This window comes from Osmia bicornis, chromosome 14 (genome assembly GCF_907164935.1).
Source record: "Osmia bicornis bicornis chromosome 14, iOsmBic2.1, whole genome shotgun sequence".
In the NCBI taxonomy this organism is placed as follows: Eukaryota; Metazoa; Arthropoda; class Insecta; order Hymenoptera; family Megachilidae; genus Osmia; species Osmia bicornis.
This window is the reverse complement of record NC_060229.1, coordinates 7482361-7730844: the sequence shown is the minus strand read 5'-3', so window position 1 is coordinate 7730844 and position 248484 is coordinate 7482361. Positions and strand designations below refer to the sequence as shown.

Sequence of the window (248484 nt, the reverse complement as noted above, 5' to 3'; positions counted from 1 at the left end):
ATATAAAGTATGTTAAATATGTACAATTTAAAAATTTGTGATGCTTAATTTTCAGTTAAATAATAGGCTATGTTTAGAAATTCGTAATATACATTTAAAATATACCAATTTGTTTAAAAATAAATCTTTCTATATTTAATCGAAAAAATATTCCTATATTTGATTAAAACCTTTCAATATATTTTTTATAATTATTATATTCATTATTTAATTAGAGTTTTAATTATTTAATTCTTGTATTTAATTAAGATTATGCCTAATTGGGTATTCCTATCGTTAATTAAAGTTTTTATTATTTATAGTTAACTAGAAAATCTTGTAAAATATATTTATAAACTTAACTAGTCTATTTTCTGTATCTAATTAGAATTGTATTTGATCAGGTATTCCTACAGTTAATTACAAAGTTCAGTTAGAATTTTTTTATTATTATATTTATTGTTTAATTAAAATATTAATTCTTTCATCCCCGTACCTGATTGGAATTGTATCTAATTAAATATTCCAGGTTTTACAATGATTATTGACAATGTTGTATCAAACTTAACTAAAAAGGAAGAAACCAAATCGATAACATTGTACCATCGATTTATTTCAATTGACTATTCTTACCCTCAATATTATTCTCTGAAAGTATCTGCAAAATCAATCGAAGCACTTCTTAAACTTCATCTGTCACTCGTGCAATCAGTTCGCATTAAAAAGAAAAAAGATTTCTGAATCACTCGCGACATCGAACACATTAATAATCACGCGGAAACAGGCTGAAACAGTGCTAAATGACTGCTCATAAATTATTGTACTGGTTAATCGACGCGCTTATTTCAAACTTCATGAGTTCAATTGTCGAGACACACATCACCAATTAAAAAGCAATTGTTTGGCTTCATTGGTCGCCACGAATGTATTACTGTACAATGAAAGATGTCGTAAGACTTGCTCGATTATTTTACCGGATAAAACTGATACGGACCAGTTCATTATCGTTTAAAAGTCAAAAGTATCGTCCACGATCGTGGAACAACCTTTTTATATTCATTTCTGGTGCATTTCCTTTACATTCAAGATTTTCATTTTTCCTCATTATTTTTCTTTTTGTTTTCATGAGATGAGAATCTGTGCACCGTCGTGTCTCTGTTTGATCATTAAACTTGTTCATCGTTATAATTACATGCAATTAAGGCACGGAAGGTAATGCATCGTAATCGATACCGTCAACACGCCAGGAACTTGTTCCCACGTGGTAACTGGTTTCGTAACTGGTTTATATTACACTGATAGTTTTGTTATTTGTTAAATCTTGTACACTTCATTATGCTGTCAATTCAATCAGATGCTTTTCAATACTATATCTTTATTTTGTATGTATAAATATTAAGATATTTATTTAGGTGATAAGTAAATTCACTTTCTTTTCTACAGAATTATTTATTGAAATCAGCTAAATTAAAGACAATAATTTTGCACTACATGTATGGTAATTTTTCAATTCCTCTATGGTAGAATCCTAAGAATTTTTAAGTAAAATCCACGAGGAGTCACGAGTTTAGTCATCAGTTTAATATTTGTATTTCAAATCCTAATCGTGCGCATTGGTAATAATTTAAAAGATAATTTTTAAGAAATGATTGTACAGTGAAATACGTTGTTACATTTTTCATATGTTTATATTTTATTTATTAGACGTAATTCTGAATATCATGTGCAATATAGAATGATGAAATAAACATGTGTAATAACTTGAAAAGAATCCCAACAATGGGTCGAAAAGTAGTAGAAGAAATGCATACTAGTTAATTTGGTTAAACTTTATTTTAGGGGACACAAAAGGCAAGTACTTTTATTTTAACAGTCCAATAGTATTTACAAGAGTAACAGTTTTAAGCTCATGGATTCACGTATTCAAAAATTATACCTACGTAAAATTGGGCGTGTTTAATATAATTTAAGAGGTTATTCTGATCCCATATTGACTTCTCCCCCAAATCGTCCAATGAGCGAAGTCACTGCCTATGAACAGATCACATAAGTGGTGGCCATTTTGGCAGGAGAAATCAAATGTCTTTATCTACATCTATCTTGATCATCGAAGTTACTTAATTCAAAGGAAAAAAGATGCACTTAAGAATACTCTGAAAATATTTAATTTAGAAAATATATAACCTAATGAACCTTGTTAATCAACATTTATAAAACACATGTAGCTAGAGACAATACTATTTGATTTTCCCGCTAAAATGACTGCGGACACGTAATTTATTTAGAAGCAGCGACTCCGCTCATTGGACGAATTACGGATAGAAGTCAGAATGGCGTCCAAATAACCTGTTGAAATACGCTGAAAATACATACTTTTGTAACTAGTAGATTCTTTTTTCGATTCTACTCATCAAATACAACAATTTTGCGTCCATCAAAGTAAACTTTACCTCTTACTATCCATTATGAATTTAATAAGACTGGTTAAGTAAGGAATTAAAAATTGTATAGATGTGATTAATAAACAAATGAGAGTAAACAAATAAGAGTAAAGAAATAACTTAAGGTTCAGAAATAGAACGTAAAATTAAATTTAAATTATTACTATTTTTGCTGTTCGCAGTTTAAAGGTTAAATATGTTTTTGTGTATTTATGTTATAGAATTTCATTCTCATACATAAAGAACAAGAACAAGAAAAGCGCGTAGTGGAACACTTCTTTCTCTACGCTTTTTTATAACTAAAGGCAAAAACAAGTTGCACATGACTGTGTAACCAAAGAATAAGTAATTAGATAAAAATCGGTATACTTAACACTATTACACTCAAGAGCAGTTGATTTTATTCTAAAGTAGACCAAGTTCCTTAGAAACTAAAAAATTTTTAAGTTTGAAATATTGAATTTTGGAATTCTGAAATTAGAAGGTTCAAATATTTAAAAAGTCTTGAATCTTGGTAATCTGAAATGTTTGAATTCTGAGATCTTGAAATGTTAAAATTTTAGAATAGTGATGGGTCAATCCACATTTGGGTAGGGGGGCAGCGCGGGGGGACAAGCCTATCCTAGCCTCTATGTAATTACACCAATGGTCATACTTTGTAAGTACTACTATACTTTACATTATTGTGTTTAATGTATACATAGGCATACCGAAAAACTTCAGACATCGAAGTGTACAATACATAGCGAAACAATCCAAATCCTGAAAGCCTCAAAACTCTAGCTGGAGATAACCATCGTCAATTGAGATTTAACATTTCAAAAATTTTTTACATTGCATTAAGAATAATTTATAGATAGGTGAGAGAAACCATTTAATTTTGAGGTTAGGTTCTATACTGTTAAATGGCGATTGGTTACGAATTAGGCACATCATTACTCTTATGTTAAATCACTCTATAAACCAACAAAATTTCTTTTGTAAAGAGAACAATGAACAGTGAACATCGTACAAGAATGTTGATATTTCTGAATATTCCAATACATTCTGAAACTTCTTACATAACTGCGCTTTATAACATTATGTCATCGCACAATTTTTTACCGTACAAACTGAACAGCAGTAGAATGTACAAGTTTAATTGGCGTTTGCAATTTTGATTCATGAAACGATGCAGTAGCTTTGAACAGATGTTGCAATAAACGCAAGCGTAACTAAAAGTTCAATTAACTTTTTTTCTCTTACGTAATAAACTTTTTGTTACATGTTAAAGTAACTACTGCCGCTGCCGAGAAACAATAAGTAAATATTCTATTAATTTTGTGATGTGTGATAAAAATTCACGTACAATTGTGCTTAAAATCTTCTGTTAGGAATTTTACAAGTTTCAATTTTTAGATATATTCTTTGATTCAAAATTACATGTAAACTGAAGGGATGATATCAAAATCATTTAAATAAAACACACACATAATTCATTATTTTAATTTTTTCTATTTTTAACATGTAAACCTTTTTAACTTTGGGTTTCCCATTTATCTTTATTTTGATCATTTTTATAATTACCATGATATTTATTCTGTTGGTTATTAGCAATTTTATAACTTAAAAACATTGTATTAATGTTCAAAATTAAATTTTTGAAAAGTTACAGAAAAAAATTTGCATCTGAAACAATTTAAAATCTTTTTTATAATGAAATAAATTATAGGATAGGACGAAAATTGATTTATTTTGAAGAAACTTTTGTATGTGGACCCTTGCTTTTGATTCTTTATTCGTTACATCTCTGTAGTACCGTTTTAGTAAACCTGCGTTCGTATGCACGAATTTTTTCGCGCATGCATTATAAAAATAAAAATGATCGGTGTATATTTTTTTAACCACTCGTGATCCGCACCGCATTTTAAGATGGCTTTCTGAACTTTTGCAATGTTATTACTGCCGCTTCGTAAATATCATTGGTGCTTTATCGAAATTAACTTTTGTGAAAATTATGATATACAAATTTGTAAAATGCAATTAGAAGAATTCAACAACCAAATATAATTACATTTTGTCTTTAACTTTGTTACGTATCCGTCTCGGAAATTTCCTTATATGGTGTTACAAACCCTTCTCAAGAAATTTCCTTATATGGAATCGGATGTGTGCACCCGACACCAACCGTCTTCTAGAAAATTCGAGACCAACGCAAAGCAAGGGCGCGGTTCTACGGGTCACGTAGAGTCAGTCCCCACCACCCTTTTTACTCTAATTTTTGAGTATAAAAAGGGTGGCGACAAGGGCACCTCGGGTCTAGTTGAAGTCTAGAATCAGTTCGGTACACATCAGTACATTTTTTTACGGATAATCTCTGCAACGAGGAAACTCTGCGAGATCGGGTATTCAAGTCCCTTTCAAGCACTCAGTAACTATACAGTACGTTGTCTGCTGTTAAGCATTATTCTAATCGTTGTAGTCCGCCCCCGTTTGCTCGCGTTCGTGAAAACCGAGAAGGATTAGAGTTCAATTCATTGAAAACCGCGACAATTACACACAACAATTGTAAGGTCCCGGAATAGAGAATAAACTCATATTAGTTTAACTTACATACTATTGTTCAATTATATTTACTGTCCAGAAACCCACTAAGGTGTACCTTTACCGCTCGAGGTACATCAATCAAGTTACGAGACCTAATACTAACATTTCCTGCGGCTCCCTACGTTAGCCATACGTAGGTTCGTCCTCCACTCTACACCTTTCCTGTGGCTCCCTACGTTAGCCATACGTAGGTTCGTCCACCATAGCCAACCTCCTGGAGCTCCCTACGTTAGCCATACGTAGGTTCGTCTCCACGTCTACTTCCTTAGGCTCCCAGTGTTAATAACAACACTGGTCAAGCCATTAACAATTACCATAGCCGAAATTAAGCTCCGGTTACGCAGCCGCCCCCTCCGGCTCGTAACAACTTTAATGTGTAACTTCGGTTAATATTAAAACTTGGAACGGTAACTATTCCTACAAATTTCGGATATTTAAAGACTAAATATATATATTATTATGTTCTATGAGTATGTCCCATGTATAAGTATAAAAAATCGTATATAAAATTGTTATACGAATGCTTTACTCCTTTACTAATAATAATTAATTATTACTTAATATAATTTGAATTAGTCTTCTTTAACAATTTTAGATAATAAATATATCTGGAATATATCTAAACATATCAAAAACATTGAATAAACATTCCTAACCTATCTTGATATAGTTAAGATTTCAGTAAAGTCGCTGTTACATATTCAAGCACTTTTTTATAAATACTTGACAAAGAGTATCCATATTCTCATGTTCATGACAATTGACAAAACCTAGTTTTTAAAATTTTGATAAGTATACTATTTGTATAAAAATTGATTATTTAAATTGCTTTGTATTGTTAAGTCTTAAACAGCGGAGCATAGGTCAATCGTGACTGAAACTTACAAAACATATACAAGAATATTAACCTAAAGTATTATATATAGTTTTTAAACGGAAGTGTTTCATATATTAGAAGAATAATTTTTAAAATAATAGGGTCAAATTTAGAAAATGAAAATAATATGAAGTACAAAATTAAATTGAAGTTGGTGCTGTCTCCATGGTCCGCCGTCCGAAGGTTAATAAAAGTTCTATTTAAACTATTAAATTCATGCTGAAACGCACTATCGAATATTTACTGTTTTAATTCTTTGCAGATGATCGATGAATATGTATCTATATCCATTCAAATAGAATTATCATAGTAACTTTCGTACATATATTCGACAAATATACGCATATGTTTTTGCAAACATAGTTTGGGTTTGCAAACAGAGCAATTATTCCATTTACAGTTCGAAAAATGGAATTATTATTCACTTTACTTTAAATGAGTAATATCCTATGCATATACTGTTGTCAAACTGAGGAGCTTTTCATCCTCAAAGTATCAAAAATTATTTGAAGTAAATTCGTAGTGTTGCTGGGGCCGGTCCAAGTAAAGGTGCAAATACAGTGAAACATAAAAAAAAGTAATAAAATAAATCTAAATTATGTGTTAACTCTTCCTTAAAGGTACTTTCTTTTGTTATATTATTTTTGTTGATAATATCATGAATCTAAATAAATACGTTTTTTAAAATAATTAGAGGATTACTATATTACAACATGTCTTGTTCTGCAAAATATATGGTGAATGATAATTTTCCATTAACTATTTATTAATTAATACTACTATTTAGAATTTATTACTAGGAAACCTAGAATATGCAGGCTAAACTCCAGGTGAATGTCAAAGGCCTTGTTTTAGCTGTTAAGATAGCGAAAAACACACCTAAACCGGTTTTCAGATTATTTCAAAATCTAGCCATAGGAATTGAAAAATCAAGAATTTTTGTACAACTTCAAAATGTGTTCTTTCCAATGATACCAATGATGACTGCATGGTAACGTCCAGTTTCGCGCAAATCTCTGCACAAAAAAGGTAACAACGCAAAACGGAGTCAACTGGGAGAGTGAAGCCTCAGGTCCTACGGGCCTTTGGCAAAGACGTCATTGTAAAAGTTTTCTTAGGGGCAGCAAAATATATTATTACACGGAGGCAGAATTTCTAGAATCGGCCCTGATCACTGCAGATGTTTAATAAAATTATTAAAAAGTCAATAAAATTGTCAAAAATTAGCAAATTTCCTTTATATAAATCATCAATTAGTGTTAGAAGACAATATTTTACGCGATGACGTTATTTAATCAACATCATCTTCTTAGAAATCCTTCACACACAATATCCCAAGGTATATATATATATGGCAGTTCCAGAAATACAATTTTCGATCAGCGTCACCCGTAATATCCAAAAAATGCGAAGCACGCGAAAAGTAGATTCCGGCGAAGGCCGGATATACGGAAGTTTAACGCGTTGCCAATAAATGCAATTAAACAGTGCAGGAACCATTGCAATTTGGGAGATGTCTATTAAAATAGTGTCGCCTGAAATAGTGCATCTATAAAGTTTGGCGTTTGTCAACTGAAGCTCTATAGAGACTCACAATGTTACTCGAGGTCACAACACCAAAAATTGCGTCTCAGCGCCACTTCCAACCAATCAGTACTAATTTACTTTATTTTGACCTGTCATTTATATTTAGTCGTTTCTTACTAAGAATATTAATCAACTTCCTCTTCAGTTTGAGAAAAAGATATGATGCAGTATTTCAAAAATGTTCTAAGTTTCCTGTTTCACAAAAAAAAGGTTCATTCATTACACCATTGTAAAATTATGGTATTTCATTAATAATAAAATTTACCTCTAATTGTAAGTTATTTTTTAAGGTAGTTTTTATTTACAATTATTAATTTAAGGTTGCGTTCTCCTACAGCATGTATATGTGCTATTGTATTGTATAAGTCCGCAAATCTTCCTAACTATTAAGTAACTAATATTATGTTAATTTACTAGAGAAACGAGATTCCATATCCAAAATGTGTATCCTCTTTGATCATATAAGTTTACATTAAAAGAGTGTAAGTCAGATTTGACTCACTACCGATCACTTTTTCAGATAAAAAATGACGCAGCGTCCTCCTGAAAATCTACCTTCTTTAGGTGAACAAACAGAAAGATGCAGCGACCAACCAACCCCGGCCGTAATGATTTAGCGCTCGTAAGGAGTCAATATCGCCCACTTTGAGAAGCGCTGGTGTGAATAGTTCTCAACCATTTTTCAAATTATCGAGGTTGCAGTGACGTAGCAAATTTTTAACGCCTTGAGTGCCCTTTTTAACCGACTTCGAAAAAGAAGGATATGAATACCTTGTATATTTCTTCGGTTTTTAAGGGTTTTCTCCTCTAGTAAACCGTGTATTTTTAACTAACGGCCATACGACTTAGGACCACTACCGGTTCTCGTCCGATCACCGAAGTCAAGCTAAGTTCGGCGCGGATAGTACTTGGATGGGTGACCGCTTGGGAACTCCGCGTGCTGTTAGTTCTTTTTTTTCTTAAATTAAAAAAAAATTGACAGCCCTATTCAATAAAACTCTTCTATTTAATTTTTAATCGACTTCGAAAAAGGAGGAGATTACTCAATTCGATCAGTATTTCTGTTATTTATGTTCGCCGATTACTCCGAGATGGATGGACCAATCGAAAAGAAACCTTTTGCACGTTGTAGAGTATTTCTCCCAATTGGTCCCGCAACAACACATTTTACTTTTTTTCACTGCTATCGACTTTTATTGCAAAAAATGTAATGCTTCATTTATATTTCTCGGCGTTTACTCTGTAAGGAATGTATCGTTCGCGATGAAACCTTTGATATTTAGTAGGATATATATCCGCGATGATCCCACTTGCAAAAATTTATGGAATTTGTTGTTTATTAACCATCTAAATTCGGTCAATTTTTTCTTCGGTTTATGGTTATTATTAGTTAAGCAATAAAAACGCAAAATCACCTTACGCTATCCTACAAATACTACACGTACCACTAAAAAGTGAGAAATAAAATCATTTTTAACAAAAAATACAACCGACTTCAAAATGCGCTAAAATATGTAAAATAATTTCTGTTTTAATTATACCAATGCTCCACAGCTATTAATAAAACCTACTTAATCGTTAAATAGTATACTAAATACATTCCAACCTTTCCGGAGGCGGCGCAAAATTTAAAATACCCGAATTAACGATGCTGCCAATAACGATTTGACTACGGTATGGCGAACTTGGTAATTAATAAATTGCAAGAAAAAATACGGAACGTTATAGATACGGTTGAAAACATTTGTAATTGTAACAATTGTATCAGAAATTGACAACACTTCTGATGTACATCTAGTTAATGCGCAATAGGTGTGTTGATTCCCGTTGAATATTGTTTACTTAAAATTATCAAATGGATCATATGTCATAGGTTGCCAACATCTGAGCTAGGACCTTTCTAGTAGAAGAAAAGTTTTTAATTCTGCGCCGCCTCCGAAAAGGTCGAAATGTATTTAATATACTATTTAACGATTAAATAAGTTTTATTAATAGCTGTGGAGCATTGGTATAAATGGAACAGAAATTATTTTACACTTTTTAGCGCATTTTGAAGTCGGTTGTACTATTTGTTAAAAATTATTTTATGAACAATAATTTTATTCTGAATTTTAGTATAAGGCTTTTGGTAGTATTTAATGGATTCAGTTGGAAAAACTTCTAAGGATTTATAAAAATTATTTATAATTCGTTAATGAATATCGTCCATACTGAAACCGTTGACAGTTCCTCACGAAAATTAGTATAACGCTTACGTATCGATAATATGGCGCCCAAAGTAGTAAACTAATTGTAAGTATATCAACTTTAATGTGTGTCAATATAGGTACTTAATTATTTGAAAATTTATACAATATTATCTTATTAAATTTTTAGGCGTTGTAAGCAATTTGGTCTGAAATGACTCAACAATAATTTCAGTAGGTATTTATTTATATCAAACAAATTAAATTTTTTGCTTAAAGAACAACTTTAAGTAATTTCAGATCTCTGCATCCCTTGAAGAATGAACGTAACAAACCTAAACTTAATTTCTTTCTTGGAAACTTTTTAAAATATTAGGTGTACCAGAAAGTTCTGTCCGATAATGTTGTTTCAAGTTTCTAAAGATGAGAAAGTTTCCAATTTCTACAGAAATTGAATCCATAAATTACCATCACGCTGGGAATAGGTCATTAGTAACGATGGAAATTATATTGTTCAGTAAATATTATTAAATATATTGAAAATTTATTATTATTTATTATTATTATATATAAAAGGAAAGAACTTTCCTGTAGACCTAATATTTAAATAAATCAAAAAGCTATTAAGAGGTACCCACATATATTTTTGTAAATTTTAGGTCAATCATTAAGAACCGAAAGATTTGATTTTTGGATGTAGTTTTTGAAAGCCCCTTGAGTAAAAACATTCATAATAATGTATTATTACTTAACTATTATCTGTAAATGTTTCAGGAGGATTGGATTGATCGAACACAGCTAGAGAAAGGAAAACCAATATCCGAAGTCCAGAACCAGGGTGTATTAAGTCACAGTTTCTAAATTTTAAAGGAAAGGAAATAAAAGATGCAAAAGTTTTGTAATTTCGAAACTGTTAGAGACACGTGCGTAATTTTTTTATCGCAGATAAGGAATGTATCACTTTTATCCGACTTCGAAAAGGAGGAGGATACTCAATTCGATGTGTATATTTTTTGTTGTTTAAAAATGAAATCGTATACTGAACATTACTGCTTTTTGAAATAAAAAATAAATTGAACTTGATAGTGTTTGGGTCTGACACTGGACTTAAAGCAACATGTCTTGACTTAATACTGTCTGGTTTCAATTTTGTATCCCCTCTTGTGTGACTTTATATCATAAACCTAGACAAAGTGTTACATGACTCTGACGTATCTCTTGAAGCAGGCATCGAGTCCAAAATTACCTTAACCTAACACTGGATCTAGAATTGTTTGGCCCTGAAATATTTTGTAAAATAGTACCAAGAGCCCTTTAGATTGTTTGACTTAGATCAAGATACTAACTTAATATTATTTTTGAACTATTATATTGAAAACTAAACGAATTAAAATGAAATCATTTTTATCATCAGGAAGAGGGAAAAATTTGATACAAGAAACACATAAAATATTATTTTTTCGAAAAAGTGGATTTGATACACTCTGAGATCCAGATATAACAATTTCATGTAACACTTAGCACAGCTTGATTTACAAGAAAACATGGTAAACCCGCGTACGCCGATTTGCATGATACTAAAAATAATTTATAGAAAAATATTTAAGGCATATTTTCTTATTAGCGGTATATTTATATTTATTAATCTTCCATATTGAAGGAGTGATAAAGGCTCTTAAAGTTGAGAGTTGAATGTACAATTTCTTATAATTTCTTGTGCAGTATTATACCATCCACCTCATCGCGCATAGTTCGCTTCATATTCGCTTATATCTTACATCTATCTTAATCCTAAATTCCTCTGCTGTCGCCGCCATTTCCCTTGCTCACTTTAATTGCATAACCCTAACACATGTCAAAATAGGAATCTTCCTTCTACTTTTAGAAAAGGAAAGAGTAAGATAATACTACGTTTTCAGACCGGATGAAAGCATTAAAAACAAATAAATTTCATGCTTTAGCTAAAATGAAAAGATTAATGTTTAACAGCAATATTAATGTAATATTAGATGATCTTTTCGAGTTACAGTTTACTGAGTTGATTAAAAATGTAATGAAAGACTCCTATCTAAAATTTTTAAACGCTTTTCTGCTTTAATAAATTTTTATATAATTGTCAAAATAACTTATGTTATTAACTTTCAGATGATGTAGCTGGGTCTTTGCTAACCCAACGTATGATTTGGAGTTCAAAATTTGACTGTCACTTTAATTTCTTAAATTTTATATTATTTTTCCAATATATGTAAATCTTTTCATTAGAAATTTAACTATTTTATATTAGTTAATGCACCGTTGAGAACGTTACATAAGTCTGTGTCATGACTGACCCGATTATAGTGGTTCGAAGGTTAATATATTATAGATAAAAGGATCCAATTTTAGAATTGATATGTTTTTTGCTTCAATTTCATAAAGTCAAGACTGCCTTTAAAGTCTTGAACTCTTTTTTCGAACAGTATATGTATATTTCATATTACCTACAATATCTCTGTTTTGAATTAAATTTCTGACAATGCCTTTATTCAGTTTTCTTACTAATCAATGAAAAATGTTGGAGTTGAACATCATTTAATTCTTAATATACCATTGTGAGAGATGAAAAATGAGCATGTGATAAAGGAAAATCACTATTTTCACAAGTAAACAAATTATATTGCAAAACCTGAGAGTTGTATGTAGCTACAAGGTTCACTTGAACAATCAATAAATAGATAAAACCAAACGAAAAATATAATGGCGTGTAACTGTTTTAGAAATATTTGATAGTATGATTAATAACCAATAGAGTGAATTTAGTAAATTCTATTCATGACATAAAGAATTATCAAACAAAAAAAGAATACAAAAGGACTCTTATATTGTATAAATTACGCAATAGCAATACTTTTATAATCTTTATAATACGTACTAAATATTAAAAAGACCATATTATTATAAAAATATGGAAGAATTTTTTTAAGAAATATAGTGTATAGTATTCATTTCATTAATTAACTGCTCATGTTTATTCAATAACCTTATTAACAGTTAGTTTCATAAATAATTAATATCTACCTTATTAAATTCCTCTCATAAAATAAAACGAGTTTTACCTCTCATTATTATATACATACAAGGTCAGCCGGAAATCGTAGTACAACCTGGCAGAGGGTAATTCTTCGTTAAAAAAAAAGAAAATATTTTGGTACATATAACATTTTTTCATCCGGGGCTCCGCTTTCGAGAAAAGCGACTTTAAAGTTTGTTCAGTTTGTAGATGATTTAGTGTAATTTGCTTGTCGTATATTCCACTATTGCGGTTGCCTCTGTCCGAAACAGTGTTTACAAACATCGACGATTGTGTGGATAAAACAATACAAAGTGTTTCTACTAATCACTCATTTTTTATTCTTTTTTACTACTTACTATTACAATACTTGTACTAAATCGTTTACAAGTTGAACAAACTTTAACGTCGGTTTTCTCGAAAACGGAGCCTTGGATGTGGAAATGTTATACCAAAATATTTTCTTCGTTTTTGAACGTAGAATCACCCTCGCCTGGATGTGCTACGATTTCCGATTTCCTGTATATTATCTATCCATAGAGAAGAGTAGAGCAAAATCGAATATCAAATATACTTACTTTTTACATTAAAAAATAAATGGTGGGTAGTAAGAACTGAAAGGTATATTAGTAGTGTAAGGTAACCTCTTTAGGGTAAAGAAGTATGTTTTGCTACAAAAAAAAATTAACTAGAAATGAATTAGGAAAAATCATATTGTTTAAAGAAAGTTTCAATATTCAGTTTTACTTTATTCAAGAAGTAACCTTTACCCATTTCATTTGTACCCTATAGGTGCAGCAAAACTGGGTACAATGAGAAGAAAACATTAATTTAACAATATTAACACTTTACCTACCTAAAAATTGGAAATGATGCTCTATATTATTTATTATTTCTACATATTGATACAATAAATAATCCATAATCAGGGGCGGATTAATATTTCTGGCGCCCACGACTATTAAACCTTTAAAGACTCCCTTGATTGATGAACTTGGTTTAAAAATTAAAATTCAGTCTAAATAAAATGAAATAGCATATAATGATTAAGGAAAAGAAATTTCACTCAATATTCGTTATAATAATATAGTAAGTGAAACATTTATAACAGGGCCCTTTGGGAAATGGGGCCGAGGCATTAGCCCCTCTGCGATTTCCCCTTAATCCGACATTGTCCATAATATTTATTTATTTTGATGTATTAAAATTTATTATTTCAATTGGATTAGAAATAAACTCATGAAAGATCAAAGCTTTATTATCCTTTAGCTATCCTGGTTGTTTATAATTATTATTTTTACATAATTTTATATAAAAAAATAATAAACAGCTTTTTGAATAACGTTTACCATTATCTACTTTTGAGTAGATAAATTTAGATTTAACTTTGGAAGGATCAAACTTACCCTTACCATGGTACTTAAAGAGTAATCTTTTACCTCTATTGATAGACTTCCAGTTGTTAAAATTTTAATTTACCCATGCTCTGTCTATCTTACTAATAGATCCTTTAAAATAATTTCTTTGTTTGTTTACATTTTGTGGTGACCCAAGCTCCTGAAAATCTTAAAAGCGTTTCATATTCGAAGGGATGAAGTTTACGAGCAATTGCAACGGGGACAGGAAGTGCAGATAAATGTTTAAGCCTCTTCAGCTTTATGCTCAGTTACGCGGTTACAGTTTCTACGTACACATGGCCACGCGTTATACACGTTTTATGCGTTTTCGAGGGGATTCTAAATAAAGCAGCAGGAATTCGGTATAGCGGGTTAGGTTGTCCCTTCATAAAAGACAGACTGCCGCGAGCAAGCCTTGATCTCCTCGAAGAAATTACTTCATCGCCGTTAGAGGTACGTTGCATCAGGGAAGAACTACATCGATAACTGTTTTTAGGGAAATCGCATAAATACCGAGACTGAATTTGACTCATTTCATGGGAAATTCGAACATAAAGTTTGATATGATTACTCACGTTAATATTCGGACATCGCGCCATTTCTAAATTTAATGTTTCGTATGAAAGAGTTCATACGAAACTGTTCATTTTGTGAAAATGTTAACTATTAATTGTAATTTATATGTATGTAAGCAACTTTTTTTGACAATAATGTAACCCTTGAACAACGGGGCTTGGGTCAATCTTTACCCAAACTTACAAAACATATACAAGGATATTAAACTGAAGTTAAATGTATAATTCTTAAACGAAAGAATTTTCTATATTGGAGAAATAATTTTGAAATAAATAATCTTTCGATAATAATTTGCTAAAAATGGACTATTCTGTTACTAATAAATTAAATTATCAAATAAATCAAGAACAAAGCAATTTTAAAACTTTTTACCATTAATAATTGTAAAATGACAAAAAAATCACATGCACTGCACTAGAGATTCAGCTTACTATTCACAAATTAAATTTTAGGTAACAAAACTATGATTTTCGTCTTCTTCTTAAAAAATCGTAAATTACTGTTCTTTAACAGAATCAATCGAAAGTAACACGATCAAAATAACGAATAATAAAAATAAAATTTCGATTTATTCTTTCCTTGACAAATATCCATTGGCATTTGTGAAACTTTAAATTCACACGACAGTGTAAAAATGTTAAAATAATTAAAAATGTTTTTCACAACCATTGTATACTTTTTATATTTATAATATCTAAAAATATAAGAGGTGAGTAGAAATCGAGATATGACTAGACGTTTGAACACTTACTTTATACTAAAAAATAATAATAAGAAAAAGATAGTTTTTATACAAACTTATAAAGAAAAAAAGAATTGAAAAATCCGAATATTGCTTCCTTTCATTTTTTTTTCTTTTGTAAAGGTTGTTCAAAGAATTATTCATATTATTAAGTATAAACCGTCCAAGTTTTATGTTATATCTACCATAATTTTTTGACTACTTTTCTTCGTTATCAGAATTAACATTGCAGAAAACACTGTTAAAATAATTTAAATTTACAGAATTGTTACTGTTACTCTTTTTTTAATATGAAAGTTGAAATTGAAATTCAATTATTAATTTGTTAAAAAGTCAGATAAAAAGCAATTGAATTTAAAAAATGATTAAAAAAGTGTATAAATATTGTCATGAAGGAAATATATGCATAAAGAATTTGGAAATATTAATATGAATTTAAGACTCAAATTTATTTAACTTATGTGAAAGAGTAATTTGAATGACAAGATCGGACATGTAATTTAAGAGGACAACTTGCACTTACATGTCACAGTATAAATGATTTAACAAAACAGTTTCATAAATATACGAGGTACTAACATAGTTTTTAAGCATATCAACAAGCGTTTAATTTGAACTTCACTTAAAACTGGAACAAACCTACTCGATCCAGAATCAATTCATTCTTTATGTAAACTTAAAACTCTGTAATAGAATTGTATCTCTTATTTTTGCTGCTATTGTTACATCATAAACTAATGTATTTACATAAAAGTATTGCATAAAATTTTCTTGCAACAGTAAAAATAATACAATTTAAAAATTATAACAATATTTATTAATAATAGATATGCCAAAGCTAATTAAATAGTCTAAAGACAAAATGGACTTTCAGCACATTTCTGATGCAACATATCAAGTTAATTGCAATAATTGTTTTACTACATGTACAAGACAACTAAAGAGATATGTATAAAAAGCAGAATTTATAAAGCTAAAATAACTGAAAAATAAACCCTTTGACAATCGAATAAAATTACGAATTGGGGTTAAAAGGATGTACCTATTCCGTTTTATTCTTCTAAAATATAATTTACCATACTAATTAGGTATTACGCAAAATAGAATAGAAACGATGAAAACTAAAAATAATAATATAGTGATATGGCAATTAAAAAAAGTTGGATATTTATAATAGATAAATTGATGTAAACTCTTTATGTTAGATCGGTTTGTAAAACAATAATTTTAAGTATTAAGACCGATTGATGTAAAAGATTATTATTACAAATATTACATATGAAGTACATACTTAGAACCAAAGAGATGCAGATGCAAGTGATATTTTTTGAAATTTTTAATTAAGAACAGAAATGATTAGTTAAAATCTTTAAGAAAAGATTCCTCTAATTAGAAATTTCATTAAGTAACATCTTTTTATTTCATTATAATTATTGTTCATAATTTCGAATAAGTCAGAAGAATTCTTAATAATATGAGTGATGGAAATTCCAGTTTCGTCGGTATATGGGTTAACAATCTAACAGTGTTATATATCACATACTGTTTCACGAATAATTTTGAACTAATCATACACTAGTGGTACAGAATAATACACAAATCCTTAAAAAAACACACAACAGTCACTCAGAGCCAAATTCAAATTCCGAGGATAACAATAAACTCCTCATTCGCCACATCAAAGCAATTTAAATAGGTCTATTGCTACCCTTCGCATTTTACTGTTGTATAATATGAAAAACGTCATTATTATACAAACTCATATTATAATACTCAAAAGATAAATAGAGTAATTAATATTTAAACTCAGTGTATTACAAAATGGTAATTTTATTCGATTATCATTAAATGATAGGAGTTTCATTAGTGAAATTTTTAAAATACCTAATGTATTTAAAATGCTAATATAATTATAAAGCTGTTGTAAACCTAATATTGCTAGCTATTGTAAATAAATAAATTACTAAATAACACAGCCATTGATAGTAGACGTCATTGTTTATGTCTAGATTCCATTTTGAGTAAAATAATATCTTGCCATTTAAATGATGATACAAATAATGCTAAACGATTACTTGTGCTTCGCGCAGTCTGTTTAGAGGTTTTTTTAATTAATTTATTTCTTTTCGTGTGTTTTTTTTTTAAGGATCTTTATTTTCTCAGAAGGAACCGTTGTTTAAATATTACGTTCCTCATTTATACGACTTCTGATATATGGGCACCCGAAATATTGGTTTTATTCTTCACATTCAATTCTGGTTAATAAAAAGTAAAAAATGAAGAAGCATTTTTATTTTGCCAATCTATTATTACCCTCAATTTTACATTAATATGTACACTATAACGCTTTAATCTCTGTCAGTTTTAAATTTTAATGGAAGTACTGTCCACCGATCACAAGAAGTCCCATGAGAATAACGCAATCTGATTGGTCGAAGTGATCACATCTACTAATTAGGTATGCACTAGTGGATCAGTCGATGTATGTAGTATCTCCTCTTGCCCCTGTGCCGGCCCGCGAGAGTTCTTGTCATCGGCGGACAGTGCGTATTATGATTTTCATCACATTGAAATAATACGAAAATATCGAGTAAATATTGTACAACAACGTCCGAAATGCAAATTTCAATCATAAGGTATGAACTTTGACTAAAATGTGTTAAATAATGCATCGGATGTTTTAATGCTTTTGTGCACTATATGCGTAATTTTAGACCAAAAATAATATTTGTTATTCACATTTTCTGAAATTTAAATAAATGTTATAATTATTAAAGTCTGCATTATACCATGGTATATCTCCGTTGTGTAAAAATAATTAAATTTCTAAAAGTAAGAATACTAGCTTGTCAAGTAGGATACATATTTGTTAATGAAACTAATGAGTAGTATACCAAAAGTAATATTGAAACATTTGATAAACATTGAAATTCACTCAGCTATCAATAATTAGATATTCATAGAAATATTTTTGTTATGATCAAATATTTTACAAAAAATAATATGACCTTTCCCTTGGTAGTAGAGATAGTAAATTAGGAGTTATGGTTACCAATTTAAAATATATTTAGCAATAAATGAAGTTATGTGCTAAAAAACACTCACCATCACTAAGATCTATAAAATTTAAAGATCTGTTATACCTTGAAAAAGATATGTTAAGGAATACATGTGGTTTTATAATAGATTGAAACCAGACAACTTTACACCAGATGATGCACAAAATGCAAAGACCAATTTGAAGATGATTTCATCCTACCAAATTTTATCTCATTATATCAGTATAACATTATTATTTCCAAAAACATTGCTCAAATTTTCATTAACAGTTAAAATATATTTAGTACTACTGTGCCATTAGGAGGCCAAAGTGATTAACTCGACTGTATTAACATTTTTAAATTTTAGTGTTGAAGCACTTAATTGATGCTTAATTTATATTATTTTATCAATTTTTCTACCTTGTTTAGGGAAGTTAATTCATTTGGCAAATGAGCAACTTACTTTTCTCTTCTTTGAGCAAAAGAAGAGCTGCAATATTCAAATTGCATTTATTCAAAATAAAAAAGAAGTATAGGTTTAATGTTCAATAAAAACCTCAATTAATATCAATATTAGTTGACTCTGAATTTACATTGCAAAAGGATTGTAACTTAATTTTTAAGTTACTGAAGGAAGTTACTTCTAATATAACAACGATGGTCCTTAAAAAGTCATCAACGTAAAAAAATCAATAAAATTATACTACTTTTGGTTTCATAATTCACCACGCCATAGCATTTTAAAATTTGTCAGACGAAAAAGAATTAAAGTTCGAGTTAGCATGCCGTAAAAGGAACAGAGCAATAACACAACATGTAAGTACTTACATACATCCGGATTTTAATCTCTCTACGCGCGCCAAATTTAAATTATGAAGATTCTTTTCTTGTTCTTTCAGTTTTGTGTTGCAACAAAACATTTTCCAAATTAGAAACTATTCTTTATACCACTAGTCTGCATAAAAATACATATGGTTTTTATCTTATTGTGCGAAACACTTACATCTTCAAGTTGATAATTGAAAAGTTTAATAAAAAAATCTTTTAAAAGACTCATTGCATTTATTCAAAAATATTCTAAAAATAAGATACTATATTAATATTGAATTGGATCAAATAGCAGTAAATTGTAAATATTAAACAAATTATTAATTAGTATTATGGTTAGATAAAGAAACACTAAGGTATTTAAAAACTGGTTAAAAGAAACTCGTTCAAGTAATTAAGCGTGACTTCACACGTTAACTAACAAAAAGATACGAAGAAACCAAATCCTCGTAAGCAAAATGTACAAATAAAAATTTTTTCGAGAAGCACGCGTGACGTTGGAATCGTCGTAAACAATTATTCAAAGAATATACGCGAATCAATTTAAGAGTATATTTCCTTCTACGTCCGAGTGAACCAACCCAGTCATCTCGAGATCCAACAGCCCCAATCCAGTTCGAGCCAGTGCGATCCAGCAAACGATCTTGTAGACCACCTGGATAACACGACTCTACCACGGTAAAACATCGATGGACTCGTCCCTGATAAATGCCAAAGTGTTAGACATACTCAGGTATGCGAACATATTCAATAACGGTTCGCGGTTAAAATAGATATCCTTATCATTTCAATAAATCTGTTCAATTTCTTGTATCATTTCGAAAGAGTCTCTCAGTATACACGGATGAGGCATACGAGTCGCTCGTTACCATTTGCTAAATTGACTGACTTTACAAAATAAAAAGTAGAAAAATTTATAAAATATAAAAAGTTAAGCCTCAATAATCAAGCGCTTTGACATAACAATTTTAAATAATTTTAAAAGTGAAGATAATCACTTTGGTCTATGAATGGCTTTTATAAAGGGTGACAATTAAATACTATAAAAAATGATGATAGTATGAAGACATGTATTTAGGAAAAATTACAATATTTAATGGGGCATATTTTTCAATTTCAGTTAATTTTATTATACATGAAGATATTATGGACATTTCAAAGTCATCATTTCCTTTTTTCAAATGCAATTGTATATTTTTTTATGTACATCAATTTTTTTAAACATTCTATGTAAAAAAAGTATTAAAATATAATAGTAAACAAAATTAATAATTTATAGGGGATTTCATGTATTTGAGCTTTGAATTTGAAATGTTTAAGAAATTGTCGTTTTCTTTTTGGCATTATATTCTAATATATTTTTTTTGTAGAATGTTTTAAAAAATCAATCTACTATTTGTATCTAAATAAAAATGCAAATGTACATACCTTTCTGAATAGAGCTGCATTTTGTTTTTGTATAGATCGATTCTTCAAAACATACACAAAACTGTGTTTGGACGTAATATTAAAAAATTAACAATGCACTTATTACACTTTATGTACCTCTGTCAATATTGTCAATATTTATTAACAAACTATATTTATCTCATATGCTCAATTTTTATTAATAATAATCAAGTTTGAGCTGGTATTCAAGGATGTCTAATCAAGAGGTTTATCAATAATAAAAATATTTTCGTTCTTATCAAACCATTTCATCAATATTTTAGATAATAACAATACATCAATCTATTTAGCCACACATTCAATAATATTAATAATGTATAGGGTGTCTCAAAATTAAACTTTACCAATATGTTCTAAAAATAGAAATAAAAAATAATATTATATGTACATACAGGTACATATAATAAAAGTATTCGGATACTTTTGTAATGTGATTAGTCATGTTCTTAAATAAAAAGTCGTAATTTTCATTAATATCAGTCGCTTGATGAAATCTTTAGCAGGTGTATGATGTACTTAAATCTACAGAAGGTATATTTTAAATTATCATTACCATGTTAAATTTTCATCGTAATGTATCGATAATGAACAGTGCTGTTAAAAATATTTAATTAGAAACAGGTAATTTTCAATTTTATTCTAATAAAACTATAACATAACATGGATATTTTATGTCCGTTATTTATTGTAAAATTTGATGATAAATTTAGCACAGTGTGTTCATAGTATTTTGGAAATGCGCGTATAAATGCCAGGCACGGGGCAAATACCCAATTTGCCTGATACTAGAGACGGTTCTGATGGTGAACCTATGTTTAAATTGCATACCTTTATCACTTCTTTCTGCTTATAGAATTTATGTATAAAACTTTGTGACGACCTCTATACATATAGATCGTCTAAGGGTTCTTTTAATAAAACTAATTTTCTGGAATGTTAAAACGAGTACGGATTGCACAATACCGATCGTCAAAGTAACTATTCAGAAAATATTCATAGAACTTGTGTCATTAGTTACAATTAGAGCCGCCTGACTTCTGGGTCAGTAAGAAATTATTCTTACATATTGAACGTTACAAGTCTTTTATTTCTGCACAAGACCAACTCTTTTTTGCACAATTGTACCGATAGTATGTAATTAGTAAAACAAGCCACAGGCTACAAATTACCCGTACTAATAAATTTTGTTTCATAACAGTAGTAAAGTTTTTAATAAGAAAGATGAAATTCAGTTTAAAAGTGTTCAGTTTGATCAAAATGAACAATTAATAAACATATTAATAAAAAGATTATTAAACTTCTTAAAATGTGCCAGATTGCAAGTAGCGCATCTATGGTGGGAGGTCGGGTGGTGGGCAGTGGGGTCAGTTGCACCCCTATTAAGAAATTAAGAACCTTTTTTTAAGTAAATATCAGAATATTTTCAAAAATTTCAGTAACATAGTCCGGAATAAAGGAATATTCAAAATTATATTTAGTATTGTCATGATATTAGTAAGATATGAAATTTTGTTGACCCCTATGGGGGGTTGATTGTACACTTACAATCAAATCAAGCTTCCCTAAGGAAAATTGCGATATCCTGGGTTTCCTCCTTTCTTGTCGCTGTCGCGAGATGAATAACGATGTAGGGAAAGTTGCTCTTTATACATAGGTCTGTGGCCTCCTACCATTTGTGTATAATCGTTTACGCGGGAAAATATGAATTAACATTTACTTTTCAGTTTTATACTAAATTTTATAACATTAAATAATTAAAAATTATATTATTTTGTTTCTAAATTACTTTTAATATTATTATCTTCAAAATTAGGATGTTGAAAATTCTTGCTTGCCCTATGGAAGCCTAATTTAATCCAGAATGTACACTAAATAATGAACCTGTAGAATCCGCAAACCAGCTTAATTCGATTATACATAAAAGAAGGAAAGAAGATCTTTACTTGTAAAAACCATCATTAATTTTCCAAAACTTGTGAAAATTATTTAAATAACTTCTCTTTACTTATAAAATAAGTATCTTTTATTTTATTTTTTTAAAATTAATATTAAATAAACTGATTGAAATCGGACATCCTGTATACATATCTTAAAAATGGTGAAAAGCAGTAAGATAAGTATGTAAATATAAAAATGTAATTAACCTCATTTGTCTTCGATAGGTACCTACGTTTCTTTCACCTATTCTTTTACATTTGACGAGAAAAAAAATTATTATACACATTCTGAGGAATCAAAAAGTAATAAGCATATGTTAAAACGTAACGAAAAAATCAACACTTGTAAAAGTAAAAATGTTATTACTGTGATAGCATCGTTGTTATGATTTCTCCTATTTCCTGTAAATCTGAATATATAATAAGAAAAAGTTTCCCTGTAGTGTTATTCTGCTCTGTTTCTTATGTCGTGAAGAATCTGCAATTAGTAATTACATATCATAGTAGTGTTGGGAAAGTTGGAAGACTTAATCATAACTCAGTCCTCTAGCGTTACCTTTTGTTTATTTTACCTTTTTTGTTTTTTTTTGTTTATTCCAAAAAGATAACATTATGCACAGTACAGTTGTATGTAGGGTGCTCAGTGTAACGGTTGCCACGATTTTTTAGACACTCCCAATAAATTGACAAACAAATTAATCAATAAGCAATACAAATAAATAAAAATTATTTTTATTCATCAGCAAATTGCAAAATTATTCTCCAAACAAAAAATAAAAATCATCTTTATCTTTTTTAAAATATATACAATTGTTATATTTTGATTCCTTGGAACAAGAATTCTTTAAATTTTCACCAGGTGGCACAAATTGTAGACTTTGAAATATTTGGCAAGCTAATTGTATACAAAAAAGAGAAGGAAATAAAACAATGTAAAACATAATACTTTTTCATCTAATCTTTCGTGAACCTTTGAAAAATTCCTTACCGATGGGAAAATTATTTGATATGAATTTATCGCGGTTTGCATTTTCAGGGTAGTGAGCTGCATTTTGGGAATCCTTTCCTTAGAACATACAGGGAAAACAAAATAACTTGATCACCATAAATATCTCATTTATTTTTGATAATATGAAAATATATTAAAGAAAAACATTGTTTAGTTCAATGGGGCAAATATAATAAGCTCAAAATTTTTCGAGATTTTAAGGTCATTGATTTCTGAATTTTTCGTACTCAGTCACATAAACGTTGTGGTATTATAAGTCATTGGATGGGTCTTGACCTCAACTATTACATTATGATGATAAAAATATACATTCCCATTTAAAAGATCGCCGATGACCTTGAAATCTAGAAAAATATGAGTTTAAAAAAATGTTTTGCTTACTCAAATATTTACCCCTTCGAACTAACAATAAGTAATGGTCTTCTTTAACATCTTTTTCATATCAAAAACAAGTGAGATATTTGAAGTGATCAAATTATTCTGTTCACCCTGTGTATAGGTTTCATTCTCTGTAGAGTTATTTTTTTTCATTTACTTACAAAAGTGTCCTTAATTAGCTATTGTCATTCCTCGTTTCCGAAAATAAAGACATTTTCTGTATTAAATGTATCTATTACATAAATATTGATTAGAATTTGTACAAAATGGAAGTACCTCTTAATAAAGTATGGATTAGAATTTTTACAAGGTGCAAGTGCCTCCAATTAACAAAAGATTTGTAGTGTACTTTGTACGAGAGTTTCTTATTGACCCAGGAGTCAGGCGGCTCTAATTGTAAGAGATGACACACATTCTATGAATATTTTCTTAATAGTTGCAGTAAAGATGGGTGTTGTGTAACTTAAGATGTTTATAACATTTCCTAAAATTAGTATCGTAGTTTTATTTTCTACCATTGTCCGTTTCATTACACTTTTCAGGTCAGTTAAATCTAATATTCTTGAGTTTAAACATGTTGAGAAGTTATACTAAATTTTGTTAAAATATAAACTGTTCTGTAACAATATATACAGTGGCGTGCAAAAGTATTCGGCCACCGTTTAAAACAGAATACCTCATTTAAAATTGAACCAAATGACTTGATGTTTTTCGAGAAGATATATAAATTAATTTGTTAGGATATGTGCTTTTGTCGTTTTAAAAAATTACAATTTGTCGAAATCGAGAAAGAAATAGTAAAAGGCAATTTTTCAATTTTTTTATATGAGCCTATAATGAAAATTTAAAATATATCTTTCGTAGATTGAAAGAAGTTACGTGTATGCTGAAAATTTCATCGAGATCGGTCTACGCATTTAAAAATTATATGTAATTAAAATTTCCGAAAATCGCGATTTTTCATCTAACATAAGAACGGAATTTTTGCACGTTTGCACGCCACTGTATGTACATTATATATTGTGGCTTGGTACAAGAAGTGCCAATGTCATATTTTTGTAAAAATGAATTGAACTCCGTATTGAGTTTGTAAATAGTTGTACATTCTATATAAAATTGGATACTTTCAAAATCTATCTAGAAATGACTATAATGGCATTTGAACATGCCAGTATCAACATTTTTCATAAAATAAACTTATACGTTTCAGTAAAAAACATAAATAGCAGTTGCTTTAATTCTCTCTTTATGTATTAGAAAAAAATTTGAACATATTTTCAAATGCTAATATTTCCATTTTATGAATGCTAGCATTGGTATCTTTTACACTGACAATGCGTCACAGATATAGATTGCGAATATTTATGCATTTATGACGCATAAAAATGTTTAAAATATATATTAACGTGAATCAAATATAAAAAAATAAAATAAAATATTCCGATAGTAAAAAATGTGTAAAGTGGGTACTATAAAATAATACTTTTCAGTATATTTTTTACCGAAAACATATTATGAAAATGTATGCGTTATATTCGCAGTCTACTTATACAGGGTGATCCAAATTTCATGAAACGATGAGGTTAGAGTGATTGTTGGGTCAAAATAAGACGAAAATGAAAAATAACGAAATTGCGTAGGAGGCTTCGTTTTAGAAAAAAATGCATTCGAAAATCAGTTTAAATACGCATGTACAGTGCAGAGATGGAAAGAATATTAGCGGGGTGGTACAGGGGCAAAGGGAGCACTACGCACGCTTCGCCCTGTCTCCACGTTTGATCCCCTGACTTCGTACCATCTTACATTGTCACGAAGTCTCATTTTCCTTCTTTGCCAGGCGACGCGATTAGTATATGACCGCATCGGCCAATAGCGCGCAACGGCCAATGCATGTACGTGACGTATCGACTCTAACGAATGGTACCCGCATTCCTTTTCGTAATATTCTTTCCATCTCTCGACCAGGGCCGGCGTGACCTTTTGCGGGGCCCGGTTCCAAAATTTTGCGGGGCCAGAATACAATATGTTAGTTTCAACAGTTTTTCAAAAATATCTCGAAAACTAAGGCCGAGCGGCGGTTGTATATATAGGAAAAAGTTGCTCAAAATATTGATTTCTACAACATATTTAAAAATCATCGAAATCGGAGGTGCCGTCCGTAATCTAAATAATTACCCATTTCTATGTTATTGCTTACTTTATCAAAATTTTAACATTTCGGGCGAAATTAATTTAATAATAACGATTTCGTATCACGGCCATACGTTTTTTCTGCGATGCAATTTCAGTTCGGGTTGATTTTAAGTTAAAAGAGGGAAAATAATTGAAAACAAATACTTACCAGAAATCAAACGTTTTCAAAATGTATAACAGCAGGTGAGAGATCAAAATGTATATGACACGGTTTATACCACAATATTACTTTCAAAAATATTCGTCGTCTTAAATTCACCGGGACGTAACGATCAGTGTCCTTGCCACACGTCGAGAGATTGAGTAATGCCCAATGTCTTTGTTTAAAATGTATGAAACGCGATTCAAGATTCATGTCAGTGTGCAGCAAGTTGTCATCGATTAGTGGATTATGCGATTGCATTTTCCACACACACCCGAATATTCAATCTACTATACAGGGGCTCCTGCAAAATGTCTGGGCAGGGGGCCGGGTTCCGGCGAACCCGTTGAACCTGCCTCGCGCCGGCCCTGCTCTCGACAGTACTTGGGTAAGAGCCGATTCTTTTTCTATCGGCCGATAGTTTGGTCGGGTTGGCCTGTTAACGCGTACACTGGGCCAACTAAACACTCGGGTTGGTGAAAGAAGAAACAGGGTGGAAAGAGATGGATAGTTTAGTTTGAATGCAATCGTGTAGCCCATCAAACTTATTTATCGGTCGATACCGAATCGTTGTAATATGCGCACTTGCATACACCTTCATACTGATTAAGAACCCGACCGAACTATCGGCCGATAGAAAGTCTGCAGTCTGCGGGGGCTCTAATAACCGATGTTACGGATTTTACTACAGAACATTGCTGTGACTGTTTTTACACATTAAACGCAATAAATAATGATAATAAAGTAATCATTTCAGTTTTAGTTGAGCTTAGTTTATTATTTCTTTGTTTAGTTTACATTTTCTCGGCAAGATATTCTTCAAAATATTAACAATTTTCTGGTATGCAAAGTTTGTAGTGCTTAAACTGATTTTCAAATGCATCTTTTTCAAAGGAATCGTTTTATTTTAAGCCATAGAATCACACTAACCTCATTTGTACCATGTATTTTGGAGTACCCTGTATATGAAACCCTCTCTCCTACATCGTCATTCGTTCCAGGGATACCTAAGGAGAGGGCGAGAACTCGGAACATTACCATTTTTGGAAATGGCTCCATTTACACCATGAATTTTGGACCACTCCGTTTATTTTCTACTTGGGATGTGTCCTATTGAAGGTTTATAGAACAGCATGTTTATAAAAGCAGGATCTGTATTTTGATAAACATAGGTCCAGATTTCAAAAACTCAATTTTTTCAAACATAGGCTGTATCAATATTCAAAATACTGTATTTTATCAATATCAGTCGTATTTTATCTTATACAGCCTTGTGCATCACGCATGACCAGTCATTAGTTGAAACGATACAATTACTTTTGCAATTCACTGTAATTTGTTTATACTTTTACCCTATCCAGAAATTCATTGAAATGAAATAGTGAATTTCGTAAACGCTATTATTGAGTTCGTCTACTTCTTGCTTCATATTAAAAATATTTTACGAAATGTAGGCGTTTAGTAGGGAGAGAGAGAGGGTTTCGTCTCCCCGGACGCCTTTAGTTCGAGCCGGGGACCACTAGGTGGCGGTGATCTGACAGTGTCAGTGTTCTCGCAAGCGGTCGCCGGGCATGCTGTTCGAATATATACAGGGTGTCATGTAACGTATTTTCACCCTCCTAGATGGTGGTAGCGGGGTTGATTCTGAACAACTTTTTCTTTTGCGAAAAAGTAGTTTGAAACTTCCTTCTTGAATTATTAAGGAAAAACACTGACCAATCCGAGCGCGTATAACACGCGGGCTCAGGGACGGCAGCGTCGGCTACGAAACGGGGTTTAACGTAGGTCGCGAACGAACGGCTCGGCACCCCGTTAGCATAGCACAATAAAAAAATTGAACTAGTTAAACATTTTTTGTTGTTGTTCAAAACGAATACGGAATGTAATCTCTTGTCGCCTGTCATTATGTCAAAAAGGAAATTTTAAACATTCTAAATAATTTTTTTGTGCTATGCTAACGGGGTGCCGAGCCGTGCGTTCGCGACCTACGTCAAGCCCCGCTTCGTAGCCGACGCTGCCGTCCCTGAGCCCGCGCGTTATACGCGCTCGGATTGGTCAGTGTTTTTGCTTAATAATTCAAAAAGGAAGCTTCAAACCACTTTTTCGCAAAGGAAAAAGTTGTTCAAAATCGCCCCCCCCCCCCCCCTACCACCATCAAGAAGGGTGAAAATACGTTACGGAACACCCTGTATAGCATAAAACCAGATATTATTACATACAGCCCTATCAGCTCCAGGACCACCAACACAGATATGGAGGGATATTATCATAAACTTCCTTAAAGAGACCAAAAACGGTATTCAACGAAATATTATAACGACTAAAGCACACGTCTGTCGCCCATGACCTTGCGGCGATTTACCCCTTATACATAAGTTCTTATAAGGTCTTATAAGTATAAGACCATCATTATTTAAATCAGAATACGTTTTCTAAATTGGAGTAAACAACTTGATTTTTAGGAGCTATAGAAATTAGTTTACTAGATGATGTAATTTTGTTGTTTTAAAAAATGACAATTTGTCGAAATCACGAAAAAAATAGTGAATGGCACTTTTTAGAAATTTTGTAACTGAGCCTGTGATGGAAATTTAAAATACACCTTTTGTAAATATAAGTTATATACATGCTGAAAATTTCATCGAAATTGGTCAACATATTTAGAAGTTACAAACAATTAAAATTAGAAAAAATCGCGAGGTTTCATCTAAGAACGTGGTTTGTCATGATCTCAAAGTTTTCTTATTTTAAAATTGCGTTTATAGAAGTATTGTATTGTAATGTGAATTTACAACATTATATGAAAAATAAAAGTATTGTAGGTAAAAAAGACAAGAAATGTTTTCAATAATCTCATTGTCAGAAGTAATAAAATGTGTAGTTCATTTATGTATGACAAAATAAAAACATTTTATCCCACATTTATGAGACAATTCAACGAAGAATTAGTTACAGATAGAATTGTCTAACGAATAAAACAGATGTAAGTAGTTACAAAATGTTACGTAGTCAAAGGCATACCGGCTTCGTTAAAGAATTTTAACTAGATGTGTACATATGTACATTTATGTCGAATGTAAATTGGTAGCAGTAAAATGTAATTTGTACATTGCGCAATTCTTAGAGAACCGTGTCATGGTGACAATAACGTCAATGTGACAAGAGGCAAGGATAAGGCCTGACCGCACAGAGATTAAAGATGCAGATTTAACAGTTCCCACGTGTTTTACGTATAAAATAACTAAGCTAACTTTCAGAATATCCAAATACTAGAATTTTAATTTTATATTTTTAGCGTAACATTTTATAGTCGCTATAACTGAATAATTATCACATTTACTTTTTGTTGAATTAATTATACAATTTTCATAATTTTGACAGTTTTTTATTAATCTAAACAAAATTTTAATGTATATCAAAGATAACTAATTTGTGTTATTTTTATTGTTTTACAGTTTCTCACAATTGTTTAATTTATTTAATTTAACCATGTACAGAAGAAAAATCCTTTCATACAAAAACTTAAAGTATTTTTTTTTAAATAAATAATATACAAAAGTATAATGTTTAAAGGCATAGAATATATACCGTTTAAGTTATGGAATAATGGAAAAAATTTACAAAATTTAATAAGAATAATATCAAAATGACTAAATCAGAAGTAAAACACTCTAACTACTAAACTAAATATGATGGTTCTATAGTTATATATACATATCAATATATTGTAACGTGGTGACACCCGTGCCCCCCCGTTACAATCGCGGCGCTTCCCCCACCCATGCGCCCACCTAATAATAACCTCTAACCCTTCCCTTACCTTACCCCTTTCCCCCCGCCCGCCGGTGTCGGACCGATAGAGGCGACGGACAGGTCATCAAGGATCACCCTCACTAGGAGCTTCGAGGCCGGCGACAGACCCACCCCTCCAACAAACGAAGCAACATGGGACTCCCAAGGAATTCCAGAAACTAAGATGAAGCGGCCCAAATTGACGCAAACGTCCACCCGGAGCCATCTGTCGCCGAGCCCGAAGACCTCAGCCCACCCGTCACCGAAGGAAGTCCGTCAGCCCTATCGACTCCGATCACCGGTGTATCGAAAGTCGATCATCGATCCATCGCGGGCCGGAAGAGGCCCCCTTTCAAAACCCCATCCTCTCCCCAAAATATTCCGCGACGGTCTCGTCGTTGCAGCGGCGACGATGAGCCGGCATTTGAGCCCTAGGCTATCGTTATAGAAAGCAATTTAGAAGCGTCTAGAGAAATTTGGAGAATAAGATAAAGAGTAGCGATTTTCGTGGCGTGTTTGAGTGCGATAGTGAGTTAAGCGTTTTGGGTAAGCCCCTCCATTATACTATATTGTATTGTGAGTTTGGCAACGAACCCCTTCTCGTTTTGAACCCCTTTTTATAAAACTACGCGTAACGTGCAGAGACCCCGCGAGAACCCATCCCGACCCTGTACCTTCCCACCCCCAGCTATTTCCTCCTTGCGCACTCCCCCGCGAAAGTGTATGGACGAAAGTGCCCGAATCCCCGCTATTGTGAATTTCCCAATACCCCTTTCTTTCTTTTTTTTGGATTTCGATCGCCACAGTGTGGCTGGCGCCCAACGACATATTGTATTTTGCGACGTCCCCGTTTTTGTATAGAGTGAACCCCCGAAAGGGTCACAATACATATGTATGTACGTGATACAAAAGTAATATCTAATTGAAGAAATCACTTATAAAAATAATACCTAATTTTTAGACTTGTATCGCCAGTTCACGTTACATAAGCAAATATCCGAAAAAAAGGTTAATGCAATATGCAATACGTATTCTTGTTAATTAGCAATTCATTTCTTTCAATTAATAATTGTAACACTCAGAACAAAAAAAATGCGAGTGAGATTTTTAATTAGGAACAAGAATAGTTAATTAAATCGCTAAATGTAATATTTAATTTAATTTAATTTAATTTAATTATTTAAAATCGCATACTCCGTGGTTATCAGCGACCACTGTTACATTTGTAGCTAATCAAAGGTAGTTTATATAAATTTCGGGGGAAGGTTTGTACAATATTAGGTGGCTATAGAGAGTTATACAATTCAATGTTTTTTAGAAAATGTACTACATTTATGCACTGATTTTGGTTGTTGAGCAGGTTATGAACTTCATTAAAAATAGTGTGCTTGAGTCTTTTTCCGGTGTATTTGAGGTATCGCAGTGGAATGTGTTCAGCCCTATAGGTCTCGTCGTAGTCCGGGCATTTTTTCGGCTCTTCCTTTGTTATAAGGTGGATGTGAGTAAAACTTGAGTGACCGATTCTCAATCTGGTACTTAGTCGCGTAATTAGAAAAAAAAGAAAAGAATGTTACCTGCATCCCTTTAGTTCAGTGATGGCGAACCTTTTTGAGAAGTGGTTCAAATTTTGTTCATTATTTTTTTTAGTTACTTGGAAAAGGGTAGGAGAGGATGGTTAAAAACTACTTCTTTTTGGTTCTCACTTTTAAAATCCTCTAAAAAGTTTACGTTTCCTCTTTGGAAACACAACATTTTAGACCATGTACTTACGTCATACACAGGTGCAGTGATACGATAGAAAATCAGCTAGTCAATGTCCACTTGGAAATATTGTTTTATAAATTCGACATTAGATATAATATATACTTTATTTTTTTAATATTTTTGATTGTCTGTTCTCTCTTTTATGATATAAAAAATAAGTTTATAAAAATCAACGCGTGGGTCATTTAAAAAGCCTGCGTGGGTCATTGTCTGACCCGCGGGTCATAGGTTTGCCATTACTGCTTTAGTTCCTAGTGCCTCAATTAACAATATATAAATACTTATGTAATTCACTGTATAACTTATAACTTATCTAACGTATCTAACTTAATAACTTATCTAAAAAGCGTAATGTGTCATAAGTTTGTAGGAAGAAAACAGTAGGAAACTGTGCAATTGGCCAGAAATATCCACATTTGTGCTGACCATGTGTTCCTCTAACTTCCACCCTCAATAGCGATTGATGCCTCGTAAATTTATGGCAGAACCTCACTGGAATTCTCCGACCCCTACATATCCTCACCGGTCTCTTACAAGTTATTAGTTCCACATAATAAATCTGAAGGTTATATACGACAAAATGAGCAGGAACTGTTACACGAAAAACCTGCCCAACGGCTAATATTTTATACCACCTATGTCGCGAAGCTACATGCTTTTCCTTATACATAACGGAACATATACGAGGTAGATGTTATACGAGATGCTGTTCATATACTGATTGTGAGTATCATGTAGATTATGAATAGTTATCAGGTATACAAATTAATTCAGCCCCTTTAATATTATGCCTTACTAGTTACTATTTCAGAGATGTTACGAATAAGTTTCACACAAAAATTAAAATGAAAGATCATTTTAGCTGGAGTTGGTATATTTATGAAATTACGATTAAATGATATTTTTTGTATATTTTAGATTTTATATATTAATTTGAATAAATTCGTAAAACTAGTTCTTAATTATTCCTTTCTATAACCCTGTCTAACAATGTAAAATGATATTATGACATAAATCTCCAAAATATTAGATTACTTCAATTTCACAGGGTTGGTATATTTATGACATGCACTGTATCTTTTCTTTCTTTCGTTTCGCGCGAATAAATTCGTAAAACTAGTTCTTAATTATTCCTTTCTATAACCCTGTCTAACAATGTAAAATGGGGTATACTTTGGAAAGCGACAACCCTCCGATTTTTCTGAAATTTTTGCCAAAGCTTATCCTTGATTAGAGAAGAAAGTTCCTAAAAGGATTTTTGGCGTCAAAGCCTCATTTGCCTCCCCAGCTCCCTTCAAAGTTTTGACAGTACATACTTATTAAATATCTCCGAAAATATTGATTTTAGAGAAAAAAGTTTCAAACAAAAAATGAAGCTCATAAAAAGCTCTACAAAAATGGTTATACAAATTTTTTACGTAAACCTATTATTTTGGCTGTATATAAGCGCAGTATAATTTGCGATCTGTTCTGAACACATAATCCGCACTTTCCGGCAACGCTTTCATGAAATAATAATAAATTAATTATAAAAATATAATTACGCCTTATGGCGACCGGATTTAAATGTGTAGCCTGACCTAACTTAAATACATCATGTACATGTACATCTGAGGAAAAAATACTATTATTGTTCATAACAGCCAAAATAATAGATTTACGTAAGTCTATTTATTCAGTGCCACTGTTGATACTTCGTCTCCCGCAAAGCTATTTCGCTTTCTGGCTTGATAAAAAAATAGATGTTGCAACTTTCTCTGGGTAGTTTTTCAAGATAAAAATCTGCTCTATCGCGTGGTATAATTCGATTTTGCGCTGGACCTCTACTTTTTCAGATAAATTGAAAAATATCCTAAAAAATTGGTGCCAAATCGGGGTCCCTCCGCGTTCAATGATCGTTTAAACATACTTAAACATTTACAATGTAATAAAGATAGGTATCGTTGTATTCAGGAAAGTCTACAGAATCTTTTAGTATAAATAGAATTTCAATATCTTTTATAATTACGTCAGAAAATTGGTTTAAATCTGAAAAATATGTTTTTTTTTTTCAAAATCAAATTTCTCAAAAACTGTACGTATAGGAGCAAAACGGTTTGCAGATTCGTAATCAGCGTACAAAATACTATTAGAATCACCCAGTGGGAATCGAAAAACAAATTCACTGTTGGACAATATCAGCTGTTACATTAAATGACGTAGGCCAGTCTTTACTTCATCGATTTAAAAAATGCTGTGATGCAAATGGTCGTTATGTTGTACCATACTTGTAAATAAGCGCTAATGTCAATACGAACTTTAGAATTATTTAAATTGAAATATCTCCTAAACTACCAGCTTTTCGACATACATAGGTCAGTACTTTTTTATAAAGAATGTCCAGCTGCATCGTTTAATGCATTAAAAAGTACCCCATTCCATTTAAAAAAACTAAGTTGACCTTCAAATCTCCTAAGCGCCTCCATCTGAAGAAAAGTTATGTACACCACGTAATGATCTCATCGAAACCAAACAACTTTTGTCTGACACATTTGTTTCTATCTCCAAAAATGTAGAAGTTATTCAGGTGGCTTGCCTTAGGCGACTCACCCTGTATACATATATTCTTATACATATACATTTCTTCTTTTTTTTATTTACGTTACGTCGTCCTCTCGCACACGCGAAAGGCGCAACGACGACGTAGCGTAACAATATATTTTTGTTTTATACTGATAAAAATGATTTATATATGCTAACTATAAAACAAGGATGTTTTATATTCGATATAATCAACTGCTCGATAATTAATTTAAGTGCTTTTTCGAGTTTAATGCATCGTCTGGATTCTAGACCTACCACCTCCTCCTGTATAAAGCACTTAAATATATTACATGCTACACTAATTATGGTAACAACAGTTGCATCAATTATATGTAGGGGCGGGTTAAAATTTCTGGGGTCTGGGACTATCAAACCTTCGAGAGCCCCTTGATTGATAAAATTAGATCAAAAATTTAAATTTATTTTAATTAAAATTAAATAACATTTAATCATATAGAAAAATAATATTAAAAGGGAAGGAATAGTAATTGGATCCAGAATTTGCAAAATTATTGTGGTTTTTAAACTACCAAATTTTTAGATATAGCAGGTGAAACGGGCTATCTAGGAAGTGGGGCCCCAGGCTGTAGCCTCCTTTAGATCACACTTACGTGTAATTCGGCGCCGATTATGTGTATAAAACGGTGAACTATATCATCCATTATTATATTAATATAGTATTAATTATTAATAAATTTAAAAAAAATTTATTTAAACTTTTAAATACTTATCATACTGGTATTTTTAAACTATCGGTACATTCTTTTTCAAAAATTTTGACTATAATTTGAACAACCTTCAAAATGAAATTGTGAATTATTTATTGCATAGTTTTTTATATAGAGATAAAGTATACAGTTTTAAACAAATGAATTCAAACAGACCTGTTTTCTGAGTTTCATTTGCATAAGATTGGGTAACATGTCATGAAATACAGGTCATCAAATGGCCATCACCTAAGTTTTACTTCAAGGATTATTTAAAGTAGAATATAAGAAATTAAAGATTCAGGAGTTGTGAAAAATTGTTTCGAATCCTTTTTCGGCAGTGACAGAATCTATTTCACTTACATCAATTTATAATTACTGAAAATCGATGGTTAAAAGAATGTTAAGTCCGAATGATGTTCCGCAAAATATTAATATTATTTTACATGACCAAACATCATGTTTCTTTAATTTTATTAATAATTATGCATTGGTCACTATTTTTGTTATTTACATTTCTATTTATTATTGAAAAACAAATACGGTAATCCTACCTTTAAATCATTATAGTAATCTTTATTTTAAAGGATCATTGGATTATATTCAGTGACTTTCTGTTTTACTATTTTACATTAAAAGAAAGTGTGAAAATTAATTTATATAAATAGAGGAATAAAATAAGGAAATTATTTTGATTAAAAATCATTGATTATGAAATATATTGTAAAAAGGAGAAAGGATAGCGAAGATAAATCATTGGTATACTTAGTAAAGCAACTAATTAAAATCGTGTACCAATAGCTACTAATTGGTATATAATAATTTTATATTAATTTGACAAATGAAGTATGCAATTCTTAAAAAATATCAAAAAGCATTCTCCATTGAATTTTTGTCAATTAAAAGAAATTAATCAAACACACACTGATAAAGAAATACCATACACTAAAGGCATTCCTATTATCAGATGAACAAGAAGCAAGTAAGAATGAAAATTAATAAACTTTATTTAAGTTTTTTAAAAATGTTTAGTATAAAAATTTTAGTATTATTATATAATATATTACAACTTTGAATTGAAATAGTATAAAAAAGATTCGTGTTAACTTTCTATGGTTTAAACCTCATGAAAGTTTTTTATTAAATATTTTAAAAATCCATTTTTTGATTTTTTAGAAGGGAATGTCAAATTTTGTACAGAAAGTATATACCTTTTAATATTCATTAAATAATAATATTTTATTACAGTATTACGGAGGGTTATCTGTACAACAAAAGAAAATATTACACTTCATAATTTTCTAAAATCTTAAATAAACTAAAACGATAAAAATATATATGTATGTATAATCAGAATTAAAATCACAAAGAGTTACAAACATTTCTGAATTCTATAATTACACAATTTCTGTAATATTAGCTCGAAAGAAACAAGAAGCGAACATCTTTGACGAAACAATCTTATAAGATGTTACAAAACCTCTCTTTGCAATAATTAGTACATTTAAATAATATTATTTGACGCATTAACACTGGTTCGAATAAGTTGAATAATTAAAAACATTTAAATCGTCATGTTTAAGAGTAGGTGTCCACTTAAGAGTAAAATTCGCACGAAAAGGTTTCTTCTTGATTTCTTCAAACTATATCTATTGATATTTTCTTAGTTTTATTATTTCAGCCATTGGCATAAGTAGGTACGGGCTAAGGGGGCCTAAGCCCCTCAAAAGTGTGGACGACCAGAGGGCTGTCTATAGATTTAAAATTCTAAAATGCCATATTACTGATATTTCCAAATTTTAGAATACCAAAATACTAAATTTTGAAAATTTCAGGTTTCCAAAATGCCAGAATCCTGAAATTTCAAAATTTCAAATTCTAGAATTCCAGATTACCAACATTTCGAAATTCCAGAATTCCAAAATTTCTATAGTACTTGGTCCACTCGGACCTAAAAAAATCCTAATTACGTCAAAGGATACAAATTCTTAAGATCTGCCACTGTCTGAGAGCCACCCGCAACACAATATCCATTTGCAGAAAACGCTATCGACAATTTCTCATACAAGTTTTACTTTCAAATGGACACCTACCCTAACAATTTTCACATTCTGTAGGTATTTAAAATGATATCACATATATGTAAATTCCGTTATACGATAACTATACTAGCGATTATAATGATAACTAGGACGAAAATACTAATATATATCGATTATAAGAGATTTTGTTCCATTACATAATACTAGCATTATGTTATTTAACAACAACGCATATTTTCGACATTGATTATATCGATACTAGTTATACAATTCTTTTAATTAACCTAATCATTCATTAATTTCGAAAGACCCTTAATTGATGATAAATGAGATCATTACACTTATATACTTCTATTTTATCTTCGTAAAAGCTGAATTTTTATTTCTAAACCTTTTAACCCTTTCGCTATAGTATTTACAAAAAATCGTATAAATTTGATAAACAATTCGTTTATGTCTTGTTTTAATATTTTTACGAAAAATCTATACTTTTTAGGAATTGAATATTATTCCAATAAAAACTACAAGTAAAATGAAGTTATTCGCATATAAAGAATTATCTTTTATTCGAATAATTTTCGAATAGAAATTTATACAATGAATCACACATATATCACGAATAATAAATACAGTAGACGCTTATTACATTGCTGTTGTCGGGACTGTAAGAGAAGAAAATTTATCAAGGTTCAAAATTTTCATATGAGTAGAAGAGGTAGAAATGTATCATTTTCATAGACTACGATAATGGAAGGGTGGCACTAGTATGCTTTAAAATCGATGTGAGCCCATAAATGTGCCATTATAACGAGAATTTACTGTAATATCGTTCTGTTCACAATTTTTATTCAAAAACTATTCATACTTCGAGAAAAATTTCGTTTTATTTGCAATTTTTATCCAAAGACTATTCGTTATTTGCACGTAACGTATTATTCGTTATACTAAATATGTCTATCTCCAATAGGTACAAGGTACTGTCAGTAAAAACTACTATATGAAATAATCCGTTAATTATTAACATTATAAAAAAAGTTTGAAGTCTGTTGTATTAAAAAATCAAAATGTATCCATCTGATTAGGCTCCTTAAATGCAATAAATGTTAGTTCAAAAAATTTTTAATAAAGTGTATAAATAACAAGTTATAGCAGATGATAGTTTTTACTGACTCACCTTATATGTATACATAGTTTCGCTATTATACACGGCGAAAGGGTTAAAATAGTTTAATCATTTATCCTATGGCAAATATTTAGGCTGATATACGGAACGTTATACATTGACAAGAGAATTTCCGTGTTCCTACGCGTGTAAATTGTCATTGTAATTTATTTCTGCAATAGATGTGTATTTACAGAGGTATACAAATTATTAGACTAAAAAGCAGGAAAAAATATTTTTGTATCGTTTTCGGTACATGTTCAACTTTCTGCTCGGGCCAAGCTATATTTTTGTTATTAAAGAGTTGATGATTGAGCATGCGATATCGAGTGATCGGACCTGTAGCCGAAGAAAATTTAATATAAAGGCGAAAATATTAAATCTATGAAACAATGTGTTTGCTTCCTATATTACGAAATTAACAATATTATTGTTTTATATAAATAACTAGTTTTCAGATAGAAAATGTGTCTTCATGTATAATACAGTAAGGATACAGCAACCTTGTCATAAGTCAGTGGCGCACTCATAATTATCCGATAGGAGGGTCAACATCATTTTTTCCATACCTTATTAATATCATTATAATATTAAGTCTAATTTGTTTCATTTTAGCCTATTCCAAAAAAATTTTGGATTTCTGAATAAAGTGGCTAATTAACTCCCCCTTCCCCAATTATGCTATTGTTCTGAACAAATAATAGCTATGCTATGAATTCTATTGAAAATTTTGGAGAATACAGTGAAGGAAAGGATCAATCTTGATCAGAACCGGGTTAAGATTTCTGAGGTCCGAGGCTATCACATCTTAGAGAGCCCCCTTGGTTGATAAACTTGATCCAAAAATTAAAATTTATTCTAAAGATAATTAAATGAAATTTAATCGTAAAGAAAAAGGGCAACAGTAAAAAAAAATTTCGTTCAATATTTTACAACATTGTAAATGGAAAATTTATAACATAACCCCTGAGAAGTAGCGCCTAGGGCTGTAGCCCTTTTTAGACCACCCCTTAATTCAGCGCTGACCATAAGGACGAAACAAAAGCCGATAAAATAGGTTCTTGATAAAAATTAAGCATCAAAAAAGTGTTTTGCCATTAAAATTTTAGGAAATTTAAGACGTGGGGTTAATCACTGTAGTGTGTGAAAGACTCAATTATTTAGGTAATTATCTAGTTATTTTAATAAAGCTAAAAGACTTGGCCCATCTCAGATAAAAATCATATTATAATTATGCTAATGGTATCATTATAAAGGAATAAAAACAATTGTTAAATATTAATTAACAGCATGCCAAAGAGAATAAAAATATAACTAAAGAACAACGGTACACAAAATATTAATTATATTATACAATATAATTTATCATATTTCCTGTTAGTGAAACTCTTTTAAACACTGCAGATATTGTTTAGTCTAGCAATTTGAACTTCTGTATGTTGGTTATCCGCACAGTAGAACTCCATTTAATTGAACTCTATTTATTGGAATTAAATTTTATCTAATATTCGATTGATTAATTACTGAGCTCGTATTATTTAAACTATTGCCTAGTGACATTGCATGTACGAATATATGAACACTTGTATAAACTGTAAAATTGAATAGTCCTTAATGTTCGAATCTGTTTATTTAAACGTGAACTCCATTATTCGCAAGAACGATATTTAGAGTGAGATACTTAATTTGATCATCTTAAGGTTGTATCATATAAATCAAATTCAGAAATTGGAACATTAATGCAAAGTAAATAAAATACCCCAACAATATAAAATTGATAGAGGTGTGCGAGAATCCGAAACTTTATCGGATACTCGATACTCGGTTCGGTTCTGCATCGTTCGACTTGGATTGGATCGAGTTGAATCGAGTCAGGTTGAATGAAATCGTATCAGGTCGAATCGGGTTCTCGAAAGTATATGCAGATGTGCCAGAATTCAAAACTTGCGGGTACCCGATATTCGGATCGGGAATTATTTCGAACGACTCGGGATTCCCGAAATTTGGACAAGTGTTTCAGGACAAACTTTGTTGAACATCCAACCAGGACAATTCCGGACTTGATCCCAGTATCGAATATTCGAAATCTTCGAGTCTTTGCACATCTATATTTTCGATCCGATCCGGCTCAATATTTTTGGATGGCCACTAGGGATGTGCGGCCCGACCAATGTGTCGGGTTCCCGACTAGTCGGGTCAGTTCGGAAAACATCGGGCGGACTCGGGCGGGCGTCCGATACATGCGTACAGTCGGGTAGCCCGACTATTTCGGGTTCGGTCGGGTGCAGTCGGGCAGATTCGGACAGATTCGGACGAGCTCCCAAATTATCTTATTCCAAAAATTCCATATAAAACAGATTTTGCACATGCTTATTGCAAGTATAAACAAGTACATGAGAGTTGGATCGCGGCCCGCGGCCCGCGGAAGCTCGTCCGAGTCAGCCCAACTGTACCCGACCGAAACCGAAATAGTCGGGCTACCAGACTGTACGCATATATCGGACGCCCGCCTGAACCCGCCTGATTTTTTCCGAGCCCGCCCGAACCCGTAATATCGGGTACCCGCACATCTCTAGTGGTCGCACACCTCTAAAAATGAACAAACAATAAATAATTTTCCTGTAAAACATTAGACACAAGTTACTGATGTGGAATGTACTTGGTTTTTCCTTATTGAAACTTGCATGGGTAACGTATCAGATGCGTCACTAGAATGATCATTTAAAATATAGTTAATCTTGAAATTTTCGAAATGTTGCAATTTATAAAGAAATTATAACCGCTGTTATGGTCCCTTCAATATCATATAATTGTTAAAATAAAATTCGCTCGTGTCTATAAATAATATAGAGATAAAGGTGATCGAGTTAGGTGACTCACCCTATAAATTATATTTTAGTATATATTCATTGAAATTTGCGAACAATCGGAGATCGTTTGATAAAATTCTTGGAAAATTCAGTGTAACGTTTTTGTTAATTGCACGACTACGAGTTTCTTATTAAAGTATAATATTATAAAATGTTATTATTGTTTCGCTGATGTAATTGATAAATTAACCCTGTGTTCCACAATTTCTTTTCATTTGCTAAAATCTTCCTTTAGTTTATCTTTTTCCTTTGTTTCGTTGAAATGTTGATGTTTTACATATGTAAAGTGTAAAGTCTTCTGAATAATATATTAGTAACTTTACAAAATTTTATCTATGAATTTTTTACTTGTTCTCGCTAATTTTTAATACATTGTATTATTAGTATTTTTTTCATTATAGTCAAAAATTTGAAAAATATTTTAACAATATAACAATTTTATTGTAATGTAGCTTGAAAATTAAAAAAGTAATTTATAGATTTTGCTTTTGAAAATAAAAATTAAATTATTTGAAAACCAGGATGAAAAGATATTAAAACATAAATCATTAAAATTGTAGTGAATTACCATTATAATCGACTTTTTTATAAGAAAAAAAATGATAAAAAATACATATTTTACTTCTCCTCTGTGAAAATAATTTTTTTAAAATAATATAATATTGTAAAGACACTTACTTTTGACTACAGTTTATAGAATTCAATATTACATCCTACTCATAATTACTATTGTTAAAAGAGAAATAACAATATATTAAATAAATTAGCAACATATAGTGACCATTCAATTATTATTACATTTTTTTGTATTTCTTTTGATTTCTTCAACACTATTTTTCATTTTGTGTGCGACTATCATTTATTTATAATTAATCATATTTTTATAATAACTTCTTACAATAATTACCTTTCTTGATTGGTAACATGAGCAACGATTTATCGAAATTCATTCGTGTTTCATTTCTGTGGTTATTAATAAGATAAGCAGTGGTTTATGAAGTTAGTGAATTATGAAGGTTGATGCAACCTTCATAATTACATTACAAAAAATCTGTACAGAAAATGATATATTCTATGATCTGTTTAATTTTAACAAAAGAAATTGTTAAAGATCATTTACACTACCAATCAACAGTTTGAGACCACTTTTTTCTAATATTTTGATTCCTATTTTTATTAAAAATTAATTGCAAAGGATTAGCAATTATATATTACTTTAGATTGAAAATTCTATTTCTTTTTTCACAGTGAACACTAGCCATATTAAATACAATGCAAACATTATTTTCTTAACTTACAAATTTGTTCATTAATAATTGTTAACTATCGAGCTTTTCTTATAAATTAAATTAACTATTACATTTTTCTCTATAAATAAATGAGAAAATTCAAGTGTAACCTAAAAATATTTTTGGTGCGGGCAGAAACATTGAGGTAACTAGGTAAGTGTCAAGGTGGGCTTGCCTTCCTTAACAAAACAAATGCACTGCTTCCTTACCATTCTCAAAATTTTTAAATTCTAAACTTCAAAAATTACAAAATTTAAGAATTTTTTTAATTTAAAAATTCTTTTCTAAGCAACCTGTCCCACCCCAGAAAAAAGATCCTAGTTACACCACTGTAACACTGAATTAAGTGATCTCAAATGTTTAATCAGTAACGTCTCATTTGCCAATTTAAATAAAAATCCTTGTTTAAAATGAATGCTCGACAATTTACAGAAGCAGCATAACAATTTTTAACACAATTAACAAAAATGGAATAAATCAAGGCATTCTTTAACTGTGTTCAAAGTCATTAGGAAGTGGTGCTAAACGTGTCGTGTCCATTTTCCACAAGAATTTAGTATTATTTTCCATTCACAAAAAATCGAACAATTTGCAAACGAAATGAAATAACGAATTAAATAGATACAATTAATTAATCATGTTTCCAAACTGGTTTCTATGTACAATTATAGAGAGCGAACTGCTATGAATCAAAACATTTGTACAATGACAACAACAACAATAACAATAACAATAATAATACCTACAGGTCGTTCGGAACAGAAAAGAGAAAAAAGAAGAACACTGTAATCGCTTTGGATCCTGACGAACGTAACGTTGTTAATAAACGATTAAAGAATAATTAATACACGCGCTTATACGTACTTCTTTTTACAACATTAAATGATAAAAAATACATACATATAATTCTCGATTAAAGACTTTGCTTACGTCGTACAATGCCTTGATACTTTATTCAAGAAATAATTCCTTCACGACAGCCTTTCAGGAATTCACTCTATCAACTACGAACGCATGATATCAACATTAAATATCTAACTATGCTTAATTACTTAATTATTTATAAATATATGTGTATACACAATGTATATATACATATATTATATATATGTATATTATAATATGGACAAAGGAGACGAAATCTACGGTAAAAAGACTTTTACGAAATACGAACTTGAATATCGTCGACGGATGGTCCGGATATCACAAATTAATTTCTATCTCTCGATTCATAGTTTTGTTTTGAATGAAACAATCTTTCAGTTTGTCCTTTTCTTTTGGTCAGATTAATCGTTTAGCAATTTCACAAATTTAATTAAAGATATTAACACTTAAAAAAATTTCTTTTGTAATCTAAAATTATATTTAAATTCATTTAGCTCATAAGTTGTTATATAATTTTATGTATAATGAATTCATCTTGTAAATTTTAAACATAATAATTTAAATATGTTTGTGTTAAATTCTAAGTAAAATACCATATTTATGAAACGTTTAGAATTACAATAAACTCTTGCTATATAGCCCGTAGGGGCGGAAAATTTTTGGAATTGGCAATATAGACAGGTCCGTTCATGTGTGAATTATTTCTATCTGCTACAATAGTGGAAAAGCATCACTAGCTTGTGTGAATGAGAATTCGTCCAACCAGCAATATAAAGAGTGGCAATATAGCAAGAGTTTACTGTATATCGAAAACTGTAAGATTCAGATAAAAAATTAAAAAAAACTATATTAATTGATAGTAACACTGATAACGACAAAAAAAGGGACAAAACAGATGGTAACGTAGGTTTCGTATTTCTTAATGAAATGTTCAAATATCGAGAGGGCTAAGCAAAGAATCAAAGCGAAATTTGTTCGTCGCTATGGTCCGCGTATCACAAATCAACTTCCATCGCTCAATTATCATTATTTCTTTATCCAAATATTGTTGGCATCTTGTATCTCTCATAATCTCGCATTTCTTCGTCATCTTCGCTGGTATGAATACCCTTTATGGATACAGTAGGTTTCTGTTAGGACTTATCGCTAGATGTCCTTTTAATCTGCAGTCGTTCATGTTGATTCTAATATACCGCCGGCAAGTTTGGTCGCGTACAAATGTAATGCCTGAAAAATGAAAGTTTTTGTATTATTTTATAAAATTTTATTTAATCTGATTTATTATATTATACTGGCTAAATATCCAAAAACCTCCGTGCTCAAATTTTTCTGAATTGGCTCAAATTTTGGAAATAGATTCTTTCTTGATAAAAATGATGATTGCGAGAAGGATTTTTGACGACTCGAAAAAAAATTTTTATTAAAAAGAAACCTATTCCTAAAATTTCAACCAATTTGGAGCATGGAGGTTTTCGGAAGTACAGCCATATTTGGGAATATCAATAGTCTGATGCAGTTTTATGACATAAAAGTATAACACGGGAGCACTTGTGGCACATCAAATTGAAGAATAAAATTTACTAAAATTGACCATATAAACTGTTCATAAATTGTCTTTAATATAAGCTACATATTTATCAGAAAATCGTGTTACTGACAATCGGTTATCTAACAATTAACAATTCTATATTAAAAATAATAATGCGATTCTTCTTAATAAACCTTAAGCTTTAAATTAATATAATATAAATGCTGCTTTCTGTTAGTTTTACGTTACTAAAACATGTTATACTTTATAGATTTTAAAATTTATCATTGCTTGTTATAATTTATCACCAGTAATTGTATATTCAAAACATTAACGGATTGTTTATGTAGTCATTTTCTTCATACATTAAACTTCAAATTAATGTGTTATAAGTACTATTTTGCAATACATTGATGTCATAAAATTATATCAGGTTTCGTACGTTTCAAAATCAGTCATTGATTGTTGTGACTGTCAATCAGCTATTTTATATTTAAAGATACGGATAAAACGTTTGTACATATAGTCATATTCAGCGAACTTTAAGCTTGAAATTAATAGGAAGTAAGTAATGGTAATTTTGTATCATCAAATCGTATTATTATAATATGCAACAACCTAAGTATTTTATGATTCTTTCGAAACATTTATCACTTAAAATCTAGAATCAGTACAAATGTTCTTTTCTTTAAAGTCATTGTCTGACTGATTATGAGAAAAGAAATGATTCTGATTCTACTTGATAAAGACTTTACCCTGATGTTATCTTCAGAGTTTGCTATGAATTTTGCAAACAACCAAATGGTTTACTTTTTTACATGCAACAGATGATTCTAAAAGTGTCTATCACAGAAGTGTCTATAATTATTCGAAACAATGAAAGAATTTGTTGTAATGCTTTACTCTCTATATGTACATACATACATACACGTTTAAATATGCCTTGTTTTTCTGTTTGCGTTTTACTACATATACATATATCTGCGTTCTTCTCCTTGTATTAAGCATGGTGGTTTTATATACATTCGTGTTCGTTACGAATTAATTTCTTTTGTTAAAATTAAATACAAGATGTTCATTTACTATTATTATATGTATATATTATATTTAGATTTCTACAATTAAAGATAGTGTTAATAAATAATAAATATCAGTATGAGTAAGTTCAATTATATGTGTTATGCTTCTCCACGTGGCAAATAATAGGTTATGTGCCCAGTTCGATGAGTTTTAAAGACATTGGTATAAAATCAGAAAATTAATAAAGAACGATACAATGGAGAATAAAAATAATTTTAATGTCGAGCTTCTGAATCCAAGTAATTATCATGTGTGGAAATTTAGGATGACCACGTTGTTAAATGAGAAGGATGTGGTTGAATACATCAAGGTGGAATTTGATGAGACAACATATAATGATGTGCAAATGAAGGAAAAAGCTCGTAAAGAGGATAATTTGTGTAAGTCCCTTATAGTACAGTCAATTGATGATTCACAGATAGAATATGTGAGAGACAGGGCAACAGCATATAGAATGTGGAAGGCATTGGAAGACAGATATGAAAAAAAGCATATTCCAGGACAATTAATTTTGCGTAAAAGACTAATGACCATGCGATTGAATGAAAGAGACAACTTAGAGACATTCCTGGCAGAATTTGATGAAGTGATTCAACAGTTAAGGGCCATTGGGGCAGAAATAGGTGAGCAAGATATTGTCTGCAATCTATTGTTGGCGATGCCCAAAATTTTTGAAACTGTTATAACAGTATTAGAGAATATGCCATACAATGAGTTGACAGTAGAGATAGTAAAAGCTAGGCTAAGGGCAGAAGTTGAGAGAAGAAGAGCTACTGAACTTAAAAATGGCCATAAAAAAGATGATGTGAAACCAGCAGCATTTCTAAACAAACAAATCATATGTCACTCGTGTGGAGAAGCAGGACATTTAAAGCGGAATTGCCCAGAATGGAGTCAAAGTATGTCAAATAATCATACAGGCAAAAGAGACCAATACCAATATCGAGAAAATAGAGGAAGAGGAAATTATAGAAGAGGCAGAGGCCATAACTTTAGAGGACGTAATTTTAGGAGATATACGCACCAGAGTTATAAGCGAAGCAATTACATGGATAAAGGAGATGATGAAGATCAACATGGTGCTGTCTGTTTTATGTCAAACTTGAGGAATTGTTCAAGTTATGTGAAAGATAGTGGTAATCTGACCTTTTGTATAGACTCTGGTTGCACGAACCACCTTATGAATGATAAGACTTGTTTCTATGAACTTTTAATGTTGGAAAAACCTATTAGAATAGCAGTGGCAAAAACTAACCATTACATGGAAGCAATAGGTGTTGGCAATATCAGAGTGACGAGTAATGTGCATAACAGGGATGTTAAATGCAATATAAGAAACGTGTTATATGTTCCAAGTTTGAGAAGAAATTTGCTTTCAGTAAAAAGGTTGGAGATGGCAAATATCAAAGTTGTTTTTAGTAATGGTAAAGTGAGTCTGTATGATGAAGGCACACTAGTTGGAATTGGGCATAGAGATAATCTGTATGAAATATCTTTCAAAATTGAAACAAATGAGAGTCTCAGTGTGGAAACAGAGAACCACATTTGTAATACAAATCTCAGGTAACTAATAAACAAACAAATGGTAGATGGATTAGAAAACTTAAAGGTTAATAAAGTGGAATTATGTGACTCCTGCATTAAAGGGAAAATGACCAGATTTAAATTTGGAACGAGAACTAAGGCAAAAAGACTACTTGAAGTAGTTCACACCGACGTAGTTGGACCTATCACGCCGTTATCCCATTGTGGAGAGAAGTATTTTGTTACTTTTGTGGATGACTTCTCAAATTTCATTCAGGTATTTATGATTAAAAACAAGAGTGATGTTTTTGATTGGTTCAAGCAATTAGTGCTAATGGTGCAGACCAGATTTAATCTAAAGATAGCTACATTAAGGTGTGACAATGGAAGCAAGTATAGTTCCCAAGAATTTAAAGAATTTTGCAGAATGAATGGTACTTGTATAGATTATACCATTCCATATACGCCTGAACAAAATGGAAAGGCAGAGTGTTTTAATAGAAGCCTAATGGATAAAGCTAGAGCTATGATGTAAGAAGCTAATATGCCAAAGAATTTTTGGAATGAAGCCGTGAGAGTGGATGCATATTTACTTAATAGGAGTCCAAGTGCAGGAAATTTAGCTGATGAGATTCCAGCGAGGATCTGGTTTAATAAAAAACCAGATGTAAGAAATAGAGTTTTCAGATCAATGGCATATGCACACGTTCCCAGAGAATTGAGGAATAAGTTCGATTCAAAAACAGAGGAATGTATAATGATAGGTTATAGTCGCAAGAGACGTAGTGTTTAAAGAAGATGAATTTTATTGTAAAAAACAGACAGGTCATGTGAACTTGAGAACAGAAGAAGAGTTTAATACTAGAGTCGATAAACTGGATAATAGAGAGGAAGAAGATGATGAAAAGGAAGAGTATGAAATCGTAGAAGAATCATCAAAGGAAGGAGAAAAGGAAACAAAAAGAGTAACAAGGCCACCAAAAAGATATGATTACGAGATGTATTATATATGGCATTTGACGCAGTATTATTTGTACAACAAGTTCCAAGCCTGATCGAAGAATTAAGCCATAAGGATGATGAAATGTATTGGAGAGAGGCAATGAAGAGAGAGATTGAACCGATAGAAAAGAATAATACCTGGAAAGAGGTGAATATGCAGGAAGGCACAGAGATCCTGACTACACGATGGGTCTTCGCTTTAAAACCATTGGAGGAAAATCCGGAAGATAAGTATAAGGCACGATTAGTGGTAAGAGGATTTGCCCAAAAGAATTCTTTTGATTACAATGATATACACCTGTTGCGAGGATGAGTACAATTCGGACATTATTAGCCGCTGATAATCAGTTCAAATATCCATTGTAAGCAACTTGATGTTAAAACAGCGTATTTAAATGACGAACTAAGAGATGATGTATATGTATATACATATATCCGCCAGAAGGTGTTAAGTGTAAGAAAGGAAAGGTACTAAAATTAAATAAGGCATTGTATGGTCTCAGACAGGCATCCAAGTGTTGGAATGTTAAAATGAATACATTTCTATTGAATCAGGGTTTCCGTAGATAACAATTATTATCTGTACTTGAAAGAATTCAAAGATAGTATTTTACATTTATTGTTATATTTTGATGACATTATTTTAGCAGGGCCAAGCATAGAATGTGTTGAAGATTGTAAAAAAGAGTTATTGAAGGAATTTGATATGAAAGATAAAGGAAACTTAAAATATTTCTTGGGATTAGATATTGACTATGATAGAAAAAAGGGTGTCTTAAAGATTAAACAAGAAAGATATTTAGAAGAAATCTTAAAGTGTTACAATTTAGAGAATTATAATCCATACCTAACACCCATAGAAAGTAGCCTGAAATTATATTCAAATAAGGGAGAGCAGCAACATAAGCCGGTTAAAGAATGAATAGAGTGTCTGATGTATTTGATGTTGGGCACACGCCCAGATATAAGTTTTGCAACAAACTATTTTAGTCGTTTTCAGGACAGAAATTCAAATGAGTTGTGGATACATCTAAAACGACTATTGAGGTATTTAAAAGGTACAAAGGAAGTAGGATTATGGTATGTGAGAAGTGCAGACGCATTACCATTGGTATATTATGTTGACACTGATTGGGCACAGGATATGCGAGATCGGAAATCTATTTCGGGATATTTAATGCAGGTATATGGTAGTACAGTATTGTGGGTGACGAGGAAACAAAATTATGTGGCACTGTCTAGTACCGAAGCCGAGCTTGTAGCACTATGTGCAGCAGTGCAGGATGGACTACGGTATAAAAAATTGCTTCAAGTCTTAAAAATAGAGATAAAGAATTTCAAAATACTTGAGGATAATCAATCTTGCATAGCATTAATAAGGAACCTTGAGAACAATAAACGAGTAAAACGTATTGATTTGAAATATAAGTTTGTATGCGAGAGTTTAAAGAAAAGGGAACTCGTGATTGAGTACATCAATACGAGATTCCAGTTAGCAGATACGTTAACTAAAGGGTTAAACCGAGAAAAAATTTTATTCAAATTTCAAAAGTATGGGTTTAACAGAAAGAGAGAGTAGAAATTAAGGAAGCATTGTGATCATAATTATAAATTTTGTTTTGTATTAGTGTATAAGATTTTAGTTTAGATGTTAAAAGAAAGGTAAAGGGGCAAAGCATTAAGAGAGAGTGTTGTGGTAATGCTTTACTTCCTATATACGACAAGATGTTCATTTACTATTATTATATGTATATATTTAGATTTCTACAATTAAAGATAGTGTTAATAAATAATAAATATCAGTATGAGTAAGTTCAATTATATGTGTTACGCTTCCCCACGTGGCAAATAATAAAATTTATTAAAATATTTTATTGAATCACATCCAAAGTGAGGTGTCTCAATTCCATGAGTGCATATATATATGTACAATATATTTTTTTAAATTCATCATTAAGAAAAGAAAAGTATTAATCGTAAATAACAAATAAAATATCAACTCACCTTGTAAACGAAAGCGTATTGTTCTTTCGTCTGGACAGCTCCAGCGCGGTCTCGTCTGATAGTGTAAACGACCCTTGGCACATCCACAGTCCTCGTAATCTCATATTGTCTAATTCCTAGGTCAAGAGCTATTAACGTTCCGGTGCGTCCAGTACCGGGACTACAATGGACCACAATGGGTCCAGGGCCACCTCTTTGGAGTGCTCTTGCTTCGAGAAGCACAGCTATTAACCCGGCTCCATCTGATTGCGCCCCATTGACAGGCCACAAATACCAAATATGGTACACTTCTCGGAACGTGTTGTTCTCCAAATTCTGTCAATATAAAATGTTTATATTATTTGCAATTCTTTTAAGAAGATTTCCATCCTATTACATTATGTATATGTATGTACACTGACGATGAGTTTCATCGAACCTGTCGCGGCGTGTGACACTAACACATATTCACGCCGGGAGTCAATTGGCTGCAGTCCCTCCTTCGTGTGCCCCTCACCCATCGGCTCTTCGGCGTGAATATGTATGTGTTAGAGTCACACGCCGCGACAGGTTTGGTGAAACTCAGTGTACATACATACATACTAGAGATGGAGTGAACTGCTACTTATCAATTACGGTGATTTTTCACAGCGATTCGTGATGATTCATCGTGATCGCTTCTGATTGATGGACAGCATAATTTGTTCTTTACACGCGTTACAGTCTTAGACCATGTATATGGTCTAAGGTTACAGGAAAAAAAAGGAAATATACATTTAAAATTTATATTATAGGCAGCTATTTTATGTAAGCTGTATTGAATTCAATCGAAATCAAGAACTACGATCCCAATGAGCAATTACTCAAAATAAAAAAAAGTCACGATCGCGGTCGTAAATGAAGTTAATGCATGACTATGATCGTGATTTTGCGATCACTGTGATAAATCACTGTAACTGATTTTGTACGTCATCCCTAGTATATGCATTACATACGTTTGGTGCTAGTATACATATAGTAAACTCTCGCTATATTGTCAGTTATGGGATTATAAGAGCGGGAAATTCATGGAATTGGCAGTATAGAAAGTGTGTAAATTCATGTATATATATGTTTATTCCATCTGTATTGCATAATTTCCATTTTCATATGCGAAACATCACTATCGTGTGTGAACAGATGTACACACATACATGGGAATGGAAATTCGCCAAATTAAGTATTATAAGGAGTGGCAATATAGCGAGAGTTTACTGTATGTACCTATTTACATTGTGAAAATTACATTACACAACAATTATATCATAAAAGTTATAAAATAAAATTGTACATACAAGTTATATCATTTCAAGTATTTACATTACAAATTTTAGAAATCCGTCTGAATTTACATGAAGCTAATGGGACTTGAACACCGGCCAAAAAATTTACGAGTTTAATATCAATGTTACGAGATCAATGAATTATTCAGAAAAGTATTCACTTGTGTATTACAAATATATGTCAATTACTATGTTTTTATTAAACATTTCATAAACTATTAAAAGTGTACCTCCTACGCCCTGTTTTTTAATTCCTACAAACTGTTATGGAAATTGACTTCACATTCAGATTCTTACAATTAGTTACATTAATCATTTTAGAGTTTTTGAATAGTAAAAAATTTATAAAAAAAAAAAAAATAGTCGAAATATTAAACGAATATTTTTGGTTCAAATTTAATCATTTTTTTAAAAAGAATAAATAAATTGTTCAACAACAAATGGAACGTTGTGATACAAAACAATAGGTAATATGTCGTATAAGGGTCGAAGGTAAATAAACTATGTGTAATAGTAGCATGCTGATGTTTCGTTGAAGAAATTGATATCATTTCTCTATCAACCTAATTTTGTCATGGGACTTTTTAATATTTCTATAGACAAATTATATAAAAGGTATAATAATAAATTACCATCATAAAATAATTCATTGTAATATGTATACCCTTTAAATTAGTCATATATGTTATTTAACTTCTTACAGTACACTCTCATTATATTGGCATGTGAGCGATTTGACTTTCATATGAATTCTCAAACATACTACATATTTGCTACTTTTCTACAGTCATATTCTATGAAAATGTCTCTATGTCTTCTATGAAATGTCTTTTATAGAAATTTCTATCTCTCTCCTTCAAATGAATGCTTGGAAGCTTGACAAATTCCCGTTCCTACAGCTTCGTTGGCGGCGATATAACGAGAGTCCACTTTATTCGGATCATTTTTTGAGCAAAAGAGAATTATTTTCAATACTATTTGTCTAAATCTATACAAAATTGATTGCTTACTTTTAAATGAAGTGTAGAAATGGCATATTTCTCTTTGGTTTCCCTCTTCTTCAGAGTAACTTGGAAGTCGCCGTACAACCGGTGGCAGTCGGTTATTTCCGAGGGCGGAATGTATTCAGTACACTTTTCTACCCCGTTTTCAACGAGATCGGTTAACATTATAATCACTTTGGACTGTTGTTCCCAGATCATCCTCCAGAAGTCAGTGACGGTCGAGTCCATTGGTGCTTGACAAGCGATGTAATATCTCGTAGCATTCTTTGGTCCCTGAAACATAATAAACTATTATTATTAAAATTTAACACTTTGTACTCGAGAAGTGACGCTCACTGATCAGTTAATTTAATTTTTTAATGCTCAAATATTTTTAAGTTCCACCCGTTACTGCATAAATTAATTTTTATTAATATATTCAAATTGTATGGATGTTATTGTGTATTTTTGTATTTGTAATGGTTGTTGTTGATGATGAACTTTTTACGTCGCATCGACTGCGAGATCATTAGCGACGAAAGTGTTATATGTATATTAAATTTTATAATATCTAATAATTAAAAATCATATTATTTTTATTTTTTAATAACTTTTAATATTTATATTATCAAAATTAAGATTTTCAGAATTCCTGCTTCCTTTTTATTGTCATTTTCCCTATGTAAACCTAATTTGGTCGCGAATGTACTGTATTACAACAGATGCGATTAAACTTTTGAGCGGTAATATGTATATATCAAAGCAGATACGAATCTCATCAGGTTTATGTAAAATATATAATTAACAAATTTGACAGGATTGTTATTCCTTATTTATGCATAAGTAAAAGTTCACTGTATGATCTCTAGAATACTTTCAAGTAAACAATTCTATTAAGTTCTTTTGAATAAATTTTAATATATCTAAAACTTTCTCCTTTCCCACGATTTTCTCTAATAAATGATTTGATTTCGGGACATGAAAAATTTAATTTCATAACAATGTAATTTTGAGTTTTTGCAATCACCACATACGTGACAATAAATGTTGCGAGTTATTATCACGTGAATTAAAATCGCGACATGAAATCCACTATTATAATAATAATAACAACGCAATTTCTGATTCTCACAATGATAAAAGTTGTGATAATAAAAGTTTCGATTTGCTATTCCGTGAAAATATGCCTTTATAATGTTTCAACTTGATGCGAATTGCAGTGCAGCATGCATGTGCATATATATGCATAATGTAGAATGCAGCGAGGCTAACGTCCTCCTACTGGCAATTAGCAGCGACTGTTCCTTGCTAATCGATAATATCGATCGATATTGCTCTGCCACCATAATATAATTACCGCCCTCCTTAACTGATTCCAATTGAAATCGACTCTCCTTAAAATATGCAATACCTCCTTTCGAATTTAGTCACAAATATGTTACGTTAATTAATCTCAATTTGATTAATGAGGCATCAAATTTTACTGTACAATAATTTTTTGTAAGATGATGAGTAATGGTTTAAGAAATCCGTTTATTTTTAAGAACACTAAATTGTGAAAATGTTTAATTGCATAAATATCTGCAGTTTAATTATTATGTTCTACTTGCAGATTTTTACTTAGCTTTTCAAACAATGTTCTTTATTGAGTTCGAAATTATGTAATACATACAGTGCCAGATTAAAAGAGGTCTACCAATCAAATTCAAATTATTTCGTTTAAAGATGTAAAGTATTACATACCTTATTATTACCAATACTGTTCATTTTAGATATCAAAAATAAACAATTTCTAATTCTTTTCAAATTTTGATATTAAAAGAGTATATACTGTTATGTTTCAACATGTGATATGTATCTTTTTTCTTTTTGTAAAAAATCATGGTAATTCCAATTAACGAAGCAATCTTTATTGCTATTTTATTTTCGCACCATTTTTCAAATATACAAAAGCATGGGAAAATATTCAAATTTAAAATAATAATTAAGAAGGTGTAATACTAAAAGCCCTGCTTTAATTTGTGCATTTAATATTTAAAAACATCTTTAATATGCTATTTTTTAAATTATCATTAAACCTTGATATATTAGACATTAGATATATAAATATTCTAGAGGTTATTCTTCGTGTAAACCGTTCAATTTCTCATTACTGCTTTGGTACCATTTTATATCCTCATTATTACGATTGGCGCAGTCCTGATTGCATAGTATCACAGCAATAACGATATTGAAATTAATGCTTTAATGATTGAAGTAGCGATTAATCGTCATTTCTGCTATTGGTAAGCGTCATTAAAATTATTTAATAGCTTCATGTAAGCAAGTGTTAACGTTCCTCGTACTTCCGCATATTACCATGCTTCGAACTTATGCAACCACTCGGATTCTTCGTAACGTATTATGCAATATCCTTTTCTCACGAAGACAAAACGCTGTGTTAACTCTTGGTCACGTGTGCTTAGATTGCTTGAGATACGTGAAAGTGTTCTATTGAACGCATTTTTTCAGTGAAACAAATAATTCTTGTACATTTGTAATTGGAGAAGAAACTAAACCTAACGAAATCGAAATACGTTTTGTACTCAAATACAAAAGATATCTAAAGAATATAAAGGGTATTCATGTTATTATGTACCTACGTGTTATTTGATCACTTTCCCAAAAGGAAGTCACTCGATATTAATTTTATTATCTTATTCATATGCGTAGCATTTAGTTACATACAGTCGACAGGAAGTCGACTTTTGAAACAGAAAAGAAAAAGGAAGTGGCGCTCGCATCGCATAAAAGAGCGCCAAACGTCAAAACAAGGTGGAATTTGAACTTAATCTATGTATAATGTGACATTTAACATTACTATTTAACGTTCTTCTTTTAAATGGTACATTACTAATTACTTTTTAAATGGCAAATATGTAAAGAGAAATGAAAGAGGAAAAGGTTTTACTACTTTCTATAGTCAAAATAAGAACCTTTGTAGATCTCTTATATTTGTAATATTGTTTAAGAAACAATAACAACCTTAATTCTTTTAAAGGGGATAAAATGTTTGATATAAGAACTTGAAAATTTTCAAGAATTATTGATTTTAAAAGGTATTTGATGAATATTTATAAAATAACATATAAATAGTGAGATTAAAATAAAGAATGAAAAATATAAAGACAGGAAAGTGTGCTTCGTAAGAGATTTGTTTATCTTTAATACAATATAGATGTAATTATTGTTTCTTTTCTTTTCACTTACTATTTTCAAAAAGTGTTGGAAGAAGATGAAGAATATAAAATAAAGAGAAACTTCAAAAGAAATTTAATTATTGAATTATTTTAAATTATTGATTTCAAGAAATGTTTGAAGAGTATTTATAGAATTACTTATTCAACAATGAAATTAAAAAAAAAAGAAGAATATATTAGGCGTACAAATTAATCTTGTGCCACCTCTCTTTTTTTAATACAAGACTTATTTTTAAAAAGTCATAGTAATCTAATTTGTTGAAGTAATTTTTATTGTTATCATATTTTCACGCCACTTTTCAAATACACAGAAGCGCGGAAAAATATTTATCGCAAAAAGTACTTTTTGTTTTTAACACTAGAACTACCAAAGGGGTCAAAATGGTACGTTCTTGATTTCTTATTTTAAATTATAAAGAATTACTTATATGCTAATTTGTATTCAAGTCTTTACCTATTTGTTTTTCTATTTGATTTTCAATTTAAAGGTCAGTATACATTGGACGCCGGTAGTTCTAATGTTAACCCTTTGCACTCGAGGGCTCCGGAGCGGAGCCATTTAAAATTTGTCTTCAAACTCGAGGGCTCCGCTACGGAGACAATGCAAATAATTTTCAGTTTTTAACATAAGGACAAAAAGAAATCGTAAAAACTATTTATAGGATATTTCGCTTTTGGTGACAAATAACGGTCGCGGCTAGCGGATTATTAGGCTAAAATACTTTTCACTAAAACTAAAACTAAAACTTCTTTTCACTAAAATTGCTTCGAATTGCTGGTAATATGAATGAAAAAAAACTTCGAGTGCAAAGGGTTAATATGTAAAAAATTCATGTATAAAAATAAACAATGACTTTGAAATATTACTTACCCTAACGTAACTAGCGTTGATGTATTCCGAAAGGGGATCGTTGTTGATTTTTTGCAAAGGCACCCTAGTCTCCGGAAGTGGTATCACGTTCGCGTATCGGTTCTTCACTTCCGCGCCGGTTGGCATCTCGTCTATCTTCGCCGAAACTTGCGGAATGTTGGAGAATTCTTCGCTGATTGCATTAACGTCGTTACAGAAAGATGAAAGCCCGGCGAAATTCAAGGGATGGGACGGTATCGCGCTCTGTAACGAAGACATATCTTTCATGAAAACTCCTTTCCCCAACTTTTTACTGCAAGATTAACGAAGTTAATGCGGAACTTTTGTCCAGCTACCTGACTACAGTTGGCTCGAAGTTCTTAGTTCAATTTCTAAATGCGGATTAGATGGATGAGTTTAAGAATGAGTTAAAATCATAAACGTTCTTGAGATACAAAGTGCTATTACTAGAAGGTAATTATTTAAAGTATTCTACAGTGATGGACAAAATTATACGTCTGTAGGATTAGACTATTTACAGAAAGAAAATACATTAATTTACATATATTATAAGCCTTTTATTTAAGTGATTTTGTTAATGTAAATCATGAAACGAATGAAAATAAAAATATGCTACGCTGTGAATCATTAGATGAAAATGAGAAAATAGAAATTGTGTAATTCAAAGCTGATTTTAGGTGTAGGGGAGGCCGGAGAAAGTTGATACAGGGGCAGGTTGATACAGTGAAATATTCTGGACATTATATGTACAGTAAAGATTCGATAATTGCGAAACGCTCGGGACCGTACTTTCGCTCGTATTGTGCAGTTCCTACATTGTTAGAAGTTTGTCGACCGCTTCGAACGTAGAAAAGGACAGCAAGTGAAAAAGGGACTACCGAGCAAACTTTGTCATAAAACCGGTAAAATGTCTGTTGAAAATTATAAAGCGATTATAAATACAATGCTATTTACACGTGTTTTTACCCATCACATCCTCTTAAATATTTAATGGTTTATCTTGGGAAGTTGACGACCCACGAAAAAATCTTTCGGACAAAAGTTACCTATATTCTCCTACAGAATATGATAGTATAATAAAAAATGAGGGGTTCCATTTAAAAAAATTAAGTTGACCTTCATATGACCTTCAGGACCGTCCACTGAAAAATTCCAATTTGCCCTCTGACACATGACAACTTTTGTCTGAAACATTTTTCCCAACAATGTGTTGTTTAGAAGATATTTACCTGTTTCAAGATATGCGGTCCACCCTGTATAATAACAATTTAATATTTAGTGTTACAACCCGACATTTATACTACGACTTTGATACATCCAAACTGTCAAATTCATACTTCATACGTACTTTAAACTATATCTACGAAACAAAGATAACTTTGCCAAGATAAAACAGAATATAATGATACAATTAGTACAATTAAATAAAGCTGCGATTAGTGCTATTAAATATGCGATAATATTGTTATCGAATCCCATTTTTTCTATATTTCCAAATTGGCCATTCGATGTGTGTTGAAATATCTCTCTACATGGTTATTCTCCTATAATCAATATACTACAACTTTGTAACAATACTACTAAAATAAAGTTTTGAATAATTTACCTGTAGAATTAAATTATATTTACAAGTACGTGTTAAATGTATGCTATAAACAGAAAAACATGTATCGCTGGGACAAGTTTAAAAGTGAAATATTATAAATAATAAATGTACAATTGAAATAAGTCTTTGCTTCTCCTTTATCGCATTCAATATTTTAAAGATAAGATTTAAGAATCATAATTTGTAATTTTTACATTTCTGTTCTGTTACAAAATTGGTATGTACCTTGAAATTAAATCGTAGAACGAAGACATAATTATAAAATAATAATAATAAAAAAAAAACACATCTATTCACGTACCTATTTTCTTTTTCTAATTTTAGTTTGGTAAATTCTAAGTAATATTTAATATCATTAATAAGAACGTTCAGTAATAACTTAATTAAATGTTAAAAATAAGAGTGAGAAATGAAAAATTTGGACTTTTCTTCGAAATATTTATTTCTCTTTTTAATTTCAAAGTAAACTGTTAGAAATTATTTTTCGACAGAATACAAATGCCATTTGCTAACACTAGGACAGCCAAAGCCCTAAAATGATCAAACCTTAGATTGATAAAAATTATTAAGTTGGTTTATAAAAACACATATAATATTGAAAAAAATTAGTGCAATTTACCGAATCTTCGAAGGTAGGATTCCCATAGCTTCTTTTCGACGAGCGTGCCACACCTTTTCGTCTAACGCTGTTATATGCAGAGACACTGTCAAGACTATAAGCGTCCAAAGACACTGGACGACATCGTTCGCCGTAGTTGAACCTCGTTTGCCTCTTCCTCATTATAAACTGTAAATAATTTCAAGAACAATTAATGCATTTTCATTTCAGAATTGCTAGAAACACAAACGGTCTGAACTATTATGCAAACTAGCAAGAGAAGTCATTATCAACAATGCAATGGTTTCAAATAGAAGAAAATATAAAGTTAATAAGGAAGTCACAAAAATTATTTTTATTTACGAAATATAATTATTTTATAATAACCCCTTTATTTTTTTAATGTTAAAGATATAAAAAATTATTCATATAAGAGTTGTATGACAAGCAAGAATAAATAGAGTAAGTGTAAACAATTTTACTATCTATCAGAAACTCATAAATTAAAAATTAATATTTTTAAATAACACTGCCATAGAATAAATCAGTATATTTGCAAGTATTAAAAATTTATGCATTATAAATCACTGAATTCATATAAAAAAAATAATAATAATAATACATAGGTAGTATTTATAAATACCTGATTTTTGTATTTGTCAAAGTAATAGTGTACAAGAATTTGTTTTCATTAATATCTATTTTGTCCTTTCATATTATACAAATTTTATATGAACAAATTTCTTTTTATCATTAGTACTTAAAAGCAACGAAGCTCCCTCAAATTAATGTGGACATCTTGTACATTCAATATCGGATTAAGATTTCTGGTGCCAGGGGTTATCAAACTTTCGAGAGTCCCCCTTGGTTGATAAATTTGGTACAGAAATTGAAATTTATCCTAAATAAAATTAAATAACATCTAATCGTAAAAGAAGGGGCAACAATAAAAAAAAATTTCATTCAATATTTTTTGAAATAGTAAATGGAGGGTTTATAACAAGCCCCCTGGAAAGTGAGACCCAGAGCTGCAGCCCCCCTTAGACCTCCACTTAATCTGGCGCTGAGTACATGTAAGTACATATATGTCTGAAGCGTTCCCATCAATTTTAAAAATTGATAGAATAAAATTCCAAATAACCTAGTATCAGTCCATTTCAGCATTCATTATTTAGGGATTAATGAATGTCTTACACGTTTGCGAAGGCAATTTATCATTTCATATCGCAATTGCAACATCATTGAAATAAACAACCATAATGGATTCCGTTAATTTATACTGTTTGTCTCCGGGTCGAATAATATGGAAACACCGGACATCGTGTAACGAGTTGTGTTTCTTCTGTCGAAACACGTTCGGACGAGCGGTTTCAACATCCCATCTATCGTGTATGGAATACGTAAAGCGAAGACTGATGAAGTGGTGATGGTTTGTTCGATCTAATCGCTGATTCAAGGACGAACATTGCAATTTTTGCCGAGGACAAGCGTCGAAGTGCATCACGAAACCACAAACGATCGCGGAACTTCTCGAAGGATTTCACGCTCGAGCAAAGAACTCTTTTCAACGCGCGAGTAGTCACCTTTTCCTTTTCGCAACGAGGACGTAAGGAACTATTTAAATGGCGACGACGACGATGAAAGTGTGAATGGAAGTAGGTCATTCTATAAGTAGTACTGTCTCTTGTTTTGCTTGGACAAATAGATGTATCTTGTTTATATTGCAATTTTTTATGAATGTCAGGTTCACCTTTGCTTTGGGACACACAAAATTATTGATTTCCTTTTAGACATTCTAGTAATATCTTATGAGAAAAATTCAAAAATATAAATGTCAACTCTAGGGATATAACTGTTTAAAAATTATCTATTCGTAAAGGCAAACATTTTCAGCATACTTTTGATGTTAGTTTGACGCTATATTGACTTCGATCTATAATCTGATTAGTCCACATTAGGGACGTTCGATTCCGATTCGATTCTTTAGAAAATCGATTCTTTCGGTAAAAAAATCGATCTTTTGAATCGATTCTTTGGTATTCGATTTTCCCCAGAATCGATTCTTTCATGTAAGAATCGAAGATCGATTTTTTGCCCTCTAGGGAATTAACTCTCACTTTTTATATCGACTTTTTGATTTCGAATTTTTAGAAAAATCGATTTTTCTGATTCATAAAAACACATTCACTCCTAAAAAAAGTATAAGAATAGTGATTAAAACATAAAGAATGTAGAGTGCCTGCTTTTGGTGTAAAAGCACGAAATATAAAAAAATACAAGATCGATTCTTTACAATAATCAATGCCTGTTTACAAAAATGAAAATGAAAAAGGAAACAAAAAAAGTCAATTCTTTTCAGACCGATTCTTGCAGAATCTTATCTTTGGTTTTGATTTTTTAAAAGAATCGATTCTCTCATTGTACGATCGAAACTCTTCAACATGAACAGTTCCAATTTTTTCGTTAGGTAAAAAATCTTTTAGAAATTAGATTTGATCTTGCTTCGTCCAAGGTTCGAACAAGAGTGCTCGTCCTCTAGATGTCAGCTCTTTTAAATCCGTTTTCCCCCTTGATTTTAGGTCTCGAGTTTACTAAACACTCGAGAACGATAAGGGCGGTGATTTGGGAAAGGACCGTAATTACCGAACGTTTCGAAAGGATGTTTAGGATCTGTCGACGCCGGTTTGATAAATAATCAATCGAGATTAGTATGGTGTTAAAATAAGAGTTTATTTTGTGAATGCAAGGGAAAAAGCTCGAAGGCGTAAAAAACCCTTGAAGTTGTTTGAATAAAAGGGAAAAAGTCTGAAGGCGTAAAAAGCATTTGAAGTTTGATTTGTGTGTGTGAGTGTGTCGCGTGTGATATGGATGATATCGTGTATACGAACGTTCGACGTTCTTCAGCGATTTGTTAATCGCGTGTTGTGGTGTTTCGGGAAGCAGCTCCAAACGCCAAATTCATATTTAATGACGCGATCGTTGATTACAGCAACCGTAGATAGCAACGGACGGATATAAATTAAGGGCTCGCGACAGACTCGTTCTTTTTGTGCCTCTTGGTCAGTAGGTACGGGACTCCGGCAGAAGAGTATGGCGATATAAAGGCTGGTTCAGACACGGCTAGTAGTTTAGTCGAATGGCGAGTAGTTTAGTGTATGGACACTAGAGTTTAGTCGAGTAGTTTAGTAAAACGGTTTAGTCGAGTCGATCCGTTTCATTGGATTTTGCTGGTCGAGTAGGCTTCCCCCACCACTAACTAGGCTTGCCCCACCACTAACTAGCCTTCGGGACAGACCTGTCCGGACGCATTTCTTTAGTCAAGGGATATATCTTGAACTCTTGATTTTCAAAGCTCAACTGTACTAGTTCGGACACTTTTCTATGCACTAAACGGTTTAGTAGTAAGTAGCTACTCCCCACTCGACTAAATTACTAGCCGTGTCTGAACCAGCCTTAATAGCTGGACGTCTGCCGATAGAAAAGAGAGAGAGACCCCAGTAGGAAACTTCGGCGATAATACACGGACGCCTACTGGTAGAAGGGGGAGTACGGCAATAATACCTGAACGCCTGACAGCCGAGACGGTACAGAGCATTTCCTGGACGCCCCAATAGAAATAATTAACTCCTGAACGCCCGTTCGATATGGAGAGTTCGGCGACAATAGCTGGATGCCTATCAAACGGAGGAGTAGGTACAGAGCACTTCACTAATTGTAAAACGAACTGCTCGATTAATTAGACGAAATATGAATTTAAAAAATCTTGTCGAGCTTTATTCTTATAATCCTGTCTAATTCCAATAAAACATATATTTTTCAAGAATTTTTGTTGAATGTTACTTGAACATATAAAATAAAGTCAATAATTTTGTGTGCCCCAGAGTAAAGTTCAGTCGAATTTTATGTCAGATAACTAGAGCGGTGATGCGCCTTACCCCTTTCAACACTATTCGGTGTATTTATATTTTAATTAAATTTAAGTGCACCAGAGCATCAGAAAAGTGCAACTGTACCGTGTAAGTACTTTTATGTGCATTAATAGATGCAATTTTTCACTCTACAAAAAATATCCAAGTATTCATGTCTACGCTGAAATAATTGAACTTTCGAACTGTAATTAAAATTCATAATTAAAGCGTTAAATTAAAAATATAAAATAAATCAGCTTTCAAAATATATGTCTCTACTATTTACTTTGTAATAGAACGTTTACGTCAAGAATGATAAAAAGATAGTAATATTAATTTCTAAAAATTTTTTCTCTTTTAATTTTTCAAAACGAATTTGACTGAAGAAGATGAACATTTTATTTTTTTTTTAATTTCAGGAATTTCAAATAAACCTTGTATTCTATTATTTTTAACTACGTTAGAAATACAAAAAAATTGTTTACCTGCAGAAAAAGCGAGACAACACAAACGTACATACATAGTCACAACAATTTATGATTGATTGTTACGTACACTGGGAGTACATCACAAGTGTGGATGGATGAATACGTAACACCATGCGAAATGAGCTTAATGCAAGCATGACGAGGCCTTTCAGAGAGCATAGATTTTTGCAGACCTGCGTAACTGAACTTCAATTTATTAATTTCTTCCTTAGACAATTTTATTTCACATAAAAGGTGCTTGGCCGATAAATGCGCAATAAATAACATGGGTGTCCCGTAACTCCTGTAACTCCTGGAAATGGGGGGTTGCTGAGGTGATTCTGAACAACATTTTCCTTTGCCAAAATGTCGTTTCAAGCTTCGTTTTTGAGTTATTAACGAATAACACTGGCCAATCAGAGCGCGCCTTTAGTTCGGGCAGAACCACGAAAGCGTTGGCTTTTAGCCGCGCTCGGTCGTGGTCGTGAACAAACGCATTGGCACAAACGCATTTATTATTTATGAATAACGAATAATTCCACATTGTTCTTAATTTAAGACGATGTAACATTTATCGCACGCTTCCCTTGATACCCGCGCTGTGCCAATGCGTTTGTTGACAACCACGACCGAGCGCGGCTAAAAGCCAACGCTTTCGTGGTTCGGCCCGCGCTGAAGGCGCGCTCTGATTGGCCAGTGTTTTTCGTTAATAACTCAAAAACGAAGCTTCAAACGACATTTTGGCAAAGGAAAATGTTGTTCAGAATCACCCCAGCAACCCCCCATTTCCGGGAGTATGTATCGCGTTTCCTTACCTTGTCATGAAATAGATGAGAGTATAGTAGTCATACAGGATGTTCAAAATGAAAAATTATAGCAGAGTATAAAGAAATATAATATTTATCAAAAGAAACGAAAAATGCAAATTAAGATAAATAAAACATTCCATTCAGTAAAATGTTACTTACTTCTATGCACAAATTTCCAGAAAAATGGCTAAAGGTAATTAATTATTAATTTTAGAATTTTTAAATTTTGGAACTTGAGAATTTCCGAATGATGGAATTTTGGTATATTAGAATTTTGAAACTTTGAAGTTTTTAAATTTTAGAATTGTGAAACAATGGAATTTTGAAATTTTTTAATTTTGGTATTTGAGAATTTGAGAATTTTGAAACTATAGAACTTCAGAATGTGGGAATTTTAAAATTATGGAACTTCGAAATTTTTAACCAACGGAATTTTGGAATTTTTGAACTTTGAAATTGTTCGCAAAGCACGAGTCCACAAACTTATTGTCGCACAAACTGGAAGAGAATGAAAGAGGCCCGCACAGTGAGACCAACTCCCTAAATTAATTTTCCCCCACCCCTTATTTCGACCCCCAACAAAAATTTAAAAATTTTGGGATTTGGAAAATTTAGAACCTTAAAGTTTTAAAATTTAGAAATGGCAAAAGGGTTGGGTTATAGAAAACGGGGCAACCTCCGATCAAGCTGATTTTTGTACTATAGATAGCCCATGAGGTGGGGATTCCAATGGTCATCTCATCTCTTAACTTCCCCCATCGCCCCCGCAAAGGTTAAAAACTAAAATTGTCCAAAAAGTGATTTCCGCACTGATTTCAGTGAGTACATAAAAAAAAAATCCCCCAAAAAATGGTCCAAAAAGTGGTACGTATGGCAACCAAGCGTGCCAAGGCGCCGAAACCGTCCCATATAAGAGAGCGGAGGGGAGGAGTTAGGTTAGGTTAGATTTTTTTTAGCATTGGCACAGCCGACTCTAGTACTAGCCATGCTGAACAACGTGGCAACACCGCTCACGTGACAATCGGGAGTCCTATTTTCAAAAACAGAGTCCTGTGCTCGGAATTGTAATTACCGTCTTTTTTAATTAAAAGCTGTAGTAATATACGCTATTTTGTATTAATTATGTATAAACAAGACATAAACGTTGCAACTATGGCAAGTAGAAGTGATGTGGTAGTATAAAATTGTTATAAATGTGATATAAATTTTGTGTACTCTCGAAGTAGTTTGGTGTTGTGAAGCATGATATTTGAAATATTTACAGTGGTTTCAAGAAAATTTAGGTATGAAGCAAAATGAAACCATCTTTGGATCAAATTGAAACATTTAAGAATTGATAAACGTGTATATAAGTGAATAAAAACCTTGAAACAAGCGAAATTATTGGAACGAAACCAAATAGGTTATGTGAAGTCCAGAGAGTAGCCGAGAGTCCGACGACGTTGATTGGTTGGGAGTCTGGGAGTCCGGGAGGCAGATAGAGTAGGGTTAGATGTTGATATATTCAGACCGGACTCCCGCGGTGTTGCCATTTTTACTTCAGCACGGCTAGTACTAGAGTCGGCTGTGGCATTGGTAGTGTTTTTGGGGGGATTTTTTTTTATTTTTTTTTATTTTTTGGAAATGATGTACACACGTACCACTTTTTGGACCATTTTTGGGGGATTTTTTTAAAAATGTTTTCCCCATTTTCCGTTATTTAACCGAAAAGTTATTTATCTCTCAAATCCTACTCTGAATTGTGATCCATCCTGAATATCTTAAAATTTTAGAGTCTGTAATTTGGCACCAACTTTTTGGAACATCCTGTATCAGAAACAACGATGAAATGATTTAAATAATCCCGAAAGAAAGATAAAAACGAATTCTTACATTATTTTCGGTAAGCAGAACATTCATCCGCCCAAAATCAACGATGGGTGATTTTAATAATGAAAATATTCAACAAGTAAAATGAAGCAAGCAGTATTCAACATTGTGAGTAATTGATAAATGTTTTCTTACTAATATCGTACATTGATTCCAGTACATTGCATTATGAAAATATTTAAACATTTGCAGAAAAAAGATGAACTATTATAATTATTCATTTCAATCTATTACAAAATTGAAATTTATATACAAAATTATTTAGCATTTGTGTAAAAGAGCATCATTTTGTTGTAAATAATCTGCTATTTGTAATTGAATATGAATTGAAAAATCTAAAACATCAAACATAAACATGCACATATGAAATAAAAAATTTATTTTAATTTTATGTAAATTTTCTGTTTCATTAATTAAATAAATAAAATCTATTTCAATAATTAACAAATATAACCATGCAACATTAGAAAAGATGATTGAAAACAGTATTTTGGTAGTGATTATTAATATAATATTAATCAATGGAAAGAAATCAATTGCAATTACTTTTTGACAATTATTAAATTTTTTCGTGCTGCGGACAGTAAATTAATTATTCAAACAAAAACTATAAATAAAGTATACCATATTGTTTTTGAAAAATCAGTGGCGGATCCAGAAGCTTTGCTTTGTACAAAATATGTGAAAATATATTTTTAAATCTGTTTTGCATAATTTGAAATATGTTTGATCTATTTATTAACATGTTTATTCAATAGAAACTTAAATAATCAAGTTCAAATGAATTATTTATATATTAAAAAAAACACACAACAATTATAATATGCCTATGAAATTAAATTGTTTTTTATTCATTAAAAATAATGAAATATCTGTAGTATTAAAATCAAAACCATTAGCAGAAGAAAATTTATTCTATAATTAACTCTTGTCCCGCAATTATATGGTTATTTTGATCCACCCATAAAGATAAAATATGTACTCAATATGAAAGGCTTATTAGTGAAGCTGGTGCAAGATACAGAAATATAATAAAAGCAATCGAAAACATTTAAATTTCATATTAATGTTGAGGAAGCGAAAAATTAAACGAAAAGAAAATCTTAATTTGAAGAATCGACAAATTTTTTATAATACAGTCTCGGCCAAAAGTATTACATTCCTATAAAATATAAATTATTTAAAATTATTTTTGCATTAGAATAAAATCAAGTTACGCAAATGTGAAAATAAACATTTTTTATTAATTTTTTCAATATTTTGTTGGGCCAATCGAAAGTTATCAAAGAAGTAGTTTGTTTAGTAAGTTGTAACAATAACAGTCCCTAACATGTTTGGCCAAGGCTATATTTACTTGTGAAACTATATTTAAAATTTTCTAAATAATTCAGCTTCCAAAGTTGCAAACAATAACGTTTTAATTAAAGATAAAAATGATCATAACTTAGAATGTCCGTTATTTACTGAGAGTAAATTTAAAAAGAAAATTGTATAATTCTCTTAAGGGCAATGGTCCCTTAAGGACGCTCGACGGATCCGCCATTGAAAGAAATGAAGTAGAAGATCAAAGTAGCAAGAACTCTTACCAGAAGACCAGCCAGTAGAACCAGACAAATGAAGGCAATCGAGGAGACCACGACGACCGCTATCGCGTTTCCGGAGTCCGGAATTGTTCCCTGTACCAGAAGAAAGCTGTGTATCTGAAAAGAGTAGTTCAGTCGGCGGAATACGTTAACTATATTATATTATGTACGTTAATTATTTATCTAATCTTGATATTTAATAACAAATAAACTTTTATCCGTTTCTATTAAAGTGTTTCATATCAAATGGTAAATTTTGAAACATAAAAATTCTGATGCAAATAACACTTATGGCATATTAATTTAATGCTTAAGGTTTGAAAAAAATGACTATATAAAGGATTTATCAATATGTTTAATGAAAATTGTCTAATATTTCTTTTGAAGGAAGATTTACAACTTATAGTTTGTTAATAGACATTGTTCCAACGAACAGTCAGCTATTTAGTATTAAAAATAATGACGAAATCATTATGCAGCAATTTTCATTAAAGCTTCAACGTTAAATTGATATACTATAAATGTTGTTTTGTAATTATTTTATATCACGAAATTGTATTAGACTTCATATGTTTAAAAATCTATCATTGTTTGTTGAAATTAGCAATCAGCCATTTGGTATTAAAAGTATTAATGAAACGTTTATGGAGTCATTTTCTTCAAAATTTTAAGTTTCAAATTAACATGCTACAAATTCTATTTTGTGGTACTTCTATGTCATCAAATTATGTTATTTCATCAAATCTGATATTTGATATACAACCACTTAATGTTTATATTTTGTACCACCGAACCCATAAAATATTATTATTCTCGTAAATAAATCAGTAAAATTTAATATCTGAAAATATCTTTAAAAAATAAAACAACTATTTCAGATCGAATTTTAAAACAAATTTGTATTAATTAATGGCTGTAATATTTAATGAATTTAAAAATATTACTTAAATTTTTTAAATAAATATTTGGAAAAGTTTTTCTCAGATGTTAACTAGAAATTATTCATTAGAATTTATATACTTCCTTTTTCCAATTTTTTAACCCTTTCCAAACCCAGTATTACCATATGGCAACATTCTTGTTGAACGCATCAGACAAATAGGAGTTCATAAAATTTTGTTTGTAAATCCATGGTAATAGTTTATCTAACGCAGTATAAACATAAAATTTCTTCTCATTGTATTATGTATCTAGATTCTAGATATTTAAAACATAAAAATCAACGAAAGAAAATTTCTCTTAACAACTGAAAATAATTTGGGCTGAAAAGGGTTAAAAAGTTAGTACTAAATCTGTCATTTGAAATATTTTCTTTTTTTATTAAACTCAAAAAACTTCTTAAAAGATTCCTTCTTCATTTGTTTTACGTGAGATCATTACCGACGACGATGGGACTAGCGTCATATCTTGTTGAACGTATTTATTTCATTGAAATAGTTTATTGTGTTACGAATATGGTCCTGGTCTGTTAGAGCTGTGTCTGATCTTATGTTGTATTTTTGTTTTTGTAGATTTGTTATTCTACATTTATATAGTATGTGGTCAGTCGTTAGTGATTGGCTTTGACATCGGTTGCAGTGAGGAGATTCTGTTTTTTTTATTAGGTGTTCATAAGTTATTCCGAAGCTAGTTCTCATCCTGGATAGTACCGTCTTTTTTTTTGCCCCCTGTGGCTCGGAGGGATCAGAATACAGCCACGGTATCCCCTGCCTGTCGTAAGAGGCGACTAAAAGGGAGTTGTAATGGAGCGAGCGAGGTAGTATGATGTAAAAGTAAGGATAAGAAACAGAAGAAAAGTAAAAGTAAACAGAAGAAAAAGGCGAATGTGCGAAGTAACGTACGGCGCGAATGTGAAGAGATTTGAAAAATGACGCGTATACGCGCGTGGCTGATAATTTTCGGTGGGCAGAAAGGGACCGATGTAAAGTCCCTAGAGTACGCCATCCCTAAATGGGGAAACTTGAAGTGAAGTTAAGTGAAGCTTCATCTTTTCTTTTCTGTTCAGATTTTTGACTGGTACTTGTCGGTAGAAGTGTTCGATTATATTGCGAGTTCTTATTCTTTTAGTTGCGGTCCATGTTTTCTTCCATTGGTCTTTTATGGCTGTTTTTCTTTGATTTGTAATATCTTGATGAGGAACTGGGGTAATTGGTTTAGGTAGTGGGAGGATTGCGTCTTCTTTAACTGCAGTATCGAGTAATTCATTCCTCGGTATTTCTTGGTGCGAAGGGATCCAGACTATGATTATGTCCACATTATTGTTTGAAAGTTCTGTATAGGTCTCTTGAATGAAGGCAATTATTTCATGTTTATTGTTGTTAAAGTACTGTTGAATTTCGCGCTATTACTTTTAATTCTACTTACTAGACAATAGTATCCGTTATGTGTCGAGATGCGGCGCTTTGAAAGCTTTCTTTCTTTTTTATTTTCAATGAGTAACGTCCTTTTTTTTTGGTTCGTTAGTTGTAACCGATCGATGAGCGATCTCACACATATTAATAAAATCTTCGATTTCTCCAGTAAAAACTCTGTGTTTAATATTATTTTACAAACAATTATTGCTTACGGCGCTTAGAGCTTGGATTACACTCATTGAGTCTGAGTAGATGACCAGGTTTTGTAAGTGGTCAGTGAGTGTGTATGGTTTAAGGCTCCGAGAATGGCGTACGCTTCCGTGGTGAAGATCGATGTCGTTTTGTGTAGGGATTTTTTTATTGTTATATTGTTTGCTATTACAGCATATCTTACTCCTGATTTTAATTTCGATGAAAATTGGATTGTACTTACGATCAGTGTACAACGGTTTACTAATGAGCATAATTTCGTCAATACATTGTTTCATGTGCCTGTTCCTTTTGAGTTCTTTTTTCTCTTGGTTTTAGCGTAAAATTGATTTATTATTTTATTGAGTTGTAAACTAATATTAGAAAGAAACTTGGATAGAAAGCTATTGCACAGAAATGTTACCCTGTCGCTGATAAGCGGAAGTTTAGACTCTGCTAACAAAATATTTGAGCCGTTCTGATATCTGAGTACTGTATCCTTTCCAATTCTTCTATAAGTCTTTTTTACGTTGGGTAGTATATGAAACAGCCACAATCGATATATGACCGAATAATACTCTTATAGAGAGTTATAAGTGTTACCGGGTCAGATTCTCACTAAGTGCCGCATAAGTACTTTATGATATTAAATGCCTTCATATATTTTTTCCATACATAATTCAAATAAGATATACAAGTCAATTTATAATCGTAAATGATTCCCAAGAATCGAGTGGAATCGCATGATTTGATAGATAGTTCATTATTTTTAATTTCTGTTTCTCCTGAGAGGATGTTCTTTTTATTAAAATGAAGAAATGTTGTTTTTGAAGCGCACAGTTCAAGTCCCAAGGAAAGGAAATTTCTTTAAAGGATTTTTATGACTTTATCAATAAGATTTTTGTGTTTTTTAACTAGTGAAATTTTCGAATACAATGCAATATCATCTGCGAATTGTGAGATAGCGACGTTATTAGGAAAGTTATGTTTTTAGAAATGGACTCAAAACCCTGCCTTGAGGCACGTCTTTATAGACTAATCTACATTGATTACCTATAATATCTATAGAGACTTCCCTTTGGTAGGTGGGAAATTTAACGAATGTAATTAAACGAGCTGAGCAACCAACAGAAGCTAGTTTTCTCAGCAAAATATCATGAATTACGTTATCGAAAGCCCCACGAATATCCAAGAAAACTGCTATAGTATTATGTAGCAACATTATACGCTGTATGTAGCATTTGTTCCTATAAAAATCTATGTATGTAGGTAGATATATTTGGATTATGTAGAATTAAATCGTGATCGTCGATGCATTGTAATAGTCTTTCTCCATTAACATAACAGTTCTCATTATTGTTAACTTTGTTGATTATTTGCTCCCATTGGGTCTGAGGAAAAACAAAACCTCGAACTCTGTAACATGACATCATTTTAAACGAAGGGTTTCCGTTATTAAGATGGATATCGCAAGTTTCAATCGTATTGTCCAATGCATCTAACAAGGAGAGGGCCGACTTGCTGATGAGCTTTTGCACAATGATAGAGCTTGAAAAACTAAAGCTAATGATACCCGGTTTTGGGCGCAGACGGTTATTAGTTTATGAGATATTTAATATTAAAGTTATTACCCTGCTTATGATCTGAAGTATAGGAAGTCTTTTTAACAAGGATCGTGGGATATCAGTAAGGCGTCAGCCTCCCGATAGGTGGATGTTTTTTGTCGCGAGTTTAATTCTCGTTGGACAGATTTTTTCAAAATGTTATAATAACTGATGCAGAAAACTGTATCCGGATGGAGAAAAATCTAGCCTTACTGTCACTAATATTTTCTGATTTGTCAGAGCGAGATAAACTCGTGAACACCAGTGAGCACATCTAAACGCGTTAAAAGCTGAAACGCGACTTCAATCTGAAATATTGTTGTTCCATTCTTTACTCTTAATATTTTACTTAAATCATTTAGTTATACCCTATGCTATTAAGTAATTAATCCGTCTAATTCATTAAATTATACACAAAACAATACAATAAACTAGAAATATTGAAATGCTTATTCATTTTCTTAACCTTCGGACAGCGGACCATGGAGTGAGTCCTAACTTTAATTTAATTTTATCATATCAGTTTCATTTTCTAAATTTTACACTGTTCCTTTAAAAATTGTTCTTCCAATATATGAAACTCCTTCGTTTAAAAATAATACATTTAACTTTAGGTTAACCCTTAGCTGGCACTGTGGGATATGAGACGACCCCAGCTAATTCAGCTTCAATTTAAGCCACTCTTGGCTAAAATTCGTCCCTTCAACTTTCCAAATAAAATACCTTTTTTGAAACCACAAGAGTGCCCAGCTAAAATTTTAGCTCTTTATATGAAAATTCGAAAAAGTTATGAATTTTTTGTGAAAATTCATTTTTTCGATTTTTCTACATTTTTCACTTTTTTTTCATATTCAGTACTTAATTTTACTAAAATTAGCTATGAAATATGTTAAAACAACTTTCAAAGATTATTTAGGAATTTTTTCAAGTTAAAATAATGAATAGCTTCTTCGCAAGAAATATTTTAGTGGTTGGGGTCTTAATCGTCCCAGTGTGCAGCAATGTTATTCTGGTAAAGTGTGCCAAGGGTTAATATTTTTGTATACATTTTGTAAGTTTGGGTCAGAACTGACCCAGACTCCACTGTTGAAGGGTTAATCGATAGGTACTACTATTTACTTACTGTAATTGGAAACTTCACATGAGAACTTTTGTACAAGGTCGGCAAAATGTTAGTCATAGCAGTATCCAATTTTCCATCTTTGTCAACGACGTAAACGTGTATTGATGTCATGTCCGATGTTGTTGGAGTCGAAGTCGGAGATTCCTGGCATGGATCTTGATGAATGATAATTTGCTCGTCAGATATCGACCTGCAACCAAGGATACGAGGGCATGTCATCGTATGTTGAGTACATTGCTGTGATGTCAAGAGCGTATTACATGTGTATTAACCTCAAACCGTCATATAGTACTTGAAATCCTCGACTTCGCGTCTCTGATTATTATCGCGAGATATTCTTGGGTTAATGGGATGATCAGGTGCTTTGTGGTAGTTATTGCTTGACATGTGTTAATGTTTCTCGAAATAAATTTAAGTTTAGTTTTTATGTTATGTAGGCGTTTAGTGGAGGGGGAGAGAGGGTTTCGTCTCCCCGGACGCCTTTAGATCGGGCCGGGGACCGCTAGGTGGCGGCGAGAGATCGGTAGCAGTGTTCTCGCAAGTAGTTGCCCGGCATGCAGTTCGAATATGAATTTGGGTATGATAGGTGTCTGGGGCAGGGATCGTCTGTTGTCCCCACTGACAAGCCTGACAGACGATCCCGAAACGGAAACGCCCTTTTCTTCCCTCTCTTATAGTTATGAGATACAGTAAAAGCTGGATAAAATGCAAGAGAGATTGGGATCCCAAACATAGCTTATATAATTCAGCCGAGGGGCGTCGATTCTATATTGTTTGTTCTATTATTATTTTTTATTTATTATTATCTCTTTATTATTAGCTTGTAAATTAATTTAATTTTCAATAGATGGAAACTGTCCGGTTTGAAGAAAATTACAGGCTTTTCCTAACATCATAAAGCACCTAATTTGCAGTCAATAGTTTTGCAGTTCAGAAATATTTTGAACTGAGCCATGGCAACAATAAGTTTATCAAGCCATCGATCAGTTTAATGCTTTGCTAGAAATTTGCTATTATTATTTTGATAAATAAATATAATTCAAATTGTATCGTGTTTATTTCAATGTACCATTATATTGTGTATAATGTGCTTTATTATTTTACATTATCCTTTTATTATTATTTTAATAAGAACAACGTATTTTTGTACTTTGTGTAAAGATCATTCAAACTACATATATCGTGTTTGGTCTTATTTTAATCCAAAAAATCTCACAAATGCGTTAGTAAAAGTTTCATTAAGAAAAAGTTTCATTTAGAGAAAAAAATTATAAATTGTTATATTTTTTGTTACTATATACCTACTAGAACAGATAGAACTAATCCTTTAGTCAGAAATTGCGGAAATCATATCTGATTCTATAAAAGTATAAAGGATTAAAATAAAGAGTTGTTAGCTGCTATGTTGAAAAACTGATTTTTTTCTACATCAAATACATATATTAAAAAATTGCTGCTTATATTAGAATGTTATTTTCAGAAACTATATCTTTTTAGTTGCGATTTTTGAGTAAAGGATTAGTCCTATCGAAAAAATGAAAGAGACCTTTTTTGTGCAGAATTGTAAGGCAAATAACTTTTGTCTAAAACATTCTTTCGTATCTGCATTTGTTTTCGAGAAATTCAATAGAAACTGTTTTGAGGGTAGTTCTAAATATTAAATAACCCTTAAAATACTAAACAGGGATGGAGGAGGCAGAATACCATTTTGACTAATTCTAGTAAAATCCCCACTGTTATCGAAGAAGTATTGACCTTCTTTTTGTTTATACAGTGCTTGGCCAATATTGAGAATAGTGAGAATTTAGTCACTTTGACCTCCTGTATCTCCAAAACTACCCCTATGCTCAACTTAAATTTTTTTTGAGATTAATGTACCATCATATACAGGGTGCCCCAGGGACGATTGCTGAGGTCATTCCAAACAACTTTTTCCTTTCCCAAAATGTTTGTTAAGGCTTCGTTTTTGAATTATTAACGAAAAACACTGGCCAATCAGCCGCGTTCAAGCCGTGGTCGTGATCAAGTGCATCGGCACCACGTCGGTATAATAAGATTCGTTGGGCAAAAGTTGTATCGAATAATGAATTTAAAAAAAGAAAGGAATAATAGTATCGAATTATACAATCAACGGCCTTTAGCCACTTAGGCCATACAGGTACCCGTAAGATCACCACTGAAATCAAGCTAAGTGGGCATGGTTCTTGCCAAAGATGGGTGACCGTGTGCTGTTGGCAAACGAATAAGCGGAAAACGAATAACGAATTTATGAATAATGAAACGAAATAAGGCAATGTCATGTAATAAAAGTAAAAGAGAGGCTAAAAGCCCCTACAAAGCGCAATTCTGGGGAGGAGGGGGATTGACCAGAAAAGGTTGATCTCATTCCTACCCCGGATAAAACCATTAAAGGTATCGAATTTATTGGTTGCTCATGAACAACGAATCCTATTACACCGACGTGGTGTCGATGCACTTGATCACGACCTCGGCTTGAACGTAGAGCATACCCAACACTCTCGCGGTTCGGCCCTTGTTAAAGACGCGCTCTGATTGGCCAGTGTTTTTCGTTAATAACTCGAAAACGAAACCTTAACCAACATTTTGGCAAAGGAGAAAGTTGTTTAGAATGACCTCAGCAATCATCCGTCCACGGGTCCTACCCCAGTTCTGGGACACCCTGTAGAATTGATTGACACATAGTTAGATTTGAAATTCGAGTGGGAAAAAATGGGCGAAAAAACGTGTGTTTTTGGAGTCACTCTTTGTACAGAAGTATTAATATAGAGGAGGGTGAGTAGGTTTGGGTTAGTTTTCAATCTAAGTGAAAAAGAAATATTCTGTAAAATTTAAAAATGCCTTATCATCGGTGTTCCATTATACAATAAACTCTTGTTATATTGGAAAATTCTTGAATCAACAACATAGAAAATCATCTCCATGTGCTCAATACACAGTAAGAAAGCGTCACTAGCGTGTGTGAATGGGAATTCGCTCAATCGGCAATTTAAAATGTGGCGATATAGCGATAGAAATTTTAAATAATTGTACGAAATATTTGTTTTATGAATGCAAAAAATACTAAACAATGCAGTAAATATCCTACAACCATCCACCAAGAAAACTTCTTTTATTGAACATCTTCCTAAAAAAATTTAAAGAAAAAACACCTTTTTTCAGTTTGTAAATGAAAATACCATCATAACAACGAAATCAAGTAGAAATAAAAGCCGGTGATTTGATTATGAACTATCGTAATCGTATCTTGAGAAAGTTACCAGAATTTTTAATATTGAAAACTTTGAAACAATCTCCTGTGCTTTTAATTAGCTACACATTTCCTGACACTTGACTTTGATACGTAATTTTTTACGTGAACATTTTTTATTTCATTTCTCTTCACCGTTCTCTATATTAATTAGAGTTTGGAAAGTGGCAAGTTTATAATGTACATTATAGAAGCTTCCGAATATAATTCTCCCTGTAATCTCTTTTCCGATATAAAAGAAAATATGGAACTGCAAAAGCTATTGATTCTATAAAATATGCGGCCGTCAAAGTATGTATTAAACTGCTTAAACTTGCCACGAACATTTTCACAGAGAATTACCATAGCAAAATTTTCGCACTTATATCAATTTTTATGTTCAGGGGACAATTAATAATACGTGGTATACATATATTGAATTAAAATTTTTCATTTCTTGTGAAATTCATCTTAAAGTGATATCTATTTATTACAAATGACTCTTCATTTGTTTATAAACCTTTTCAAAATTTATTTTTCTGTTATGTGTATTTTAGTTAATGGTAATAATCCTTTTGTTAAGTAAGATGTTTATTATATCAATCTATATCATAGCCTATTGTACTATTTGAAAAATTGGTTACTATGGATTATAACTTTTAGTTTACAAAAATTTAATAGCTGAATAATGACAGTATTTTAGTAATAATTAAGGGACAGTGACACCCTCTAGAATTTTATAAATTCTTTTAGATTAACTAATATTGCATTTGTTAAATTTATTTAGTTGGAAGAATTAATAAATATGCTAAACTTTATTAAGTTTTTAACAATAATAATTGCAAATTATTTAAAATAAAATTATCAGTACATGCTAAAAATTGAAAATGACTGTATGTCTGAAATAAAATTAAACAGGAATTATGTATATGAAAAATTACTTTAAAGGATTAAAATTAATACTTTAACTTTCAAAACAATCATCATTAAAATCTATTAAAATAATAATTAAACAAAAAACAAACAAAATTGACAATTAAATTCGCGACCTTTTTATTTTTTTTCCTCTACACAGTTATTTTATTTATTAAAATTCAGCAGATAAAAATCTTCAATCAAAGTGAACGCTATTCGAGTCAATAATTATTTCTAAAGCAAAATTAAAACCAAAGAGATGCAAGCGACACTTTTCGAAATTGTTTAATTACGACCACAAGTGGACAATTAAATTGTTAAGTACAATGTTATAAATAAAAAGAAGTCACTTGCATCTCTTCTATATTTTAATTTCCTCATATTAATATTGATAAACAAGTACTTACTTGTTCATGCCAGTATTTAAAATTTCCGCAAGGGCCGACTTCAGCTCCTTCTTCTTGAGACACACGTCGTATAGGCTGCCTTCCATAACAATGCGGACCAGAGAGGTAACCTCTACTTGAGTGGGCGCCACCTTCGTGTCGTCTGTCACCCTAATCGGTATGTCGGAAACAGCTGGAGGAGCTACGGTACTCGATATGGGGATCTTAGGTTGCAGACTCGGGACAAAAGGGATCGGAGTAGTCACTCGAGTAGTATCTGTCGAGCTAATGTCCGACATCGTCGTGAATTCCGCAGAGGTTTCCGTAATATTCAACACCAAATTAGCGTCTTTAGAATCCGGTAAAGTTGTATATTCTATTTTAATTGTAGTGTCCCTATCACTAGTAAACCAAGACTCTGTAACACTAATCGTCTTCTGAACTTCCTCCTCCCTCCTAGTAGAAGTCTGATCGGTTTCAATAACCCCCGAGTCAGTGGTAAAATCATCGGACTGTGTCGTCAAATTAGGCAATGTAGTTGCAACAACAGTTGGGTCAGTCATTGGGACGCTAGAAACTCTATCATCAGTACTAGTCACTTCGATCTCATCAGTGGATAAAGGGTTATCTGTAGTCATTTCGCCAGTTATTGTAGAAAAATCATTCGAAGAATTTTTCGTGAACGACGGCAGGATCGTGGAAATTTCACTGTGTGCCCCATGTCCCTCTGAAGTTTCCTCGGTTACGTTTCTGCTGAGAAAAGTGGTAGATTCGGAAAGGCCAACAAACTCGTATTCGACGCTGGTGGTGGTGGGTACAAAAATTTCTTCCTGGCTGGAAGTGCCACTTGCCTCGGAAGGGATTTCGTTCGTTCCACTGGTGTCAGGAAGTCCAGGAGGCTCAGTGACGTTCCCTGCAGACGTTTCCTCGGTGTCAGCAGCTGTGGTGGGGGGCAGCATAGTAGCGCTCTCGGTTATTCTGATGGTGGTAGTGTCCGAAGGGGAGAGGGAAACTGACGACTTCTCTGAAAAATTCCCTTTGATCAACGGGTACTCGGTAGAAAGTTCCGTGGCATTGAGGCTCGAGCGAGTCAGCATAGACCCCTCGGCATTCGTCTGCACGTCGACGTTCGAAAGTACTCCGAGCTCCGTCTGCGGGTCCGCGGTAGATTCCGTTGTCAGAGACTGGTAAGTCCGCTTATCGACGTTTTCCGGCTTTAGGCTGACTTCCGTGATGCGGTTGCCGGTCACATCGAAGCTCTCCTTCGCTTCGTGGCCTTCGCTCCACCGAGGAACGTTATTTCCCGCGTTTTTCACCTTTTCCTCGGACTTTGCGATCTCCTTCTGGTCCATTGATTTGACGACAGTCTTATTGGTCGGATTGGCTTCTTTCAGCGTCACCGAGGTCTGAGTCGTTACCGGTATGGACGAACGTGCTTCCGTGCTTGAAGATTCGTTGTTGGGTTTCTCGTAGTAGGTCGGTTTGAACTGTTGAATGCTGTTTTCCAAAACATCCGACGCTTCGGTAACGATAAACTTCTCATCTGATCCCCCTCTACCAATGGTATTCTGCAGGGCAGACACCTCCTCGGTGGTGATGTCCAGCTGATTGCTAGAATTATGAAGCGGTTCAATGATGGATGACTTCACGTAAGGATAAGGTTTATCAGTGCTGATGTTCTTCGAGAACAAAGTATCCAATCTTAAAGATGTTGTAGGCTTCGTCTCCGAATTGGGAAATTCATTGACTCCCGAGAAAGCGATAGTTCTTCCCCTAGGAACGGGACTAGAAGGTGCCTGAAGGGTCGTCTCTTCATGATTCGTTCTTTCAGTCGTAATCTGCACTAATTTCTGCTGATTCCTCTCGCTGATTAGTTCTTGTTGCTCGATTGCTTCGGTGACCTTCGTGGAATGACGAGAAGAGTCCTCGTCCTGATTCGATCTCTGACTCAATTCATTCTCACCGGGGCTGACGTCCTTCAGCGTCGAACTTTGGGACTGCTGTTCCACGAGTCTTTGAATCACTGGCTGAGTCACGTTTCCCACAACCTCCACCTCCTCCTTGGGATCTTGGGACTCGTGAGTCACTGCACCACCCTCGGTGTTGGTCGCGTTCTCAAAGGCCCTCGACTGGTTTCCTGAGTCAAGGTTCTTCTCCGTCGACGTTTTGTAATAGGGGCTGTAGTTGACGTACGTGTCGTTGATTAACGAGATAGATCCCTCCTCTTTATTCTCGTCAGCTTCTTTCAAATCCGGAACTTCAGAGTTCTTCGTTGAACTAAAATGCTCAGCCTTTTTTCTCCTTTCTTGAAACTGCTCCGAATGAACTTTCTCGATGTTTGATTCAACCGTTTCCAAATTCAAAGCAGATTCTTTTGAAATTTTACCTTTCATATCATCTGCCAAAGGTGAAGTTTTGTTCGACTGTTTGACATCATCCTCAGACGTCGTTTTATTCTTTTTCTCATCTTCTGACACGGGTTTCGCGGTTACTGTAGTTAAACTGTTTGTTCTCGATAGTCTGACGAAGTCTTCAGTGACGGTCTTCGTGCTCGAACTCTTTCCGGAAGTCTCATAGTGGATCTCCCCCAACTTCGATCCTCCAGTCGAATTCGCGGTCGATAACCTGTCCAGTTCATCGGGCGACCTAATTTCCTGCACCTCAGACTCCTCGTCGATCGGCATTGGCACTTTCTCTTCGTCTTCTGCTTTGGCATCTTTAGTAAGTTCGCCGTGTATCGTTTCGATATTCTTTCGATTCGAATTAATGGCTTCATTTTTGTCTTCGGTGGAAACGAATTCTGTTAGAATCGTTTTGTTCTTTTGGGGTACTGTTAGGGACGCATTGATAGAGAATAATTTATCTGGGCTCGTCGGTGGCCCTTTCGTCGTGTCTGCAGTTACGGTGCTGAAGAGCAACAGGAGTACACCTGAAACACAATTGATATTGACCACGGGTTATTAATTAATTGATACCGATTGGGGTAATTCATAATTAAAAGTATGCTTGATCTATATCCGGGATTTTGAAATGTACTAAGTATAGTTCTCGTTTTTTTTATACTGTATAAATATATTTTAATTCTAGCTAAGAACAACTATTCGCAATAAAAGTTAATTAATACATTAGCACTTTGTAAAAACACTTTTTACTTTAGGTATATAATTATTTACTGTTTGGTCCGCATCTCCGATTTTTTTCAAACAGCGTTATTTAAGAAAATGAAATATTATTAAAAAAAGTGTCGCAAACAATTCTAAGCACTTTTAATTTTACATTCAAACTAAACCCACACCTAACATAAAACTAACTATTTGAACGGAAATGAAGTGATAGAAAATGAACAATAAATAGTTGAAATAGGTTTAATTCAATGTTTATTATTAACAAATTTAAATAATAAAAAATAACAAATAGAGAATGAATAAAAAATGGGACTTAATGATCATCTAATTGTAAGTTAATATCAGTATCTACTTCACTACTTATATTTGATAATTTTTCAATTAGTTAGTTTTAGGTTAGATTTAGATTTATCGTTAGTCTTAATATAAAATTAAAAAAAAATACTTACAATTGTTTGCAACACTTTATAAATGATATTACTTTTTTAAATATTGGTATCGACACTTGTTTCTACACTTAACAAATTTCTAAATAAAAATAATGAAATTTAACGTAAATTTTAGATTAGGTTCGGATTTAATTTTAATGTGCAATTAAAAGTACTTGTAACTGTTAGCGACACTTTTTCCAATTATATTCTACTTATGGGTTGTTATACAATTGGATACCATTAGAGACTTTATATATATTATGTATATTTGGGGGATTAATAAAAGCGGAGATTATAGTAATAAAGAAAAAAAAGTTGTTACAAAAATATTTACGTAACAAAAATTGCAAAGCACAAGAGTAAGAGTTTAAAGTACTTGAATTAATTTGTTACTCTAAACCGCGCTAACCACTATTGTCGTTAGTAAGTTGAAACATAAAAAGTTAGTTAATTAGATTTAGACTAATCATTAAAATCAATTTCTATTGATTTCAGCATAGGTAACGTTACTTTTGGAAGTTAAACAGAAAGGCCAGTGGAACTGGAAAAACATTGCATAAAAACAATTAGCCATGGAATGAACGAAATGAGCAAAATGACTTTAAGAAATGCTGCTAATGAAGAAGTTGAAAAACTATATTTTATATGATGTGGTTATCATATCAGAGTGATATAGGATTTCCTGTTAGTGATTTCATTTTACAAGTGAAAGCTCTGGATTTTTACAATATTTGAATAAATTTCTTTAATTTTTTTTTTTTTTTTTATTTTGTAATGAGGTCGAGAGTCCCGGCGGGCAAATGCTCGCTTACCAACTAATAAAAATTAACGTGCCATTACCAACATGTCTGTAGTAATTGGAAGATTTGAGTGAAGAGCAGGAAAATTTTTAAAAAACCCGCTAACAAAATAATCACAGTAGGAAGCATTGGGAGGTAAGTTGAAAGAGCACTGGGGGCACCAGTGCACATACAGGGCAGAGGCCAAATAATGTAGCTATACTAGATAACAAGGAAAGAGGAAGCGCTCAAGGCGAGCAGGAAGTGAAAATCCCTCCTGCGTCGGGTGAATAGTACGGCTTCGGACTTGTCCGGATTAATTTTTAGTTTCCAGTCAGCGAAGTACTCAAGAATGGCGTCCAGATACTGTTGTAATTTAAAAATCAGGTGAGAGAGTCTGACGGAAGACGTCAAAATAGCCGTATCGTCGGCAAAGAGAGCCAAGATACAGTTGAGGCACTAAGGGATATCATTTATGTAGATACTGAACAACAGGGGAGCCAAGATGGAGCCCTGTGGCACTCCAGCACAAATTTTGAAGAAAGAGAATTGAGAGCCCAGAATTTGCACAAATAGTTGGCGATTATTGAGGTAAGAACGAAGCAGCAGAATAAGTATTGGATATAGTTTGATGCGATCCAATTTGAAAAGGAGCGCATCATGCCAGACAGTATCGAAGGCCTTGGCAAGGTCAAGCAAGACCATCCCCACAGCGCGACGAACGTTTAGCTCTTTGGAAATGAATTGGGAAATTCGAGCAACTTGTTGCAGTGTCGAGTGCTGTTGACGTAATCCAAATTGTTGGTTTATGATAATTTTGTTTGATGAGAGGTGTGAGGATATGGCAGAGAAGATAATTTTTTCGAAGAGTTTGCCGGGAATTGATAAAAAGCTGATGGGCCTGTAACTGGCGGGGATGTTTTTTGGTTTCCCGGGTTTGAGAATGAGAACGACCTTTGCAATCTTCCAGGCCTCTGGAAAGTAGGCTAGCTTAATGGAGTTACTTTAATGAGGCGTTTTTTAACATAGGAACTGAGATTCTGTCTGGACCAGGAGATTTACGATTTTTCAATTGGCGAATGTAGTCGAAGATACGGCGAGGAGAAAGATTCAGACCAGCTACAGGCATGTTGTCCTCGAGAATTGAATTAGAGTTGTTGTGTAGGTTGGAAATAAAATCCTCAACTGGCGGAGAGTGCGGCGAGCTTAGAGATGATGCACTGTTGTGAACGTTGGCGAAGTGGCTAGCAAGGACCTCGGCTTTTTCGTAGTCAGAGCAAGCAGTGCCAGAGTTGTGAGCAAGTGGTGGAAGTCTTCTTGAGCCGCCTGTGGGTGATATTGCACGGTATTTGCTTCAAAAGGTTGGATCAGGTTTTTCGAATGAAGCTAGTTTATTAATCCAGTTGGTGTTACGAAGGACGGAGATACGTTTCCTGATAGCTGCGGATAGATCATGAATTCTATCATGAAGCGAGTAGCTGCCAATCCTTTGGGCCAATCTCCTCAAACGCCTCCTGGCTGCTATGAGTGACTGAAGTTCGGAGTCATTTGTCAAGTAGTTATGTTTGGTGGTGGAATTATCAACACGAGTGGTGGCCCGACGATGGCACGCGTGAAGAAATGAGGTCAAGGTTTTAATGGAATTGTCAATGTCATTAGTGGAACAATGTTTGGATTGAATTTTGAAATTCGAGGTTAGCTGATTATAAAGTTTCCAGTCCGTAGCCCTGTCGAGACCAACAGGCCGTGTTGAACCAGACACAGAAAGGACGACCGGAGCATGGTCGAAACTCAGCTGATCCAGGGTTGTACAAGAGAAGTTCTGAGTACAATTGGAGATGAAAAAGTCAATAACCGAAGGTCTACAGTGAGTGGAAATCCTGGTGAACGCGTCAGGATAGATGATTCTGTAGTCAGAACTGATCATGTGGTCAAAAACTGTTTTGCCGTTAGCGTTATTGGCATAGTTATTCCAAAAAGAGTGTTTGGCATTCCAATCGCCATCAATCAAGAATGGGGATCCCATCCGAACCAGTTGGTCGAGGTCGGCACGAGAGATGATGTTAGTAGGGGCAGAGTATATCACCCCTAAAAGGAGTTTGGGATTGGTAAGTTTAATGAAACATGATATGAGATTAGAAGAAGTCGAGGGGTAGTTAATGGCAGAAAACTACCGAGCATTATGAATGATTATGGCAACTCCACCATGGGGTCGACCAGAAGCAAGAGGAGAATCCTGCCTTATTACAGAATACCCAGGAATTGAAAAATCTAAGTCAGGCTTTAACCAAGTTTCCGTAATCAGGACAATTTCGGCCTGGGTCGAGGCAATCATAGGTATTAGTTCGTTGCGTCGCCTTTGTAACGAGCGTGCATTCCATAGAATAATTTTGGGGAACATTGCTAACCAAGGTTCTGAAATACCGACCAGATAGCCTGGAACCTCTCAAACTGAGTAGTACAGCCGCGGAGCGCCTGTATTAGTGATTTCACAATATTAAGAATTGAGTTGATGTCAACCAACGAGTTCACCTCGCCCATCGCCTCTTTGAGTTCTAAGATGGATCCAATATTTGTTCCATTTGGATCATCGATGACAGAACGATGCAAGGTTGGCCTACGATTTTGGCCAGATACAACCGCAGTATAAGAGGCTCGATTGGCTGAATGATGAGGAAGAGGAAAGTTATCCGAAGGTAAAATAGGAGGTTGATTAGAGTGGATAGGTACTGAAGGATTATAAATTGGAGGACCACGAGGCGGAGGTGATTTGATAGCGGAGGCTATTCGAGGCGGAGGCGGAGGATATTTGCTCAGGGCCGAGCATTTAGAATAGTTAGCCGTATGAGCGCCGCTGCAGTTGACGCATTTTGGAGGTTCATTCAAGGTTTTCTCACAGGTGGAAGAATGATGTTTTCCTGCACATTTGACGCAGGCCGCAGGAAAATTACAGTTTGTGGCGGAGTGCCCAAAGGCCTGGCATCTGAAATATTGGGTAAATTTCTTATTGGAGAGAAATCTGTCCCAATAGATTCGAACGTTAAATAGATAGCCTATTTTAGAGACTTCAGACACCGTGGTGCCGGGAGGGAAATTAACTCGAAATATGGAAAAGTTGCGAGGCAAGGATGAGTCCGAACGGCGTATCGGAACGCAACTGATTGGCTTTAAGCCATTGGCCTTCAATTCTTGAAGTATATCCTCCGTCGAAGTTTCGGGAAGCCCTTTGAGTACCACGCTGGGAGCTTTTTCATCGTTCATCGTGAATGTAAAGAACGGAACGTTGCCCTCGCAAAGCAAGGCTTGAAATTGTTTGAAAGGTGTGACAGAGTCAAATTGGAGACGTACTTTGTTGCCAAGGTATTTGATCTTGAAGCAATTACATAAGAAGCCGGAAACATAAAGAGGAGGGGGTTTAATTGAAATTTTCTTGCGTGGATTGTTGTCGATATGGGTAATTCGTGGGAGCGCGCGTGTCGTTTGAGGCTGAGCACTCGTGCCGGCTGAAGATGGTTTAGAAGCCTTGGCAGGAACTGTAGAATCCTCTCGTGAGAACGCCGAAAGAATCGCGAAGCGATTGGAAACTGGAACAGTGGGGATAGAGTCAACCTCTATGGCCCCCTCGCCATCACAATGAATGTTAGAAGCGACACTAGCCGAAGAAATGTTTGCAGAATTTACAGTAGCACTGTTGTCAATCGGCTTATTTGAATCAGGCATGCCCTTCGCAGGGGAGAGAGCACTCGGGCTAATTCGTTTACGTGGTTTCTTGCCTTTGTTTACCTTCACGGGCGCGTTAGCGCGAACGGAAGAATTCGAGTCTACCGACGAGGCAGTGCGATAAGAAGAAGCCGGGCGAAGATCGAGCTCGCTGATTGGTGCGGAGGTACTACCCTCGCGCGGCATGACGTACTGCGAAGAAGCGACGCTACCGGAGGGGTTTACTCCTAGGTTAATCCTTTTGTTAACTTCAAAATCAAGCCCAGAGGAAGGCTCCTCACGCGTGAGGAGTTCGCTTCAGCGAAAAGCCTGAGATTTTCTTCCGTCAGCCTACAGGGCCGCTGAGACACTGGACCGCTTTGAAAGAGGAGAACCCTCTTCGCACCGGATTTAGTTCTTCTAGTGGGCCTTCCAACCAGCACTAGGGACACTTAATTAACTAATGCACTGAACAATGTTTATGCACTATGTAACAAATAAAGAGTAAGCAAATGGGGCGAATCAAAACGCCAAACGGAACACCACACAAACTGCGCAGCACTAGTGAAAAACAAACGAAACTCGGGAGCTCGAAGGAACACACGTGCTCTCGACGACAGTCCGCGAGCGAATGAATTTGAATAAACTTTAATTGTCTACACAAAGAGACAATTCCTCGGATGGCTGACCACGAAGAGAGCCTCAATTTTAAGTTAATTTTGTATTTCGCATTATTTTTATTTTCTAAATTTTACACTCTTCCTTCAAAAATTATTTCTTCAATATATGAAACTCCGTCATTTAAAAATGACACACTTAACAATAAGTTAATATCCTTCTATACGTATATTTTGTAAGTTTGAGTTACAATTGACCCAGGTTCTGCTATTTAAGGGTTATTCAATAAAAAGATTTAAAACTAGAACGAATACCTATAATAACACAGACGAAATACAATTTTATTGTAAATTATTGCTATCAGAAATATTGATAAATAAATCAAAAAACGAAAAAGCTTTGAAACCCCACAGATAATTGAAAAAGTATCGTTTTTGGTACCACAGTATCATAATTAGTGTTGCTGGTTGCTAATTACTTTAAGAAATAGGTATAAGTTATAGCAACTAAATATCAAATATTAAAAATACATAGTGTTTGTTATTTGTATATTTACAAATAAATAAAAGTATACGCGAAGATTTTTATTTTTTATTTAAATTTTAATTACAAGACAAGAAACAAATAGCTTCATCAAACAAAATATAAGTTTTATTATAATAGAACTCTCATTACTAACCAAATCATTTTTGTTAACAAAAATTTATTAACAATATGATATTTACATATTTTACTTGTTCGATGCGGCGTTGGCCAATGGTAATAAAGGTAGATATTTAATTAAATGAAAAAGAAGTATTTTTCGGTTTAACTTTGAAGTAATACAATAAGAGGTAGAGAAAAAGTATACCTAATACAACAAATTGGTAAAACTAAGCATCAGAATTTAATTATAAATATTTGTCTTAAATCTTTATTTTACAAGGTACTCAATGTGTTAAACAAATTTTTTTTAAATATTTGCTTAAATTACTTTGCTGATAAGTTTCTCGAATATCCTATACAGTTTCTAATAACGGAATTGCCTAGTATTCGCACCAAGCCCTTTAATCGACTTCCCCGCGAAAAAATGAAGGAAAAAGAGATTAACAGAGCGTAGATGAAGCATTTACTGAATCGAAAAACCGGTTGATCAAGAATTTGCTCAGCCAGTTTCTCTATGATGTACATGTATAGTTTTCTGTTTGTTCTACGTTGTAACGGGCTCAAGTGCATATGCGACAAGCTGTACATTCACGTGTACTTTTGAATGTTAAACAGACCTCGGGATTATGCAGAAGATTTTAATATGCATACCTGATTTCCGTGTATGTGGGCAGGTTACGTGAAAATGTGTACGTGTACTATTATATATGTACGTACTACCTCCTGTCGCAAGTTCGAAACGTTTATTGACATTCTTAAGTGATGTTTTAGGTAAATTGATTCGATAAAATATTAATGAGATTATCTTCAAAAATCTTGATTCAATCAATACATACCGTCGGCTCGCAAGAAGAGTGACGTATCGAATACTCCAGATAACTTACCGCTTGCTAACTCTTAACGCAGAGACTTAGTAACCTCTGCACGTACCTTCATCAATCCTAATTACGTGCCCTCAGCACACCGCTTTTCACGCGTGTAAATTGTTTAAGCATTTAATTGTTTCGGTAATATTCCATTATGCTTATCTTCGCCTCTTGCCTCTGTACCGTCACGCTAGCTGTGTTTCCAGCGCAGCATTATAGATACGTTAGTTTTGTGGTGGTCAGGTATTTTTTGTTTTCGTTTCCCAGAAATTTCCTCCCCTAAGTATGTATATACATACAACTTCAAGTGCGGAAAGTTATCAAGAGTCTACTATAAGTTGAAGAAGTTATTTTTTCGTAGTTATTCTTTTTTTACGTAGTTATGTTAGAGGCCTTTAGCCTTGCCTTTTTTAATTAAAATGTTAGTTAATCCTTTTTCTTAATGAGTGAAACAGCTCTTCATTTTGAGCTGTGTTATTGTTCTTGTTAGATAATAGCTAAGCAAATAATAGCATAACTCAAAAATGACACTCTTCCAGATAAAAAGGACCTGATTTCAAAATGTATTTTCCCACGAACTGTCGCGTAGCAATCTCTCTTTCAGTAGGCGTTTAGTGGAGGGAGAGGGAGGGTTTCGTCTCCCAGGACGCCTTTAGTTCGGGCCGGGAACCGCTAGGTGGCGGCGAGAGATCGGTGGCATGGGTGGCAGTGTTCTCGCAAGCGGTCGCCCGGCATGCAGTTCGAATATGTAAGAGTTCTGAATTGCGGTATGATAGGTGTCTGGGGCCGAAGGACCACTCTGCTGCTGGGGGTAAATTATTATTAGCGCTACAAACGCCCTTTAACACCGTCGGTATAAGGAGTAAGCTTGGGAACACCAGAGCAGGTTTTGAACCCCACAAGGTTCATTATTGACAATAACCTGTCTGGGGCAGGGATCGTCTGTTGTCAGCCCCACTGACAAGTATATGTCCTCCAAGGAACCATTACTTGCCAAGGTTTTAGCTTTTATTATCTATCAACGCGTTGTACCAAAATTTGGAGCCAAGTCATAATTTTTATGTTTTGCATATATTCGCTCAAATTCAAGGTGTTCCTTGGATTTATTACTCGCTACGGTCATTAGTAGGACCTCTCATACCTCCTCCCCGCGTAGGTCACTCGGGGGTGCAATCAGTATCTCCAGATGATCGCTGGGGACGGAATTTCTCAATCTTAGGAAATAATTCCTACCCCACTATTTTTCGACACTGTTTCCTAATTACCCCGTCTTTATCCCAACAACGAATCGGCGCGATGTTCACGCGTAATTTGTAAACACCCCAGCGTACAACATAAATAAGGAGACACAGCAACGAACAGGGATTCATTTGAAATAAGTTAAAAATTAGAATTTCCTGTAATCTAACAGTCTCGAGTCACTCCACCACCAATACAGTTCACTTATCGAAATCGAAATTAATTTGGTTTCTGAAGTGCGAGTTTAGCTATCCGATACAATAAAAAACGCGTATGCAATACGAACCTCAAAATTGATAGTTTTTGAATTGTGTCACTATTCTTGCAAATTGAGGAATATAAATTTAAATGTACAACATATTTCCAAACAAAAGTTTAATAAAACAAACATTTATCTGTCTGAAATCAATATACACTTGAGTTATTTTAGAAGCGATGGTGGTTTGGGGTGCAATTACAGTATCAAGAATAAGAAATTTATAATTTATCAATAGTACTATGGGCTGATATAAATATGTATTGCCAATATATTGCAAGGTAAATTACATTCTTCCATTGAATATCTGGAACTGAGAAATCAATAAATATTTCAACCAGACAACAATCCCAAGCATACGACCTGAATTCTTAAGTAGTAGCTATTATTTCATATGCCATATCAATTATGTATCCCACACCTGACATCGAGTAAGTTAAAAATTCATTTAAAACAAAATAGAGACGAAATTTCATTAGATATTACAGAATTTCTATTTTTATCAATAAATCAATCATCTCAGAAAATTGCAAGTTGTTATTCATATTATTATAGGAACTACAAAATATTCGTAAGTCTACTTTTTTATGATTTTATGTAACTATGACATCTGTATACAGGTATATGTACATACATATGTACAGTAAGTGTAAAAAGTGTCTGGACACCGTTTAAAACAGAATACCTCATTTAAAATTTGACCAAATGACTTGAGGTTTTTTGAGAAGTTATTCAAATTAATTTACTAACAATAAGATACGTGCACCTGTCGTTTTAAAAAATTACAATTTGTTGAAATTGTTACGTATCCGTCTCGGAAATTTCCTTATGTGGTGTTACAAACCCTTCTCAAAAATTTCCTTATATGGAATCGGATGTGTGCACCCGACACCAACCGTCTTCTAGAAAATTCGAGACCAACGCAAAGCAAGGCGCGGTCCTACGGGTCACGTAAAGTCAGTCCCCACCACTCTTTTTACTCTAATTTTTGAGTATAAAAAGGGTGGCGACAAGGGCACCTCGGGTCTAGTTGAAGTCTAGAATCAGTTCGATACACGTCAGTACGTTTCTCTTACGGATAATTTCTGCAACGAGGAAACTCTGCGAGATCGGGTATTCAAGTCCCTTTCAAGCACTCAGTAACTATACAGTACGTTGCCTGCTGTTAAGCATTATTTTGATCGTTGTAGTCCGCCCCCGTTTGCTCGCGTTCGTGAAAACCGAGAAGGATTAGATTCTTGCTTCGCGGAATCGAAGCTAAACTTTTATTATTCAACTCATTTAAATTTATAACTTAGAGTTTAATTCATTGAACACCGCGACAATTACACACAACAATTGTAAGGTCTCGGAATAGAAAATAAACTCATATTATTTTAACTTATCTAATATTGTCCAATTATATTGACTGGTCCAGAAACCCACTAAAGTGTACCTTTACCGCTCGAGGTACATCAATCAAGTTACGAGACCTAATACTAACATTTCCTGCGGCTCCCTACGTTAGCCATACGTAGGTTCATCCGCATATCACACTCCTGAGGCTCTCTACGTTAGCCATACGTAAGTTCGTCCTCACGTCTTCACCTTTCCTGTGGCTCCCTACGTTAGCCATACGTAGGTTCGTCCACCATAGCCAACCTCCTGGAGCTCCCTACGTTAGCCATACGTAGGTTCGTCTCCACGTCTACTTCCTTAGGCTCCCAGTGTTAATAACAACACTGGTCAAGCCATTAATAAATACCATAACCGAAATTAAGCCCCGGCTACGCAGCCGCCCCCTGCGGCTCGTAATAAAATCGAGAAAAAAATAGTAAAAGGCAATTTTTTAACTTTTTTATCTGTTTGCAATGAAAATTTAAAATAAGACATTTGTACATTAAGTGTGTTATGTACAGGGTGTTCACACTAAAGTGTGACAGGCGTTTTATTTCGTAACTATTGATGACACAAAAAATTGTTTATATGGAAATTGCACTGTACAGTGGGGCCTATGTTTTGGGGTGAACGAAAATTTATTTACATTACTAGTTTAAAAGATATGGTGGTAAAGTTTCGTTTTTTAAATGGAACTATTATATTTTTTTTTCAGCTCATGTGATAGTGCTTTTCAAGACTAATTTTAATTAGTTTTCAAGATATAACGTTTACAAAGGGTATATCTGGATAAGGGGGTCAAAAGTTCCTTTAGACCAAATTGATCAATGAACATATCAATTAATAGACCGTTCGAAGAAAATCATTTGCGCCAAGCATGAAGCCGCTACCCTTACTTGAAGGGTAGTTACAGGGCGAAACGCAATTTACAGTTTAAGCTTTATACCTATCTTTTGTTAACCTAGGTGTTTTTTAATTTTTTCGGAATTTTTCATTGCAAAATGGATCTTTAAAAAATTTGGAAAATTTAAAAATATTTTTTTTAAATAGAAATTATCAAATGACCACGTTCATATTTTTACAGTATTAGTGTCTTGTTATGATTATTAATCTGTAATTTTTTCAGATTTTTTGAAATGGGGCATCATAGTTGAAAAAATTAAAAACAGATATTTGTTTATATTATTACCTAAATTTTTCGTGTGACAATGTTCATATTTTTACAGTTTTAATAGCTTGTTACAATTATTAATATATAATTTTTTCAGATTTCTTATTCTTTGAGTCTGCCGTTCCTAGCGTAGACCCCCGCTGTGGCACTTACCGCAATAATAGGGCCACTTTTACGACTTGCTGCTCAAACCGAGACGTATCTACTGAAAATCGGGAAATTTGTAAACGTTATATCTTGAAAACTAATTAAAATCGGATGTATAGACGATTCCGAGACGAAACGCCTTTTTCACCCCTCTCCTACATTAAGTACGCACATACTTAAATTGATTTTCAAATACATTTTTCTCGAAAACAAAACCTCGCACGCGATTTTGTTATTCTTGATTTTCGTCTTACTTTGAGTCATAGAATCACCCTGACCTCATTTGTACCATGCATTTTGGAGTACCCTGTATATGAAACCCTCTCCCCTACATCGTCATTCGCCCCGGGGATACCTAAGAGGGAGGGCGAAAACCCGGAACATTACCATTTTTCCTCGGAAAGCCTATTTGATCGCAAGTGTGCTAGAAAAAACAACATAAACAGAATAGCAATATACGTTTATATAGGCTAGGGCCGGCGCGACCTTTTGCGGAGCCCGATTGAAAAATTTTGCGGGGCCAGAATACACATTCAAATTTTATACATGAATTTCACAATAAGGAATTATTCATTATAAGAACAAAGGATGTTATATATATTTTTTGTAAGCTGAATATTACATAACGTTTCTCGCTTTTATCGCCGCAAAATCTTTGATTACGTCGTCAAAATTGATTGAATTTGCTACTTCGTTTTTTATTGAAAGAATAGCCGGAGATGTAAATCGGTATTGGTTTATTGATGATCGAAGATAATTTTTTATTAATCTCAACCGTGAGTTTTCATAGACCGCGGGGCCTTTCAAAACGCAAAGCCGGATTCCAGGGAACACGCTGAACCTGCCTCGCGCCGTCCCTGATATAGGCAGTATATCCATAGCGGATTTACTTCAAAGAATCCATAACCACTCTAGCCAGAATGACCATTCAATGACCTCCAAGATGTGACCTTTTCCAATAGCGTTTATACAAACTAAGTACCCCACAGCATGATCGTTAGAATACCGCGGTACACAACAGAAAGATTATAGACCTCTATGCTCATGTTAAGGCAGAAAAGTATACGATTGCTTCGTAGCTCGTGAAATACATACTTCTCCTTCGTAAACAGCAGGACGGTATAATCAAATGCCAAACGATAGCGTCGTACCATGAGAAGACGCCAAGATGAGTCATCAGGAATAATGATGGGGAAACTTCCGAAAGGCCCAATCATCCTAGGACAACCAAACTTCGGATTTATAGTAATTGAGGGACGAGAAATCGAATGAGACCATTTTCAGAACTGGCAAATAAACCGTTCTCGAGATATACAGGGTATTCTAAAAGTGCGGAAACCCCCTATTATCTTGATAAGAACGCATTTCCACGCAAAATGACTAACCCTAACCCTAACCCTAACCCCAACCCTAACCTGGGATAGGTTAGCCATTTTCCGTGAAAATGCGTTCTTATCGAGGTAATAGGGGGTTTCCGCACTTTTAGAATACCCTGTACATCTCGAGAACGGTTTATTTGCCAGTTCTGAAAATGGTCTCATTCGATTTCTCGTCCCTCAATTACTATAAATCCGAAGTTTGGTTGTCCTAGGATGATGGGGCCTTTCGGAAGTATACCCATAATGATAATTACTTGCAGGAAGGAGAAGTGTTCAAAGTGGCTAGAAAGCATAGTTACTATGATATGTAGTTAATACCATTCGAGACTTCCGAGTGTAAGGTGTGTCCAAGAGAAAAATATTCTCGGAATTTCGCAAGCACTGTAACTAATTTCATCAGGGCTTGAAGGATGCACTGATATTCATTGTTAGTGATACTCAAGGAGGGTCTAAGGGAACCTGCAACCCTGAATCCTATTTTCAGGGAGACTTCGTTCTATGATTTCCATTGACTATGCCCAAAAATTACAAACTTTAGAATCCACTATAATTTTGCCAATTTTGCACCCAATGATTATTTCAAAAATGAACCCTCTCCTTTTAAATTTTTTAAAGCATTACATTAATAAAATAAGTATCTTTTCAATGTTTGTTCTTTAGGGTCTGATAATCCTGGACCTTAAAAATTTTAGCACAATGTTGAATATCGATGCATTCTTTGACCTCTAAGTACAGCAACGTACAGGATAATCTTTATTTAGGCAATAAAAAAAAAGAATAAAATCCAAATGAAAAATACTCGGGTTGAAAGGACTATACAACAGAATAGAATACACATACAGAGTAGATTCACTGCAATGCTTGTAAAATGTTGGGAATATTTTTTTTTTTATTACGGCTTACATTAGGAAGCCTCAAACAATATTAATTATAATTACGGCTAGTTTTATTGTGATATAGTTTCGCCAAACTATGCTGATCTTTTCGTACAAAACTCGACATTACTAAAGTTTCAGAATCCTAAAATTCCAAAATTCCAAAATTTGAAAATTTCAAACTTCCAAATTCCAAAATTCTAAATTCTATTATAATTCTATATAATTTGCAAATTTCAGGTTTCCAAAATTCCAGAGTTCCAAAATGGTAGAATTCTAGAATCCCAAAATTTCTATGGTACCTCGACATTTGTAGCTACGCTTGCACTTACGAGCCACAATTGCACTTCGGTATAGTTGCCGTTCGATAATTATGTATCCGCTTTTGACACTCCGGAGACGGATTTTTCTAAAAAACGAGGAATTCTTGGTGAATTCTTCATAGTTCGTTTATTTTTCTGATACAGTTATACATTTATTGGTTTTTGAGCCTGCTAGGATATACCTAAGATATAGCCCAGTGAATGTTTCCGACCTTTTGTGAGATAATACGTGTCACATGTGTGCATATTTTTTTAGTTTATTTGACTATATACAACTATGTTTGATTTTCAACTATTGACAATAAATAACACAGCAACGTACAGGATAATCTTTATTTAGGCAATAAAAAAAAAGAATAAAATCCAAATGAAAAATACTCGGGTCAAAAGGACTATACAACAGAATAGAATACACATACAGAGTAGAGTGTCGACGAATACGAGGCGTTCCTAATATGAAATTTTATGGTAGTGAATTATCGATTAATTTTATTTATTAAAGATATACTCTTTGGAGATTCTATATAATTGAAAAATTACACTACTTTGTCTGTTTATTATATCAATCAATTGTGAGAGGTATTAATCAATCATTCGTTCCCGACGTTTTGGCCTTTAATGGTAGCCCTCATCAAGAATATACTTTAATACATCTGTTTTGAAAAATTCATAAAGTGTATCGGACTATTTACATACACTATATGATCAACGTTAAAAAAATTATTTGATGTGCACGATGTTTTATATGTATCTCTAATCTGAAATTAGTATACTGTGTGTTGAGTCATGAATGGGCGTTATTGTATGACTGATTGTGAGTATGATGGTGGGTATGACAGGTATTTAAACGGGAGACTAATTAGGTTTATTATTGTGTTTGAAATTTGAAATTTAAAAACGATTTGTATGAAGTGACTACATATTGTATGTTAGAATCGTTTATTATAAAACATACAATATACATACATATTCATATAGTTGTTCATATTTATTTTGTACTTTATTAAATTTTTTGGTCTAGTTGTAACATCTCTATGTTGTGTATATTCATTTATGGCCAACATATTTGCTAAAGTGCTTTTATTAGTATGACACTTTACTAGTCAAAAAAAAGTGACATTTTTTGTTACAATAAAAAAATGCGATAATCAATCTTCACCCTGAAATAATGCTGAAGTGGTTCGGGAATGATTGTGTAGTGAGATGGAGTTTTAATGGGTAGTTCAGCCAGATCGTACTTCCTGATTGGAAGTTCCACACTCCCAGGCGACGGAGGGCCACCTAGGGTGCGTAAATGCATTTCCTCATCTCATCACCCCAACTGCCAAAAAAAAGAGGGTGATCGCAATTGGAGAGACATTTACAACACCTATAGTGAATGGCACAATTATTTAAACTATTCGTACCCCTTTAACTAATAGCTGAGCGACTTAATCCTTAGTTGGCCGACCATGAAGAGAGTCCCAGTTTTAATTTAATTTTCGTTCCATATTGTTTTCATTCTCAAAATTTAACACTGATCTTTTAAAAATTATCTTCCAATACATGAAACCCTTTTGTTTGAGCCTCGATAGACCGAAACTCCGCCGTTCAAGGGTTAATATCAATATGTCTTGACTTAATACTATCTGGTTTCAATTTCATATCCCCTTCTGTGTGACTTAATGTCATAAACCTGGACAAAGTGCATGGCTTTGACGTAGCTTCTGAAGCAGGCATCGAGTCCAAAATTATTTCAACCTAACATTGGACTTAAAATTGTTTGACCCCGAAATTTTTTGTAAATTAGTATTAAGAGCCTTTTAGTGTTTGGTTCAGACCAAGATATGGATTTAATATTATTTTTGAACTATTGTACTGAAAACTAAACGACTTAGAATGAAATAATTTTTATCATCCAGAAGAGCGGAAAATTTGATACAAGATACACGTAAAATGGCATTTTTTCAAAAAAGTGGACTTAATACACTTTAGTTCTGGAATTCAAATATGTAGATTTAGTAGACGCTTTCAGTTCAACGTTTAAATATTCACTTTGCGACATTTTGTATGCACAAATTCAGAAGTTATCTCATAAAATGTCAACATTTTTATTCAATACATTACCATTTATTGAAAATGCATATTGTATTGTATAAAAAGCTGTTTCCTTTATATTTATTGAACAAGTAAGAAGTCTTATTATTATACAGTACCTAGCATAATAGGCATCGCAGGGAAAATGGGGATTTTCCCAATGAGGTATGAAGAGGCCTTATCAAAATTCTAATCTTAAAGATATTCATATTAAGATTAATTTAGGAAAAATTAATATAATAGGTTTCGAAATTTACATTTCAAAATTCAAATTTTTTAATTTACACTTAAATGGGGATCATTTTCGCCTAGAACGCTATTTTGCCTAGAGAAGTGTATCATGCTCGGTACTGTACATATATGTATATTCAGTTTTGCGATGAGTTGTACACTGACGATGAGTTGCATTGAACTTGTCGCAGTGAAGTTGGCTACAAATTCACTAACACATTCACGCCGCGTCGGTGAGACGATGGTACACATTAAAATTCATTCATATGGCTCAATGAATTTTTCAATAAATCAGAAATCAGAAGCAGTCTTGAAGCGGGTATTAAATCAAGTTACTCATAGCATATCAAGGAAAGAATTTCACTTTCTAATTCCTAAATCGATTCAATTCTCGTTTTGCATTCTTCGCGAAGTCATTAGTTCGGAACGGATCATCCGGTAATAATGTGAATTCGGTTGGAAAATTTACTTTAAAGGAAACTTTCGATCTCGGTGCTACAATTTGTTATAATGATCGACGACGAAATGAATAATTCAAAGAAACAACTTCTTCATCATTTTATTGTTAACAAAAATGAATAGCAAAGAAAAATGAATCTGATAGATTTTTGTGTTTCTGCTTATTTTTTAATTATAAGATTTATAATAGATAATGAAAACGTCAAATAAATGATAGTAAAATAGAAATTTTCTAATCATTTTTAAAATTCAATATGATTATAATAAATTTTCTACATTAATTTGATTAGATTTAAATTTGAATTTAATTTTTAAATAGATTGAAAACGTATTGAATTTATTAAGATTAATAAAATTGAATTGATTATAATATATAAACTAAAAAATTAAAAATCTATATTTAATAAATAAATGCTTAATGAAATTACTGAAATTCTATCGTAAATTTAAAACCGTCAAAAAATTAATTACCTATTCCCGTGACACCTATAAATAAAATAAATGTATAAAATTGACTGGTTTTTTATAAACGAATTAACTAATGAAATTTATTAGTTTTTACGGTATTTCGTTAATACAGGATTCGCAGAAAATTCAATTTCCACTTTTCCTGGATACGACATTCTGAAACCGCAAACATAAAAAAAGAACGAAACGTAAGGGAAACACATGGTAGAAAGTTGCAGAAGCAGAAAGAGAATTGGAAGTATCGATCGGCACAGCATTCGTTCGAAGAAACGGTACATTTATATTGTCAAGGCAAGTGTTACAGTTAAGTTGCAGTCTGACACGGTGCGGTAATCCTAACAGTATTTTGTAGCTGCACAGTTCGAGCGATCCGGTCGCCTCGATTGCTAACCTTTTGCATCACTGTTCCGCGATGCAACAGGATGCAACAACTATTTCGATGCACGTTCCGATACAAATGTGCATCAGAAATATACTTAAAGCTATTGCTCGAATATTTTCTTAGGTAAGCCGGACTCATTGTCAGTATACAAGCATACTAATGATATCATGTGATGATATCAAGTCTAATTTTCTTTGCATTAGTTTATTCTTGATAGCGTTTCCTCATATTTTCGAAAATATTTTAAAGTTTTTAAATTTCTAATAGGCGAGTTGACTATCCCCCACCCTAATTTTTAATTTTAATGTTATCTATTTACTGATGATACCACTATACTAGCTGTACACAACGATCCGAAAGTAGCAACCACATTACTACAAGAACATATTACAAAAATAGAAAAATGGCTTACGGAGAAAAAAATAAAAGCAAATCCCAACAAATGTAACCGCATCACATTCACACTCTGCAAGGAAAAATCACCGGATATCAAACTAAATAACATGGCTATCCCTCAAACAAAACGAGTAAAATATTGAGGGTTCTACTTGGACTCAAGACTTACATGGAAGCATCACATCAAAGCAATAACAGACAACATATGAATTAAAAGACGACAAATGCATTGGTTAACTAGCCAGAAATCCAAATCAAAAATTTATAAAACAATCATAAAACCAATATGGACCTATGGAATACCATTATGAGGAACTGCTGCAATGAGCTATATAACAAAACTAGAGTTGTGTTAGTTACGTCTGTATAGGAAAAATTCTGTGTATTGTACGAAAGTTTTTAATTAATATCTCGGAAACTAATAGGAAGCCGAAGATACCACTTTATATTTGGGGTCCCCTCCCCCCTACCCCTCAAAATTTCATCTTGATCGGCGATCGGTCGTATTCGGAACTTCATCCCAAACACACCTCGACAGTACACAAAATACGTATCACATTTATAACAATTTTATACTACCACATAGTTGCAACGATTATGTATTGTTTATACATAATTAATACAAAATAGTGTATATTACTACAGCTTTTAATTAAAAAAAACGGTAATTATAATTCCGAGCACAGGACTCTGTTTTTGAAAATAGGACTCCCGATTGTCACGTGAGCGGTGTTGCCACGTTGTTCAGCATGGCTAGTACTTACTACTAGAGTCGGCTGTGATTTATGGAAAGAATAGTAATTTCGTATTTCAAGCTGGTAATTTTTATTTAGAAAATACAGAACACTCATAGACCAATCACTAGGAAATGTCTGAAATCATTAACATGCAATACAGTAAATACTGTATTCAATTACATAAAAATGTAATATGTTGATAGTATCGCGAAATTTTTCGATACAATTTTGAACAATTCCATATATACCTTGAAAATGTAGAGATGATTTGTAGAGGAAGTTGACAATAAAAATTTCTATTTTACCGGTCCCATTACTTTCCTGACAGACTTCGTATGTTCACGTGAAAGCTCTGAGAAAATTTAAGCTTGAGACGATGTACTTTTTATTGTAGACAGACGTTCGTGCTACGAAGGAAGCATGAAATCGGAAAAATCCGTGAGTCAACGAAATCAGATTATCTCTGACGGATAATTTTAGTTGAAATGTTTCAGTATCTGAAAATGATTGCTTTCATACCGTATATTCCAGATTATTACCATATCATGAATGATTGCAGAGGAGAATTAATAATCTGCAGTATTAACATTGTAATTACGCAATTATTTAGTTATATACTTTTAACTCGTACAGTTATGTTATTTGAACCCTTGGGCTCAATATGAAAATTCAACATATAATAATTTTTTAATACATAAAATATATTAAAGATATACTATATTATATAATAATGATAATTATTATTACTAATATTATTTATTACGGTTATTATATTATTATATACAGTGCCGGATTAAGGGGCGATTTAAGGGGAGCTACAGCTTCGAGCCCCAATTTCCAAAGTATTCCATACTAAGCCTTCTATTTCTATTATGTCAAAAAGTATTCAATCAAATTTTGTTGCCCTTTTTATTTACGACTGAATAAATTTCAATTTTTGAATTAATTTATCAACGGAGGGGGCTCTCGAAGGTTTGATAGTCCCGGGTTCCAAAAATTTCAATCCAGGCCTGATTACATATTATTAATATATTTTATGTTTTTATCTATATTAAAGATACTCAAATATTTATTGAATAAAATATTTTTTGACTCTGTTTTGATATAAATATATAATAAAAATTGAAACATTGCACAGGGGTTGATATTAAATTATATGTAGTAAGAATTATAACAAATGTAACTTCCTGCATTCAATTAATATTTTGCAATTTTTGTTAGTATTACTTACAATATCTGTTAATTGAAGTTTTAGTCGAACAACAATGAAGAATAGTCTTGCTGGTAACGTTTCTTTTAAATCACTTTATATGATAAAATGTGTACTATGTTTAGTTTGCAGTAATTTATTTCACAGAATTAAAACAAGCTTAATAATTTGTACATATTAAATATTATAAGCTATTTGTTTAATTCATTAATTACTTTATCTGCTTTAATTTTCTATATGATTTACAAGTTTACATAAACAGAATTTATGTTCTATTAATTTTTGCATTGAATTGCATAAGGAACAATATTAACCTAATTTTAACTTTTTCACAGTTAATTGCTTTAAATTATTTTATAACTGTCGAAATCCATATGTTGTCAACAAACACTGAAATTTATCATAATTTCATATTTTGTAAATGTTTATGCACATATTTGTTTTTCTAAAATATTTTCTGTTCTTCGGTGATTTAAAGCATGATTTTAATTCGCACATTTTGCATGTTTTACGCGCTTAAAACAATTTATGCTTTTTGCACGCTCTAGTTTACTGTAAATTTCAAATGCATAAACATCCGCAATCTAAACATAGTACAATACTTCGTTTTGTAAGAAATATTTCATTACAAAAAATTTGTTAATTAAATCTGTTCGCGGTTAAATTTTAAAATATCGACATTTTCTGTGAATAAATCTGTTTCTTATTAAGTTAGCAACTAATTTTGCAATATAAAACTAAATTGTTGGAAGAAAAAAACCTTGAAGTGTCCTAGCTCAAACAGCCGCCTAATGGTCCCGTCATAAACTAACATTCGAAGTCCTCGCGCAGATGTTCCGTCGGACGGAATAATAAAAAAGACATTTCTAGTAATATTGAACATATTTAATATTGTTATTCGTATGCTTTGTCTGACAAACATAATATTGTATAACCATGATTCGTCGCTCTACAGTTTTCCATCCGAAACATACATTTGCAGTCATCCGATGTGAATAATAGTATATAGTGTCGGCCATAATTTTTGGTACACTCTTTAAAGCAGAATAACTTTTCTAAAATTGGACCGTACGACTTGAATTTTGTTAATAAGTTAGAAGGGTAAGTGTACTAGATAACGGGGTTTCGTTTTCTCAGTTGCCACTGGTTGAAACCTCGAAGAAAATACTGGAGATCGCTTTTCAGAACTTTTTTATCTGACAATGAGTCTGTAATGAAATTTTAAAACATACCTTTTGTAGATTTAAGTAAGTTTTACATTTCTGATGGGGGTTTCATCGAAATCGAATAGAAGCTACAATTAATTAAAATTAACGAAAATTGTTTATACCTTCCAGGTACATTTTCCGATTTCGATGAAATTTTCAGCACGTATACAACTTACCTCATTCTACAAAAGGTATATTTTAAATTTTCATTAAAAATTCAGATAAAAAAGTTGATAAAAAGTAATTTTCGCTATTTTCCTCGCGATTCCAACCAGTAACAATTAAATAAAAAACGAAAACTTGTTTTTAAGCAAACTAATCCTTCTAGCTTCTCAAAAACATTTAAGTTAGTCGGTTAATCCAATTTTAAAAATGTTACTCAATTTTAGTTATTTAATAAAAATATCTGAATCTGGAATTTTTTTGAAGATAGTTGCTACTTGTTCGGAAAATAATTGTATCTTTTCGGGAATGACTGCAAATAAACCGATATCAGGACAAGATGTTGTTATGGAATGTAGTATTGAGAATTTTGATGCTTCCATAATTCATAACAAAAAGTGATATTTAAAGGGAAACCGAAGAATAGAAATTTCAAATAAAATGTTAGAAGGAAATATTTTATCATCCATTTGGCGCCGAAATGAAGCAAATTGTGGCGCGCATGTGTCCGCACGATCGGCGGATCACGTGACCGATTATATCCGGAAGGAGAGAGTCGTCGGTTGATCTCGCGCCATGCGTTCAACGTGCGATTATAATGCGTTATTTCTTTTATTATTTTTGTGTACTTAAGTTTATAAATATATCATATATACTGTAGGCGTTTAGTGGAAGGGAGAGAGTTTCGTCTCCCCGGACGCCTTGAGTTCGGGCCGGGGAGCACTAGGTGGCGACGAGATAATTGGTGTTCTCTCACAAGTGCTCTCCCGGCATGCCGTTCGGATATATTATATAAGTTCCGAATAGCAGTACGATAGGTGTTTGGGGCAGGGATCGTCTATTGTCAGCCCCACTGACGAGTCTGACAGACGATCTCGAGACGAAACGCCTTTATCTCTCCTACAATACATAATCTAATTCGATGTATAAGTTTTTATCCACGCTAACTCACACAAATAAAATAATCGAAGTTAGTGATCCAGAACCCGCGCATTTACCCAAGAATCAGATACTCTCAAAAGCAAAACAAGAACGCGACAAAATCAATACAATTGATGCGAGGACAAACACATGCAATTGGTTTAGATCCATTACTGGACACCAGAACAAGCAGCTATTTTCATACAAAATTCAGAATTTATCTGCATAGACGGAACAGGATCTTTAGCAAAAAAATTAAAAACACCGTCAGACAAATTATCGTCTCATATTTATTTGTATCAAATTGTTACAAATCTAATACATCTCACATGCCAATGTTTTAAATGTAGAGCGCGTCCTAAAATACAAATACTATATATTTTTGGTTGGTAGAAATAATACGAATTGGTATGAAATACAAGCCAAATTTTCCATTGCCGAAACAAGTAGTTTGTGATTTTGACAGGGCTTTAATAGGAGCTATTGTTAGAGCATTTTGTCAATGTAAAAATTTACAAGATTACTTATCTCAGTGCTTTGTATACTTGAATAAAGATCGAAAAATTTGCCACCCACATTTTTGCGTTTAGATGTATCGCATTTTATCCACATGGTTTCAAGATGGAAAGACTTTAAAACTATTCATCCTCACGTACGTTTATTTTACATAACGATTATGGCATTCCTCACAAAAATATCAAATTTTGAAGAATTTCAAGAAATAGCAAAATGTGCCATTATTTTGACAAATAGTGAAATGTTTGGGAATACGAATGATAATATTCCGTCTTATGCAGAACATTGTTTTAAAATATTACATACAATTAATACGCAGAATACTGTTACATGCGAAATTATTGACGGCGAACAAGATGAAATGAAACATGTAATTGACGTTAATAAATTTGATGCAGAAATGAAAGAAATGATGATACAAAATAAATCTGATATTATTACATGGTTTGCAACATTCTCTGCTAAATGTATAGCAAAGACTGAAGATAATGCTATAAAAAATCCAGGATGCAGTATAAACCCGTATTATTCGATAGAAATAGGTGTTAGGGTGAAGCACGTGCACTTCGTGTAGATCGTTTAATTTCAGGCACGGAAGAAAAAACGACGGAGCCCACAAATAAGACAATTCAAAGCAGAGTAATTAGTAATTTATTAATTATGTGGATATCTGGTATAGCCATTAACAGAATAGGATTTTAATTCTTTTACACATCCACGTCTTCTTGCCTTTTTTTGGTTACACATAACTAGGTTCATACCGAAGCGCGAACAACCCCGTGCCGCCAACGTGAGAGGGCTGGTTGCCTCTTGTTTTACCAACCGCGACAATAGGGAAGTGAATAATATTGTGGCCACAGCCAACTCTAGTACTAGCCGAGTTGCGCCCAAGAGCGAAAGGAGATATATCTCCAGAGTTCTGAGATCGGGCGAGCAGATGCCGCGGAGCAAGCCCGCGAGCGAACCATCGGGCGCTGGCAACAGTGTTGGGATGTTAGTCCCAAAGGACGGTGGACCCGGCTCCTGATCCAGGACCTGGGCCAGTGGTCGTCGCGTCGCCACGGCGAGGTGACCTTTTACCTGACGCAATTCCTGACAGGACACTGCTACTTCCGTAAGTACCTGTTCAGGATGCGGAAAGTAGGGTCACCTCACTGCTTGCTTTGTGGCGAAGCAGAGGACGATGCGCTCCACACCTTCTTCGTCTGCGATTATTTTGCGGACAAGCGAAGAGGTGTGGAGCGCGCCATCGCCGACAGCATCATCCCGCAGAACATCGTCGGGGTGATGCTCCACAGCCAGAAGCTGTGGGACACTGTGGCGCAGTATGTCGAGTACGTACTGCGCCGCAAGCGTGAAGAGGGGTGCCTGGGGGGCACCCCCCTCGTGACCCGAGACGCGCCGCTAAGGCGCAAATAGCACAGCCCCGGAGCCGAAGTAATGCTAACGCGGTTCCGGCTCCGGGGGTTAACTGTGGGTATGGAGGAGGGGTTTTAGTGGGTATACCCGGAAGCGAGTACTTGCTACCGGGGGAGCCCCACACTACCCGGGTGTGGTCGTACCATTTGGTAGCCCCCCCGGTGTGCGGAAATGCATTGCCCCTCCTCTTTAAAAAAAAGAAAAACTACCCGGGCTGAAGTAAAAATGGCAACACCGCGGGAGTCCGGTCTGAATATATCAACACCTACCCTACTCTATCTACCTCCCGGACTCCCAGCCAATCAACATCGTCAGGCTTCTGGCTACTCTCTGGCCTTCACATAACATCTTTGGTTTCGTTCCAATAATTTCGCTTGTTTCAAGGTTTTTGTTAACTTATATATACGTTTATCAATTCTTAAATGTTTCAATTTGATCCAAAGATGGTTTCATTTTGCTTCATACCTAAATTTTCTTGAAACTACTTCGAGAGTACACAAAATATATATCACATTTATAACAATTTTGTGCAACGTTTATGTATTGTTATATGCTTTTAATTAAAAAAGACGTTAATTACAATTCCGAGCACAGGACTCTGTTTTTGAAAATAGGACTCCCGATTGTTACGTGAGCAGTGTTGCCATGTTGTTCAACATGGCTAGTAAGTACTTACTAGAGTCGGCTGTGTTGTGGCCAGGCCTATCCGACTCTTATATGTTGCCTGTACATTACCGTGGCGACGTAATGACCAAGAAATCGTAGGTGGCGATACTGTCTAATTGGCCGCAGTGACTACAGATCCGTAGGTCGAGTCGAAGTGAAATAGTAAGCGTAATACGTGATATCTGGCGTGAATAACGTTCCATCATCCAAATTAAGTTTCGTATGTATATCCGTATATAAGTGTAGAATACTATATATAAATAGTTTCCTATTTATTATTTATTCAAAGAATACATAGTTACATGTATATTAGGTTAGTTTTTTCTAACTTTGATTAAAGGAAATTAATTTCGTATTGTATACATTAAAATATTGAAAAATGAGGTGTATAGCTGTTGGGTGCACATCGGGATACAAAAGTAATCCTGAAAACGTACACTTTTTTCGTGTACTGAAAAATAAAAATAAGTCGGAAGAATGGCAAAAAGCACGCCGACGAAAGGATTTAGTTTTAAATTCATCACGTTGTGTTTGCAAACACCACTTCGCAGAAGAAGATATTATTTGTAAAAAACACGTAAAAAAAATATCAAAATACTTGAACTTTTAATAGAATAACATATGAACATTAGGTTAGCTCGTGGCTGACTAACATGGCGAGCAACGTGGGCCACCGCGTCGGCCCTGCGCATGCAACACTTCTTCCTTCGATCTCTCACGCGCGGGAATGGCGGGAAATACAACTTCAACAGTAACTTTGCACTTGCAATCATTTTTTGGTCGTGCAAAACTTGCAATAGCGGAACAGATACATATTTGAAGCTAAAAGTGTGTTCACTAATATAGAAAATAAATCAGACAACAAGATTAGAGAAAAGGAAACTTTAAATGAATTATTCCATAACAAAATTTGACATGCAGTGATGCCCAACTCACATATATGTATAACGTGTAATGAAAATCCAGTGATGAACAGTGACACTATTAATGTAACGTACAGCTAAACTTCACAGACTGCACAAACAAATACTGACAAAAAAGGAAATTACGAAAGTGATACTGTAGCGAGTGTGAAATCAGAAAATGAGTACTCTGATTTAAGCAAGGAGCATAATTAGCGAAACAAAAATGAGACAAAAGCAGTTAAAAGGACACACCTCCAACCACAACCAGATTTTGTAAGAGTTTGCAAAAGAAAAAAAGTTGATATAGTTATGTTACAAAATGGAAATCTTTGCGAATCATTAAAAGATGAAAAACATAGACTCATCGTTATAAACACCTGTGGATTTGATAGTATTGTTCAGCTGTTTGCTACTACATGCATACATGAAGAATGTTACGATATTCTAATAAACACTACATCTAACATATTCCAATTTATTAATAATTTTATTGATAAAGGTCCGATCAAATCAATTTATAGACAACACGCAACAATACATACTACGCAGTATCGAATATTTCGTCAGCAAATATGAGTTTAATGTCATTACCATAAATGCGCTTTCAAATGTTTGCAATTTATGCGAATATCTTTTCAGAGAAGAGCCAAGTTGTACTTTACAAAAGGAATGTATTAAATATAAAAAAGTAATAACTAGGAACTTGATCCTTATAAAGTTGCTCAGGCTATTCAAGATTATATAACTCATAATCATAAATCATGTAAAGAATGTGGCGGAAACGTAGAAATAAGAGAAAACTATCATTCGCACTTACTTATTGAATGCATTAGAGACGAAGACAGCAAAGTAGCGTTAAAAATTTTTCCGGAAATGCTCACGCTTCATAATTCAGCATTTTCTTTGATTGGTGTTATACATTACAGTGGAGGACGCAATAAAAATTCGGCTGGACATTACATGGCTTATGCTCTGTATACTGGCAAATGGATACTTTTCGATGATTTATTGATAAAATGTAGATGCGTTAATGAAGATACCATCATAAGTCCAGCAGTTTGTTTATATATAAAAATAAATTAGAAACCAAAATTGTAAAACTTTTAAAAATTACAAGTTGTATAAAAAGAAGAAAAATGTAAAAGTATAATGTAAATAATATATGTAATAACCTTATTTCATTTGAGATTATACATTAATTTCACCTTCATTTACATAATTTATACTTTTAAAGTAATGTAAATAAATAAATAAAAAAAGACGAAAAAGGTAAAAAAAAATAAGGAATAAAGAAAAACACATAACGAAGAAATATCTCTTAAATGATTAATATCTGGTAACTCATTAGATTACATACATATATTACAAATACACCTGACTTATAGAATTTGAAGGACTATACTTGAAAATAAACCATTTATGTCACTAAGGTAATGCAACTCAAATACATATATAATATTATGTATCTCAGATGATTGCAAATGCATATTTTGGATGGAAAATTGTAGCGCGGCGAATCGCGAACAAGAGTAAAGTGCCATTTATATCGATATTCCGGAGGAATCGAAAGTTGTGCTAAGTTGTGCTAATGTAGCACAACTCAAATATACAATATTATGTTTGTCAGACAAAGCATACAGATAAAAATATTAAATATGTTCAATATTACTAGAAATGTTTTTTTTATCGTAACATTTGTTTTAGTCATTTTTTGAGAGCGATGTTTTAGCACAATGTTAACACAACTTAGCACAATTGGAAAAATTGAAATACATGAAAAGAAGGGGGCTGGCCTAAAAAATCGTTTTTTTCCCTTTTTCCATCGTATTCTTCATATTACGTTTGTAGCACAAGTCAGCCCAATTGCCAAATTTTATGAATTTTACAAGTGGGGGACTAACTTCTAGTAGGCTATTGTAAAAGTATTTCTGAGAGAGAGATGCTACTGCACGAGGCGGCAAAATTATAATTGTAAGCGTTGAGTGGAGGGGGAGAGAGGGTTTCGTCTCCCCGGACGTCTTTAGTTCGGGCCAGGGACCGCTAGGTGGCGGCGAAATATCGGTGGCACTGTTCTCGCAAGCGGTCGCCTAGCATGCAGTTCGTATATGTAGGAGTTCCGAATTACGGTATGATAGGTGTGTGGGGCAGAGATCGTCTGATGTCAGCCCCACTAACAAGTCTGACAGACGATCCCGAGTCAAAACGCCTTTTTCTCCCCTCTCCTACAATAATATTTTTAAAAATACACATATCCTAGCAAATGTGATACAGTTGACTCCTGTATAACGCGGCTAATACGTTACGCGCTATACGATAATTTTTTTCATACAACGCTAATAATGTAAAGTTACATGTTTGGGATGATTATTGCATTACCAACTTTTATTTTCTATATTTTATGAAATAGGATAGTTTTTTAAAGATATAAGTAACATAGTGCGTTAAGATGAAATGGAGCAAATACAGACTGGTTTTTGTAAAGTTGGAATTTGAACCTGTGTATTTTTAGTCTGCTATGTAAGTACTTAACATTGCCGGTATCAAATGCATGGCACAGTTATTACTGTTTAACCTTTTAACGGCCGGTGGGACACATGCGTCCCACCTACTTTGAAAAGTCATAAGTTCCATAAAGATATCGACGTTTTTGAGGGCTCATTTTGAAGATGAAGGATGCATCTAATAATAAAAAATTTGGCAAATGCAAGGATTATACCCCCTCCGTTGTACACTGAGTTGCAATGAACTTGTCGCAGTGAAGTTGGCTCCAGATTTACTGACACATTCACGCCGCGTCGGTGAGTCGATCTCGCCCATCGTCTCACCGACGCGGCGTGAATGTGTCAGTAAATCTGGAGCCAACTTCACTGCGACAAGTTCATTGCAACTCAGTGTACACCCTGCCAAAAAGTAGGAAAATTGCAAGAAAATAAGAAATAAGCATAACTTTCAGAAAAAATTTTTTTAAAAATTGAGATTTCACATGTATGTTTGAAAACTACATAAAAACCTGTAGCAAGAAGGTCCGGATCAAAAACTACCCCTAACTTCTCATCCCATTGGGGTGCTTTTTGAACGTGAGTCCCCTTACCTCTCACGAATCGGGATGCTTTTTGAACGTGAGTTCCCTTGCCTCTCACGAATCGGGGTGCTTTTTGAACGAAGGATAGTTCATAAGGATTGTATTGATCCATAAGTTTCTCAGAATATATTCACGTGTTCCAGGAAACGTTTTCCAAAACACTTATACTTCGATTTAGATCAGGATACAATACAAGAAATGTGATTATAACATTTCATGCATTGGAGGTGGGTTGTTCTCAATTGAGAGGTAGTTTATAAGGGTTAATTGATCCGTAAGTTCCTCAGAATCCCACTGCGTGATCTGGAATGACGGTCTCCATTTCGGGCAAAATTAAACGATGGGAAATGAAATTAAAATGTTTTCAAGCAGTTGGGGTGATTTTTTCATTTGGGGAAAGTTTCTAGGGGTATACAAATCTGGAACAACTTTTTTTCTCATATTGGATACTCATGAATTCTGATTTTCCATGTACGGGCTTTGCCAATCCCCCAGAAAAAACTCGGCCGTTAAAGGCTTAATTCATATTGACTACGACCCTAATTTTTCTTGTAAATTTTCATTTTAGTAGGAAATTTTTCAAAATGTTAACTACTCTACACTTTCCTCGAAAACAAGGTAAGAGCGTACTTTTGATTTATAAATACTTTGAACCGTTGTTTCATGTTCAATGAGGCAACAACAAAATTATTAACAAGAGAATTATTTTACTGCATGAAAATATGTCGTTTCGTTTTATAGGTATCCATTTTTAAACAAACAAGCATTTTTTGTTGAAATATAAAAGAGGGTATAGTGAAATAAAATGATAATAAAAAAAAGGTTTATTACTACATATCAGCTAGGGAAATTTCGCTCATATTATAATAAAAATAACTGGTAAATACACTTGCCCTGTTTGCAAATTTCCTTACTCCACCTTATATTTATGAAAACAACGGTGGCAATATCGTAGGATGCTGGCGGTAAAATTATGGCGTTTCGTCTCGGGGACCGTCCACTAGAACTCCTCAGTGGGGTTGACATGAACGGTCCCTGCCCCAGACCCCTGCATACTATACAGGGTCTACCATTTATCTCGGAACCCGTGCGCGCGTGAATTCATGAATGTGGCAACAGCGCAACGTTTGGCATGATCGGCGATACTCTGGTCCGAGATTCGATTCGGGATACGAGTATGTTTATCTCTCTGCCGATCGTGCCCGAGTTTTGCCGAGCCAACCCGAGCCGACTCGAAGTTCCACTGCTTGTCGTGCATACTCGTATCCCGAATCGAATCTCGGACTAGAGTTCGGACAATTACCAACTTAACTCTAGGGATTTTTACATCGCTCCCCATAGCTCTCTACATGACATTATACTTTCAGCAATGGTTTGCAGAGGGCGCATCTATCAAATTTTAGCACCTGTTGCCACATTCATGAGTTCGCGCGCGCACGGGTTCCAAGATAAATGATAGACTCTGTATTCTCAGATGTTATATGGTATACGTATATCGACCAGGCCCGTGATGGAGCGCTTGCGAGAAAGGATGGATTATACGTGCGACATCTTGCGGCCATCACGGGAAAGAGGCCCAAGAGCGCCTGGGGTGCCATACTCCGCTTATAACCCCCACAATATTTTTGGCGTCTTATAAGAATTTGTGTTGGCGAAATTCCTCAAATTGTAGCAGAACACGAAGTTGGCAACGAAAGTATTGCGTCGGGGCGTCGTTACCGATAGCGGCAGCACCTCTCGGGCCCACTTTGTCCACGCGGAACCGGCACGATCGATGCCATGATCGATTCTTGTTCTTCTTGTTTGTACGCTCAACGTAAGAGCACGTGCTTCCGACCACGCGAGTTTATAGACAAGACCGCCATATTGAACACGCTTTCTGTATTTCTCAGTCCACGCGCGTTTTATATGTATTACGCCGTTTGTTCATGTACACTGAGTTGCATTGAACTTGTCGCAGTGAAGTTGGCTACAAATTCACTAACGCGTTCACGCAGAGTTGGTGAGCCGATTTGTAGCCAACTTCACTGCGACAAGTTCAATGCAACTCATCGTACATAGTGTAAATATACTTTATTATTAATCAATCAAGGTGCGTGTTTCTTTCTCCGACCTCGCAGACCACGCATTTCGGTAACAATTTGAATAATTTGAATATAACATATCCAATGAACGAGTAATCTGCCTTCTTTAATTAATAAATCAATTTTAAGTTTATTGGGTATTTCATAATATTCCTTGATGTCGCGAAGAAAATGCCAGGAAAAAGAAACCAACATTTATAAATCGAGTTTATATGTGAATCGTCAGTCACCTCGACCTTCGTGCTATTTCACGGATGCACATTATACATTTATTAGCCAGTGAATTATGCAAATCGATCGATACATGCAGGTTTATAATGTATTCTTACCTGTGCATACTCTTAACCCGAAAGCCACTCTTCTCCTTCGAGTCATCTCACCGTTCGTTCGTTAGATCTCCTCGCAGAATCTGCAATGAAAATTACATTCCATTTACACTTCCTTGCAAAAATCTCCTTTATTTACGTTCTTATTCGTTTAAACAATTAGTATTGTTCCATTCCACTGACTTGTGAGAGACCATAAGAAATGTTAAAGTCATTTTAACACTCGTATCTTTGGTAATATGTAAATATTATTACGTTACTTTTCTAAATTGAATGTATGTCCATTAGCAGTTGTAAATTAACATATAAGAGCCTTGAACTTGAAAAAGTTTTGAACTGCGCAGGTAGTAACTTAAATGTCGACGGCATTGGCATAACTAGGATTTATTTGGGGAAGGGGCAGGCCTCTAGCTTTATTTATAATGTAACGTATTGCAAATTTTGAATTTAGCATTTAGGGATTTTGAAATTTTAGAACTTTAAAAATTTGGGATTTTAGAATTTTAGACTTTTAGGATATTAAGATTTTGGAATTTTGAAATTTTGGGATTTTGGAATTTTAGAATTTTACGATTTAAGAATTTTAGTATCTTACAATTAGAATTTCGTTTTGAAGGCGCCATTTCAGATTTAAGGAATGTTATAGCCCCTTCCTAGTTACGCCAATGATTGACAACAAGTTAACAATTCTTGCCAACTTTATTTATTAGCAAACCAAAAAAATATCAAATGTAGGTATATTGTTTCCAAATTTGTGAAAAACAAGATTTTTATTTAAAAAAGACAATTTTGGAGAAAAATGTCTGCTCTATTGTATGCTATATTTAAATTTTGTCTTAGACTTCTAGATTTTGAAATAATTTGAAACATATTTGCAAAAATTAGGTTTTTGCGGGAAACAGTTTGTGGATTAATATTCAGCATATGAAAACTTCTAAAAAACCGTTATTGAATGTTATAAGTTCAGATAACTGTTGAACAATGTATTTTTAGAATCAGATAACAGATGAGTGCACTGTTAAAATTAATATAGGTCACTCTATTATTGTGATTTTTAGGTTGAAACGTTATTGTAAAAGAATACGAATGTGTTTCGAATTTTCGCGGTTGGGCCAACATATGTAAATAGGAAGCGTTGCGACTACAAGACAATTGCGTAGCGTTATGTCTTTGCCTCATTGTTTTTATTCCGTTAATTTTATATCTCGCACTTCCTGTTTGGAACTCTGTCTGAAAAGCGCGGCCAAACCGTGGCGTCTTTTTTTCTACGTTCAATGTAAATGTTAAATAAACTCTTATACCAAAGAACAACAGTTATATTATAATGTTGATGTTAAATCTAGGTGACTTGCAATGACTTTCCTTCTATAGACATTCAATCAATATGTACAATGAAGTTGACTACTTTGCGGTATTCTATATGGATAACTGTGGTTTGTAGTAAAACCCAAGCAATTTCGTATTGGATAGTATTTAACAGAGTAAGTTCAATGAAAATATTTCCTAGAAAACAAGGGGCAAATTTAATCACTAACATGTGAAATCCTTTCATATTTTTTCATTAATAAAGTATTTTATTAGATACAAACAAAATTTCATTTTACTTTGAAAATGCGAATGGATTTAAAAATTGAAATTGTTCATCACTTACAAGAGCATATGTAACATACAGAGTAAATATTTAAATTAAACTAATCTAAATAATTTCATTAAAAAAATACCGATGACCTTGAAGTCCCTGGAAAAAATAAATTTGGAAAAAAAGTAATCTTATTACTTCATGTGTCCCTTGAAGTACAGTGTACTCTCGTTATATTGCCACGTGAGCGATTTGACTTTCACACAGATTTTCAAGTATGCTAGTGCAAAATGATATTCAATTTTATCTCTCTATTCCCCACTAATTGAAAGTTTGAAAGCTTGAAAAATTTTTCGCATCTTTGTTCATATCAATACAATCATAGTCTACTGTAGTATTATATTGCCCCATTGAAATAACCCACTCTGTATTTTTATCTACCTCACTGAAATCAATACTTTAATTTGGCTTAGAAATATAGAAATAACATTTTTAAAAAAATATCCTTGATTGAAATCTTACTTACAATATTTACTTTTTGGGAGTAATTATGGATTTATTAACTGAATATTTTAATTGTTAAAGGCAATACAAGAATTTCAGATGATTAGACGGTATGTTTACTTAGGAGGGCAAATAGAATGTGAATCTTCGAGAATTGTTTTTTCTCAACTTATTAATTTTGTTAAATGAAACTTTTTTCCTTTTTGAACAATACATCTTCAGCAACTTCTAGTCATTTTCTTATGCAAAAATAACAAAAATACATATACTCTTAAATTAGATCAAACACTATGCATTTTTTCAAATTTATCAATATTATAAATTTTTATTCACAATACATTTGAGTGACATTTACACAATACAAGTGACATTTTTATTTATTTTTTCATTTTATTTAACAATTTAACTAACCATTATTGTTCTTAATTCAAAAGTTTTAAAAAGTGTTAATTGCATCTCTCTGGTTCTAGCATCTCACTTATTACAGAAGATTGTTTAAAGATTGAAATTCAGAAACAAGATAAATATTTTAAAAAATAGGACAAGTCGTTTAAGATATCATCCCCCCTCTCCCCTCCCTCTCCCTCTCTCTTCTCATTGTTCTAAAACGTAACATTAGAACCCTCAAGGTAAAACGCGAAGAGTGACTAACGAGTAGCGAAACTTGCAGAGAAACGAGCTCTATACTTGACATTATTTACTAAGTTAACGAGCCACGTAACTGGAGAATGTTTGTTGCTCCATATTCGGCGCGACGAATTTTTATGAAAATTAATTGTCTCATTTATATTCAAGGTGAATTAAAATGTCAGAGCGCAAGGTTTAAGATGATTCAGAAGAACGATAGTCAGTATCATACTTTCTGCCTGTTACTTAATATTGTTCTCTTTTGAAGCAGATATTTCGTAAACGTTGCAAATTGTTTCTTTACGGTTAGTCTGAAATAATTGATGACGATATTTGTGATTGACTAATTCATTACTCATTTTAACTTTTAAAATCAGTCCTGATTCAATGAAACGTCTAAGGGGGGCTAGAGCCCTGACCCCACTTTCCAAAGAGCCCCTTCTAAACCTTCCATTTAGAACAACTATGTCAAAACATAACGAATTAAATTTTTTTATTGTTGTTCTTTTCCTTTAAGATTGTTATCTAATTTTATATGAAATATTATTTCAATTTTTTGAACCAAGTTTATCAAGCAGGGGGTTCGCGAAGATTTTATAACCCTGAGATCCAAAAATCTTAATCAGGTACTGTTTCGGATATCAATGCTCTGCTACAATAATATTATTGTTCGTAACATTCATATATTGGAGAAATAATTTTTAAAGGAACAGTGTGAAGTTTAGAAAATAAGAATAATATGAAATACAAAATTAAATTAAAGTTGAGGCTCTCTCCATGGTCCGCTGTCCGAGGGTTAATGAGTAAACATTTATTGAGGAGAACAAATTTGATTTTATTTATATTAAAACATTTTGAAGAAAATTTGATTTCACATTTGAGATATTTAGACTAATTATGAGCTAGCTAATCGATCGAGATTGTTAAAACAGATTATTCTGTAAAAGTAGAAATAACACTTTCTCTTTGAAAATATTTTGTGCTCACACCTGGGGTCATTTAATCATTCATCTCGTGATGTTAGTAAATTTGTAAATTCTTAATTATCCATGCTCCCCTACGTAGGAGGACAAATACGGTCCAGCGAGGGCAAAGAAACCAGATCAATCATGTGTATACGTGTACACGTATACATGTGGGCAATCCCATTTGTATAGAATGAGAACCGAGTACAGCGATGTATTGGTTAATTAGGGCACATTCAGAGACAATGAATGCAGCAAACATACGTGCATTCAAAGCTTTCATATCACTCGTCTCATTTATGCTTCATGACATAATGTTAAACGGAATGTCAACTATGTGATTATTTCGTAATTCAATATTCTTGTTTTAGAATCGGGATTCTGAAATTACTCATTGAGTTTGGAGGAAAAGGGTGACAGTAGATTTCATTTTTGAAAATTTGAAACCACTTTTTAAAAAGAATTTTTGGATTTTATTTTATGTTCTTTGTGAAATTTGCTAAGATCTTTCCAAGTTTTTTTTATCAGTGTCATATGTAATCAAACATGAGAAATATAAATTTCTAAAGAGATATTCTGGACCTATGTTTTTCTATGGCCCTGAAGTGGAATTGATTGAACTTAATCCTTATTTCGATACCTATAATTACTTTTATTGCAGAAGGTAATTACTTTGATAAAAAAAGTTCAGCAACTTAAAAATTAAAGAAAAAAATTAGAAATTTTGCAGAAATATAGTTTATATGATGTTAATAACCAAACTATGTATTTTTTGCTGTGGTAATAAAACAGCCCTAGAAGTGAAAATGCGGTCTTCCCCTAACCTTGAACCTGTTACAGGTATTTAATATTAGTTTTTTCTGATATGATGATTCATGACTTATATCTCTACTTCACTTACAGTTGAAGTGTGACCAATTCGACTGGTATTTTTGGTATACTTGAATTTTTAATTTATGTGTATGATATTGCAATTATATTTATTGGTTTTGACATTGCAACACCGAATAATTAGGTCTAACGAGGGATTAAGAATACTGAAAATTAATTTTTTAATGGAATATTCACTTTAATTTTTTATATTAAGTTATCATTTTAAATTGTGATTTTTAATTATTATTTTAAATTCGGTTCTTAGCGCTACTCAGAATTGAAGTGAATAATTAGGTTTGATTGACATAAATCTTAAAAAATTCACGAAGTAAGGGATTGATGATATCAAAACTTAATTTTCTAATATAATACTCCAATCTTTTATTTAAAATTGTTAATGCGATGTTAGTGGCGTTCAGAATGGGCCTACTATTTTTACGCTTTAATTGTTTTACTTGCTATGGAAATGACTGAACAAGTAAGGACTTGTTCAATGACTGTTAACCCCTGAACAGCAGAGCTTGGATCAGTATTACAAAAAATATACACCGATATTAACCTAAAGTTAAATATAATAATAATTTTCGAACGAAAGAGTTTCATATATTTGGAAAATGATTTTTAAAGGAACAGTGTAAATAATTTGAAATACAAAATTATATTAAAGTGGCTCTCTCCATGGTCCGCCGTTCGAGGGTTAAGCGTTAAGGAAACAGCCCGCGATATCTCATAATTGAGTTTACGCCATCTGATAATCGAAAGCAAACGTGTTAATTGTGTTTTCTTCTTTCTACGAAAACTGGTTTCGCAGGGTCATCAACAAATATTATAAAATCAAAAGAAATAGAAAACAGCACCAGACATCCTCAGTGTGTTATTCAGCACAAAATTGTTTATACGTGTGCAATCATGTATAATACACATCCTCAATATATCTTGTAGGAGCCATTTAGGCAGCCATTTAAAGGAGGTCGACCTCAAGACATGCCAATTAAATTAATGCAAGTTAGACCGGCTCGAGAATGAACCTTTATTTTGCTCGACGTGCTTTCGCGCGAGGAATCTTATTTGTCTTCCTGACCCGACAAAACGTATCATTTTTTATTTGGACACGTATCTTTTCATTGTAGGTACTTCATAAAGTTCAATGTATCTCCTCTGTAACTTTCACTCTGAATTATAGAATTTTATTTGATAAAACAGGTTTTCTTGTAGATTATATCAAAAAGAGTGAAAAAGTAAGAAATAAACAGTGTATTATAAATATAAAAATAACATAACTTTAAATTGTAAAATTAAAAGTATGCCAAGGATTATTTGGAAACGATCAAAGGTATAACATAGAAATTCAAAAAAACATAGTTAATAAATTATTACATCAATAGCTAACATTTTTTTTAAAAAAGCAATTGCATTTTGAATATATCCTAGAATATTAGTTCATCATTTGTTAGATGTACAAATTAATTTTGTGCATTTTCTTTTTTTAATTGAGGATTTATTTTTTAAAAATCATGGTAATTTTGATTATTGAAGTAATCGTTATTGTTATTATATTCGGTAATTATTTAGAAGTTGGTCCCCCTCACCGATTTTCGTGACCTTGAAATATGTTGTCAAGGTCATCATTCTGAACAATTTTTCCCTATACATGTTACCGCCGCTCGGCCTTAGTTTCCGAGATATTTGCAAAAATCTTTGGTAATTATTTAGAAGTTGGTCCTCCTCACCGATTTTCGTGACCTTGAAATATGTTGTCAAGATCATCATTCTGAACAACTTTTCCCTATACATGTTACCGCCGCTCGGCCTTAGTTTTCGAGATATTTGCAAACATCTTTAGTTAAACTTAGATTACGAGTACACTGTATTCTGGGAAAAATGGAGACTGAATGGTGATTGAAAGAGTGATTGAAGTGGTTTGAGGTTAGGGTTAGGGTTAGAGTTTTGTTTTTGATTTTTTCACGTTATAATTACTCTTTCTTTCACTTTTTATATATTGTATACCTATTATTCATTTTGTGTTTTGTCAGAAATCGGAAACATTTCGCCCATCATGTCGAAAAATGCCATTATACGCTCATTAACATCATGTTGACGTCGGAATTAAAACTCAGCTATATATCCCACGTAATGAGACGTACGAATTCCATAACGAGGAATATTAGCTCTCGTATCACGCCATGTACGCTTTACACCTAAACCTAACCTAAACCTAACCTAACCTAAGCTGAACCCTAACCCTAACCTCAAACCACTTCAATCACTCTTTCAATCACTATTCAGTCTCCATTTTTTCCGGAATACAGTGTACTGGTGACATAAGTATAACTGAAGTTTTTTACGAATATCTCGGAAACTAAGGCCGAGCGGCGGTAACATGTATAGGGAAAAGTTGTTCAGAATGATGACCTTGACAACATATTTCAAGGTCACGAAAATCGGTGAGGAGAACCAACTTCTAAATAATTACGTTATATTCTCACACCAATTTTCAAATATACAGAAGTGCGAGAAAATATTCAAATTTCAAATATTAATTAACAAAGCGTAGTGCTAAAAGCACCGAATTAATTTGTACACATAACAAAACTGAATTAATATTAATGTTTCATTCGGATGATTTCTTCATGTTATGATATCGTACAAAATTTATCAAGTTTCTGACACTAGTTTTCAAAATGTAATCAGTGTGGAGCGTAGAATGGAACAGCGCTATATCTCAATAAATAAATTAAAAAACTGACTATATCAACAGCCATGTAAATTACATATTTACAGATAAAAACAGGTCTGTTGACTTTTAAGCTTAATTTGAAAGTCCATTATAAAAAGAAAAGAAGAAACATTATTTCAAACCTGATTTCAAATGAGCACAAATCTTTTTAAAAGTCGTGATCAAATAATTGAATTTTTTTGAGAAGATATTTTCAGAGATAATAGTTTTGCAGAATTTACCATTAAACATGCTCCTTATTATCTAATTTAATTGTTTATGTATGCAAATTAATTCGATGCTTTTAATACTACTCTTTCTTAATTACTATTTTAGATTTGAATCTTTTCCCACGCTTCTGTGTTTCTATAAACACTAGCGCGAAAGCATGATAACGATATAAATTACTTCAGTAATTAGAGTTACTATGACTTTTTAAAAATAAATCTTATGAATAAAAATTAATTAAATATGTACCACTTAATTTATATTCTCCTTATTGTTAATATAATTATTAGTTTGCTATTGAAACACGTGGCCATGTAATATGAAAGTAATTATTATTACTACAGTATTTAGTACAAGTTTATTACTACATCGAAGTTTTAAAAGTACTTATTATTACACTGATAATTATAATAAGGTCAAATGTGTATAATGCACATATGCCTTTCTTCTATTCTTTGTATTTATAAAGAACAAAAAAGTTAAAAATAAATTTAAAGACACGACAAATATTTATTATATTTGTCATTTTTATTTTACTAAATATTGATTTTTGATAGTAAAGACACAGTTTTTAGAGTTTCTTTAGAAATTCATGTTTTTGATTCGTAGAAACAAGTATATCTGGGATACTTTATTTCACCGTGGAAAATTTTTTGTTTGTTTGGAAGAAAAGAAATCCTTTATAAGCCGGCAGAGTAGTGCAAGGTTCCCACTGAAATGTCCGATAAAACCTCTCCATTTTCTTCACTTTCTATCCTGAAATCAGTAGCCCGTTGCTTCATGGTAAGTTTACGAGATTAACACTCCTTTTCAGAATATCAGTCGTTTCACATTTTTTGCTGTTGTATAAATTCTCTTGTCTTATGAAAAATAAATTCATTAGATATCGTTTCCTATGTACCTCATATTTTTACGAGAACATACCACTAAATTTATGAATGATTTATGTTTACATAATATGTAAGTACTTGCATAGCGTATTCTCATTTTCCTGTCATTTGATCACCAAACTTGACCAATAAAGTTTGATAAAAAAAGAAATCAAGGTACAGTTTATATACTGACTGTCTTTTTTGTTTTAACGTGAATTAGAACGTTACCGATAAATGACCAATTTAAAAAATTGTTAACGACTACAATTATAATATTTTAAAAAGTCAGTATAATGGAGATCATTGGTGTAACTAGATAGGGGCTCACGGTGAACCCGATTTTTAAAAAAATGTGAATTGGTTCCCTTATCATTCTATAATTCTAAAATTTTTTTATTTTCAGATTTTAAGATTCAAAGGTTCTAAAATTTGTTAATTCTGGAATTCTAAGAATCTAAAATTTTAAAACTGTAAGATTGTAGAATTTCGAAATTCTGGAATTCTAAGATTCGAAGGTTATAAAATTCTGAAAGTTTAAGATTCTAAGGTTATAAAATTTCAAAATTCTGGGATTCTAAGATTCGAAGGTTTTAAAATCCCAAAGTTCTAAAAATTTAAGTTTTAAAATTGTAAGATTGTAGCGCGAATATGCCTAAAATATATTATATGTTATAGCCAAGTAAGACATACGAATCCCGCGTCCGCCGCGCGCCGAGTACTTGCAGGTACTAACATAAAAATCCTCACGCTCGGTCATACGCGCCTCTGATTGGGCGGATGTAACTATAGAAACTAGTATAAATACCGGATAAAACTGCCCAAAAAGTCAGTTAGGCATTTGAAAACCACCTTAGCCAGACCTTCCTTGGAACAGTCGGACCTTAGCGAACCAGGCTCTCCGCTACCTTAAAAACCTATCGCAGAGCAGCCGGACCTTCGCGGACCAGGCACTCTAAATCCAAGCACACCCAAGAAACCTTTCTTGTAAAGCAGCCGGACCTTCGCGGACCAGGCTCTTCGAATTATAAAATTATCCTACTTTCGTCAAACCCTTAGAATCTCCTCCGAAGTCCATCAAAAAAACTTACAACACTACCCTTAGCCGTGCCTCTGCGACGTTTAAAGAACCAAGCGAGACGCTTCGTTTACAACGCTTACAAGATTCAAATATTTAAAAATTCCCAAATTCTGAGATTCTAAGATCCTAATATTTTAAAAGTCCAAAATTCAATTAAGATCTTATGAAATGCAAGATATTAAATACTTGACACTGTTAATAAAACTGATGGATCTCGCCCACCCCAGAAAAATTGCTCGTTACACCGGCAGAGAACATGCTCACACATATATTATTATTCTAGTAACCATTTGTAAAAAAAAAAGGTTCGTTGTACAATTTTGAGTACCTATAATAAAAAAATCTGTAACTATTCTTTTTAACCATAATAACTTATTTTATAGTTAAATTTGTCAGCAGTTAATTAATTTCCGTTCTTCTCTGGCATATTTCTCATTTCGTAAGCTATAATTACGTAAGAGAAATGATTGTATCGAGTAACAGTTCAATCGGTCTGCTTGTGAGAACTTGACTTAAAGCAGTGCATTAAAAGCTGCATTTTCCGCCTCCACCCTTTCACTTTCGCGCTCTTTGTCCACGTTGATTGGACTGCACTTCTCATGACGGTATAAAAAGCTATCGCGTGCCGCCCTCCTACTGAATTGGGCCATAGTGCCATTTATTTCGCAGAAACTCGGTGAAAAACGTAACCCCGTAGAATGCTTTATTCGTGCATTTTTTTTTTCATACACTGATTGTTCGAGACAATCAATTTTTTTTACGCATCTGCAGCTGCAGATTAAGCTTTATACCAGTATATCGTTTCAACTGTACATCGTCAGTGATAATTATTTTATCTGTACGTTGATTAATAATGATTGGTTCTACGATTTTAATTGAATTCAGTAATATAAAACGAAGATATTTAAGAATAAGAAATAAATTATTTATTCAAATTTTATATCTCAAATAAGAGCTTATTCGAAAAATAAAAAATTCAATTAGTTATTTCAAAATAACAAAAAAAAACTTTGTTTGAAATAAAAATGTATTTAAATTGGAAATTATTCGCTATTTTGAAATGATTTGGTTCTATTCGAGATTTTTATTCAAACATCTGCAAGTAAATGTTCATTCAAAGAAAAAATTATTTGTGATTTTTTAATATTTTAAATTTATTCAAAATATATATCAGACGATTATTTGAAATTATAGTCAACTTTGAAGTAATCGATTATTGTTACGTTTTATTATTGTTGTTGATTTATTTAATTTTTTTAAATCGTATGTACTTCTAAGGGTTATTGTTATGTTTTCTTTGTTATCAAATTTTATATATATTTTAATTTTAGATCGTTAATAATACCTACTAATTTTATTTATAAATTAATTAACACACTGCTTACCACGCTGAAGCTGTTGAACATTTAATTATTCTTCACAAATCTTGTGTATTATTTTTACAATATTTTAATATATCTTTTATCCCAAATTACAAATATACATATAATAGCAGTATTTCTAATTAGGTAAATTTAAAAATTTCGGAACTGTAGGTAGTGGATTTCTATGAAAATTCAAGTGTCACCTACATATGGGTAATATCCGGGTCAAAATATTAATAAGTATTAGTTATATAATTTTAGCAGGATTAGATGATATACATACATTCCAGCTTATATGCTTTTATTAATTTTAGTAACTTTAGTGGCTAAAGTATATAATATTTAAACTATAATAATTTTCAAATTTAACAGCACTTAATAGAAGCTCACATGTAAGAAGCTTAATGTAAGTCAATCTAATATCCATTTAACAATTTATTATTACTTCGTGATAGTAAGCTGAACATTTAGGTAACAGATGGTATGATAACGTAACTACTTTTAATGAATGTGAACAGTTGTGAATCATCCTCCACACCAGTATAAAAACAAATATATGCAGAAAAAATCAATTCAATTTTACTTCAAAAGAAACACTATTTTTTTCATATAATTACATAATTAGGTACAATATCAATCATAGTGTCCGTTCATCTAGTGAAAAAGCACTGACTTTGGAGTCCAAGTTTAACCGCAGCAAATATAAATCTAATTATTTAATAAAAGCGTTAAAATAATTATCATAATTATCTGATAAAAGCTTTAGAATATTCAGTAATTTAGAATTTCAATAATTTATTTGAAATTACAAAATTACTAGACGAACGGACACTATGATTGATTTTGTACATATTATATCGCATCAATCGTATATAGAGGAAACGAATTCTATTTTCCGTGAAAACATTTGAAATTCTTCATCAATCATTTTTATTTGAGCATAGGTACTGCAGTTTTGTCACGTCTCTTCAATACGTTGATTGTAATTTCGTTTTAAATTTCAACAAACAGTATTATTCTGATTGTGTGTATAACAGAAATATCTATTTTATAATTTTATTACAATTTAACAAATGAAATACGTATAGTCATTCATGAAAGTTTTCGTACACTTTGCAAAAGAACTAAGTACTGAATCAAATATTTAAAGAACTAATTAGGGAAAATAAATATTCAGAAGAAAGTTTCGAAAAAGTTGAAATTTCTTTTAGACATAAATGAGCTAATTTGCTCATTAACGATTAATAATCTTTATTAAACCAAAATCACTTTTTCAGTGAACATAAATAATTTTTTAGAAATTTTTTAGATAAGGAAAATTATATATCCTCAATATTTTCTAACTAGTGAGCCTAATAAACACCCTCCTTAGTTTTATTAGGGAAAATTCAAATAAGCAATGACTTCGTATAATAACATACGAGGGCAATATTAATTAATTTATAAATAAAAGAAATGAATTAAGCTTATTTGGCCTTTTGACTTTTAATCCTCTTAGAATTTAATAGAATTTTTTGCCATTCTTCTTTTAAAGAACTTTAGAGGTTTTCTTTCTTTATTATACCCTATCTTGTTATATTTTGCTAAATAATTCCCAGCATATTATACAATAGCGGTTCTGAACTAGTGGCACTCGAGAAATAGCTGGGTCGTACATGCATAATTTGGGTACTATACAATATAACAATGTTAGTTTACTTTTTTTTGTACAATTATTTTATCAGAAACCGAAGAAAAGAAATATACGACAGCAATGTAATGAAGTGTATAATCTTTTCTAAATTCTTATGTATTGGACATATGTAGGTATCCCCTGTGATGGTACTGGAACTCTTACATTTTGATTCGGCTGGTATACATTTATGAAAATGTTGAGAATTGCTATTATGGAAGATTTAAATTCGGAGACTAACGAGTGAGATGGAAAGAAAAACTGCTTGGCAATATTATGTATTATAGTAGCTTATTGGTTATTTCAAATGTTTTAATTTTTTAATTCTTAATTTTTTCATTTTGAAGTTTTAATTTATTAAAACATTTTCATTTTTCGTAAAAATAAATAACTCCAATTTTTAATATTTTCTGTACATATATGTATATGTAAATTTTATAATAATTATATTTAAAAAAATACTGAATTTCTTCCTTATGACTGTACATTGCAATCGAGAGATAGGTTCATTAAACAATGTTCATTTGTCTATTAATAGATCTTATAGTATCACTTTCACTGCATAACTTGCATTCAGATAGGAATAAATGTATCGTATTAAAACGTGAGAACGTTCTATTACCTACAAGGTTGCATTTCTTTCTGTTTAACAGTTTCACGTTCTGGCAATGTGAGTGTAATAATTAGAAGAAAACAGCAACAATTCTACCGTAATTGTATAAATCCTATGTTCTGTTTCAGATGAACGTCAAAGGAATAGAAGCTTTAGTTATTTAAAATACATTATGTTCTGTTGAGTGTAATACCTTTTATCTATATGTATAATAATATATACTAAGAGTGATAAGTGTGAATCTGCCTTCTTCTACTTCGCGCACAACGCTGATCTTTGGAAGCCATGTGTGATGATGTGTGAGAACAAAGAGGCATTACGTATATTAAAGTTTGAATATAATTACCGTGTTACAATAATAAATAATTACTTTGAAGCACACATGCTGAGTAAGTTGCATTACCTAACAACCTAAAATAACATGTTCATTTTATTATTGTTACATTTAAACAAAATTATTTGATTTAAGTTAAATGTTTATCTAGCAATATATACCTAGATGAATTTCTTGGTGATTAAGTTGATTGAACAATTTTGCTAAATGAAATTAAGTTCAATTAAATCTTCTTACGAATATTAATTTAGAAAATAAATAAATTTTATGTTTCAATTATTTGTAGAGCGTTTGTTAATAGTAAACCAGTTTACTATTCTGCAGTTGAATTTAGACTATTCAGTTTCATTACATTTTATAGTTTGATATAATAATAAAAGTAATACAATTTTATAATAAAACTAATTAAAAAGTATGTAAAAATTTAAATCATTCAAATAAAGCAAAGTAGCAAAGATCAGGAAACATTTACAAAGGTCTCATTTACAACACATAGGTTTAAAATTTTAATATTCCTATTAATTTTAGGATTTTGTCGCAAAAATTTGAAATACAAATAAAATACATTATTCATTACTTAATATTATAAATATCAACATTACTTTATATTGTATTGTAAATTCCTGTATAAGAAACTAATGTTTTCAAAAAACCACATAAATATAGTATTGCAATTTTCTTTCACAATTTGTGCCATTATTTTATTCATTATTTAAAATTGCCATTACCGAGTTTGTATTACTGTAACAAACGTTACTGTTTCTTTAAAAGTATTGCTATGAAAGGAACTTGTTCTATTTCATTTATTGTTAGGAATTGCTATTGCAAGATTTATGTCACTGTTACTAATTTAGATGTTTCCTTAAAATTGTTGCTATGATCATACAACCCCTTTACAAAATGTCGATAAACATTATCGCAATTTTGCTTCACAATATGTGCACTATCAGTATCTATGTTAACAGATACGCGAGAATTTCTAAAGGGAGCTTATGACAGTTCGTCGACGTTATTAGCATTTTCTGACAACAACCATTTACCATTTTGTACAATAGAATCCGATTTTAAGTTTCGTTTTCGTCCTTAATAACTCCGCTCATGTCATTAACTTGGCTTTTTCCGAAGGGTAAATTAATATTCGGGACTCCGTAACGATACCCTAGCCTTCGAGGCTCAACCTGGATGGAAAAACCCCAGCGTTGCCGGACTTTCGAGGTTCTCGAGTACGCACCGATATCGCATCGATATATAGTTTCACAAGGTGTTTCATGCGCAATGCCAAACGAACGCGGCAATTTAGGAGTTGTTTACCTCCCAAATATTTATATATAAAAAAAAAAATACGTGTTCCATAATTAGCTTTTCTCTAGAAGTATCAACAGATTCTACTTCGATCAAATCAAAACTGATTTTTTGCAGCAAGAAATTGGTCAGTTTAGGGGTAGTTCAACCCCTAATTTTCACTCCTCTTCCAACATACCTAGGCCGATTTTCGTCTTCTATCGAAAGATACTTTCATATCAAAAATCATCAAAATCGCTTCACTGGTCTCAAAGATATCGCAATTTTTCGATTTTACCCACCATTTTCGAGGGGTCGTTTCACCCCCTAAATGTGTTTTTCCGCCGATAAAAAAAATACGTGTCCCTTAGTTTTTCATGTATTATAACATATCCAAATTTCAGAAAAATCGGAGTCTGACACTTCCGTAGGTTTACTTGTAAGTCGCATTCAGAAATTATGCATTATATCTCAAACCTTCATTGTCCGGACGAGCTGAAGACGCTATCGCAGCTTTCGTTTGACAGGTGCTTGTTTTGCGTCACGCCGCCCTATTGCAAGATACACCCGCGATGTCCGACCAGTGCCGGCGTGGGAGCGAGGGGGGGGCAATAGTCCAGGGCGCTAGATCTGTAGGGGGCGCTGCAGCCCGGTGTCGTATGCGTTTGTTCATTTATATCCGTTTAGATTAGTAAAGTTGCTATGTAGTTTAACAATTTTTACAGTCTAACTACAGATTCATCGTTTCATATTATTACCTTGGGTTAAACTTTGATTCCCGGGACATAAAATTATTGCCCCTTTTTTTGCTCTTTAATAGTTTTTGACACGTAGAATCCATAAATGTAAGTCGTAACTTTAGGAAATTAGCGGTTCAAAAGTTATGAGTGTGTAAAATTTCGCGTTTTTAGGGTATTTTACACGCTACTTTGATGCCATGTTGCTTCCATCTATTATTTGATTGGCCCACATAGATGAGCATTCAGAGTTCCTATGTATCATACTACCAACCTAAAAATTTTAAAGAGGGCCCTTTGAAAGAAATTATTACATTTCAACAGTATCATTATTTCACGAAAGCGTTGCCGACCGCCTGACGGCGCGGCGGTCGGATTTAAATATATAGCCTAACCTAATCTGATACTTCCGCTTACCTTATTTAAAAATATATTATTTCCGAATTGCCTCCATTAATAGAACACAAAAACCACAAAACTAAACGAAGCAGGTAGATAAAACGATAGACAGAACACAAAATAATTGTTGTTTGTTAAAACAAGATACGTGCGAAACAAATTCAAATGAAACATTTGATTTATCCCGCCAAAATGGCCGTCGAATGCTCATCTATGCGGGCCAAATAATAGATGGAAGCAACATGGCGTGAAAGTAGCGTGTAAAATACCCTAAAAACGCGAAATTTTACATACTCACAACTTTTGAACCGCTAATTTCCTAAAGTTACGACCTACATTTATGAATTCTACGTGTCAAAAACTATTAAAGAGCAAGAAAAAAGGGCAATAATTTTATGTCCCTGGAATCAAAGTTCAGCCTTACCTTGTCTTTCTTTCTTAAAAATTTTGAACCCCTGAATGGGCGCCACGATAATCTTGCTCAGGGCGCCAATATTGCTAAAACCGGCACTGTGTCCGACGATTCATCGGAGGCAACTCCACATTCGATATTTGCATTCACTGGGTAGATCGCGGGAAGATATAGCGAACGACTTACTATCCAGCATCGTATTGTTAATATTCCACTCAATTGCTATTGCAAGAATAAATCCTTTCTTTTGAAACTTCCTAAATCATTAAATTATTAAAATATGTACCTTATTCATGTTTGTGAAAAATTTTATCTACTTTTATGTAGAATAAATTTCAGTTTTTGAATGAAGTTTAGCAACCAAGAGGAGCCTCGAAGGTTTTATAGCCCCGTGCCTTACAACTCTTAATTCGATCCTAGTGTAGTCTTTTTGGAATATTGTATATTAAGATTTGTAAAATTCTAAAAATACGATAATTGTGGAAAGGACATGTTTTCAAGAAACGTACGTCTTTATAAGAACTTTTGAATAGTACACAAATCCTTTAAAAAATCTCATGACGAGTCGTAATACAGTTTCTTTCGAATGCATTGACAGATATGAAGTATATATCGAAGACATGGTATTTTGCAACAGCATTCAGAAAGGAGAGAAATGTGGTACTCTCTCTGAATTGCATCCATGATGTACCAGGAGAAGCTGTATTCATAGTCGTGATGGCGTGTCGATATGCACGACGCGTCGATCCATCGTTTCTCGTCCGAAACGACAAGAACGTCTTTCATTCTTCCTCTTTCATTCAATTTTTACGCCTATATCGCCATCCTTTTCCCGCTGTTACAATTTCTCCGTTCTTTCCGTTCTGTTTACTGATTTTCCTTTTTCAACGCTGCCTTACCTTCGTTTTTTCCTCTTCGTTCTATTTACCTCATCTCCTTCCCTCTTGTTTTCGACTAATTATACTTTCCTTTTATTCGTACTCGCTCCTGTGCTCTTCCGGGTTATCATTTTTTTTACTTTGCTTTCTATCGTGGTGCGATTTTATTTCTCCCTGCTCAACACGTTTCGTTGCGGATTAAATCTTGAACAACAGAGCCTGGATCAATCGTGACTCAAACTTACAAAACATATACAAGGATATTATTCATAATTATGTATAATTTTGAAACGAAACAGTTTCATATATTAGAAGAATAATTTTATAAGGAATAGTATAACATTTAGACAATGAAAATGTTGAAATTCACGCCATGCGATACGTATCCTCACGTCAATTATTATACGTCTGTCGAGCTAGCCCCCCCCCACCTTGCAAAAATAAAAAAACACATACATGGAAATTATGAGCTATTTATGAGCTTTCATATTCCGCAAATTAAAAATTTTGAGCTCGTCAAACTAAACAGGAATTTAAACATTTGAGGGGGGGGGGGCTGAGTCGACGTCGAGATTCGATTCGGGATACGAGCAAAGAGTAGGTATAACAAGAGGCGACACTCTGAGAGAGAAACTACTTGTAGAGAGAGACAAAGTGATACAACCCATTTAAAGGTCCATTCGGCAATCTTCGTTTTCGGCCGTGAACAGTCGTGAACGCGCGACCAGTTTGTACTGTGGATTTACGTATGTACATACCCTATTTTGTGGAAACTTCTTTGTCAGAATGTTCCAAGAAGCAAGAGTTTATGGCATTTCAGACCGTCATAAACCAGGAATTCCATTTTACTTCGCACCCATGTAGGTAAAAATATGAATCATTTATGTAGAAATGTAACTGGTTTTATTCATCCTTGTAACAATTCTCCTCTAGAATATTTATTAAAGTTATTTATTAGATTAAGAATTTATTATACACTTAAATATAGTAATAGGGATTTTAAAACTTGCGTTAAAAAAGATAGGAGACTTCATATTGTATTAAATTTGTAAGTATTGTAATGTCTTCAAATATACATATTATCCGAAACCTTCCCTCATCCTATTGTATAATTGTGTAATTTATGTTCAAATATATTTTCTAATATTATCATTTTATTATATTTCTTACTCTTCCACTTTTCAATTATGTAAAATTAATGTAAATACTTCGATTAATAATATACAGAAAAATTGACGACGCAAAAAGGTTTCTAGTTATAAAAGATTGTCGTGAAAAGAAGGTATGACATCCAATTCATTCAAACTTCCCGCTCGTTGATACAACCCATTTAAAGGGACAGCGAATCGTCGACATCAAAGGTGCCGCCGGGAGTGTTGCCTCTTGTTATACCTTCTCTTTGATACGAGTATGTACGACAAGCAGTGGAACTTCGAGTCGGCTCGGCTCGGCTCGGCTCGGCTCGGCAAACCTCGGGCGCAATCGGCAGAGAGACCAACATACTCGTATCCCGAATTGAATCTCGGACCAGAGTATCGCCGATCTTGCCAAACGTTACGCTGTTGCCACATTCATGAGTTCACACGCGCACGGGTTCCGAGATAAATGGTAGACCCTGTATTCCTTTGTTCAGTAAGTTATGTTGTTTATTGTCTTGAGCGCTGTTCGCGACAGAAAATAATATGAAATACAAAATTAGATTAAAATTGGAGCTCTCACCATGGCTCGCTATCCGAGGATTAGAGACTGTGGACATACGCCGAGTAAATAACCGAGATAAAAATAATATTAATGTTAACGATAATAATATTTTACCAAATAATTTTAATTCATATTTTAACTGGCTATAAGCTTTTGTTACAGTAAATCTCTAATAATGCCTACATTGAATTTTTAATTGAAGAAAGGAATATGTAACTTTATTCTCGATTAACTTTTTTGCTCTCTATTTTGGGTTAGTTGTTTATATTTTTCCTCATTTTATTTAAGTTAAACCTCATTTTATTCATTTTCTCTTTCTCTACTGATAAAATAGGTTAAGTGTTATGTTACTTCAAAGTAATTTTCCGGTTTGCTCCATCGTATTTAACGAACTCCTATCATTTGCTAGAATGCCTCCTACACAACCAGTGAAGCCGTCTCCAGAGGGGGAGACGACAAGGAAATCCAAATCTCCGGGAGACGTCAATTTGGATTTAGACGTCTCAAGGGTCCAAATTTCTCCATACGTTTCTTATCCACAAAAGGAGGACAATGAACAAAAAGCACGTATATGGTTTCCCTACAGAGAAAACCAAGATGAAAAGGGAAAGACGACACGTCAGTTTCTCTTCAAATTGAGTTGGATTGCCTGTAGCGAAACTCAGGTTTTCTTCTTATGGGAGGATGCTCTAGAAATGATGAAACATGTGCCATGTATCCTAACCAATACATATGAGCATCAATTTCGGCAGGTAATAAGATCTTGTAAGCAGTATAACTTAGCCGGTACTGCAATGGAATTTTCAAAGATTCTCCGCCATGAACCTGACAAGGTAGATACCTTTTTGAGATGTTTCTACTGTATATATCCCAACATTAGATCTAAAGTCGACTCAATCCAATCACTTGAGAACGTTGTCGTAGAAACAGTAAATTCTTTCCGATTATCTCTAGCAGAACACCATTCAAAGCAAAAAGAATTGACGGAATTGTTTGTAACTTGCTCGAAACAGGTGCGCAATATCTCAGAAAAACTGCCACGCGTTGAAGAAGCTATTGAATCTATTGTTCTTAAAATGTCCAAATGAGACTTATTACCTGCTCCTGAAATACCTCAGTCCACAGCATTATCCATACCGAGTTCATCACGCGGACCTCGTGGGGTCTCCGTAAGGCTAGTCTTAACAGAACCTGGAGAGTATCAGGGATTATATTCATTTAGCTTTGCAGCTGACAAAATAGTCACTTTCATTCATCCAGCGTCTCACCCGGAGATCAGTCATCTAGTAGATTTCTCTCCAGAAGCACAAGTTATTCTAATGAACCTAGATCAAAATACACTACTTATTAGGCTTAGCACTCATTGTCAGAAGTCACTGCGTAGTGCTTTCACCTTATCCCCCGGTGTTGAGCGGCGGGCTCCTTCCTTGAGACTCTAACTACAAGACTCAAGAAAGTTGAATTTCAATGGAAATACATCCCTAAAATACATCCCTGGTCAGACTATTAATCCCTAACGGACTAACATGCTCAATTTATTCATATGATTACTTGTTAACTTTAATTCTGTTTTTGTATACCGTTTACTGCAATCACGAATAAAGTTTAAGAATCTAATTTTTTAATTGATAGAGGAAGCGGTGGTAATATGCCCCCCACCCCAGTTTTATGTTTCTTCTTAAAATCTGCTTTATAACGTAAACTGTGATAAAGGATAGAGGCAAAAAAAAATAATTTCATTAAATTTAATATCATATTGTAAGCGACGAGCCTCGCTCGGTTAATTATAACGTCGCAGAGGCACGGCTAAGGGTATGGTTGTGAGTTTTTAGAGGATCTTTGGAGGAGAAGTCTAAGGCTTTAAACGAAAGTCGGATAGTCTTGCTAATACGAAGAGCCTGGTCCGTGAAGGTCCGGCTACTTCACAAGGTAGGTTTATTTGAGAGTGATTGGATTTTTAGAGTGCCTGGTCCGCGAAGGTCCGGCTGCTCTGCAATAGGTTTTTAGGTAGTGGAGAGCCTGGTCCGCTAAGGTCCGGCTGCTCCGAGGAAGGTCTGGCTAAGGAGGTTTCCAAATGCCTAACTGACTTCTTGGGTAGTTTTGGCCGGTATTTATACTAATTCTTAAAGCTAGCTCCGTCCAATCATGACCGTACCTGCGAGTGCTCGGCGCGCGGTGGACGCGATATTCGTACGGCTTACTTAGCTACACTTAATTATATTTTAAACGTATTCGCGCTACAATATGATAATAAGTAATTTCTGGAATTTTTATAAAAGCGAGCGTAATATGACCTCCTAAGGAAAATTATACAATTTCATTCTTTAGTAACATTTTAACATCAATAGTAAATTAATAAAACAAATTTGTTTTTGTATAATATATTCGTTTCTTGAAAGGAGTAGACGTAATAATATCAATAATATGTATGAATAACCGACAATCAGTGTGACGTGGATCTGCATCATATATAGCGAGAAGGTGTCGTATTTTAATACTATATATCTGTGTTTCATTAGCGTGGTTTTCCATGACACCATTCAATCTTTGTTTCTTCTCTACGTCACCTTTCTTATTTCCTTAGTTTTATCATTGTTTTCATTACTTATTAGATTGTACTCTTATTTCTTTATTTTTAAAGGTATAATACCGAGTATGGTAAGCTTTCTTAAGAAAATGGCGACATAAGGGAAAAAGATTCCATCACTCTGTATAAATATTTACTCCAGAAAATGATTTAATATTTTTTAGTTACATATTAAATTTTATTATATAGGATCATTGAAGAAAATTGTATTTTTCTCTAAATTATTCTCAATATTAATATCTTGAAAATTAGGATTTTGGGGATTACCATTTTTTCAGTTAGTTATCTATATATTACTTGAATCGTTAATATTTTTATGCGTAAGTAAACTTATTTATAATTGTAATGATTAAATCATTACAATATTTAATCAATAATAATCGTCCCTTTCCCTAGAAAAGTCTACCATGCTTGGTACTGTACAAAAAGGAACTTGTAATTGCAAGAACCAAAGATTCCACAAAATAAATAGGTTCAAATTTTTTTGGTTTTTTGTTTTCTAGTTTGTTTTTAATAAAATGTTAAGATAATTTTAGTTTAATTAATGTTGTGCCAAATTTTATACAAGGTTGGAAAATTCCATAATAAACTTTATAAATTCTGACACATTTGTGAACATTTTCTTCAAAGCCCACCACTATTTCATTTCTTGTTTTTATTAAAATTTAGGTTGTAACAATGGTAACGAAACATTGCGAAAACGACGCGATCTGGAAGCGTCCAGAAAAATTCGAGAAAAATCAAGTATAGGCTACCATGGGCGCTCGAAACGCGAGCACGGAAAACGTCAAATTCTATACTTGACAACACGATCGTTGATTTCGGCGGCCACAAATAGCAACGAACGAATGACAGACTGGGCCTATTTTGCCTGCTGTTATCCGAGAGAGAGGACGAGGTAAGACCATCGGCCGCTCTTGGTCGGCAGGTTAACCCTTTCACTGTCATGCAAATTTTTGAACTTGCACCAGAGGGCCACAATACAAATTTCATATTAAAAATTTTATAATGGCAAAGAACTGCGAAATATATTAAAATAACGGTACAATCTTGCCAATAGCACATTTTTCTTAGTGGTGGTCACCAGTGACCATCGTGGCCCCGTGACGCAGTTTATCTTTCCAACAAATTTCAGAAATGATTGAAGAAGATAGAAAATACATTTGAACGGTAATTTTCAATAATTTAGACAGTATGTGAGTATTCTTCAAAGTAGTTAGACTACAGTATCATACTAATACTTGTTAATAAATGTTTACCCCGTTTTAATACATTCCATTGAAAAATATAATTTTTAATAAACACGAACTGTACTGTTTCATAAAATAATTTGTGCGAATATTTAAGTTACTGAAAGTATGTACATAAAAGAATTCTGTATTATCAAGAATATTATTTTGTTTTTAGCTAAAACAGAAGATAAAATATTTTATATATTAAATAAACATTTGTTATTGTTGAGTAGCGCACTTTTTAATTTATAAGGTTATATGCATATTTGCATAATTCATTAATTTTTATTCGAGAACATTTGTCTCAAAATGAATGATTTTAAAAACAAATTCATGGTGGTCACCGGTGACCACCATGGCCCAAAGCGTCGGTCCTATGGGACCACTGTGGCAGCGAAAGGATTAAGGGCTCCGACAAGAGAGTACGGCGATAATACTTGGACGCTTGACGGAGAAGAGCGAGAGAGATCCCGGCAGGAGAATTCGGTGACAATATCTGGACGCCTACAAACCCGAATCGAATCTCGGACCAGAGTTCGGTCGATTACCAACGTAACTCTAGGGATTTTTACATCGCCCCCTACAGTTCTCTACATGACATTATACTTTCAGCAATGGTTTGCAGAGGGCGCATCTATCGAATTTTAACGCTGTGGCCACATTCATGAGTTTGCGCGCGCACGGGTTCCGAGATAAATGGTAGACCCTGTACAGCGACAATACCTGGACGCCTGTCGAACGGGACAGTTCAGAGCATTGCGCTAATTGTAAGACGACTTGTACGAATAAATAAACGAAACTGTATCTTAAACCTTGTTCTTGTAATCCTGTCTAATTCAATAAATCCTGCCTGTCCAATAGATTCCTTGCTTTTCGATAAATCATGGCTACAAGGTTCAATTTTTTTTGCATTACTATCTGTAATAATGTTTCAAATTATTTAGAGAACTTTTTCTCAACAAAGTTTGCTTATTTATTTTCTTTATATATTTTCAATTTATTTTACAGAGTACCCCTTTTCTGTACTGTTATTATTTTGGTTTTTTATATTTTTCATGTTTTTATATTTGAACCTTTCTTTCTGTCTAGTGTTTTCTTATTGCTCTCCTTTTCATTTCACCACGTCATAGTTTTTCTCTACTACTTTCTTATCCCTTTCTTTTTCCTTTGTTCAATCTCGCTTTCACAATTTTTCAATCTTTTCTTCCATTCCTTCTTATCTCCTACTTATTTCGTTATCTAAGATTGTTCCTTTCTGACTTCTAGGATTTCATGTTTCTTCTTTGTTGACTTTCTTTCTTATTTGATATCAGGTGAATTCAATTCCGTTTTTCATTTTACTTTTACTTTAAACTTCAACTTATTCTCTTATCAACGGTCTATCAATTTCTTTCCTTATTTCTTTTCACTTTGAATCTCATTCGGTATGTTACACTTCACATCGGCTTTTTAAAATTTTCCTTTCAAATTATGTAACTACTTTCTCGACTCACTTATTTCTTTTCATTTTACAGTTGTGTTGGTTATTCTATTTTCTTTTATCTACGTAAGATTGAATTTTCTTTGTTCAATTTCAAGTCATTTTTTAGTATTCATCATTCAAATAAACATTTTTTTAAACAGAAATGAATTTAAAATCACAGTTATAATAAAATATGTAATTTTAAAAAACAATATGCAGATTAATATTAACTGTTAGGAAAAAGAATATGTATTTTGTAGATTAGGATCTTGAAATTGTTCTGCACATGAAAAATGAATGAAAAATGAAAAATCGTTCAAATTCTGGAAACATTAATTCGTGAAACTGAGACAATGATTACTGTTCATCCTTTGACATCAAAATAAGTCAATGGCACATTATTGATTTGATCATTTTAGCGAATTTTGATGAAAAATTTAAAGCTACAATACGTAGATTTAGTTCCAAAATTATAGAACTTAAAGGTTTTAGAATTCCAAGATACCAAAATTGCAAAACCCCAGAATTCCAAAATACAAAACTTTAAAGCTTCAAAACGTAAATTTAGTTCCAAACTTCTAGAACCTCAAAGTTTTAGAATTCCAAGATACCAAAATTGCAAAACTCCAGAGTTCCAAAATACAAAAATTTAAAGCTTCAAAATGTAAATTTAGTTCCAAAATTCTAGAACCTCAAAGTTTTAGAATTCCAAGATACCAAAATTGCAAAACTCCAGAATTCCAAAATACAAAAATTTCAGAATTCCTGAACTTCAGTTTCAGATTTCGAAAATTCTCAAATTTCAAAACTTCGGTTTCCCAAATTTCAGAATTTTTTAATTAAAACATACAAGGACCTCCTTGAAAGAGAACCTCCTCAGAATAAATCCTAACCACGCCAATGATTGCAGAATAGCGTCCATGTTACCTTGAGAAAGGGTTATTGAACGTGACGTTAACCGTGAGAACGAAGATACCGAATGTTGCATAAAATCTGTGTGTTTGTAACGTCCGAGGGAACTTTCTGGGGCAGCTAATAGCGCTCTTAAATTGCACCGCCATTCTCATCTCAACTTTCAGTTTCTTTTCTTCTCGTTGCAATCTTCTCTTCCTGTTTCTTCCCCTTCCCTTCGACTCGCCAGTCCGCTCATTATTCTATTTCGTTTCCCTTTCTTTATCCCTGATACCCCTTCGTCGTCCCCCTTCGTCTACCTAACACCCTCTAGCACACGAGCAGCAATCGTGGAATCACGTTACTGCTCGACTTCCTTAATTTACATGCTAATAGAGACGAAGGCGAATCGCAGATAATTAAAGGCCCATTGTTACATGGCTCGTGCAACTCGAGCGTATAAATTTTCCTGCATTCCGTCGGCACACTTTCGCCCGAGGGCTTTTACGTCGAGAGGTATGTGTATACATGGACGCTCGTAAATATTTCACGATTTGTTCAATGGCCGATGAATTGCTCGCTCCTTTCGCACGAATCATTAGCTATTTAGGTTTCGAGAGCTTCGAAACATTGCACTGCTAGAATTTTTTGTTTCCAGGAATTATGTATGGTTTCTTTTTAATCCCCAAATGGCAGACCTCTCAGTCAATAACAATTTTATACTAATCTTTATTTTCGTTTTCTAAATTTTAGACTATTATTTTATTTGTTTTATTTGTTTAGATTTTAATGTAAAATGTCTAATTTAGTTTCATATTACGATTTGATTACATTTTATATATGTTTAAGTTGTAATTGATCTGGCATCGGCTTGGTTGATTTATTTTAAATATGATTGATTTAATGAAAATTTTGACTCGACCATTTTCAGCTTATTGTCTTAAATGTATAAAATGCCCTTGCTGTACCTCAAATCCTTTAAGATTTAACTTTAACAAATTTTTTTATTTCTGGTGTATTAATTACCTTCGGATGTACCATACATCTTAATTATATTGTTTAGTTATAGTGGATATCAACACAATAATTAACATAATATTAGATCATTTTTAGATAATTATAAATCTTAGTTCAATTAAATTTTTGATGAAATATTTAATTCTAGTAAGTAATTAAATCGAATTACTAATAATTTAATAAATTTAGAAATTATAAACTAGGATTAGATACTCTATTATATTAAATGAAAATTAAAAAATATTTATTAAATATAAATCATTGAAGTTATGTGAATTTTTAGAAAAGTTTATAATCCACTTTTCTTAATAAAAAATTAAAAGTACATTCACGATTAAATCAGGATTCCTAGGAAAAATGGTGATGTTGCAGGTTCCCGCCTTTTCCCAAAGTCATCCCCGGGGAAAATGACAATGTAGAGAGGAGGCCCTATATATCTAATACATACATATAGGTCAGTGGTCTCCAACCAAATACCTATGAACGTTTACGCGGGAAAATTTGAGTTATTTAAAAATTTATCATTCATATTTCTCAGTTATTGTACGTACCAAATTTTATAATAGTTAATAATCAAAACTATATTACTTTTTTCCTAAATTACATTCAGTATTAATATCGTCAAAATTAAGAATTTGAGAATTACCACTTTCCCTATATCATCTTTATCTTTACGGAAGCCTGATTTGATTATGAATGTACAAATATAAAGCTTTGTAGTACAAGTTTATGAGCATCACCTGTGAATACAATGGAATACACTTTTAAATATTATTCTGCAACCGAAAAAGATATTTAGGTACATATTCTTTTTTGAAATTTCTGTCAGTCTTTTGGTACGTATTTTTCCGCAGTGTGCCGTTAAAAAACTCACACATTCGAAAGATATATAGATATATTCAACACACGTAACGTTTTCATTCAATATGGTCTACAAAAAAATCCAATTCTCTTTTCAGACGAGTTGTTTCCATTCAACACAGTTAAAACAAAAAAGGTTGCTGTTCCTAAAAGTGGCATTTGAATTCAGTCCTAAACAGAGCTACATATTATTTACTTTATAGGGATATATCCTTATAGGCAATAAATTTAATGACATAGAGTAAAAGTATTTATCCGACACCATTTATCCGAAAAGGAGGAGGATAGGTACTCAGTTCGATCAGCACATATATATATATTTTTTGTTTGTTTAATATGTAATTTCTTCAGAAAATCATTTTTAATTTACTATAATTACAGTAGACCCTCATTATATTGGCACCAACGTGACTGTAGGAGAGAAAAACCAAGCTTCCACTCTTAATTGAAGGAGGGTGGAGATAAAAATATATCATTTTAATGGACTATAATGGTGGAAGAATGGTACTAGTATGTTTTAAAATCCATGTGAACGTCAAGTTGCTCACGTGGCAATATAACGAGAATCTACTGTATACTTAGGCGATCACAAGGAACCCTATGATATTAAAAATTATTTTCCCAACAAATTATTTAACAACATTTATGGTGAAATCGGAAGTTTCGGAAATTTTGACCCTGGCCATGGGCCTCAATTTTTCGAGACTTCCGCCTCACCATCAGGCTGTCCCAAGGAGAACAATGATATAGATCTGTGGCCTCCCACCACTCGCGTGTAAACGTGGGAAAATTTTAATTAATATTTACTTTGTTATTGGTATCCTTTGGTTGAATACTAAATTTTATAATATCTGATAGTTAGACATTATATTATTTTGTTTCTAAATTACTTTTAATATTAATATCGTCAAAATTATACTTGTACTTTTTGCTTTTGTACTTGCACTGTTTTATATCATTAAAGTCTCAATATCACTTATAATATTTGATGCCATTTAAAAAAGAGAAAGTGATCTTGTTTTTCTTCTTTTTTTTTTACAGAACAAAATTTTTTCGCAATTCGTACAATTGGGCAGTAACTTTTGTTTCGTTCTGTTATGCAACAGTAACATTTACTTTCATATACTATTTTAAAATTTATATTTCTGATAATTTTAATTATCTACCACACATCATAATTAAAAATCAGTCACGAGCCACATTATAAGTTCTGTTTTTTCTTAATTATATTTTATAAAACTTACATAAATCACATTTTTAATTTTGTTATCATAAAATGTTAAGATGAACCAATCTTTTTTTAAATATCCATAAATATGAGATATTTAAATAACGTTGAGTAATTCTGCTATATAATATTTGATAAAAATTCGGGATCGTGAATTCGAGTCATCTTACGTTGTCTTACACCGTCCCTGAAGGCGGTAATTCGAAGATCAACGGCTCGTGACCACCTGTTCTACAACGGTATTCCATTGTTGTTGGTGGCATGGTAGAAGCCGCAGTTGTTCATGGTATGGTGTCTCGCCGGATACGGGATGCGGCTACATGCTCCATTAACTTTCTCGACGTCTTTTGCCATAGAGCAGAGACGCCTGCGGCCTTACGGAACACCATGGATGTAGGAAGTACCGTATGTACAGGACGTTCACCAAATAATGCTCGTTGTTTTCAAAAGTGGTTCTCATTATCATGTTATGTAAACATTAAAAAAGGTAAATCCAGTCGTAAAATTAATTAGGTATGGCTCCAAAATTGCAGATCAACGCGTGTTCTTTAATTCTAAATACTTTTACAGTATTCTGAGAATAAAATATTTTTTAATTCTAAATAGTATATAAATACTCTTTTGTGCTCATTCTTTTAAAATAAATTGTTACAACAATATTAAATTTTCTTATGAAATATATTAGTATTGTTATTTTAGAAGTTTTAAAGTATAAATTTGTTATATTTCAATATGGTGCAAAATTAAATATAAATAAATTACAAGATACAATAGTTATTTATAAAAGAATATAAAACAGTATACATTTTATGGAAATAATATGCATATATGTATATACAGGGTGGCCCACATAACTCTTAACAGCTCAATATCTCGAAAACTATGACATCGATTTTAAAGTTCTTGGTCTTAAATTGCATGAATCTGAAGGGCCTTTCTAACTACATAAACATGAAATGGTCCCCCCTTCTTCTTTAATGGGGGCGGGGGTACCTTTATAATTTTAAATGGAACCCCCTATAAAACGTTACATGTTTAGATTCTACAGGAAAAAACAAGTAAATTTTGTCTGAAACATTTTTTTGTCAGATATTTCCAAGATGAGATTATAACAGTTTGAAGTTTCGACTTGTAGGTACTTACTTGTAGGTACAATTCTTGAGTTTGACTCAGTTATTCATGAAAACGTTCTCAGTATGATGATTTAAATAACATTTTTCGCATGATGCGGTGCCATGCGAAGTTGGCACCTCATATTTTCAAAATGCTGTTTTTTCAGGTATTTCGCCGGAACTATTTCTGAAACCTATCAGGAACTATAGAACTATTGCGGGTGCAAATAGAACTGTTGCTAAAAGTTTTGTTTTTTGAAAATGGGGTGCTAATTTCACAGACGCAATTCAATAACGCTATTTCCGAGCGCTTCAAGTAAGTACCTACAAGTCGAAACTTCAAACTGTTATAATCTCATTATGGAAATATCTGACAAAAACTGTTTCAGTTTGTCAAAAAAAATTTACGTTTTAAAGGGGGTTCCATTTAAAATTATAAAGGTACCCCCGCCCCCCATTAAAGAAGAGGGGGGGGGGGGGGAATTTCATGTTTATGTAGTTAGAAAGGCCCTTCAGATCCATGCAATTTAAGACCAAGAACTTTAAAATCGATGTCATAGTTTTCGAGATATTGAGCTGTTAAGAGTTATGTGGGCCACCCTGTATATATATATATATATATATGCAATTTAATATATATGCAATATTTATATATATATATATACATATATATACGTTTGCACAAAATATGCAAATTTCAATCAAAATCAAATAACACGTATGTAGAATCCATTGGAACTATTATTATTACAGTAAAATTGATGCGCATGATGAGTATGTAATTGGCTCAGAACTGTAATTGTAGTTGTGGTTCAATATTAATGATATCATAGTGTGTTCTTCGCTAAATAATTTCGCGACTGTAATATGTTTACAAATTAAATGTTCGTTTTTTTAAATATTGTGCAAGACACGTATCAAGTATTTCAAACAAATTACTATTCCTACTTGTAATAAAACAACCTTTTACTGTAAAATGTCTTAAAAACTGTTTATTTCCAATTAAATCCTTAATAGCTACCAAATTTTTGTATACAGTTATGAATACAAAATAGAAATTTCTTAATTTTTTTTATTCACAAATAATAATTACTGCTTGTATAATTGTTATACCTATTGCCATTGTTTCAATGATAAAATAAATTTCATAGAACAGCACAAAGTGGTATAAAATTAAATTTAGTTGCAAAACATAATCTATAATCCTATAACACTATGGAATATAATTTTCTTCATATTTTCTACCGCATCGTGGATATGTATATTTTCAAGTATGGAATTTAAAATTGAACTGGCACGTAGCAGGATTTCCTTTCACCATGGAATAACAACGTTTGAATAGGAAATGAGAATACGAAATTGGATGAATCATAATCCCCCAACGGAGAGGCAAATTCAATGATGCGTTTACTACGTGGAATATTTCGCAAAATAAGAAAATCAGAAAGCTGTGTTTTGTAAGAAACTAGGTGTTACATAAGATTTTGAACGGCTTTATAATATCACAGTCACCTGAATAGTTGCTGTTACACTAGAAATAAAAATAAAAATATTGTTTTCCTAAAAAAAGGAAATAGAATGATCATAAAATTATCAGTACATCTCTATTCATCAAAATATTACTGTTACTATATTATGACTCTTTAACACTACAACTATCGAGTCTAATGTAGGGACGACTCGTACGTCGACATTGCACTACTGCAGCACCCCCCAATTTTTCTCCATATGTATAAATATATTCATTCATTTTCAGATAATAAATAACATTTTTACATGTTTAATATTTACCATAATTTTAATATTTTATTCAAACATGTATACACTATATTTACACTGTGTTGTATATTTGGAAAGTTCTAGTGCCCCCACGATTTTAAGCCACGAGCCGCCACTGGTACAATGTACACTGAATTTTAAATTGGAACTGACATAGAAAAATAAGTATATCAAAAATGAAACATGAACCAGCATATATGTACAATAATTCTGTATCTCAACAAAAAAGTCATTCAATAAAAATACTTTAATAAATTTTATGATTTAAAATAAGAAACTTGAAACCTGTTATGTTGACTACCTTAATAGTTCTACTGTTAATATAATCTTTACAAATTTTATTAGTAATATTTTCTTTATGCTTTTAAAAGTAGTGCAAATGTTCTAAATAAAAAGTTCCTGCTCGCCCTTAAATCAAAGAATTTTTAAAAACTTAAGAATACGTGCAGAGTTAATTAGCTACCTTGATTATTTGAAATTATTCGCAAAATATTTATTATACAAAAAATTATTCGAAATAAAAGTCATATGGTATACTATGCAGTAATAAATTTACTATTATCTTGCGTTTCTATTATTATACATAAATATCAGCTTAAGTTCTTTTAATGAAGCAGCGAACATTTTAATTTGAAATCAGAAATATAATACAACTCCAATAATCTGATATCCAATAATTTGACATGGCTCTATCCTACAGTTCAATTTATTCATATATTTCCTTTTGTGTTATCTAATTCTTTAAAATATATTTTAATTATTTGTTTAGCTAATTATATACATATCGATTACATATACATAGGTTGCATATAACCTGTATTGAGTATACATATTGACATAACTTTTGACTTTAACCTAACCATATTGAATTCTTTTTCGATATATTCTCATACTATTTACCGAGAAAAATGCCAAAATGCACGTTTTAATATTAGGAATTCATTTGTTTCAAACTTATACATATGTAAACCTGAACATTTTTAGCGTACTTTTAAGGTTAGTTTGACGCTATATTAATTTCTGTCTACAATTTGTTTGGTCCGCACAGATGAGCATCAAAGTACTTTGAAAAAATTAACCTAACCTAATTTAATACATGCAAAGCACATGAGAGACATTTGAGTTCTTTCGCCAAAATGAGCGCCATCTACGTGTATCTCCTTAAAAGCATCGATTTCGCTCATTGGACGAATTATGGATAGAAACCAATATGGCGTCAAACTAACCTAAAAATGCTCAACTTTTCGTACACATAACTTTTGAACAAAGCGATCTCTAAAATTGAAACTTATATTGTTTTAATTAATTTCGTCGAATGCAATTCGAATATATAAAAGAAAAATCAATGATTTTGTGTGTCAAAAAATAAAGTTTAGCCTAAATATGATTATTCTACAATAATTTTTATAAAATCGTACAGGTACAGAAGAAAATTACGTTCTTATTTTTAGATTATAAAGTGAATTAGACAGAAGTTGTATCAAACATACTAGATATTTTAAAAATATTTTTAACTTACATAAAGTAGTAAATAATTTAAAATACTCTTGCTCATATTTTTTTATTAGAGCTACTCTTAGAGATTATGAGAAAATCTATTCTAATGAAATTATAACATAGCATGTGTACTTATATTCGTTATTTATTGTAAAATTTGATAATTTGATGTTGTAAAAGGGCGAAGTAGGATAAAATGGTTTTATCTGGCAATGCACCATTCAATAGTTTACCAAAATGAAACACTGTACACCTTTCAACTCTCTATAATATCAATCGGGAGGGTAGTTACAGGGTAAAGTGTAATGAGCAAGTTTTATCACATTTTCCCGATTTAATGATATGCAAAAATTCTAGAATATTCTAGATATGGTTATTTATGATTCTGAATTTTTCCAGATATTTTCATTGTAAATCATAAGCGTGAAAAATAAAAAATGCAAAAGAATTCAAGAAATGTGGATTTCGTGTTGAAATTTTCGACCAACTATATTTTTATTACTTTTACAGTAGTTATATATTAACATGCATATTATCCCCAACTTTTTTCAGATTTTTCGTCGGAGTGTGCCGTTTTTAAAAAAAGTATTTGACCGCGAGGCCCCGACAGTCCTGTTTTTTTTTATTATGCATTTAATTAAGTTTTTTTTCTATTTACAGAATTAGTATTTATAGATATTGCATCATATTATCTATTTTCAAACCTGTTTTATTTTCCTTCCAGCTGTGTTAATATTTTCAGGAGAAACAACGGTCTGCAATTACATGCCCAGTATCAACATAAAGCGTTCTAGGTGCAGCGATGCAATTATAACGAGCAACAATGGGCCAAGAAATCAGTTTAAAATTTTGATACAGACCTGCTACTTTATTCGCTTGAAGAAGAAGCAACAAAGACGTCTGCTTAAAAATTTCACGAACCTTGGAGGAACTGGTCACGAGCACAATGCGTTATTGCGAAGGATCTACTAAGAAGCCGAACAACAGCAAAGTTCAGGGAAACCATAGCTGGGTCAGCAAAACGAAGGTAATCGAGCGTATAACCATTCATCTACTTGTAAATTATTACGAAAACACTGGTAAACTTTGCTTCTGGCAGAATTTACGAAGCAAATTGTTTATCTTTAAAGGCAGTTTATTCCCAAGATTCGTAATGAAATTCGTGCTGACATTCATTTACGATTCGAGGCAGTACTTACGTAAGTAATCATTAAGAAGCATTGAGAGAAAGTCAGGAAAATGAAAAGTTATAATTTCTGACCAGATTTAATCTTTCGTAGTACCTTTCCGATCAAACGTCACAAGACACTAGAGTTGTTTTTCTCATTTTTAATTATACAATTTAAAATGTTTCAGTTATATAGCTTGTATGATTATAAATATCCAGGGTTGTATTTAGATCTTTTCGGACCCTAGGTATACAAATAAAAATGGAGATCTTTTTATACAAACAAGAATAAAGGTAATATTTGTTGAAAAAGGTTTCAAAGTTATGTTAATTTATACTGTTATAGTTTTAGAATACAAGAAATATAAGAAGAAGATAAAAAATCAATAGATATTAACAAATTAAAAATTTTTAGTTCCTAATTTTGAAGCCTGTAAAGTTATTAATAATATCTTCATAACAGAGTTAATTGAAATAAAAGACTTTAAATATCCTTTTTTATGTACAGTATTGCTGATACATTAAGCTTTTGTTCCGAAAGTACATATATTGTGTAAATAATTTTTTACTATTTTCAGTATGGAAAATGAATGTTGGCGTTGCAATAAGAATATTATTATTGTTACATATTTTGAAATTAAAGAGTAACCCCAAATTTCGTCCATTTTTTTCCACTCGAATTTCAAATCAAACTATGTGCCAATCAATTTTACACGTATGATGGTACATTAATCTCAGAAAAAATTTAAGTTAAGCATAGGGGTAGTTTTGGAGATACGGGAGGTCAAAGTAACTAAATTCTAACTATTCTCAATACTGTCCAAGCACTGTATACAGAAAAAAAGATCAATACTTCTTTGATAACAGTGGGGATTTTACTAGAATTAGTCAAAATGATTTTCTGACTCCTCCATTCCTATTGTTTAGGATTTTAAGGTAAGTTTCTGAATTATACTTCAGAAAAGATAGTTTCTGAAAATAACACTAATTTTTTTTATATATGTATTTGATGTAGAAAAGAAATCAGTTTTTCAACATAGCAACTAGCAACTCTTTATTTTAATCATTTATATTTTTATAGAATCAGATATGATTTCCGCAATTTCTGACTAAAGGATTAGTTATATCTATTCTAGTATATAGTGACAAAAAATATAATAATTTAGAGCTTTTTCTCTACATCAAATACAAATATAAAAAAAATCGCTGCTTATATTACAATGTTATTTTCAGAAGCTATATCTTTTCAGTTGCGATTTTTGAGTAAAGGATTAGCCCTATCGAAAAAATAAAAGAGACCTTTTTTGTGCAGAATTTTAAGACAAACAACTTTTGTCTAAAACATTCTTTCGTATCTGCATTTGTTTTCGAGAAATTCAGTAGAAACTGTTTTGAGGGTAGTTCGAAATATTAAATAACCCTTAAAATACTAAACAACAGGGATGAAGGAGTCAGAAAACCATTTTGACTAATTCCAGTAAAATCTCCACTGTTCTCAAAGAAGTATTGTCCTTTTTTTGTGTATACAGTGCTTGGACAATATTGAGAATAGTTAGAATTTAGTCACTTTGACCTCCCGTATTTCCAGAACTACCTCTCTGCTCAACTTACATTTTTTCTGAGATTAATGTATCATCATATAGAGGGTGATTCTCTCGCAGCGCAACACAAAAGCCGTCCCGCACAATGGAACCCTGCTGTGTTTGCGAGGAAAAAGACCTAGGGGCCATATCGCCGGACCCAAAACTGCTTTGTGTGTGTTTATAGCTGAGACGAAGACAAGAAACGAAGCAGCAGGGGTTCCATTGTGCGGGACGGCTTTTGTGTTGCGCTGCGAGAGAATCACCCTATAGAATTGATTGGCACATAGTTTGCTTTGAAATTCGAGTGGGAAAAAATGGGCGAAAAAATGTGTGTTTTTGGGGTCACTCTTTAGAGATCGGATTTATTAATTTCATGCTGTAATAACCAACACTTGCAAGCCCCTCTTTTCTGTGTGCCCTATTTGGCCTAGTGGTAAACGCGGCCCTGCGGATATGCATATGTTCAATACTAATTGAATAGAAGAAAAACAATGAAAAACGTATTTAACTCTTCTTCAGAGTACATACGAAGATCGTAACAGCCCCGCAAATCTTGAACCCTTGGACGGCGGACCATGGAGAGAAACATTCATTTGCATTTACGAATCACGGAAGTGATACCTATTGTCCATGAGAATAACGCAATCTGATTGGTCCCATACCACCTCAGCTCACACGACACTTTCAGTCCCTACGTATGATTGGTCGACGCGGTCACGTCTTCTATTTAGACTCGTGTAAAACTAGGGGGTTACTCGATGTGTGCGTAGTATGCCGTAGTATGTACGTCTTCTTGCCCCTGTACCGTCCCGCGAGACTTCTTGTGATTGGTGCACAATACTTAAATGAAATAATGTTCCGACCGTTCAATGGAACAGATGTACGAGAATTTCTAAAGGGAGTTTATGACAGTTCTTCGATGAAAAGCTATTTTTGAGTTTAGGCATTTTAGCATTTCCGGGCAATAACCGTTTACCTTTTTTGAACAATAAAGTCCGATTTTAGTTTTCGTTTTCGTCCTCAATAGCTCCGCTCATGTCATAAACTGGTTTTTCCGAAGGGTAAATTAAAATTTTCGGTACTCCGTAACGGTACCCCAGCCTTCGAGGGTCAACCTGGATGGAAAAACCCCGGCGTAGCCGGACTTTCGAGGTGCTCGTGCACTCACCGACATCGCCCCACCCTCTCTAGACGAAGACGCGCTAAGGGCGCTAGAGAGGGTGGGACCGATTTTCAGGGGGACACGCCGATTGGAATTTTGACTTTTCGTAGGAAAACCAATCAGCGCGTTGTCCCCCAACTCGACACCTCCAACAGAGGTGATATAGCGGCGTTCGTAACGCGACGAGTCACAACAACTTCTTCTTTTTCATTGCTTCGTGCAAATTTTCGTAAACGGACCAGGAAGAAGACTTAAGATTAAAATAGTTTTTGATATCGCCATCGTTTCGGGCAAGTTTTTTTTATCGTCTGGTCTCATCGTTTTTCGGAGACCAGAAAGGACAAATAGTTAAAGAAAATTAATTTTGCAATTAACACGACGTTCGGGCAACTTACGAATTTGCCACGAGTCACGACAAATAATGACTACAGGACAACATCTATTTCAATAAGGGTTCAAGTGTTGGAGTTAATAGAATTACAAAATTAGTATATGTATAGGTAAATAGTACTTGGGGCAATAGGAAGCTCTAATTATGTATTATCAATAATTTTGATAAAATTTTGAACAAACTATCCCAAATATTAGTTATCATGTGTTGAATTATTACTAAGGTTAAGATAGTAAAATATATTAAGTAAAAGCAAAAATTGAAAGATGTTCGCGACATCTGTGGTCACTTTTTTCTTGGCGTCACAGCGTGTGACGACTTCCGCTCTTTATAGTGCATATATATGTAGCTCTCGTCGTACGTAAGCCATGCGTTTTTTTGTACTATTAATAATTATAATTCATCATTTATGTTTTCTTATTATATATACATTTAGTTTAGTGCTATAAGTTTTTCATGTTCACTTTTAATAAAATAAATATTATCTATCAAAAATACCCAACGTTTGTAGAGACATATTCTAAACAAAGGTGATGGGAGGATAACCAGATGTGTCTGGGTTTTGTTACTCGAAATCAAGAGACTGTATTGCCAGACAGGACAATAAACGGTTTTGAAAAGAAAAGCGGACCCCGACTTTCTTTTGGGTGTTCAAGTTAGTCTCATTCTAGCTGTTCGAAGAGTACAGACGTGTTTTTCTGAGTCGTCAGAATAAAGCTAAAGTTCTTGAATAAACTGCTTTATTATTTTAATCACCCATTTCCAATATCATCCATATATGAATGAAATGTTTTTTTTTAAATATTTTAATGACTTTAATCATCTTCTTAAACTTTTTTTTTAGTACATGTTGATGTACTGTGACTTTTGAATGTGAGTACATGTCGATCTCTTGATAGTTGCACTTAGCATGATGGAATGAAACATTTTTGCTAATTATACAAACCGGTCTGTGTTACCTATTTTTTTACCACTGCTTAATGTTGCATCAACTGCTGACTCGGTTATATTGCTCCACAAATTCTAGCTTATTTTTTGAAACTTTCCATTCAATAGGCATTTACTTATTTACTTAAATACTCAAATAATGATTGGTCATGTATGCTACCAAATATGCAAGGTATTGGAGACCTAATTTTGTAACTAAGTTTGAAAGGAGGGAAATTGTTTTTGCAATAGTAATTGTATCTAAAATTTACAAAATTGTAGTGAACTGCAAACTCCAAAAGATGGGGCCCAGGACTATAACCCCTATAGATCCCCCTTGATCTGGCACTGATATCAAACGTTAATTGATAAAAACACTTTAAATTATTATCGGTACTACAATATTAACTTTCACAATTTAATTTTTTTCAATCAGAATGAAATTTGGTATTTTTACGTCTGAGAGACATATTGAAGATTATGTCAGTTAACACGTTGAATGTCACCAGAAATTCTTCTCGTAAACATTCTTTTTATGTAAAATGAGGCTATCTGCAAAAATTTTTATCTGCAGATTTTTGGAAATACAGCTGTATTAATCACATTTTTATTTCACGCAATCGCAGTAGATTATGCAATGGAATACCACGGATATGAACAACCAATTGTTTTGTTAATTATCGTGTATATTTCTTCGGTTTTTAATCATTTTCTCCTCTAGTAATCCCCATATTTTCAACTAACGGCCATACGACTTAGGACTACTACCGGTTCTCGTCCGATCACCGAAGTCAAGCTAAGTTCGGCGCGGATAGTACTTGGATGGGTGACCGCTTGGGAACTCCGCGTGCTGTTAGTTCTTTTTTTCTTAAAATAAAAAAAAAATTGACAGCCGTATTCGATAAAACTTTATCTATCTAGAAAAACACGGCTACATCCAAAACAACCAAGCTGTTCCGATTCTATACCATGTCCTGCGGCATAAGGCAAATAAAACAATCACCTATACTCCACAGTCTGCCGAAAGCATACTAAAATATAGCACAGCGATTTCCGTGAGCGATAAATTGGAATATAACAAGATAGGTAATATAAAAAAAATCTGGTGGCTAAAGAATAGTACTGTTTAGCAAACCTACATTTAAGTGCGGCATTACCCAGTATTTGATCAAAATACATATTTGTATGAATGTGGGAGGAATGAATGAGTCATGTAAATAGGTATGAATGTGAGAGTATAGAACGGATAGATAATTGGGAATTAAACCTAACATGCATATTTAAACACCTTGTGCATTGTGCCTTATTGTAATGTAAGATGTATGACAAGCAATTGTACGCGCAGCATTAGTATTAGTGTCGTAGTGTTTGTGTGGGACATGTATATAGGTATGAATCTGAGGTGTGAATATACAAACTAGATTCTAAGCGCATATAAATAAGTACAAAATGAGTAACAGAAAGTCTGACACTCAATAGCGTAAGTGATCCCGTGATAAAAGCACAAAGAAAAAGCAAATGTGCACGAGTATTAAGTTTCTAAAAGTATTATTTTCTGTTATTTACCGTTTATTTATTAGTTTTAATTATTCTTAAGTTAATATAAGAAAAAATCAAATCAATGAACACATTGTTCACCAAAGATAAATTACAGTAACGAACGTTAGTCCTCTACTATACTTCGTAATGACGAATAATACTCAACGGTAAGACTCAAGAAGAAAATTCTATACAGGGTGTCCCAGAACTGGGGTAGGAGCCGAAGAGGGATGATTGGTGAGGTCATTCTGAACAACTTTTTTCTTTGCCAAAATGTTGGTAAAGGTTTCGTTTTCGAGTTATTAACGAAAAACACTGGCCAATCAGAGCGCGCCGTTAGTGCGGGCCGAATCACGAGAGTGTTGGGTATGCTCCGCGCGGTCGTGATCAAGTGCATCAGCACTACGTCGGTATAATAGGATTCGTTGGGCAAAAGTTGTATCGAATAATGAATTAAAAAAAGAAAGAAATAATAGTATCGAATTATTGATTGCTCATGAACAACGAATCCTATTACACCGACGTGGTGCCGACGCACTTGATCACGACCACGGTTTGAACGCAGAGCATACCCAACACTCTCGTGGTTCGGCCCGCGCTAAGGGCGCGCTCTGATTGGCCAGTGTTTTTCGTTAATAACTCGAAAACGAAGCCTTAAACAACATTTTGGCAAAGGAAAAAGTTGTTTAGAATAATCTCAGCAATCATCCCTCTTCGGCTCCTACCCCAGTTCTGGGACACCCTGTATAAGTCTTACGTCCAAATATGTCAGAGATATGTTAACTATTGGTTTATTTATAGTTATACTAGTGTAAAAGTTATTTTTATCACACAACATATAGTTCAATTAAACATAATACAAACCTTAGATCGGTTAGATAACACATACAAACAGGTACATACAAAGATGTAAAATTGAAAGTGGAAAGGATTTTTTCATCACAATTTTCCTTTGTAAACGAACACGCAACACAACACTGCATACGAATAAAACTACTGCAAGAGAAATAAGAGATATTTTTTTTTATCGACCGATTAATTATATTAGTAGGTTAAACATTAATTGTAGGAACTACGCATAAGCACAATTGTTATAAAATAAAGTTTATGTATATAAATGTATATATAGGATATAATAAAGAGACTTTTACAAACAAATAAACAAACGTCCGATCACTGAAGTCAAGCTAAGTTCGGCGCGGATAGTACTTATTAGATGGGTGACCGCTTTGGAACTCCGCGTTAGTTCTTCTTTTTCTTAAATTAAAAAAAAATTGACAGTCGCATTCGATAAAACTCTTTTCTATTTTATTTTTAACCGGAAAAGGAGGAGGTTACTTAATTAGATCAGTAATTTTTTGTTTATGTTCGCTGATTACTCCGAGACGGATGGACCAATCAAAACGAAACGGTTTGTGTTCCGTACGAAGGAACAGCATACGAGAATTTTGAAAGTCAATTTATGACGGTTTCGTGACAGTAAAGCTACAGGGTGATTCTCTCGCAACACAATCGCCGTGCTGCAGAATGGAACCCCTGCTGTTCCATTTCTTGTCTACGTCTCAACCATAAACACACACAAAGCAGTTTTGGGTCCGGCGATATGGCATCTGGATCTCTTTACCCGCAAAAACAGCAGGGTTCCATTGTGCGGGATGGCTTTTGTGTTGCGTTGCGAGTGAATCACCCTGTATTTTTGAGTTAAACATTTTAATATTCCCGGCAATAGTATTGTATTATAGTTTACCTTCTTAGTCCAATGGATTTAGAGTTTTTAATTTTCGCTTCGTTCTCAATAGCTAAAATCATGTCATAAACTGAGTCTTCCTGAAGGGTAGACCTATTCGTAATTCCTATTCGACAGCGGTCGACTAGCGATACCTGCCCTTCGAGAATGGCCCTCGCATGGACGAAATCGTGCTAAGGGCGCAAAGAAGGGCGGACGCGAATATCAGGGGACACGCTGATTGGCAAATTAACATGTCGCGTGAAACTCAATCAGCGTGTTCCCCTCAAAACAGGAAAAATCGGGAAGGCGAAAACGACATCGGATCGTCTCTTGGCTGGTCCATCATCGATCGCCAACGATTCCGACAAGTATCAAAACGAGGTCTCTGAAACGTTCGTCAAAGCTTTGCACAAATTCATTTCGACATAAATAACACAAACAATTTTTTTAACTTAACCTTTAAAAGAATCACGCCGCGACGAGCCGCGAACTAATATAGTCAAGTTCGAGATTTATAACCTCGAAAAGGAAGTCAAAATCCGCGCGCTCAATCGCGACGTAGGTAACGGACAACGTTCGGTACGTTACAAAACATTTTGCATCTTGTAGAGTATGTCTCCCGATTGGTCCCGTTAAAAAAACATTTTGCATTTTTGGCTTATCTCTGGAATGATACCACACCCCTATTGTGTTTAAACTTCATATATATATGTCTTAGGTTAGGGGTCACATAAATATAAAGTGTCAACGTGCAGAAAGTTCAACGTGCCAAGATATAGAAAATCGCGAAAACCGATCTTTTTCACCTATTTTGGGAAAAGTTTTGCAAGAAGATGGCGCTGGTTATCGCGAAAAATGATAAGGGTTGGGCAAAAGATGAGTAGACGTTAAGAGCTATCCAACACTAGGAAATCCACCTTTCATTTGAGTTCTGCGGTAAGGTTAGGTTAGAATTTTTTTTTATCTGTTACGTAGAAATAATATAATTTTTTTTTTCAATTTAAACCATAAATTCGCTTAAGAAAGCTAGAAAACTCAATATACCACAACTTCGTACATTGGCACCTCCGCACGTTAGGACTTCATATTTTAGTTGGTTATTGTTAACAGGCGCAGGTTAAAAATAAGTATAACTTTAATTGCTTTGGACGTTCTCTATTTTGCGTTCTCTTTATGGCGTCTCGATTCGCACTGAACACGATCGCCAACGACACAGTCGAAAAAAGTGGATGGGGTTTTCCCCAATCGACTTCGGAATATATCGCGATTACCTTACAGTTATGTCCTAAACACTCTTTACCTACAGTTTGAATAAAATACAAATGTGGTATTATTCCGAAGCCTTACCGCATTTTTTCATTGTTAACGACTTTTATTGCAAAAAACGTGGTAATTATTTAGAAGTTGGTCCTCCTCACCGATTTTCGTGACCTTGAAATATGTTGTCAAGGTCATCATTCTGAACAACTTTTCCCTATACATGTTACCGCCGCTCGGCCTTAGTTTCCGAGATAACCTATCAAGTCGGCAACCTATCAAATCGTTATTGGCAGCATCGTATATTCGGGTATTTTTAATTTTGTGCCGCCTCCGAAAAGATTAAAATGTATTTAGTATACTATTTAACGTTTAAATAGGTTTTATTAATAGCTGTTGGGTACTTGTATAAATAAAATAGAAATTATTTTATTAGGAAATAGAAATTAATTCATACTTTTTAGTGCATTTCGAAGTCGGTTGTATTTTTTGTTAAACATTATTTTATTTTACACTTTTTAGTGGAACGAGCAGTATTTGTAGGATACCGTAAGGTGGTTTACCGTTCTTATTGGTTAATTGCAATAACGATAGTTTTTAACGATAACAAGTTTCATACATTTTTGCAAGTGGGACCATCGCGGAAATATGTATCTCTTATTAAATGCGAAAGGTTTCATCGCGATCGGTACATTCCGTGCAAAGTAACACCAAGGGATAGAGTTTCTGTTATAACAATAGATATTAACAATAACAAATTGCATAAATTTTTGCAAGTGAGATATCGCGGAAATATCTCCTATTAGATGTGAAAGGTTGCATCGCAATCGGTACATGGCTTGCAAAGTATACATATATAGAAACAGTAGAGAATCGGCGACTGCATACAACTCATACACCGGTAGAGACACGTAGGCATACGTAGAATTCAATGTAGTAGTAACAATAGTTTTTCACGAATATCTCGGAAATTAAAGCTTTTCGTTAATTATGCATAATGAAAAAGTTGTTCAGAATCATGCCCCCGACAACATATTAAAAGGTCATTGAAATCGTCCAATCTTGAGATTAAACACTTCCTGTATTTTGCAATAGCAATGAAAAAATAAACAATTTTTTTTTAATGGGACCAATCGGAAAACATATTCTACAAGATGCAAAAGGTTTCGTTCCGATTGGTCCATCCATCTCGGAGTAATCGGTGAACACACACAGAAAAAAAAATTATACTGATCGAATTGAGTAACCTCCTCCTTGTCGAAGTCGGTTAATAATACATACCGGAATCAAAATCTGCCATTAAATATAATTGGGTGGGGTACAACTATACCCCAACGCTATTTTTTTTAATTGTTACTAAATGTACATCTAAATAAATTAGACAAAAGAATAAATATATTACACCATATTAACGTATAACAATATAAAGACTTATATTGTTAGAATGTTCTACCTGTACATACTGATTATATGATGCTAACGGTGCACCTGTACTCCGCTCAGTACTATGAAGGTTAACCAATAATAATTAATTGGATACATTGAATAACTGGAATACGTCAGACCCCAACTTACAAGTTAAAAGTTTAAATATTAGGTAGATACATAATATATAACTGTAATGCCAGTTTTGTGGAAATCTACTAGAATTAGAACTGTTCTTAATAAAATTTATATTAAATAAACAAAAGCATAGTTAATGTAGTATTACTTGGAAAATGAATGCTTTGTGATTGACTTGATAGTCGGGTACAGAATCATTCTGACTCGTAACAATGTCATTATAATTGTATACAAAATATATAAATATTGAGGTATAATAAAGAAAGCTTGTATGATACATATTCAGTTACTAATTGAGTACTTTACTGTACTCCAAGAATGTTATTGTACGATGAATGTAATATTATCCAGCACAAAACATTTTAATATATTTCTTATATTATGTATATGAAAAGAAGTATCTAACTGTACGATTAGCTGACATATAGGCTTAGTTGGACGCCGTTTGAGTGGTCTGTAATCGATCGTCCTTGTTACTGCAAGAGCAGGTTTCACGATGTAATAAAAGTCGAAACGGGAGACGACCAAGAATGATTGGTTAATGTCGTTACATGGATTCGTTGTGGCGTAATTATTTCCGTCATCACGACAGAAAAGCGATTATACGACCCCTGGATATTGATTTGCTTTCTTGTGAATTTATCACGAATTATTTAACTCGGCCATAGAAAGAAATTTTATTTTCTGAATTACAATTTTCCGGAAATACGAAATTGACTAATTCAATTTGAAATGTTAAAAGCAGTTGCTATTTTATTACGAGGAGAACTCTTCAAATATTAGTCAAAGTATTAGTTCAGTGTCGTCAAACTGAATACGCCTACATATACCTACCCATTTTGGGAGCAGACGGCTAATTACTTAAAAGATATTAACAATTAAAGTTAATTACTCCCTACAACCCTTTTTACAACCTACTTTTTTCTCTTTTTTTTACCGGGCGACCCGGTAGTGTGGGACCCTCGACTATAAGTCGCATACCCACTAAAAACCCCCTCTTCCTACCTACTCCTATGGAAGGAATTACCTGGAGGCTGGAATCGCCTTCCGGGATTACTTCGACCCCCGAGTCAAGGGTCCTCATCAGTTTGCTATATTTACTATGGTACTTTACTGGCGTGATAGCTGAGTTATTATAGTTAAAATTGACTTCCTTTAAAATAATTGTTAGTTATATGACTTTTTTGTTTCAGAATTAAATGATATCTTACTTCTAAAAACGCCATTTTAATTCCTGCCCCCCCCCCCCCCCCCCCCAATATGTAGGTTTTAGTTGTGGAGCTTGTTTATTACTCCTATAGGTGTTTTTTGTATTGCTATTCCTTCTAGACTTATTTCGTAGTTTTTCCCTATGCTCTTTTTTCCATTTTTCTGTCTTTTAGGCAGGTATACTCCTTACAACCTAAAATTGTATAATACATACATACCAACAGCCAACTGCGGCTAACCCTTGGACGACGGACCACAGAGAGAGACCCAATTGTAATTAAACTTTGTATTGCAAAGATCCACAGTTCAAATCCCGGTTTCGATTGAAATTTGTCAAACTAATGCAATATTGGGTATTCGTTAGCTGTACCTTTTTCAAATGATAAATCAAATCATCAGCAGTCTTCGCTTCAGAACATATCGATTAAAATTTCTAAAGGAACAGTAACTTACACGAATTTCACTTTGACCCGCTATTCGCTACAACTGATAGTCATTCTGTAATAGTCACAGTAACGCCAAGTTTGCGTAGTCATTTTCATCAAACTTTAAACTTTAAATTGATGTAGCCTATTCTACGATAATTTTATGTCACTAAAACGTGTCAGACTTTTCATACTTCGAAAAGCAACATTAATGTCTTACTAATTTCTTTTCTTATTAATACTGTCCCATATGTTATGAAATAAATGTGTTATTACAGGAAATTACTATCTATTTTAATTAAAATGTCTTTCTAATTGTATGACTAAAGAGAAACTTAAAAATTTTCTATCTCAAACATGATTTAAAGCATCACATAAAAGATATTCAAAAAATGGCCGCTAAATCTAGATACCGTTCATTCCAAGAGAATCGATCAATTTACCATTACATTTGCTCTTTTTATCAGAGTTTTCCAACAGTGAAAAATCAGACGTTATTTGTTCAACTGTTCAAATGTGATCGTCGTTCTATATATCGTTAAAGAATACTATATCAGTCGCTTTATTGGCTGAAATGTCGAACGAGATCTTCTGACATCTGTCCGCTTTCCGGTTTCTAATACCGCGCAAAATTGCGAGTTTCAGTCTCGAACTAATTGTAATTAGCGGCGCCAATTCACGCAGTGAGTACTTGAAAGGTTTGTCGATAAAGGAAAACTCAAGCGATCTAATTTTACGAAAGCGGTCCATTAGCGTTTTATGTGTTCTCATTGAACAAATTAACGTTAAACAGTGAGATTAAATTAACAACTGGATTTAGAAATAATTAAATGTCCCATGATATCAACTGGATATTTGTCTTACAGTTAATTAGATTAGTTTGTATAATAAATTTTGAAATTATCTTTCTCTCTTTTGCGATCTCATGTGAATAGTATTAAATTTAAAAATAAAAATAATATTATGGGCCATTCCACGCAGTGATCAAATTTTTTCCCGCATTGTCTTGGATTTTTGTTAAATTTTGTAGACTTGTAGAACCCAATGTACGAACAAAAAATCGATCCTCCGTTCCTCGATATTGTTTAAACTTTCCGAGTTATGAGGACTGAAAGTTTAGGGTCACTTTTTTTCAAAAAATCATAACTTGGAAAGTATTAGAAATTTTCAGAGTATTTAGAAAACTCTTTAAAGATTCTATAGAAAAAATTTCAGACCGATTCGTGTTCCCCTTTAGGGTTATTTTCAAATTTGAAAATTATAAACATTATTTACAACAATTTGAAGATTGCGTTGACACATGTAGTCATTTTTTTTTAATCTTTGATGTTTTGCCTATAAAATGCCAGTTCATGCATGTCGATATCTATAATACTTTGCAAGTTATAACTGCATTTGTGATAACAAGTGATAAAGTAACTTTAAATGTATCTGCATTTTTAAATCATAACGAATAGTTATAGAACAATTTATTATATTAAAATTAACTTATTGTAATACATATAAACGTTGATATAACTCGAATTTTATTTAAAAATTTTGAAATTTCCGGAATCTAAAATTTTGGACTTCTAGAATTTTGAAAATCTGGCCCCACTAAAAATTTAAACTGGACCCTCTTCAAAATGTAGACCTTTACTATTCTACAATTTTGAGATTCCAAAATTCCAGAATTTTAAAACATTAAAATTTTCAAAATTAAAAAATCTCAGATTTTCAAATTTTAAAGGAACCTGATCCAACCCAGAAGAAGATCCGAGTTACTTCGATGGGCTCGCTCTATCTAATTACGCCATTGCCATATATCAAAATATGGGAAGAATGGATGTAAGCGTCATTGGAAAAAATCGGGCAATCATGAAAACACATAATTGAGAAATTGGACATTTGATGGTGTGACATCTAACGTCATTATGCAGAATAAGAAACGAAAGTGAGGTGGCAAAGTTGTCAAATCACATCATTTGAGAGTTCTGTCGCGGTGTTGCCGCATCTGTGACAATCCTGACCATCTAGCTGTTTCGTCCCGACAAAGAAAATTCCATTGTCTCCAATTTCAAGTTACGAAAGTGTTAGCAATCAGGAAATCAGTTCATTGACTGACCTTAGAGTCACCAGCGTCAACAAATTCTCTCTTCTTCTCGAAACGCTGCGTCGAAAATATGTGCCAATGCATCGACATTCCAACAAGTCAGTATGCTAGTGAACTCTTTTCCTCAATCATGCGAAATCAGCATTTTTGACCCTGATAAAAAACCGATTATGGACAATAGCGATACAGTCGGCCATACAGTCGCGAGGTGTGCGGTCTCTCTGTCCGAGGAACGTCTAGTATTGCAAAATACGTCGAGCAGAGTTTCGTGAGAACCAAGTGTCACGCGAAAAGATTCAGTTTTCTCGTTACAAAAGACTCAAGTTTCAAACCATCTGCAATTAGAACTGTTAGTGTAAAGTGTAAAGCCATAGTTTCATTCATCAAGAACATTGTCCATCATCCGTGCATCGAGAGGAAGAGAGAGAGAAGGGAGCGATCCATCAAACTCGTTAACCGTTTCTGTACGTCTAAATATCCGGTGAGTCCAACCAAGATCTGGATACTCTGTCCTCAGTAGTTAAGGAAATTGTAATATCTTTTGAATACGCATTATATTTTCATACTTGTGTTCCGTCCAGGAAGTGTAACAATCCGATTTTGTAACAATTCATTTCTTTTGGCAAAATATATAATAGTTATTTATTCAATTTTGATAATTATTTAGTGGGTATTTTCCAAACCTTGTATCCAACGAGCGAGAGGCTATATAAGTCTAGACCGAATCCGAATCCTATATTATCTTTCCTTCACAAAGAAGATGTTTAAGCGTTGCGTCGGATCATAACATACCGCAGAGTAGTCACCTACCACTACGCCTACTCCGCACGTAACATAGCAAAATGAATCGGCTCGAGCCGAGATTTTGGTTTCTGCCGGACATAGGAAAAGGCAGCGCGAGAGAAAGAGGAGTATCAAGAATGAAACAACGTACAGCCGATCGGCGGAAATATGTGTAAGTCACATGCCACGACATGACCGATTCGATGAGATCTACATGGCATTAATAATTTCAGGAAAGGAATGAAAAATAAAGACATGTAAATTTTTGTATTGTAATTACAAGTGACATTTGTTACAGATATGCTGTCTTTAATTTTTCAACGACAAAAATGTTCATGATGGGCGTCTAATTCCACACACAGTCTTCCATGTTTTTAGCATGGTCACCAATTTTTTGAAATTCGACAAAGATGTGCTGCATGTCCACGATACTTATAATAAAGTCATTTCTTGGTATACATAATTTGTTTTCTTCAGGGATCGTTCTCATTAGTTTTTCTGTATGACCAAATTCTTCCATTTTCGGCAGATTGTTACAACACTTTCTATATATTTATAACCCGTCCCTTCTCTGAATTGTTTTGTTTTTGTTTCTTGAATCTCAAATCCAATTTCTCCTTCTTCTGTCGTCTCTTCAAAACCTTCTTTCGAATTTGCCGTTTCTGTTTTCTTCATCCAATGGCAAAGTAAGTAAAATTTTCTCGGGGATCATCTGCAGACTTGTTCAGCGGGGCTGAAAACAGACGATCCCTGCCCCAGACACCTGTCATATCATACGTCGGAACTTCTATATATTCGAACTGCATGCCGGGCGAGTGCTTGCGAGAACACTGCCACCGATCTCTCGTCGCCACCTAACGGTCCCCGGCCCGAACTAAAGGCGTCCGGGGAGATGGAAACCCTCTCTTCCCCTCCACTCAACGCCTACAATTCACTTGTCACTTTGATCACTTTACATTTTCAAAACTTTGAAATAAATTGAATGATGCAATCTATTTCTTGCTTCGAATACAACTGTCGCGAAGACGTAAAATGCATTACGGCGAAACATAGGGCACCATGGTGGAGAGTGTTTCTAAGGACTACGAAAAATAAAGAACAATGAGATTGATATTTATTTTTAAAAAAAGAAAACACAGTTTTGAAGTTGTTTTCATTTATAATATTATGATTTGAGATTATAAGAAAAAAATATAAAATAAAAATAAAATTTCAATCGGTAAAATTAGAAATTAGGAAAGGGTCTATTTTGGGACAGTGAACACGATCTTGATCCCCACCACCGTTCGATTGGTTTCAGCATCAACGACAAAAGTCAATCAGACTGCATGGTGTCAGAACACGAGGTGCGTATAATCGGCCAGTAGAATATTATATCATTAATGTTACATTACTTTATAGATGGAAAAAGAGGAAGAGAAAAAAGAAGAAAAAGAAGAAAAAAAAGAAGAGGAAAAGCAGGCGACGTCCCAAGTAAGTGGTGAATTTTCTATGTAATAAATGTGGTAGAATTAGATTATTCGTGAAACGGAAATCATTTCTACAATAGTACACATCATTTAGTTACGGAATAACGACTCTGTCACAGTTGGGCTGGACACTGTATATGCAGACACAATTATATTAAAATTCACTATAATATTTTAGATGAAAAAATTAATAAAAAAACTACTGTATGGCGGACGCCGCGGTAGATAGAGAGGGGGGCGAAGAGAAGAGCGAAGAGGTGGTGGCGGTGGCGGATGGCCAATAATCTTAAATATATATTAAAATAAATAAATTAAATACATATTAAAATTACATGTCTTTATTTTTTATTCCCTTTTTGAAATTATTAATGTCCTGTAGTTTTCATTCCTATAAGTTCTATGGTCGCGTACGTTGTGTATATTATTTCGTTCTTGCTACCCCTCTTTCGTTCACGCCGTCCTTTTCTATGTCCGGCAGAAATCAAAATCTCGTCAGTAAATGATAGATAAATATGAAAACAAACAGCACATTGATATCGCGTTCTATGTCTTTTTGCAGAATATGCGAAATATTGTGAAATGTGCAAGTTTTATGATTCATTTTTCTGGCATACCTCTGTAATTTCATTGATAAAAAAATATAATTATAAATATAAATAAAAAAATTTTATGGTTGCACACATTAGTACATATACGTATTGTTTCATTCTCGGACCTCTTTCTCTTTCAAGCGCACTATTCTTTTCTATGTCTGGCAGGAATCAAAATCTCGGTTCGAGCCGATTCATTGTACTGATGGTTAGAATTGTAACAGATGTAAGTAGTAACAGCGTGACAGAACTCACTATGCCTTACTTTGGCAGTATTCGCGTAGCCGTTTGTGGTGTCAAATTAGAATTTACATTTATCGATTGATTTGTGTTTCTATCGACCCTGATGATAACGTGGTCAAATATACCATAAATGCCTCTGACGGAGAATCGTTTAACTATTCTTACGTCTGATGCGTGCAAATCGTAGATTACATTTTGTCTTTCAGAAGTGATAAATTGTGAAAAATCGAATTTCAATAATATTGTGCTAGTTCGAGGAACAGTGACCTGGTGTGTTATCGGTGAAAAAATCATTAAATCGTCCAATATTTGCTAAAATGCAACCGAATGCAGCATTCGGCAGCCATGTTGTTTGCTTACAATAACGTCTGCCTCAATCTTACAGTTTCGAAAATACGATTTTTTTCAACGTGTGGTGTTTATTAGCATTCAAACGGACCAGACCGACCTGTAGCGAAGTCTACCCATGTGTGCTATACCCGCGAAAATTGCACTTATGCAATTATCGAGACGAAAAATGGAATCTACGAAATCGAGCATCTCTCTCACGCATTGCGTATATGTGCATGCTTTCCATTGTTTGTGTGAGTGCACGCATACAGATTATCGCACAAGGAGTCTGTGCCCTTAAACCATTGTATTCGATACACATAATGTCCTATATTTTGCTTCAGCATCCAAATTAGTTTTCTCTCATCAAGCTAACAAAGTTCCCTTGAATAACGTAGAATCATGACCCGTACACAAACATTCGCCCTGCCACTACACAAACCATCCTCATTTTCAAATTGTCTCGCTATTTAGAAGCATGTTGTTGTTGGGAATGGAGCCTCTGGCTCGAAATCGTTTCGAGCCATTATTCCATGAAGAACGTTACATCAGAGAAGCGTGTATGGCTATGAATACGAACATCAGTACTGGTGCAAGTACCACTATCCAATTATTCAATGACGAACTACGGCCTTGTTTCGCATTTTCGAACAATGACGCTCCATTACGCTCTTTTAGTTTGTTTGTCACTGAACGACCACCTATACCTTTTGTACCTTTGCTTTCATGGTGAATGCGGAAAATACGTGAAGAATTTTTCCATGAACATTCCGCTACCCTGTTTCACTGTCTTCCGTTTGGGAACATTTTTGGACGAGAATGTACGAAAATATTTCATTCCTTTTTATAGTTTAAAATATTAGTTTGTTACGGATAAATTATTTTAGTATCTGTTGGTTTAATTTTATAATGAAAACGGTACATTTAGAATTTTTAACGAATTAATATATTGTCTATTATCCGATTTCAAATTCTTGTTATTAAATTTATTTCACATTGCTAAATCGCTATAATCGAAAAATTCCGAAGAAATTTGAAAGTGTATGGCTTCTGCTTTATGGTACCAACTGGATCCACTTCGATACCACCATTTGAAAGTTTTACCGCGCTTTATTGCAACTTTCATTTTCGCAGATTTGTATGATGCCAGTTAATGCAAAAATAAATAGGGTGGAAGTGTCTCCTTATGATATCTGATAATACAGCGTCCAAGCTGACTGATTGACCTTTAATTTGTATTTCTTTTTATTCCTGTAAGTGGAACTGTTCGCGAAATACAGGTCATGAAAGTTGAGAATGATTTGTTTACTTTAAACTTGAATAACTCGGTCAAAAAAAATCACACAAAGTGTTGTAAGAGAGGGAATTAAAGCTAAAGAAACAAACTTTCTTGTCTAATTGTTACAGCTAAGAAAACAAATTTTTCTGAGCCGATAGAGACAAAGAAATTCGATTAAAAAAATTACAAATACTGTTAATATTTTTCCGAAGCTACATAACTTCAAAATTTTGATAAATTAAAAAATTTCTCAAATAGTTTTCGAAATAGGGTCGTTTGCTCCTTTACCTGCTATGTTGCTCACTTCAATACAACTTTTCGGACCAAAGTTACGTCCATTTGAAGTTCGCATAATTAGCTATGTGAACTTCGTTTGTAGTTAATTGTAGTAACAACTGTTTCGTTTGTAGTTGGATCAATTAATAAATAAACAAAATTGAAAAATTGACCCGCACCCGACATTGAGATATCTCAAATCGGTTTTTTCCATGTGATAGGGAATCGCTTGTAGTTGATTGTAATGATTTCCGTTTCGTTTGTAGTTGAATAGTTTAAAAGTTACAAGCGATTGTTTATCCGCCTAAGAGCCATGCTTTTTTGAGTTATAAAATTTTTACAAATTTAAGGTAATTATGTAGATGATTAACAACCTCACCGATTTCGATAACCTTGAAATATGTTGTCAAGGTCACTATTCTGAACAACTTTTCCCTATACATGGTATTGCTGCTCGGGCTTAGTTCCGAGATATACGTAAAAATAAATTACACTATGTATTTAGTAATACACTGCTTTATTGATAATTATGTAATTGGAAATACCAACATCTGCCATAATATCAAAAAATGCAGTTGATAACATTATTGTTTAAACCACCAAATATTTTGGTTGGTATATAAGATATGGTTGAACTATATTTCATGGGGCGGGAGCCCCCCGCTTTAAAGTACGAAGATAATTATTTAAAAATAATTACCTCCACGCATACAATTTCTACGTGAAACGATTATATTACATTATATTATATTAAAAATGGGTATCGGTATTAGTTAATGTAGTTGTGTTAGGAGGGGTCTGGGGGGCACAGTTAGCAAAACGAATTAAATATGTCACTGTTCAAGTCGTGGGGGATGTTTTATTTTTTACTTCGCAGGGCTCATGGAACGAAGTTTCATATTCTAGTTTTTTGTTGCAGGAAGAAAAATGTCTGAAATTGTGGCTTTGAACCGACAGTCGGTGAATGACGGCAATAAAATTATTTTTGCGAATATCGTATAACTTTTAAACTATTCAACTACAAACGAAAGGAAATCACTACAATCAAGTACAAACGATTTCCTATCACATGGGAAAGATGGAATTTAAAAATATTAAAAATTGACGAAGTTGCCTCTTGGGCGTATAAACAATTGCTTATAACTTTTAAACTATTCAACTACAAACGAAACGGAAATCACTACAATCAACTACAAACGATTCCCTACCACATAAAAAAACCCGATTTGAGATATCTTAATGTTGGGTGCGGGTCAATTTTTCAATATTGTTTATTTATAATTGATCCAACTACAAACAAAACTATTGTTACTACAATCAACTACAAACGAAATACTATCATTTTCCGTAAAAAAAAGTTAATTTTTTGAAAGTTGGGTGCCAGGTTCACATAGGCCGCATAATTTCTACGTAAAAAGTGGGTGTTCCTCTAATTTTGCGATGGAGTGTATAACACGAGTAATTTATACCCGTCATTTATTGTAAAATTTAGCATACTATATTCACGAATCAACGCTAAGAGTTTGGTCCTGAAACCTTAAGTCTACGCAATATGTATTAGAATTTAATCCATTCATCGACTACTTACGAACCAAGTGTACTGTGGTACCTCGGTATACGACCATAATTCGTTCCTGATGTTTGGACTTATACCAAATAGGACGTATACCAAACAAACCTTTCCCATAAGAAGTAATGTAAAAATGATTAATCCGTTCTCATGTACAAAAAAACTCCTATTGATATTATATCTACATTAATGGGGTTGTAAAATAATTTAAACACTGTTTATGTCATGAACAGCATTTAAACGATTTTCCAGAAGTTTATAAAAAATACTCACTACTTTATTTAACTAATTATTTTGTAAAATATAAATGTAACCTAATGATAGATTGTAAATTAACAAACCAAATGGAATAAACTTTATTACCTTCTGTTTTGATATCCTTACTTGTATGATCAGTTAGTTAATAATACATCAACTCCGAATATAATTGATTATTAATTTAATTTTTCCTTTAAGATAATTATTTAAAAGTGACGCAAAATTCACACAAAAAGTTTATGTTGTATACCGAACAGAAGTCGTATACCGAGCAAAATTTGTCACGTTCAAACAGGACGAATTCCAAATTGGACGTATTCCAAAGCAGACGTATACCGAGGTATTTACATACCTCTGTATTTTGAAAGTATTTAAATGTGGAGTGCTTTGCTCGATACTGTACAAGCAAAGGGTCTAGCCGAATAAGCATGGTAAAAGTGCCCCCAAACCAATTTGAACGGGGTTCATACTATTCGATAGGTGGTTCGAAGAAACCCCTTTCCATAGAGTTTTGACTATAGGGGTGATTACGGGGTGGAAATCATTTTTCGGTTTATCCTTAATATCTCCCGTTCTGCTCGATAGAAAGTTATGAAAGAAATCATGGTTATTCTATCAATTGATATATACATCCGAGAATTTTTTCAGAATTTTTGGATGCAAATTTGATTTTTAAAAAATTCGAAAAAATTTTAATCGTCGATTTTTTATCGAAGTTGTCAAGTGACCACGTTTATATTTATACAGTGAAAAGCTCTTATTAGAATTAGTCAGCTCACTCCTGTAGTGGAGATAACGGATCAAAACTCTGTGAAAAGGGGTTTCTTCGAACCACCTATCGAATGGTATGAACCCCGTTCAAATTGGTTTGGGGGCACTTTACCATGCTTATTCGGCTAGACCCTTTGTTTTGCAACATTAAAAAACTTGATAAGCAGATAGAGAATTATATAAATTCTCAAATGATTATATTAACGTGCACTGCTTGCGATATAAATTAGATTGCACAAGTCAGTTAGTGCAAATTGCATAAGGGTGTAAATCTAGTTTAACATTGTGAAAAAACGTGTGCGTGTAAGAATTACTAGCGCAAGGCTAGCCATTCATGCCCTCTTTATCAACGATTCTTAACGCATTCATAATTTCATCACTTTCGCTTCTTTTTCCGTGCAGGCTAATAACGGACGCGCGAACTCATTGTAGTGGCATGAGGTCGGATTTGTCACACGAGGGCAATTGCAAAACGGCGCCATGCGCCGAGAATTATTCATGCAGCTGAGAAGGTTGCCTTGTTATTGTTGTCTGGGAGCAGGCTGACTAACGGAATGCAAGCCTGTGGAAACTGTTCCACGAATATTTCCACGGTTACGAGATTCCAGATTATACGCGATCACTACGCTCGTAATCGTCGTCAGATTTGTCACGGCTGATAAATCCTTGTAATTACCTTCGTTCGATACGCGTATACCGCGGCAAGCTCCAAACTAGAATGCTCAAAACTGTTTCAACCGTCGATTGCGCCAATTAACGAAACGCGTTAATTAAGCGGAAATAACAATCCGTATGCGTGTGACTGTTATTGAGCTCTGAAAGATCGATGGGGACGCAATTAGAAATAGTACGATACCAATTATACATTAACCACAAATGTTTGGTAATCCAAACATTTTTACTTGTTCGGAAAATTTGTTAAATTGTAAATAGATATTGTATACAGTAGGGTGGGCCGAAAAATAAAAAATTTTTTTTTCAAGTCGTAATGCCGCGGAAAAGTTGCGAATTGAGGAGACAAAAAATATTTTTAAAAATCAATTACGTCGATTGATGTCTTCCGATCGCGCATACGCTTTAAAGTTTGTGAAAATCGGCAAAAGTTCATATTTTTAGGATAATTTTAAATACGATTGAACTTGCCATGATTCGAACGTAAAAGCTCAAATTGTCACGTATCAGAACCACCGAAAATATTTAAGTTAAGTTTAAAGAAATATTTAAGTTGGTCAATGCCTTCCGGTCGCGCATTGCTTCCAAAGTTAATAAAAAAATTGAAAATGTAACTGTTGCGCGACCGGAAGGCGTTGGCCGATTAAACAATTTTATTTTCTAAAAAAATTCTAATAAAACGAACGAAATTTTAAGGGCGATTTTCACCCTCTTACAATTAGACTGAAAATAGGCAGTAAACGAAAACTGTGTTTTAATCAGGAGGAAATCCCTTATATGTATATTCACAAAGTTTCATAAATCTTTGAATTTCCGAATTCGGAATCATTCCTTGTTAGTAAAATTACCAAATTATGGGACATTCTGAAAATGAGCAAAACTAGGACATATTAGATGTTCAAATTAATTCTGTGTCGTTTCGTTTCGTTACTTGAAGATCTGTTTTTAATAAGTTATAGTAATTCCAATTAATTTTCATCGTTATTAAGATAACTGGTCCACTGGTGAAACATGTACTTACTTACACCCGCGATCAAATCAGGTTTTCTTAGAGAATATAGAAGAAGTAACAATTCTCAAAATCGTAATTTTGACAATATTAGTATTAAAACTGATTTAGAAACAAAATAATATTATTTCTAATTATTAAATATTATACAATTTAGTACATAACTGAGAAATATGATTAATAAATAAATACCAATTCAAATTTTCCCGCGTAAACGTTTGCATGCAAGTAATAAGGCCAGACTCCTGTACATATACTCTATGTACATATACTCTATGGGGCTCGTTCTCTAAGTTGACATTTTCTCCCATGATGCCCATAAGGAAGGACGAGAAATCGCAAGTGGACAAGTGTTTGGACAAACCAACTAATTAAACTTTCTTGACCAATCATACACAAGAAAAGCGTCTAATAATTCGTCTTGTCCAATCAGTCGAATTTGGTCAACCATTGGGCCCGTGGAAAAAGCGCGGTAAAGCACCAAATTAATTTGTACACATAATAATATTACGATACATATATTGTACAACATTGTATTGTAAATTAATTAAACAGGAATAATACAAGAAATTTTCAATTTAAACAAAAATAATTAAATTGAAAAAAAAAATTGTAAGACACTATTCTTGAAAACGAAGGATTTCTTTAGATATGTGTAATTAAATAAAAGTATCAAATATATTTTAATATTAGTAATAATCAGCTACACCATTTTTCATTTTGTAAAGGAAGCTTCTTTATTTTATAAGATTAATGTATTATTGCAATGGAACTTATGCTCTATTAGCTTTTATAACAAAATAATTTTTTATTTGAAAAAAGATATTAGATTATTATGAAAGCTTTTGCCAAATTCATTCGATATCACAAAATTGAAAGACATTCTGATTTTATTTTTCATTTAAATAATTTTTTACTCATATCATGTTTAACTGAAAAAAAATTTTAATCTTAATTAAAGTTAATGCCAATTTCCCCTTTCTTTCGTATTATATTTTATTTTGCAATATTTATTTCTTAATTTAAAAGTTCAACGTTTTAAAACTTCTTTTCCAGAACAAATTAAACAGAAGCAATTAATTTCTTAAGATATGTTTATAGATACATATTCATAGTTGCATTTAAATTTAGACAACAGAACCTGGGTCAATCATGACCCAACCTTACAAAATATATAAAAGGTTATTAACTTAAAGTTAAATATATAATTTTTAAAGAAAAAGGGTTTATTTATTGAACGACGAATTAAAAAAAAAAACAGCAACATTTAACAACTGAAAATAACACAAGGTACAAAATTAAATAACAATTGTGACTCTCTCCCTTGTCTGCCGTTTGAGGGTAAAAAAGATGCTTATCTAAATTATAGTTTCCCAGCGAAAGTATTTTGATCCACATTTTACTAGTCTTAAATGCAATACTGTTCAATAAAACAGAAACTTTTATATCCGTCTGGCAGTTTATTGCATCACATTCTTATTACGGAGCTCGCTTCTGATTTACACTTTACATAACGTTTCCAAAACAAACGGGAAGGTAATAGGAGGAGTATTCGAAGTGTTAGTGTGTTCGGAAAACACGGAAGTTGCAATTCAATTGTTACGATATGCAGAGACGTTGCACAGATGAAGTGCGATGCGAAGAATCTCATTAATCTAACGTAACATTTGCATAATCATTACTAAACAAACATGCAGTCTGCGCGTTAATACGACATTCAGTATGTAAAATCGTACTTCTGCGTAATAAATAATCTGAAAGAAATATTTGCTTGCAGTTAAAGTGATTTTACGATATACAGGGTGAGTCAGTAATAAGAATCACCTTAAGTAAATGGTTTCTTTTTGAGTTTATTCAAAAAGATTGAAGTACGAAGGCCAATCAAGTAGTAAGTTTCAATCGTATTAAAAATAACACTGTCCAACAAATGTAAACTTTTTTTCTGTATTCCAATAGCCATTAGGCGATCGTTGTAGAACTTCTCGGCCTAAACACGAATCCGATAACCAAATTGCTCTATCACCCTCAGTTTTCGTAAAAACGTGTTTTGGGGGAAAAATGAACTATTACGCGGAAACTAAAAATGCTAGAACATTTGCATGAACAAATGTCGATGAAAGATTAAAAAAATAATTTTTAACAAAAAATACGATAAAGTATTTTATAATAAAATAAGATAAAGAATTACCTGCAATAAATGAATTTAAAAATATTAAAGTTTACTTATCGTGGAAATATAATTTTCTACTCTATGATTTTCAAGAAAATTATAAGAAGGTTTCTTGTAAATTCAATACTATTGAAAGCCTTTTCGAGATGAAAATGTAATACAATTCTCTCAGGTCTAGCGCTCTTTCGAACACTCGATACAATCGGAGAAACAATAAATATTTTTTCTACTGTATTTAGATGTTCAATTCAATTAGCACCAGTTTTACTATCTCTTCATTGAAAACATTCTGTACAACTTGCGACACCCACTTCTGAAATCGCATGTTGGACTTTTTTGTTCAAGTGACATCGCCGCTTAGCAAGATCTGTTTTTTATGGACCCAAAAAATTTGCATAAAAAAAGACATCCTCCTACGTGACAATACCGCGTCACATTTGGCACATTCCACGATGGACCTGTGAAAAAATTCAAAGTGGAAATATGGCAACACTCTCCATGCAGTTCAGACCCTTTTTCACCTTGCGATTTCCATCTTTTCGGATTCATGAAAATGGATCTTGAAAAGCGGCAACGTCACTTGAACAAAGAAGTCTAACATGCGACTTCCGGAACTGCTATCGCAAGTTGGATGGAAATTCAATGAGGAGATGGAAAAACTGGTGCCACGATACACCTGTCTTAATCGATACGGGGATTACGTAGAAAAGTTGTTGATATCATGTATTATTAAATAAATAAAGAATTGAACTGAAAATCTATGGTAAATACTTCATTATTTTTAATAAAAGTAAAACTTACTTTTAGAATTGGCCCTCGAAAAATGTATTGTTTTAAGAAGGCGAATTCAGTAACTTATAGTAACCAAAATAGTTTCCCATAGTTCTTGATAAATTCTTTATTAAGTAGCAAGTTATTTCAGGTAGTTAGTCATTCTTAGTGATTCGTCTTTGCATGTATGAATATAAATAGCGAAATGTTTAGAAATAATGAGGAAATAATTCTAACAATGAATTATCTAAAAACAACTTTGTAACTGAAAAAAGTGATTCTTATCACCAGATTACGGATGTTTATGCATTTATAACATATCAAAAATTTCTAAAATATGTATGTATGTGGCATGTATGAGCAAAAGAAATAAATTATTCAGAATCTGTAAAACATGCAAAATGAATGAATCGAGGTAATATTTTTAATCACTTAGAGAGAGAAAATATTTCATAAAAATGTATATTTGCATAAAGTGTCGCAGTTGACTCATTAGGTATAAATGACTCATGTAGAGCCCATGAGTCGATAGGCCCAAAAAAGTTTCCAGGTTCCAATTTTTAATTTGCCTAATTACGAAGTGGTCAGAATTTTTGGTTCAGAATGAATCTGTTTCGTTTGTCCCTTCTTCGAGTGCTGCATCTTTGTTGGATGTTTAGATAAGATACGCTAAGATTGAAACTCAATGAGGTTGTGAAGTATTTATTTTGAAGGGTCTTCCCCAGGCAAATAACGATGCAGATCCAAAATTCAACCGACGATATATGAAAAACGTATTAGTACGTGTCCTGCACACAATGTATTAAATCCAAGTCCCATTACAAGAACAAAAATCAAATTTATTTACTAGACAGCTGAAAACATTGTTAATTAATACACAATTGCTTGAATAAATTTGTATTTATTCAATTTTATAATTTTCAACCCTCTATAAGCTACGAATAAATATAATTAACTATTTGGACAACTGATTTAGAAAATGAAATGTATTAAAAATTCGAAATTATTCTGTGATACCAGATTTGGATTTTAAAGTTGTTACAAGGTTGACTCTGCAATGCTCAGAAATCAAATACAAGAACTGTTTTCTTGTTATAATATATACATAGATTAGTAGATTCTGAAAACTTTAATGGTTTGGGAAACCCCAACCGTTTTATTTTTTTAATTGGATAATTTTTCTGTTTTCAAAATTAAGCGATTGCTCTTGCAGATGCGTCAGAGCTGGGAATTTCCTTGTCCGTTGGATGCGCATATAAATATTTGCATGGTTCCAAGTAAAACGAGTTATTCCAGCTAATAAATTAAACATACTGAATCTTTATAAGAAAGTTATTTTCCAACATAATATTCATTACACTATATAATGTACATGATTTAACCGTTTGAATGCCACGGGTTTTTGGAAAAATCCGGTCGAAAAATGCTACGCAGTGCGATCGTGCTTCTTCTGTTTTATGTCAATGCGTTATGCAACGCAGTAACTCTGTCATTTAATTTTACAGTTTTGTTACTTATCCAATTATTTGCATTCTAAGATAGTCAGCTTGCAAAAATACTGGTGTTCAATCATGTAGGCCTTGCAGCTAGCCCCAGCGGTGTCATGTGCCAACCCCTCCTCCTCGCGGTGTGGTCCGGGCACCGACTATTCCGGTGGCAAACAGGGCACTGGCTATGGGCGTAAAGCGCCTGGTGGGTGTAGTTGCTAACCCACTCAGGTTAGTTTGTTAAAGTAAAAGCGTACTAGACCAAAATTCTTTACACGCCGACAATGAGTCAAGTATTGAGCCTTCCATACCCGTACGATGATTGATAGCCCATGAGTGCAATGACTAACCCGGCGCTACTTGGTTGGGAGGTGGCTGCTGGAAGGTGGATTTAATAGCGCAATCGCGCCCTTTAACACCGCCGGTATAAGTGAAAATTTGAGAATGGCAGAGCAGGTTATAAACCCCACAAGGCTCCTTAAAACACTGATCTGTTCAATCATGTAACATTGACAGTATATTGCCATTAGCGTTAAGCGTACCGATAGTTGGATCCACTGAGCCGATTCCGTGGTATTTTTTGACATGTAACAGCGAAGCGCGATCGCGTTGTTTTACACTCATGTGGTTAAGATAATTTACAGAAACATTGCTTTTTAATATCATTAAATTACAGTTGTACAGGAATGAATAATTGATGTTACATATCGCTATTATATTGTTACGTTCCCGTCTCGGAAAGTTCATTATTTGGACTTGGATGCGCACAGCCAGCATAGTCAGTTTTCCAGAAATTCGAGACCAACGCGAAGCAAAAGTGCGGTCTCTTGGAATCACGTAGAGTCCGTTCCCACCACTCGTTTTACTCCAATTTCTGGGTATAAAAAGGGTGGCGACGAAGGCACCTCGGATCTAGTTCAAATCTAGAAAGGATTCAGTACACGTCAGTCCGTTTCTCTTGCAAATAATCTCTGCGACGAGGAAACACTGCGAAATTTCAAGCTACTAGTAACCATATAGTACGTTGTTTATTGTTAGGCATTATTATTACCATTGTAATCCGCCCCCGTTTGCTCGCCTTCGTTAAAACCGAAGACTAGATTCTTACTTTATAGAATCGAAACTAAATTCTCTTAAAATTTGCTATATTCTTGAAAGTTCAGTACAACAGTACCTACGAACTTAACAATGTTCTTCAATTAAGAGAAAATTGAAAAAGAGGTTACACATTTTAATCTTCGGTTATTGTTAATTATAAGGTGGTAATGCGTGTCTATTTTATTTATGGCCGGTAGATAATGTGTTAAAATACGTACACTAACAAATTTTGTTGAGGCATATAAATATTTTTTATACACGTTCGCATACTGAGTTAAATAATACTATGTTGTGTCAAATAATATTTGTACAAAAATATAGTAACGGTTTTCAGCAGAGCTGAGCCGGCTCTACTGTCAATGCAATATGTACCTGCGTTTGCACAGAGTAATATATTTTTTAGGGCGGCAAAATCGATCTAAACTATACGCAATTCAAATGTAATAAAACATGAAAAAAAGTTATAAAATTAGTTACAAAAAAGTTATTTATTTATTCTTTGTTAAAACCAGACATCATTAATTAAATTGTCACATAATAAAACTTTGTAATATTTTAGGAGCTGCTGACCCCTGCTGTAATTATTACATTTTTCACAGCATGATTACTTTTCATTAATTTATAAATTCTCATTAGTCAATGTTATTCTTTAGAATTCATGAACAGACATACTGAAGTCTAGTTTTTAAAACTGCGTTGTAACAGCATGTGACCGGAGGCGTGGAGCAAAATATATTGTTGCAGAGGGCGGCAAAATTCCTACACACGGCCATGCAGCACCTTTGTGAAGCTGGCCCCTCATTATCAAAAATTTGAAAAATTGATAAGAGTTCTGAATGCTCCCTAAGAGTTCTAGAGTTCTCTATCAGTTTTAAAAATAGTTCCGTCGATTAAAGTACCGAAAATAGCATTTGAAGGTATGGGGGGGCCAACTTCTCATTTTCGCAACTTTGAAGAGCTATAACTTTTTTGCTATCAACTTTAGCACTTTGGTTGTTAAGGATAATTGATAGAACTCTTAGGGGGGCATTCAGAACTTCTATCAATTTTTCAAATTTTTGATAATGAGGGGCCATCTTCACACAGGTCCTTGCAGCACATAGATTATAATAATAGTGTTTAAAATAGTTAGAGGAAGGTCGGGCAAGACGGGGTACCCCTTCTATTTCGTGAATGAAACGTTTTAATTACAATCAAATATACGTATTAAATATGTTATCACCATTGCTGATTGTAACCAACAGCTCAACCAAGTGTGATGTTTCACTTTGAAATTAAAGTAAAAATTCAATTTTTTGCGACTTCTTATTATTTTCGTACATCCTTTAAGGAGTGATGTTGGCATTAAAATATAACAGAAATTCAATGCACTTATGTATTTCTGACGCAGAATTTAACAGACTACAGGATAAGAATGTCATTTTATATTTTTGTTAACACTAAACTTACCAGAGCGGTCAAATGACAGCTTTAGAGACTTTAAAAATAAATGTTCTCTAATTAATATATGACAATTATTTTATGTTTTATTGCCCCTACTAAATTCTGTATTATTTATAATCAATTGGAAAAAATATAACGTTTATTTGAAAAGCGGTCATTTGACCACAATCGGTAGAAACAGGTATATATAAAATGTCGGTAGGTTTAGTGTTAACAATGTTTAAGTGATACGTTGATTTATTTTATATGAGACGACAAGGGGCATGATGGGGTATAGGAAACTGGGGCAAGACGGGGTACACCTTTTATCGCGTGATTTAAACCATAGATGATTTAAATCATGGGTGATTTAAGCCAGGCGACTTGGAACCGCGCTCGGTTTATTCTTTTTTAAGATGTTACTAAAAAAAGAAACATAGGAAAAGAAAAGAAAGAAAAAACCATCAAATATGGCTATCAAGAAGATAAAAAGCGAGTGAAAATAATATCAGAAGAAGACGACGACAGTGAAAAAAAAATATTCCATGTTTGTACTGCAATGGATTATATTTAGATTCTGTGGAAGGTTGGATAAGTTGCCAAAGATGTGGCAAATGGGCCCATTGCTCGTGTGCTTACGTTTATGACGACGATGATAAAACCGTACATGTGTGCTTCTGTTGTCAAACCGACAAATGATTGACTACAGACAATTTTGTTAATTAGTTAATAGGTACCCCATCTTGTCCACAAGGGTACCCCGTTTTGCCCCACCAGTGGAGCAAGATTGGGGGAAAAGACCTTTCTTTGTTTTTTATTTATATGTATACATTAATAAGCTGTAAATATTTGACTTAATTATCAAAGAATAATAAAAAATTAAAGTGGATTCATTAATTGGACAAACCTGTGTTTTGTTCATTAATAAACCTTAACTACCCCGTCTTGCCCCACCTTCCCCTAATACCTATAATTAAGCCTTCTTTATCATCATATCATATATATTTAGTAATTATTTACCATCTCATATATGGAAGCTAAAACATTAAACAATTAATTAAGGCCACTAATGTTCAAACTCTCTGTAATTCAAACTGTATAAAATTGTATAGCTGTATAGCACACTGATCGGATCGAATATAAGACTTTTTACGTGTAATACAATATCTTGCATGTAGTTATATTTCACGCAATTGCGCACAAAGTACTGAAGATAATAAGTATGTATGTAAGTACTTTGATACCGTATCCCGTCCGCTTAGGGCTTAGGGGATACGTTTAGCCTCTCGGGACAGAATTTGATATACGCGACTTAATTCGTGCATCGCTGATTTTCTCGGTGCTCATATTAAATTCCAAGTCGAGGAATTTTTAAATAAGAATACTGCTCGACGCGGTTTTCTCATTGTCTGTGGAAAAACTGCGTGTCGACATTTTTCGAGCTACAAGCATCGTTATTCATCCTTTATCAGAGCTGGTTGTATGCAGAATGTTTTCCCTCGATTTTTTAACAAAGGAAAATGAAATGAGAAAATGCCTACTGTTAGTACCTACATGAAATTTATAGAGGTGAACTTTTCATTTACATCTTTAAATATAAAATTATATGTAGAAGCTTCCTTGTTACAGAATTATTCTGCTATAAAATTCCATGCTAACATTATGGGATTATAGAAATTTTGAAATTTAAAAAGAACTCATTACGGTAACTCTTTTTATTTTAGTTTGCTATTTTATTTTGATTATTGCATTTGATTAGTTTTATTATTTAAAAAAAAAATATGACTTTTATTTTTTAATATAAGTAGAAACATTGATGTAACTAGGATTTTTATGGGGTGAGTTGAGCTCCTTAGAAATTTAAAAATTCTTAAATTTTGAAAATCTAATATTTTTAAGTTCTGGAATTTTCAGATTTTGAAAATCTGAAATTTTCTAATTTTATAAATGTAGAATTTCCAAATTGTCGAATTCTGAAATTTTAAAATGGTGAACGCGTCAATCCATATTTATTTTTGTTGAGAGGAGGGAAAATCCTAACCTTTACTTACCTAGTTACACCAATGAGTAAAAATATTATTACAAAAAGCAAAGTGCAAACATACATTCAACATTATTTTATAGGAAAATATTCCCATCGATGAAATCATTAAATCGAAAATATCCAGTTGATTACGATTACTCTTAATGACTTCCGCACTGATAAAGGAGAGACAGGTTGATAATCAGGGTCGATTTTCTTGAAATTTTATAACTACGTAACGAATCAAGAATTATTAGACGCACCTCTTTTATCTTTGGAAATTTATTTCAAAGAGGAAAAGCCGTTACCTAAAGTAGGAAAAAGTACGTATTTCACTTAATATACTGATAAGTCAACCACATTGTTGAAATATGGTGATAGTTATGAAACTTTAGAGGTAGATGGAAGATCGGAAGATATTAGACACATAGCATTTTTTATAAGTCGCACCCTGGTTAGTGTTAGATAATTCACACATTTTAACTGCATGACGTACTTAACGCATTTCTACCCCCCCCCCCCCCCCCCCCCCCCCCCCATAGATCACTTTTCATTACACAAATGTGAAAAGAAAATAATTACCACTCTTAAACTACCTTCAAGGATAGTAGGATATTCCAATTATTAAACGATATGGATCATTTCAGGTATTGATAAACAGAAATGCTACTATATTTAGAGTAAGTGCCATAGTACCTGTTCTTATTAGTAAGCCTGTCCATATTAATATTTAAATAAATAATAAAAGCAAAGTTGAAAAAATAAATTTAAAAACTACCTTCTTTTCATTAAATTAAACTACAATGAAAAATACTGCAGTTTTCACTGGTTGACACTGTAATTACCAAAGGTGTCAAAATGATTGGTTTCCAGTTTATACTACAGTTTCTTATTTGAAATTATAAATTTTATCAGGGTATGTTTGGTTATCGAGCTAAAGAATGAATGTATATATTAACTTATGTTTCATCCTTTATCTATGTATTTAGTAATCTACATTATTTTCAACTTAAAAATAAGTTTGGATCAAACGTCGATAGTTCTAGTGTTAAAGTGTCACGCGTAAATCATTAAGAATAACTCAAATATTTATTCGTCATATATTTAACACTCTAATACAATGGTTTTTAATGTTTTCAATATCACGGAACTTTTACAATTTTACAAGATTTTTGCGGAACACAGTCATAAAATAAAACAGTATATATATCTTTTATATTGCATAATAAATAAAAATGACAGATTACATATCAGTCAATAGCAAAAAAAAGGTCAAAAAATTGTCACAATTTGTTTAATGAGATATTTTGGTGGAATACTTTCTTTAAGTTCACGGAGCACCAGTGATCCGCGGCGCAACGGTTAAGACCCACTATTCTAATGTTTTGTTACGTACAATAAGTGTCTGAAATCGCAAGACTTAAACGGTAGTATATTTTATCAACACCTGATGACCTTCATTATTTCATCGATACAGATTACTCATAAAATGTTCTATAATATAACGTGACCTGGATTCTTAATCTCAAAAACACTATGTGATTCATAGTTATGTGATTGTTAGTAAGAACGTAGCAGGTGATTCTTTATCATATAATGAAAAATAATATAATATTATGTAAATTATGATTTTGTTTTTTTCCTATTAAACATCAATTACTTGAGGTTGTACAATAATAACTGTTTTGACGAATACACGTTCGCGGTGCAACTATGGGTCACTTGTCGTCCGAGTTAAACGAAGGTCGTAAAGCTTCGATTTCGATGAATATCGACACCGCTGTGCGTGTATGCTCTTACGACGATTTCTCGTGATAAGGGAAATAATTTTAGCTGGATTGTTACGTAACTATTTGTATATTTGATCAGAAATTTAGTAACAAGAAATGCAAGGGGTTTTAGTGTGTATGTAACGTGTGAATGACTTGTGAATGATATAACGGAGTCGCTAGTGAGTTACGATGTTCTCACTTTGACTTTTATTCGGAGAGTGCCAGCTCTCGTGACACGGTGTCAGCGAGGAAAACACTCGAAGGGATGTATCCGGATTTTCTCGTCGACTGAGGAACCAATCAGGGGTGTTTTTAAGTTTCACTCCATCCCGACTGGCCCACCAGTTCGACGAGTCACTGGTCGTGGGTGGTGGGACATTTTGCAGAGGCCAGACTGACCTGCCCGCGGTCGATACGGCCCCTTGGCCGAGGGTCGCATCGTGGCTGGAAAAGTCCCAGGTCTGCGCGGCACATGTCATCGCCCGCCAATGATATACGACATGCTGTTCCTTCAAAACTCTAAGCCCAAAAATGGTTTAGGGCTGATCGTTTCCGTTACCGGACCAGGAGAATTGAAGGACAGCGGCAGACAATAGCAATGCATGTACCGCGCCGTGAACGGACCTGAGACTTTCCAGATGGGTGTATAACTGTAAACTTTTACTTACAAGGGACATTACCCAATCGACACACGCCGATTTTGATGCCCTTTGAGTATGATATAGAACTCAAAAAAATATTTGACACGTATTTTTTTCTATCGGCAATCGTCCATACTGAAGGGATGAAAATAGCCCTCAAAGTTGGGGTTGCAAAACATATGTTCTTGAATATCTCAGGAACTACATATTAGGTGTAGGCGAAAAATTCAAAATGAAATTTGTGTGTTTTTGAACAGCAAATTTTTCTATGTAGCCACCTTTTTGATAAATTTATTTGTTTAAAAAATATATTGAAAAATAATCTATTTTTGTCATTTTTTTCACCCCTTCAGCATGGACGATTGCCGATAAAAAAAAATACGTGTCAAATATTTTTTTGAGTTCTATATCATACTCAAAGGGCATCAAAATCGGCGTGTGTCGATTGGGTAATGTCCCTTGTTAGTTCCTTACGGTGAACAGATGTTAGAAATCTAAGTGAGGACTGAATTTACTGCCCATGGCATGTAACAGTAACTGAGAAAAATATTTAAATAGAGATATAATACCAGTAGACGCTTGCTAATTTCCCGTTAGGCACGCCTTGTACTCACAAGTGTGCACTGTAGGGGTGCGTGTGTACCTGAAATTTCGGGTTCGTTCGGGTCAGGTAAGATTGAATAGGCTCAGGCGGGTATCCGCGATATGCGAACACTCGAGAAGCCCGATTGTTTCAGGTAGCGGGCACAATCGGATCAGTTCGCAAGAAGTCGGACGAGTTCGGGTGAGTTGCCTTAATATCTGAGATTCGATTTGACATTGTGTTTGAAATGGATATACCCCACACAGAGTGGCTCAAAAGGTGCTTCAGTTTTGATTTCAGCGCCACCTCTTTATTTTTATATATAGGGTCTACCATTTATCTCGGAACCCGTGCGCGCGAAAACTCACGAATATCGCAACAGCACAATGTTTGGCACCATCGACGATACTCTGATCCGAGATTCGATTTAGGATACGGGATGTTTGTCTCTCTCCCGATCGCGCCCGAGTTTTGCCGAGCCGAGCCGAGCCGAGTCGACTCGATGTTCCATTGCTCGTCGTCCATACTCGTATCCCGAATCGAATCTCGGACCAGAGTTCGGTCAATTACCAACTTAACTCTAGGGATTTTTACATCGCTCCCCACAGCTCTCTATATGACATACTTTCAGCAATGGTTTGCAGAGGGCGCATCTATCGAATTTTAGCGCTGTTGCCACATTCATGAGTTCACGCGCGCACGGGTTCCGAGATAAATGGTAGACCCACAGCCGACTCTAGTACTAGCCGTACTGAAGTAAAAATGGCAACACCGCGGGAGTCCGGTCTGAATATATCAACATCTAACCCTACTCTATCTGCCTCCCGGACTCCCAGACTCCCAGCCAATCAACGTCGTCGGACTCTCGGCTACTCTCTGGACTTCACATAACCTCTTTGGTTTCGTTCCAATAATTTCGCTTGTTTCAAGGTTTTTATTCACTTATATACACGTTTATCAATTCTTAAATGTTTCAATTTGATCCAAAGATGGTTTCATTTTGCTTCATACCTAAATTTTCTTGAAACCACTGTAAATATTTCAAATATCATGCTTCACAACACCAAACTACCTCGAGAGTACACAAAATTTATATCACATTTATAACAATTTTATACTACCACATCACTTCTACTTGCCATAGTTGCAACGTTTATGTATTGTTTATACATAATTAATACAAAATAGCGTATATTACTACAGCTTTTAATTAAAAAAGACGGTAATTACAATTCCGAGCACAGGACTCTGTTTTTGAAAATAGGACTCCCGATTGTCACATGAGCGGTGTTGCCACGTTGTTCAGCATGGCTAGTACTAGAGTCGGCTGTGGGTAGACCCTGTATATAGACTGCAAAGATCATATACAGCCTCGAAGAACGTGTATTTAACATCGCTTAGCGGTCAATGATTTCTTTCTCTGGAGTTATGTCAAGGATAAAGTGTATGAAGTGAAGATTAGAGACATGGAATACCTCAAAGAAAAAATCACTGAAGTCATCCAGTTGAAAAATGAAGAAAAATTTGTATTGACATGTGCTTAGCTCACTTTTTAATGGCCAGTAGAGATAATGTTGTCTTCGTAACCACTTAGTACTTACTGAGGAAAACACTTTGAAAATCTCATTCATTAAATTTTTAACGTTTCTGCATAAAATGCAATTTATTTGAATTGAATATCTCTTATAGGTTTTTTATAATGAATTTTTCAAAACTGAAGCTTCTTTTGGACCATCCTATAGTATATTTTCATAAATTCAGACGGACCACTCAAAAATGTCGGACTACCCATGTTCGTATGTTTCGAGTATTCGCACAACCCCTTTCGTCTTTACCCGATCCGACCCGACGCGACTGCTTGAATACTCGACATATTCGATTACACGCACACCCCTAATGCACTGCGACTTTTGCCGAGATAGCCAATAAATGTGTAGCTGTATTACATAACAAATGAATAGCCAATGAGTGTATAACTGTGCCACAGAAAAAAAAAGAATTGTGCAAAAGGCACACTTGCCAGTGACGCTCGATAATTTCCGTTTCGTTAAGGTGTCCGGTTCCAGAGCCCGAAATGCGAGGAATTATCGAATATGTAAGTACTGTAGTTAGTAGGCATGTATAGGGTCTCCATAACACATACAATTAAAAAATGAAATTTTCGTTTCTCTTTCCTTTTTGATTTACAACAATAATTATTATTATACAGTCAGATAGGTAGCTAATATTAAAAAAGAGTATAGAATAAAATTAAATGTACTTTTGTTGAAAACATGTTTTTAAAAGTAATTTCCATAATACCGTAAAATCCATTGAGCTGATTGCTCTGTACCAAAATTAATTAAAAATTTGTTTTTTCTTTTATGTTTTAGTCCATGAAAGGTACAAAAAATATTAAAAAAATCGATGTTTAAACTTCAAACTCTCGCTATTTTTTTAATTAACGACTTTTCTCTTTCATTCTGTCATCTGTCACAGTTAAATTCATTTTAATTAAGAATCTTTTTGGCTTTCGCATTTCAGTGAATCATGAAAGCCATAAAAAGATTTTCTACTTAAATTAATGAATTTGAAGGTCTACGTTACCAATTTTAATTATTTCCCTTTAAAAAGGCTTGCAAATATTGTTAAAACATGATTAAATATATACAGGGTGACGAAAAAATAGGATTCAGGATATTTAGGATAAATCCTAATATTTGTAAAAGAAAAAGAAAGAAAAGATAAAAAATTATTATTTGCAAAATTATAAACAATTTTTCATTCCACTCAACGCATATAGCGTTTGTTTAAAGAATTATTTTATCAGTTGTTCTTCTATTGTGGACCATTAATTCTACTTTGGTTTTATTAACACAATAATTCTGAAGATAAGCAAGTGACTCGCTTTAAATGAAACGAAAAATTGTTTATCTTTTTGTAAATATTACCTTTTCAAGTCACATGTATTAGGACGTGTTTCCTATATTTGGCAAGTACTATCTATTGTAAAAGTTCTGAACCCTTTTCATCACCCTGTATGTAAAAAATGCCCATGATAAAATTTGTGTAATATCCTTCCAAAAAGATATGAAAGACGACCCAAAAAAACGCAACATATAGTAAAATACTCTTTTAATACACACTATACTACTGAACCATATTGCACTAAACCTAATAAGCTTTCTAGATCTCTACATTACATTCAGGATGATTTATCAAAACATCTTGATCGATCAATCAAACAGATAAGAATAATTACAAATTACTCATCATCAATCATATTAATACTGATACGTGGTAAAAATCAGTACCGTTTCAAAGCATGGGCAATCACCAGGGGTTTTAAATGTAAAATCTTATTAGAATGATATCCTAAAGACCATTAATTTCAAGTCGATTATAAATCAATTTTCTGCAAACTTTCGCGAACGTACGTGTTGAAAAATAATAAATAATTTATACTGGACCATGTCCGCCTATATGATGTATCAATTACAATAAATATCATTTATATGTTAAAATATTTGTATTACGTTGTTTAGAAGTTTATGTTAATTAATCTCCAATTTACAAGAGGTTTCGTATGTTTAACCGTCTATAGGCTACTGATAAGTATATTTACCACTTGATGTTTTGATCACAATAAGTGAATATCATTTATAAGTAAATTACAAAAGAATCCCTTTAATAAGTAAGATTATTAATTTATAGAGATTACTCATCATGTTATAATATATAATTATATACTAATCTAATTGATGGACAGGAATATGATTAAAGATTTAATAATGTATGTGCAAGAATTTTTAGTTTATGTGTATTGTACCCAAATCCACTTTTGATGATCATTCTACAGTAAACTCTCGTTATATTGCCACATGAGCAATTTACCTTCCATATGGATTCTCAAGCACACTAATTCTAATATATTTAATTAAAATTTTCAAATATGCTAGTTTTCCACCATCACAGTCTATGAAAATGATACATTTCTATTTCTTCTCTCTTCTTCAAATAAGAGCCTAGAAGCATGAAAAATTTTCCGTTCGTACAGCCACTTTGGCGGCAATATAACGGGAGTCTACTGTATTGTTTTCTACAGAATGAAGCTCTTAGATGTTACATTGACGAATGAATCACTATCCTTAACAGAAAGAAGATCACAAAATGTAATAAACATTTTGAAAAATCATCATATTGAAAGTCAAAGAACGTGAATTTTTCATATTTCCATTTCACTTTTTTTTTTATTCGCTCCACAGTGTCGTTTTATAAGAGGTTTAATACTTATTTTATTACAAAATAGTTTACATTTTTATTTTTTTAAGTGGTTTTCAGGATTTCAGGATTAATTAAATTTTGTTTGCTGAATTAAAATTATGAATATATATTTAGAGATTAGATGTTAGTCAATTTTATTGATATCTAGTTTTTTCTTAAATAAATTGAATTTAGATATTTTTAAGAATAATTATTTCTAATTTTAAAAATTAGTTTTTTATATTAACGGAATATATTAATATATAAACGTAATAATATTAATGTAATTTAGAAAATATGTAATAATTTATTATAAATTAAAATAGATCATTTCTTGGGTTGGGGGTTTCAGAGACTCTGGTATATTGCTTTGCTCAGGGCCCACAATGCCGTTGAGACGTCTCTGGTTTAAATATCAAGCAATCGAGTCTACTCATTGTTAGATTGCGAGTCAAGCGTTTTACCGCGGAACTAACCGTTTGTATGTATGAGTTTGTCGTACTTCGCAATGTAAGGAGTAACTAACTTTAATTTTTAATATCTTTTAAACATTTAGCCGTCTGCCCCCAAAAGGGAGTATAGGCGTGTTCAGCTCGACGAACTCTACAAGGTGGCAAAGTTTCATTAATAAGTGAGCGTTACACTTGGGTAGTTCTCCTCGTCAATGTAGAAAAACGAAGGAAGAAGTTTAAAGGTCTATATTCACGAGACACAAATTACGATGGAAATCTTTTCGAATCGTGCGCCTCTAATACAGAGAATTGCCGGATGTGGTTGACGTACGATTGAAAATAGACGCTTCCGGTTTCTCCTAACACGTGCGACACGTAATGTGTGCCACGGAACTTGACCGAAGCATAAAGCGAGAGTTCAATTGGAGAGCCTTTTACGTTCTATGCGATCTGCACCGACGATCGCACCGATCACAAATTCTCCTTCAACGCTTCGCTCGACAGCCTGTTATTGTTAATAAATGGAGTTCATTTCCTCTATTAGGATTGGAAAGCGAAACGAAGTAACTAGGGAATTGTCAGTACGCTGTTGCAAGTAATTAGGTAATTGCTTTCCTAGATAGTTCTACAGAATTAATGCAATCAGAATCAACTTCCCTTTAAAAATTATTTATTCAATGAAAGGTTAAACTTTGTTTTAAAGGACACGAAATTATTAACCATTTTATTTTTCATCTAACAGTTTCTGAGCCATAGAATCCAAAAATGTCATTCTTAACTTTAAGAACCCTGTGGTTTAAAAGTTATACGTATCTAAAGTCGAGCATTTTTAGTGTACTTTACAGGTTAGTATGACGCCATATTGCTTCTTATCCATGATGTGATTGGTCCACGGAGATAAGTATCAGAATGCTGTCGAAAAACTAACCTAACCTAAACTAAACTAAGACGCGCAAAATACTAATAGATGTAGATAGATATTTGAATCATTCTGCCAAACTGAACATTATCCACATGCTTCTGTCTGCAGCTTGCAACATCATTCATTGGACAAATTATGGAGAGAAACCAACATGGCGTCAAACTAACCTACAAAGTAATATTAAATACGCTCAAAATACGAATAACTTTTGAACCATTGGGTCCTTAAGGTTAAGACTTGCATCTCTGGATTCTACACACCGAAAACTATTAAACAGTAAACAAAAAAGTTAATAATTTTATATCCTTCAAATCAAAGTTCAGCCAAAATATCATACAAGTAATATTTTTTATACACGTTAAGTACATTAATTTTGTATTATTGCAAGTCTATATGAAATTTTATTCGAAAATTCAAATTACCTGCAGAAAATTTAACATAATTTACACGATGATTAACTTTATCTTATCATTATGGAATTTGTGTCGTCTCTACCTCTGCCAGTGGTAGCTGTTAAATCTCATAAATCTCGAGAGGATGAGTTGAAGTTTCAATGATTATCGAGCAAACGGTACCGTTTCTCATTCGTCAGATATGGATATGTGTAAGAACAAAGAGACTGCTTAACAAAGGAATATAAAAACTGGGATGATTAAAGTGCAAAGTTCCGATGAGTTTTTATCAAAAGAAATGTGAAACATCAGATTGTGAGTAAGCTAAAAACAATTATGGCAATAATTTATACTAGGTGTTAAAAAATGAACTTAGGCTGTTTTGGAATTTATGGCTTTAATTAATTTGGTAACAAAAATAGAGAAAAGTGGAAAGAACAATTATAAAATTGAAATCTAGTCATAAAAATATTCTTAACGTACGTATGGCTTTGGTGATGCATATATTTGTTAATTACAGAAAGAACGAACCTAAGATTTTATTTTTTTCAATTTTCTAATGTTGATGTAAATAAATTGAAATAATTATGCAACCTTGAAACTTAAATGCCAACATATTCTATTATAACATTATAAAAATATTATTGGACATCATATAACATCTACACTTTTCATTTGATCGCATATTTTAATTGTTTATCTGAAAATAATTATGTAAAAATATTCTGGACTTTATTGCTCCCATTCGTTTTCTAATTTTCTTTTAAACCATTCTTTCATATTTACCCTTATTTTATGATTTAATTTATTTCATAAAACGAAAAACAATAAAGAAGATATTCTTCTACATAATTGTATTCGTACACATTTATATATAATTGCCGATTTATTATCCTAATAAAATTTAAAAATTCTTAAAATGCTCACCTTAATGACAATTTGCACCAAACTTTCCTTGAAAATGTTGTAATATTCGTTTTGTATGCCATTGTACCGTCAATAAAAACAAATTTCCCCACATTCCCTTTATTATTAACAAAGATATATAGACCCAAAGTCACACAAAAGCACATTAATATCTGGATTTTTTAACCCTTTCAACATTACTGCATGTATTTCTGTACCAATGTTAATATTTATAAAATTAAGATATTAGCACTTAAAGGTATATAAAAAAATTCGTGTTGAAATAATTTCTGACACAAAAGTTTCTGCTTTTCCAATTTTGTTTCTAATACAAAAAGAGGGAATTATTTGTGTTTTTATAAAAAATATAAGCTTATTTTATTACAAAATTTGATATTAAACATGACATTGGCACTCTTTGTACCAAACCACAGATTTATTAGGTGTGCAAATTAATTCAGCGCCTTTTTTGTTTTTAATTAAAGATGTATCTTTAAAAAGTTATAGTAACTCCAATTACTGAAGTAATTTTTATTGCTATCATATTCTCGCGCCACTTTTCAAACAGAAATACAAGAAAAATAATCATTTGTGAATATAAATTAAACAATGTCTTAAAAAAAGAAGACAACAACCTTTACACTATCAATTTTCTCATGATAACCGAAACTTTATCACTCATAACATATAAGAAATAAAACGTCGTACTTTAAAAATATTTTAACATTTATTATAAACATTAATATTTTAAAAATTAATGACTCTGAACAGACACATATTTTGAAAATATACTAAAAAGAAAAATAAATTTTCTATTAACTCATATAAATATTCAGTATTACTTTTAAAAGTGGCAATTCACTATAAATATAAAAAATCGTAATAATAGGTATCAGCATCAATTTATATATTAAAGTTGTAGTTGAATTTCTCTGCACATAAAATTGTAGGTACAGATAACATTTGAAGCATGAAAACGTTAAGCAATGAAATCCCTAAGAGATCCTGAGAAGCAATAAGGATATAAGCGCGGGATTACATAGCGACTATTCAACAGAAAATGTCAGAGCTGGGTGCGCCGTTTGTAAATGTTTGTTGTGTATTATTCTGGGCCAATGGGAGAGTAAAGGTACACCAAGTAGTTACAATCTCTATGCCAACTTTCAATCCCTTTGAGACTCTTTTCACTAGAAATATCGGTAAATCGCCAACTTTTGTGAATCTAGTGGAGAGATTATTTGAAATCTTGAGATTTACTTTTAATACATTGCATGATCGAAATATTATATAATAAGATCTACACGGAATCATAAAATTGCATAGAGAAAATATTAGATAAATATTTTGATAAGTAATTATGAAAAAAATAATTAGCCATAAAACGAAGTTATACAAGAATAACGAATAATGTTTTGCACAATCAGGAATCCATGTAGAATTCCTATCTTTAATTTTTAAACAGTGGAGTCTAGGTCAATCGTGACCCTTTACAAAACGTATACAAGTATATTAACCTAAAGTTAAATACATCATTTTTAAACGAAAAGGTTTGATATATTAGAAGAAGAATTTTTATAAAGGAACACTGTAAGATTTAGAAAATGAAAATAATATGAAATACAAAATTACATTAAAATTTGGGCTCTCTCCATGGTCCGCCGGTACTAAACGGCGTCACTAAACTTTAGTGTGTTGAACGATGCCTATTGGTATTATAATAAATAAAGTTACTTACATTTTATTATAAAATGATTATTTTCAAAATTATCATTCTGTGTCATAAAAAGTGTCATAAAATAACACAATCACACTTCAAAGACGAAACAATTACAAAATAAATGAGTATGTTATTTAAACCAATATGTCAAATTATGTCATTTTTAAAGTGCCCAGAGCTGTTTGCAATAATATTTTCTCAAAACGTTCGAATTCCATTAATTTTTTCAAAGTTAATTAAAGTACAGTATTCAACACAGTCAGTCAGAAGTTACCTCAGCACAGTTAGTTGTACTCCAATTAGGAAATTAGTTACATAGTTGGTACAAGAACACAGTTAGAACGCTTGAATTCAGACAGGAATAATTATGTTTCTCGCATCTAAACATGTTGCCATTAGACATTTAATACAAAATAATAGGTATACCAAAACAAAGATCAGTCAACAAAGATATAAGATATAAATAAACTTTTAGATATAAGGTAAATCATCAGAATAATAAATTTTTTTCTAGACCAAGTGCACACAATATTCAATGTTCAACATTCATATCAAAAGCGCAACAACAATTTTATTTTATAATACATCAAAAAGTCTCATTGCTGGCACAGACGATTTTAAAAATATTAATTCTTCGTAAAATGATGACTAATAATTCAAACCCTTAATAATTCAAAATTATGATAAACGTCTACAATTAGGGCCCCAACGAGAAATCAATTAAAAAGAGGTAAATTCTATGTATTTTTACCCCTCGAATCCCAAACTGTTGATAAAATTTGGGGGTCGCTTGTATTTTTCAAGGTACATAGGTTACGTTAGGGTATCAGAAAAAATATAACTTACCACACGGCAAAAACTTGACCAGTCAACAATAATCTCCTTGAAAAGAATAACTTCAAAGTGTGAATTTAAACGAAGTGTTAAAAGTAGTACGTGGTTAGCCAATTCTAATCTTGATATCACGACGATTGCCCGTTTTATTGGATATTTTCTCATGATGCGTCCTCCGTGCTGTGCATTCTATGAACAGAAATTAGAACTGAGCAAGGAGACTATTGTTGACTGGTCAAGTTTTTGCCGTGTGGTAAGTTTTTTTCTGATAACCTAACCTAACCTATGTAGGTTAGTGACGCACTTTAAAAGTATTGTCTACCCCACAAAATCATTAACTTTTGAAAACCATGATTTTATATCAATATTTACCGCAATATCTTAGTAAATACAAGCGACCCCCAAATTTTATCAACAGTTTTGGATTCGGGGGGCAAAAATACATAGAATTTACCTCTTTTCAATTGATTCCTCGTTGGGGCCCTAATTGTAGACATTTACCAAAATTATATTATTTTGTTTCTAAATCACTTTTAATATTAATATCGTCAAAATTAAGATTGTAAGAATTTCTGTTTTTCCTATATCATTTTCCCTAGGGAAGCCTACTTTGCTCGATACTGTACTCTTAATTAGAATAAGCATATAAGTACTTAATGCATTATTCAACCTTTTTCAAACGTGAAGTGAATACACTTCCATTTCATGTTTCACTCTTTTACTACACCTTATGAAACATCCTAGACAATATACAATATGTCACACTGAACTTGAAAAGTTTACCTATTCAACGGTGCATAAAGTGTCTGGTACGAGCTTATGACTGCAGAATTCAATTCAATTAGACACACTATATGGTTCTTTTATACACGGACAGGGAATGGCAAGGATCTAGGTGCGCCATAGCGTTTCAGGCGGAATAAAGTGTACGTAGAAGGACTGAAACCGTAATCCGACCGATACAGCCAGTCTCTTGACCTGACATTTAATGTTGTTACACAAGTCTCAGCTACTCGCTGCTCTTTGTCCGCAAAGATGCTGCTATCTATTCAAATGACAGGGCAAAAGGTGAAACGAGTCAATGATCCTTTCGTCTTATTCTCGAGCGTACTCCGACTCATTGTTACTCGGGGTTTACGACTTTTCATGACATCAGTTGAATTGCGTAAGTGCCGTTTGAATTGTTCACGTGTTAGCTGTTTGTCTGAGGAGATGGTTGAGGTATGCTTGAAAACTGAGAAAGGAATGAACATACAAAATGTTTCATAATCAGGGCCGACCCTAGTGCCGGGCAAAACGGGCTCCTGTCCTGTGCTTCGCGATTCATTACTTTCAAAATATTATATGAAATAATTAAATTTTAGATAAATTGCAAATTTCTATAATAAAATACATGTGTTATGGTGCAGTTTCGTTACAATAGATTTCAAGGTTTTCTGCTGCTAATTAAATATTTTTAATAATCTCGACTTTCGTCTCGGGATTTGCAACTGCTAAGAACAGCTCTGTTCATAATAACAGGACAAAGGTTTATAAGGTTGTCCTACGTATATGGACATGAAATATTAGGTAAATTAATTAATTAATTTACTTTAATATTATTTTGGAAATGAATATTTTTTAATCCTTTTTATGGATTTCAAATGCTATTAATAAATGGCGCTAGAGTACCAATAATGGTAACGATTATTTTAATAATTGAAGGTACCATGATTTTTTAAAAATAAATCTTACCAAATTAATTTGTACAGCTAATAGCGGAAAATGTTATCAAGAAAAATTAAATGGCATCAAATGGAACATTTTGTGATGTATGTATATGTGAGCTTTGAAAGTGAAGGCAATTTAAACATTTCAAAGATCATCTCTACTGTTTAAAATGGAACTAAAGACAATTTATTTTTTGGAATATTCTGTATAAGATAAAGTTTAAAAAGATTAACAATTCATGAAATATTTCAAATTTAAAAACAAAATAGTTATTTTAGTCAAATTTAAAGAGTTTTTATTGGAATTGTGTAGTTCTTTTGACGTCAATAAATACATCTTATTATTCTCTACAAAAAAGTATTGAGTACACGAGTTGAAAATTGATTGGTTTGAAAGATATTTTAGGACTAGATTTAGGCTCTCTATGTTCTCCCTGGCCTCTACCTAGACTATTCCTAGGTTGACCCTAGACTATCTCTAGGCTCTACCTAGATTCTCCCTAGACTTTTTCTAGACTGTTCCTAGGATATCTCTAGGAACTAGAGTCTAGATCAGGGGCCGCCAAACTTTTTTGATCATTGACCCCTAAAAATTTGTTAATTCTCTTACCGACCCCCTCTATAAAAAAATGTTAAAAAAGAAAAAAAATTACGCATAACTTATACGTAATGCGTATAAAAATGAGGTCACGTTAGCTAAACTTTATTTACTATATTGTAATTACAAATGGCATTCGAAACGAAAATCGTATATACTGTGTTGCTGTCAATAAATTTGCGATTGAATAGCATTGGTATTTATCGACCCCTAATCGACCCCTAATTATATTATATCGACCTCCAGGGGTCGATATCGACCACTTTGATGATCCCTGGTCTAGACTATCCATAGGTTCACCCCAGGCTCTCCTCGTACACTCTCCCTAAAATATCTTTTAAACGAATCTATTTTTAGCCCAACTATCATAATACTTTTTATAGAAAGTAACAAAATGCATTGACGTTTAAATAAAACACATCATTCTTATTTAAATAAAGAAAACTGACTTTGAAATTCTTAGAACATCTCTATTCCCAGAGCCAAGATGTATCTTTAATTTTCTCTAATGAAATTGTTTCTATCTTATTCCATTTTAAAGCTATAATTTGGCCCAATTCCATAAAACACCCTATATCAACATATTTATTTAACCTCTTTGCTACTATGGACGATTATAGTAATCGAATGCAGAGCGTTTACATTTCAGAATAATAAAAATGCAATGGAAATTTTAAAACATGTAAAAGGAAAAAAGAACAATAAAATAGAGTATGTTTCAATTTTCTCCCTGACACGAGGGTTAACGGGTTTCGTCTGCATGCGATCCAAGCTGCCGATTATTATCGTTACGATTCAACTGGGCAGGTAACTGAATGACTTATGAGATCAGAAATGAAAAATTATTATAGCACAGACCATGTATTGCGTGGGTCATTGAGAGTGTCACGCGTGACGTGGGAGCGTGTGTACGCAAAGGTATGTCGGAGAAAATACGACGGAAACACGCACCAGGTCGGAGCACTGACAAGGAAAAAGAATGAAAAGGAAAGAGAAGGGAGAGAAAAGACCGCGTACATGTCAGACAATAATTTTTCTAATCTGTTACTACGCCCCGAGAACATGAATTACACCATGGGAGAGACTGACGTTGGAAACAGTCGACAGGAATGTCTTTTTGCTCCTGCCCCTTATTAAAATGATAATGACATGTGGCAATGGTCGTTGACAGTGGTAGTAAATGAAAATTGTCTGGGAATTGTTCACGATTTAGAGTTGAAGTTACAGATTTAAATTAAGAAGATTTTTGAAATGTACTTCTGCCAAAATTATATTTATTATAAAACAAATTACGGTCGACTCTCTTTATATTACTACGCACGTAGAAACGGAGCTCATAGAAATAGCTATATAGGAAGAGTCAAAGTTAATATTCAATAGTGTCTCATAATGGGAGTTGAATTGGAAAATTAATATTAGATGTTGTAATTACCAAGATAAGACTAGGTCATAATCAGTAAATGGTGATCCGGACCTAATCGTCGTCTCCAGAGTGTACGACGATATAACGCGGGTCTACTGCAGTTTGTACTTATTAATTTGGTAAAATAGTATTTAACATGGTATAAAAATGGGCATGTGTCATGAGAAATATACCTCAATTTATAAATTTTTGAAGCTCATAATTTATTAAGCAAGAAAGTGTAGATAATACAATATATTAAAGTTGAAAATTGTTATTTTGATTAATGAATATTATTTTGAAAATTTATAACTTCAACTTCAATTTAACAATATTGTAAGTTAAGAACAGGTATTGTATTTTAACCAAATGCCTTTCATTTAATCTCGTTTTATAACTCATTACTCTCTTCAACAATTATTAATTAAAAAGTGCATTTTCATTCAAGTGAATTATTTCGAATGCAATTAAAATTTTTTTCACGATAAAATATTTTATAATAATATACATAAGGACTTTATAATAAGGAATTTATAATAATACAACAGGTATTAGAATTACAAGCGTTCGATACATTTACATTTAAAATGAAAATGAATTAAAAAAAGTAAATAAGTAAAAGATAAAATATAAACTATATACAATTATTCGTTATCTGGACAAAAGTTAATATACATTTCAACAGGTTTGGTAATTATAACAATGGCAGATTGTGTTAGAAATGTTGACAAGTTAACCCTCGGACGGTGGACCATGGAGAGAGCCACAATTTTTATTAAATTTTGTATTTTCATTTACTAAATTTTGCACTGTTCCTTTAAAAACTATTCTTGCAATATATGGATTTTTTTCGTTAAAAATTATACATTTAACTGTAAATTAATATCCTTGCATATGTTTTGTAAGTTTGAATCACGATTAACTGAGGCTCCGCTGTTCAAGGATTAAAAACCTGTTATCTTACTTAGCAAATTAGTGTAAAATTTAAGCAGTAAACCTTTCTCAAATAAAGAAAACAACATTCTTGACATTTTACTTAATTTGCATTTATTAATAACTGCAAGCTGAAAATTGGATTTTTATAAAACAAAAGTTGTTTTGATAATTCGTCCATAATAATAATAATAATTCTTCAACAATTATCTCACGAAAACAATTGAAGGAATACTTACTACTATCACTTAATTTCTTTATTCTTCTTTACAAAATCTTAAATATTTTGATGATTTGACTTCACTTTTTAATTTCAATACGCGTAAGAAACAGATAATGATTTAAAACAAATAGTCGATTCCGTTTTTCTTTTCTTTATGAAGCTAGAATTTATAATTACATGAATCATTCCTTCAATACAAACAAACGTTCAATGCTCACAACGAATGACAAAGATAATACAGATTCTGAATATTCAGAACTTACATAAACATTCCTGATAAATTCACGAAAAGGTATTCGCATACATGTTGTAAAGTAGCATTTCAATAGAACCGGTGTTCACTATTCCAAACAATACATACTAGTTTTTAATAAGTATGTTTTATTCTACGTTCTACAAACTAATTGTATAGAAATAATAATGTTTAAAGAAGGAAGTAAGAAAAAAAATATTGTACGTCGAATTTATTAAGTATAAGTCAAAATCTCGAATTCGTAGCTTTCAACCGAAGATATTTATCAGCGGAGATTAAAACGGTACTCTTTATATGTAACCGTATAAAAAGTTTCTTTGTACGTGCACAGGTACTACACATACGCGTTCGAATACCGTAAGATTTCGTCTGGTAAACGGAGACCTGCAGCATCCACGCATGAAAGGAATTAACATGAAAATACTCCGTAGTTGAAATTATAAATATTCATGAGCGACGATTTACGTGAGAAGGAAGATGTATTACTTTGAATTTATATTGATTTTAACGAAAATTTTTACGTTATTTTATTAAGTAACATGAACTTCCAATTTTAAAAGTTTATTGAAAATAGAAAAATGTTGCTTTTTTTCTAAATGAAATTAACATTAAAATATGACAGAACTAACAAATATTCGTAAATAAATGTAAAACATAAATAAAGTTCTTTGTGTTTCGTTTAAAAATAAAACGTATTAGATGTAGCATTTGATGTTGTGGACTCTCGTTATATTGCTACATGAACGCCTGACTCATAGATTTTCAAGCATGTTAGTGCTACTCTTCTACCATCGTAGCCGACGAAAATAATACAATTTTATCTCCCTTTTCTTCTTCAACTGAAAGTTTGGCAGTGAGGAAAATTCTCTGCTCCTTCCGCGACAATACAGGGTCTACCATTTATCTTGGAGCCCGAACGCTAAAACTCGACAAATGCACGCTGCTTGCCGAGCCGAGCCGAGCCGACTCGAAGTTCCACTGCTCGTCGTGCATACCCATATCCCGAATCGATTCTCGAACCAAAATTCGGTCGATTACCAACTTAACTCTAAGGATTTTTACATCGCTCCTCACAGTTCTCTACATGACATTATACTTTCAGCAATGGTTTGCAGAGGGCGCATCTATCGAATTTTAGCGCTGTTGCCACATTCATGAGTTCACGCGCGCACGGGTTCCGAGATAAATGGTAGACCTTGTATAACAAGAATCTACTGTACTACTGATAAACGACACAAGGTTATTAATAACAATGACGATTATTTGAATATTCGAAGAGACAATAACGTTTGAACAGTAAATCTTCAATTCAAAGAAAAAAGGTACTAAATTAATTTATACTTCTAATATAACAATATTAGAATTAAGTGATACTGAACATTTAATGTTTTTAGTAAACCTAGGAGATCTGGTCCAATCAACTCACAAACTATAGTTGCATACAGGAAAGAATGAAGATTTCTGGAGCCTCGGAGCTATCAAAGCTTCTGGAGCCCCTTTGGTTAATAAACTTATCGTTAGTTCAAAAACTGAAATTTATTGTAAATAAAATTATATATGTAGGAAAGGGGAGAAAAAGGCGTTTCGTCTCGAGATCATTTGTCAGATTCGTCAGTGGGGCTAACAACAGACAATCCTTGCCTCAGATACCTATCATACCACAATTCGGAACTTCTATACAGAGTGATCCTCTCGCTAGGGGACACAAAGGAACACTGGCGACAATGTACCCCTTGACCTCACCATAAAGAGGTCCGTATTGGGGACCTACCCGGGCCGAGACGACTCTGTGTGTCTTCATGTCTTCATGGTGCGGTCAAGGGAGTCATTGTCGCCAGTTCCTTTGTGTCCCCTAGCCAGAGGATCATCCTGTATATTCGAACCGTATGCCAGGCGACCGCTTGCGAGAACACTGTCACCGATCTCTCGCCGCCACCAAACGGTCCCCGGCCCGAACTAAAGGCGTCCGGGGAGACGAAACCCTCCTCTCCCTCTCCACTTAAACGCTTACATGTAACATTTAATCGTGAAAAAAAGGGCAGCATAAAAGAAGTTCTATTCAATATTTTTTAACATAGTAAATGGAAGGCTTATAAGAACACTTCCTGCAAGGGGAGACTCGGGGCTATAGTCCGCCTTAGACCTTCCCTTAATTCGCCGCTGATTATATATATCAGTGTCTATACCTATTGTGTGCAGTTGATAAGATGATTAGTTACAACGGATTACGAATGAGTAACAAAACTTAATTACTAACCTAAGAAATTTTTTCCGACATAATCAATTTGTTTGATAAGAATTCCAATATCTATTAAAACTTTTTATCGAATCATTTTTAGACTCTACAAGCGACTTAACATTGCAACGTTTACATGACTCATTGTCAGAATCAAGTTTACCTTATCAAATATTATTTTCCTCTATTTGTCACTGTTATCATAAACGCTGGTTTGCAAATATTACAATACAATAAGAATGTATGGACATAGAAAATATTAGTTGACAAAATTAAAAATTTTTTTTTACACAAAATAAAATAAATCTTTTATTATTAGATTAACACACACAAGGTCCAGATAATAAAATATAAATAGCATAACAATAATAGAGTATAACAGTAGTAATAAAATATGCAAAGTGTCCCACGATAAGGGCCGTTTGATATAAGTACTGAACGGTAGATAGGATAAAAATGTAAATAGAATATTATCGTCATTTTTTATGTAGCATATCATTTTGCAAAAATTTGTACCTTTTCAAGTTACAATGAATTTTTAAGTTTCATATGTGCACCTCTAATTCTTAACCATTGCTGTCATTCAATGTTTAACTTTTGAATGGCTGACCATGGAGAGAGCCTCAATTTTAATTTAATTCGGTATTTTATATTATTTTCATTTTCTAATTTTAACACTATTCCTTTAAAAATTATTCTTCCAATACATGAAGCTCTTCGTTTAAAAATGTTACATTTAACTTTAAATTAATATACTAGTAAGTATATGTTTTGTAAGTTCGAGTCATGATTGACCTTGGCTCCTCTGTTCAAGGGTTAACACTTTAAAGGCTGCTGTCACATATTTGTAACTTCAGTACTCAATTGTTTACATTATTATTCTTCACCTTATTTTTAGTCCATTAGATGCAAATTGTAATTTCAGAATGACTAAAATTAATAATTTGCTATCAATAATTGTTATTAGAAGAAAAAAGCGTAAATTGCAAAAGTTATCAATTTTATAAAATCTGTGTTCGTTAAAATGTTAAGAACCATTAGAGTCTCAAAATTCTTTCAAAGACATGCACTGAACTCGTTTTCTCTGAATTTTCATCATATGAACACAAAAATGAAGCATTTCGTTTAAAAGACACGAGATAACCATAGTGCAACCTTTAGAAAGTTGAAGGCAAAAATTTGTTCACAATGGTATTCTACATAAAAAACGATAAATTTCTTTTCATACTTTTGCCCTATCATTTAAGGTTCAGTAATTATATCTGACAGCACTTATCGTGAAAACATATGAAACAAATAACATTTGATTATTCATCGATAATACAAAGAGCTGTACGTGATAACGATAAATGAAGATTAACTAAAACACTTCGATGATAATGATATCAAACTGTATGTACGCATTCTGTTAAAGAAACATTCATTTTGTATTTGAATTGCACTCATTTTGCAGCTGGTATTACTTGAACCTGGCATTTGCGAACATAATCAATGAAGTCTACAACAGTAGTAATAACACAATATTTGATGATAAATATTTAAAAATGAAACAGAAAATGGAACACCTAATATTCTTAACATTTTCATATCATAATTAAAAATATGAGAAATGTGTCCAACATTCCATTGAAGAAATATCGAAAGCAGAGGAATTTAGTACTAAATAAAATGTACAAAAGTAATTACAAACTCTAGTTATTATTATAGAACTAATAGATTTAAAAATTATGCACTTATATTAAAATTAATATCTGCTGGTTTTCACTTTTTCCATAAAGTGCCTGGTATTATGACACATTTTCAAATAAATATTTTACGTAGATAATAGAGAAAAATAAGAACAACATTTTATTTAACATTATTTTTATCCTCTCGAATCATATTTTTCTCCTCTGCTCTGTTTCTGTTATAAAAAATAAATTAGACATTTAAAATGTTCAAGTTAGGTGGAACACCTTGTATATTATTTTGCTGTTCAGTTACTTCAATAGCGTAAACATTCTAAATATTATGAATATAAACATTCCATTTACAGTGGGACCCTTTTATCCACGAATTCAATAGCCGCAGTTTCACTTATCCGTGATTGACAGTAGTATGAAATTCAATTATGTAATCTATCTCTAATAAGTCTGTATAATTCTGTTTAGAAAACAAGCATTTAGTACAATATTGATATTAAATACATATTATTTTAGAGAAAATCCACATTTCATATAATAAATGAAATACATGTAGATATTATCATAGGTATGTATGGCATGTACAGTATCGAGCACTGGGTTTCCGATCTCCCCTAAAGACACATTCGGTTTCCCGGATTTTCAGCTCTCCCCGTAGACTTCCTCTTCACTGGGCTCCTGTCCGTCCCCATAGAAGGCCTCAGGTAGAATGACGATGTAGGGGAGAGGATTCTACATACATGTGTAGGTCTACGTCTATGACCTCCCACCACTTACGTATAAACGATTACGCGAGAGAATTTGAATTGATATTTATGTTATTAAACATATTTCTTAATTATATACTAAATTTTATAAAATTGATTAATTAACAGTTATATTATTTTAACTGAAATTAACATTTTAACATTTTAAATTTAACTTTGAGATTAACATTTTTAAAATTTCTACTTCCCCTGTAACACGATTTTTCCTAGGGAATTGTTTTTGCTCCATACCATACATATAGACATAATAGGATTTGCTACTGTCCACTGATTTCGGTATCTGCGGAACGTCTTGGAACCAATCCCTACAGACAGGGATCCTACTGTAGAATAGAAAATTTTTAATTTAATATTGTGAAAGGTTTCATCGCGATCGGTTCATTCCTGGCAGAGTAAACGCCGAAAAATATAAATGAAGCATTACGTTTTTTGCAATAAAAGTCGTTAGCAATGAGAAAATGCAAAATGTTTTTTTAACGAGATTATTTGGGAGACATACTCTACAAGATGCAAAACGTTTCGTTCCGATTTGTCCATCCGCCTCGGAGTAATCGGCAAACATAAAGAACAAAAATACTGATCGAATTGAGTAACCTCCTCCTTTTTAAGTCGATTAAAAATTAAATAGAAGAGAGTTTTATCTAATATGGCTGTCAGTTTTTTTTTATTTAAAAAAAAAAAGAACTAACAGCACGCGGAGTTCCCAAGCGGTCACCCATCCAAGTACTATCCGCGCCGAACTTAGCTTGACTTCGGTGATCGGACGAGAACCGGTAGTAGTCCTAAGTCGTATGGCCGTTAGTTAAAAATAGGGATTTTATTAGAGCAGAAAATGGTTAAAAACTGAAGAAATATACAATGCAATTCAAAACACAATTAGTTGTTTATATCCGTGGTATTCCATTGCATAATCTACTGCGATTGCGTAAAATAAAAATGTGGTTAATACAGTTGTATTTCCGAAAATCTGTCAAATGCGATTCGGCTGAAATTTTTGCAGATAGCTTCATTTTACATAAAAAAAATATTTGCGAGAAAGATTTAATCTTTAATATGTTTCTCAGATGTAAAAAATCCAAATTTCTAAAAAAAAAATTATGTAAGTTAATATTGTAATGTCGATAATTTAAAGTATTTTTATCACCTAAAGTTTGATGCCAGCGCCGGATCAAGGGAGGTCTAAAGGGAATTATAGTCCCGGGCCCCACTTTCCAGAGTTTGGAATTCACTACAATTTTTATAAATTTTAAATGCAATTACTATTGTAGAAACCAATCCCCTCCTTTTAAACTTTCTAAATCATTAAATTATTAAAATGTAGGTGTTTAGTGGAGGGGGAGAGGGTTTCGTCTCCTCTGTCGCCTTTGGTTCGGGCCGGGGATCGCTAGGTGGCGGCGAGAGATCGGTGACAGTGTTCTCGCAAGCGGTCGCCCGGCATGCAGTTCGAATATACAGGGTGATCCTCTCGCAGCCGGACACAAAGGAACCCTGGCGACACTGAACCCCTTGACCGCGCACCATAAAGAGGTCCGCATTGTCACATGCCAGCTTCATGGTGCGGTCAAGGGGTTCATTGTCGCCAGTTCCTTTGTGTCCGGCTGCGAGAGGGTCACCCTGTATAGAAGTTCCTAATTGCGGTAAGATAGATGTCTGGGGCAGGGATCGTCTGTTGTCAGCCCCACTGACGAGCCTTTTTCCTCCCCTCTCTTACATACATGAAATTCTTATTGTTAGTTTATCATTATGGAGCAACAACTGAAGAAACGAAAACGACAATAACAGTAAAGGGTAGATAAAAATCCTTATATCTCTTTTTAATACGTTTACAATCAATGGTTTTATAGAAAATAAATGACACAATGGTAATAGAAAGGGATAAAAGGCCAACGGTCCTTTCACAATTTCCACAGTTATGGCATATGCAGTTCAATCTACAGGTTTCCCTATAGAACACATAGGAAAACAAAAGACAGTTTCTGAAAGAGAGTGGCAGCGAAAAGACCATTTGAATCCGTTCATTGTTAGCTATTCAAGTGCAGATACGAACTTAACGACCGGAAATCATAACTGCGAAACGAATTTCTTAACGAAAATGGTAAATAAATAATTAATACCCTTAACTTTATTTGGACCACATTTCACTTTAATCTCAACAAAATCCTTAATATTAAGTTGACAAAGTAAAGTAAAAAACAATCTATTAACTATAAAAACAACAATTTTTAGTTCAGTACTTTAAGTGTAAAAGTTTGATGTTTTTTAAAATTCTAAATGAATTTAATACGAAAATTCCAAATGCTCATTGCTTTTACGATTAATAAACATTTTATTAGTCACTATTGTGATGATGACGTATCATAGGACAATAGTACAACTAGGGAGATTAGAAAAGACAGTTAACCCCCTATTATAAAATTAGAAACATTTTTGCTAATGAATATCGAAATATTTTCAAAAATTATTTATAAGAAGTTGACAGTAAACGAAAATGAAGAAAATTAGACTTAATATTACAATGGACTCTCGCTATATTGCCGGGCGAGCGATTTGTTCTTGATATGGATTTTCAAGCATTCTAATGCGACACTTTCACCATATATCTCCATTCGCGTCAATCTAACGAGAGTGTCCTGTATGACGATATTAATAAGATATGAAAAAAAGTTTTTTGACTTCTTATAAAGTACTAATGTACACTTATTGTTCCAGATGATATATTTGTAACGTATAATTATAAAAAAAAATAAAATTTATAATACACTATTCTGTAGAAACCAAAATCTGAGGAAATTATTTTTACGAATGTTTGTGTTGGAATAATAGTAAGTATTTATGTTCTAGAGTTAAAACAATACAATTCAAATGTTTACGATTTTCGTAAGTGATTTTATGTTGGAAATGATTTCTTAGGAATTCATTCTCAGATATTTTTTAAAAATGCCATGTTTTAAAATCCTTTGTTCACAGGATTCTTAAAAATGGCCAAACTTTATTCTTATCGATTTCCTATTGGCAAACGTTAAGATTTGGAGAAGAACTCTGGCGGATGAGCTGTTTCCGGCATTTCTTAAAGAGTACATTTTGCTTTTGAAGTTCTGTAGATATACGAGGAGAGAATTAAAAGTCTGAAAAATTCAATGCTTCAAATTCTTGAAACACAATATAAATGTAAATCAATTTTTGATGGGATGTCGCGTTTTTCTTTAATATATTGGATGACTGAGATCGGCGGCTCGCGACTTTTGGTGATGGAGGATTGGGATAGGATTTCAATCTAACGAGTGAAATCAAAAGAAGACGTTATGTTTCAGTTGAAGCTTATTGCGTTTTAGTTCTTTGTCTCAAAGATGATGATTTTACGTTTTAATATTCATGCATAATGCAATTTATATTTTTTGTTTCAATGATTTTTAAGAGTTTAATATGTGTTTAGTTTCAAGTATTTTCTTACATATAATAAATATCATAGAAGATGAAAGTGTTTAATATTCTTCAATCCCACAACATCTTTTTATTATTTCTATCATAGGGATATTAAAATTTGTATTTATGTATGTATTACTTTTTAGCATTCATCAAATGATATTTTGTTCTTGCAGTATAAATTTTTATATAATAGGAATATCACCTCTATTAATCATCATAGATTAAAAATAATTTAATTATAAGTTTTTATTACTTTTTAATAGAATTTGTGAAAATTTACCGGTGTAGGTACATCTCCATTTACCAACTCGATAAACTTCCCCTGTGGTTTTCTTCATCCTTCCCACTTACACGCCACAGAATCGTTCCACAACGATGAGAAAAAGCACTTCTCAGGTGAGTCAGCCAGTTGTTTCTTTCGCAACTTTCTAACGTCATTTACACGCTCGCGAATCCGTGTCCAATCACTTGCATGCAACCCGACACGATTCACCACAAATGAACACGATTATTTGATAATATTCCCTCATTTCACTTGACATGAGCTGAGTTTTACGTAAGCACACAGTTACAACCCATGCAAATATTCGAAATATTTAAACAGAGTTTTGAATTTTCTCATAATATTTGCTTTAGAAGCTGATTTCTGATGTAACTAGAATTCTTTTGCTTGGTGAACTAGGTCCCGTAAAAATTTTGAGATCTTGAAATTTTTGAACTCTCGAACTTTGGAATTTTAGAATTTTAGAATTTCAGAAACTTAGAATTTTCAAATCTTGGAATATTGGGATTTTGGAAATCTGCATTGCTGGAATTCTGAAATTTCTAAATTTTGGAGCCTTAGAATATGATAATGGTGAAGGTTCTGTCTACATTTTTTTTTCTTTATCTTTAGAAGGGGAGTTACCGTAGCCCTTGCCTAGTTATTAACAATATTTCATTAAAATACATAAGTAGCACAGCGACGTTTCATATCCACACAATTTCCAAGGTCACGCAAATATTTGTAAATAAATTTACACATGAAATGTTTAAAAACTTTTTGCCCTATTTTGGACAATATTAAAAAAATTAAAAACACAGGTTTACAATTGCGACAGATACTTTAAACAAAAAGTTCATTTGTATAAGATTTTATAACATTCACTTTACACACAAATTTTAACTAATTTTTTTCTATTATCGCTAATTAAATTAGATTTTACCTACAAAGCTAACTAATGAATAATAACAAGCATATGAAACATAATTTTAAACATGATTATTCATTATTATGTACTCATGAATACGTTACTGTATTATTGCATTTTTCTCTCCTGAAACGTGTCGTCTGTTTCAGAAATTAAATATGGACATTTTAATTTCTTGGAAAGCATTATTTCCGTTTCAATTTTGTTATTTATCAAGTCTTTATCATTACTGAGAAGTATTAACTTATCAGTACTTTAAGTGTAAAGATTTTTTATTCTCGACGATAATAATTAAAAATACCGGATGCAATATCTTTCATAATTAATTATCTATTAGATAAAATAAATATTAGATTATAACTTAACGTTTTAAGTTTTTAATAATTAACAATACATTTATTTAATTAGTTTAAAATCAATTATTTAATTTTTTTTTAAATTTAAGTATTTAATTATTTTCAAAATGTTTTAACCTAATCCTAATTATGCGTAACATTTCAATATAGGTACAGCAATATGTAAATAAAGATAATTGTGAAATTAATATTAATTCAATTAAAATATCATAACAAAATATGCTTATAACCATTTATATTATAATAATGCAGTATATTACGTACGAAATGCTGTTGATTTAATTAATCCAATTTACTTTCAGATTAACTTTATATAATAAGATTTGCTATTCTAAGTTTTCAGCAGTGTCTGATCTAAGGATTCGTACAAGTCTCACTTCTTTAAAACTAGAAGGTCACTGAAATTCTTAATCACTTTTCATATTAATAAAAAGGTAAAATAAATATTAATATCTATTAAATTAGTAATTCAATATTTTCTTTACTAATAGTTGCAATTGCAGCATAATATAATAGTAATAATTATAATTAAATATTGTAATAATACAAATTATAGCTTAATTGTTACATTATATACTATTTTTATAATTTATTATTAAATTTGACCAGTTAATTTTAAGCATCATATACTTCTGTTTTACGTTTTAAAACCTATTAAAATTCTTCTATTAATTAAATATTAAATTCCACCTTTCAAATGTAAATGTTAAATAAATTAATGTTAAAATTCCAACATTGAAACTTCAATTCAAATATAATAATTATTGTTAATAAATATTTATGATTCCACATTTAATTAATATTTAATTTAATTTTAAGTAATCATGTAAATGAAATATTTTTTAAAAAACGGAAGTGAAAATAAATTGAATAGAATCATGGTTCTTTAAAAACATGAATTTTTTACTTCTTCCTTTATTGGTAACACTTAACCAAAGGGGTTCATCAATGTCGAGTTCATCAAAGAAAATTGCTACTCTGATATTGCCTCGTTTTTCACGTTTTCCTGCGGCGCTATTCAAGGAAGAATTGCGACAGATCCAATTATGCTAATTTGACGACTCTCTTCATACGGTATTTCAATAAAAAAGATCCTTCACCTTTCTGTACGCAATCTTTGTGATATTTTTACCATAAAAATTGAATACCATTTTGTGGAAACATCATTGATTGAAACCAATTAAATAGTCAAAGGTACTTTTTATTTTTTAATTGAATTGTCAATTATTTTTTAAGCACATTCATTCAATACAAAAAATACAAATCAGTTATTTAGTCACAGAACTGCTATTATAACAGTAATTACTAAGTTTATAATAATATACAATATAATAGTATAATAATAAAATGTAATAATTATCGTTATTATGATTGCAAAATTATTTTCATCACTTCTATTTAAGCACACAAAGTTTAAACAAATAAAAAGAAAATAATTGTAACAAAATTTTTAAATAAAATACAAATTTTATTTGTAAACAACTTTTTGACATATTGACAAAAGTACTATGTTTAAACAATATTTTGTATTATATTATATTATGTACTACAATATCTGTTATTTATTTTAAATTTTGCAACAATTTATAAAATTATTTTTCCTACAAGATGCAATTTTTAGAAAATCCAACTTACATTAAATCTATCTTTAAAGAATTTCAATACACCTTTTGTACTTTCACACGTTTTTCTTTGTGTACTTTCAAGAAACGAAAGCGAACCTGTTTCCTGCAGCTGTTAATCCATCATTCAAGCAAATCAAACAATTCAACAGACTTCCACAAAACTCTGACAAACTGCAATTATTTTCTCGTTACTGGATCCCATCTGTTTCGAACCTATCTTCGTAAATTATTCAATCAAAATCGAATTACTCAAGAAATTTCAGATTTTCAAACTATACGATGCGTCGTTATCTTCAGCGTATATTTACCTTTCATATCGCCTGGCTCATCGGTGACCCACAACGTATATAAATACCGAAACTTTAATTGATAATATTATAGAACAGTCAGAACCATCAAAATTTTACATTTCTTATTTTAACCGTCGAAAGATTAATGTTGAAACAATCGTAAACCAGATCTACGAAACGTATATGTATAGGGGAAAGAAATACTGTCAATATTATTTATTTTTTTAAGTAATCTAGTAATCAAAAATGAAAACACAAACGACTTATAAACAATCTACAATCCTTAATAACTTCATTAATTTTGGAATTTTTTATGACAGTATAGAAAATGGCATTTTTGGCCATTACACCCCATAAGTGGGGTAATATCATCATTACTACAAGGCGTTGTAGTATTCTTTAATAATGAATAATCTAGCAAGTAAATCTTATGACATAAATAATAATGAAAACTGTTGATAAATTTTTGTAGTTATTGAATCTACCATCCGAATTCCAGTGTCCATCAAGATCTAAATGGCGTTCTTTTTTAATTGAAATGAAATAATAGATAAGTCTTGAAAAATTGATAAAGTATTATGACAAACAAAATAAAATAAAATAGTTGAACTTTCGTTTCTTATCCATAAACATTACATTTCGATTGATTTGATATTTCCTTATTAAAATACTAATTTTAAGATTTTAGAGCTTAACATTTTTACTATTTAATATCATTTTTAAACTAAAAGCAATCGATTTCATATTTTTTTCTGATTATGAAGTTCATATTTGTAAACAAGGTAATTTTATTTTGAAATTAAAAGGAAGTGGACAGATATTTTCGGTGTATTGTATTATTGAGGATATGTTCTTTACGAACATACAAGATTTGTGTTATTAATAAAACAATAAATCGTACGTCAAAAAGAACGCGTTAACTTCATACGAATAATTCATTAACTAGCGTAACGTGAATCAAGCAATATTTGTATTATTATAAAAGTATATTCTATAAACTTTCACCCCAGCATTAGTTTATTTTAGTTTACAGTGCGCTTCTATGTAACACAAAACAAAACACTTGGTGCGAGTGAATAGCATCTCTAGTTTGAAAATGTTACATGAAAACTATGATTATAAAATCGTACAATACTATTTTTTTATTTTATATTTTTCATTCAGTTGGTTTGTACAATTAATTCTTGAAAAATAAATCGTCAATTTCAATTCATCTGTTTAGTATTTGCAATCGTTATATATACAGGGTGTCCACAACCACCCGTCCAGGGGTGTTGACTTCTTAGATAAGCATATCGGCAAAAATGTTTGGGATAAAAGTTGCAGGAATCAATGGAGGACGTAAGTCCATAACCTTGTATTTGACCTTCGGATCCATTTTCAAGGTTATTTGGAGGTCAGTACGTGTTTTTTAAATAGGAACCCCTATTTTTGACTACGGATTCTGAAAGAGCGCGATATTTCACGTTCAGATATGTACTCTTATGTCTTAGATTCAAATGACTTCTAGAGGCCATTCAGAGGTCAAATCACTGTTTAGTGGTAAATAAAAAATGACACCAAATACAGGCATTAAGATTGAACGAGGCATCTGATTCATAAACTTGTCTCCGACGTTAAGCTTGTTCTCCATTTCCGAGGTCATTGATAGGTCGACTTACGTTATAACTCGACCTCGAGTTTGGATAGAATACTAGACCCGAATAATAACATTCGTAAATGTTCATCCATCAGACAGTGATTTGACCTCTGAATGGCCTCTAGAAGTCATTTGAATCTAGGACATAAGTACATATTTGAACGTGAAATTTCGCGCTCTTTCAGAATCCGTAGTCAAAAATAGGGGTTCCTATTTAAAAAGCACGTACTGACCTCCAAATAACCTGGAAAATAGATCCAAAGATCAAATGCAAGGTCATGGACTTACGTCCTCCATTGATCCCTGCAACTTTTATCCCGAACATTTTTGCCGAATATGCTTATCTGAGAAGCTAACATCCCTGAACGGGGGGTGGTTTTGGACACCCTGTATATACTTTTTAGAATCTACAAATATAGATTTAAAATATATAGATAAATAATCAATAAATCTGCTGATAGGCGCAAAACTGGTGTTATTTGCCCACCTCCTTTCATTTATACTACATATTACAAATTTTAAGTGGCCCCCCATCATTTGCGTATAAACGTTTACACCGGAAAATTTAAATTAATATTTACTTTGTTATTTCTACTTTTCAGTAATCTACTAAATTGTACAATATATAATAAGTAAAAGTTATATTACTTTCTTTCCAAATTACTTTTAATATTAATATTTTTAGAATTTCTGCTTTCCTTATATTGCCATGATTTGATCACCGTCTACAGTCTGGAAATTAATTTTAACAACATTTTCACTGCGACGTGAGAAACTGGAATTGCAAATCGCTATAAACAAACAGCTTAGTTATATACAAAGGAATTGTGCAACAATAAGATGTTACGCTTCGTTGCGATGACGAAAGGAAGTAAAACGTGAAAAATACACATGTATGAATGTGTCATTCGAAAGTTCCGTGGTATTGTAGAGGGTTAACATCCTATTGGTACGAATAGAATCAGTAAAGGTAGCTTGAGGGTCTCGTTAAACGTTCTTCATCGATTCTCGAGCAGGTATCGAAAGAGCCGTCTAAATCCGGTTCTACATCGACGTAAGATGAGTTCCTCGTGGTCGCCATAAAAAGTTAAAAATAAGACGTGGAAACTGCAAGCGAGGACAATTGACCGCAAAGTTAACCGCCAAGTCTTGTAATAAAGAAAGATAACTGGACGAGGCTCAGTGGTACCAACATATTCAAGGATGTTTCCAGGAGAGTTTAGCGACTAGACCAATAGTCGGTCAATAGAAAGTACATACAATACAGGTCGTGACAAGTCCTATAAACCGTTACGACACGGCTCGTTCATTCAAATACCTACTTACGTATGGTTTGTGATCGATAAGGATTCTTTCAACGAGTTTCATGTCTGAGATACTTAACTACAGGGAAAGTAACGATTATGCGAAATTCATATTGCCTTTGTCTATTTATGTATATACATGGATTACCATTACCAGTAAGCTAAGCTGTACACTCGTTGGAGAAAATGAAGAAACAAAGTCATTGGGGAATTATGTACAAAATTAAATGCAGAACGTTATAACTATATAGTATATTTAAAATGATTTATATAGTTTAACACCATTGGTATAATTAGGTAAGGGCGAGGGTGGACCTGAACTTTCCCCCCAAAATGTGGACATTGATTACCCTTAAATTTTAAGAATTCAAAATTTCAGAATTCAAAAATTATGAAATTATGACTCCCTGTATACTTTGTTTCCTAATGCTTAATTTTTTAAATAATATTTTCACTAAGTTATTCAATACTAATTTTGAGGACATAACTAAAAATAAATAACTTTTCAAAATTTGTTATATTGATTTACGTCTTTCTAGAGTTAAAGAATTCTAGTGTTAGAATGTCCCATTTTTAATGAAAAAAAGGCACTATAGAATACGTAATTTTATTTTATGAAAGCACTGTATTAGTGCAAATATTTAGTACCCTACAACAAATAATTTACACAAAACAAAATGTAAAAAAAATATTCATTCAGTTAAACTAAAGTTTCTAATTTTGAAAAAAAAGGTAAGGACATTTTTCAATTAATATATTTCATCGCTAATAACATGGTAAAGTTAAAGTAATGTTACTTATAATAAGAAATAAAAATAAAATTTAGAAATTCACCCAAAATCCATTGCAAAAACGCACATGCGTTCAAATCGTTGAAAAAAAATTCATTTTCTGTACTTACTACGAGCAGATCCGAACGTCCTGTTGATCAAAGCGGAAGCAACGAGTCCGCATTATTCTTTCTCTCTTCCTCTGCTACCCTTATCCTTGTCGTCAGCCACAGAAGAGCAGTCTTTCAAAGTTTAGCCGATCCCGCTTGTCCACGCGTTCTACGTTCCTCTTCTTCCTGCTCCTTTCACTCTCCCCTCTCTCTCTCTCTCTCTCTCTCTTCTGCCCTTTCTCTCCCGTTTTTTTTTCTCGTTTCGTCCGTCTCTTACCCACGATTACGGGGTTCGCACTACACCCGCAGGCCACAACACTCGGTACCCATGGCGACGCGTGTTCCTGCCACTTTTACACGGACCTTACTCTCACCGACGACTTCCGTTGCGATCTACGAAACAAATGTCCTTCCTTTACTCCATCTGCATCCGCGAATACGGTAAATTAGCTGGAGAGCCTTTATTGTCGAGCTAGTTTGCATTCGTCGTTTTGGGGCAAAGCTCGAAGGGTTAACTGCAGTCTTGATACACTGCAGCGCGGGGCTAATTTCGTGGCGACGTAACTGAGTTGTGGAAATACGAGAGATGTTTAGGGGCTAACACGACGCGCTGGGCTTGACGATTAGGGATTAGATATTGTCGACGTGATATCTTATCGAGAACGGAGTTAGGAAGGCTGGGACGCGGTTTAGGTTAGGTTCGTGCGGTTTGATCGTGGTTGCTTGTGGGAGCGGTTCTAAGCAATTGCTGTTTTCCTTTCCTTAGACCTTTCGTATAAAATGATAAAATAATAGGAACTCTCGTTATATTGCCGCTAACGGGACTGCAGGAGTGGAAAGTTTGTCAGATTTTCAAACTCTCATTTAAAGGACGAAGAGGAAATAGAAATGTATTATTTTCATAGATTATGATAGTGGAAAAGTAGCACTAGTATGTTTGAAAATTCATATGAAAGTCAAATTGCTCACGTGGCAATATAACGAGAGTCTACTGCATAATGATCATCAAAAATGGATTTGGGTACAATAAAAGAGAATTAAAAATTTCGAAAAAAATCCATGATTCTATTATCTTGCACATACATTACTACATTTCCCATTTAGCATGTGAATGCTAAATTGCTCATGTGGCAATATAACCAGAGTTTACTGTATTAGGTGTATACATAAGTATCCGTGGTCAAGTATAGATTAGAAACACTGTAATCAGAATGTGGCCACGAATTAATGTCTGGGCTCTGTGAATCTGCCACCCGACTTTGAAAAAACTAATATTTTTTACGGAAAATGATAGTATTTTGTTTGTAATTGATTGTAGTAACAATAGTTTCTTTTGTAGCTTTATCAATTAATAAATAAAAAAAATTAAAAACATGGTTCGCACCTGACATTGAAAAAATTTGTACAAATTTAATTGTGTGCGTATTTATTTAATTATATTTGTATAAATTTTATAACTCAAAAAAGCATGGCTTTTAGGCGTATAAACAATTGCTTATAACTTTTAAACTATTCAACTACAAACGAAAAGAAAGTCACTACAAACAACTATAAACGACGCTAAAGCACACGGCCCAAGCGAATTTTAGATATCTCAATGTCAGATGCGAGTCATTTTTTCAATTTTTTTTATTTATTAATTGATAAAGCTACAAACGAAACTATTGTTACTACAATCAACTACAAACAAAATACTATTATTTTCCGTAAAACAAAATTAGTTTTTTCAAAATCGGGTTAGAAAAAGAAATATATTTCTGTACTATATTTCACTCTTGACTCTTCAACTTATATGGTTAACTCCTATAAAATTGGTTATATTATTTTAGAGGAAGATAAATTATTAATTGCACATTTTAGGATACACAGATATTATAAATAATTAAAATTCCTTTATTAACTTTCGAACATTTATTTTTTAAAGTATGTGTTATAATTAAAAGTACTATAATTGAGAAATTTAAAAATCAGTGAGAATAGATAAAAAATGTCGGATCAATTAACAATGGATTTATCGTGGCCAGATTCTGACTGTAGTGTCTCTGGTTTAGATTATGGTAAGAATGGCACACAGGCACTTCTAGATAAAATCCCGCCATAGTATCAGCGTAAAGTGACTCAAATCATTGTTTACAATCGAAACACAGAAGGAAGGAAAATGGGGGCCATATCAGTTGACCAAGGATCATCGTGAACAGCGTTTAAATCATCGTCTCCCATTGTTAAAGAGATTTTTGTGACCAGTAGAAGCAGAAGAAGAAAGATGGACCTATTGCAATATTTCTAAGCGCAATAAATTGTCTACATCAACATCAAGATACAATATCTATGAATTTAAGTTACTGTTCTGTCAGGTGGAGTGAAACGGTGGTACTTTGTTACGAGTTGCTTCCATCGGATCAGATGATCAGAGTGGAATGATAGAAATAGCAATTGAATTATTTGAATCAGACACTTCGAAAGAAATGTTTAACTTATGCAAAGAAACGATGTGAAAACATTTTTCTCCATAATAATGAGGTCCCATGTTGCTTCTCTAGTCAAGCAAATGCTCTTTGATCTTGAGATTTTATAGGAAATATTTTGCTGTGTTATTTGGAAGACATAGCATTAGCAATAAAAAAAAATATGAGACCAATAAAGTAATAAATCACCTAATATTGACAAACCTAGATCGTCATAGTCAGATTCATTAAACTTGGTTTCTAAAGTTATATAAAATTAAAGATTTACAAAGATGAAAGGATTATTAGAAAAGAGAGTTTGTGACGTATGTCATTATATTAGATACAAACGATTAATTTACATTATGATTTTTGCAATTGTAGGTACTTGAAGCATTGACGCAGATAAAGTAGGTGCATATACATACTAATTAATAAATCTAAAAATAGCTTTTCTTATGTTATCAGTATCTACCTAATAGCAAATACTTAATCGTTCATTTTGTTACGCTTTAAATAAAGCACTTTTGTTCGATTTGGACTTATGTTAAAGGTGACACTGATGAATTATCACGAGCAAGTCATTAACATAACATTTCTTATCTGAGAAATATTTAATCTTATTTTATACCTAACATTATTCCACAAAAGTTTATCTTCTTTTTGAAACACTCATATTCGCTATGTATTTTTGCGTAAAAAAAAATGTTTTATCGAGTAAAATATCAAGAAAATCAACTATTTGTGAGAAATTTAAAATTTTGGTATGAAATATCTGAATTTTGAATTTCAAACAAATCTAAAATATCTTAGTTTATAATTTTATAGATATTTTACTCCAATATTTTTACAATGTATAGAACGTTTCGAAGAATCAATTTAAACATAAAAAAATATAGAATTATAAAAGATATTATAAACTTTTATAACTTCGTCAACTTGAAATATCAAAATATACAAAATATCAAAGCCTCAAAGTACCAAGCTATCGAAGTATTAAAATATCAAAATATGAAAAAGTCAAAATTTAAAACTCAAACATTGAAGATATACAAAATAAAGTATACTCTCTGAACAAAAAAAAGTGTTACCAGACGTCTACATGTGTATTTGATTTTGCATCTGATAAACACATTAACTGCGTGTTTATAACTGTACTAACTGAGTTCAATTTAACTTCCTGTTCTTTGCGCATTTGCAATTGCGGTTGCTATGATTACTTATGCTCTTTACTTGTGGTACTTTCTAACACATTGTTTTCTAAACGATTTTAAACTTCATTAGTCTGTGATAACCAAATAAGTATGTCGATATCAAAAGCTTTCTTTTAAAAAAATTTGTTGCTTGGCCTACGTAAAAAACTCATTAATTTCGTAATCAACGTTAGTTAACGAGTTAAATACAATTCTGATTTTTTATGAAAAATTATTAAGGCTGTTTGTATTATAATCTTTAGTATCTTTTGATTTTCTGAAATCAAACTTTTTTGAAAACACATATAAAGTTCAAATATCAAAATTTTTTTCACAATCGATATAGAAATAAATTTTTTTCAAAAATTTATTCAAACCTAATAAAAATAGTTAAATTAACAAAATACATCAAAATCTATTCAAATATCGTAAAATCTTTTTTATGATCGATATAAAAATAAATTTTTCTTAAGAATTTATTAAAAAATCTACAAATCATCTTTCTGTTGCCTAATTAATATATGTATAAACTAATTTATGTACATAAAGTGTTCCAAAAAAAGTTGTATGCAAAGGCATTCCCTTTCAATTTTAACACTTTCGTTCCCATCATAATTATACGACTAGTATGTATTTCAAATTACAAAATAACATATTACATAATCTATCAATAAGGTGCAATTAGAGCATTTCACAAAAAATCACCTCAGCACCGTAATTGCAGCTAATGATTTATTTTCTTCCTTTTACTAATTGAACATATGTCTTGCAGAAATCGAGGAGTGCATGTTAAAATAAAAAATACCAAAAGGATATCTCTTTTAACCACTGCAGCATGCACTTGTATATAATTTCAATTTAATTAAGATAAAAACTGTACAACAAAAAATATACTTTTGTGTGAAATATAATTATTTTTTCCAAATAAGTGAACTTAATTTCCTAACAAATTATTTAAATTTCATCTTCAACTTTACTGTTCATAAATTCTGTATAATTTGTAAAATTTACAAATTTTAGTCATAGCAAAATTTAATGTGTTTAATATCAGAATGAAAATGAATATTTATTCAAGACATATTAAAGATTTAATTATTAAATATTTATAGGAATTTTCAAACTTTCTGTTTGCTACCTTACATTATTAGTATAATAGCAATGCGATTCAAAGTAATATTTTTCTATTGTTTCCCTTTAATTATTCAAGTACATCTAATTTGCGGTGCCGGGCCCCTATGGCATTCAACGTGTTAAGGTTATACGAACAGCAATTTATACACCTCATAAAAAGCCAAATGCAGAGTCATTTTGTCTGATATACAATACAGTAGAACCTCGATTAAACGGATCCCCATTATCCGCGGTCTCGATCATCCGAATTGATTATTGGAGAGTTCAGTAACAAAAGAAATTTATTAACAGTATACATTTGTTTGCTACATTTTTCTTTTATTTGCACAATAAGTATACTTCCTGTTCATTAGTACCGCGATTTCTGAAATCATTTTCCTCGATTGTCCAGTGTCCCCTAATTAGTCCGGTTAATCAAGGTTCTACAATAACACGTCGGGTCAAAATGTGCCGATATTTGGCGCATGAAGGTTAATTAACTTTTACTAACCTAATATAGGATTTAGAGTTTAAATTTAATTTTAACATTGATCCAATATAAATTGTATGTATGTATACCTCTTTCAATGTGCATACATAATTTGTTATACTTAAATATATTTTAAATATTATATATAATTATAATATTATTATGGGCAGGAATGTAACTAGAGATTTCTTTATTAAGAAATTAAAAATCTTTTTTTTAAAATGTTTTTTGAAATTTTAGAAAACATTGGGAATGATATTATAAAAAATTAAGAAATTTAGATTTAACTGGCTCACTTCACCAGAATAACATGGCTGGAACACTCGGACGTTTAAGACCTCAACAACTAAAATATTTCTTGTGAAGCTAATTTTAACTTGAAAAAATTCCTAAATAATCTTTGAAAGCTGTTTTAACATATTTCATAGCTAATTTTAATAAAATTAAATATTGAATACGTTAAAAAGAAATATAAAAAATGAATTTCCATAAAAAATTTATAACCTTTTCAAATTTTCATATATGTAGAGAGCTTTATATTGAGATTGAACATTTTAAGCGAAAGAATAGTACAAAAATCGTAGTTTCAAAAAAGGTATTTATTTGGAGAGTTGAAGGGAAGGATTTTAGCCAAAAGTGGCTTATATTGAAGCTGAATTATCTGGGGTCGTCTCATACCCCACAGTACCTGGTAAGTGTTAATATTATTGTAGGAAATAAGATTCTGGTTTGTTCAACGACGTTCAGGAATATTCCGGAATTCGTTACTAATGATAAGTGGGAGGGGAGTCGCGGGAGGGTTGCGACACGGTCGGACATGAAGGAAATAATAGTTGACGAAACGACGACGAACGGGCTAGACGCTAAACCACGACGAATAATACCTACGTAGTTAATCTATATCCATTTTAATAAAATCCTATATTATCACGATACTAATAAGATAAGGACAAAATATTGTGACCCCCTATAGGATAATTATGGTTGCATCCCTGATTACGGGTAAAACTGACCCCGTATTTGTCTACTATGTCAGCCATAGAGCATCCGTCTTCTGAGGGTTAAAATAAAAGCAAAAAATATGATTCTGTACAAAAATACGAATACTTTTTCCAAATAATTCAAATCAACTCTCTGTTAAATGTAATAAGTTATGAATTTTTTATGGAAATTCATTTTTCAATATTTTTTTTCATATTTAAATTTTATTTTCAATTTTATTATTAATAAGAATTCTATATTGTGTAAAATTTAAAGTTATACAAACAAAATCTGTTTCTGATACCTAAACGATGATTATCAATGAATTATGAAAGAACGATCTATATAGTATTTGTCTTATCGATACAGGTAAGAATCGATAAGTACTTATCTATCGAAAATCAGTAGAAATGTCTCTGCAATGTTATTGCGAATCGCGAAAATAAGCATACTCGAGCAAACAGCTTAATTATCAAAGTTTGTCGCAGTTGCGGTCTGAATTGAAGAGAATTGCACGGCTGATTGTCAATCGTACTCGTCTTGAGTAACCAAGCGTTGAATATCAGGCTAACAAGTTCCTATAGAGGGAAGAGGTCTTGTAACTCTTCGTTAAGTAGAAAATAACGACTAACAACGACGACAGTTTTTACTTTAATATAAACGTTAAAAAAGGAGCAGAAACTCGTATAATTAAGAAGACACAAGCAAAGTACAATAACGTCACTAGTACGGTGTACAAAGTAAATCATAAATTATTGTTCAAAGAATAAAATGTTTTTTTCTTGCCTATCAAACATAATGGAAATGCAAGACGCAAAATAAAAATTAAAATAACACAGGTCAAACGGGAAACAGCGTTCGCATACGCTTTGAATTGCACAATATTTTTTTTTTCTTTTTCACAACTACGTAAACTCAGGTATGCTAACCTTAAATTGTTCCTGATCGTTAGATGCAAATAAATTAATCCTGTATTTTCGCTCTCTCCGCGCAAGAAATGTCACACGTCTGTCACGCACACACGATAGTTCGTTTCGAGTTCGCGGAAATTATTAACTCACTGATTCGATGTACACAAATCACCTTCTGGAACGATACACACTGAACGACGCTCGGCGCGAGACTGGTTGTACAAGTCGTAGCCGTATGCTGGCAGTTCTTGAGTGTTCTGACGTCGACCAATCAGCGCCGCGGATTCCAGCGCAGGCATGCGCCCGCGCATGTGCGATACGTCTCCAGTAGCCTCTTGCCGATCACGAGTCTATGATAGCGATATTAGTAATATTGTTATTTGAAAAGATAAAATCTAAGGAGGGAATGTGTTTTCGAAAACGAACTATAAACGTTTAACTGACTAAATACTGTAGCGGAAACGAATGTGTAACAGAATGCTAATTGTAAGTGATTGTTTCATTTCTCAATTCAAACTTTGCACTTGCTACCTTACGATTTAATCCGTAACAGTGCAAGGATGTTATAGCACATTTGCCAGTTTGGTGTAAATTTTCTATATCTTAACGTTTTATGGACGAACGCGATATAATTTTGATAAGATGGTTGTTTATTGAGAAGATTCTGTATAACTGTTGCAAACACATGAGCTACTGCCGGTTGAAGTAATAAGGGTTAATTCTTGAATAGTGGAGCCTACAAAATATATTCAAGGATATTACATAATTAATTACAGCTCCTCTAAATCGTTCCAGGGTTACGGATGCGAGGGATATTTGGGGACACAAGCGAGGCCGGAAAAAGAAGTCTGCGTGATACCGTCGCCAAGTCAACATCGCTCGACACTACTATATGTCTAAATATCTTATACATGTATCATTAAAAATACTAACTAAACCATCAAAACAAAATAAATGTAGTGTGAAAATAATTTTAACAAGTATTGACCTCTTTTCATTTACGTATCTTTTGTTTCTGAATGAAACATGATCTTTTTTTCTAAATCCGCAAAAGGGTGAAGATTTTTTATAATTAGTTTGATGACTCATAATACATAGTACAATAAAATATTTGAATGCTATTTTAATTATATTGGATTTACGAATTAATTCGGTGCCTTTAACGTTACTATTTTAAATTTCAATATTCTTAACTACTATACTTCAAATTTAAATATTTTTCAATTACTGTTTGGAATTTGGACATTCCTATTTGCAATTTCTCAATTATATTTTTAAATTTGGATATTTTCCCGCACTCTGTGGATCTAAAATGTTACTGGTAAGTGGTGCAAAATTACGTATAACAGCAGCGATTATTTTCATAATCGAATTAACTTTAACTTTTTAGAAATAAATCTACTATAAAAAAAACAAAGGCACCAAATTAATTTATAAGTTTAATATACAAATTGTTTACATTCGAATTAACCACTTGCTCAATTTGCTCAAAATATTATTCAGTCAATGTTTTCATATCAAATATAAATAACCAATTTGATAACAAGTAAAAAGTTTTCCGGTGGGAAAGCTATATGTACCATTTTCTTAAAAAAGCATTAATAACATTGATTATTATCATAAGAGCAAATTATGTTTATACTTCACATATGTTTTCAATATATTCTTCCATATAAATTTGTTTTTTGTTAGTTTATTTAATGTCGCATCGACTAGATGCCATTAGCGACCACCATTTACATTAATTACATGAGCTTAGTACAGTTATTATACATACATACGTGATCAGGATAGAGTGTCGTTTGTACATGTACCTATGTACATATGAAGTTAATAATACATTATAAACGTTGTAGTTTATAAGGTTTTCTTGAGCCCTGCGTCCATGATAAATCTTAAAAGTTTGTCTATTTCTTGAGTTTGGTCTAAGCAAGTTTTGATATCCTTGGCTAATTTGTGTTTTTTCTTAAGGTTTTGAATTTTTTGCATTCGAGCAATAGGTGTTCAACTGTTAGCTGAGTATCACATCTTAAGCACTTTGGAGGATCATTTTTCTGTAGTAGGTGCTTGTGGGTCAATACGGAGTGACTTATACGCAGTCTGTTAATGGTGATTTGGTGGGGTCTGATTAGTTAATAAGATGGATTTTTAGTAAAAGTGCTGTCCCTAATTTCATGGAGCGTCGTCTTTTTTAAGTTTTTCCATTCTTGGTTCTTTGATTAATAATTTTGGTGGCAAAATAGGCTTGTGCATCTTTAATATTTAATAAGATAATCATAAAATAATCATTAGACCGGTAAAATATTAACCAAGAAATTGAAGTAGAAGGAAAGACATCGTGGTTAACAATGATACACTTTCGTAAGTTTCATAATTTGCCGTGAATTAATTTTAATTACTTCTATATAATTGCAAAGAGCAGGTATAACAAAACAAACCAATTAAAGTCAACAACTTCCTGCAACATAACTATATGTTTAAGCGAAATAGCATTTTCTTTTACGCTTGTTATCATTAACTGTGCGTACGTCACGTCAACACAAGATTTAATTACTTTTTTCTGAGTTTTTATTCTAAGGAAACTTTTGCACATATAGTAATATTTTAGAGCAATAAGCATGTACAACCCTCTTGTGTATATATGTAAGTACATATACATGCATGTATATATACACAGTGGACATCATTATTACTGCACTAATAAAAATATAGAAAAAAAGAATTTATACAAACCCATAAAGAAATAGAAACACAGAATTTATGTGAAAACATTAAAAAATGAAAAAAACTTAAGATATATGTAAAAACATAGAAAAGTGAAATTATAAAATTTTGTAAAAACAAATGAGGATAAAAGTACAGATTTTTTGTAACCAGGGCTGAACTAAGATTTCTTGAGCCCGGGGTTATCAAATCATTGAGGGGCCTCTTGGCTGATTAAATTGATTCAAAAATTAGAATTTGTTCGAAATAAAATTAAATAACATTCAATCATAAAGGTAAATAATATTTAAGGCCAAACATTGAGAAGATACATTTTTTAATAAAAGTCCGATTTATTTCCAGTAGACTCTTGTTATATTACCATATGAGCGATTCGCCCTTCACACGGATTTGCAAGTATGTATACTAGTACTGCTCTTCCACCATCCGAACTTATTATAAGAAGATGGTACACTTCCACTTTCTCCTCCAAATTAGAGCTTGGAAGTTTGACAAATTTTCAGCTCCACCCGTGGCAACATAACGAAAGTTCACTGTATACCAAACAAAATAACAGTAACAAAATTTCATTCCCTATTTTTTGACATAGTAAATTGGAAACTTAAAATGGGTTTCTTCTGAAAAGTGAGGCCTGCGGTATTAGACCCCCTCCAGACTCCCTTTGATTTGGTGCTAGGTGTAACATTAATAAAATCTGAAGAGTACCCCAATTATGGTTAAAACTTCGCTGAAGAAAGTATAGTATTCTTTTATTATTACGAACACTATTTATTTTAAATTGGAAAAATAAACAATTACAAAATTCTATAAAAATACTCTATCTCGTCATAAAGAATGACATTACTTAAAGATACGTGTTCAAACGACAATCGATGTCAGCATTTTGTGCAGATTTTCAGTACATGCTTCCTCATTGAACGTTGATAGAGATTACACTGCACGCAACAAAATGAAAGCAATGAAACCGGAGTTATACAATACTGCATGGAAACAACAGTTTAAATGATGACAAATTTGTTATACGTCATTCTTTTCAACGTGGAAATATTTGGAGCAATACTTGCACGAACGGTGGTGCATGGATGTTAACGCTCTCTGGTAAGATAAATTTTTGCAATAAATAAAATGAAATTTAGGTCAGACTCTGTAGAACTCGAATTTTTGTTTCAAATTTATCTGTTTCATACAAATGCTACTAAAACTGGGAACAAAATGATAAATATTTTTAACAGATTTCAAATTCTGAAAGTAAAAAATTAGCTACAAAATAGGTACGCATGTTGCATAACTACAAAAATGTATTGGTTTTCTTTGTCCTATTCACAACACGTATATTTATTTATTATGATTTTGGAGTAAATAAAATTTAAGTAATTCTGAACTTTATTTAAAAGGTTAAATATAATACATATTATCAGGCTTACAAATCAATTTTATACCTTTTCTTGTTCTTAATTGAAACTTTATTTTGTTAATGAAAAATCTTTGTTAAAAAATGATTTATAACATTCTTTTTTCGGTAGGTATGACAAGACTTAAGCAATATTTATTATCTGTCTTTAACAACGAATCAAGAGCGAGAAACCACATAAATTCCAAAATAATAAATTTTATTATATTTTAAAAGTAAGCCTTGAAATTGCACCAAAAACATTTCTCATGTAATAATAAACAAAGAAGATACTTAACCCTTTAACTGCGGGTGTGGTATATAAACAACATGTTAATTTTTGCTAATATCAAATAGCGGTTGTGGCTTATATACCACTAAAATAAAAATGAAATAAATACAATAATAAAAATCTTTTAAAATAGAATATCACTTCAGTAATATAATTTAAAATTAAAATGTAATCGGCTGTGCTGAAATTACCCGCAGTTAAAGGGTTAAGTGACCTGCTTTGTAAAGTTGTGTTTATTTTAAGTAATTGTAATGTGTATTCTTCAATTATCATTGATGATCCTCATCTCAAGATCCGCATGCCTCAACTGGGACACCCTGTATAACAAAAACTATGTAAGTAAATATGTAGTTGAACTGCCCCGATATTACTGAAAATCCTTAAACTGTTTGTGTTGTAGAATCAAATCCATGTTTTCAAAAATCATGATAACACCAACAAAAGATTAATTCTCTCTAAATGCCACTAATAACTAGAATATTTATTAAAATTAATTTTATGGCAAAATACGTCTGTTTTAATTCTCCTTCAATGCCTGCACGTATTTGTTCTTTCAATATTCCTTTTATCATTAATCGTTAATTATTAAGTATATCAAGAAATGGTTCGAATAAATGCTATCCAGTTTGATAAAAGTTATTTAAAAAAGAAGAATTAGCATAGCATCCCATTTAAAGAAGACGACATCGGTTTATTTTGAACCGATATCGTCTTCTTTAAAAATTTTTCTAGAAAAAGCTATTCTAGAAAAATTGTTTATACACCAACCACACAAGCATTTTGTACCATTTACTTTAGACAAAACATCAAGTCGATAGTTGCTATAGTTTCCAAGATAATAAAATTATTATTTTGTAACACTTTAATCTGCCTTACCCTGTATGTTACAGTAAAAACGTTAATTCAATAAATGCGTACATTTTCTAGTCCATTCCTAGTTAATGGTTACACTTACTAATCTAATTAGTAAATGTATTCAAAGGAACAAATATAACATAATCTAACCAATTTTTGTATATTTATTAAATAAAAACAACCAATTTTCTGAAAAAACATTTATGTCTTAAATATGTATTTATTTTACGAAGTCATTAACATTTTCATTTGTCATTTACATTTGCCATCTAATAGTTTTCGATATGCAGAAGCCAAAAATGTAATTCCTAACTTTAGGAACCTAGCAGCTTAAAAGTTATAATGTATTCCAAATCGAGTATTTTTAGCGTATTTAACAGGTTGGTGTGACCCCATTTTATTTATAATCACGAATATCAGAATGCTGCCAAAAAACTAACCTAACGCACGAAATGCCTACATGTAAGTAAACAGACATTTGAATCATTCTGCCAAACTGATTACTTACCATTCTCATACTCACGTGGTTCTGTCTGCAGCTAGCAACATCATTCATTGGACAACTCATAGAGAGAAGCCAATACGGTGACAAACTATTCTCGAAAATATGTTAGAAACACTCAAATTTAAGACTTATATTTTTGGATTCTAAACATCAGAAACTATTAAATCGCAAATAAGAAAATTAATAATTTGATGTGTTTTAAAACAAAGTTCAGCTTACTTTAAATATTCTTATTCTTTAAGTATAATTTTATTAATAAAGTATTTTACTAAAGTATTTTGCTGTAGAAAATGTATGCATTGATTACTGAAAAGTGTATACATTTACTAAACTGACATCATTAGCTAACCGTAAACGTATTAAAATTAATTAAATCTCGGCTCTTGTTCTGTAAATTGCCCTTCCTCCACCCAGTTGATGAGTTAACGTATTAATAACGAGTAAATTTAATGAATGCGTTAAAGCAAGCTACGTGACTTCGCTCACATTAAACGTCATCACGGTCGATCAAATATTTTGCAGAGGTTAATAGACGCTTAAATTCGAAGCTCGGCGACGGTGCGTTAACATAATCATTCGATTAAACAGATTGTCAATCTCGATCGACACAAGAGTACTCTCCGTTGCGTCGAAAGCTTTTCACTTTTCCATCGGCGAAACGAGAAAATTCACTGTGCTAAATTTAATATGGAATACACTTCCTCTTGTTACGAAACGTGAGTCTGAAAATGATGTTTTCATAGCAGCGAATAAATTACGGTAATAACGAGAACTGATTTACTTAAAGCCTCCTCGTTCTAGACTCAAAGGCTGCAGGGATGTTTCTGCATAAACGCGTTCCTCTTCAGTTTTCGTTGGATTTTATTAGGATAAATGGTTTCCCATTTCAACATCCGCATTCGCAAAATTTTGCTATTTCTGACCATTTTCTTTTAGAATCATTTTAATTTTTTAAATAATCGGATTAAAAATATTCAATATTTATTTATGCATTTATTGTAACTTATGGTCATAGATTTTATTAGGTATAAAACTTAATTTAGTATTACTCTTTCTTAATCACTATTTTAACATTTCCCTATGCTTCTGTGTATTTGCAAAATGACGCGAGAATATCATAAAAATAAAAATTACTTTAATAATTGGAGCTACCATGATTTTAAAAAAATAATTTTTCAATAGAAAAATAACAGGCAAATTAATTCGCAAACCTAATAACACGTATTTTAATTCTTGATTTGTTATTTAACTCTTGAACAGAGGAATCAATCGAGACTCAAACTTACAAAATAAGTTAAATGTATAATTTTTAAACGAAGGAATTTCATACATTGACAGAATAATTTTTTGAATATGGGAAATAAAAATAATACCTATCAAATATAAAATCAAATTAAAATTGTGGCTCTCTCCATGGTCCGCCATCCAAGGGTTAATGCTCAAATGCTTTTTTATAATTTTGAAATTTAATTAAAATTAAAGCAGTTTGAGTCTCTTTTTATTGATTTTTATCAATTTCTATTTAGTGAATAAAAAATGTAATTGTGTATGACTAATTATGTTATATTCGTCTACTCTAATAGTATATAAAATAAATTCTTTATTGATTTTTTAATTTTTTCGTTTATGCAAAAATTTTATTTCAATGTAACGCTTTGAAAAAGAGACATCTGCATTAATTAATGTCTACCTGATCTCAAAGTATTTTAAACTTGCTAATTATATGTATTAGGTGAATAAATTAATTTTGTGCCTTCGCTTTTTCTTAATCGAAGTTTCATTTTTGTAAATCCATGATAATTTCAATTATTGAAATAATTTTTATTGTTGTCATATTTTCGCGCCATTTTTCAAATACACAGAAGTGCAGGAAAATATTTAAATTTAAAATAATAATTAAGAAAATATTGTGAAAAAAATAAGTGAAAATATTGCAATATCACAAGTAATACAGAATTTAGGTGAAGTAAGTTCCATTTCCGTTAGTATTTGAATATTTAATTGAATGTATTGCGAACTTGGGTAAAAAAGATTCAATTAATATTTAAAAAGGACAGGATATTTCAAAGAAAATAAATTATGAAAAGAAAGAAAAATAAATGACACATTCCATATTATTAAAAAAATGAAAAATGTTAAAAATATTAAGCGATTCTAATTTAACGTCCAGAGGTACAAACACTTTTTCAGGACTTCTTGTACTTATTATGATTTAAACAAACATCTCACCGGAATATTAATGGTGAAGAACGAATTGTACAAATGGCCACAATAAAATCTGTATACAAACAGAGTGAATAACCACTAAAATATTTCAATGAACCATACTTCACCTCGCTTCTGCAGTGCTTACGTGTTGCACAAGCAGCATTATGATACGTGGAAATACATAGCTTCCGGATCGAAGGTAAATTCTCGCGAAGAAGAAATGTCGTCGTTGCGATGCATATTTCATGCTTCGATTCTGCTGTCCCGTGGTGGAAAATCGACGCGAACGAAAGTTCACATGTCGTTATGTTATATGTATCGCGTGGAATATCAAGAATTGCGTCGATAAAACCCGAATCGTATTACGATGTTGTCAACAATGAAAAAACAACATTCTGCGTAGTGCTTTGCTAAAATAACATATTTTATGTAATACAGTGTTATTACAAATTAATTGGGAAGGTGTTAAAAATGTAACGATATTTAAGAAAGAATCTCAAATGAATGTTTTTCAGATTGTAGGAGGTAAAATAAAATGATCAAATAAAAGTTGCACATTAATGAGGGGATAAATAATTTTAAAAATTTGGAATATTATTTATATAAATTAAAATATGATATTTTAATTATTATTCTAAAATACGAATTATGGAACATAGTATTCTAAAATCATGTTCATATAATATTTTAATTCATACAAAATGTTTCATTTAGATATGACCCCCTGAATGTCATTTTTACTCATTCTGTGCCGTAGGACATTTTAACTACCTAAAATAAAATATTAAGTAAAAGTAAGTCACAAATGCCTTGTAAATTTTATGTGCTATAAAAAATATTTGCGACATATTTCTTCTTAGGTACCAATTTTAAGTTTATTTAGTACTATAACCCTGATACTAGGTTCTAAACTTTATACATGTTTATTACAGTTTGGATTATCCAAGGTGCAACATAATTAAAAGTATATTATAAAGTACATATATAAGTCATAGATTTTTAATATTTCATAAAATCTTTACCTGAATCATGTTTCTGATTTTGTTAGCATCAAGTATTAAGATAAATTGATTTTAGTCTTTTTTTAAAAATATTTTTAAGTATTCTGGATTTGAAGTAACCAAATAACGCTTGAATAATTTTGCTAATATTTTTTCAATAACATGAAAATGTTTAAATACAATACTTATAAACGGTAATATTTGTAACGTAAGCATTAGAGAAAGTAGGTAAGGGCCAGGGTGCCCTACCTACACCCCTCCCCCCTCAGAATGTTAATTGACCCACTCATCATTCTGCAATTATAATTTGAAAATTTCCCAAATTTAAAAATTCTAAAACTTTAGAACTGTAGATTTCAAAAATTTAAAAATATCTAAGGGATCTAGTCCACGCTAGAAAAACTGCTAGTTACGTCAATGGACATAAATTACGTGTGATGGAAATAACTCCAACGCTTTGTGCAAAGCATTTTACTTTATATTCAGGAATATTGTACATCGACAAATGAGCATTCCTTATTCTAACCGTAATATGTATCACGTGCATAAATGTCAGTTCTATATAACTATAATGACGCAACTAAGGAATGCAAATGAGAATCGCTACAGCAAAGGGTCATTTTCTCTTTTCTTACCCATGCAAGCAGTAATAATGTAACAAATTAGGACAGTATCACGTAGGATAGTACTTACGGTTGCTTTCGTTGTAATTGTTAATTGCATACGAATTTCAAGGAGAGTTAATCTTTAAAGAATTATTACAGTCGTTAAAGATACCTTGAAAAACATGTTAGTATTTTTAATTGCTTTTAAAGCCGTAAATTGTATTACGTGTACTGAAGTGGTTGCTAAAAATGGATTTATCAGTATAAACTGCTATATCAATACATTAATTGTATTGATTTTGGGGAAAAAGGGAATGAAGATAAATAAAGAAACACGTCACTATTTTTTTGTTAAAAAGTATATTCAAGAACTTTAAACCAAGGGAAAGTTAACATGTTAACTGTCATGGTAGTCACCAGTAATCGGCATCACAAATTTTGTATAATCCTTCCTACCCTGGTGAGATACATATGAGAGTCAGTCAGAAAATTAGTTTTGCTCGTATTAAAAATAATGAAGCATTTAGATTTTTAGTTCAATTGTTTATTTATTTAATAATACACAATGTCAGCTACTTTACTACGTAATCCTCCTATCAATTAAGACATTTGTCGTATCGTGGCACTTTTAACTTTGATAAAGTTAACAGACATTTTACAACGCTTTTTTCGGAAGCAAAGCAAATTTCTTTCGACTTATTTTTGCTCATAGAATCACTCCCTGCCCGGTTGTAGTACCCGACCTGAAACACTCTGTATATATTTTTTAGTTTGATTGTATACTACTACTTTTAATTCGCAACAACGACAATAAAGAACATACTAACGTGCAGAATAACTTGCATTCAGGCTAGACGTGCCCCCCCCCCCCCCCAAATCAATCAGTCCGTACCGCCAGGGCCGACGTTAGGAGGGGGGAGGGGGAGGGGCAATCGTCCAGGGCGCTAGATCTGTAGGGGGTGCCGCAGCCCGGTGTCCCTAGTTTATTCATCTACAGTGTGTTCCAGAACTGGGGTCGGAGCCGAAGAGGGATGATTGCTGAGATCATTCTAAACAACTTTCTCCTTTGTCAAAATGTTGTTTTAGGCTTCGTTTTCGAGTTATTAACGAAAAACAGTGGCCAATCAGAGCGCGCCCTTAAGGCTGGTTCAGACAAGGCTAGTAGTTTAGTCGAGTGGGGAGTAGCTACTTACTACTAAACCGTTTAATGCATAGAAAAGTGTCCGGACTAGTACAGTTGAGTTTTGAAAATCAAGAGTTCAAGATATATCCCTTGACTAAAGAAATGCGTCCGGACAGGTCTGTCCCGAAGGCTAGATAGTGGTGGGGGAAGCCTAGTTAGTGGTGGGGGAAGCCTACTCGACCAGCAAAATCCAATGGAACGGATCGACTCGACTAAACCGTTTTACTAAACTACTCGACTAAACTCTAGTGTCCATACACTAAACTACTCGCCACTCGACTAAACTTCTAGCCGTGTCTGAACCAGCCTTTAGCGCGGGCCGAACCACGAGAGTGTTGGGTATGCTCTGCGTTCAAACCGTGGTCGTGATCAAGTGCATCGGCACCACATCGGTGTAATAGGATTCGTTGTTCATGAGCAATCAATAATTCGATACTATTATTCCTTTCTTTTTAACCGACTTCGAAAAGGAGGAGGTTACTCAATTCGATCAGTATGTATTTTTTTTTGTTTTTTACATCTTGTAGGGTATGTCTTCCGGTTGGTCCCATTGAAAAAAAATTTGTCATTTTTTCATTGTTATTGCAAAATACAGGAAGTTTTTAATGTCAAGATTGGACGATTTCAATGACCTTTTAATAATATGTTGTCGGGGACATGATTCTGAGATATTCGTGAACAACTATTACTACTACATTGAATTCTACGTATATCTACGTGTCTCTACTGGTGGATGAGTCAGCATGCATTCGCCGATTCTCTACTGTTTCTTATATACATGGCTATTCTGCAAGGCATGTACCGATTGCGATGAAACCTTTCACATCTAATAGGAGATATTTCCGCGATATTTCACTTGCAAAAATTTATGCAATTTGTTATTGTTAATAACTATTGTGATAACTTGTATGGAACTTGTTATCGTTAAAAACTATCGTTATTGCAATTAACCAATAAGAACGGTAAACCACCTTACGGCATCCTACAAATACTGCTCGTTCCACTAAAAAGTGTGAAATAAAATAATTTTTAACAAAAAATACAACCGACTTCGAAATGCATTAAAAAGTATGAAATAATTTCTATTTCATTTATATCTGTATTCCACAGCTATTAATGCAATCTACTTAATCGTTAAATAGGATACTAAATATATTTCAACCTTTTCGGAGGCATACATATTCTAAACAAAGGTGATAGGTGGACAACCAGATGTGTCTGGGTTTTGTCACTCGAAGTCAAGAGACTGCATCGCCAGGCAGGGCAATTAACGGTTTTGAAAAGAAAAGCGGACCCCAACTTTCTAGTGGGTGTTCAAGTTAGTTTCATTCTAGCTATTCGAAGAGTACAGACGTGTTTTTCCGTGTCCTCAGAATAAAGCTAAAGTTATTAAATAAACTGCTTTATTATTTCAATCACCCATTTTCAATACTTATTTTGATACCAAACAGGAAGGGATTAAGATTTCTGGTGCCTAGAGCTATCAAACGTTCAACGGTTCCCTTGGTTGATAAACTAGGTTAAAAAATTCAAATTTATTCCAAATAAAATTAAATACCATTTAATCGTAAAGAAAAATAATGATTTACAAGTAAATAATATTGAAAAGATACATATTTTAATAATTTAATGATTTAGGAAGTTTAAAAGGAGGGAATTGGTTTTTGCAATAGTAATTGGATCTAAAACAGAATTGTAGTGAAATCCAAACTCTGGAAAGTGGGGCCCAGAACTATAACCCCTTTAGACCTCCCTTGATCCGGCGCTGACATCAAACTTTAGTTGATAAAAATACTTTAATATTAACTTGCATAATTCAATCTTTTTTCAATCAGCACGAAATATGGATTTGTTACGTCCGAGAGACATATTAAAGAGTTAACACGTTGAATGTCGGCAAAAATCCTTCTCGTAAACATTTTTTCATGTAAAATGAGGCTATCTACAAATATTTCATTCGAATCGTATTTGACAGAATTTCGGAGATACAGCTGTATTAACCACATTTTTATTTTACGCAATCACAGTAGATTATGTAATGGAATACAACGGATATGAACAACTAACTATTTTTTGAATTACTTTATATATTTCTTCGGTTTTTAAACATTTTCCGCTCTAATAAAGTCCCTATTTTCAACTAACGGCCATACGACTAAGGACTACTACCATATACGACTTGGGACCACTACCAAGCGTACTTCGGTGTTCATAGAAAATTGTAATAAATCAACAAATTAGTAGTTAGAGGCAGTGGAAGTGTGTTATAATTACACAGAAAACACGGAAGAAAAAGTGGACGTAAATGCAGCAGGAAAAATTCATCCCGAATATACGGAAAATGATAAAGAAGATAACATAACCTCAAACATGAGCACGTGGTCAACCCCTCAGTTAAATACGATTAAAAAATTCTTGGATGGCTCTAACCAAACTAAAATTCCTACACCTAGCCTCTTGAATGAAGAGGATAGGAAATCAGTCAAGAGAAAAAGTGATACTTTACCAAATTTGGAAATGGCAAAAACCAAAAATCAGAGGGACGCACGTCCAAGGATTCAAACCTCAGCGTTTTGGAAGCAGAAAACAAGCTACTAAAGCAAGAACTAAGCAAATTAAAAGAAAAAATTCAGCAGCTCACAAATAAAGCTGATAATAATAAGGCATCAGAAACCAATGGGAAAATGGAAGTGGAAACCACAGCTGTGGCATCCAGCAGCCCTGCACAAAGCGAGCCCCAGCAGGAAGAACCATTTCAAACCGTAATGAGGAAGAAAAATCAGATCAACCGAGACAAAGAAAAGGGAACGCCAGCCCAGCATCATCCTCAAACATCTGCAACGCCAGCAACATCATCTACATCAACTCCAGCACCACCACACACAGCTAAATCCAAACTTCCAAAGCAGGACCAAGCCAGTACACCCAACAATAGAAATGTAGGCCCAGTACTAAAAGGTAAACCGCCACCTATAAATATCCTCTACCAAGACCCTAAAGATACAATAAAGTTAGTTTCAGAAAAAACAAAGAATAAATTCCACATAAAACGTATAAGTAATATAAAACATATACTCCAATTAGAATCAATAGAGAACTTTGAGGAAGTAAAAGGGATTTTAACCTGCGCTAACACTTGTTACTATACATTTACTCCAAAAGCTATAAAGAACCATTCATATCTTTTAAAAGGTTTACCACAGTCTTTCACAGAAAATGAAATCCTAGATGATTTACAAGCAGTAAGTGATGAGAATCTCATCTTCACCAAAGTTGATAAATTCAAAACTACAAGATCCATTAGAGAGAATAGAACATTACCCATATATCTAGTACAGATAAGTCCTAATAGTAACCTAAATAATTTAAATAATATTAAACATGTCAATAGACATTTAATAAGATGGGAAAAACTAATAAAGAAAGGCGACACACAATGTAAAAGGTGTCAAAGATATGGCCATACAGCAAGCAACTGCAACATGAATTACAGGTGTATAAAATGTAACGAACCCCATGGCCCTGGTGAATGTAAAATTAATCAGGACACGGAAGGACCTATCAAAAAGCTCTTTTGTGTCAACTGTAAATCAGAAGGGCATCCTGCTTCGTACAAGGGCTGTCCCAAATTTAAAGAGTACAAACTTAATATTAAGAACCAAAATAGTAAAGTCAATAAAACTATAGAAAAAGTAATAGTTAACCCAGCGTTCACCAAGGTAGGTGTTTCATATGCAAAGGCTACAGGTATTAAAAATCAGGACATGCTCCCAAGCACAATGCCACTCAATACATTTGGTTTCTCAAATGCGCATGCAACGCATACACCATGGATCCAGGATCAGAAGCAAATAATCATGTTAGAAGCAAGGACAACAAAAATTGAAAAATCAATAGAAAACATAGCAAGTACAATTGAAGCAATGAATACACAAATAAAACAGCTGGCAGATATGCTAAGAAACTATCAATACATTCAATAGCATATCTTCTCAACCATGCAAACTAAAGCTGTTAACAGCAAATGTAAATTCAATAGTAAGTAATACAAAAAAAATAGCCCTTACATTACTGTTAGACAAACATAAGCCAGACGTAGCTCTTCTAAACAAAACACATTTAAAAGAAAGACACACTCTATATTTTAAACACTATAATGTTATCAGGCGCGACAGACCAGGAGGCAAAGCAGGAGGAACAGCGATTCTAATAAAAAAGAACTTAAAATATGAAATAGTAGCTAACACTGCAGAAACAGAATTAATAGAAACTACAGCAATAAGTCTCAATATAGCAAACAACAATAAGCTAATATTGGTAGCCGTCTATGCTAGGAAGGGGCCCACACAAAAATTCAGATCAGATCTTGACAAATTGTTCGACAAACTAAATCTGATATCACAGTCAAATTATTATATTGTTGCAGGAGACTTCAATGCAAAGCATATGAAGTGGGCAAACAGGATAAATGATGAGAGAGGTATAAACCTCCTGGACTGGTTAGAAAATAATGATATCAAATACAGACTACAACTCCATCACTCAAAGACACCTTCATTCCCTAGAAACGCATCATACATCGACTTAGTTTTGTCAGACGCGAGGTTAGAAATTCTAAATGGCATCAACAATAAACTCCCCACGATACAGTTAGAAAGCGATCACACAGCAATCATAGCACAAGTGGAAATACAGAGCCAGAACATATTAACAACAAACGATGCAATAGGCACATTCTGCTATCCCAAGGCAAAATGGGATAAATTCCAACAAATTCTGCAATCATGCGACCTGAACATAGAAAAAGACACGAATCTCTCAATAGCACAGACAGAAGAACAAATACTTAATATCCAACAAAAAATAACAGAAGCCATGGATCAGGCAATACCTAAAAACAAACCCCAAAACGCAACTGATAAGTATACAACCAAGAAAATTAAACAGCTAATCCAGAACAAATTACAGCTCATTTCAGTAATTAGGAAACTCCATAGATCAAAGAATACAGGTCCTCACATCAACCATATAATAAGAGCAACAAATAACAAGATCCAAGCTATAAAGAAAAAGATACACGCTGAAGTAAATAAAAGAGTAAACAGCTATTGGCTCAACAGAATCGGTAAAATAAGCACAAAACAACCGGACAAAATGTTCAATGAGATAAATAAAATCTTCAGAAGAAAAGAAACCACTGAATTACCAGCTCTCAAAATACCAGCAAATAAAGAAAACCTAATTCGTCGGACCAATATAGATATTAACGCACTAACAAAAGACAACGGTAACAACATAATCATAAACGATACAAAAAACAAATTAAACTTCCTGGGTATCCAGTATGCTTCAGTAAGCGAGCAAAACACTACCTTAAACAACCCAAAGTTCAGGAAAATAATTGACCGAAAATACAATGAAATAATGACAAAAATCGCAGATGATATCCCGACCACAATCAGTAACTTTACACAAACGAATACGGCACTATCTCCGAACCAAATAGACTTATTACCAGACTATTTCACAAACCCCTTCGAAATTCAACTAAAACTAAAAGAACTCAATAACAAAAAGTCTTCAGGAAACGACCATATACCAAATGTTGTTTTAAAAAGTTACCTCAGAATATAATAAACAGCTTAACGATCCTGTTCAACAACTTACTAAATCACGCACATTTCCCCACTTTCTGGAAAAAGGCAAAAGTAATTCCAATTTATAAAAAAGGAAAAGACGCTTCAAATCCTAACAGTTATAGACCTATTAGTCTGTTGTCAAATATAGGCAAACTGTTTGAGAGAATTATAAATAGTAGAATTTTGGCAGTCTGCCGAGAAAAAAACATAATCCCAGAAAACCAATATGGCTTCAGGAGACACCACACAACAACACACGCAATAAATAAATTATCCAGCGACGTCAATTGGGCGCTGAATGCTGGCAAATGTGTGGGAGCATGTCTCATAGACTTAGAGAAGGCATTCGACACAGTATGGCTAAACGGCTTAATAACCAAATTACATAAAAAAGAATTCTCCCTCCCTTTAATCAAGCTAATCCATAGCATGATCTATGGTAGAAGCTTCGTTACTAGTCTTGGTAATATAGAGTCATCTCAAATATTTTATCTGGTAGACGGCCTTCAACAGGGTACCATAAACTCGCCCATTCTATTTAATATTTACACTAGCGATGTCATTCAGCTCTTCGGCCTAGATGCCACAAACTGTCAACTGTTAGCCTTTGCGGATGACCTAATAGCTTATACAACGGATAATTCACCCAAACAAGTCCAAAGTACGCTACAAAACTGTATTAATAAGATATTCTCATACTACAAAGCATGGAAGTTAAAAGTAAACGATGACAAGTGCGAAACGATCCTTTTTAGACCCACAATCAATAAAGCATCCTCGGCTATTAGATCACACTACAAGAACTTTTCTCTAAAAAGCGGAGGAGGAGACACCAATGCTACTACCTTAATGAACAAAAATATAGTTAAATATCTTGGTCTGCAGCTCGATAATAGATTACTGTTCAATAAACACATAGAAACACAATTAAAAAAAGCGAAGGTAGCATTCATTGCTAATGCAAGATTGTTTTATTCCAAAAGAGTAGACAAGAAGGTCAAACTAACATGCTACCAGCTTTTAATAAGGCCCATTGTTACTTACGGATGCGAGATATGGTATAACATCGGAGCATCGATAATGGAAGAGATTCGGGTTTTCGAAAGGAGATGTCTAAGAGCTTGTATGAACCTATATAGGACCCCTAACTCCAATTACCAGAAATATTACAGTAACTCAGTTCTTTATAATACAGCAGGCATAATTAGAATAGACAACTTCATGGTTAAATTAATTCGGAATCACTTTGCTTCGGCATCAGAAATAACAAACAACAGCCTAATCTTCCCAATTGCTTATCCAGATTCAAATTATATTAGAAAAACATTAACCTCTGGTTACATACCACCTGAAGCGTTTATCTATCTAGACAATCACGGCTACATCCAAAACAACCAAGCTGTTCCGATTTTATACCATGTACCGCGGCATAAGGCAAATAAAACAATCACATATACTCCACAGTCTGCCGAAAGCATCCTAAAATATAGCACAGCGATTTCCGTGAGCGATAAATTGGAGTATAACCAAATAGGTAATATAAAAAAAATCTGGTGGCTAAAGAATAGTAATGCTTAGCAAACTTACATTTAAGTGCGGCACTACCCTGTATTTAATAATAAAAAAAATAAATAAATATTTGTATGAGTGTGGGAGGAGTGAATGAGTCTTGTAAATAGGTATGAATGTGAGAGTATACGGATAGATAATCGGAAATTAAACCTAACATGCATATTTTAACTCCTTATGCATTGTGCCTTATTGTAATGTAAGATGTATGACAAGCAAATTGTATGCGCAAAATTAGTATTATTGTCGTAGTGTCTGAGTGGGACATGTACATAGGTATGACTCTGAAGTGTGAATATACAAACTAAATTTTAAACGCATATAAATAAGTACAAAATATGTAACAAAAGTCTGACACTGTGATCCCACAATAGCGTAAGTGATCCTGTGATAAAAGCACAAAGAAAAAGCAAATGTGCAAAAGTATTAAGTTTTTAAAAGTATTATTTTCTACCGTTAAAAAGTATTATTTACTGTTTATTTATTAGTTTTAGTTTTAATCAGTTTTAATTAGTCTTAAGTTTAATATAAGAAAAAAGCAAATGTTAGCGCCTTTTTTACGGCATTTTTGAGGTGCAATCAGAATCTCGCTAGATCATATCGAATACCAAAGATATATTACACTAACGAACGCTAGTCCTGTACTATACTTCGTAATGACAATACTCAAATGTAAGACTGAATAAGAAAATTCTATATAAGTCTCGCGTCCAAATATTTTAGAGTTATATTAACTATTGGTTTATTTATAGTTATACCATTGTAAATTTATTTTGTAAGCCATAAATAAACAATTTTTAAACTTAAACTAAGGACTACTACCGGTTCTCGTCCGATCACCGAAGTCAAGCTTAGTTCGGCGCGGATAGTACTTGGATGGGTGACCGCTTGGGAACTCCACGTGCTGTTAGTTCTTTTTTTCTTAAAATAAAATAATAATTGACAGCCGTATTCGATAAAACTCTCTTTTATTTAATGATATTGTAATAAACAAAAATGTACTTTCAGTTTCGCAACTTGCAGCTTTAACCCTTTGAGTGCTGAATACTTTCTGCCTATACGCTCCGTATGGCCGGCGCACGCCTAGCGCTGGCGATCGCTGTGGCCGGAATACTTTTTCACTAACATGAACTCTGTTGATTCACTATTCAACCATTACGGCTCTTCGCGAAATAAACAGATAATTGTTATAACGCACCATAATTTGTTTCTGTTTATTGCCGTTATTAAGGAACACACACGTGTTCATCTCACATATAGCTACTTGTAATATTACTACGCGGGAGATCGAAAAAAATGACAAACGCATATATGCGCCTTTAGGCTATGCTGATAACTTTCACCAAGCGCATATATGCGCCCATAGTCCACACCAATAGCATTCGCCGGACGCATATATGCGTCCATAGCACTCAAAGGGTTAAATGAGTTAAACTCTGATCATAGACCGATTGATTACCTTCACAATAGAGAACACATTAAGAAAACTACCACCAAAAACAGTTTACACATACAAACATGCTGACTGGCCAGAGTTTAGAAATGTACTGGATCAAAACATAATAATCAATAACAAAAGAGATACAAATGATGAACTGGAAAAAGCTGTACACGATCTTACAGATAAAATACAGATTGCCATGAAGAAGACCATCAAAAGGAAGAAGATAAATCTAATCAAAGACGAACTACCATCAGCAATAGTGGAATTAATCAAAAGAAGAAACATGATCCGGAAAATATGGCAAAGATTAAGACTACCACATTTAAAAACGCAATACAACAATATCACACGATTAGTCAGAGAAAGAATAATCAAACATAGAGATCAAATGTGGGAAAATAAGCTAAAAACATTAAACTCTAAGGATAACTCACTCTGGAAAATGACAAAAGCATTATAAAGGCCATGATAGTCCCATCCCTGTTCTACAGGATAACAATACAACAGCAATAACTGACAAGGAAAAAGCTAATCTACTGGCAGCCCAATTTTGAAAGCCCACTCTATAGATCTGATACAAAACACGTACGAACAGGAACAAATAATAGAAGATGTAACAGACTTCCTTTGGGAAAATGAAGAAAGAACCGAAGAATGGAAAAGCCTCATCACATCGCCAGGGGAAGTACGAGAAGTCATAAAGAAATTGCCGTCAATGAAAGCACCTGGTCCTGATCAGATACAAAACATAGTATTAAAAAATCTCAACAAAACAGCAATCGTTCAACTAATGTATATAATTAATGCTATATTTAAACTTAGTTATTTTCCGTAGCAATGGAAATTAGCGCTTGTGATACTAATTCTAAAACCAGGGAAACCAGAATCTAAACCAGTAAGTTATAGACCCATAAGTTTACTACCCACAATGGCTAAAGTCACAGAAAACATAATTCTACAAAGGCTACAAAACCATGAAAATAAGCATAGTATAATAATAAAACAGCAGTTTGGATTTAAACAAAAACATAATACGGTACAACAACTACTTAGAATAACAAATGACATCATCAAAGGATTTAATTATAATAGAGTAACAACTATGCTTTTCTTGGCCATTGAAAAAGCCTTTGATAAAGTATGGATTGATGGATTAATATATAAACTAATACAATACAAGTTTCCGCCTGCTTTGATGAAGTTAATTTATTCTTATATGACAAATAGAAAATTTGAAGTAACAATAAATGGCATCAGAGCAAGTGAAACTTTAATTACAGCAGACGTCCCACAAGGATCGAAATTAGGGCCAATACTTTTTATCATCTTTATTAATGATATACCAACATTTTTAAAAACCAAATACAGCAATATGTGCACAGTCGTTTCATACAACAATAGCTGCCAAACAAATTCAGATCCACGTCTCACAATTAGAACAATATTACAAAAAATGGAAAATTTCCTTAAATGCGGAAAAAACCAAAGCTACAGTATTCTCCAAAAAACGAACCGGTGATAAAATTTTTACTCCAATAAAAATAAACAACACGACAGTACAAATAAAATCTAGTGTAAAATATCTAGAAGTAGTATTAGATCCTAAATTAATGTATAGAGAACATATCAAAAGCATAACGATGAAAGGGTACGCAGTTACAAAAAACTTGTACTCACTAATGGTAAAAAACTCTAAATTAAGTTGTAGAAATAAAAAACTAATATTATAAAGTTATCATTAGACCAATACTAATGTATGCTGCACCTATATGGAGAACCACTGCCAAATCAAACATTTTAACGCTGCAACACTTTCAAAACAAATGTCTTAGGTTAATATTATTATTATTATTATTGTTGGTTGAGACTAACCGGGCACTCAGTCCTTGGAGATCATTGTACCTGGGCCGCTAGGCAGCCTCCTTACTGGCTGTGCCTTGGCAGCTGGGCTTCTATTGCGAAATTTAGAAGCGCCGGCACCAGGCCAGCCGAGATGCTTAATGATGAGGGTTCCGAGGTCCCCAAGATTGATCCTCTTAGGGCCCTTAGTTTCCTTCATCTTAGGAGTGCGTGGAGAGGTGTCTCTTCCTCCTCCTCGCACCTCGGGCATGTCGACTCCTCTGTGAGTCCCATGCGTACGAGGTGTTTCCTCGTGTACCAGTGTCATGTCACTAGGCCCACGAGCATGCGTAGCTGCATCCTGTCCCGGAGAATTAAGGTGTCACCCAGCTTCTGAGACGGTCCCTCAAGTAGGGCCCTCGTGTGTTTCATACCGTTAGCGTTTTGCCAGAGCCTGGTGAATTCCTGGTTCAACCATTCTTTAGCCAGGCCCTTTAACGCATAGGTTGAGACACCAATAGGGTACTCATGGCATGGCTGGGAGCTTGTCGCCCCCATTCGCGCCAGTTCGTTAACCCTCTCAGTACCTATGATACCAGCGTGACCTGGTACCCATAGCAGCTTGACTCTGTTATGCAGAGATAGCTGCCTCAGAGTCAGTGCACAGTCCCTGACTAGCTTCGACCCAATCTCCACTTTGTGGAGGGCTCTAAGCGCAGCAAGGCTGTCACTGCAATTAAAAATGTGTTTGCCTGAGTGAGCCCTTTCCAAATTGTATTTGGCTCAGTCCCAGATGGCAAACACTTCTGCTTGGAGGACCGTAACGTGGTGGCCCAGCTTGTGGGTCATTTCGACCATTGGGCTCTTCCCCGCAATCCCGGCTCCGGTGCCAGATCTGGTCTTGGAACCATCTGTGAACCAGACCAGCCCCCCCGGAGTCGTAATGCCGTTTGGGTCCTCCAGTCATTTCTCCTTATCTGGGAGGATTATTTCGTATTCGTGTCTGAAGAGGTACTCCGTCTTGCAGTGGTCTCCGCCGTGGGTCAGAATTAACACCGATCCCAGATCCCTGAAAATCTCGGTGTGCCCACCGCTCGCCGGGGATCATTCTTCAGCTTGATGGAGGCGGATGGCCGCTCTCCAAGCCGTTGCCATCACTACCAGATTGATATCGAGCAGTGCACCCATTGCCATAGTGGCCGTGGTGGGAAGCGCACCTGTTCTCCCCAGCAACGCTATTCGGTATATTCTTTCTATAGTCCTTCTGTGTGCTCCCCTCTTCATGGAAGTCCACCATACAATCGAGGCGTATGTTATAATAGGTTCAAGGATGGCCTGGTATATCCACCTGACCATCCTTGGTTTGAGTTCCCATATAGGGCCAAACATTCTGCGGCAGGTCCAGTAGGTGCTAATTGCTTTCTGGGTGTGCTTGTTCACATCATTCTTCCAGGTGAGTTTTTTGTCTAGTATTACACCTAGATATTTTACCTCATCTGTAAGTTGTAGTTGTGTCCCAAAAAGATGAGGAGCCTTAAAGTAAAAGCGTCATCTCTTTGTGAATAGGACTAACTCCGTTTTGCTCGGGTTAACCGAGAGCGAGTGTGATCGACACCAAGATTTTACGAGTATGATAGCCTTTTGCAATCTCCTCGCTAGATCCAACGAATGTCTGCCTCTCACCGTAATAGAAAGGTCGTCGGCGTAGCCCTGAACCTCAAAACCTTCCGTGGTGAGTATACGTATGAGTTCGTCAACCACGAGGGTCCACAGCAGGGGGGACAGGACTCCTCCCTGCGGGCAGCCCCTCGCGACGCCGGCCCTCACCGTTTCCTCTTCCAGGCTTGCTGTGGCTGTTCTATTCGTCAGCATATTGTGGATCCATCTTACGACGGAGTCCTTAATATTGTATCTCCTCGCGGCTTCCTGTATGGCATCGTGAGGGGTGTTGTCAAACGCCTCCTCGATATCGAGAAAAATGCAGAGGGAGGATTCACCGTTCGACAGTGCGCCTTCAATGAAACCTACCAGGTTATGAAGTGCCATCTCGGTGGATTTGCCGTTTTGATACGCGTATTGAAAGAGGTGCAGCGGTTTGCTGGCCAAGACCTCATCTCTGATGTACCTGTCAACCAGCCTCTTCAGCGTTTTAAGCAGGAAAGAGGTGAGGCTGATGGGTCTGTATGACTTAGCAAGGTCGTAATTGTCCCTCCCTGGTTTTGGGATGAAAACTACCTTGGAGTATCTCCAGGCTTTGGATACATAACCCTTCGCTAGGCAGGATTTGAAGATTTACCCCAGGCACCTGTACAGGTCCTCTCCGCCCTCCTGAAGGAGTGCCGGGAAGATCCCGCCTGTGCCTGGACTCTTAAATCTCTTGAAGGAGCCGATGGCCCACTTCACCCTGTCCGTGTTGATCACCTTCTCAGCTATTCCCTAGTCTGCTGGAGCGGGATGTCCTTCCTGGCTTGAAAAAGTGTTTTTTAACAGTCAATAGGAGTGACAGTAGCACCTCTGGTGGAGAAAACGTAATTTACGTTTTTTGGATACAATTTAAAAAGAAATAATAATAATAATGATAATAATATTCACATTCAGGAAGAATATATCGAATGCGGCGGTTTTTAAGAAAAACTGTAAAAAAGTTTGTTCTATGAAAACACATTTTTTATAAGGATTTATGAAGTAAATTGCAAAATTGGATTCGGTACGTCACTGTATAATTGCTTCTTCCCCTCCAAATCTTTGAACTACGAAGTCGCTTTTGTGCCGCCTTATATCAACATGGCGGTTTGTCTTTCTATGCGAGGGAGACAAGAATTGTCCGGAATCTCTCAGTTTCCCGCACGAAGCCTCCAACATTGGTTCGGACTTGTATTGTCGCACCTGATGACCCTTAAATAATTGAAGTTTAGTATTAGAAAAGTAATCATTCTGTTATCTGAACGCATGTCTGCTATTAGTTCCTGTAACTACTCCATACGAATACAATACACCGATAAGGAGAAAATAGAACAGATTCTTAATCACGTCAAATTTTAAAATATAATGATTTTTGTTTTAAATGGTCAATTACAGTAGACTCTTGCTATATTGCCGCGGATGGGACTGTAGAAGCGAAAAATTTGTCAAGCTTCCAAACTTTTATCTGGATAGAGGAGGTATCATTTTCGTAGCCTATGATAGTACAAAATCGACACTACTATGCGTGAAAATTCGTATGTAGATTAAATCGTTCACGTGACAATATAATAAGAGTCTACTGTAATTTCTCATTGGTATTTCTTTCATAACAGTATCGGTGATGGATTTCAAATTATCAAGCTAGATATACATAATTACACGGTAAATGTGTAACTGTAATTTAAATATTACATGGAATTATGCTTAATAACGAGAGTTTCATTGCTGTATTTTTCATTTTTTATAGATTGTAATTTCAAATCCATAATAATGTGTATAATTATGTATGATAACAAGATATCATTATGTCGTTAATAACCTCATTATAAATGCAATCTAATATTTAAGAATATTAAATTCAATTGCTTGAAACGTAAATAATCTTAACTACATTAATTATACTTGTAAAGAAAATGTACTTCTCTAATTTAAATACTGCCGCGCTGCCGCGAGAGCTGATAGGAGAGATTACAGATCATACGGGAGAAGAACAAAGAGAGAATTAGGCTGCACGTGGCTAACGTACATTTATAAGTGATTAGGAATTAATTGTAACTAATAACCCTAAATGTCGTTTCTTTTATTACAGAGAAACTCAGTGGTGTTTAATTGATTGGTGCCAATTCCCCTAATTAACTAACAACACATTATAAAACGACATATCAAATGCGACATTTGATGCATATCAAATGTCGCATCAACAGCAAAGGTAACAACCTTTAGTGGCAATACATAGTAAAGAAGTAATTTTCCTTTAATTCTTATATCATCGTTCAATTGAAATCTGAACATTTCTCATTGCAACTATAGTTTACGGAAAAAAATTATTTTATTTACCCTCGGATATTTAAGTGGATATTGTAATGTATATTTGCGATCTAACCAGGCTTCCCCAAGAAATAGCGATGTCCCGGATTCTAGGCATTCCCGAGGAGAATGACGACCTATGGAAGAGGTTCCCATATACATATGTATAGAAGTTTAGGATGTGACGTGTAATGTCAATGATCTTCCTGACCGTGGCCGAAAAAAAAGTTCTGTGCGCATTCTGTGCAGGTTGGAATTGTCCTAACTGCTTGATCGGAGGTGCAACAGCGTGGATGCGTAATCCCTCATGCTTGTGTGGCGGATTGCTGCTAAAGGGAAGCGTCATTGCGGCTACTGTCGGTATTCCTGGGATATCTCCAAAGGATGAAAGGGTACCGATGGCCCACGTCAGGGGAGAGGTTTTAGTGGGTAGTGTATCACCCCTTCTGGGTGGTATGAGTCCCACACTGCCCGGGTCCCCTTAACCGAATAATGCGACAGGGGGAGCACCCCACGCATACGTTATGGGTGCTGGCCAGGTCGGTAATGTCGGTCTTATCCCTTGTTATCCGCGTGTTCCACTATCCGACCATCCAGCCCATATATTTCTAAAGCGTCCTATTCCACCCACTAATTGTTCGGTGTGCGCTAGAAATAATCCGACACGTCTATGGGGAAAATAGCACAATGTTTATTCGTAAGGTTTTAACAATGAGCTACACATTGCAGATAACCAACTTTCGTCGAGCACGCTATACGACTTAATCGAACTGGTCGAACTAGGAGTCTTAACGCGTACAGCGATCCGCTGTTGGCGCGGTAGCGCCACAACGTAAATGTATTTCCTCTTCCATAAACAAAAAAAAAAAGTAATGTCAATGATCGTGACAGGCAATAATAAATAATAACATTTATTATTAACTTTAATAACAAGATTTTAACTGATGGCGTGGGATATACGAAGTGCTCGTAGCGACTGTTCGGAAGGTTCTGCCGTTTTTCCGTGAGCGTAAAAAGGTCGTCCCAGGGAAAAATGAGGAAGATGGAAAAATAACCTTCTAGCTTCAAAGACTAAGAAAACGTCCCTTCATTAATCTTTGCCGTTAGCCGTCCTTCCATCCGAACCGAGGTTCTGACAATCGTCTATTTTATTGCCCGCCCTCAAGTTCGATCGCACATAATACGTAACCTCTACAAAAATGTAAAACCCCGGAAAACCTCCCCGGACGACGTGATACTCCGCCACAGAAGTCTGGCCATATCACTTGCGTGTAAACGTTTACATGGGAAAATTTGAATTAATATTTATTCATCATTCATATTTCTCAATTGTACACTAAATTTTATAATGTTTAATGATTAAATATTATATTATTGTTTTTCTAAATTACTTTGATAATAATGCCATCGAAATTAAGATTTTGAGAATTTCTTAGGATTTTCTTTAGAGAAATTTGATTTGATTACTGGTGTACAATTATTATTATTGTATGGGTAATAATTTTTAGCAGAAACAACGATAGCGAAAGGGTTATTTTGATAATAAATCAATTAAAATTTCATTATTAATTATACATAGCTGTAACAATTTTTGAAAAACATACTTAATATTTTTTTAATGATCTATTAAAATTCTTGTTACACACTTTCTTTAAAATAAAATGAAACTAAGAAGTAGGTCATTTTATATTTATTCGTCAGAAAAGTGCCTTTTGTTTCAAATTTCCATTTAGAGTTGTACATTTCATTTAATTAATAAATACTTTTATGATATTAAATTATATAATATTTAAGAAAGTGAGGAAATTTTTTCACAATGTGTGGAGAAGAAATGTATCATTACTTAACGTGACACGAATATCAGTAAAAAATGCCTGGAAGATTGAACACGTTATCGGAGTTCATTTCATCGCTTTAAAACGATTGCGTTTGCACGTAAGTTGATTTGATTTTTTCCTAGGTTAACCTTAAAAGCTAAATTAATCACTTAAGAAGATGAGAGGAATTAAAACGAAATTCCATAAATAACATAGACCATTTATTTTGTTTAACATTTTGCGTAAAACACATTAGAACTTCCGAATGATTTTAATTATTACACTAATATTTAATTTGAAAGTTAACGAAATACCGTTCAATTATTATTTCAATATATTTATTTATTAATTATTATAAAGAATTCTTTAAATTTACGGTACATTGTATTCCATTAATGTATTTTAATTTTTACTAAAAACTCAATAATTTATATCTATTAAAAAAAGAACATATGACACCTAATATCTAATTGCACTTCTCCAGCTTTTAAACACATGCAAATTCCTAACGTCTGATTCCTAACTTTGCTAGTGCTGCGAAATCCGGTGATATGACGAAATTTTGTCATTAGAAAAAGTTGTTGTGCTAGTCTAGCACAATCCGGCACAATCAAAAAAAAATTCGGAAATCTCAAATTTTTTAATCACCCCACCCTTTTTTGTTAATTTTTATTGACACTTAAGCTAATATCAACTTTTAACGCATGTATCTCGCAGATTGTAAGTAGCACAATTCAGCACAACTTGCAAAATTCGATTATCTGTCGCCGTTCGTAAGTTATACAAATATTATTAAATTTCATATTCCTAAAAATATAACATTTTTTATCCTCAAAATGAATAGAGATATCGAGTTTCTATCGACGGCATAACGTAGCACAAATTATCGTAAATTATTTTTAAAAAAAAAGTTTGCTTCGGCTAAAAGTGCGGGGCTAGTATTGATGTTATCGATCTCTCGTTTGCGGCACAATTCAGTACAAACATAGCACAATACGGCACAAAAAAAAAACTCAAAATTCGAAAAGTGCTGAGCTATCAAAAATTTTGTTTTTTTTAATTTTCTTGAGTACGCTTTGACTTACAGAGTTGCGGTTTACGGCACAATACGGCACAAACATAGAACAATGCAGCACAATTTCAAAAAATACAAAATTCGAAAAGTGCGGGGCTAACTTCACACACGTCAATGCCTGCTATTCGTCCCGAAAAATTTGTTCTACCGACTAAGTATGGTTTCGAAACCATCATTTGTTTTAAAACATTTACCCGTTATATCTTTTCGGCCGCCGCAATGTGTTTGTGAAAACAGTAGATAAGCGGTCCGTTGCTGACGCATACGCCGCCGTAGATGCATAGGCATACGTAGAATTCATTGTAGTAGTAGCAGCAGTTATATGTGTAAGAAAAAGTTGTTCAAAATGTTGAGTTTTACAACATATTTAAATTTCATCAAAATCGGTGAAGTGTAACCTAATCTCAATAATTACAGTAAAACCTCGTTTATCCGAGGTAATGTTGGGAGGAGGTCCCTCGGATAAGTGAAAACTCGGATAACACGGAAGAAATAAAAAATTCGAAAATTTGAATTGTTTTTTATGTATTTGAAATGATAGAATGAAATTTAATCACAAAAGATCGCAAAATACTAAGCGTATACAGCATAGGCATAGCGGCTTCATCCGTTTCATCCGAGTTTTTCCGTATTATCCGAGCATACACCTGAATTAATGCGGAGTGCTCGGATCAGTCCGTTGTCTCGGATAACACGGAGGCTCGGTTGATCGAAGGCCGCATAAACGAGGTTTTACTGTACCAAAAATTTATTGGACAAAACTAAATGGTGTGGAATGCAGCATCATTTTTCATGCATGCATCGGTTCCAGAAATGGGGTTTCAAAAGTGCCAAAGTCATTTTGAAGTTTTTAAACGGTATTACATACTTTCTTGTACGTCAATCAAAGCGTCTTTTCATTTCCTACGAAAAAGTATTAGGCACTTAGGTTGAAGATTTATCAATTTAAAAGATATCTTAGGAAGAGACAGGGAGATACCATGAGGCTCTTCTTAAGATATCTTTTGAAACAATCAGTTTCCGACTCAAATGCCTTAATGTTTTATTATACGGAATACCTAACATGATGCATCAAGTAGGATACAGAAGATATAAGAAATCGACTCCAAATTACAAACCAAGTTAGTCAAATATTCAAGAACGAAGAAAATCTGAAGAAAGCAATCGAATTCGTGCACTGATGGGAATGTCGCGTAGCAAATTCATGCCCCGATAGCTAGCGACTTTTGGTGATGGAGAGGTTGGCAAGCCTGAACAGGAGAAAAAAAAACGTCTGGGTTTTTCCAGCTAAAGCGAACGGTTTTTTTTACGTATTAGTTCTTCTTGGCATTAAAGCTATGTATTATTAAGTTTTTAGTTTCTTCACGTGCATAATGCGACATACATGTTTTATTTTAATTATTCCTAAAGAATTAGATATAAGTTTTGTTCTACATTAATTTTCTCTTACTACCTATAATAAATGATATTAAAAAATAATAAAGTGTTTCATAAAAATTCTTCAATCCCACAACATGCACAAACAAAACCTCACACACGAAATATAAAACTAGCAACTGTGGTCGCTAATAACCCTGAAGTTGATGTGACCCTAAACTAAAAAAATGCATCAAGTAAGATTTAAAAAAACATTCAATTCTGTTTAAACGAGTGAAGATGACCTTGAAATTTTTGACATGCCGCCACTTCCGGAATCGATAGATACTGTAATTGATGGTTCATTCTGTATTATTCAATTCTTTGTAGTAAAATTTGTCTCCGTCTTCTACGATTCAAGAAATATAACTTGGCCCAGTTGCATGAAACACCTTATATATTCAAATTAATTCAAGAATTTAACATCGTATCTGTTAACATTATAACCCATCAAATCAATACGAAACGATACAATTTTGTAACATGAAATAATTCAGATTAATTTTTTAAATTGTTTAGAATATTTTATTATTAAGACAGATATTTACTAATATTGTTGTCCAGGATTGTCGTAATCAATCACACGCCCCTCGTTAAATTATCAATGCAGCCAGCAGATAACCATTTCTCTGATCATGCTGAATCAATGCTCGCATGTCGAATTCTCCATGATTCATAATGTCCTAACATTATTGAATATTATTATATTGTTTGCTTGGAATCATTCAGTACAAGTAGATTAAGTAAAAAATGGGTGGAATGTGAGTAAATTGCTCGTTATACATATTGCCACGTAAGCAATTTGACATACAAATTAATTTTAAAACATACTAGTGCCATCCTTCCACCACCATCGTCTATGAAAATGATACATTTCTATTTTGTCTCCCCCTGTAAATGAGAGCTTGGAAGCTCTTTCAATCTCGCCAGCGGCAATATAACGAGAGTCTCGTGCATGAACATTTGCATTAATGAAGAAAACGAATTAAGATTTTTTACTCTCATTTTTTTATTACTATATACATGTATCAATTTTTCATTTATTAAAAATGGGGGGAGGGAGGAGAAATTGATAAAAGTCAAAAAAGTTAACGTCAAATGAAAATGGCTATGCTATAAAACTTAAATATTGATTGAGGAGGGTCTTGAATAAAAATCTAGAAACACATATTCCACGAAACGAAGGACTTCGCCTTTCTCTTTAT

General features: G+C 33.0%; 2 protein-coding genes and 3 non-coding genes across 7 annotated transcripts; 3 read left to right on the top strand and 2 right to left on the bottom strand.

Moving 5' to 3' along the window:
- Positions 1-8298: 8298 nt before the first annotated feature.
- LOC114880929 lies at positions 8299-8419 on the top strand. The gene has a single exon (XR_003790188.1). It is a non-coding gene; the product is annotated as a 5S ribosomal RNA (ribosomal RNA).
- A 35565-nt stretch (positions 8420-43984) lies between these two features.
- LOC114880353 (mucin-4) lies at positions 43985-217948 on the bottom strand. 3 transcript variants are annotated; one of them, XM_046288696.1, is made up of 11 exons: positions 217746-217948; positions 210620-211022; positions 111863-111942; positions 77703-80610; positions 73134-73323; positions 67867-67980; positions 59249-59416; positions 57024-57266; positions 52941-53207; positions 50630-50944; positions 43985-44718 (listed from the first exon to the last, which is right to left on the bottom strand). In XM_046288696.1, the coding sequence occupies exons 3-11, from the start codon at positions 111906-111908 to the stop codon at positions 44665-44667; spliced, it is 4305 nt and encodes a 1434-aa protein (XP_046144652.1). In that variant the 5' UTR covers positions 111909-111942; positions 210620-211022; positions 217746-217948; the 3' UTR covers positions 43985-44664. The 3 variants fall into 3 exon arrangements, with proteins under 3 accessions (XP_046144652.1, XP_046144651.1, XP_046144653.1); XM_046288695.1 differs by having other exon boundaries at positions 210620-210991; XM_046288697.1 differs by having other exon boundaries at positions 210620-210991; positions 217878-217906.
- LOC123988470 lies at positions 130574-132118 on the top strand. Its single transcript, XM_046288698.1, has 2 exons — positions 130574-130623; positions 131102-132118. The coding sequence occupies exon 2, from the start codon at positions 131103-131105 to the stop codon at positions 131778-131780; it is 678 nt and encodes a 225-aa protein (XP_046144654.1). The 5' UTR covers positions 130574-130623; position 131102; the 3' UTR covers positions 131781-132118.
- LOC114880354 lies at positions 150328-150448 on the top strand. Its single transcript, XR_003790062.1, has one exon. It is a non-coding gene; the product is annotated as a 5S ribosomal RNA (ribosomal RNA).
- Positions 200571-200691, bottom strand: LOC114881077. The gene has a single exon (XR_003790207.1). It is a non-coding gene; the product is annotated as a 5S ribosomal RNA (ribosomal RNA).
- Positions 217949-248484: the final 30536 nt, after the last annotated feature.

Excerpts from the sequence above, each read along its gene's own strand:
- LOC114880353 (XM_046288696.1), bottom strand. The coding sequence starts at position 111,908 with ATGACTCGAAGGAGAAGAGTGGCTTTCGGGTTAAGAGTATGCACAG. Across the intron at positions 73,324-77,702 it reads TTAAATACTGGCATGAACAA|GTCGATATCTGACGAGCAAA; the intron begins GTAAGTACTTGT and ends CCTTGGTTGCAG. Across the intron at positions 50,945-52,940 it reads TTTCTACACTTCATTTAAAA|AATTTGGAGAACAACACGTT; the intron begins GTAAGCAATCAA and ends TTATATTGACAG.
- LOC123988470 (XM_046288698.1), top strand. The coding sequence starts at position 131,103 with ATGCCTCCTACACAACCAGTGAAGCCGTCTCCAGAGGGGGAGACGACA.